The following is a 288,358-nucleotide window of genomic DNA, read 5'->3' on the forward strand; positions in this document are numbered from 1 at the left end:
GTCCCCAGCCTCACAGAAACTGAACCGCAGCCTCCCAGAAAAACCAGGAGCAAATAAATCTTCCTTTCTCTCAGTTATGTGGTCAGGCCTTTGGATGATGTCAGTGAGAATGCTGACTCAGATATTTGGTGAGACCCTGCCTCCAACTAAAACACAAAAGGGCAGAGGATGTGGCTGAGGGTAGAGAGCTTCCCTAGCACTCACAAGGCCTTGCATTCAATCCCCAGCACTTCACAGAAAAGTAAAGAACAGGGAAAAAATTCCTCCAAGAGACTGATCAGGAAATATATCTCCTGATCCCTTTTCCCTGTTTTTCCAATTCAACAAGGGATATTTCTACCATCTAATCACAGTTTAATAAAAGCCTATAAGAGGTATTTACCACTCAGCTACATTCTCTAAATAAACAGGCTCATTGAGGGTCACTGAGAATTCAGAGAATTCTGATCTGGTGATGGAAAGTAGACGAGACAATGAAGAACAACAGAGAGACCATTCACTGACTCAGTCATTCAGAACTGCCCAGGCCCTGAGCGAAGGCACAGAGCAATTGCTGCTAGACACCTGTTGTCTCTCTGACTCTAAATACCAAAAGGAAGAGCAGAAGGAAGGGAAGAAGAACTCATCCATGTTTTTGGAAATTAACAACAAAAAGTACTGTAATTTTTTTCTTTTTCTTTTTTTTTTGCAGTACTGGAGATGGAACCCAGGGACATTCTACCTTCGAGTTACACCACCAGCCCTATTTTTTATTCTTTATTTTGAAACCAGGTCTCACTGAGTTGCAAAGGGCCTCACTGAGTAGCTGAGGCTGTCCATGAGCCGAGATCTTCCTGTCTCAGCCTCCCAAATGCTGGGATTACAAACCTGCGCCACCATGCCTGGGGCCATGATTTTTTTTTTTTTTTGTCAAAAGTATTTCTAATTGTACTGCTTAGGTTGGAGGTAAATTAGCAAACCATCCTGATCCATTGGATAACTATGCCTCGGCCAGCTGTCTCAGAGATGCACAGCACTGATTGATTACAAGCGGGTCAGTATGCCCTGGCCTTCTAACCACGTGTGTGGCTCATACTATGATAACGTCCTCTCGGGGATGCAATGGCCAGGCTGCAAGGGCCACAGGCTCAAGCTCCTTCCTCATTAGTCCACATGACTTGTCCAGGTACCTATCTTCCCTCTTTCAAACTGAGTAGTGAGGAAGCTTGTTTTAAAGAGAAATGAAGGCTGGGCATAGTGGCACATGCTTGTAATCCCAGTACTTGGGAAGCTGGCACAGAAAAATCACAGGTTTGCAGCCAGCTTCAGCAATTTAGTGAGGACCTCTGCAACTTAGTGTTAATCAAACAAACAAAAGGACAAGGGGTAGAGCTCAGAGGTAAGAATGCCCCTGGGTTCCATCCCTATTACCACTGCCACCATAAGTCAATGAATAAATATATAAATGCATGCATGTAAAAAATAAAGACAATAATAAAGTGAAGGAGGCCAAAAGCAAGAGAAATGACCCAGTTAGGCCAAAGTTCTTCAGTAATTGCCTCACTGGATAAACACAGGGTACCATGAGCAGGGCCGGATGCCTTGGGGAATACAAAGGTGAGCAAGATGGAGTCTTCCTCCTCATAATCCCATAGTCTGAAACTCTCAGTAACATAAGAAAGCAAGGTCAACATCCATCAGCATCTCTCCAAAGCCTCTGGCAGGGCACAGTGGAGGTTCCAAGGAAGGAAAGGTTGTCACCCAGCTTGGCCAGGGAGAGTGGGGGACTTGGAGAAGCTCTAGAAAAAAAAAAAAAAAAAAAAAAAAAAAGACTGCTCTGGGATCGGTTCAGGTATAAGATGGAAAGAGAGAAATTCCAGGAAGATGTCGGTGACCAGATGTATGTTTCCTAAAGATCACAGTGGCAACAATGTGGAGAATAGGTTGTGGAATAGAGAAAGAATTAAGTTCATACCAACAATAGTAGAAGCTGATATAGCTAACCTCTATTAAGCACTTTTTATCCCTTATGGTAAGTCTTAGACCCATTTTATTTTATCTAATCCATTAAACAACCTGCGACTCAGGAATTATTCTTCTTCCTTTACAGAGGAAGGTAAGGTAGAGCCTGGACTCCTAAGTTTAATAAAATAATTTGCATCCTTGGTTATGAAAATCCAAGTAAGAAAACCGAAAGGGTGTGATCCAAATCAAAGACTCTGGGATGGAGAAGAGATGCGTTCTGGAGATCTGGGAGGAAGATAACCTTCGTTTCTAAGAGCCAAGAGGCATTTTAAGTGTTTGAGTCACAGAAAATTGAAAGCCACCTTTAAGATCCTATCTGTCAGAAGGGCTGTGACTCAGACTGAACCTGCCTTGTCATGAAAGCCTAGTTCCATGTGAGGGACTGTGCCCTGTGGCTTACTGCCACGCCGGGATTCTGGGATTGCGTCTGGCAAACTGAGCGGAAAAATTCTACGAGTGGAATCTTCACCTGCCCATTCACCAAGCTCTGGAAGCTGGGGCAAGGCATTGTTCCCCTCCCCCACTCGGACACTTCAGTTTCCCTATCTTTACGTTAGAGCAGGATGGACCTCATTAACTCATAATATGTTAAGTCGAATAAGCTGTTATTCCGAAAAACGAATTACCTAGGGCAAAAGTATAAACACTTTAGCGGGTCATGCGTGCGCGTAGAACAGAGTGGGGTGGCCACCCTTTTCGATACGCGTGGTCCTATAATTCTTGGTGATCTATGCAAAAAAGAGCAGACGATGGGTTTCCTGTTCCTTGAGGCAGGCTTCACGACCTAAAGGTACTGGAGTTCTTGGGATAGAGATGGAAAAGCGCCCGTAGGGACGTCCTCGTCCGGGACACCGCCCTTAAAATCAGACCAGGAAGACTCCTTTCTCCTTGAAGGCGCTAGGCAAGCCCTGCCCCCCAAGCGGGGTGGCGGAGGTGGAGAAAGAATACGTCCACACCTCGCACGTCTGCCCGAGGACCGATCGGCAAGTGAGACCGACGCGCAGACCTCGGTCATTTATTTATTTTTTCTTTCCACCGGGTGCGCTGTCCCTTTAAATGGGGACGCTGGCGCTGGCTCCGTAACACCGGGAGCCGGCAGCTTGTTGATTTCGGAGCTGGTGAATTTCACATTGTTTCCACTTCACTTTCCTCGCCCAGGGGGAGGCTCGGGCCGGCGCTCCGGCCTCGGTCGCCGCTGCCAGCGCGGGGGGGAGCGCAGGGCGCGCAGCCTCGGGGCGGCCCGGCCGGGGCCACACGCGCCCCCCGCAGCCGGCCGCGCCCCGCCGAGCCCCGCGGGCGCCGGAGCCGGGGGCGGGAGCCGCGGGGGTGGGCGCCGCCGCCGCGGAGCTGCTGCTCGGCGCGTTTTGCATGAAGATGGCGGCTCCCACCGCCAGCAAGGCAGCCTCCCTGGGCTGTAACAACAAGCCTGCGTTCCCGGAGCTGGATTTCAGATCCGGAGCTCGGATGGAGGAATTGAACAAACTCATCCAAGAATTTACCAAGCACGACCAGCGGGAATACGACGACCAGAGAGCGCTGGAGATCCACACTGCCAAGGATTTCATCTTTTCCATGCTGGGTAAGGAGGGAACAGGGGGAGGTGTGTGCGTGTGATGGGCAGCGGAGCGGAGGACCCGCTCCCCCTTCTCGAGCGCGTCCTCCTCCGGAGCCGGGCGCCCGGGGGTTACCCATCTGTTCCGCCTCTTCCCTTCCTTCTCTGCCGCAAGCCGAGCTGCCTGCCCTCCCCTCAGGGCCACTCTTTGCCGGGGTGTCCCTTTCCTCCCCCCTGGGCCGGCTCTTTTGTTAATTGCTCCGCCGCCGGGGCTCGCAGGCAGGTGAGGTGCTGGGGAGGCGCCGGCGGCCGCGCGTCCAGGTGGGACCCGGGGGCGCTGTGCAGCCCAGGGCTCCGGCTCCGCGAGGCGGGGACCTGGCCGCCCGGCGCGGGCTCGGGGTCCTCTCCCGAGCTCCCGGCTCCGGCTCCTCGCCCGAGCGACAAGTTGCTTCTCTCGCCGTGCGGCGCGGCGCTGTCATGCCGAGCCCCCGGTGGCCAAACTTGTTGGGTGTTCCTGAGTAACCCGCCCAAGTACTCTGGGCGCCTGGAGTTCCCGCAACTTTGATTTGCAAACCGACTTCCCTTTGAAGCGATGGGGAACATTTCCGGTGCTTCTCCAGGGTGGTTGCTGAGCTCGGAATCCCTAATTCTCTGGTCGAGAATGACCAGGCGCAGAGCCCCGACCGCAGGGGAGCGTTGGCCCCCTCCTGCTTGTGCATTGCTCTGGCGCTGACCAGGAGAGGTGCCCAGAGTTAGGGCCGGGAGACCCCGGGCTTAGAAAATGTACCGCACGCACCCACCTCCCCGCCCCTCACCTATGGGTCCTGGGAGATTATTGAAGGCTGGGTAAGGGAAAATCATTGATCCGGGCCTTGGGGACCAAACCCTTCTCCAAGCGTCCTGCCCTTGGCGTGATTGCTAATGAGTTGTAAAACGAGTGTCCGCCGCGGGGAGCCGTGGACGTCGCTTGCAGCTCCTCTAGGGGAACCGTGGCGGACATGCAGTGTGTGGCTCTACCGTTGACATTCCGCAGAACTGCTGCCCCAGTACAGCGCTGCTCTGAGGCAGCTCTGTGTGCGCTCTGCAAACATACCCTCCGCCAGTTGCCAGGGAGTGGAGAATGATTGCAAAGGTCTTTCGGCCACCGAGGAAGACCCGAGCTTTTTCCTTCCTCTTGAGATCTGCTTCAGCAGGTTGTCTTTTCGTGGTTTCATCCTGGGATACCTTGTGTGTGTGTGTGTGTGTGTGTGTGTGTGTGTGTGTGTGTGTGAGAGAGAGAGAGAGAGAGAGAGAGAGAGAGAGAGAGAGAGAGAGAGAGAGAGGAGTAATACACACTGAACGTGGTCTCCCAGTAGTGTTAAAGTTGGATGGAACATGGTAAAACTCGGGGCTAGCTTTTAACCTTTTTATTGCACCCCCCCCACCCCCCAAGATGTATTCAGGAGTGTGCGCCAGGCTTGAAAAGATCTTTAGTGAGACAGACTATGTAGTGAGACAGACTATTTAGATGAATTATCCTTGTTTATTTATTAAATCTATGACCGGTAAGAACAAGCTTTCAGAGGGAACTTGAAACACTTACAAAGCTTCCACAGCTGAAAAGCTACATAGTGATTGTGAGGAAGGTGGAGACACATGTGGAAAGCTCAGGGCAGTTATTTAAGTTGCTTAATCATGGCCTTCCTCTTTGGTATAAATAAGAGCTGCCACTGTGCCATTACAGCCCCCACATCAATTTTCCTGTCTCTTCCTCTAGGTCCTTAACTAGAAGAAGATAGTGGGCCACAGCCCTCCAGGTAGTCATGGATCAGACACTGGGAGATGATGTGCAGGGCTAAGTTTAAATGCCTGGCTCATTAGGAACTTCTCTGTTAGCCTTACATGAGATAAGCAAAGCCTTTATCCAGATATAAAGGTCGAATTATTCCAGGGTGCTTAATTTATGCGTGTGTTTAATGTCAGGGGTGGCCTTGTGTTGACAGGTGAATCAGATTTGCTTCCATTCCTTTTTCACTCTGTTGACCTTGCCAGAGAAGTCTTTCTTCCTCCTGGGAATTTGGTATTTCCACCTGCAGGAGAGAACATTCAGGAGAGTCATTCAAGCCCTTTGCCCCTCTGGACGCTAGAAGGCAGATGGTGAAATGAGCTGGCCTGTGTGTGGCATGGCATTCATTTCGGAGGCCCTTGCTTTCCTTTAATGAGGTGCTGGCTGCTCTAGACAAGTGAAGGTTTGGCGACAGCCAGTGTCCCCATGTGGATTTACTTTTTCTAAAGCAGATTTGTGCTTGGCTTAGGAAACAAAATCTCTTTTTGTACACTTTGTTTCACTTGCCACAGCCTTGGGTCTTTCATGAATATGAGAATGAGGTGTCTTAATGACCCCCAGCTTGTTAAGGTGTCACTTGGGTGGCTTCAGGCCCTGGGTTCTGGAAATTGGTGATGTTGGAAATGGGGGGGGGCGCGTAGTTTTCTTGGCTTTGTTCTGTCTCTGTCTGAACTGCACCTGAGAATTGTCAGCAGCCTAAAAACATTATACTCTCACACAGGATGAAATGGCCGAGGAATTAGGTACAAGCCTCTTTAATGGAGCAGTGGTTAATGCTGCCTCTGGTGTTAGGCAATTGGGAGGATGATGGCCAGGCAAGCCACTATCTGTATAGATTGTCAGCCTGGACTGACGCCCCTCTGGCTTCCCTGGCCCTTTTTCATTTTGTCTAGGTGGAAGAATTTTACAAAGAAGAGCAAAAGGGTGGGTGGTAGAGAGTTGTCATAAACAGTTATCTGTCAGTGTCAACACACAGTAATGTCCTGTCAAAGCAGGGCTCTGCACAGGCTCTGGGGCTGATCTGAGCCCACTGGTGGCCACTGTGGGCTCTGTGATCTGGCCTGATGTTGTCTTGTTTGGACAGAGATTCTGATGCCTTCGGAGGCAGGCAGGTGTTAGCTGAAATCATCCAGACTCGCCCCTTATTTCTTTACACCTTGGTCTTTTAGGAGAATGATTGCTGTTATTATCTAGTTAATGTTTGAGAGCCCAGATTGTGTGAGAGGCTGGCAGTGCATAATAAACACCATTTATCAAAATTCAGGGAAATTGCCAGAGTTCATTAATGTTTTAATAATATTTAGTATTTGCATAATGTCTCTACCGGCTCTTTTGTTATCTTCATTCCCTGGCAAGGTTGGATGGGGACTGGTTGTGTTTCCATTGAACATATGTAGAAGGGAGGGCACGCAGAAGCTGGAGATAGCAGTCACTTGTCTTACAAAGTGGTCAGTACCATGGCATGGTCCTTAGAGTAGCTGTTATTTGCTGATCATCTTGGGGCCAGGAACTTCACATAATCTTTTAAGTAGATATTGCTTTCCCATTACACAGATGAAAATATTGCAGCTTTGTGGGGTTAAGAAACAAGGTTTCCATTACTAATAAGTGGTGGTGATATTCTTAAAACTCGGGCCAGGCATGGTGATGCATGCTTGTAATCCCAGCATTTGGGAGGCTGAGATAGGAGGATGGTGGTTTGTAGACAGCCTCAGCTACTTAGTGAGGCCCCCTGCAACTCAGTGAGGTCCTGTCTCAAAATAAACAATAAAAAAATAGGGCCGGTGGTGTTGCTCAGAGGTAGAATGCTCCTGGGTTCCATCCCCAGTACAGCAAAAACAAAACAAAACAAAACAAAACAAAAAAAACCTTGGGTCAGCCTGACTATAAGTCCTGTTCCTCATCTACTTGAGAATAGATGCATGAAATCCAGACGCTGAGCTTTGTTTTAAATAAATTACTTCTTTCAGGATTTTCTTTCTGATTGCATCTAAAAGTATTAGCATAATATAAGCAGCATCTGAAGTAATTTCTGGAGCAGTCTGAGTTCAAGTACTTCATTCCATAATGAGATCACCTATTTGAATTTTTGATTGAGAAAATTATGATCATCATAACAAAATGTTAAAAATCTGTACTTCCAGTCCCAGTCTACCTCTTGCCGGTTGTATGGTCATAGTTTTTTTTTTTTTTTTTAATCTATTAAACTGGATACTAGTAATGCATCATTTTAGAATTATGTCTGAAAGTGAAATTAATTTGCTAACTGAAAAGGAATATATATATATATAACTTTGTTATTCAAGAAATGTACAGCCGGGTGTGGTGGTGCACGCTTGTAATCCCAGCATTCGGGAGGATGAGACTGGAGGATCGTGGTTCACAGACAGCCTCAGCTACTTAGTGAGGCCCTTTGCAACTCAGTGAGACCCAGTTTCAAAATAAAAGAATAAAAAATAGGGTAATGGGTATAGCTTGGAGGTCAAATGCCCCTGGGTTCCATCCCCAGGCCCACACACACACACACAAAATAAAAATAAAAATAAAATTAAAAAAAAAGCCACAGAGAATTATTCAAAAAATGTGCTTTATGAAAACTTCAGCTGGGATTATTTCTGCAGCTTGACACCAGAAAGAACTATGGAGTACAATTAGGGGCAGCCTAGGAGGATACTGGTTCTGGCTGCAGAGGGCATGATTAATTCCACTATACATTGTCATTTGTTAAGTTCACACTATGTGCTGACTGTGGTGCTAGATACTTTGCATAAATCCATTATTCTTCAGACAACTTTAAGAATAAGTGTCATCCACCTATTTTGAAGATGAAGTAGATTCCTCTTTAAAGATGAAACTCTGAGACTCAAAGAGGTCATGTATTTATACCAAGCATACAGAACTTGAATTTAGACCTAGGTATTTTTGACTCAAAAGCTCATGTTCCTTTCACAATAATAGCAATCAGTTCCTATCCCTCTTGGGTCAAACAAACCACAGGCCTCGCTTCCTGGGGAATACCCCACTCAGTGTCCTGCTTAGCTTGTAAGAGGGGGGATACTTTCTCTTTGACTGTCTCCGGCTGCACCTCTTTTTGCCCCTCATCCTTTTATGCACTCAACAAAATACTCAATATAATATTGTTTGCTAATATACAAGATTCTGAGGATAAAATAGTGAACCAAAACATTGAGAAATTCAAAAGGATCTTTGGAGACCCCTGCCCTGCTTCTTTTCACTTAACTTTGAGAGAATAGTTTGCTGGCTTTGTCTCCTCCCAGGCCAATAAATAAATACCACTAACTACTTAAAGATCCATATTTGGTAGAGTTTTTGGAGTGCTCCTGGACCTACTGTATTTTTAGGGATTTCTTTCAGTGTAGCTAAGCTCTGACTTTCTGGTGTTTGAATGCCATTTTTCTCTTAATGAATTCATCCGGCAATATTTATTGTGAATTGTTGCTTCATGGTCCTCCAACTACTTGGCAAGTTCCCTAGAGTTGTACTTTGTAATGCGCTCTAGCTGTATAAATCACAAGATAATTTCTAAAGTTTTTTCCTGTTCTGCAAACATCACATGTCCAGGGCAGGGGGTGGCCCTGTAAACATTTATTTCTGTGCTAATTTGAATTTGTCAGTTCCTCCTCCATAGTTCTGGACCTCCATCCTTGACAAGCACTGGAACTGTTCATAGTCCTGGGTCCTGGTGTGACTCCTTGTTGTGCCCCTTGTTGGGCGATGCTTAGTCATGATCATGTTGAGACCCTTGTGTGTTCACAGACTATTTGCTTATTTATTTTTTATTTTTTTGTGGTACTGGGGTTCCTGGAAGCCCTTCTACCTCTGGGCTACGCTCCCAGACCTATTTTATATTTTTGAAACAGGGTCTCTTACGCCAGTGTGGCTGGCATCGAACCAGCATGATCCTCCTGTCTCTGCCTCCCAAGTGCGGGGATTACAAGCGTGCGCCACCATGCCAACAGACTATTTATTTATTGTGGTACCGGGGATAGAATCCAGGGGCCTTCTACCTCCAGTTTACACCTCCAAACTTCTTTTATATTTTATTTGGAAACAGGGTTTCACTGAGCTGCTGAGAGCCTCACTAAGCTGCTGAGGCTGGCTTTGAACCTGCGTGATCCTTCTGTCTCAGCCTTCCAAGTACTGGGATTACAAGTGTGCGCCACCACACCCAGCTTTCACAGACACTTTAGATTCCCTCTAGTCAAACTGAGAAGTTGTCACTGAATGTTAGCCCTTTAGGTTCTCTCAGGGAGCTTTTTAACAATTCAGAATCTCTGATCCCATTTCAGATATATTGATTCAGAATCGCTAGAGATCCCCAACTGGCTGCTCAGCACTTGTTTGCGCTATTCTGTTTTAGGCCTGAGGCTGCACATTCTCTTGTCTGGTAGATCTGCTCCTAAGTGCAACGACCATGATCCTGGCTGACTTTTGAGCCCAGAACCAGGCTCCTGAGCCTCATGAGCTGATCTGTCTGCCAGCTCCTGGAAGGAAATAGTGGAGCCCCTATACCTGGAATCCAGCAGTGAGGCGTAGTGATTGCAATAAGAGTGTTCACGCCATCCAAGGCTATAATAGGATTTGACATCATTGTATCATTAGATCATCACTGTAACTCTTCAAAGTAAAGAACTATGAGGAACCCCAGGATGGGAAAAAACTGGGGAATTTGCCCAGGTTTACCAGAAGGTAGGTGGCATAAATGGAACCCGAGGTCATGACACAAAGCCCTTGCTTTCAACAAGGTTGATATTCTCCACTCAGGAGGGCCAGCCGGCCCATACACTAGCTCTGACTTCTCCAGTGACTTTGGGCAAGTCACTTAACAGACTTAGCTTCAGTTTTCTGAATATGTAAGAATATGTAGTATTCACACCTACTTCCTGTGTTTGGCTGCATCCAATTCTGATTTTAAATCTTTTGTGCACTACAAAAGAAGGACATTTCTGAGTTCTGGTACCAGCTCAGCTTTGTATTCTGTCGTATGTGTGTTGTCCTGAATAAGCCTCCTAAACTCTGTTGGGCTTTCTTTTGCTTACTTTCCAAGGGTGGGGGGGGGGAAGATGAAGGAAAAAGTAAAAGTGCTCCCATATTCTAATTACTATTAAGATTTTAATGTGCATATTTTCTAGACATGTATGTTTCTACACATGCATGCACCCACACATACTTGTTTGCACACAGTTACATAACAAGGATCATATGGGCTATGTGCTCTTTTTATAAATTTATCAATATGCTGTCACCTACCATACTTCGAAAGGGGAGCTATAATTGGAAATCTGTGGAATGATGTTCTCCTTTCTTCTTTTCTTTCTTTTCTTTTTTCACAGAGACGATACATTCTGGATTTTAGAGCACATTCTGTGATATAGTGATGGGGGTTGATGGACTGTCCCAGTGGTGACTTTGAGGGTTTTACCAGCCTTTCAATGCCACCTCTTATCTCTTTTTGCATATTCTACCTGGTCACATAACATACCCTGTATTTTTCATGTTTTTCCATTGCTTAGGCTATCTATTTATCAGAGTTTTCTAACATGGTCCATAGAAACAATTAACATGGTGTCTGTGAACTTGAATGGAAAACAAGGACATTTTTATTTTTATTAACCTCTTACCAAAGTAAAATATTTCTTTCCATTAAACATGTAGATAACAAACTGACATGGTCATGCATTACTGTAATTCCAATAGTTGGAAGGCTGAGACAACAGAATCATAAGTTCAAGACTTGAGCAACTTAACTGAGACTCTTTCCTGAAATAGAAGGGCTGGGGGATATAGCGTAGTGGTAGAGCATTCCTGAGCTCAGTCCTCAGTACCACAAAATAAATAAGTGAATGGACAAATACATATATAAATACATAATGAATAAATAAATAAATTAGAAATGTAGATAACAAACCATTGTAGTGTTAGTGATTCCCGTGTTTCTGTTGCGTCAGACACAAGAGATACTGTCATTTCACACTACATTTATTGCATTTATTTATTTATTTATTTATTTATTTATTTATTTGCAGTACTGGGGATGGAACCCAGGGGCAGTCTACCTCCAAACTACAACCCCAGCCCTATTTTTTATTCTTTATTTTTTTATTCTTTATTTTTTATTTTTTGAAACAGGGTCTCACTGAGCAGTGTAGTTGGGGCTGTCATCGAACTGTGATCCTCCTATCTCAGCCTTCCAAATCCTGAGATTACAAGCATGCGCCATCACACCTGGCTTCTTGTTGCAGATATTTAAAAAATCATTTATTGTTCCTTCAAATAGCAGCAATTAATGTATTAATCATCACATGATACCACAAATTTACTTTTTTTTTTTTTTTGGTGGTACTGGGGTTCCTGGAAGCCCTTCTACCTCCGGGCTACACTCCCAGACCCATTTTTACATTTTTATTTGGAAGCAGGGTCTCCTAAGCCAGCGCGCGCCGCTGGCTTCGAACCTGCGCGATCCTCCTGTCTCTGCCTCCCAAGCGCGGGGATTACAAGCGTGCGCCACCACGCCCGGCTCAACAAATTTACTTTTAAAACATTATATTTGAATACTGATTTTCTTTGAAATTTTATGTACTGTTACCACCTTCATTTAATATCCTTTACAGGAATCAGAGTTGACCTGCCTATCAAGAGGATCCATGTCACAGAAACAAGAGTCCCAGTTTCTGCACATGGCCCTAGGTGTCCTGTCCATATGTTGTCTTCCTTGTCTAGCTCAAAAGCCACTTGACTCTAAGCTTTCCTATCTCTCTCCAAGAAGGAAAATGTTTACCTTCTGCTGTGTTCTCCTAAGACCTTGTCCCTTTTATGGCCCTTAGTACGCCTTTCCTGTCTTTTATATTTGCAACACCCAGCAGGTTCATGTACACATTAGATACTAAGTGTGGGGTGACTTGAGTCATTCTTTACAACTCTACTTTGTGAAGTTCTTATTTTAGGCATTTTAAAAGAAATGAGTCCTCCCTGACATTGTCCTATCATTTTCCTCTCTGTTAAGCCATGCTTTATCGTCTTTTCTGGAGTCAAGAAAATGTTGATCTTATCTTCTTATGTGGCAGAGGAGTACAGGAGGATTCTCTTGACATGGGGCATATTTACACTCCTAAAGACTTACCATAGGTCAGTGTAAGAAATGTCCAAAGTTGATTGTTGGAGGTTATTCACCAAGAGCAGCAAATGGCAACTGGCAAAGTGTAGGAATGTTCCCTTTCTTGTGGACCTGGACTTTGCTCCTGTGGGTGTTTGAGGGTGGTCCTGGACCTCTGCCTGCTCTGCTCACTCTTGGGCTTTACACAGCAGAAACTCATTGTTTTTCCCAATTAAGGTGTAATAGGCTTATCAATCATCCTCTAAGTGATCAGATGCTTCTTCCCTGGAATCCCAGTCATAGCAATTCTTTATTATAAGCTATTCTTATTTGATATCCATAGGGATTTACCTTACCACAAAAAAATGTTCATATTCACTTCTAGTATAATATTCTTTGGAATAGGCCTTTGAGAAAGATCTTATTCTACTTGCAGATGGCATCCTGAGACTGGGAAGTGATGTAGCTTAGTTCAAGGTTCAGAGGATCTATCTAGTGTCCTCTGTTGCTGTACACTGCTTGCCAAGAGCTTACAGGGCTTTCCTACCGAGACCTTGCTCCTGGGTTGCTGGAAGAAATCCCTGATGATTCTGTATTCTCAGACAAGGCCAGGGTAGCAATTTCATTCACCTCTGGGCTTTCCTGCTCTCTTCCTGAGCTGAGCGTTTACAGTGGGTAGTACTGGCTGAGATTAAAGTGGGTAAGTACAAGCCCTGTAGACATGCATTCTCCGGGTCTGATTGTTAGGTCTTACCTAACTGGTTCTTAGGGTCTGTGACAGTATTCACAATGAGTCTGGGTAAGTACTTGCCAACTGAGTGATCTCTTTAAGGACAGTTCATAATTACGCCCTGCTGTGAGGTCTTGTCTCTAGGAAACAGCTATCTGTTTTTCATCCACTTAAGTGCCTTTTCATGAGTTCCCCCTGCACAAGATAAAAGAGATAACCAGGGACAGTGCTGCTCTGAATAAAGCGGGCACTGGGAACTGTAACTTCGTTTGTTTCTTTATTTTTTACATTTTTTTTTCTCAACGCAGGAAGACTTGATTACTACTTATGATTTGAGTCAAGTCAGTAGTGGGAGTTGGCATACATCTTGTTCAGGTCTTTGTTTCTTTCGGCTAGTATCCGAATGTCTAAAATGTGCATACAGTGGCGCTACGCTACGCACTCACTTATTAATTCACAAATTCATTTAGCATATGTTGGTGTGCTGGAGTAATTACTATGGTGCAATTACTATGTAAGTCACAGAGTGGTGAATAAGAGGAGCAAGATCATACCTCCATAGGCTTCTGTTCTCTGGAGGACTTAACAAGATTAAACATGCAAATAAACAGAATATGCGCTGGAAGAAAAACAAGAAGCACAGAATATTATGATGGGAGATAACTGGGTAGGATGAAGCAAAAAATGATAGAGAAGTATAAAGTCCCTGGAGGGGGGTAGACTTGAACAGCTTTCAAAGCTGTTTACATTATAGCAAGTCCTCCAGGCTTCTGCACAGAGGAGCGGGCTGTGCTCAGGTCAGGGCTGGCTGAGGACTGCAGGGAGCTTCTTGCAGGAGCTCTCCACCTGGGACTACACCTGGGCTGGGCTCTCCTCCCTGGCACTCAGGGCTGGGGTGTTGGTGACAGGAACAAAGGAAGGTTGGATTACAGGTGCTGAAAAGGTCCTTTGTAGCCTGTGAGTCTCTGATTTCACCTCTGATTGCCCTAGGCTAGAAATAGTAAGGTGTACATTTGATGATTTATGAGTCAAAAGGTGGCTTTCATGGGATGATAGTGAGATTTTGCTTTTAATCTAGTCTTCCAAAATTTATGAAATATATTCATTTGACTTATTTCTCTTAACAACCCTATGAAGTAGGCATTATTAGTGTTTTTTGTGGTATGAGAGATTGAACCCAGGGACATTCTACCTCTGACTTGTACACCCAGCTATCATGAACATTTTAACATACCATTTATACTTTTCTGAGTTCCCTTTTGCTTATTTGGCTTCTTTTCAGGGTTTGAAGACTGTCAGGGCTTCAGCGTGTGTATGTAGTTTACTGGGGGTTGAACCCAAAGACATTCTACCCCTGAACTATACTCCCAGCTCTTTTTATTTTGAAATAGAATCTCACTAAGTTGCTGAGGACCTCACAGGGCTAAGTTGTTGAGCCTGGCCTTGAACCTGTGATTCTCCTGTCTCAGTTTCCCCAGTACTGGGATTACAGGCGTGTATCACTGTATCCACTGTACCTGGTTTAGTGTCTTTTTTTAACATAGAAAAATGATCAAGTCTAGTAACTCACTTAAGGTCACTGAATGGTTGAGGTAGGATCCATCTCAAGTATTGAAGCTCACCCCAATTCTTTGTTATTACCAACTCTAAAAACCTTCTCTCTATCCCGTCCCATCCTTTCTTGGGAACAGAAGGAGGAGGATTTCTGGGCTAGAGAGAGTCACTGAACTCCAGGGCCGGAACCAAGCCAAGGGACTACAGGTCTCCACGTGCCCGAGCTGCGCCTGGATTGCTATTCAACTTGTAAGCACTTTTTTAGGCGGCTTCAAGATCACCATTTTAGCAGCTGCAGCTGTTCTTAATAGCAGCTGCTTGTGCGGATTGTGTTGTGATTAATATGAGAATCTCCACAGTTTGTTCTTTCAACTGTGCCCTTGGTGTGCACAGTCTGCTTTCACGCCGGCTGTGTTTCTGACTTGGAGCAGCACTATCCTCCTGGCACACGGTGCCGAGGGGCTCGTAACCCTGTTGTGAGAGGAGGTGTCTCATCTAGGTCGGAGCTGGTGTGCCAGAGGCTCTGGAGGAATGAATGGTAAGGGAAACCAGTGTGGTGAGTGGCTCCTAAATACCAGCTGGTCCTCAGGGTCAAGAAACCCAGGGTCTGGAGGGAGCATAAGTCCTGAAGGGAGATCACCTCTGGTCCTTTTGTCTAATGGGGGCCGCTGCGCCTCAGAACCTGTCAGTTGTTCTTCCACTGCAGTAGTTTTCCAATTTCAGTGTGTACTAGTCTCCTGCTTGTTAAACACAGGGTGCTGGGCTCCATTCCCAGAGTTGCTGATTCTATAGGTCTGGAATGGGGCCTGAAAATTTGTATTTTTCACACATTTTTCAGGTGAGGCGGCTGCTATTGGTTCAGGAACCACACTTTATGAACCACTGCTGAGGGGTCAGGTCTATTAGAATTTAGGATGTTTGGGGTTTTTATGAAAAATTCCTAGCTTTTTAAATACTAAGGATAAATAGCCCTGTGGCGCTGGGGTTTAGAACTGTGTGCCTGTCAGTTTGCTTGTCTCTGAGCTGAACACTTCAGGGAAACCCTTGTGCTGTCTGTTCTGGAAACAGATCTGCAGGCACAGTGATTCATCAAAGGACATTCAGTTAGTTTGGGGCAAAATTATGACCAGAACTTAGGTTCCTTCTGAACTTCCTGTGTTTGTGTGTGTGTGTGTGTGTGTGTGTGTGTGTGTGTGTGTCCGTGTCCCTGTCTGTCCAAGCATGCTGTCTTCCAAATAAATTTTCTTTTTGTATAGAAAAAATAGCAATGTAACATTAAAATGGATAACCACACTAAACTAATGCTGTTTTCCATGTTTCAGGCACACTTTTAAGTTTTTGATAATTTACACTTATTTATTTATTGTGCTGGGGATTGAACACAGGGTCTCATGCACTCCAGGCAAGTACTCTACCACTGAGCTACAATGCTGAGCTACAGCTTGAGCCCTTTTTACTTTGAGACATGGTTTTGCTAAGTGGACCAGGCTAGCCTCAAACTTGGGAACCTCCTGACTCAGCTTCCTGAGTAGCTGAGAGTATCAGTGTGTGCCACTGTGCCCAGCATCCTTTACCTTTATTAACTAAATCAATCCTAACAATAACACTGTGAAGAAGGTAATATTATCCTTACTTTACTGATAAGAAATTGAAGCACAGAGAAATAATTTTTCAAAACTCAGTTAGTTACTTATCAGTAGAGGGGATTTGAACCCAAGTAATCTAGCTTCAGGCAGGAAATAGCAAATAAATGTTTATTTTTAAACCTCATTTAGCTGGGCGTGGTGGCATGCACTTGTAATCCCAGTGCTTGGGAGGCTGAGACAGGAGTATTGCACAGGTTCGAAGCCAGCCTCAGCTACTGAGTGTGGCTCTCAGCAACTTAGTAAGACCCTGTTTCCAAATAAAGTATAAAATATGTCTGGGAGTATAGCCTGGGGGTAGAAAAGCCCCTAGTTTCCATCCCCAGTACCACACACACACACACACACACATACACACACACACAAATCTCATTTAAATAAAACAAAGTTAGCCAGGTGTGGTGGCACACACTTGTAATTCTTGCATTCGGGATGAGACAGGAGGATCAAGGTTCACGGACAGCCTCAGGAACTTAACAAGACCCTTTTAACTCAGGGAGACACTATTTCAGAAATGAAAACACTAAAATAGAGCTGGGGGCCGGGTGTGGTGGTGCACACTTGTAATCCCAGCATTCGGGAGGCCGAGACCAGAGGATCACGGTTCGTGGACAGCCTCAGCTACTTAGTGAGACCCTCTGCAACTCAGTGAGACCTGATTTCAAAATGAAGAATAAAAAGTAGGACAGGAGGTGTAGCTTGGAGGTCGAATGCCCCTGAGATCCATCCCCAGACCCGTAAAAAATAAATAGAGCTGGGGGTATAGTTCGAAGGTAGAATGCCCCTGGGTTCCATTCCCAGTACCTCAAAAAAAAAAAATTTAATCAAAACAAACTTGTCCTCTGCAACGTGGAAATCATTGGTGGAATCTTACCATTTTAATGCTCCTAAGAAACTTGCAATTTGGTGGCCTGACTTCTCCCTCCTGCATTTTACAGACTTGAAGACTGAGGGCCAGATAAGAGGGGAGTCTGTCATCTGAGGTCCAGATTCAACTTTTGGGCAGAGTAAAGGTTAAGTAAGTGTTGGGCAATAACTGCTCCTGAGAAAGGTGTTTGCACCTGAGTCTGCTGAGACCAGACACTTGCTCCCCAGGGAAGACTCGGGCTGGCTTTGAATTGGAACGGAAATCATTTTCAGAGGGCTGTGCTTCATGGTAGGGAACATTTTCCCTGCTACAAAGCCGCCTTGTAGTTTGAAGTTCTCTTAATTGCTGTTAAAGGAAGGATGCTAAAAAGATAACCTCATGGGCAGAGTGTATTTTTGGTCTGTCATGTTTGCTTTGGTCTTTTGATTGTTCCTTGTCTCTTCCTGTCTGGTTTCTTTTCTCTGAAGTATGTCCTTTTCTTGCACCTGTGCAGTTTTCAGTTTTGAGTACTGGGATGAATATTTTGATCTCCGAAAAGTCTGGAATAAGGAAGGCTGGCTGGCTCCACTGTGGTCGGAGGAGCTGGAGCTCTATGGGCTGATCCACTTCCTTGGGGTAGAAGGAGAGCCAGCCCTCTTCCCTCTCTGTTGCTGGTCTAAGAGCTTAGAGTGTTAGGAGGATTTAGAGTTGTGATAGGATTGAAGGAATTGTGATGGAGTTAAGCCAGGGGCGATCTTACTAAGATCAAGGCAGTCAGCACATCATTTTTACAGAGGGGGAATCTGTATGTATGTGCATGTGGTACTGGGGATTGAACCTAGGGTCATTCTACCTCTGAGCTACACCCCAGGCCTGACTTTATTTTTTATGTTGAAACAGGGTCTTGCTAAGTTGCTGATGGTGGTCTCGAGCCTCTGATCCTCCTGGCTCAGGCTCCCAAGTACTGGGATTGCATGTGTGCATCACTATGCTCAGCCCATAGGAGATATCTTAGCAATGGACAGTGACTTGCTGAAGGCCAGACAGCAGTGGTGGTGGTGGTAAGGATGAAATGGAGACTTCCCACTGTCGGCCAGGCACTGTTACAGGTGCTGTTTAGTCATTTACTGCTCCTGAGAATCCTGTTAAGTAGGAGGGCACCATTGCCAGCCCACTTCACAGATAAGGGAGCTGAAATCCTGCAGTCATTTGTTGGATCTGGTCTTAGAGGCTGGATTCAAACCTAGGTGGCCTGGCTCCCTCTTTCTTCTTGTACCTTTGCAGAACTGACTGTGCTGGGTTCTGCATGGTTGAGGGCATGCTACATGGGCAGTGCTGGACACCGAGGTGAGAACGCAAGTGGGTGGAGAAGAGACTGATTTTGCTGTCTTGGAAGCTGGTGGCAGTGGCTCTTGAGCCAGAGTCCCTTCTGTTACTTGGCCTTCCTTGGCCGCAGGACCCTCAGGATCCTCTTTTGATGGTTGTGGTTCTTGTTTATTGAATAGTCCTTTGTATGAAATTTCATCCCATATATAACCTTCCCATTTTTGAAAGTAAGAAGGTGTATCCTGGCTAGTTGATGATTTAAGCTATGCAAAAGTCAACTGGGACCTTGATCCTAGGTAAATTTGGGCAGTTTTATAAAGATGCAGGGTTTTTCCTCTTTCCTTTTTCCCAACCCAATGGTTTTCATTCCAGATTTAGAACATTTAATTAGGATGTAGTTAATGTAGTCTATTGTTGTGGAATAATAGGGAGCAGATTTTTTTGTTATTGTTTTCCAGTGAAAGGCAGATGTCAAATGTAGCATGGTGTGTGTGTGTATGTGTGTGTGTGTGTTTCTGGGGATTGAACTCAGGAGCATTCTACCTCTGAGCTATAACCCCAGCCCTTCTTATTTTTTGTTTGGAAACAAGGTCTTGCTAAGTTACTTCTGAGAACCTCACTAAATTGCTGAAGCTGAGATTATAGGTGTGCACCACCATGCCTGACTTGCCAAAAATGTTCTTAAGAAGTTAATACTTTAGCCATGCATGGTGGCACACACTTGTAATCCCAGCGCTTGGGAGACTGAGATAGGAGGATTGCGCAGGTTCGAAGCCAGCCTCAGCTACTTAGCGAGGCTCTCAGCAACTTAGTGAGACCCTGTTTCCAAATAAAATATAAAATAGGTCTGGGAGTGTAGCCCAGAGGTAGAAAGCCCCTGTAATTTATCCCCAGCACCACCACACACACACACACACACACACACACACACACACACACACAGTTAATACTTTGAGGCCAGCTGCAGTGACACACCTATAATCTCAGTACTTGAGAGACTGAGACAGGAGAATCACACATTTAAGGCCAGCCTCAGTAATTTACCAAGACCCCCTGTTTCAAAATAAAAACTAAAAAACGCTGATGTGGTGGCACAGGCTTGTAATGCCAGTATTGGCAGGCTGATACAGGAGGATCAAAGTTTTGCGGCTAGCTTCAGTTATTTAGTGAGGCCCTCTACAAGTTAGTGAGACCTTGCTTCAAAATAAAGAATAAAAAATAGATTGGGGGTATAGCTCAGATGTAGAATGTCCCTGGGTTCAAGCCCTAGTACTGCCAAAACAAAACAAAAGTAAAAAAGGCTGGGGATAGCTTGGAGGTAGAGTGCCCCTCTGGCTTCAATCCCCAGAATCCCCCCCCCCCCAACAAAAGTAGAATTTAATACTTTATAACTAAAACTTATAAATTGAATTTTGGGTTTTGTGTGAAGTAGGGGGATCTGATTCTAATGTGTTGTGATTCTTTTAGAAAAATGACTAATGACTTGAAATAACCCTGGCCAGTTTCTCTATGTTGTAAGGGTTAATGTTTGCATGCGGACTTGTCTTTTTTATTTATTATTATTGTTATTATTCTTTGTGGTACTGGGGGAGGAACCCAGGGGACTTTCTACTTCCAGGCTATATTTAGACCTACTTTTTATACTTTATTTGGAAACAGGGTCTCACTTAAGTTGCTGAGAGCCTCACTCAGTAGCTGAGGTTGGCTTCGAACCTGCGCGATCCTCCTGTCTCAGCCTCCCAAGCATGGGGATTACAAGTGTACGCCACCACGCTTGGCTGGACTTGTCTTAAAGCATTGAAACGTGTTGGGATTATGCTATGAAATTTATCCTTGGGATGAAACAGCTTCTTGAGATCCTGGTGCTTTTGATACAGAAGACTGGAATTGACATCTTCATAGATGCCTCATTCCAACCTTCTTACTCATCTCTCCCCAGCAATATGACTTGTAATGAGGATGGAAGTGTTGCCCAGTAGTGAACCCAGCTGGACGATGCAGAAACTCCTGGAGCCGATTTGTATGGTTTCCTATGTAACTGCTATAAGATGGGCACCCTTGAGGTACTGATGGTGCACTGTCTGGTCAGGTGAAAAACCCAAGAATTCTGGCCATGCCTAGAAAGCTTTATGCTCAGTTCCCGTGTTTCTCTGGCCTCCTGCTCAGCCACAGATGCCCTCGCTTTCTCACTTCAGCTGCTCTGGCCTCTCAGCTCTGGCAGATCATTCCCTTCTTGTTTTTTCTTTCTGTGATACTGGAGATTGAATCCAGGGTACTCTACCACTGAGCTACATTCCCAGCCCAACCTTTCTTCTTTCCGACCTTCCTTCCTTCCTTCCTTCCTTCCATACAAGGGGTGGAACCTAGGGGCATTCTACATCCGAGCTACACTCCCAGCCCTATTTTATATTTTTTATTTGGAAACAGGGTCTCACTGGGTTGCAAAGGGCCTCACTAAGCAGCTGAGGCTGTCCTTGAACCAGGATCTTCTTGTCTCAGCCTCCCAAATGTTGGGATTACAAGTGTGTGCCACCTTGCCTGTCGTTATTTTTAACTAATTAATTATTTATTATGGTACAAGGACTGAACCCTGGGTTATTCTACCTCCAAGCTATGCCCTCAGTTTCTTTTAAAAATTTTTTGTTTTGAAACTGAGTCTTACTAGGTTGCTGAGGCTGGCGTGGAACCTACGATCTTCTTGCCTCAGTACTGCCAAGTACTGGGATTATAAGTGTGTGCCATCATGTCTAGCTTACTTTTTATTTTTATTTTACTTTTTATTTATTTTTTGCGGGTCTGGGGATGGGACCCAGAGGCATTTGACCTCCAAGCTGCACCCCCTGTCCTATTTTTTATTCTTTATTTTGAAACAGGGTCTCACTGAGTTGCGGAGGGCCTCACTAAGCAGCTGAGGCTGTTCAGGAACCGCGATCCTCCAGTCTCAGCCTCCCGAATGCTGGGATTACAAGCATGCGCCACCACGCCCGGCTTACTTTTCATTTTTAAACAGGATCTCACTCAGTTGTACAGGCCTCCAGCTTGTGATCCTCCTGCTTCAACCTCCCAAGTTGCTGAGATTACAGATAGGCAACACTGTGCTCACCAGATCATCCTTGAGAAGGCCTGTCACTGGCCCCAAACAGGCCAGTTCTCCTCAAATAGCATCCCAGCTTCATAGGTTTCCTAGTTGTACTGGTCAGTTATGAATTGAAAATTACTGTAGTTACTCTCTGATGTTTCCTTCAGAAAACCTCAGTGATGGCCTTTCATGGATTGGCTTTAGTGTGTCTTTTTTTCTTGCCTGAAACATAATTCAGTAAGTATTTGAGAAAGAGTATTTGAGAAAGGGGGTTCAGTAAATATTATTGCTATCATTGGCCATTTTGCTTTTGTTCTTGAACCTGGACAGTTGGGTGGTCACCTTTCCCAATGAGGTGCTGGGATGGCTGTGTGCGTTTTGACTGCTAAGTGTAGTTCTTAGTGTGTTTGGGAAACTTCTCTTCCTTTCCTATTCTCCCACCTCTTTGAAGCACATACAATGGGTACTTTAGACATTATGTAGTTCAATACTTTCTAATCTTTTCTAAATACAAGGATCTTTTTTTCCTACCTAGTAAACAAATTGAGAGATCATGGGGGTGGAGACACATATCAGTGGTAGTGTTTGCCTAGCATGGACACGGTGTGATCCGTGGCACCATGTGCACACACGTGTGCACATATGCATATACATACATGTACACACTTACATACACCCACCAATTATGAGATCAAATGGTAATGGTTATATTCATGATATTAGTTCATTGGGAAATGATAAATGGGTGTAGAACACTATATAGAACTATTTTATTAATGCAGTTTAACATGTAAATTACTTTGAATTTTATCCTAATAGCATCTACATATATATGAAAATTAGTAGTATTTTCACATGAGAGAGAAAACTTGGTGGACATTGGATTTTTTTTGGTGTGTGTGTTGGGGGGGGGGGTACTGGGGATGGAACCCAAGGGCATTTTACCTCTGAGCTACATCCCCAGCCCTGTTTTTTATTCTTATTTCAAAATAAAGTCTCACTAAGTTGCAGAAGGCCTAACTAAGTAGCTGAGGCTGGCTGAATCTATGATCCGTCTGTCTCAGCCTCCCAAGTACTGAAATTACAAGCATGCGCCACCACATCTGGTGACACTTGGCTTTTTAGCATAACAGTGCCCTTTGTGGTCCCTAGGTCAGGAACTGGATAGTTATATTGATTGTTTTTAGTGCATTAGTTTTAGGACAGTCAAGCACAGACTCAGTTTCTGTTAGTTACATATGCGTTTTATTTTGACCGTCAAGGTGTTTTAAAAATTTAGAGCAAACATTTAGAAACTGAGAGGTTTTTCACAAAGCCAAGTTTCCTTGAAAAATGAGAATACCAAAGCCTTCTCTCTTGTGTGGCTAGTTAGTACTGAACAGGAGCTGCCTCCTTTGGGAGTGCCACCTTCCTTCGGTTTGGGCCAAGCCTCACTTACCAGCCTTATTGTACAGCAAGAAACCAGTAGAATGGGAACTTGAAACCTCCTGACCCAACCCCTAAGTTAGCGAGACCTCTGTGTCTGCAGAGGCTTCTGAGCAGATAGCCCTAAGCCAGGAGTCAGGAGACCTGGGTCCTGTGTCCCTGCAGTTACTAGCCTGGTTGGTGACCTTGAACGGATCATGCAGCCTCCTGGGCCTCAGCCTGATCATTGGTCACCACATTATATCAGTATTTTCTGGATCCCAGAGTTGTTTGGTCTGCCAAGGGAAAATATTTTGCTATAGTAGAATTGTTTGTTATTAATTTCCCATTTCCCCTTTACTTGTTTTTTCTCTCCTTCATGGAGGAATTTGCCAGTCATTGTCACACTCTGATGTTTCAATTTATTTATTTATTTATTCATTCATTTATTATTTATTTATTTATTTTTTATGGTACTGGGGATGGAACCCAGGGGTATTCTACCTCCGAGCTATACCTCCAGCCCTATTTTTTATTCTTTATTTTGAAACAGGGTCTCACTAAGTAGGTGAGACTGTCCATGAACTGCGATCCTCCTGTCTCAGCTTCCCGAATGCGTGCGCCACCAGGCCTGGCTTGATGTTTCAATTTAGACATACGATAAGTACTACTGGGTCTCCACTGGCTTTCTCCGCTACCATTTTTTTTTTACCCCAGTCTGTCTGAGGACACCTTCATTCCTTTCATTCCATGTTCTCTGCTCTTGCTAGGGGTCCACAGCTATGAGAAAGTTCCTGTGGTGACACCCAAGATATCTTATTGTTGGAACTTTCCCCAAATATCAAAGAATTACAGTAGTCTTATTGCCTGTTGAGATACTCAGTATCTAAGGAATTCTGTCACTAATATCCATGAGATGCTAATAGGATCCTGGGCTGTCTGGAGGATTTAGTTTCTAGCAGCAATGTTCTTATAGGCAAAATTTGTGATTGTGTGCTGTTTCATTGTTTGGGTGAACAATAACATTGTCAGGGTCCTTTAGGATCTGGAAAGGAGAGTCTGTATCCAAGAGAAGGAAATAAAAGCAGTCCTGTGGTGTTGTGGGAGGAGAGTCTGTGGACTTTGAGTCTACCTGATCTGAGTCTCTTCTGTGACCTTGGACAAATAATCCTTTCTGACAGATTCCTTGTCAATAAAACAGGGATAAAAAGAAAAAATTTTATAGCCTTTTTTTTTTTTTTGCGGGTTTTGGGACTGAACCCAGGGGCATTTTGACCTCCGAGCTACACCCCCTGCCCTATTTTTTATTCTTTTTATTTTGAAACCAGGTCTCACTGAGTTGCTGAGGGCCTCACTAAGTAGCTGAGGCTGTCTGAGAACCGCGATCCTCCAGGTCTCAGCCTCCTGAATGCTGGGATTACAAGTGTGCACCACCACGCCCGGCTAGCCTTTTTTTTTTTTTTTTTTTTTTTTTTTTTTTTTAAGCACTGGGGATTGAACCCAGGGGCATTGCACTTCCAAGACACACCCCCAGCCCTATTTTATTTTTATTTGGAAAACAGGATTTTGCTAGGTTGATGAGAGTCTTACTACTTGCTAAGACTCTCCTTGAACCTGTGATCCTCCTGTCTCAGCCTCCCAAGTACTGGATTTACAGGTGTGTGCCACCATGCCTGGCTTATAAAATTATTCAAAAGGAATTTCAGCTTCATAGATTTTGTGTGTGTGTGTGTGTGTGTGTGTGTGTGTGTGTGTGTGTGTTACTGGGAGTTAAACCCAGTGGGGTTCTACTACTGAGCTACTCCTCAGCCCTTTTTATCATTTATTTATGTATTTGTTTGTGGGTTTTTTTGTGGTACTGGGGTTGAATCCAGGGGCATTCTACCTCTGTACTATACCCCAATCCTACTTTATTTTTTATTTTGAAATAAGGTCTTGCTAAATTAAGGTGCACTGGTCTCAAACCTATGTACGATCCTCCTTTCTCAGTCTCCCAAGTACTGAGATTATGGGTGAGCACCGCTCTGCCCTGCTCTCACAGGGTTGTTATAAGGGTTAATGTATTTGTCTGTTAACTGAACAGCATACTATGTGAAACTGCCCTTCTTTTCCATGTTTGTGCTTATTTTTCTCTCTAAATAAGATTAGTATACCAGCGTGAGAACAAAAGAGTAGAATAAAGTTGTCTGAAATAGAACGGCTTATACAATTCTTTCTGCAAACATTTGGCTCCACATATTCTTAAGTACGTAGGATAGAGTGCCAAGTGATCTTTTTTTAAAGTCTTATAAATAAACAAAAGCTACATTTTCCAGAGAATTTAAAGAAATACTTTGTCTTTAATAGTTTCCTGGACATTTCTAAACTGTAGGACTGGCCAAGCAGGATGCTTTTTCTGGCTGCCACGTAGTAAGCCCAGCCCAAGGGCCTTCTGGAAGAGTTCCCCCACTTCACTGTGATTGCTGTGTGGGTTGAGCTAAAGAAATTGAATTCAAACTGACATTTTAAATCTGATGCTTGTAAAAGAAATTTTTACATAGGAAAGAAGAGAGGGAGAAAATTTAGGGGAGAGCTGTCGTGGAGATGGCTCAGGTAGTGTTTGGGTATGGGAGGCTGTCCTGCTTCTGCCCAGAAGTGTATCTATGTGTGAAGTTCAGGATTGTACTAATCCTCAGTAGGTGGTGCTGGAGGTCAGGCATCTGCTGGTAAAATGAAGAAGGCGGGCACTGGACCAGAAGTAAAATTATTAAAAGAAATCTCCTCCAGATCCCTTGAACTGAAGAGAAGTCGGCGCCATGCAGAGGTTCCCCAGCAAACCTCCACACACTGTGACTGTGTTTTCTGTTTCTGGAGGACTCAGGGACTGGCCGATGGGTAGAGAAGGTAGGTGAACAAGAAGTTGGTAAGTTGGATACCAAGGCAGTCTTCTGAGGGAGACTGAGCAGAGCTTGGGAATGTGCTCCAAGATGTCAAAGAGGATATTTCATATCGCTGTTTAACTTTCTTATCAGTCTTAACCTTTATGTGTGTGATTGGGTGAGAAAAACCTAAAGGAAGTTCCTTTAAGGAATAGCTGCCCTGAGAAATGGGTTTATCCCTACTTAGAATGCATTTTCCCTTCCTTTTGCTCAAGTGGGAGATGGAGGGATGGAGTGCCAGATGTCAAGGAGAAGAGGACTTATTTTTTTTTGCAGTACTAAGGAGGAACCCAGAGGCATTCTACCTCCGAGCTACACACCTAGCCCTATTTTTTATTCTTTATTTTGAAACAGGGTCTTACTGAGTTGCAAAGGGCCTCACTAAGTAACTGAAGCTGTCCACGAACCTAGATCCTCCTGTCTCAGCCTCATAAATGCTGGGATTACAAGCAAACACCACCATGCCTGGCTGTACAGAAGAAGACTTCTATATGGAGGATGGAGGAGGAGCCAGGTGTAGTGATGCAAGTTTATAATTCCAGTACTTGGGGTGCTGAGATAGGAGGATGGCAGTTTTGAGGCCATTGCTCAGTAACTTGGTGAGACCTTGTTTCAAAATAAAAAATAAAAAGAGCTGGGGGTATAGCTCAGATGAAGAAACCAGGGTTCAGTCCCCAGTAAAACACACACACACACCAAAGGAAAAAAAAAGAGGAGGGCAGGATGGGGATGGGGTGGATATTCAGCCTCAGTAATGGTAATAGCTGTTCTAATGGCCTTTGCAGAAAAAAGTTGACTATATATTGCGGGCCACAGGCAAAAAACTTATACATTCTGGAGGTTCTTAAATATTCCTGGGTTTGTAGTTCCCTTGCCTTCTTATTGTGATGAGAGGTAGAAATCTTCAAAGTGAAAGTAGTCAAACACTTGTCTGCAGGAGAAGCCAGGTGGAGGGCCGGGCAGAAAGCTAGGGAGCCTGTGCCTTATTCAGAAACCCCTTGGGAGAGAAGAGCCTGGATAGGAGTAGGCTGGGGAGAGGAGAGGAGACAAGCCCTGCGGTGGTGGGGTAGGTGGGGAAGGGAAAGTTGCCTGGGCTGGAGCCAGGAAGTGGCAGCGGAGCCCTCCTCAGCATGCTGGGAATCGCTAAGGATGTTTCCCAGCTGATGCAGGAAATGCAGTGTTTTCTCCAAGTCTTGGGGGAGGGGGCTGTGACATGCTTGAGTCATCTTCTATGTCATCTGCAGCAAGTCATTTCCCCTCTCCAGCCCTTACTTTCCCATCTATAAATGAGGAACCGGAACTTCCCTTTCCAGTCTTTGATTTCAGGACTCCTTAAATAGTTACCTGTCTCTTATGCATATAAAAATGTAGGCTAAATAGCCAAACCTTTGAAAGTCTGGACCTGATAGAAAGATGGGCGGCAGTGGTGGTTTGGAGACATTGATTTATTTTTCAAGGGAATTTCTAGAGAGCAGTTTTGGTTCTCGTTTAAGAAAGTCAGGATGTAGGGTCACATGTGACACATGGGGAAGCTGAAGTCCCCTCTGTGGTTCTCAGGAGGGTTGCTCAGCAAACTCTGCCCCCTGCTGCTGCTGCTGCAATGCCAGGCTGCAGCTCAGTGAGTGTAACTGCAGCATGGTGGCATCAGGAAGGCCCTGAGCAGTTTATACTGAAGGTGACAGCCAGATATTGTTGTGCAAATTAAGTAGGACACCAAATGGGAAATTCATCTTAATCTTCTTTAAATACTTACTGCTCATTTGCCAAGGTTCTAAGTAATGCAATTGCTAAGGTTCAGAGGTGTCTAATACAATTTCCCCCCTCTGTACATAATTCTATGCCCATTGTGTAACGCTATTAGAAACATTAGGGTAATTATACAGCTATGTTCTGCTTTGGATTGCTGTACTATTAGCCCCGAGTCGGCCTGGACTGGTCATATTAATAAGCAATGACTGAGAATTAAAAAGAATTTAGCAAATTCTGAATTAAGACACACACACACATCTCTCTTCCTAGCATTTGTGTGTAATACAGCAGAGAGGGTGTAATACGGGGTTGAGCTCTGGGTTCAGAAATCCAGTTTCTGAATCGTCATCTGTAAAATGGGGACAGACTTGTCTGGACTCAGGCACCGGTGGGCATGAGGACCAGGGAGCCTGTTGGGAGAGAGAGCACATTGGAGCTGGCGGTGGGCCATCAGATGTGAGTAGCAGAACAAGGAGCTGCTGCTACCCTGTGTCTTGGTCTTCACCGTGGGCATGTTTCCTGTACTAGAAGTTTGATACTGGATATTGGGGCTGATAATTGTTTTCTTGTTTGATGCTTAATAGTGTACAAATGCTTTTATCTCTGAATTCTATGAAATAAATGATTTTCTTATTCTACAAACCAGTTAAATATTAGGGGGCTAAATAAATATGCCTAAAATCCACTTAAACAGCTGGCTGTGGTGGGACATGCCTGGATTCATCCCAGCACTCTGGAGACTGAGGTACAGGAGAGATTTTTCAGAGTTGAGTCCAGTCTGGGAAACGGAGTGAGACTCTGACTCAAAGAAATAAAAGAGGTTGGGGATGTAGTTCAGAAGTAAAGTACTTCCCCGGCATGTGAAAGATCCTGAGTTCAATCCCCAGAAGTGCCAGGAAAAAACAAGCAAACGTCAAAGAAAAAACAAAAGATACAGGTACACACCTATAATCCTCATGTTTGGGAGCCTGAGACAAGAAGACTGTGGGGTTGAGGCCAGCTTTAGCAACTTAGCAAGGCCCTGTTTCAAAATAAAAAGGGCTGGAAGTATAGCTCAGAGGTAGTATACCCCTGGGTCCCATCACCAGTACCCAAAACAAAAAAAAAAACTTTCTTTTAAACTCTTTGCAATAAATTTGTTAAAACTTTTGTGTTCACAGAATTTGAAGTTTCTCTTTTCTCATATATCACATTTTACCTTGGGAAGTACTTTTCATCACCTCTATAGTAATAGCTGACTGTCTCCCTGTCTCCTTTTCTTCCCTTTTTTTTTTTCCCAGTACTGGGGATGAAACCCAGGAGCAGTCTACCTTCAACCTATACCCCCAGCACTAGTTTCTATTCTTTATTTTGAAACAGGGTCTCACTGAGTTGCAAAGGCCCTCATTAAAGTAGCTGAAGCTGTTGTCAAACCTTGATCATCCTGCGTCAGCCTCCCAAATCCTTAATAGCTGATATTTCTAATGCTTGGTCTAAGCCAGCACATTTTACAGATATGACAAGAGTTAGATGTTATATACTGTCATCCCTTGGTATCGTAGGGGGATTGGTTCCAGCACTTTTGAGGATACCCAAGTCTGCAGATGCTCAAGTTCCTTATATTAAATGGCCTAGTGTTCGCATGTAACGTAGTCACATCCTCCCAGTTACTTTAAGTCATCTGTAAGGTTACTTATAATATCTAATGCAACATAAACACGATGTAAATAGTTTTACTATATTGTTCAGGGAATAATGGCATGAAAAAAACATTCTGTGCATGTTAAGTACAGATGCAATTTTTCCCAAGCATTTCTGATTCATGGTTAGTTGAATCCATGTATGCAGACACCCAAAGATACGGAGGGCTGTGTATCATGGGCTGGCTGTCATTTGCTAAAGTTATACAACTAGTGTGGCACACCTATTCCAGCTTTTCCTGTCCTAATAATAATAATAATAATAATAATAATAATAATAATACCACCCTTCACCTCTCTGCCTTTCTTTTACCAGTTTGGAAGTAGCAGAAGTCTCTTAGGAGGTTTCTCTTGCTCTTCTATTACATGTGCTATTCTAATCCAGATGTTAATAAGTCATCTGTCTGCAGCCTGGGTTTGGCTCGCAACCCTATCTCATTTGCCCTTCATTATATTAAAAACAAGCACATGCCTCAATTAGATGGCAACATTAAAAATTTAGACAACCATATGAAAGTCTGGATTTATGATTCATCATGAAACATTATGGCAGTATGGGGCCCGCTTATGGAAGTCCCAGGAAACACTGCTTCCTTTAAACTTGCAGCAACCTTTATTTTTCTTTTTCCACCAAATTACCAGACTCAGTGAGGTCCCTTGGAGGGTTACTTGAGTACGATAGGAAACAATTCTTGGCACAGAGAAAAGATTCCGTAAATGAATGCTGAATTGACATTGGTATCTTAAAAAATAGGTTTAGTTTGGTAAGAGAATATCTACTATTTGAGAGGTGACTTGTTGTCCTAGTATTTTTGCACAGATGGACATATTAGGCTTAATCTGTTGTGCAGGGGAAGAAGGGTTTTGTCCCTTTAAGGCTTGAAGGTCTGTGACCCATCAGAAGTTAGAGGATGACATGCTTAAATGATCTCCTCCTCCTCCTCCTCCTCCTCCTCCACCCCTCCTCCTCCTCCTCCACCTCCTCCTCCTCCTCCAAGAATAGAATCCAGCCATGGTATAAAGGGTAGAGACCCAGTGCTGATGCTGGGCCTCTGATGGGAGAAGGTGGTGTGAGGGACATACATGTTTGTGTCCAAGACTAGGCTGCCTCTTTTGGACAATGAGCTGAAACTTTTTTATTTTTTGGTGGTACTAGGGAATGAGCCCAGGGCTATTCTACCTTTGAGCTATACCTCCTAGACCTTCCCCCTCCCTACTTTGACTTTTTTTTTTTTTTTGAAACAGGGTCTCACTAGGTTGTTGAGAATCTCACTAAGTTGCTGAGACTGGCCTCCAACCTGCGGTTCTCCTGTCTCAGCCTCCCGAGTACTGGGATTATAGGTGTGAGCTGAGATCTTGAGTTTGGGAATATCAAAGTAAGGCCATATCTATGTATTTGAAATTGAATGACTCACATCATTAATTTGAGCAGGAACCTTCTAGAAGAACTTTGTAACAAGTCAGAAGATGGCATGCATTTTGTTTTCAAAATCTTGGGTTCGCACTCCCTCTGGTTGTTTTTTCTGTGTGATAAGCCAGTTAAGAGGTGATGCAAATGGCCGCTGGCCACACAATGGCTTCAGACCTGGATTGACCATCATTTTTCCCCTCTAAAGACAGCCTTTCGGTTTGTCTTATTGATATTTGAAATGGTCATCTTTTCTCCCTTGCTCTATTGCTCTGCTTGGAACTAATATTTAGGGGTTACTGAGAAGCACACACACCTTATATCAGTAATCACCAGCCATGGGGGACATGAGGTGGTCATTATGACTTCATGCCGTTTTCTCATGGCACAAATGATTTTTGTTGAAGTGCACTTGTTTCAAAGGCTTTTTTTTTATATAAATAGGATAGTATAATTGATAAGCTTCATGGCTTTCAAAATTTATGAGGTAGTACCTGCCTGCTCATTTTGGTGGAGGCCAGGCATGCCAACTGGTAACTTTATTGGGTTGGCTATTTTTTTTTCTGTGATCATTGCTTATAGAACAAATTGCATGAGACTTTCCTCATTACCTAGAAAATTATCATGCAGGAAGCTTTTTACAATTTGCCATGATGTCTCACTAGGCATTAAAGGCTAAACTTGCCACTCTGTAAACCCAGGGTGTGTGTGTGTGTGTGTGTGTGTACTGGGGATCGAACTCAAGGGCATTCTACCTCTAATCTATAACCCCAGCCCTAGTTTTAAAAATTTTTTGAACCAGTGTCTCACTAAGTTCCTATGGCTGGCCTCAAATGTGCGATCTTCCTATCTCAGCCTCCTGAGTACTCAGTAATAGGTGTGTGCCACCAAGCCCTGCTACCAGGATTATTTATTTACTTACTTATTTAGTTGTGGTAGAAGATTGAACATCCAAATTACACCCTCAGTCCTATTTTATTTTTATTTTGAAAGAGGATCTTGCTAGGTTGATGAGTCTCACTACTTACTGAGGCTGTCCTTGGACCTCCTGTCTCAGTTTCCTGAGTGATGGGGTTGCAAGCATAGCCACCACACTAGGTCCCAGGATTCTTTAAAGGACAAGTATTAGCTCTTTCTTTATTGGTGCCTTGAATTTCTAAGATTTCCCTAAATCATGATTTCCCTAAGTACATAGGATTGAAAACGCCAGAATAATAAAAAAAAAAAAAAATCTTCTTAGCCCTTTTTATTTCTGTTGGGATTTCTTTTGGTGCCTGTGATCTGTGAAAATAGACCTTCGACAGACACAGGGACGGGAATGTCTGTTTCTCTGCGCATAACTTTACTGTTGACAAAGTACCTTCTCATACTGTTTGATCCTCCTACCTATCCTGCAAGGGAGGCAGGAACAGGCTTCAGTTACCTCTTCCAAGGTGGCGTTTTTCTAGAAAGAACAGAAGGATGGCAAGAAAAGGTTGCTCTTGGTTTTTGTTTCCGTGTAGTCTGGGAATAAATAAAAGTGAAAGGGATTGTTTTTCTGACTCACTAGAGTTCCAGGAATAGTGTTAGACATTTTTTATTTCATAAAATCTGTCTTTCACAGAGAATTACACCTTTTGATTTTCTTGGGGGTTTCTTACTTACTGAGCAATATTTTTATTACTTAACTTTGTTAAATTCAGTATTCATTTTCTGAATGTAGATATTCGGGGCCTTAATTCTTTTTTTCCCCCCCTCTTTTTGGTACTGGAGATTAAACCCAGGAACATTTTACCCCTAAGCTACAATCTACAACCTAGCCCTTTTATATCTTTTTATTTTGAAACAGGGTTTCTATAGATTGTGAGATTCTCACTACACTGCTGAGGCTGTCCTTGAACCTGGGATCCTCCAATCTTAGCCTTCCAGGCACTGGGATTAAAGCTGTGCACCACCCTGCTTGGCTTCCTAATTCTTTCTGTTAGAAGTCTGTGGACTAAGTTTAATCTTAGGAATTTTATTTCTAATTGTGGATGAAAACTTTTACCATAATATTTTACTGTTATGTTGCATAGTTTGCAAGTAATTTACAAAACACTTTCAAGTGTTTGCAATTTGATTGCCTTGTTGTCTGATTCTCTGTTACTTTTTTTAATTTATTTTTTTACGGTATTGGGAATGGAACCCAGGGTGCAGTCTACCTCCGAGCTATACCCCTAGCCCTATTTTTTATTCTTTATTTTGAAACAAGATCTCACTGAGTTGCAAAGGGCCTCACTATGTAGCTGAAGCTGTCTGCGAACCCAGATCCTCCTGTCTCAGCCTCCCAAACACTGGGATTATAAGCGTGCGCCACCACGCCTGGCTCCCCTGTTACCTATTTTGGGTGATGTTTTTTGGCTTGGGCTTGAACTACCCTGGTTCAAATATCATGGAAATTATATGCAGACATGTTTTTTTTATCCTCCTGTGATAAACTCCAGGGCCAAGTCAGATGTCTTGTAATTTACCTGAAGTCTACAGCCTCAAGAAAATGCTTTTTGGGCCAAATAGAATAGTTTTTTTTTTCTTTTAACAATTTTTTTTATTGAACATAAATAGTATACATTTAAACTATATTTGGTGCCCCCCCCCGCCCCCATTTTCCCTTCCGCCCTCCCACCAATGGTTGTCCAGGTTAACCATGTCATATTCATAATTTTATACATATTCAGATGTAGACCCTCATTAATCAAGATCAGCCTTCCTCCTCTCCTATCTTTCTATTCAAACTTTGCTGATATTTCCCCTCCCTTATCTGGAGTCCCACTGGTATCCTCTGTGTTTCCTAGTTTGGGCATATTAGAGGAAACATATGTACCTTCTTCTGTGCTTGGCTGATCTCACTTAACATAATGTTCTCCAGGGCTTTCCATCTTCTTGCAAATGATACAATTTTGTTCTTCTTTATGGCTGAATAGAAATCCATTGCGTGTATTTCCCAAAGTTTTGCTATCCATTTATCTGTTGATGGAGATCTGCGTTGGTTCCATATTTTGGCTATTACAAATTGTGCTGCTATGAACATAGGTATGCATATGTTGCTGTATTTCTCTGAATTCAACCCCTTTGGAAAGATACCCAGGAGTGGTAGAGCTGGATCATATGGTGGATCTATTCCCACCTTTCTTAGGAATCTCCACACAGATCTCCATAGTGGCTGAACTAGTTTGCATTCCCACCAACAGTGTAAAAGAGTTCCTCTTTCCCCACATCCTCGCCAGCATTTGTTGTTGTTTGATTTCTTTATGCTTGCCACTCTGGCTGGGGTTAGATGGAATCTCAGTGTAGTTTTGATTTGCATCTCCCTGATGGCCAGTGATGTAGAACATCTTTTCATGTATCTATTGGCCCTTTGTATCTCTTCTTTTGTGAAGTGTCTATTTAGTTCATTTGCCCATTTCTTGATTGGGTTGTTTGTTTTGCTAGTGTAGAGTCTTTTGAGCTCTTTGTATATTCTGGATATTAGCCCCCTATCAGAATGGTGGCTGGTAAAGATCTTTTCCCATTCTGTAGGCTTCCTCTTTAGGTTATTGATAGTTTCCTTTGATGAGAAGAAACTTTTTAGTTTGATGCTATCCCACTTGTTGATTCTTGCTTTAATTTCCTGAGCTTTGGAGGTTTTGTTGAGAAAGTTACTGCCTGTGCCAGTATGTTGTAGTGTTGAACCTATGGTCTCCTCTACTAACTGCACAGTCTCAGGTCTAATTTCTAAGTCTTTGATCCATCTTGAGTTGATTCCTGTGTTTGGTGAGATATAGGGGTTTAGATTCATCTTTTTACCAATGGTTAGCCAGTTCTCCCAGCACCACTTGTTGAAAAGGCTGTCTTTTCTCCAGCGTATGTGTTTGGCCCCTTTGTCAAAGATTAATTGACTAAAGATGTGTGGGTTTGTTTCTGTATCTTCTATTCTAATCCACTGGTCAATATATCTGTTATTGTGCCAGTACCATGCTGTTTTTACTACTATTGCTCTATAGTATAGTTTGAAGTCTGGGATTGTAATGCCTCCTGCATGTTTCTTTTTTTCTTTAGTTTTTTTTTTGTTTTTTGTTTTGGTGGTACTGGGGTTCCTGGAAGCCCTTCTACCTCCGGGCTACACTCCCAGACCTATTTTTTTTTATTTGGAAACAGGGTCTCTTAAGCCAGCGAGGCTGGCTCCGAACCAGCGTGATCCTCCTGTCTCAGCCTCCCAAGCACGGGGATTACAACGTGCACCACCACGCCCAGCTTGCATGTTTCTTATTGTTGAGAATTGCTTTGGCTATTCTGGGTCTTTTCTTTCTCCATATAAAGTTCATGATTGATTTTTCTAGGTCTCTGAAGAATGTTGCTGGTATTTTAATGGGAATTGCATTGAATCTATAGATCAGTTTTGGCAGAATGGCCATTTTGATGATATTTATTTTGCCTATCTATGAGCACGGGAGACCTTTCCATCTTCCAAGGTCTTTTTTTTTTTTTTTTTTTTTTTTAATAAGAGTAACATCTTAGTGGGGCATGGTGATGCATACCTATAATCTTAGTACTTGGGTGGCTGAGACAGGAGGATTGCAGTTTTGAGGAATTTAACAAGGCCCTCATCAACTTAGTGAGACCCTGTTTCAAAAAAAAAAAAAAAATAGGGCTGGGAGTGCAGCCCAGAGGTAGAATGCGTCTTGGTTCAATTCCTAGTAAGTAACGCGCGCGTGCACGCGCGCGCGCGCGCACACACACACACACACACGTAATACCTATAACTTGAAAGTTAATTGCAAAATTAGAGATTTAGAATCAACCAAGCTCCCAAAATAAGATCTCCACTGCATTCTTCTCTCCAGGGCCAGCAGTCCAAGTCTTGGCATTCCAGCCATTTTGCACTGCTGGCTGCTGCTGGTTCTCATACCTATCAGCGCATCTCTGCCTTAGTTCCTGTTTTCCCTCTTCTGGAGCTGTAAGTGTCTTTCAAGGCCAGTCCTCAGCCATCTTAATGGAGACCTCTTTAAGCCTTCAGACAGAGGGATTGTCTCTGCTCACACTGAGTGGTGTGTGTGTGTGTGTGTGTGTGTGTGTGTGTGTGTGTGTGTGTTAGAGAGATGGGGGGAGAGACTTTAGCAAATATTGGATGTATTTTAACTTTTCTGCATGCAACTTCTCCTGGACTGCATGCTTGGTGAAGGCAGGGACTCAGGGACGGGGGCAGGTTTCTTCCACAACCCTTGCGGTAGCAGGATGGCTCCCTGCCATCTTTGTGAAGGGTGACAGCCTGGCTTGAGCTGTCCCTCTAGGCTTTAAACAGCATGGGGCTGTAGTTCTCAGACAGAGAGGGCAGTTAATACCTTCTCCTTTATATCATTCTGTGCTAAAAGAAGCAAAAATTAACATTTTAGGAAAAGCCTTTGCAAATGGTGTGTGTATGTGTGTACAGGGAGTACTTATGAGAATAAGAAGTGAGGGGGAAAAAAAAGACTTTTTTGTAGTACTGGGAATTGAACCCAGGGGCATTCTACCTCCAAGCTATACCCCAGCCCTTTTTATTTACAAAACCTCACTAAGTTGCTGAGGGTCTTGCTAAGCTGATGAGGCTTACCTTGAATCTGTGATCCTCCTGTCTCAGCTTCCCAGGTACTGAGATTACAGGCATATGCCACCATACTTGGCAAGACAAAAGATTTTAAGTGACATAATTCATATATGCTTAGGGCTTGCCTCACACTTAGCAAGCTCACCAAATGGGAGCTAGTGCTCACCTGGAGAAGGCTTGGGAATCATCAGTCATGACCCCTGTCCTATGGGCACACCTTGTCAAACATAAATAAAGCAGTCTCTGAGTTCAGAGATTCATCATAGATCATCACTGTGTTTTGAGGACAAGACTTATTTTTGTGTGTGTGTGTGTGGTACTGGGAGTGGAACCCAGGGGCTTTTTTGTCTCTGGGCTACACTCCCAGCACTCCCAGACATATTTTTATGCTTTATTTGGAAACAGGGTCTCACTAAGTTGCTGAGAGCCTTACTAAGTAGCCGAGGCTGGTTTCGAACCTGTGTGATCCTCCTGTCTCAGCCTCCCAAGCGCTGGGATTACAAGTGTGTGCCTCCACGCCCTGCTGAGGACAGGACTTTTTACGGGTAGAAGTTTTCTTTTTATTTCTTCAAGAGATGTGATGGTTGTTTGGGAGTGTTCGTGCTTACATGAATTTTATTTCTTTATTGCATGGAATTTACTTGCTCTTTTAACCTTCTTAGAGTTTATTAATGATTTCCAAGCCTTGCCTGGTCCATTGAACTTTGACCTCTGAACATGTTTCTTTGGTTTAGTCACTACTGAACAGATTTAGAAGCGGAATCTGTCAGGGCAGTTATTTTTTATTGTAATTTAGTGAATTTAGATGTGCAAGGCCATCGAGATGGAACAGACCTCATTGCTAGGGTTCTTCTGTTTTGTATGCCTCTGTTTGGGAGGTTACCTGTAAGTGAATGGTGATACCTGATCCTGGGGTGTAAACGGATGGACAGAAGACTTTTCTTGAGGCAGAGCAGCACAGCTCTTGTCCTGCTAGCCTCCAGATGAACACTCTAAATAGAGCTGTGCTGGCTTCTCCACTGGAAAACCCTTGCTTCAGTCTTAGAATGCCCTTGCCTGGCTCCTGCGTGGCCACTGGACCAGCAGCTCCACCAATGCGGCATATTGAGCCGGGCGTGGTGGCGCATGCTTGTAATCCCAGCATTGGAACTGGAGGGTAAGGTTTGTGACTGGCCTCAGCTACTTAGTGAGGCCCATTGCAACTCAGTGGCACCTTGTTTCAAAATAAAGAATAAAAAATAGGGCAGGGGGTGTAGCTCAGAGGTCAAATGCCCCTGGGTTCCATCCCCAGACCTGCAAAAAATAAAATAAAATAAAGTAAAATAAAATAAAATGTGGCATATTCAAGCCCCACCCAAGTGCTGTGGAACAGCCTGTCAACAGGTTATCAGAGTGATTCCTGAGCAGGTTCAAGTTTAAGAAACACTGTCCAGTCTAGAACCGCAGAAGGTGAAGTAAGTTTCAGAAGTGCTCGCATCTAAAAAAAATGTGCTGCTTTTTATTTCTACTTAAAAGCCAAACAACTCATTAATAAAATGAGTTTTTTTTTTTTTGGCTGGGTAAACTAGTATTTAAAGCTTTTTATATGAAGAATTTCAACTATCTAAAAGTAGAGAAACTAGTAAATGAACTCTCATGTTCCTGTCATCTGGCTTCAGTCCATATCATTTCAGAGGTATTTTTTAAAATCTATAACTCCTATCCTATATTATAAAGCAAATCTAAGACTTATAATTTTTCCCCAAATCTTTTTTCTCTTTAAACTAACTGGTAGCCAGGCATGTTGGCACATGCTTGTAATCCTAGTACTTGGGAGGCTAAGACAGGAGGATCACACAGGTTCAAAGCCAGCCTCAGCTACTTAGGCTTATAGCAACTTAGTGAGACCCTGTATCCAAAAAAAATATAAAAAGGGTCTGGAATGTAGCCCAGAGATAGAAAGCCCCTGGGTTCCATCCTCAGTACCAAAAAAACCAAAACAAAACAAAACAAAACAAAAAACTAACTGATAAAATACACATAGCATTAAATGTTTCCTTGTAACCCCTTCTAAGCATACAGTTTAGTAGTGTTAAGTATATTCACAATTTTGTGCAATCAATATTAAGAACTTTTCATCTTGCATAATTAAACTATACAGATTAAGCAACATCATTAATTTTTACGTTTGTTTTTTCAGTCCTGAGGATCGAACCTTGGGACATTCTGTCATGAACTGCATCCCCAACCTTTTATATATTATATTTTAAATTTTGGGACAAGGTCTCACTGAGTTGCACAGGCTAGACTTGAACTTGCCATCTTCCTGCTTTAACCTCAAATAGCTGGGGTTATAGGCGTGCACCACTGACCAGGCCCTTTTTCCTTCTTTATTTAACCATAGACCCATTATCACACCTCAAACAAGTTAGTATCAATTTATTGATAATGAATGTCTGGTTGATGTTTACATTTCCCAGACTGGAATTTAGCTTAAAGAAACCAAGGCACTAGTCCAGCCTTTTCTGTGTGAGCTGGTGGCCCTGTGTGAACAGTGAAGAATCTAGAGACAGTGGCAGGGTGAGAGCTTTTATCTTTTCCCTAATCTGCAGCTGGACAGGATTGTGTATGAAGCCTCTGTAATTTCTAGTCTACTTCTAATGTCAGAAATCAGAGTTTTGAAGTAGCAGGGACTGTTGAATAAGAAAAAGTCCAACCAAGGTATTCATTGCTTTTTAGAATTAGGCTAGATATTTACTCCATCATTTCATGCTAAAGATACTAAAGAAGTTGAATTTAAATGGAGTGCTACACAACAATAGAATTATCTATAGTTACATTTCCCACATGTGTGAATATCAAAACCACAAAGTTTAGAAAAGCATGTTGTAGAATGATTTATACAACATGATACCATTTATATTAGCTAAACACTAATATAAATAGTATTTGTGAATACATAATGTAGTAGAAGAATGAAACTGAGAATTACACTTACCCAGTTCAGGATAGTAATCACCTCTCCAATAGCAGGAGAGAGAAATGGAATAAATGTATCTGTAGATCTTTATTATTCAGAAACTTGAAGGAAATATAAAGTGGTAAGTGTTAACCAAAGCTGGTTGATATGTAAATGGATACATATGGTATTATTTCTGTTATATATGTTTAGAAATACTACAGCAATGCTCACTGGTCATTTTTATGTATGTATGTATATATGTATGTATGTATGTACTTATGTATTCATGATGGGGATTGTACCAAGGGTCATGCTAAGCATACACTCTACCCTGAGCCACGCCTCCAACTGCTTGTTTTGTTGCTGTTTTTTAGTTTGTTTTGAAAAGCTGAGTGAAGGTCAATTTATGTAGAAATATTTGGTAAACTCAAGTCTTCAAAAATGTTAAGTGTGATTTATTTATGCCCTCATCTCACTGCTGGTATTTCAGACTGTACAAACATTATGAAAACGATTTAACTGGTAGGGTTCTTGGTGGGATTAAAGGCTTACACAAAGTAATTAATAGGAGCCATGCGTAAAGTGGGTGGGGTTGTCCAAACTGTGAGCTAGTCTTCTGTTAATCCTTGTGTGTCCTGTTCTTTTTATCACTGTAGACTCGGGCAAAGTTCCAGAGAGTCCTAATGGTGGGCCAGGGCCAGTTTTGTTTGCATTGGAATTTATAACTCTGTGGCTTCCAGGGAAGATTTGAAGTGGCAGCATCCCAGCGTGCTGTGGCCTTGTGCCCTTGAAAGCATCTTACACTCAGAGCCTCCACACCACTTTGTCATTTGTTCCTGTCCTAGCTCTAGACATCTCTACAGCTGCGCCATCCCCGGCTGCTGGTGGTGTTTGAAAGATCACTGAGCAGGAGATTCTTGGGGCTCCTTGGAGGATGGTTGGGTACTTAATTACCTTTGCCTTTAGGAAGGCCTTTCCACTCTACAGTCCTCCTGCTGTGCACACCAAGGGGACTGATCAGTGTTCTCATTATAATAATCCTTGCCTAGAGCATATGATAAAGGTCACAAATTTGATATTTATTCATGAGCATAGAACTAAAACCAATCACAGTAGAGATTCTTTCTGCCAATGGGGAAGATCTGGGCTTTTAAACCCAAGTGCTTTTGCTGGGAGTGAGGAGTAGAAATACTGCTAATTAAGCCACATTGACAAAAATGATCAAATGTGTCTTGCCAGTAGTGTAACTAATATGCTGTTTGTACACCATCAAGATCTTTTAGTTGTGGTTGTCCTCTAGTTAGTAGCGAAATGGAGCTTGCAATCGTAGTCACATCCAGAACCCGGAGACAGCCCCAAGGACTGGCTCTGGTCTAATCTAACCCTTGCCACTATGATTTTATTTCCCTCACAGAACAGATTTTTGTCCTTTTCATCATATTTATTGCTCTTATCTCAACCCACAAATATCTCTAATCTTCCAGAAACATATATAATTATCTTTTAAGGGTCTGAAGTGTGCCAGATGTAGCAGAAGAATTGCTTCCTGGCTCTTCCGTGACACTAAATCTTTTCCTATCGGGTTTTACTTCTTTGGAATAGGAATGATACTCTGTCCTTTCCATCTGTGAGTGATTTGTGGATTTGTCCTCTCATTCAGATGTCCATTAGATCCTTCCTGATCTCCTCATGTATGTAGGCTGCTATGGTGGACGCTGGAGGAAGGCAGAGTCAGGAGTGGGGGACAGTGTGTACACACAGTGCTGAGAGCAAGGGTCTCAGTGCAACCTCAGAATTATTGTTTGGCTTTCATCAGGATGGGACAACATACCCATGCACCTCTACTCATCACAATCCCCAACACTACTGTAGTTTGCTCTAACTCTAACAATTGCACATAGTTAAAAGGGAGTGAGGATTAGTACAAAATCGAAGAAAGGTTTACTGTCTTTGGTGTAGAAGTGCAGGAATGGTTGGTTTAGCATGGGAAAAGAGAAATTTCTACAAGAGGGTCCAGTTCGAAGAGTTCCTAGATGGGGAAACTCAACTCAAGACCAGCAGGATCCTTGACTTGTGACGAAAAGAATTTCAGAACTTCTTTCAGAATTTGTTTAGCAAAGCAAGGAATACACATTCAAGGGAGAATGCAGGCCATCTCAAGAGAGAGGCCTTAGCCAGGCATGGTGTTGCATGCTGATAAGCCTACTACTTTGGAGGCTGAGGCAGAAGGGTTGCAGATTCGATGCCAGCACTCAACCACTTAGCAAGACCCTGTTTCAAGATTTTAGAAAATTAAAAAGAAAGGGGTTAAGTGCATAGCTCAGAGGTAGGATACCTCTAGGTTCAATCCCTATCTCCAAAAGCAAAACAAAGCAAACAACAGAGAGAGCCAGATAGGCACAGGAATACACATTCAATAAAGGAAAATGTGGACCATCTTCAGAGTGAGACATGTGTTTTGGGGGTTCCTGGCTCCTCTTAAAGGAAACTTAGTGAAGGGTGGGTATGGGAAGGTATGTGATGACAACTTTTGTCTGATGATATAAGATGATTTATGGTGATCCACTTATCTTCTGGATCTTTGACATGATTCTTTATTCTCTGACAAATAGAAAATGCTGGAAAGTCCTTTAAATTATAGGTTTCTCAAGCTATCCTGCCTTTCTTGTGTAAGCTCCTTATTTGGTGGGTTAACTAAAAGTACACAAGATAATTATGGTGTTTGGTTAACTTTAAAATTTATGGATTTCCCAGGAAATTGGGAATGGTTAGTACTAAGAGAGAGCCTAGCCTTAGGGACTAGCAGGCAGAAAATATGCAGAAATTCTGAAGTAAAATTTTATTTCCTTCTCCTCCTTTTATGTCTCTTTCCTACATATTTCTTTTATATCTTCTACTTTAGATTTAGAACATTAATGACAGCAACAAAATGCAATTAAAATTAGTTTTCTGCTTTTGTTTTAATTTTGAGACAGGTTCTTGCTACAGTGTCCAGACTTGCCCCAAATCCCTGGACCTCAGCAATTCTCTTGCCTAGACTCCCAGGTACTTGGGACTGCAGGTATGTACCACCATACCTGCTTTTAGGAAATGCAGTTTTACCATCACTGCATAGACAGCACACTCTGATTCTGAAAGGCAAGGGGATATTTCATCTGATATATTCCAAGGTTTTCATGTGTGGATGTCTATCTTTCTGAATCTTAGTGGTTTTGACTCCCATCCAGCTCCTTTTCCACCATGTGAGTCTCACACATGAATTGACCATGTTAGAGAGGAGATGAAGCCTGAGAGGGTTGTGAGATTTAATCTAGATTTGATAGTGGTTTTCAGGCAGCAGCGCCACCATTAATAAAACTGATTCATCCCTCTGTTTTTAGCAAGTAAAAAACTCCCTATCTCCTGCAGTGAGATGCCTCTAAAGGGGAACAGAGGAAGCCAAGAGGGAGGTAAGCTTTCTCAAGTCAGGGAGCTTATAATGATCATATAACTGTGGAGCTGGAAGCTGTCTTTTAGAGAGGACTGCCTCTCCTGGTATTAGAAAGGCATCCCTGGGATTGGAAATTCCCCGTGTTGACTCCATTGATCTGCTGCAGAAATACAACTACACTCTAGTGTTTCTGAGTATCTTCCAGTGGACTTCTTCCTTTACTTTTCTTTAAGGAGTGGTCAAGGGTGTATATTATCCACAATGAATACCACACCTAACTATGAACTAAGCTGAAGGCCATTTTTTTTAGTCCCCTGCCTTTCAGCAGCTCTTTATATCTGCCCTCAACACTGCTTTTTCTAATCTAAAGTATACATGTTAACATACATGTCTTACTCTTATGCAAGACTACAAACTTGATTTTCTCTTTTTGTGTTTCTCTTACCAAAGAATATTGTTTTTAAAGTTACAAATGTGACTTTCATACAAATATATACTGAGCACATAGCAGAGATTTATTTATCTCATTAACGAGGAAACCAGTAGGAAGTAAAAGCTGATTCAAAGAGCAGTTAAGGAAATGTGTAGTTACAGAGACTGGAATAACGATTGCACGCCATATCAGAATAAGATTGCTAGGTTAGATACAGAACTGGTTAATGTCCTACAAGTGAAATAAAGCTAACATTTGGGGCTCTTATTTCTACCAGCCAGAGAAATCACATTTATCTATAATGGATATAGATCTCCAAGTTAACATAACTTTACAAAATCTGAACTCTAGTGAATGGCAAATAGCAAGTCACACAGGTGAATGGAAAACCCCTTGGGTATATCTCCTCCGTAATATACCAGTGTGGCACTGAAAGGAGGTTCTGCCTTCCTTTTGACTTATTTCCAAGTGCTGCATGTTTTCTGAGAGACTCCGTGTCCCTGTGCTCTTCCTGGGAGCACAGGCATTCATTCATATGCTCACTTTGTTTAATAGTGATCAAATAAGAGTTTTGTGCCATGCAGTATGGTGGGCACTAGGGATACACACAAATGTGGCAGAGGGTCCTTGTTCTTAGAGTTCAGAGGCTGCTGCTCCTTTAACACCCTTAAGAGGAGGCAGGTAAGCCAGGGCTCTCTTCAGGAGAAGCAGGGGAAATCATCCTTTTTGGTTTACGGTCTCTCTGTATACCAGGACTTCTAAGGCTAGGATAAAATGCAAACATCACACAGAATGATCACAAGAGCCCAGTTCTTTTGGGACAAAACCAGAGAAGCACCAATGCCACTTCTATGTGTTCTGGTGGCATCTGTAGTTCTTTGGTGATAAAATTTCACAGGACTGTTTGCTATCTGGCTTGGTGGGCTCCTACTGGCCAGTGCCAGGGCCTCCTGTTTGCCTTTTATGGGTCTTATTTCTGGTTTGATCAGAAACCAGATCAAACCAAATCAAACCCAATATTTTGCAGCTTTTACGACAAAAAAATGCTGGGGAGTCTGCTTTTTCCCAGAAAGGTTTTGGTAACTGGCAGAAAGCTAAACTTCATAGCTGTTGGTATTTTTTTTTATAGCAAATGTATATTTTTATTTAGGATATATTATGTACTTATTAGGTAAATTTAATTTCCCATTTCAAGCAGTAATGAGAGAGGTGGTAGCCAACAGCTGTCTGAGAACTATAAACATTAAGCTGGAAGGGATCTTAGAGATCTTCTAGGTCCTGCCATTTCCAGCTAACATGTGGGGAAGCTGAAGTGCGGGGGAACCAGTGATTAGTTTTTGTTTCCTTGGTAAGTCACCGGATCTAAGACCTTTGTCTACTTTTGGGTTATAGTCTCTACAATGGTTATTTTCACTTGGATCTATGACTAAGATACAAAAGTCCTCCAGAGAGAAGGAGAGGATGAAGGATGATTTTGGTTTGTTTATCTTCATATTTATCTGTTTACAAAGAGAGAGAGAGAGAGAGAGAGAGAGAGAGAGAGAGAGAGAGAGAGAGAGATTTTTTTTTTTGTAGTACCCAGGGCTTTCTACTTCCAGGCTACACTCCTAGACCTATTTTTCTATTTTATTTTGAAACAGGGTCTCACTAAGTTGCTGAGCGCCTCACTAAGTAGCTGAGGCTGGCTTCGAACCTGTGTGATCCTCCTGTTTCAGCCTCCCAAGTACTGGGATTACAAGTGTGAGCCACTATGTCTGGCTGAGAGAGAGATATTGATTGAACCCAGGGGCTTTTAACCACTAAGCTACATCTCCATCCCTTTTTATTTTAAGACAACCTGGCTACATTGCTCAGATTGGTCTCAAACTTGTGATCCTGAATAGCTGTAATCACAGGTGTGTGCCACCAGAGATAGATTCTTGCTACAAAATGCAAATTTATTTTTTTATTTTTTTATTTGCGGGTCTGGGGATGGAACCCAGGGGCATTTGACCTCTGAGCTACACTCCCTGCCCTATTTTTTTTTTTTTTTTGGTGGTACTGGGGTTCCTGGAAGCCCTTCTATCTCCGGGCTACACTCCCAGACCTATTTTTACATTTTTATTTGGAAACAGGGCCTCCTAAGCCAGCGCATGCGGCTAGCTTCGAACCTGCGCGATCCTCCTGTCTCTGCCTCCCAAGCGCGGGGATTACAAGCGTGCACCACCACGCCCGGCTTTTTTTTTTTTTTTTTTTTTTTTTGGTGGTACTGGGGTTCCTGGAAGCCCTTCTACCTCCGGGATACACTCCCACGGGCTACACTCCCAGACCTATTTTTTAACATTTTTTTTTAATGTGGAAACAGAGTCTCTTAAGCCAGTGAGGCTGGCTTCGAACCAGCGCGATCCTCCTGTCTCCGCCTCCCAAGCATGGGGATTACAAGCGTGCGCCACCACGCCCGGCCTATTTTTTATTCTTTATTTTGAAACTGGGTCTCACTGTGTTGCAGAGGGCCTCACTAAATAGCTAAGGCTGTCTGCGAACCACGATCCTCCAGGTCTCAGCCTCCTGAATGCTGGGATTACAAGCGTGCACCACCAAGCCTGGCTTCAAATGCAAATAATTTTAAAAGATATTTAGAATCAAAGTTATCTGTAATTATAGCACCTAGGGATAGTTACATTGAACGTTTTTAGGGAATTTTTTCAGACAATATCTTTTATGTAGATATAGATATATTCATCTGTATCTATATTTACACACACATCATATTTACCTTCATAATTTTCCATAAATGAGAACAGCTGGATTTTCTTGCAATTGACTTTTCTTTAATCTGCAAAATGATTGTTAAGTACAAATGGAAATTATTTTTTTGTGTGTGTTTTACTCATGTTAGAATATTCCTAGTAATATGGCTTAAACTTTTAATCGTTTCTAAGCTTAATCATACATATAAAGACAGGTTTTGGAACAGTTGGACAGGTAACTGCAGAGCTGTGCCACTGAGGTTCTTTTTGAGGGCAGCTTGCTGACAGTTGCAGGTCTCCTGCTGGCTGTCAGCTCCAGGAGGGCCTGCTGCAGAGAGCTGCTTGCCCTGGGCCATGCCCTTCCTGGGGTCCCCTCTCCAAAGACTCAGGTGTCAGGTAAGGTTGAGGGAGGAAACTCAGGCTAGCTGTATACCTCATCAGGCTTTGTTGGCCTCCTCTTTCTCCCCCTCCTCCTCCCCCTCCTCCTCCCCCTCCTCCTCCTCCTCTTCCCTTTACCTGGGTTGATCCCCTAAGAAAACATTTTAAAACCCAATTTTGCCTTGGACTCTGCTTCTGAGGAGACCAGCCGGCAGCAGTGCATTTTGTTGTTGTTTATGCAGTGACTCAGTAGCTATTTTGGGCAGGAATCCTTCCTGAAGTCCCTCTTGCTGCTGGCGTCCTCTTTGCCAGTGGAATCCTGGACGCTCAGGGTCCCTAATCTCTTGCTCTTCTCAGTGAGCTCATTCTCTAAGCCCTGTCAGAGGTTTGGCATTTGAAGAATTTGGCCTTGGGCCAGGTGCCAAAGCTGACTGCTTTGTGGTTTTAAGGGAAAGTTTAAAAGGCTTTTTTGCTATGGGGATATATATTGCAATGAAAACTCATTTTAATTGTTTATGACATTAATCAAAGATTTATTTGCTGCTTTGGGAGAAATTTCTCTGGAACATTGAAAACTCCTGCCTGAGAGTTAAGGAGAACCACCCCCTCTCCCGTTTTGTTTCCAACAGGTACTCCTGCCTTACTTCTCTCTTCCAACCTGTCATGTCATGAATGCGATCTTCTCTGAGCGCCTCCATTGGCACAGCCTTTCCATTCACTTTTTAATTTCCAGCAGAAATAAGTCTCACTAATGCGCTAGAAAGGGACATGAAGGTTGGAGGTTGGAGAGTAAAAGAAGCAGTCAAAGCTGGGCGTGGTGGTGCACGCTTGTAATCCCTGCATTTGGGAAGCTGAGACAGGAGGATCAAGGTTCGCGGCCAGCCTCAGCAACTTAGTGAGGCCCTTTGCAACTCTGTGAGACCGTTTCAAAATAAATAGGTCTGGGGGTGTAACTCGGACCTATTTTATATATATTAATCATACATATAAAGACAGGGTTTGGAACAGTTGGACAGGTAACTGCAGAGATGTGCCACTGAGGTTCTCTTTGAGGGCAGCTTGCTGACAGTTGCAGGTCTCCTGCTGGCTGTCAGCTCCAGGAGGGCCTGCTGCAGAGAGCTGCTTGCCCTGGGCCATGCCCTTCCTGGGGTCCCCTCTCCAAAGACTCAGGTGTCAGGTAAGGTTGAGGGAGGAGGTAGATGCCTGGGGTTCCAGAGAGTTACACACACACACACAGAGCAGTCACTTGTTTCAGAGGCCTCATAGGGGTTGCTGGGGTCTTAGCACTTGCTCAGTGCTGTGCCATCTTGGCGGGCATGGGAGGCCTCTGCTTCAAGGCTGTTGGTCGCCCAGTGTTGGTGGCATCTGGCATATAGAAAGCCACATATACTCTGTGTTCTCTCGGGACTTTCTCCCTGTTAGGTACCATGGGAGGCAGAGGGGGATTCTTTATCTTTTCCTCTTAGCCTCTAAGGCTGAGTTTACATTGGTGCATGTTTGACCTTCAGCCTTAACTAGCCACTACACTGTAGATTTTAGGGACAAACTACAGGCCTGCTTAAAGGCCTGACCATTGCTCCCTTACCATCTTTCTTTTTTAGGGGGTAAAGGCCAGGGGATTCTTTGTAATTGAGCTGACAGTGATCCTATTCCTCATTTCAAAGGCCAACCAAGCCGAGTCTGAAGAGTGGAGTTGGGATATTCACAGTAAGGTCTGCAAGGCAATCCCCAAGAATGCAGACATCCAAAAGCCTTGCTTGCTTAATGGATGTTTTCTGAAGCTTTTTCATGAAAGGCCAGACAATGCTGCTGAATTAGGCCTTATTCTATAGAAGGTAACAGACAAAGACTTGATACCAAAGAAATTGTGAAGGTTTTCATTTCTTGTTCAGCTTCCTCTGTAGGGGGAGAAAGGTCTATAAAGGCACTCATCTGTGTCCATTTTTTAAATGACAGTCCTGCCACTGAATTTGCCTGGGGGAAGAGGACTCATAATAGATAACACACTACAGAGTCAGAAAGCCTTTCAAAGTCACTTAATACACTCTCGTCATTTTGGGTGTCTGGAGGTGGGAAGACAAGGAGAAACTTTTTAGGGACATTGTGAGGAGCAATTCCCACCTTGCTCACGTCTCCCTCACTGCCAGGTTGTCTCTCAGAGCTGCTTCTGCTTTTGTTTTTGCTTTTCATTTTCATCAATAGGTTGGGATACAATGGAGGATGTTAGTCAGCTTTCTGTTATTGGGACAAAATTCCTGAAGATAATTGACATATAAGGAGGAAAAGGCTCACAGTTTCAGAGGTCAGTGCATAGACCCGTAGCTTCAATATGGGGGAAGTGGTCTGTTCTTTTCATGGCAGATGGAAAACAAAGACAGACAGGAAGGGTCAGGGTCTTGGTATCCCCTTCAAGGGCATGCCCCGCAGTGACCTAATTTCCTTCCACTGGGCCACACTTCCTCAGGGTTCTACAACCTCGCAATAGTGCCTTAGGCTGGTGAGCAGAACTTAGAAACATGGACTTTGGGGGACATTTCATGTTCACACTGTAGCAGGCAGTAATGATTTATTTGGGAACTCCAAATTCCCAACAACTTGTGTCTTTGGCTCTCTTAAGTTTGACAATGAAAATGCCTAACAGAATTTAGACATAGTGACTTCTGGAGAGAAGGATGTACACAGCAGGTATAACAGTCTGAAATACCTGCTTGTGAGTTCACCAGTGGTTGTGTCGGTCAGCTTGACTGATTGTCCTTAATGAAGACATGCCATAGGTATATGAGACAGATTTATTGAGTAATTACAAATAAATGTTATATGTTAGTATACATACATACACACACACACACACATACACACACACACACACAGCATGTAACTACAGCTACACAGAGTGTATTACAGCAAATACAGGCAAGCAGTGCAGGTGGGAGGGTGTCTGTATTAAGCCTGTGGAAGATAGTGGCATAGACACTATAGAGTCATGGCCCAGTGACCAAGGAAGCCTTCATGGATGGGCTGATTCTGAAATGGACCAAGCTTAAAGTAGAGATTTGGGAATGGTAGTTTCAGATGTTATGAAGGTGTATGAGTGGCCTGCATGGTGTAGGGGAACTAGTTTTATATAGGTCTAATCATCCAGAATGATTATCAGATTTCATTACCTTGAAAATTTTATTCATTATTTAAAACTTTTATGACCTAGGTAGCTATGTGTATTCTTTTAAAGATGAATTTAGAGTCTTCTGGAATGATTTCAGGGTAACTGAGTCGAATGCAGTTTAATAAGTATGATTATCTATGGGAATTCATTCCATCTTTTTTTTTTTTTTTGGTGGTACTGGGGATTGAACCCAGGGGCATTTTACCTCCTAGCGACATCCTCAGTCCTGTTTCTTATTCTTTGATTTGAAACAGGATTTTATTAAGTTGTGGAGGGCATAAGTAAGTAGCTGAGGCTGGCCGCGAACCCATGATCCTCCCAAGCACTGGAATTACAAGTGTGCACCACCATGCCTGGCTTCATTCCTGGCTTTGTTCTATCTTCTAAGTTAGAAAATGAAGAAAATATACATATCTAGCCATAGCCTTTGTGAAATCCTTGAGGTCCCCGCTAATACAAATCCTGCTGTTGTACAGGGTTCTGAGAGTGCTTAAAATCATGCTTTTCATCCTTTTCTTTACCTCTCCATCCTTTCTTTTTCATTCATCCATAAGCATGTATTAATCACTCAGTGAGGGCAGTTATTCTAAATCCTGGAAATAAAAGATAACCCTTAATTATTTTTTTGTTTGTGTTTTTACGGGTCTGGGGATGGAACCCAGGGGCATACGACCTCCGAGCTACACCCCCTGCCCTATTTTTTATTCTTTATTTTGAAACCGGGTCTCACTGAGTTGCAGAGGGCCTCACTAAGTAGCTGAGGCTGTCTGCGAACCGCGATTCTCTGGTCTCAGCCTCCCGAATGCTGGGATTACAAGCGTGCACCACCACGCCCAGCTCCCTTAAGTCTTCTTACTCAGTAAACAAGTTTAGAATTCTGAGTAATACATGTCAGGTGCTGGCTAGGTTGAGGTAGTGCTCACCTGTAATCCCAGTAGTTGGAAGATTGAAACAGGATGTTTGAGGCCAGTCTCAGCAACTTAAGATCGTCAGCAACTTAGAGAGACACAGTTTCAAAATAAAAAGTAAAATAGGGCTGGGGTATAGCTCACAGGTAGACTATTCCTGAATTTAATCCCTAGCACCAACTAAACAAACAAACAAACACATAAATATCAGATACTATAAGAGCATTTAGTAAGAGCATATAGCCCACGTTGGGATCCCTAAGGTGGGTTTTAGAGAAAGCTAGAGACTAAAGGACCGAGGTAGAAAGCATGCAGACCAAGAAAGGAAAGAGAAAGAAAGGGCATCCTGACTTCATGTTCCAAGGCCATCAGCCCTAGGAATGATGGCTCCTGGGGAGCCATGGGTTGCTTATTTGTATTAGGCAATGTAATGAATGGGAAAGTGGTTAAGACATGAGACAGAGAGGAAGCAGGGCTGGGTAATCAAGAGCCTTGTGCACTAACTTTGGGATATGGTGCATGATCCTGAGGGTTTGGGCTAAGGAGTGACATGCTCTTTAGGAAAACCTCTGTGGCTGTAGTGTTGAGAAATTGGAATATACTACACAAGGAAGACAGGAGCAAGTTACAGAAGTCTAGGAGAGAAACGATGGCGAGCCTGCACTGGAGTAAGAGCAGCAATTATGGAGAAGACTGAACAATCCAGGAGATAATTAGAAGACAGAATTGAGCAGAGCTGGTGTGGATAGTGAAAAGAGAGGCAGAAATCCAAGCTGATCACCAAGTTTCTGTCTTGAGCACTAGAAAGGATCCTGTTGAGTTTTAGTGCCCAGGCACCCAAGGAGTGATATTGACATTCTGTCTTTGTTATTGGAGATCCTCTCACTAGAGGCACTGAGCAAAGCACATCAGCACTTGTGCTCTGTTAAGGAACTTCTATTTTTACACAGGAGGAAAAGGAGTAGAGAGGTGTAACAACTTTCTTAGGGTCACACAGCTATTTATAGGTTGAGCTGGTACTGGTACCTAAGATACCAACATGTATCTAGGAGTGTTTTTGACTCCTATTGTTGGTCTAGTGGCCTCTGAGAAACATTTAGAAATAAATCTATATAGCCACATTGCCCTCTGATTGGGAAGAATTGCTGACAGTAAAAAATGCTGGCCATAAATCCACATGGGGACTGTGCCCCATTTGCGTCTCATTTAATTCCATCTGCCCTGTTCTAACATGATCATGGCAACTTTGTTAGGCAACTGGTTGCTTAACACAGTGGAAAGTCTTAATTACTCTTTAATAGCTATGTACAGAGGGAAAGTCAACTTTAATGTTTAATCATTTGGTTGTTTCTTGAAAAAGTGTGTTTTAGTATTCCATTTGTGTTTCCATAAAACATATAAATGCATATTTGTTACACTTTCATTTTCATTCCAGATTTCAGTGTCACAAAATATTTTCCTTTTAAGTATTATTGCTATGTAAACATAGCAAACTTAATGAAAAATTAAAATTTAAAAACCCACCCACAGTCTTTTCATAACAACAACAACAACAAAATCAAGCTTTATGTTTTTATAGTTTTCTTTCTCTACACATCCATATGGTAATCCTAATTTACATTTCCTTTTTTAGCTTTTTCCTTGCATCATATATTTTGCCATATTGTCCATCTGTCTGCCCATCCATCCATCCATCCAATCACCCATGAAATATCTGAGTATCTTCTAAATCCAGGTGCTCTGCAGGGTCCTAAGGTTTATAATAGTGCCACTCTTTCTGAAGTTGACCTTTGGAGAGCACAGGAATGGCTGCTTGGGTAACACATTAAGTAGGTAACAAGTCTAATAGTAAAAATAATATTGCCATGAAGCTAATAAACATGGCCCATCATGTTCTTCCATATTAGAAGAGAAACATGGCCACTTTCTTATTGTTAAACAGTATATCTGTCAGGGTCTTGGTTGGAAACAGGTGGTACACCCACTGAGGATAAAAGGAGGAGAATTTTTTTTACCAGGAAGGTTTACAGAGGTGTAGTCACAGTGCAAAAAAACACCAGCATGGTGTCTCCCCAGTGGTAGTGGCTGTCCAGCACCCCTCTGCCTCACAGATCCAGGGGTTTCTCAAGCTCTGAATGACATCATGTGGTAGAAATGGACACACTGAGAAGTTATTTGGGAAACCAGCTATGTCAAGAGACCTTGAAGAGGAGTTGGGAGAATAAATGTCCCAAACTTATGCTCTTCAATTCCTTTGGTTTTTCTCTGAGTCCTGCTAGGCTTCTTACTGGCTTGTCCCTACCAGAAGACAGTAACAAGGGAGTCTTGGGATTATGGTCCATAAAGGTGAGCTCTCTAGGGTCTGGTGTGGGGAAATAGATGCAGAGGGGTGAGCAGAGGCTGCCTAGCACAGACAGTACACATAAAGTTGTTTTAAGATTGTTTTGATAGCTTTTCCAAATGGAAAAAGCTGACTGACACAAAGCAAGTGGTAGGAAAAGAGATCTGGAGTTGGTAGCCTGGGATGGAGTGGGATCGTTGATTGGGTAAATTTTATGGTTTTAGGTTGCAGTTTGCTTATTTTTAAACACAAGGCAATGTGAAGTTGCATTAGTGCCTCAGACTATGCTTTATGGAAACAGTACTAGTGAGAGGACTTTGGGAGTAGACCTCAAGTCTTACTCTGCCTCTGACTCATTCATTTCTTCAGTCATTCAAACAACTTTTTTTTCTTTTTTTTTTTTTTGAGGTACAGCTGCTTTATAAGGGACAAATTTTTTTTGTGCAGCTCAGTAAGTTTTTATAGAGTATACATGTGTGTAATACCATCTAGATCTACATAGAGAAATTTTAGGTACTCTAGAAGGCTCCTTTGAGCTTCTTCCCATTCACTTCTTCCTGCAACTTAAGTGCTGTGGGGACTTTTATTGACATCAGTGCATTTAGTCTGTTCTAGATCTTCATATGAATTGAATTGTATTATAAATAGATGCATGTGTATATGCATAGGTGTGTGTGTGTGCGTGCTTCCCTTCATCATTATATCTGTGGAATTTCTTCATATTTACATATGGCAACAGATCACTATTTTTATTTGCTAGAATTTCCATAAGGGAATTCCTTTCTGAAATTTCTTGGTAAGTTTATTTTTAAGAATTTCAGGGTCTGTGAAGGCATAACATGTCCAGACATCATTAGTGAGAGGGCCCTGGGGTTAGGCCTTGAGTCTAGCTCTGGTTTTCATTTGTTCAGAGATTCTCACAACAGATATTCCTCCCCCCCCCCACACACACACTTCTTCCGGTGTGTCTGTCCTACTTCCTGAAAACCTCAATTTTAATCTTCTTCCATTCTGAAAGACCCCCTCTTGCTCTCCATCTGATGTTAATGGGTTCCTTCCAACCAATCATGTCTGTACATTGAGTGCCAAGTTTTAATCCTCACAAGAGAACACTTGGCCTACCCAACAGTAGACTTTGGCAGTAAAGTACACAGTAAACTACTGGTTGCTCAGCCTATGGTCTGTGGTTTGACTGGGAGGTGCTGTGTCCCACATGATACTCCTGAGAGTATCATCTGTATTTTGCCGGCCTGGAGAAGGACCAGAATTCAAAACTCAAAGTATTGCTGCTACCGAATATGTAATGCTTTCACATTCATGGTAAAGTTGAAAAACTGTTAAGATGAACCATGGTAAATCAGGGACCATTTGTATTTGCCTTAAGATACAGATCTTTATAAATAATTACACTCCATAATTTAAAAATGTACTCAATAGTTTTTTAGATATTATAATAATGAGTAGATTATAAAGACTTACTTTTCCGTTTTCTCAATTCTTGATTCCAAAGATCAATATTTCTCAGGAATTTGGAAACACTATTGCTATGTAGTATTTTAAATAAAGATATGCATTTTTCCTTCATTCTGTTTTTTGGGGGGATGTGCCAAGTGCATGTTTTACCACTGGGAGGTACTCCTAGCCCTCAATTCTACTGTTGCTGGACCATTCAGGGCTTTCATATTGGGGCTATTATGAATAATGCTTTTGGGGACATTGTTGTAACGGTCTTTTGGTGGACACAACTATTCACTTCTATTGGGAATCATTCAATTTTTGAATCGCCCTCAGTGTGTTAGGCAGGCAGAGTCCTGAGTGCTGCATAGGGGAAGTACTTACTAAGGGAGGCTAATGCCTCTGGGGAGGATACCCAGAGACTGGGCCAGCAGGTCTCAGGCAGTGCAGGAAGGGCCACAGGAAGGGTGCAGAGGAGGCCCCTGGCTTCTCCAGATGTGAAATGGGCTGAGTGGTAGCAATGGGAAGGTAGGGAAGTGTGAGGGGGAGCATCTCAGTTGAACTCAATTCCTCTGTTCAAGCTTTAGGGTTTGGGGACTGGATATGTTGACGGGGGTGGGGGGCAGGGGCATGGTGGCCTCCTGAGACTGAGAACCCTCTTCCCCACAATCATAAATTCTGCCAGTCTCTCTTGCGTGCCATCACATAACATTGGGAAGCTCCCAGGGACTCTGCCAGCCACTCAGTCCTCTCATTCTAGCAGTTGCAGCATCTGAAGCCCCACACTTGAGTATTAACCATTACTCACGTCTAATGGAATCACACCAGGAAAACTGGCATGCAGCGACCTTTCTGCTATAGTCATTGGCAGATGGGCTGGCGTGAGGATTTTTATGTCGGGGAGTGGGAGGGACTCACAAGCACTCCCCATGCTGAGTGGTGTACAGGACAAGGGTGTATGAGGTGCAGCTTCCTGGGTTGCTTGCCTGGGGCGTGCCTTCTAAATTTGTAGGTTTCACTTGTGGTGCTTTGCTGAGCGTTGTCAAATTAGGATCTTTTGGGCTTATGCTGCTGAAGAGCTAATGAGTCCCTTAAGCCGAGCCTCACAAGGAAAGCAGGAATGGAGGTTGTAATCTAATGGCACATTACTGGATGTGAGTTTGAGGGTGTGGGTGTCTTTATGTCTTTGAATGAATGAAACCTTGGCTGTAGTCTGTATTTTTTAAAGACACAGGGCAAGGTGTTTACTGCTATCAGGTTATCTATTTTGTTCTCCCAGTAGGAGGGAAGGGCTTAGACAGAGATAAGCCCAGAGAGAACCAGGTAGCATTCAGCTCCTTGATTTTACCTGTCCCCTCTGGAGGTACTGCCCTTCTGATTCTTTCTCTAGGTGTTGGAATGTCCAACCATAAGGTCAGAGCCAGGCAGCCTTTGATCCCTATACCACCTGGGGGAAATGGCAGGAAGGGCAAAGGGCAAGCTCCCTTGAGCTTATGATACACTGTGGCTTGTTTGTCTTAACATTTTATTTTATTTTATCTATTCTATTCTATTTTAAAATGTCCTTAAGTCACCGGGCATGGTGGCGCATGCTTGTAATCCCCGCACTTAGGAGGTGGAGACAGGAGGATTGTGCTGGTTCTGAGCCAGCCTCGCTGGCTTAAGAGACCCTGTTTCCAAATAAAAAAAATATAAAATAGGTCTGGGAGTGTAGCCCGGAGGTAGAAGGGCTTCGAGGAACCCCAGTACCACACACAAAAAGAAAAAATGTCCTTAAGTCACTTTTAGAAGTAGGTAGGGATTTTACCTAACAAACGAATACATTTTTCCTTTGTTCAACTTCAAACATCCAGCAAGCCAGGCAAGGATTATTTCCACTCCTCAGTTTTATGACAGATAAGCTGAGATCATAATTGTTAAAAAGAGTGAGCTAGCCGGGTGTGGTGGCGCACGCTTGTAATCCCCGTGCTTGGGAGGCTGAGACAGGATGATCGCACAGGTTCGAAGCCAGCCTCAGCTACTTAGTGAGGCTCTCAGCAACTTAGTGAGACCCTGTTTCCAAATAAAATATAAAATAGGTTTGGGAGTATAGCCTGGAGGTAGAAAGCCTCTGGGTTCCACCCCCAGTACCACCAAAAAAAAAAAAAAAAAAAAGAGTGAACTAAATGTTTGGGATATGTCACAAGGTTAGGCTAGCTCTGGCTTAGTCTATCACACCAATTAAATTTGTTGTATGTCAATACCATTTAACATCATTATTTAGTACTCAAGGGAATTTCTAGTTCATAAAGTACCTTTTGAAGTATCCCTGAAGGTCTAAACAGTTGCTCTTCCTACAAATAGTTTTGTCCCCACCATGTCCTTCCTCTGCTGCCATGACTCTCCCCATCATTAACTAACAATCATCAATCTTAGCGAGTCTCAAAGGACCACCTGGCCCCTGCCCTTCTGACCTACCTGTGCCTCCACCCTCATTCTCCAGCCTGGGTCGTCTTCGGCCTTTCACCTGATTTGCCTTCAGACCTTGGAGCGTCCTCCTCCTGTCCTCTCCCAATCCTTATTCTTTAAGTCTTCTTACTGTCCTCATGGATGAGGCGGGCTTTTCTCTTCTACTCCCCTGTCTGCACCCTGGTATCCATTTGTTATTATTCATCATAGAAGGTAATCCCAGAGAGGACGTGCTTTGTGTTGCTAATTATGTCCCTGGCTTCCTGCTACATGCTTGGTAAACAGCATGTGCTCAGGAGACCTGCTGAAAAACCGAAAGATGTATTTTATTATTTATTTTATTATTTATTTATTTATTTATTTTTGCAGTAGTGGGGATGGAACCCAGGGGCATTCTACCTCCAAGCTATACCCCCAGCCTTATTTTTTATTCTTTATTTTGAAACAGGTCTCACTGGGTTGCAAAGGGCCTCACTATGTAGCTGAGGCTGAGAACCGCAATCCTTCCATCTCAGCTTCCCAAATGCTGGAATTACAAGAGTGTGCCACCATACCTGGCTGAAAGATGTATTTTATAGGACTCAAATTTTTTGACAGGAATCCTTATATAGTGGGTCCCATCAACTGCTTAGATAACCGTCATTTCTGACAAGTCTGTATCCTTCCTTTTCTAATAAGCCTGGGTACATTTAACTGGGAAGTATTTCTAACTTTTTATGCTAGGTGACTGTCAGCATGGATGGGGTGGGTGGAAAGTGTGTGTGTGCGTGTGTGTGTGTGTGTGTGTGTGTGTGTGTGTGTGTGTGTAGAAATGATAGACTCAGCCCCTGCCTTCAAAACCGTGTGCACCTTTCGTGTGATTGTGAGGGTTTCAGATCACTGTGTGTCTGAGCAACCCTGGGCTGAGAGCACCAGTATATTTGGTTGTGTAATTAGTTATATAATTTATTTCATAATGATGATGATTATGATCCTTCTAAGCTAGCCTTTCTGTTAAATCTTGGGACCTTTGCTCCATTCTTAAGCATCATCCATTCAGGTATTATGGATATACAATTTATTTTCCTCTGGGAATTGCTCTGCGTAACTGCAGTATAGTGTGAAGGCTGCAGGTGCCCTATTTCCTGCTGTTTGAGTTCCTTTCCTGGCTCAGTTCAGTAGGTCGTAGACAGTGTTCAAAGTGGTGTTTTTTATTCCTAGTACCGTCAGCAGCCCGTGTGTTGCTTTGGCCTGTGCAGGCTGGCACGGGCTCCTGGATGGCATCCGGTGCAAACATGGACCTTTCTGTGGACCTGGCTTAGCCTTGAGTATAAGGTGGGGCCAGTGACTGGAGTGTGTGTGGAGCAGAAGAGGGTTGCAGAGCAGAGGCTGATAAGAGCACGGGGGAACTGGCAACCTTCACTACGTGTAATGTATGTATGTATGTGTGCATGCATTCATGCGTGTATTTCAGTGCTGGGGATCTGAACTACAGACCAGGGCTTTGTGCATGCTCTGCATGCAGTCTATCACTGAGCCAATTATTCAACCAAATACCAATGATTCTCTCAGCCCAGGCCTGCTAAGACACACACTGATCTCAAGCCCCCACACATATAAAAGGTTTTGTCACAGCCAGGAAACCCAATTGTGATTAGACCCTGGGGAGGGTCAGCACACACTACGACTAGGTGACTCTGAGGGAGACTGGATGAGTGTCAGACCTCTGCTGGAGCCAAATTTAGGTTCTGGACTGCTTAATCCCTGTGTTCATCTCCACCACTCAGTCCTACCACATTATTCCTTCTTCTCTTATTTCATTACTAAATACAGCATGTTTATTTTAACAACCAGTATGTTGCCTACTTCATCACTTGGTGTTTGATTTCGTGGACATAGATTCAATTAGCAGCATAGTCCCCTAATATTTCATTGTCTACATCATTTCACACTGTGCCTTGAATAGTAGTTTGCTTAACTAGCCACTAATGCCAATCTGCTGGGTTACCTCTAATTTTCCATGATTATATGTAGCAGTGAACGGCATGGACAGGTACACTGATGTAATCCTAGGGGTGTCAGAATCCTTCCTTCTCTGTGCATAGCACAGACTAGCCTTTTTTCATTTTATAAACCAAAAAATGGTGCTCTGATGAGTTTAAAAATTTCATCTGTATGTCCTTACAATGCAAGATGATTTTTTTTTTTTTTTTTTTGCTTTGGCTGACTGTTTAGGAATTAAAAACAATTAAGGAATAGTGATACTTCTTTTCCATTAACTGGTAGGGGTTTCACCAGCAGCAAAATTCCAGGAAATCCAATATAAACTTGCTTGAGCAAAACAATTTGTTGACTCATGTCACTGAAAATTCAGAGGTAGAGCTGCTTAACCAAAGGAATCAAATGATGCCATTAGTCCTCCTTTTCTTCCTTTCCTGGCTCTCTCTCTCATTGTACTAAACTATATTTTTAGAGAGGTTCTCTCCTCCTGCTGTAATTGCCTGTTCTCTGTTTTAAGTCCAAAGGGAAGGTGGATTCTAAAGAGTTGGACAGTGAGGGTCCAACATAAGCATGCACTTAGCCCTTCTAAATTTTAACTTTTGAATTTGGTTGCCATGGTGAGGAGGATCTAGGATGGGGTAGAGGACCACAGGGATGCATGAAGATCACAGAAACAGAGTTGGTAGGACTAGATTGGTGTGCTAGTTGTCTTCCTGTCATTATGACTAAATTCCTTAGAGAAACAAAGGAGAAAATATTATTTTGGCTTACACTTGCAGAGGGTTTTAGTTCATGGTCACTTGGCCCCATCACTTTGGAATTGTGGTGAGAGAAACCATCATGACAGAGGAAAGCTGCTCCGATCATGGTGTCAGAGAAGGGAAGAGAGGGAGAGGCAGGGGGCGGGGGGAGAGAAAAGCCAGTATCCCCATATCGCCTTTAAGAGCACGCTGCCTATGAACTAACTCCCCTTACTGTGTCCCACCTTCTAAAGTTTCTACCATCTCCCAGTAGCACCACAGGCTAAAGACCAATTTTTCAACACATGGGACTTTGGGCGACACTTAAGATTCAAATCATAACAACTGGCTTCTACGGGTTCCTTTTTGTTTGTGTGTGCGGTACTAAGGATTGAACCCAGGAGCATTCTACATTGGAAATACATCCTCAGCCCTGCTTGCTTTATTTATTTATTTATTTATTTATTTATTTATATCTTGAAACAGAGACTCACCAAGTTGCTGAGAACCTTGCTAAGTTACTGAGGCCTCCAATCTGTGATCCTCCTATCTCAGCCTCTATTGAGGTTCCAGGTGTGCACCACTGCGCCTGGCTTATAGGTCCTATTTAGGCGCCAATTGCTGCATAAAAACCAGCTCAAAACTTGGTGGCTTAAAATATTATAGCTGATGATTCTGTGAGTCAGGAATTCAGACAGGGCACAGAAGGGATGTTCTGTAATTGTTCTGTGATTTCTGTACCTCGGCGGGGAGTTGTGTAGCCATTTCTCTCCTTTCTCGTTCCAGCCACCCTCCTTTCCCACACACAGGAATGAGAGTTTTTTATTTCGTTGTTATTGTTTTGTTTAGTAACTTGCTTGGACTTAGCCTCAGTATGTCAGAGGCCTTTCACAGATGATCAGGGTTCCCAGAGAGAATATTCTAAGAAATGAGCAGAAGCTGCCAGTTTCTCATGGCCTGATCCTGTGAACCAGCAGAGCCTCACTTCCATGTTTTTCTGCTGGTCAGGCACTTGAAGCCAAACAGACTCAAAAGCACAGGCTTTCCCTCTAGATGGGAGAGTGTCACAGAATCTGCAGCTATCTCTCATCTGCCACAGTCACCTGGTCATCTAGTCTACTGTTTACCAATGAAAAACCGAAGGTCCTTGGCTACAGCAGTTATTGGTCCAGTTTTTTATTTTTTATGCCTTCTTTTCGGAAATAAAATGAAATCAAATAACAACCTGGATAAAACTCCATACCTTGGTAGCTGGAATACCTGCACTCTCCAGCCTGTGGTGCCTTCTCCCTTGGCTCTTTATCACTGCATCATGGGGGCTCATAGCAGATGAACAAGGGTATATTTTTTTTCTCTTTGCAAATAAGCTGCTGACAGGATGCTGCTTGTCAGTTTTGAGGGAGCCACTTTGCTTCTGCCTCCAGCTACTTGGCTCCAAAGGGACTGCTTCCTCACCAACAGCAGAGAGGCAGCGCCTGCTCTGATTGTCTGCTGCAGTGTGCCTTTGCTTGTTGGGTTTGTACTCAATGGGAGGGACTCGGGGTCTGCCGCATGATGTCCAAGCTGCCTCTTTTTCCTATTACCCAGCTTTCCTCCTGTTAATTAGTGGGCCGCTGACACATTTCCGTGTGAAAGTCAGTCATTTCATAACCTAATATTGCAATATTTTCTGGGTTTATTATCTCTTCCAACCTGCGGCTTTGCACCATCTGGTGTGCATGCACGAACGAATGATAGAGATGAGAGGAAAGGGAAACGGCTTTTTCTCCATTCTCTTTCCCTTCTGGGAGAAAGGCAAATTTGCCATCTTCTTCCTGCAGGACGTGGTGTCTATTTCTGAGTATGTGAAGCAGGAGGAGAGAGGTAGTTACAGAACATGGGAGTTCAGAAAGCCAGTGAACTCCTGCTAACTCCAGCTCCTCTCTCCCGAATTATCGAATACCTGGTGTGAGACAGATTGTTTTTATATCCTTATGTTTCATGTGATCATTCCTCAAAAACATGTACTGTCTTCATGGGCAGGCCAGTTAATTTAGAATTCATTTATGACTTACCACACCTGGGAGAGAATAAATTACGATCCAGAATGAAATGTATGTGCACGCACGCGTGTGTGAGTGTGTGTGTGTGTGTGTGTGTGTGTGTGTGTGTGTGTGTGTTGTGTGCGTGTACTCCTGCATGCTAAGTGCCCTGTGCCTCTAACATTAGAGATTGGACTAAAGGAAATCTCTAAAACGCACGCAGTGGCTGAGTAGCAGTCGAGGTGAGGGATTAACATTCTCTTACTTCTTTGCATCAATCTGCTTAATCAGAGAGAGATGCTCTAACCAGACATTACTGTCTAACTGATACTTTTTTTGCTTTTCAATCCTAGCAAATTGAGGAAATTGCCAATGGGAGGGACTCAGGGTCTGCCGCATGTTTTCATTTCTTTTTTTTTTCAGGAAGAATTTGATTTTTGCTTCCACTCATGCATTGTAGTTTTAATATGTTTTTTTTTTTTTTTCAGTACTGGGGATGGAACCCAGGGGCATTCTATCTCTGAGCTGTACCCTCAGTCCTATTTTTTAGTCTTTTTTAATTTTTTATTATTTTATTTTATTTTTATTTATTTTTATGTTTTTGGTGGTACTGGGGGTGGAACCCAGAGGCTTTCTACCTCCGGGCTATACTCCCAGACCTATTTTATATTTTATTTGGAAACAGAGTTTCATTAAGTTGCTGAGAGCCTCACTAGTAGCTGAGGCTGGCTTCGAACCTGTGCGATCCTCCTGTCTCAGACTCCCAAGCGCAGGGATTACAAGCGTGCACCACCACACCCGGCTAGTCTTTTACTTTTTTGAAAACAGGGTCTCACTGAGTTGTAAAGGGCCTCACTAAGTAGCTGAAGTTGTCTGCAAACCATGATCCTCCTGTCTCAGCCTCCCAAATGCTGGGATTACAAGTGTGTATCACCATGCCCGACTTTTAGTATGTATTTAAGTTTGCAGTGTGTATGTGTGTGTCCATATGTGGTTCTGGGGATTGAACTCAGGGGCTCTCTGCCACTGAACTACATCCCCAACTCTATATTTTTTTTATTTTGAGAGTCTCACTAAGTTGCCCAGGCTGGCCTCAAACCTGTGATCCACCTGCCTCAGCCTCCTGAGTAATTGGGATTGCAGGTCTGCACCATTGTGTCCATCTGAAATTGCATTTAATTAATTAATTAATTTATTTATTTATTTATGTTCTGGCGACGGAACCCAAGGGCATTTGACTTCCAAGTTACACCCCCTGCCCTATTTTTTATTCTTTATTTTTGAAGCAGGGTATCACTAAGTTGCATAGGGCCTCACTAAGTGGCTGAGGCTGTCCACGGACCACGATCTTCCTGCCTCAGCCTCCTGAATGCTGGGATTACAAGCATGTACCACTACGCCTGGCTGCAATTGCTTTTTAAATTTTTTTTGCAGGTATGGTGATGGAACCCAGGGGCATTCGACCTCCGAGTTACACCCCCTGCCCTATTTTTTATTCTTTATTTTTGAAACAGGGTCTCGCCAAGTTGCAGAGGGCCTCACTAAATAGTTGAGGCTGGCTGTGAATCTTGATACTCCTGTCTTAGCCTCCCAAATGCTGGGATTGTAAACATGCATCACCACGCCCAGCTTGCAATTGCTTTTTTTAAAATTTTTAAAATTTTTGGTGGTACTGGGGTTCCTGGAAACCCTTCTACCTCTGGGCTAAACTTCCAGACCTATTTTATACTTTCTTTTTATTTGGAAATAGGGTCTCTTAAGCCAGCGTGGCTGGGTTCGAACCTGCACGATCCCTCTGTCTCTACCTCCCAAGCGCGGGGATTACAAGAGTGTACCACCATGCCCGGCAGCAATTGCTTTTTTAACCTGAGCATTTGGGAGAAATCCTGAGCCTTAGAGATGAACTATTAGCTAATATTATAATGTTACTTAAGAAAAAGGCCATTGGTTCCTAAGGGCCAATGGCTATTCTCAGCTTCTAATGACTTGATTTCATCATTATCCTTGGCATCAGCAACTTCTTAACAGCAGTAGGTATAGGCAATCATATTGAACACAGAAGACTGGCAGGTGTGGGAGGCTCAGGGAGGAGTCGGAGAGAGCCTGGTTGACCGGTTCGGCTCTCTGAGCGCTATCACAGCCACCCACACGCACCCTCCTTTCCTATTTTATCTTCACCTCTTTCCTGAAGATTCCCAAATTCAGAACACAGAGGCATTGGGATTTTGGCCATGTACATGAAGTCTTTCTTACTTCAAGATGCAGGAACAATGCAGGACTTCCTCTTTGTGTTCTTCTCGTACAATCTTTAACCATGTAACCCGAATGAGTTTTATTTACTTCTGCTGAATCATCTTCCCAGTATACAATCTTAGAAGCCCTTTAAAATGTTTTGAAAGAAAATCAAGCAGAACTCTGAAGGGTGACAGCATCCTGAGTTCCGGAGACTGAGTGTAATTTGGGTCATCCTCTGTCTCGCTACTCATCTAACCCCTGGGCCTCCTTCTAGCCCCACTGATGCTGCTCAGCTCCCTTGGTTGCTGTGGGAATAAAACCCAGTGACACGTGAGAGTGCCCGGGAAGGGTGGAAGGCACCGCACACAAGAGGTTACATAATTATGTTCTAAGAATGCGCACAGCTGTCAAGTGCGACACTGACATCCTCATGCCCCTCCACTTTTGGGAAGCAGCTGTTAGTTTGGTTTCTGCCTCTCCCTTCTCCATATGCCAGAGTAGGGAGAAATGAATGGATTGGAAATCTGGTGGGGGTGTGTAAAGCCATCTGAGGTGTCTTCTTCTAGTTTTTCATCAGAGAGTATTTTAAGGGTTGCTGTTCCCGTTGAAACTGCCAGGTGGGCACATAACCAGTGTAGGAGGAGGAATAGGGGGACCCTGTCACTCAGAAATAAAACAGTGGTGGAAATAGCAGTGCTCTATGTGTGAATGTGACTGAATACTACTCTGGAAAATAGGACTTAGGGTTTTCTAAGCATTTGTGGGGTTGCCTAGGGTACTTCGTGAAGCTCCTGACTTCTATTTCTTGTCCCTCCTTCCTTCTATCCTATAGCTACCTGTATCTGGAGAAGGTAGGCCAAGGCCCTGAATATGATTGGATATACATAGAAGAGACTTCTCTCCCTCATTTATTTGGAGATCTTTCCTGTTCAGTGATCTAGCATAGGTACAACCTTTGCACACCATTTCCCTGACACCCAGGGCCACAGATGGTATATCTGTCTTTTTGCCCTATTCCTGGGTTTATAAATGCCTTTCTTATAGTATCTACATTGATTTACAGAAATCAAGATTTTTTAAAAAATATTTTTGGTGAGCCGGGCGTGGTGGCACACGCTTGTAATCCCCGCGCTTGGGAGGCAGAGACAGGAGGATCGCGCAGGTTCGTAGCCAGCCGCGCTGGCTTAAGAGACCCCGTTTCAAAATTATAAAGTAGGTCTGGGAGTGTAGCCTGGAGGTAGAAGGGCTTCCAGGAACCCCAGTACCACCAAAAAAAAAAAAAAAAAAAAAAAAAAAAATATATATATATATATATATATATATATATATATATATATATATATTTAGGTGGATGCTATGTTTGTCCCTCTGGGCTGCTATTATAAAATACATACAGTGTAGCTTATAAACAAGAGATTTATTTCTCATATTTCTGAAGATTGGGAAGTCCAAGATGAAGTCACCAGTAGATTTGGCATCTGTTGGGGATGCATTTTTGTGTTCATACCTGGACTTCTTTTTCCTGTGTCCTCACACTGCAGAAGGGGTAGGGGAGCTTGCTGGGGTCTCCTTTGTAGGGCCACAAATCCACTCTCAAGATGTAGCAACCTTACCACGACTCTTTCTAATGCCATCTTCTTTAGAGTTAGGATTTCACTACATGAACATTTTGGAGGGACTCAAATATTGAATCATAGCAGACAGAACAATAATCACATCTTCTTCATGGAGATATCTGCTCAGATCTTAGAAGAAATTTTGGAGACATATTTAGGACTCAGTAAGTGTTTAGTAAGTGTGTGAGTTAAATAAAAAGAAAAAAAAATACTAAACCATTCCCTAAAATTCTGATTCAAAATTCTCACTTGGAAGACATTTGTCAGCTTGTAGATGTAGAATATTATCAAGTTCAGACATTAGCATACACAGTTGTTTCCTGGGGATTCTGTAACAAATGTCCAATAGTTGGGTGGCTTAGAGGCAAATTCCAATAATTAGGCAGAAATTTGGGGAATATTTGTTTTTTAAATTGATCCCGAATCGGAGCCAGGATGTAGCTCAGTGGCAAAGGGCCTGCTTTGCAGGTGTGGCGCTCTGGGTTCGATCGTTAGTTCCAAAAAAGACAAAAAAAAAAAAAAAAAAAAAAAAGAACCCCTTCAAATTGATCCCGAATCTATCTCTTCGTTCCCTACATCTTTCTACAATTAGGATAAATATAGAATAACAATCTTACTCATTTTGGGGAGGAGAAGGGAGCATTAAGGTTTGGACACGATGCTTCTGTCCTCCTGTGCCTGTTTCTTGATCCTTCAAATCTTCATCCAGCTTTTGGTTTCCTTACCACACTTCCTTCATGCTGATGGAACTTCCTGTCTATCAAAGTGTAATGAACTTAAAATGAGAATTTTCTGGGTTTGGGTAAGCAGCATAGATCAAAGCTGGCACATCTCCCTCCAGGGACTTGTTTCTGTTCATGTAGCTTCAGTCATGCTCTCTTGGCCGTCAAAGCACAGCCCTGAAACATCTGGACCTGGTTTCATGTGATATTGCTAAATCCTATTCCTCTAGTTTAGTATTTTGAAAGCAAGATCAGGACCTGCCTTTGTGTGAATATCTTTTACTCTGTTGTACTTGATCTATTTTTTTGAAGACTGGGCATTGAACGTAGAGGTACTTTAGCCCTGAGCTACCCTCCAACCCTTTTTATTTATTTTTTTATTTATTTGGAGACAGGATCTTGCTAAGTTGCTCAGGCTGACCTTAAATCTGCAATCCTCCTGCCTCGGCCTCCCAAGTACTGGGATAATAGGTGTACACCACAAAGCCGGACTTTGTTGAAATATCTTTATCACAGTGTTGTCAATCTGTGGATAACTGTGGAAAAGGCTTTAGGATTTTCTGTCACCCTAAACTACTGAGGTGGTCGCTGCTCATGCCATTTAATGAGATGCCCTTGGACACCTGGGTACAGGTTAGATGCATGTAGGCTCTGGTGGGCTAGGCTTTTGTATTTTAATGAATGCGCTATATGACCAGAGCCAAAGGGGATTTGGAGATAACAGGTGAAGGAGATAGAGCTTGGGCCTCAGAAGTCAGGCACTCCTGACTACCTCTTATGACTTCCAAAAACCTACTTTGCAAAATTAGGTTAATAAATTATATCAACACAGAGGGTTATTGCAGTTGAAACAATATCTATTTAATTGTAGCTAAGATGCATTTTGGGAAGGAAAGCTAAGGCTCAAAGGACTCAAATGATTTGCCCTAGGTCATTTGCATTTCTACCCCAAACAGAAATGATATTCAACCTTTTGGTTTCTAGTTTAATGCTTTTTTCTTTAAACCACTTTACAAATCATTAGCTTATGTTATTTACGTACCAATCTGCTTTTGTTAACAGAATAAAGGGGGTGGGGAGAAGGCTGAATTGGTATTTAAACTCTTTCTCACCAGAATAGAATATTGGCTGATTTCCTCTATAGTCTATGCATTTGTTTCAGATGAGCTTGGATTGCCCAGGAGACTCAGTTGCCTTCTTGCGACAGGGATGTAAGTGCAGAAGTTGCCCCGGACCTTGCTTTGTCCTAAAACATGGGACCATCTAGCAGAGCTGGCTCCCAGGATGGGCTAGCACCATACAAAAGCTGTCTGAGCACCATCAGCAACTGCCTGTGTCTGGAGGCCATGTTATCGCCATTTAATATGCAATGTGGACTCTATTTTCCCCCAATTTCTGTGAATTGGAGAGGTAAATTGTGCTAGCTTTTCTAAATTGCCACAATCAATATTCTAGTGCCTTTATTTTTTATGCATGCTAATGACTTTTCTCCTTCTGAAATGTATTTGTTTTCCAAATCAGCCTTTGCAACATAAAAACAAAAGACAGTAAGTTGTTTTTTTTTTTTTTTTTAAAGAGCCCTTCATTTTAGGGTGAATTTCTGCCCAGAATTTTATAGTATGACCTTGAACTAGAAGTGGAAAATATGGCTCTGCCACACGGAGGGACCTGTGGCCTTTCTGGGTCGGCCAATCCAGCGCCAAGTCAAGAGTGAGGAGGGAGGTGGGGTTTTGGCTCAGGGAGCCTCTTGGCTGTGTGAGGAACAGCTTGAAGGCCTCTGCTACATTTGATGGCTTCCAGGAATCACCAGCCCCTTCTGCCTCCAGCTGAACTGCTTTCAATAGGGCATGTGTGAGATTCAGAGACACCAAGGTGTTCTGAGATTCAGTGGTGGCCCTCTACTTGGGTTTATTCAATATTGTGTTTGTATACTTTACCAGACATTTTGGGCTCTGTTTTACATTCTCTAGTTTCATTTCAAGATCTTTTATTTCAGACAAAAGAGCCTCTCCCTAGTATTTTTCTGGCCCCTCAATACTTTTACCCGTTGTTCCCTCCACCTTCCATGTCTAACTCCTAATTTTATTTATATATATATAATGTCGGATGGTGGAGTAGGGATGAGGTTATAATTTTAAACAAGATGGTCCAGAGGAAGGCTATCTAATGGTTTGTCTTGTAGTACTTAATAAATAATTTGGGAGTGAATATTGCTGCCCAGGCTCTTTTTACTTCTCTCCCCAGTGGGGTGATACAAGATTTATTCTGGATTGTGCAGTAATGCTCAAGGATAGATCAGAAATCCCTTTGGGTGGTGATGGCATTCTGGACCTTAAAATAAGGGGGCTGAATAACTAACTCCTAAGGGCTCTCTGAGCTGCAGTTTCTCCCTTTTGTAGCATGATATCCTCATACACACAGACATTCTTTGCTGATGATTCCAGCTCACAGATTGTTCTGTTGTTGGTGCTCCTGGTCTATACCTTGTAAATAGCACCCATTGATGTATCGTCTTCCACACTCTATGACTTGGGAGATTTTCTCCAGCTAGTGTGTGACCAGTGACAAGACAGACCTAGGAACATACCTCCTCCCCTGGATAACCTGCAGTGGAAGATGCTATACATGGCTAGTTGGTCCATAGCTCCAGTCTTCCTCTGTCCTTTGCTTATCAAATGCCTGGAAAGTCTGATAGGATGTATGTTAAGTATTAGAAATACAGGTGGTGGGGGAGCAAGTCACATCTATCAGCAGGATACTGTTATTATTATTATTATTATTATTATTATTAATTTATTTTTTTTGGTGGTACTGGGAGTGGAACCCAGGGGCTTTTCTACCTCTGGGCTATACTCCCAGACCTATTTTATACTTTATTTGGAAACAGGGTCTCACTAAGTTGCTGAGAGCCTCACTAAGTAGCTGAGGCTAGCTTCGAACCTGCGCGATTCTCCTGTCTCAGCCTCCTAAGTGCTAGGATTACAAGTGTGCGCCACCATAGCTGGCAGAATAATGCTATTTGTAAAATCCTTTATTGGTTGCACAGTGCTTTCATGTGTGTTTTGATGTGTTGATCTTCAGACATCCCTAGGATTGGGATAGGATTTATAAATTTACATTTTGTGTCCTTTAAATTATAGGATTGTACTTTAGAAGAAATTGTGACTTAAAATAATTTAAACGGTGCTGGTGTCCTATAGTCTGGAACTCTACCATGCAGTCCTAAGAGAGGAGATGGCTGGTGGGAGACATGTCTGTTTTCTCCTTTGGCCTTAGGTCCCTTTGCAGCTCTTGTAACATATTCATTGAGACATGTTGACCCAACTTTTGGAGTGATTTTATGGGTTTCCAGGGCCATTTTCACCTTACGTGATTTTGCTGGATCCATTGAAGAAATGAATTCCCACTTTTTCTTCACATCATAGATGAGCAGATGGTCCCATAGGAAGACATTTGTCTCTCCTTTCTAAACGAAATGTAGTCAGCATTGAGCACATGCCTTCCTAAGTTGCAACAAGGGCTTTTTTTCTCTCTCTTTGGTGTCATTTCTCTAATTCCAAAGGAGTTACATACATGTGAACTGGTAATGCCTATGAGAGAAACCGAGGCCAGGAGCTGGGTAGCCTGTGCATGCTGGAAAGGGTTTGAATATACTGTTTTTCCTTTTAGTCTCCAGCTGGGCAGCCTTGGGCTCCTTCCGGCCTGGGTTGGAGACGCCTGTTTGGAAATCTGTAGCTGCTTCTCTCCTCTGGTGTCTAAAGAATTTTGACAGACTTTGAAAGTCCTCCAGCTTGACTGCAGTTCATGTAAGCCCATCTTTCACATAGGATTGGCAGGTTCATTTAATTGTTTGGGAGCCAGATAAAAATGCTTTGTTCTTTGTTCTTATATTATGCCATTCCAAAACATCTCTTTTACAAACTGCTGAGACTGTTCAGTTAGAGCTTTCAATTGCTTCTTTTTGAGTAGATCTGTCAATTTGTATTGCAAAGGCCTTTTTTTTTTTTTTATTAGACATTTAGGGTATCAGTTACGTTTCTTAATCTATGCATTCATATCCCATTTTGCCATTCTCTTTTCTCTCTTTAAGCCTCTGCCATGTGAAAAGCAGGCAGTTGCAGCAGCTGTAATGGAACACAAGTACTTCTTTTTCTTGTTTGCTTACAGTAGTGTGTGATTTATTATTATTGCTATTATTATTATTGGCTTATGTTTTAGGATGATAACAATAATAGTATCATCATCCTTATTATTATTTTTCTTTTTAAATCAGTTCCTACACTTAGATCTCAAACAGACAGAAGATTTTTATTAGAGAAGAGAAATGTGAGGAAATGGACCCGGCTCCAGAAGGAGAGCCAAGTGCTTTGGGTAGAGCTGTGATGAAGACAGTGGTCCTTGCCCTGCAAAGGGCTTACGGTTCAGTTCCCCTCCGTTTCCTCATATCTCCTCATCACACCCTGGTGAAATGGGCATCATGATTCTCATTTAATGCACGTTGACAAGAGCTGCTCAAAGGCACAGGTTTAAAAGAACTAGAGCTGGATCTTCAACCCAAGTGTCGAGACTGTGGGCCTCATGTTAGTCTATGTGCAAAGAGGTCTCCCACCTCAGGCTGCAGAAATGCGTGCCCCTGCTCTGAGTACAGCCAGCGGCTCCTCCCCGCTGACTTTATTCTGAGCATCAGGAACAGTACGACACATCGATCTCTGGTTCTGCCCTTGTCTTACTTCACAAATTCTCCAAAGCTTCATTTCCTATCTTTTTCATGGAGAGGGTAGAGAAGGAGGGAGAAAGAGGGGAGAGGAGGTTAACATTGGAGAGACTGTGTCTGGAGTCCACAGATGTAGGATGGATTCATTTCTGGTGCTGCTGTGTTTTCATTTTGTGATCTTAGAAACTCTGACCTCAGTTTTTTTATTTGGAAAATGGAGATGATAGTATAAAGGCCATTTGAGGATTGAAAAAAAAAACTCGAAATGTACGTGAAGCATTTAGCATGAAAATAAGTATTTTCCTATATATTCAATATATCCCTATATATTCAATATACATTTCTCGAGGGACACTCTGTAGATCTATTGGATTTATTGACGATGCAGGGTGGAACTCCATCACTATTATTGTAATTCCTGTTTTGGCCCATCCATTCTAGGTACTCAATATGGCATTGTAGATAAGCCAGGGCTGAGTCTACTGTGAACTTCTTGGGTGTCAAATGATAAAAGTCACATTGTAGTAAATGCTACCTAAGTGTGAAAAACTGCTTGTCACAGGGTGCCTTGTAAAGAAAATAGTGCTGAATTCTGACAGGATCATCCTGAAACAAAATAGAATGACTGCTGAAAGGTGTAGGACGTGGAATGAGGTGCCTGACAGGGAGGAGAGCGGGGAGGGTGTTGTGGCTGGCGGGTGTGGCTGGTCCTAGAAGCCAGGCTCGGGAGGCTAGGCTTGATTCACTCACGTGTCTTTATTTTAACATTGGGGCTGGGCTGGGAGAGAGATCGAGAGTCTGTATACTAGAGACTTCCGGGAAGATGGCGACAGAGAGAAGCAACGTTTACGAGTCCCGCTAACAATCGATCTCTGTTACCACAAAATCAGCACCTTTCATAGCCAGAAAACATCATCGGCAGAGAAATAAAAACTGTAAATACAAGGGACAGAGAAAAAGAGGGCTGGAAGAACAACCAGACACCAGAAAAGAAACCAGCCTGCAGTGCTGCGGCTGGAGCCGCGGTGCGGAGCCGTGGTGGCGCTATCTTCCCTTGCAGCACCAGGTTCCAGAGAGGAGGGGGACTCAGAACTGAGCTCAAAACTAGAGAGGAGATACGCTGGCCACATGGCCGAGGACGAAGCAGCAGCGCCATACTGCTGGCGGCAGTGGCGAGATCACCGGACGACTCCAGACCAGTGCATTCAGCAAGTCACCAGGTTCCTAAGAGGAGGGGTGGACAGTGAGCTGAGGTGAGTGGGTACAAAACAGCCTGGGGGAATTCAGCAGTTTTTTCAGCGCAAGGAGCGTCTAAAGCTCCCAGGGGCCGGGCTCAGCGTACCCTGCAGAGAATCAGAGCAGAGCTCAAAACCACAGAAGAAATACGCCAGCCTCACAGCTGAAGGCATGACAGCAACAGTATATTGCCAGCCGCAGCAGCAGCGAGTTCACCGAGTCCCCTACAGCTCCATCAGTGCACACAAGAACCATAAGTCAAATTGCGGCCCCTAGAGGAGAAATCCCAGTACTACACTCCCAGGGACTTGCACAGATAGTCTCCCTGGGTAGGAGATTTTTGCAGTCCAACCCAGTGGGGGAGTGGCGGCGGCAGAGATATCACACCATAGTTGCAGCTCCCCATGGGAGAAAGCCCAGCCTGGCACCCCCATGCTCTAAAGCAGCCTCAATTGACTCCCTGGGTCTGAGACTTTGCGATACAACCCAGTAAAGGAGTAGTGGTGACTGAGATACCATAGACTCCAGATCCAGAGCACCTTAAGTGAAGTCGTAGTGACGCAGGGAAGAACCCAGAAAAGTCACAAACTTCCGAAATCATGGGAAAGAGAAATAACAATGGCGCAATGAATGCCCACAACCCCACAACATCGGAACCTGATAACACAGAAATTCAGAGATCTCTAGAAGAACAAATCAGGAAAATAACTCTAGAAATAATAGAGGACTTTCGAAAAGAATTAAGAGTCAAAAGGAGATAAAGGATGCAATCATTGAAGTAAAGGCCTCAATTCAAAGTATAAACAACAGATTAGACTACATGGAGAATAGAATCTCGCTCCTACAAGATGATCACTCCAAAAATGAATGCATAGTCTCTAATTTAGAAAAAAAAATCCGGCAGCAGAAATTTGACATTAAAGAAATATGTGCCCATTTTAAGAGAGCTAACCTAAGAATAATTGGAATAGAGGAGGGAAAAGAAGGTGAAACCAAAGGGATCAATAATCTCTTTAAGGAAGTGATAGCAGAAAATTTTCCAAACATAGAGCAAGAGGTCGATACACAGGTCCAGGAAACTTATAGAACTCCCTTCAGACAGGATCAGAGAAGAGGATCCCCATGCCACATAATTGTCAAAATGACTAATGTGGAAGCCAAGGAGAGAATCTTGAAGGCAACAAAAACAAAAGGCCACATGACATTCAGAGGCAAACCAATTAGAATCACTCCAGACTTCCAAAACTAAGTCATGAAAGCCAGAAGGGCATGGAGTAACATATTCCAAACTCTGAAAGAAAACAACTTCCAGCCAAAAATTTCCTACCCAGCAAAACTATCCATCAAATTAGATGGGGAAATAAGAAGTTTCCATGACAAATAGAAACTGAAGGAATTTATGTCTTCAAAACCAGTGCTAGAAAAAATACTCAAGGAGATTAACTGCAAAGAAGAAATAGGTAATACACACCAGAACCAAAGAAACAAGATTTTACCTCCAGCAGACAACTAAGCAAAGAAGAATAAATAGTATCTCAAACAGAAATAAAATCTTAACATGTTAGGAATTAAAAAATATCTCTCAATAATCACACTGAGTGTAAATGGCCTCAACTCCCCAATAAAAAAGACATAAAGTGGCAAAATGGATTAAAAACCAGAATCCATCTATCTGCTGCTTAAGAGAAACACACCTTACAAGTAAAGATAGGAACAAACTCAAGGTAAAGGGCTGGAGCAAGGTAATCCATGCCAATGGAACTCGAAGACAAGTAGGAATAGCAACTATGATATCAGACAAGTTAGCCTTCAAAATGAAACTTATTAGAAGAGACAAGGTCACATTTTACTGGTAAAAGGAATAATCCAGCAAGAGGAAATAACAATAATCAACATCTATGCCCCAAACATAGGTGCAGCTGCTTTCATAAATCAAACTCTTTGTGACATAAAGTCACACATAAATCCCAATACAATAATATTGGGCCACTTCAACACACCTCTCACAACACTAGACCAATCTTCCAGACAAAGGGTCAGTAAACATGCCTCAGAACTAAAGAACACCATTAACCAAATGGACCTGTTGGACACATATAGAATATTTCACCCAAATACAGTGGAGTTTACATTTTTCTCATCTGCTCATGGAACCTTCTCCAAAATAGATCACATCCTGGGACACAAAATGAGCACTAGCAAATTTAAAAAATGTTACATACTTCCCTGTGTCATTTTAGACCATAATGGAATGAAACTAGAAATCAACTATAAGACGACCCAGAGAAACAACATAAACATGTGGAGACTGAACGCCACACTTCTGAATGAAGAATGGGTAATAGAAGATGTAAGAGGTGAAATCAAGAAATTTCTACAAACAAATGAAAATAAAGATACTACATATCAAAACCTCTGGGACACTTTGAAGGCAGTATTAAGAGGAAATTTTATAGCACTGAGTGCTCACATAAGAAAAACAGAAAATCTTCAAATAAATAACCTAATGACAGACCTCAAAGCCCTTGAAAAGCAGGAAAAATTGAACCCCAAAGCCAGTAGAAGACAGGAAATTGTTAAAATTAGAGCAGAAATTAATGAAATAGAGAATAAAAGAAAAACAGTACAGAAAATCAACAAAGCCAAAAGCTGGTTTCTTGAAAAAATTAACAAGATAGATAAACCACTAGCCAACCTAACTTAAAAAAAAGAGAGAATCAACCCAAATTATGAAGATAAGGGATGAAAAAGGAGAAATTACTAGTGACAGTGTAGAAATCCAGAGGATTATCAGAAACTACTTTGAAAAACTATACTCCAGCCGGGCGTGGTGGCGCACGCTTGTAATCCCCGTGCTTGGGAGGCGGAGACAGGAGGATCGCGCAGGTTCGAAGCCAGGTTCTTACGCTGGCGTAAGAGACCCTGTTTCAAAAATATAAAATAGGTCTGGGAGTGTAGCCCAGAGGTAGAAGGGCTTCCAGGAACCCCAGTACCACAAAAACAAAAAACAAAACAAAAAAAAAAACAAAACTATATTCCAACAAAATGGAAAATCTGGAGGAAATTGGCAACTACTTAGATAAATACAACCTTCCTAAACTGAGTCAAGAAGATATAGAACACTTAAACCAACCAATAACAATCAAAGAGATTGAAACAGCAATAAAGAGCTTACCATCAAAGAAAAGCCCAGGATCAGATGGTTTCCCAAGTGAATTCTATAAAACCTTTATAGAAGAGCTAACGCCAATACTCATCAAACTATTTCGCGAAATAGAAAAAACCAGGACTCTCCCAAATACATTCTATGAAGCCAACATCACACTAATAACCAAACTGAATAAAGACACTTCAAGGAAGGAAAACTGCAGGCCTATATCTCTGATGAACTTGGATGCAAAACTATTAAACAAAATACTAGCAACACACATTCAAAACCACATCAAGAAAATCATACACCATGACCAGGTAGGGTTCATCCCAGGGATGCAAGGCTGGTTCAACACAGAAAATCAATCCATGTAATTCGCCATATAAACAGAACCAAGGACAAAAATCACATGATCATTTCAATAGACGCTGAAAATGCATTTGATAAAATCCAACATCCATTTATAATAAAAACTGCAGAGAATTGGAATAGAAGGAACAGATCTCAACATCATAAAGGCAATCTACAATAAGCCCACTGCCAACATCATATTAAATGGGGAAAAACTTCAAGAATTCCCCCTAAAAACAAAAACGAGGCAAGGATGTCCATTATCACCACTTCTCTTCAATATAGTACTAGAGACTCTAGCCAGAGCAATAAGGCAAGAAAAGGAAATCAGAGGAGTACATATAGGAAGAGAAGAACTAAAACTTTCACTATTTGCAGATGATATGATACTATATTTAGAAAACCCAACAAACTCAACCAAAAGGCTTATAGAACTGATCAACAAATTCAGCAAAGTATCTGGATACAAAATCAATCTTAAAACATCAGAAGCTTTCCTGTATACCAACCATAAATCCACTGAAAAATAAATTCAGAAAACAGTTCCACTCAGGATCTCCCACCAAAAAATAAAATACTTAGGAATAAACTTGACCAAGAAGGTAAAAGATCTCTACAAAGAAAATTATAAAATGCTGAAAAAAGAAATCTAAGAAGATCTTAGAAGATGGAAGGATCTTACATGTTCATGGATTGGCAGAATAAATATCATTAAAATGGCCATCCTTCCAAAAGTGATCTACAGATTTAACGCAATGCCCATTAAACTACCAAGATCATTCCTCACAGACATAGAAAAATCAGTCCTTAAATTTATCTGGAATAACAAAAAGCCCAGAATAGCCAAGGTAGTTCTCAGCAACAAAAAACATGCAGGAGGAATAAAAATACCTGACTTTAAACTATAGTACAAAGCCATTGTAATATAAACAGCATGGTACTGGCAAAAAAACAGATACATAGACCAATGGAGCAGAACAGAAGACCCAGAAATAAGTTCACACACTTTTAGCCAATTGATTTTTGACAAAGGGGCAAAAAACATACACTGGAGAAAAGATAGCCTGCTCAAGAAATGGTGTTGGCAAAACTGGTTAACCATATGCAGAAAATTGGAAATTAATCCCACTTTTTCACCCTGTACAAAAGTCAACTCACGATGGATCAAAGACTTGGAAATCAAACCAGAGACGTTGAAGCTCCTTGAAGAGGGCATAAGTCCAACACTGCAACACATAAACACTTTCTCAACAAGACCCCAAAGGCACAACAAATTAAAAGGCAAATCAATATGTGGGATTACATGAAACTGAAGAGCTTTTGTTCAGCAAAGGAAACAGTCAAGAACCTCAATCGAGAGCCAACAGAATGGGAGAAGATTTTTGCCACCTACAACTGTGATAGAGGACTAATATCTAGAATATATAGAAAACTCAAGAAACTCAACACTAAGAAAACAAAGCATCCAATAACAAAATGTGCAAACGAACTAAATAGACACTTCACAAAAGAAGAAATTCAAATGACCAATAAATGCATGAAAAAATGTTCAACATCACTGGCAATCAGATGCAAATCAAAACTACCCTGAGATTTCACCTAACTCCAACTAGAATGGCAATCATTCAAAGCACAAACAACAACATATGCTGGCAAGGATGCAGAGATGTGGGTACTCTAAGACATTGTTGGTGGGATTCCAAATTAGTGCAACCACTTTGGAAAACAGTATGGAGAATCCTCAGAAGAATGGGAACAAATCTACCATTTGATCCAGCAATACCACTCCTGGGTATCTATCCAAAAGATAGGAAACCAAACTACCAAACTAATGCTTCTGTATCTATGTTCATAGCTGCCCAATTCACTATAGCTAAACTATGGAACCAGCCAAGATGTCCATCAACAGATGAATGGATTACAAAACTGTGGGATATGTACACAATGGTATTTATTCAGCCATTTAAAAAAACCTCAATTACACCATTTTCAGGGAAATGGATGGAACTGGAGGACATTATGCTAAGTGAGATTAGTCAGTCACAAAAAATAAGAAATCAGATGCTTTCCATGATATGTGAGAGTTAAGGAGTAAAGGGTCAGAGGAGGAACTCTAGAAGAAAAAGGAAATCCTATAGAGGAGCAAACAATGCAACCTGAAGGAGGAGAAAGGGGGGGGAAGAGGAAAATCTCTAAAACACACAATGTATTTAAACATATCAAAGTTAATCACTAAGCCAAGCAAGGGAAGGATGGACGGGGAGGGAATTGGGTGGGAATCAGGTAGGGGTTAAATCAGTGATGTGTACATGTATGTACACACAAATTCTTTTACCCCAATATGATGTATGAATATAATACACCAATAAAAATTAAAAAAAAAGAGAGAGTCTGTATACTAGAGGTAACCAGGTCAAAGGCGATTTCAGTGGTCTCGGAGGACGAGAGATGATGAAGATTGGATTCAAGGCAATGATAATGGGAAAGAAAAGTAGCTGAAAGAAATCAAAGGTGATGAGGTGTTTTAAAAGCACTTTTAAGAATCTGAATTTCTGAGCGGTCTTGAAATTAGAACAGGCAAACCGGGAGTGATTTGGAAGTGCAAGGAAAATGCTGTGGGCAGAGGATAATGAGCACTGTGATTGAAGTGACTGAAAGGCTGTAAAGCAGGGCCGTGGCCGGGAGCTCATTCTGACAGTTCTCAGGCATTGTATGGAGTGCGCTCTGGGTTTCACCTGCTTCCAGCACTCATCCATCTCCCAGTTACATCGCTGGTACTGACAAATACCAGACGTTATGAATGTTGGGTTTTATTTTCTTCCCATTGTTTTAAGTTTTCTGTATTTATAGTTTTTGGTTCCTGGAAAATGCAAGAAGGAAAATATAACCTTTCCTCTCTACCATCAAAGAAGAGACTATTTTTTCTTTTTCTTTTTGGTAGCACTGGACATTGAACCCAGGGGCCAGTGGTGCTCTACCACTGAACCACATTTTCAACCATTATTATTATTATTTATTTTATTTTTCACACAGGACCTTGTTGAGTTGCAAAGGCTGGCCTTGAACTTGGAATTTTCCTGCTTTAGCCTCTCATGTCACTGGGATTATAGGTGTGTGCCACCATACCCAGCTTATTTTCCTTTTTTTGTTTGTGAACTATATCTCTTTTCTCTCTCTTTGGTTTTTCTCTCCTTTACAATTTTCTGTTAAGAAAATGACCTCTAGAACATGTATATGGGACAGGTTTCCGTGATAGTCCAACTGAGTGCTGGACCGTATCTAAGAATTCTTTATTGCCTGCCAATTCAAGCAAAGAAGCTCTTGCCCTGGAATAAGAGCCTGTTTGTTTCCCGTGACACTCTCTCTCCCTACATCCCTCCTTTCCACACCATTCGCTTTGGAGCTATCACATCAATTGACGAGAGGCTGCAGAAATCAGTCTGCATGTTGGAAATTGACGCCGTGCATGCCAATTACCCTGATTATGAACACGAGTGGAAGGATGAACTGGGTTTCTCCTTCACCCAGTTTTCTCTCTGGGAACCGGTTTGTTCATGTTCTGCTTTGGTCATTTCCCCTGTTGGCAGGACCTGCCTTTGACCCTAGCCACAGTGAATCAGTGTCTGCTGGCACTGCTCCCAAAGCCTGGGGGATAAAACTTTGCCCAAGTTGGCCAGTCATTCCTCGAAGCTGTTCAGTTGTTCAAGTCTTTGTTGGTATTTCCTAGAAAATTTTGGCTTCGCATTTGTCTTTGGCTACATAGTTTATTTAACATTTAGCTTGTCTTGCTTTGTCCTGGGCTCCAGCAAAGGCTGTGATAAGACCCAAGCATTTTCCTGAATGTAGTTCCTGGGAGAGGAATAAAAATCTCTTTTACTTCTTTAAATTTAAGGGTTTTGGTATATTCACAACATTGTGCATCTACATGCTAACTTCAGAATATTTTCATTCCCTCCCCAGAAAAACCCCATACCTATTAGTAATTGGTATGTATTTCTGCCCATTCCTTAATAACCCCTGGCAATGACCCTAGGCCATTACAAATCTACTTTCAGAATCTATGGGTTTGCCTCTTCAGGACACCCCATAAACAGAATCAGATAACATATAGCCCTGAGTCTGTCTTCTTTCTCTCAGCCCAAGGTTTTCAAGGTTCATCCAGGTAATAGCCCTTCATTTCATGGTGCAGCTGTACCACATTTTGTTCATAGGAGTAATAGCTTGAGTATTTTCCATGTTCATTCTTCCATAAGTTTTACCTAAAATTCACTTGTTTTGACAATTACCCTGCTTTGGAAGTAGAGTCCTCATTGCCATTTTGAGGTAAGGGAGAAGGTTACATAGCTGATAAGTGGCAGAGTAAGCTTGATTTAGTCTCAGAGACGCTGCTCTTAGCCACTGCAGTATATATCCCACAAGTCCAAGGACACAAGACCTATTTTAGAATGATGCATGGGAGAAAGTTGCAAAGTTCTTAAATAAAGTCCTGTAGGGCTCAGGACTCAGTGTAGGATTCAGGGTACTCTGCTGTACCCTTTGTGTAGTTCTGTGTTTGACTCTGAGTCATTCTCCCTTCCCTTCCATCTCCGTGTGTGGGAGGTGCTCCAGACCCAGGGAGAAGGGTGGAGCTCCTACTCACTGCCATGTTTGTTTTGGGCTGACTCAGCACTGGGCAGGGCTGAGCCCAAGGACACAATAGTCCAGACATTTTGTGACCTGGGTGGGGCCCAGGCAGGCTCTAACTTGATAGCAAGCTGTTCTTTTGTCTGGAATGTAGAAGAGCCTTCATTCTAAGCAGGGTACCTAGCTCTTCACACACATCACGCAGGATGGAATATCAGAGAGATACAGTGGGTGGAAAGAAAAAGAAAGAAGGAAGGAAACAGAGCAGGGTAAAAGGGGATGTAAGGTGCCTGAAATTTCAGGTAGAGTAAGAAGGGAACATTTAAACTTGCATTGAAGGTGCAAGTTCATCTTGCATCTTGGCACCTAGCTAAGACAACATAGGTCTGGAAGAGTCGTCCAGGGTGAAGGTGTTGAAGGAGTAGCAAGGAGGCCAGAGGAGGCATAGTGAGCACAGAAGACGTTACTGCAAGGCACGCCTGTCCCTCACTGATGGGATGACTCTGGCTTTTCCTTTGAGGGGAACTGAAGCCTTCAGGATTGAGCAGCAGAGTGATGACGGTATATGCATGCTCCGCAGTGGGTCTCTCTGGTTTATCATGCTACTGAAGTGGTTAGGGTTAGTGTGTTTCTTAGAGTGCACAGATTAACTCATCAAAAAACAGAAACGTTCCTGAGGTATGTCCAGAAGATAGAGAGTTCCAGAGCCGCTTTATCAGGCTCCCAGGAATTCTGGTCAATGCATTTTCTTTCTTCACCTTGGGCAGTCAGAAAGAACCTCCAGAGGAAGTTAACACATTCTGTGGTGGAATCTTGTCCCTGTCATCGCCGAATTGGATGGGCGTCTTGCTGCCAGCTGCCTCTGACCAGGCCTTGAATCTTGCTTGTTCTAGCAAGGATTAGAAGTAAATATTTGCCTGCGTGGTGCCACATGCTTGTAATCCCAGCATTCGGGAGGCTGAGACAGGAGGATTGTGGTTTGAGACAGAAGGATTATGGTTTGCAGACAGCATCAGCTACTTAGTGAGTCCCTTTGCAAGTCAGTAAGACCCTGTTTCAAAATATAGAATAAAAAATAGGGCTAGTGGTGTGGCTCGGAGGTACCACCAAAGAAAGAAAGAAAGAGGGAAAGAAAGAAAGGAAGAAAGAAAGATCAGAATTTGGTCATTTTCATAGCTTGTGTATATACTTTGAAAAGTAGAGGAATAGGAATATAACATATTGTTCCTAGACGCCAATGTATGAAATGATTACTTGTTGGCTTATTTCACTCCAGAGTGCTTTCCTTGGGTTAGAAATAGGGCCTCAAGGCCAGATGGGGTGATGCACACCTGTAATCTCAGTACTTGGAGAGGCTGAGACAGGAGGAACACACACACATACACACACACACACACACACACACACACACACACACACCAAAATAGCCAGGCGTTGTGGTGTACGCTTGTAATCCCAGCATTTATGAGGCTGAGACAGGAAGATTGTGGTTTGCAGACAGCCTCAGATACTTAGGGAGGCCCTTTGCAAATCAGTGAGATCCTGTTTCAAAATAAAGAATAAAAAAAAAAAAAATGGGCTTGGATTGTAGCTCAGAGGTAGAATGCCCCTGGGTTCCATCCCCAGTACCCAAACAAAACAAAACCTCAGAAGAACTCTAAAACTAACTCTCTCATTTTCTCTTTCTCTCTCTTTCTTTCTCTCTCTCATATATTGTGGTACTAGAGACAGAACATTCTGACATTCTGCCTCCATGCTATATATACCCCAGCCTTTTTTATTTTTTGTTGTTGAAACAGAGTCTCACTTCGTTGTTGAGAGTCCCACTAAGTTGCTGAGGCTGGTCTCAGATCTGCAGTCCTCCTCCTATCTTGGCCTCCCAAGTACTGGGGCAGGTGTACACCACCACATCCAACTAGAAGCACACTCTTAATCCACACTAGCTGTTATACAATCTGACCTTGGTTCAGTGAGAGTAGGAAAAGCATCATGCATTTGTCATATTGTCTTGTTGTAAGGTGACCCACAGAGACGCCATTTATTTGGGGAATATCAGTTTCAACAGCTTTTCACCTCCCTAGTTAATTGGGGTATGACAGGTAAGGGTTCTGTAAAACAAACCAGGTGTCACTCTAGAACAAAGAAACAGGTAATCCTGGTATTGTCTTTGGTGAATTAACCTTCTCATACATTTGATTCTTTCACCACCACCTGATTAGAAACAAACATTAGGCCGGGCGTGGTGGCACAAGCTTGTAATCCCCGCGCTTGGTAGGTGGAGACAGGAGGATTGGGCTGGTTTGAAGCCAGCCTTACTGGCTTAAGAGACCCTGTTTCCAAATAAAATGTAAAAAAAAAAAAAAATAGGTCTGGGAGTGCAGGTCTTCCTGGAGGTAGAAGGGCTTCCAGGAACCCCAGTACCACAAAAAAGAAAAAGAAAGAAAGAAAGAAAGAAAGAAAGAAAGAAAGAAAGAAAGAAAGAAAGAAAGAAAGAAAAGAAGCATTAGTTCACCTTTAACTAAAAGGGAGCTGGGAGGCTATAAACCAGAAAACTATTGAAAAACTAAGCATGCCTAAAGCTCACGTAGCCTTTAGTTGACTTTTAACTAAAGGGGCTTGTTACGGTTTGAGATAATATGGTTTTGGGGAAACTGTCCCCGAGGACCCCTGTTAGGGTTCCAGACATAATTTCCCTCAAAAACCCCTAAAACAGAAAAACTGTAGGTTCTTGTCCTGAGCTAAGGGTAAATACACATTAGCCTGTACTCTTGCTGAAGATTTAAAGAAGTTTATTAAAAGAAAGAAATACAGAAGACAGTTAAAGCCCCATGCCATTCAGAAATGGCACAGGGTTGGGGGGGGTGATTCGGATAAATTCACCAAAGATACAACATGTAGACCCAGCTTTTTTATACATATGATCTCCATCTTGTTCACATAATTCTGATGTAGTAAAAACCCTGTAAGGTTTCTCCCCTTATTTCCCTGCCAAGGTGGAGCCCAGGTGTCCTTTCGCCTAGGTCTCTTTTCAAGAAGGTCATGATCAAAGGTCATGTCGAGCCCCACCTCCCATCCTAGCTAGATTATCTAATTATTATGTAGATCTGTCTTTAGACAGAGAAAGTCCTAGTTCCCCTCTCCTATCGACTTGCTAATTACTTTTAGCTAAGTCAATCTAAGTTTCAATAGTTGTTTGCTTCCTGATCGAAATCAAGTCTTTCTCTCTCCAGGTCTGCCATTTTGACACAATTATTTTTGAAATATATCTATTAATAATAAGAGCGTTCTCAAATCTTCCTAAGTCATTCCCAATACTGGTACAGGGCTGGGGGTCATAAGCATGCCTAAAGATCATATTACTTCTGTCTATCATATGAATGGACAGCCTCTTGAGGCTGAAGATTTAAAGAAGTTTATTAAAAGAAAGAAATACAGAAGACAGTTAAAGCCCCATACCATTCAGAAATGGCACGGGAGTGGAGGGGGGGGGAGTGATTCGGATAAATTCACCAAAGATACAACATGTAGACCCAGCTTTTTTATACATATGATCTCCATCTTGTTCACATAATTCTGATGTAGTAAAAACCCTGTAATATAAAAATGTGGACACCATTTATTTTGTTTTGTTTTGCCATACTGGGAATGAAACCCAGGGCATCCTACCTCCAAGCTACACCTCCAGCCCTGTTTTTTATTCCTTATTTGGAAATGGGGTCTCACTGAATTGCGAGGGGCTTCACTAAATAATGGGGGCTGCTGCAAACTGCAATCCACCTGTCTCAGCCTCCCAAATGCTGACATTACAAGAGTGCACCACCACACCCAGCTTAGCGATACCATTTGTTTAATCTGGCTTGATCTGAGGCTTTCTCCATGCCAGAAATTTTTAAAGATGCCCCCCCCCAAAAAAACTCCAGAGTTTGAAACTCATATTACAGTTATTACATTATTGAACTCCCTTTTCCCCTCCCCATTAGAGATTCCTGGGATAGCTTTCTGGCAGAATGTCAGTGCAAACATTTGTAGAAGTGGGTGAATGAATTAAAAAGCAGAGTAGGCATTTAACTGGCAGGCTGAAAGAAAAATGTCAGTTTCCGTGGGTTAAGCAAGAGCTCTGTAGCACATTTAGCACTTGACTTCTTCCAGATTTGCCTACACGAAATAACCTCTCTGTTTTCACACATGAAATATTTGAATAACTTCAAAATATGTGTGTAATGCTGGGTATGTGACCAGATGGAAGAGTACTTCTTGGCCAATAAATGTAAACAAGTTGCCATTGATGTTAATGTTAGAGCCGCAGACAAATGCATTTTGGTTGGTGTTTTTGCTTTTGAAAGTGTACAGTATTTCAAAGTTAAGCTCCAATCAAGCCTCTGTTTGGATTTTCCTATGTGTATTAATTTTACTTGCCCCTGTTGGCTAGAATATTTTAACCCTGTGCATGATGGACGCAACTGTTTATATTTTTCTTAGAGTGTCCAAACAATCATTTTCATCTCTCATCCCCCAGGGAAAAATGCTGAGCAAACAGCTTTAGGATGTTGTGGCCAGTTTAAAGTAAATTATCAGCCAGGTCCAGGGGTTACTGACTTTGTAACAGCTGATTCTGCTGTGTTGAGTTGGGAATTTATCCTGCAAGAACTTTGACTTTTAGGTGATATGGTAAATGGTGTTCCCATTTTTATAACCCAGAAATGAAGGGAGATACAGCCTCTACCATGCATTAGGATGCATATTCTCACATGCCACCTCATTTGATCCTTACTTTTCATATTAGTTATTCCTATTTTACATTCATATTCTCTCTCTCTCTCTCTCTCTCTCTCTCTCTCTCTCTCTCTCTCTCCCCTCTCTTTCTTCTCTCTCTTTCTCTCTCTCTCTCTCTCTCTCTCTCTCTGTGTGTGTGTGTGTGTGTGTGTGTGTGTGTGTGTGTGTGTTTTACTGGGAATTGAACCCCAGGGGCACTCTACCTTTGAGCTACATCCCAGCCCTTTTTATTTTGAAACAGGATCTCACTAAGTTGAAGAGGGCCTTACTAAGCTGCTGAGGCTGGCTTCGAACTTGTGATCCTCCTGTCTCAGCATCTCATGGACTGGGATTGCAAGCATGCACCACCACACCTGGCTCGATACTACTTTATATTGAGGAGAATTCATGTTTGTGAGACTCCATTTCTAAGGTCCCTAACTGCTAGTTAGGGGCAGAGCCACAACAGTAACTCAGGCCCAGCTTCATCAAGCCCATACCTCTTTCACTATCTCTGGATGACATTAGGGAGGAAATGAGATGATATTTGTCTAGCATGTCCCAAATGATTGAGTATGACACATTTCTTAATCTATAGATAGTTAATTGAAGAACCCATGTCTTTACCTATTTATGAATTTATCTTCAACATTTAATCAGCAAAGTCATGTTGGTCTCTGAGTTCCAGTCATCTGGATCTTATTTTGATAAATCATTATGTGATTATCTTGGGGACTAATGAAGGCGTAGGTCCTTTTCAGCTCCCTTGCTCCTGAGACCATTAAGATGCAGAATGACTCTTCCAGGGTATTTCTAAATTCTCTGCTTCCATGTGGTAGAACGTCTTCCCCACCTGGGCTCTAATAGCTATCTCCAAATAAAGAGGTCCCGGGACTACTCAAATAAGATCATTTGGGAGATCTTGAATTCGTTGGTATTCACCCAGAATGTGTGCAGGAATTAAGGTGCCCCCAAGCACCATTGCTGGCATCTGTGCCCTTGTATCTTGAAACAGGCAGAAGAGGAAAGTGAAGTTCCTGAAACCTTGAAGCCTCAGGTTTCTGATGTGAGGAATGGTGAGAGGTGGTCCTCGGCTTTGCTTTGTTGTTCTTTGTGGCAGTGCTTGTTCTGCATGCAACTTGGTCAAAGGAGAGCTGTTTCATTTAGAATGAATGAAATTGCATGGCTTTCTTTTTCAGCGTATTTTGTGTATATTCCCAGTAAGGGGTGGGGAGCCTGAGATTCCAAATCTTCCACTTCTATAAAGAAGTGCTTCTGTGAATGGGAACTGGAGTTGGAACCAGGTGGCAGTGATCCTGTGGTGAGGATTTCTGTGTACATCTGAGTGTGTTGAATCAGCAGTAGTTTATGGCATGAAGGGAGGACATGTAATCAGACCTCAATAAATCCTGTTCTCTTTGTTATTACTATTGTTTTACTACTATTAAAGTGTAAATCAGATGTGCAAGGAGAAAGGCTGATATGAATTAACTGTGTCAGTTTTATAACATAGATAACTGATAGAATTAGATGATGACTATGGCCAGAAGGTAAACAGATGGGTTAAAAGACTGGGCATCTAATCAAAATTTTACCCTGATTTGGTTTACAGCATCAGCTTAGAGAGTAAAATGAATACGAACACTCGTGTACTATTCTTTCTAAGCCTTCAGTGGAAGTGTAAGGAAGAAGGAACAGATTAAAAATTAGCATTTCAGCCGGGCATGGTGGTGCACCCGGCTCTCAGAAACTTAGTGAGACCCTGTTTCAAAATAAAATATAAAATAGGTTGGGGTGTACCCCGGAGGTAGAGGCCTCTGGGTTCCATCCCAAGGACGAAACACACACACACACACACACACACACACACACACACACACACACACACAAATTGGCATTTCCTTCTCTGCGCCTTCCTTCCTTGAAAGCCCTCTGGAGTGCTCTGTGGGGGAAGGCAGAGGTTATCAACCTTGTAGGGTGGAGCTGCATGGACTCTGGGCTCAGGAACAGAGGTCAAGGATTTCCTCACCTCTGTGACCCTTCTGTCTGATGATGGGCATTTATAATGGAGCATCGGAAGGGGATGCTCACCAGGTCAGGCGATTGAGAGGAGCCCTTCTCTAAATGGCAACTGATCCATAGCCACAAGATGATCTCCACCACAAAGCTCACATTGACTCTTCCGTAAAAGGAGAGCCTTTGTGGAATCCAGGGCAGCTGCCTGAGTTAGGGATGGTACATTGTTCTTCCTGTGACTTGTAAATGATGAAAGTGGTTGGAGTTAGTCTTTCCCTGGCTCTTAATTACACAGGGAGGGGGGACCCTTACTCAGTAAATTATGTCATTTGAAGAATACAAGCTGGTCACCCTATAATCCTTCTTTTACTATTCATTAGGTTTCTCAGTCACTTAGTTTGTAACTTCCGAGTTTCCCAAGGAAATGGGACAATGAATTGATGTTTCTTTTAAATTCGAATCAAATTTACTTAGCAGCCAAATCTTTAGTGAGTGGAGGATCACTCTTGTTTAAGAGGCTGTTAATCACCAGTTGTAAAAGTTCCAAGTGGCAACTAAAGGGACAGAGCTTTAATCTTGTTGGCCTTCCTTTGGAGGAAAGAAGGGAGAGAGGCTGCCAACTGCATAGCTGAGAGATGGGAGGCTTGGAAGTGGGCTTTCTTCTGCACATCAAAGGAGGACTCTTTGCTTATTTGGGTTTCTCTTTTTCAGGCAAAACATGGATGGGTGTGAATGGTGTCCTTGTGAAGGAGCAGGTTAGAATCAGGCCCTAGGTTAGTGTGGGAAGGGGGAGGGTGTTGAAGCATCTTCTCCAGCCCATTGGGATTTGGGAACTCTTACAGAGTGGTCCTAGGTCCTCACCTTCCTTCTCTCTAAATCAATCTCTCCCTGCGCGCTCGCGCTCGCTCTCTCGTCTGTTGGGACGAGCTGCTTGTCTGGTGGTGGCAGGTAGAGAAAGAAGTACAGGCACTAATGCTGAGCTCCTGGACCTTTCCCTCCAGGAGCGCTGATCGGCATCCTGCTAGGACATGTCAGAGATGGAGGCACTTCCTTTTACCTACTGTCCACAGGACTCAGTGACTGTGGTTCCTATAGCAAAGGGGCCAGTGTGGGTGATTGAGTTTCTCCTGGGCTGAGGCTGAATTGTGTTGTTCTCTCAGTAAACCTGGGCTAACTTTCTTTGCCTCAATTTTCCTCACTGTAAAAGTGTAGGCTAAATGACCTCCTCTGCATGTTATACTGGACGGATACTCACTGACCTTCCATATTGAGGAAGGAAAGGCCACAGCGCTCTTTCTACCCAGGGGCATGTAGCTTCTTTCCTCCAGTCCCTTAGTTTTTCTGTTGGTCGAGGACAGCGTGCCAAAGGCCAGGACGCTCGTTCCAGTTTTCCTGCTGAGGTTTTACTAGAATGATCCTAATTGCACTTAACATGAGCAGCAGATTCAGCAGACTCTGAGCAACTGGACAGTGTCTACCTCCCAAAGAACCCCAAGGGTCCTAGGATGTAAATGTTGTTGACTCTCTGCTGGCATTTCAGCGGGCTTTCTCCTGTTACATTGGGTGATTTGATGAGATTGACATTACTCATACCATTCCCCAGCGCTTTCTTCCTGAGACCTGTCACTACTGTAAAGGATTGCTTTTTGAATTCTTTCTGTATTACTTCCATTGTGTGTCCTCCTCTATTACTGCCATCTGACTTTGTTTTATTAAAGATAACAGGGTAATTTGGAGTCAGTTCTTGTGGTTGTGGTGATTTAAGAAGAAATGACACTTACACATTTACTATAATTTTGCATCTATAACATCCACAATATTTATGGCATTAATTTTGTTGGGTAGTGTGTTGTACACTAGAGCAGCATGTTGTACGCATGAATGGTGGGGCTTTAACTGGGAAATGTGTCTCATGGTAGCTTTCTCTGGCATTATCTAAATATACATGTGGATTAAATGACCAAGTGAGTGTTCAGAAACCCCAGGATGCCGTGGAAGGCCGGCATCCAGCATGGTAGGCAGGTTCACATCATACTTATCACTCATTTCTTCTCGTCATTCCTACTTTAGCTTTGCTCTGGTTTAGCTCGACTGTGCTGGGTCCTTACAGAAGGCTGCCATTGACTTTGCTTCTGGTTTTACACAGCCTTCCTATCATTTTTGTCCCCCATCTGTGGGGAATCTAAATTCTGGTCACCACCCAATCATCCCCTTGCTCAAAGACCCTTACACATGTTCCGTTGTTTGAATCAGGGCAGACAGTCTATTGGGAATCCATGGCCCACCAAGTTTTCTTTATACTTTTCTGCCTTTTCACTTGGTTCACTCTGTGTGTGTGTGTGTGTGTGTGTGTGTGTGTGTGTGTGTGTGTGTGTGTTACTAGAGATTTAGAGATTGAACTCAGGGGCATCCTTCCTCCAGGCTACACGTCCAGAATTTTCTTTTTGAAAGAGTCTTGCTAAGTTGTTGAGGCTGTCCTTGAATCTGTGATCTTTCTGTCTCAGTCTTCCAAGTACGTACCACCATGCTTGGCATACTTGGTTAACTCTTGATCATGTTTGTGGCAAGTTACCTCTCTACCACCTCCAGGGAACTCACCCTCCTTCAATGACTGTCAATTTCTTTGATAGAGAAGCCCAGCTTTCGGGGATTTCTGCTTCTAACCCTTGCAGCTCCCCAAGTAGCCTAATGCATTAGTTATCTATTGCTGTGTAACAGATTACTTAGTGACACTGAAACAACACAAATATATCATCTTCCAGAGTTTCAGAGGATCAGGAATCTGAGAGTGACTGAGCTGCTCTTATTCCTCGTGAAGTTGCAGGCACCTAACACTTACATGCTTGGCCTTCATCCATTCAGCAGTTTACCTATCCAAAGCCTCTGATTGATTCCACTGAATTCAAACTGTTCAACTGAACAAGGGAACTTCAGAGGCCCATATAAATGTCATTAGGCTTTTTCTTATTTTGTCAGCTAGGAAGACTCAACTTGTCTCCAACAGCAAGAAATGTCCTATCACAGAACCTTGTTCATCTGTCTCACACAGGTTAGGCACTGGTGAGCAAGCTTGGTGGGTTTGTAGTGTAATCTAAATTGAAATGTTTTCCAATAAACTCGTTTAGATACTGTGAATTAGCTTCAAAGAGAAGCTCTGGGAAAAATGGAAAGAAAAAAAGAAAAGAAAAGTCCTTGCTGTACCTCCAAGCTCAAAGTTATACTGGTTCAAGTCAGAAAAAGAGCTTTGATTTTCTTTTTTCATTTGGAACAAATTCTGACCCCTTTATTTGACTTTGAAAATGTAGACTGCGTGTTTCTAATTTCCGTCATTCTCTCTTTCTACTCTGTACAAAGGGGAACGCTGCAGGTGGCTTTCTAAAACTTGAACACCCTGAGTTTTTGTGTTCTCTCTCATGATCATCTTTTATGTCTGCAGGGGACTTGTAGACCTATTCTTGTAATGCTTCTTGGGCATTTTACTTATTGGCTAAAGTTACCTTTTTTGTTCAAGCATGTCCCTCCCCAACCAGGTTGGAGGATTGTAGAGTATTGTCTCTCAAGTTCTCTCCGCTTCCATATGCTTTTTACTTGTTATTTTTTGCCTGCAATGACCATGGGGTGGCTCAATGTTATATGTAGCACCACCATGAATTTTCTCAAAACTGTGGATTTTCTTGGGTCCCTTTAAAGAGCCTAAACATGCTATGGAGAAGATGGGAAAGGGATTTGAAAATGAGTTTTGTGGCTGGGAACAGTGGTACACACCTGTAGTCTGTAATCCCAGTACATGGGCAGCAGGGACAAAATCCAGAACCTCACCCAGACTCCTGAAATGGAATATCCTAAGATGGGATTTTGGAATTTATATAATTTAAAATAAACTTTAGAGATGATTCAGATGTAGACGGTGTAAACTTACTCAGGGAATGTTGTTTGAGTGCAAATGGGAACCGTCTCCCTTTTCTAATAATCAAGTTTTGCTGTGGAGGGCAAATGCACTTTAGTTCTTCTGCAGGGGCCCATCTTAATGCCTTTTTGGTTGGGGGCATGCTTTGGAATAACCAGGTATTGATAAGTCCTGATCTTCTGTTCAAGCCCCATCATGTGCATGGCACTGAGTGTGACCACAAGCCAGGACTGGAGATGGGACACAGTGCCACTTCTGAATTTAATTTCGGGTGTTACTGTCCCCCCCCCCCAGTTTGAGATTGAATCCAGGAGCACTCTACTACTGAGCTGTACAGCCCAGCCCCTCTTTATTTTATTTTGGGATAGAATCTTACTGAGTTTACCAGGTTGGTCTTGATCTTGCAATCCTTCTATCTCAACCTCCCCAGTAGCTGGGATTACAGGCGGGTGCCACTGTGCCTGGCTAATGTCTGGTATTATTTATAAAAACAGGCATATTTATGTGTTTATCTCTGCATGTATAAGGTCCTCTGAAGGCCCTTGGGAAGGAAAAGAACCCAGAGGAGAGTGAGTAGCTATGGAGAATGCTCTAAGAGGGAACTCTTAGCCGTCTAGAGGATCAAAGAGTGCTTTCTCTTCTGGGTAACAGATCCAGACAGAGTACAAACAGGGCATATTCTAAATGTGCTGTTAGTTCTTCAATGAAATGCCATGATTGTAATTTAAAACGGACTCTTCAAGCGTCCATGACTATGCTGGGTGTGATCTCTGATGAGTACTGTTAGGATCTCTGTGCCTGTTAAGGTTCCCATGTTTTATTGTATGATGATCTGCTTTTTTGGTTGTAAAGGAAATGTCCAGGTGGCCAAGGGAACTTATTTCCCCTATGAGCTCTGTGCTAAGTTACTGTCACCTTGGAGAAGTTACATTCCAGTTTGAGAATAAATGTCTATTTATGAGAAAAAGTAGGTAAATCTGTTCAGTATTATATTAATTTGCTCAGACTACCATCATGAAATATGGCTGAGAAGGCAGTTTAAATGACAGGAATTTATTTTCTCATAGTTTCTAAGGCCAGTAATCTTAAATCTAGGTGTTGGCAGGGCTGGTTTCCCCTGAGGCCTCTCCTTGGCTTATCTTCACATGGTCCTTCCTCTGTGCACACACCCCTGGTGTCTCTGTGTGTACATGTTTCCTCTTATAGGACCCCAGTTAGGCTGGATTCAGGCCCATCCCAACAGCCTCACTTTAACTATCTACATTTTTTAAAGGCCTTTTCTTCAAATACAGTCACATTTTGAGGTCCTGATGGTGAGAGCTTCAACATGTGAATTTTAGGGAGCGCAGCACCAGCTTGGAGTGGGTACCCAGCACACTGTCTGTTTATACCACTGGTGAATTAGAGTGAACCCTTAAGGACACTGGGTCCTTCCCTTGCTATTCTGGATCTAAGTGTTGAGATGATCTCTCTGTGTTATGTGGAGTCAAAGTTAGAGTAACAGAATAGTACTAACAATGAAGGAGACTTGGAGTATTAGAGGAAGCTGAGATCCAGAGAGGGATTGAGTTATGCTTATCATTAGGTCTGTGGATTTATAGCCCAATTCCACCTACTCTAAGACAGAGCAAGAAAGCAGACTCACTGACCTCACCACTGCCTCTCTAACAAATTGCAGATGCCCCAACCTAAGTGGTGTGACCATTTTTTTATTCAAGCTTAGAGGAGGGGAGTCTGTGATGGATATTTTATTGAGAATGTGCTAAGAACATCCTAAAAATAGTGACAGACTGTAATCAAAAGCTTTTTGTCTGAAGGAGGGCTTTTTCAAGGCATTCTTCTTGATCTTCCAAAGGAGGTCGGGTTTCTCACCACGACTTGTAGGATCAAAGCTAGGAGATCTGTAAGTTGGCCGGGTTTATTATTTAAATAGATGGGGTATGAAACAGACAATAGTAGAAATGATCCATTTATTTCTTTTAGTTTAATTTCTCAATCAGGACTGGAAATGATTCCTAATCTCTGATTAGTTTTAGATGTAACGGACTGTTGAGATATTTTAAGATATTCTGTCAAATGGTCACCATTTCTCTCTGAAATCCACTAGTGACTTGGAAACCAGAGATGTGACCTCGCCTGGTGAGATAAAACTTGCAGATGCTGTTGTGTGCTTTTAGAAAACCTTTTGAAGACCTGTGGGAAAATCAAATATTATCTTCTCCAATATCTGTATCTATGGTAGAAAGCCATCGTCTACATAGTCTAATGAACATTTTAGTTTGTCCTGGGAAAGAAGTTCAGTAGCATCACATTGTGTTCCCACTTGTCTCACTCTCAAATAGTTGGCATTCCTCCTTGAGAAACCACTAAAAGAGAAAGGATGCCCAGACTTCTCCCAGCATCTGGAGCTTAGACATCTGAGTCTCTACATCATCTGTGTTGTTTATAAATTATCTAATTGCAAAAATAGAGATGTCATTTAATATACAAAATGATTTGTGCTTTTTATTGTATCTGCACTATTCATGAGATAGATTATTTTTGCCACAGACCTACTCCCTATTTCTTGAACAATTTATTCATTCAACAAAAATTGAAGAGGCTTCCTGTGCCAAGTAATAGGAATATAGTACTGAACAATGATAACAAAGATAATGGTCCCTACTCTCAGGGAGTTTATATTTTAGTGAAAAAAAATAAGGCTTTGATAAAATCATGCAAATTGAGATAAATTCACCAAAGAAAGGATTCTAGGAGATTAAAAAAAGGATAACGAAGTTAGGTTGCCCTAGGCTGGAAGGCTTTCCTGAGATGTGTATCTTGGCTGAGAAATGAAGGATGAAGGAGAGGTCTAGAAAGCTGGGAAGGTTGGAGAGGTGGTGCCAGGGGACAGTGGCTCAAAGATGGGGAATAATGGAAAAGCAGTGGATTGAGGATGAGAGAATTTGATTATTTATGTGTCCTCTCTCTCTCTTTCTCTCTCTCTCTCTTCCTCTCTCTCTCTCTCTCTCTCTCTCTCTCTCTCTCTCTCTCCCTCCTCTGACTTTAGTATACCTGCATGGAGGGGGTGTGGGGGGGAGGGAAGCATTTATTTCCCTAGGCCTTGTGTCCTTATTTGCAAAACCACTGAATTTAAATCAGAAAATCTGAGGGACCTCAGAGTCACTAAACTAGATTTACGCACTCATACAAGTTGAGCTCTTAAACCATGAACCAGGCAATGTGTTGGGTCCCACAATGCAAAGATGAATGAACAGGGGTGCGTGACCTCCAGCAGCGGTGTCCAGTTGGAGAGCAAAACATATGAGATGACCAATCGTGGCACCATCTTTGAAGTGTCATGAGAACACACAGGAGGATGGAATTGGCCTTCATGGGAGGAGGGGAGAGGTTTGGAGGGTCTCTTGAAGGAAGAGATCTTCCACCAGGAGGTCAAATTAGCCCGGGCTGCTATGAAAAAATGGGTAGAGATGGAAATATATAGTGGGAAAGCAGTGAGTAATGCTGCTTCACACTCCAAAGCACTGACAACTTAGTCCTGTCTTTTCTTTTTAATGCAAGAGATCAAACCCAGGACCTTGTGTGTAATAGGCAAGTGCTTTACCACTGAGCTGCACTCCCAGCCCTGATCATGACCTTTTGAGACTTCAAGTGCACCCAAACTTGTGGGATATATAGAAATTCAAGTCAAGGTTGACTTTCTATTACAAAACTAAAGGCCCAAAGCTGGGCGTGGTGCCCACACTTGTAATCCCAGTACTTGGGAAGCTGAGATAGGAGGCTCATAGGTTCATGGTCAGCCTCTGCTACATGGTGAGGCCCTCTGCTACGAGGTGAGACCCTTTTTCAAGATAAAGAATAAAAAAATTGGCTGAGGGCATAGCTCAGAGGTAGAATGCTTCTGAATTCAGTCCTCAGTACTGTCAAACAAACAAACAAACAAACAAACAAGCAAGCAAAAACTGAAGGCCCAAAGTAAGATGCTTAAAAATGAAAGGAAAATTGCTTTGTTTTGTTTTTCTTTTTTTCTTTTTTCAGAGGAAAATATTAGTGGCCTGAATGTGCTTCCTAGTTGGGTCAGATCCTCAGAAAATGATGTTTTTCTTTCTTTTTTCTTTTCTTGATGGTACTAGGGATTGAACCTCCATCCCTTTATTTATTTTTATTTATTTTTGTTTTGAAACAAAATTCTCTCTAAGTTTCTGAGAGTTGAGAGTCTCATATTTCAAAGCTGGCCTCAAACCTGTTTTCCTCCTGTCTCAGCCTCCTAAGCACTGGGTCTACAAGCATGCACCACCCATCTTTCACCTATTGGCCAAAGGGCTGACATGAATGGAGACAACCCAAGCAGCCTGAGGGGGAGTTACTAGAAATTAGGCTATGGCCTTTTAGTCTAAAGGTGCTTAGAAACAAACAAAAACATCGAACTAACATTATTGATTTTAAAATTTGTTCCCTGCTTACTTCTGAAAGTCAAAACTTGAAAAACTGTGGCCATTAATAAATGCAGGGCAAAGACAATGCCTTCCCAAGAAGGTTTGTGCAGCAACAAATAGATTTTATTGGGCTTAGGTAGGTAGCTCTCTAATGTTGCTATAGTTTGGGGACATGAATTTTAGATGGAAGGTTCCTGCCAGTCTAAGCAAAAAACGAAAACTATGGTTGCCAACAACTTTTATTGACTGACAAGGGGAAACAGATCAGCTGGTTGGGAGATATATTCTTCAGTGTACTTATCATGTAGAGATTTATACTCTGAGTGTAATTTGTTGTTACTTCAGTACATTTTCCAGCCAAGGATACTCTCCTTGGCAAGATAAGCTTTATGCATTGACCTGCAGTAAAACCTTATTTAGTTGAATTTGTATATGGGCACATAGCTAAGGCAATCCAGGTGTGTAGGTTTCTATGATGATTTGATGTAAGGAAAAAATATCAGTAAGTAGGTAGATATTACATTGCTTAGATCTGTGTCTTAAAACTTGTATGTTAATAAGAACTCTATGAGGCACTTAGTGAATCAGTCTCCAGGTAGGAGTCTGACTGTACTACATTTAACAGTTGCGTCAAGTGATTTCTTATGCTCAAAGTAGTTTAGGGACCACTAGTATAGATGGCTTTCTGTGACTGTTTTTCCCTTAGCTGGGCTTTGTAGCAGCCATTTTGAAGTACATTGTGATAGGAGCCTGAGGCAATAGCATTAAAAAGCAAGATGATGAAGCTCGGCAGTGCCAATTTAATTAGCTGGCCTGGACAGCCAGAATGCCATTTCCCTTTCTCAAGCTGTGGTCCTGCAGGGTGCTGCCCATCGGTTCTTTCCAAGTGCCTTCTCCTCTGTGATTTCATTGATCCTTGCACTGCTCAGTATAACGGGCAGAGCAAGTATAAGAACAATTTTAAGGTGTACATTTTTCCACAATTCTACATCTCTAACATTAATCCGCATCTTAGAGTTGATGATGTCTGAGTTTAAATTTTTTTTTGTTTTAGGTATAAAATAATGATGTACCTTATGTTCAGCAATTGTCAGAGATTTGATAAACCATAGTTGCTCCTTTTGTAGATGAGTCATTGGAGATCCTAAGAAGATGATGTAACCTTGGGAAATCACTGTGAGCTGAAGGAACCCAGTTTCAGATTTGACTCTCTGACTTTTTATTGCTGAGAAACCAAATGCCCCAAAACATAGCAGATTAAAACAAGGTTAGGCATGTCTTATCTCACCTCGTCTCAAGGGGCAGGCATTGAGGAGTGGCTTAGCTGGGTAGTCCTGGTTTAGAGTCTCATGGGTTGCAGATAAGCTGCTGGTGGTAGTTGCTGTCACCTGAAAGCTTGACTCATGCTGGAAAGTCCACTCACAGGAGGCCTCGATTCCTCCCCATAGGAACCTCTCCAAAAGATGCCTTCAGAGTACCACAGCACAGTGACAGGCTTCCCCCGCAAGTGATCCAAGGGACCAAGGCAAGAGAAAAGATGAAATGCCGCTCAGGATCTCTCTCCATCCTATCACTTCTACATTCTGTATACTTCTCCTCCTTTATCCAACAGAAAGACAAATGTTTTGGAAGGAACTAAGTAAACAGAGCAGCCTCCTTTGTGAAGTCGGTTAACAGAAAGGGGGGTATGAAGCAGACAAGAGTCCAGGCATTATTAGGTAGGCAGCTGTGAGCTTCAGGGGGAGGTTAGACTTCAGACAGCAACAGCTGGATGCTCAGAATGGCCAGGTGATCCCCCAGGGGGCCCCAGACAGTGCTGAGAGTGAAGCACAGCAGTGCATTACTCAGAGCTCAGGTGTCCATCAGTGGACTGCCACCCCATTCTCACCTGTCTCCTCTCTTCCTTTTACACACACATGTACACACACACACACACACACACACACACACACACACACTGTTGCAGCATTAGCACTCAGGAAGTCTTTAGACTTCTAAAATATAAATATTTCTCTGAATAAAATAAAAATTCTATCTGAAACAGTCCTATAAATGTGACCACATTTTATTTTAGGCTGCTTAGCTATGAGCTAGGAGGCTGGCCCTGGCACTCTGTCGTTCTTCTTGCCCCTGGCAAAACATGTCCTGTGTGTTCCTAAACATCAGTTAAAAGGAACATATTAGACCCTGAGCTCCACAGGAAAGGATTGATGTCTGCTCGCTCTTTCCTCTCCTCCTGCTCCTCCTCCTCCTTTTCCTCCCCTCCTTCTCCTCTTCCTCTCTCCTCTCCGTCCTCCTCCTTTCCACCCTCTCTTCCATCCTCTCTCCCCTTCTTCCTTCTTCCTCTCCCTCTTTCCCTCTTCGGACACACATGCATTACAAATAAGTAGAAAAACAAGCCAACAGGACCTGTGATGAGAGGAGCCCTTGAACCTTGTGACTCACGAGACCCTGATGAGGGATCTCCGCTTTCACACTCTGGTGTTTCGGGTGGATCGCTCACAGCTGGAAAGGCTCTCAATATTGAGTTCATGCATTTACTTTTTAGCTGCCTTCTGGGGAGGGGTGATACTGAGCTGCATCTCACAGGGCTGCTGCTCCAGAGGATTCCACTGAGGGGACATTGATTTGTCAAAGAAAGAACTGTCATTATCTGAGGCTGTCTATTGAACATTACCCAGTCTATACCTCGCTGGTGGGAATGTAAAAATGGTACAACCTCTGTGGGAAATAATGGTAAAACCTCTATCATAAAAGCTAAACATACACCATACATTTAAATAACACAGCTATGGAACTCCTAGATATGTACCTGTGAGAGATGGAATTTATATTGCACAAAGGCTACATACAGAGATGTTTACAACACTATATCAGCAAAAAAAACTAGAAATTGGTGAATGGATAAATTGTGTTACATACATACAATGGGACGCTCTTTAGCAATATGAAGAAACAAGGTATAGTTGAATCAACAAAATGGGTGAGTCTCTTTTTCTTGGGGGGGGGGTAGTAGGGATTGAATTCGGGGATGTCCTACCACTGAGCTACATCCCTACCCTTTTTTGTTTTTTATTTTGAAACAGTGTCTTGCTAAGTTACAGTGCTGGCCTCAAACCTGTGATCCTCCTGTTTCAGCCTTCCCAGGTACTAGGATTACAAGTGTGCATTACCACAGCTGGCACAGTGGGTCAGCCTTAAAAGCATCATGCTAAGGGAAAAAAATCAGCTGTAAAAGGTCACATACTCTTCCGTATGTGTGTTACTCAGGAAATAAAACCTTAGGAACAAATCAGATCTGAGATTTCCTGGGCCCGGGAAGGGGATTGACTGCAAAGGGGTATGAGAAAGTTTTTTGGGGGGTAGCATTTGGGAGTACTGGAAACCTCTGTCTCCATTGTAGTGGTCATCAAAGATCATTTTTTAAAAGGGGGTGAATTTTATTGTATATCAGTTGTACCTCAATAAACATGACTTTAAAAATCACATCAAAGCCACCATTTTCCAGATGAGGAGACAGGTCCTACATGAGGAGACAGGTCCTACATGAGGAAGCGACTCGCCCCAGCAGTTGTGAGGCAGGAATCAGATGCCTGGGCCTGTCCTGGGCCCCAAGGTGTCGGTGAGCCTGAGCCTTGGCCTCCTGTCTTGGCCGCCTGACGTTCCAGGTGGGACTCCTCTCTCTCACTTTTCAGTGCAGCACTGTGTGTTGGTTGTCTAAAACCCACACTCCACTATGCAGCCCTTCAGGCTGTGGACTTGAGGTTTGGCGGGAGAGTGGCTGGGTGTGGTGACACATGCTTGTAATCCCAGCACTTAGACCAGAGGATTGGGGACAGCCTCAGGTACTTAGGGAGGCCCTTCACAACTCACTGGGTGTGGTGGCACAGGCTTGTAATCCCAGCATTTGGGAGGCTGAGACAGGAGGATCACAGGTTTGCCGCCAGCCTCAGCTATTTAGTGACTTTGCAACTCAGTGAGACCCTGTCTCCAAATAAAGAATAAAAAATAGAACTGGAGGTGTAGCTTGGAGGTAGAATGCCCCTGGGTTATGTCCCCAGAACTAAAAAAAAAAAAAAAAAAAAAAAAAAAAAGAAAGAAAGCAAATCTGGAGGAGCCCTGTCAGGGCCCTGAAGGTTAGTCTAGAAAGAAAGCCCCTGGGTTCTGCCCCAGTACCACCAAAAAAAAAAAAAAAAAAAAGAAAGAACACAGCGACCTCAAGATCACACCAGCCTCTCAGGGCAGAGAGCAGAGAGGCTTAGAGCCCCACTGGTTGAAGTCGCGAGCATTTCCTCACTGGTGATCTTGGGTAGCCACTTAACTTCTGTCTGCAAAGTAGTGACCATGATTCTTACCTCCTACAGTTTCTGTGAGGTTCAAATAAGAGATTAGAAAACTTCAGATCGACTGCTCTGTGCATCAGCACTGGGCTCTGTGCTTCATACCCCTTATTATCTTCCACCTTAACAGTCCTTCTCCCACTGTGGAGCTGATGGGGCTCAGGGTTATCATTTATCAGCAGTCACACCACCGCACAACCACTGTGCAAGGTGGGTACTTTGGTAAAAGATCTTGGCTCTGAATTCAGCCCTGTTTATAAAATAATTGGTTGATGATTAGGAAGGAATTAAAACTTATTTTTTTTCTTTATGAGGAATCCTCTTTTTTTTTTTTTTACGTTGTTTTCACATTTTAATAACGAAAGGGAAGACAATTTAGATTGGGCTCCCCCAACTCCCAGTCAGGAGGAAGCTGCCCACTCCAGTCTCATCTTCTCTCAACCTATATTTTTTCTGAAAGAATACTCCAACAGCTAAGAGACCAGGTTCCAGTCCAAACCAGAGAGGCAGGAGACTGTTCCCCGGCCCCCAGCACGGTGGCTCTCTGAGGTTATTTTCTGTAGTTGCAAACTTTGCCTTCTAAGATTTAGAGAGTGTTTTAATGCTAACTGAAATAGGGTCAGCTAGGGTTGACGTTTATTGAACTTATTTATTTTTCCTCTCTCACAATTGCAATAATATACCAGGTTACATTTTCCATCTCGACTTGGAAATATTTGTTATTCTGTCACACAGTGTGAGCCTAGATTTACAAAACATGAGTTAAAAGCTCAGGACAACTGGCAGAACATTAACTGGCAAACATACCAAGGACCAGAGCTCCTTTCTATACGACCTGTGATTAAATCCCTCTGTTAATGCGCTTCATGAGCATTGACTCGGTTTTCCATTCCTAATCTCTGCCACCCAGGAGTAAGTGGTCAGTTAGACTTACCGATTGTGATCCTCTTAAGCACTGTGTGCCATCTTGTGTCATTGAGGTCGCTCTCAAAGGGTATAATTTGGTCTGAAAGTAAGCAAGCTAGATTCCAATACCTAGAGGATACGACACATGGTAAAGTTCTCTCTGGGGGAGAAATGCCCCCCCTCTCACAATGTTTAAGGTGCTAAGAAATTTTTACACTGCCCAGGGCAGAGTTATCACCATCGTGCATAGTTTAGGATCCCGAGGACCAGCGTGGCGGTAGAAGTGGGAGGATAAAGACAGTCTCCCAGCACCAGCCCAGAGCCATTTCCGCTAGCCCACACCACACTCCCTTTGTGTAAGTTATTTAATAAATTCATTTCACAACCCATGGAGCACAGTAGGAAACAATGCAATTACTGAACCATAGGAACACAGCTGCCAACATCTTGTTGATTCAGAATTGTCCAAACACTTCCACGTGGGGGCGGGACTGATACAATTTGCTGGTTCAACAGTTGACATTGATAAATTGGAGTTTCATTTCCTCTGCCTTCTGTTGGAGGTGCTAATGAGCACTGAAAGGCCAGAGAAACACAGAAGGGAGACCATGCCTGATTTACATACTAAGTAATTGAGCCCAGAAAATGGAGACTTGCCGCCCTAGGTAATAGGTGGATGTGGCAGCAGTGATAAAGGCCAAATAAAATTAGCACTGTGAAAATTTTAATTATTTAAGTTCCACTTGCAGATTGTGTGGGCTGGAATCTGCATTTATGAGAGGAGAGTGTTTGCTTTTCCTAATATTCTTTTATATGTTTCCTGAAATGTTCTTTTCTATTTAATGGGGCGCGGTGCCAAGATTCCTCGGCGTCTGGAAAAGGAAGGGGTTGGGCCACCTGATCTCTGAGGCCTCTTTCACATTCTTACTTTTAACTTCCTTTGGTATGAGAATTTGACTCCAATGAACTGCATTTCTCTCCACACATGTTTATCTAGGCCTCTGTTGTCTAAATCATCCATTTCCTCATTCATTAAAGGAGCGTGCTATGTGCAGTCACCCTGTTAGGAACCAGAATAAAGGAGGCAGTGGGCCCGAACGTCGCCAGACTCCTTTTCTCAAGGGGTGACATTCTAACCGGGTGGGAGGTACGTGGGATGCATCAGGACCTGCTTGGGGTGTACAGGGCAGAAGGAAAGCGTGCAGAGATCCCACAGTGGGAGATAAACAAGGACTGCGACTTGAAGCCTCTTATGTTTGAGGTAGGGCCGTAAAATAGAAGGGGGTGACTGCGAGGAAGAAGTATTTGCAGTGGCTTCCTTCTGTGTGTCTCCCAGGACTTCCTGAGAACCTTTTCTGTCTGCTGCATAGAAGAGATTTATGAGGACATCTTGAAGCACAGGATTTGCCTGGTGTGAGGAGAGAAAGTGGAGAGAAAAAGGAGTAACTTATGGTGGATGGATGCAGAGGCTTGGCACTCAAAGAGCTGACATGGTGAAAGGTTAAATTTTTTAAATGAATGAAAATCTCAGAAGTATATTTTGTATTGCTTTCCTTAAAGAGAGGCTGTGGGCCACCATTGAACTCAAGGACCTCTTTATGAAACCAGCTATTTTAATCAAATCATTAGAGTTGGAAATACTTTTAAACTTGTCTCTACTCATTATATGACATAAGAGACAAGTGATACTCAGAGAAGCTAATTTTTCTTTTTTTCTTTTTTTTTTAGTAGAAATCAGACAGTTTGAGCTGAGTTGTAGGTAGAACTCCTTGCATAAGGGCCTGGGTTTTATTCTCAGCAAAGCAATAAATTAAATAAATAAATATAACTTAATAGCTTACTCTAAAATGCTCTGCTTCCCCCAAAGAACCCTTTCCTTCAAATAACAATTCAAAATATTACCTCTTTTAGGAAGTTGTCTTCCATAGTTCACTCTTTTCCCTTATTTTCTACCAATCACTAAGTTTGAACTTTCCCTCATTAAAAACAGAATGAACAAATTTGAATTTTTGCCATATAATTAAAATTCTCATTACATCTCCCAATACATGGCAATAATTTGCTTTTTCTTCTTTCATCCAACAAATTGAATGTTTACAAAGGAGTCCTTGGCTTTTTTGGTATAAGTGGAAAGATGGTTCATTGAGTTTTAAGGGTTTGAATATTAAATTCTCTGTCTGGAATTTAAGTCCCTTAGTGATTTGACTTTCTTCTTGTCATCCAGAATTCTCTTGGTAAACCTGGCTATATCACCAACACAGGAGATTTCTACTTTTATTCATTGAGTCCTCACAAGAGCAAATCTCTACTTAACACAGGCCAACACAGAGAAGAGCTGCAGTGATTTTTGCTTTTATCCAAATGATGATTAGGCTGTCTATAGGAACCAATTCTTATTTCCGTAATTTTTAAATTTTCTCATTTTTTTATCTGTCAATTTTATTCAAAATCGGATATCATTTTGGTTCGAATAAGAGAAATGAGAACTGGACTTTTAAAATTAACCATTTACATGCATGAATGTAAGTCTCAGTTTTCAAGCTAGCCACTAGTATTCATTTTTTCCTCATCTATTAAGCTTTCAGCCCGAAGAGTAGACTTGGAGAAATACATTTTGTCAAGTTGTGGGTAGATGGAATTAGGAATTCTCCAGTAGCAAGTTATTTTAAAGGTTATCAGATATTTATTTACTCAATGGTTTTATTATTTTATTTTTGAGATTGATTCTTGCTGTTTTGCTGAGTCTGGCCTTGAACTCCTGGGCTCAAATGATACTCCTGCCTCAGTCTCCCAAGTAGCTAGGATACAAGTGTGCACCACTGTGCCCAATTTACTCAGTGACCCTAAAACAAATCAGATGCATTTTTATATGGCATTAGTTAAAATTAAATCTATTCTAAATAAGATGTCTTTGCAAGCAATTTATTTATTTATATGTTTATTGATTGATTGATTGATTGATTGAAGATTAAACCCAGGGTTATTCTACCTCTGAACTGCACTCCCAGCCCTTTTTTGTTTCTATTTTGAAACGGTGTTGCTGAGACTCTTGCTAAGTTGCTGAGGTTGTCCTTGAACCTGAGATTCTCAGATTCATCACCCTGAAGTCCCACCATGGTACATCACTCAACTCTGAAGCCAAACCCCTGCTACAAGGCCAGTGCTGTCTGCTACTGTAGGAATGCTGCCCCCCGGGCCGAACACATCCATACTAGGAGTAAATGATAGTGAGCATTTTGACTTCCAAGAGGCAACTTCCGTTTTCTTTTTAATTGTGCAAGAGGACATCACAGGTAGGATTTCAGGCCAGACAGATGGACAAATGTTCAGGAAAATTCAGATTTGGAAATCCCTCTCTTGACTTTATTCTCCTTGCTGCTGCTAGTTTTCCCAGTGATTTCCATTTTCTGACTCCTTGGTCTTCGAAAGCTTCCCTGACGTTGCTAGGCCCTGAAACGATTGTGGAGTTGTGGGGCTGGGGTGAGTGGTGGTGGGGCCAGATGTGGACATTCAGCCCCTCTTACCTCTGAGAGATGTTTGCAAGACAGCTCTCTTGGAATCAGATGCTTAGGTTCAAATATCAGATCCACTGACTTGGTTAGTTTGGGCAATTAGCCTCAGCGTCTCCATTCCTTTATACTTCCAGGGTTATCATAAAGATTGACAATAAAATGCTTAATAATGAGTAATGTTAGTAAGAGTTCGAGGGTGGCAGGATATTGACATTAGCAACATTTGGAAGGCAGCAGCATTTTTCAGATAGGTGTGTGTACATTGCTATTTGAGTGGTGCATAATATAAGAAACTATTCTGTTTGTTTGTTTGTTTGTTTTTGGTGGTACTAGGGTTCCTGGAAACCCTTCTACCTCTGGGCTACACTCTCAGACCTATTTTTATACTTTTTTAAAATTTGGAAACAGGGTCTCTTAAGCCAGCCCTTGTGGCTGGCTTCGAACCTGCAGGATCCTCCTGTCTCCGCCTCCCAAGCGCGGGGATTACAAGCGTGCATTGTGGGGATGGGAGGTGAGTGGTGGATCTTCCAGATGCAGACATCCAGTTGTTTGCAGATGAGGCCAGCAGAGACTCTGCAGAAGGGGCTTGGGGCAGGATGCTGGAGGAATGGCTCAAGCCAGTCTTGAGCACTCACTGAGGCACGCATGCGTTCATCAGCAGTCGCTTGGTGTCTGTTGGAGGCGAGAATCAATACCAGGTGAGGAATCCTGTGTTGCCTGCAGACTGGCTGTAAATCCAGTGCCTGTTGTTTTCTTTCTAACTGCTTTAAAGAAACTTCCACACAAGTCCTATCCCTGCAACACGGGGCCTCATCCCTGGACTTTGAAAGCGCTTTGCAAAGTTCTGAAATAATCTGTTGTATTGTCTGGAGTTGTTATACCAGGGAAATAAACGGCCTGTTTTGTTCAGTTCTGCTTAAGTTATATCAACATTTATAATGTCTTTGTCTTCTTTCTTGCAGTCTGTTTCTTGGTACTTATGAGTTGTAGAGGCATCACGTGTCCAGAGAGTCTGCCTGAGCATCTGTGTGTGTCTGTGGGGCAATGGCTTTTATACCCAGAACCTCTGACTTTCTGAGAAATTGCCCTTAACATAGCATCTCCCTCTCCTTTCTCTCCATACAGAAACACAAACACACTTGTATGTGCTACTAATGAAAGTCAGAACATTAAATATTATGTAGTCCAACCAGCTCTTTCTGTAGCCAAGGAAGCAGAGATCTGCAGGAGGCAATGTAGACTCCCAGGGCAGGCCCAGGCCCCTCAGCATCCTGAATCAGGTTTAGGGCTCCCTAGGGGTCCCAGGCTTGTCCCCAGAGCCCCAGTCACAGGGCAAAGGGTCTGCTCTGCACAGGTGCACGAGAGGTGCCTGCTAAGTTCTCGTTCTAAAATTGTAGAAGTCGTCGAGTCAAGTCAGTAAAGTTGGCAAAAAGTTAAGTCTTTTTAGACAGCTTTGGAATGATTAGAGCAGGGAATTGGGGATCCCCCCTACCAACAGTGTTCTGCATAGAGCAGATCTTTTGTAAGCACTGATTTATTTTTGTGCTGAAGGCCAGCCTCAGGCAGAATTGGGAAATAGGCAGCTTGATACGATGCAGTGATTTTCAAACCCTTTTCTCTGCTTTTAAAACTGCAGGACTCTTACTTCAAATAAGAGCACGAGAGGAAGCCCAATATGTAAAACAGATGAAAGTGGTTGGATTGGAGGTGGGGGCCCTGATTCTGCTCGGTTGGCTCTCAGATTTTTCCTTCCCCTTCATCTTCCGCATCCACTGACCATTCATGTCAGGGCTCCCTGGGGGAGGAGTCCAGCCCTTGGTGTTCAGTTTGGAAGCCACTCTTACAGCGAAGACCCAGTGTTCAGTGATCTAGACAACCCTGTGCCAGTTGCCTTAGGCAAATCCCTTAATCACTGAGCTTGACTTTCTCTTGTAAATTGAGGCTAAAGTGCCAAACAGAAAAATTCTGCTTGTAAATTTTCAGCGAGCTTATATATAGTACACCTGGGCAGTGGTGGATGCTGTGTACATGCTGGTTCCCATTCCCACTTCTCTTTTTAATCCCCCACCCCCAACCCAACTCTCTCCTCCTCTCTTCAGGAGCCCAGGCAACTCTGGCACTAGGGCTCTTCAAACACAAATTTCCAGCTCTCCAGGAAAACTCGGAGTCACTTATGTGCAGTGTCAGCTCAGGTCAGTTCCTCGTCCCCACGAGCATTCCCGTGGCGTTCCTAGATTCTAAGCAGGAGCTCAAACCCTGCCCCGCGCTGGCCCAAACCATTGGTATTCAAGGGAGCTGTGTCAAGGGGCCTTGCAGTTGTTCATTTCGAAACAGCAGTCTGCCTCCTGTCCCTGCACACTGAGCACTAGTCTGGGTATTTATGTGACAATACAGTATACATTAAAAAACCCTCACATTCTGCAAACTTGCATTCCCAAAACAGCATGACTTGTGGGGAAAATAGGGTCACGAGGAGGTCACCCCAAACCCCCTTGACTTTAGAACCAGAACACTAACAAACAATTAGCAATACTAAGTAAATTTTTTTTTTTTTTTTGGTGGTACTGGGGTTCCTGGAAGCCCTTCTACCTCCGGGCTACACTCCCGGACCTATTTTTACATTTTTTAAAATTTGGAAACAGGGTCTCCTAAGCCAGCGCGCGGCTGGCTTCGAACCTGCGCGATCCTCCTGTCTCCGCCTCCCAAGCGCGGGGATTACAAGCGTGCGCCACCACGCCCGGCTCACTTTAACCTTTTTTAAAAGTCCTATGTTAGAGTGACTTTTAAAATTACTTTGTATTGCCGGGCGTGGTGGCGCACGCTTGTAATCCCCGCACGCCGGCTCACTTTAACCTTTTTTAAAAGTCCTATGTTAGAGTGACTTTTAAAATTACTTTGTATTGCCGGGCGTGGTGGCGCACGCTTGTAATCCCTGCGCTTGGGAGGCGGAGACAGGAGGATCGCGCAGGTTCGAAGCCAGCCGCGCGCGCTGGCTTAGGAGACCCTGTTTCCAAATTTTAAAAAATGTAAAAATAGGTCCGGGAGTGTAGCCCGGAGGTAGAAGGGCTTCCAGGAACCCCAGTACCACCAAAAAAAAAAAAAAAAAAAAATGGTAGAGGAAAGGATCCACTTGTTAAAGTTTGATGACAAGAGTAGAATGCACTAAAATCATAGAAAACAATTTTACAAAAAGATAAGCATTTTTACGGTAGACCACATACCAGTCGGAGCCAAGAAGAACATAGACATAATTTTCTCTGTGGGTTGCTGCATGCTGCTGTGTGTGAGTAAGTTTTGTTTATTCCTTGGTTGTACAAAATATTAAAATTCTGGGGAAAATTGCGCATGAAGCCAATGCTACTTTAATTGTGCTGACATAATCCCCTTATTTCCCAGTCTCAGTTCATATTTTAGTGACACCTTCTGTAACAGGACCGGCTGGTTCTCTCGCTCAGTGTCCTAACATCCAAAGGACACTGGGGAGACAGTCCTTGTGGACTGTCTATCCCTGTCCCCCCAAAACTCCTGGTCTCGTGTGAGATAAGAGAATGAGTTCGGACAGCTGGAATACTAGTCACTCTGACTTCATAAAACATCAGGTTCATCAAAATGTTGTGCAAAGAGGGAAGTGACATGCGTGATGGTGGAATCTTAGGAGACAGGAATTTTTACAGGAGTCAGGTTGGCAGGATTTATACAGGCAAAAGGAAGAGAGTGAGAAAGGCTTAGGAGCTGGAGAGCCCAGGCTGATTCGGGGACTAGCTCACGGGCTCTGCTTTGGGACAGGAACCATGAGGAACACAGGGGCCAGTTCAGACAAGGACTGAAGTGGAGGCTGGCCTCACAGTGTGGGGGCCTTGACTCAAAGGATGGGCACCATCAGGACTTTTGGTAGGCAACTGATCCGGCTGGAGCCCAACCTTGAAAAACTCCTATGGCAGCTGCTGCTGGGTGATTGACGGAAGCACAGTCCAATTAGGAGGGGTCACCATTGTCCCTGGAGGGTGTGAGGCCCTAGCTGGACAGTGACAGGAACAACACAGCGGCTGCGGGATGTGCAGGGCAGAGCCTACAACAGATATTCTAGGCAGAATATCAGGCATTATCATCCGAATGGATGGTTTAGGTCTCTGGTGGCACCTTCTAATGGTGACAGGCTCACTGTTCTCTGCAACAGTAGTTGATATGATGCTTGTTTTTTTGAGAAGCTCACCTAAGGGATCGCAGGACTATGGTTCACCTGGTTTCTGTGGTTGGTCTGTACTGATGTGCGGGCAAAGTTGGCACTGGTTACTGTGGGGCAGAATGAAGGATCTCGGTCCTCAGGCCGGAATGAGGACCTGGAGCCCCTGTCCCAGCTCTTGCACTAACCAAAGGAAGGACCCTGGTGTGGTGTAGCTATGTATGAAGGCTAAGCCTTTTCCCTTTTTGATAGAATGCAATGGCCCAGAAAGGTTCAGTGTTGTGTCTAAGGTGAGTCAGTTTGCAGAAGACAGACAAAAAGCTGGTCCCTCACCAGTCTTTAGGCAATCTGTAAGAAGTAGCTGTTTGTGTTTACAAGGCATTTGATAAATTTTGCAAAGTCTTCATCTGTTGTCTTCATTTACCCTCATTTGACTACACCATAATTAGGAATTGGTCCTTTTAAATTTTTATTTATTTATTTGGTGGCACTGGGAATAGAACCCTTCTACCTCCAGGCTACACTCCCAGACCTATTTTATATTTTATTTGGAAACAGGGTCTCTTAAGTCAGCGAGGCTGGCTTCGAACCTTCGCCATCCTCCTGTCTCCGCCTCCCAAGCGTGGGGATTACAAGCATGCGCCATCACGCCCGGCAGGAATTGTTCCTTTTTTTTTTACACACACACACACAAAAGCATATGGAGATGTGGGCCCTTCCATCACAGAGGTGAATTGGTGCAGGTCAGGAGTTCAGCCCCTGTTTCTTACTCTGGTTCAATTTCTGTTCTACAGCTGGATGGTAAATTTTGCAGGCATGTTAAACCCATCTTTCTTCAAGTGCAGTCCTGGACCAGCACCTCTGCATAGGAGCTTGTTAGAAATGCAAATTCTCCGTCTCTCCCAGACCCGCTGAGTCAGAGCAAGCAGTGTTTTAAGAACCCCTGTGGCAATAAAGTGGAATCCATGCAGCATCCTGGATTCCACTACACTTTCCACATACATCAAATTCATCAGATAGTAGAAGAGATGATACCAAGCCAAAACTAGTAAAAAAAATCAATACATCTGAATCCTTCCCTTTCTCCCTTCCAGGTGCCTTGTGTAACTTTTCACTTAAAGTCCATGTAGAGCTGTCCTGAGGTTCTATCTGTCCAACCTGCATTACTTGACACTGGGAAAGCACTGCAGTGGACTCTGGTGGGTCATTTAGACACTGGTCCCCCCTCCGAAGTCACATCCACTCTGTAGAATGTTAAACCATGTGTCTTTATTACTTATTAACAACTAAAAGTCAAACAGAAAGGAAGAAGGGCAACAGTTGGTTGAATAGGTAGAAAAATATTAAAATATGCCTTTTTATTTTTATTTATTTATTTATTTATTTATTTATTTATTTTATTTTATTTTTGAGGGTCTGGGGATGGAACCCAGAGGCATTTGACCTTCGAGCTATACCTCCTGCCCTATTTTTTATTCTTTATTTTGAAACAGTGTCTCACTAAGTTGCAGAGGGCCTCACTAAGTAGCTGAGGCTGTCTGCAAACCATGATCCTCCGGTCTCAGCCTCCCAAATGCTGGGATTGCAAGCAATATATGCCTCTTTAAAAAATTACATGTTCACTCAGTACTTGGGAGGCAGAGACAGGAGGTTTGCAGGGTCATGGTCAAACTCAGTAACTTAGCGAGACCCTGTGAGTGTAGCTCAGAGGTAGAATGCCCATGGGTTCAACTCTCAGTTTCACCAAAACAAAGCATGTCTAATAAGATAAAAAAAAAAAAAACTATTATTGTCTCAAAGAAATATTAACAGAATTCTACTTTAAAAATGAAATTACATTTTTTTTAGAAATTTTTAAAGTTCCAGAAACTGTACTGGGAGCTTTATGTAACCGTTTCAATCAAGTCCCTTAAAAGCCATGTGAAAGAGGTGGTATTATTCTCATATTTTTGAAAATGAGGAATTAAAATGTGAAAGTCCAGGAACTTACCCATAGGTCACACGGCTAGAAAATCTTGAAGCTAAGGTGCACATTCAGACTCATCTGTATCCTAAATTCGGAACTTTTCCATCCTGTCATCTCCATTATTTCTTAGGATATCTCTTGGTTTGTGTTTTTTTTTTATCCCAGTACTATGGAATTTTATCAATTGCTGTGACATTTCACCATTATAAGTAGATTTGCTGTTAGGTAAGCACCATGAGGGCCTTTGAGATTCACAAGCAAGAATTATTATATGTTTAATCATTTTGAAATAATATCAGTAAAAACAGGTATGAATTTTAAAAAATGTTCAACCTTCAGTCCTTTTCCCTCTGCTTCTTGGTGTGAACCAGTACAACTGTAAAGAAAAATTAGGAAGGCTCGCCCTCTAGTGGAAAGACTGAGAACTTCATAGGGCTCCCCCATTCCCAAATCCCATGGAGGGTTTCTTCCTAAACCATGCTTCTCCCCTCCTCTTCAGACTGGAACTAAGGGAATTTTCATCTGAAAGTTACTCTCCTAAAAAGACTTGAATCTGTACATAACGTCATTTTTTGTTACTCTCTTAAGACTTGGATTTCTGTATCTCACAATCATACTACACCTGGGTTTGTGTCCTTTTGTGACCTTTCGTAGGCAGGCACCATATTTTAAAAGAAAGCTTATCCTTCTGCCTTTCCCCCACTTAACTACAAAATCTAATCTCCCTGAGTTTTTGGAAGGGACACAATATGAACATGGATGTCTGTATTTAGTTCATTGTCTCTAAATTCAGTTCTGGGACAACTGATAGCTTTGGAAATTGTACACCTGTATTCAGACCATTCCAGCTGTGTGGTCTTTGGTTTCAAGGCCTGAGCTGTACTGGTGCCCATCGCCCCAGGTTCGCTGCACGACTGCCAGCCCACACCTGATACTTATTGACCCACATTCCTGCTCCCAAGGAAGGGGCAGGTGCTCTCCAGGTGTCCTTAAGGACTATTGGCTGGTGACACTTTTGCTTTGTCTGTGCTTGAGATTGAACAGAGGAGGAAAAGTACCCCTCTCTGATAGATGAAGAGAGGTAAGATGTGTAACAAAATAACCAGCAAAATCTAGCAGAAACGTGTCCTTTTTTTCACCCCTCGCCCCAAAGCAAAACAAGCACCTGGGAATTTAGAGATGGGAGTGTGTCCCCACTTGTGAGGAGTGAGAGGCGCCATATCTTTTCTGAATCTCAATTATCGTCATGCTTCCAAAAGTTCCACCAAAGTTGTCTTTCCTGATTTGAAGAATAGCCACTCTCAGCTCAAAATTTTAGAATTTCTGACGCAGAAATCCCCGGGGCCTCATCAGCCTGATCTGTATCAGGGCCTTTGGAGCAATAGCCCTCAAAGTCAACTCTGGCTCTAATACCCTGATTCTTTCTTTCATCCTTCATGTGAGGGATATACGTGTGGCTTAAACTTCATTCCCTCCAGTCCAAGAGGCACAGAATTTGCCTCTGATCCAAACAACACCCTTCTACCTTATCAAGAACAAGCAACACACTTCTCAAGGAGGATCCACCATTTTGGTTGTTGATTTCTGGCTAGAAGACTGAATGCCACATTCCATGCCCTGAGTGTCGCTCCACTGTGAGATGGTGGAAGGGAAAGTAGGAGGAAGCCGCCACCTCAGAGCATAACTCCCACTTCAGACTGGCCAGACTTTGTCGTGACTTCCCCTTCTTTATTGAGCAGGCGTGCCCTTAGAGCCCGCAGCACTGTGCCCTGTTTAGAATGTCCCTCCTGTGCTTTTAAGCTGCACTGTGGTCCTCACAGAAGGCTTTGCCTGGTGTTTTTTTTTTTTTCCCTCTTAAGTCTAACTTCCTTTGATGTGAACATTTTCAAGCTAAAACAATGAAGTCTGTTTTTATCCACATACTGAAAGTAATTATCAGGTAGATGACAGTGTCTCAAAGAAAACCCTGCTCTTCATTTGTCTGGCAGGCTGTTGCCACTTTCCCCGCAGGACTGTTTTCCTTGAAAAACTCATTAGATCCTTCATTTTTCCTTACATTAGAGGTAGGGTATTGTACTGATCTGAACTTTTGTTTGGAACATTCCAGCTTTATACAATAAAAAATCTTGTCAGACATTGAGTCACTGTTGTTTTTAAATGGCAGGTTTTTAGGATGTTACTGCTTTGTTAATTGGAAACAAGGTTGAGGATATATAAGTATTTGAAATAACATTTTTTTTTTTTTTGGTACTGGAGATTGATCCCAGGAGTATTCTACCTTCAGGCTCTACCCCCAGCCCTATTTTATTTATTTTGAAACAGGGTTTTGCTAGGTTGACGTGAGTCTCACTACTTGCTGAGGCTGTCCTTAAACCTGTGATCCTCCTGTCTGAACCTTCCAATTATCGGGATTATAGGTGCATGCCACCATGCCTGGCTCAAAAATAATGTTATTTAAATAAAGGTAAAGACAGCATTGGAAAAGGTCATGGTTATTAATTAATTATATAAAATTGCTTGTTGAACATTAAGCATTTGATTATTGACAAGTTTTTTTCTAGGAATGGTGCGTGTTTATTTTGCTGGTTAGATGGCACATTAATAATAACCTAGTCAAGTCAATCAGGCATAACTGTGATCCCTGGGCTTACCAACCACAGATGCCCCTGGCAGAGCCCTTTCTTTCCCTTTTGTCTCACCAACCATATAGCAAACAAGTTGACAGCTTGGTCAAACAAACAAACAAACAAACAAACAAACAAGAAACCCCTAATGATACATCCTTCTTTCCTTCAAAATAATTGTGTATGATCAGATGAGTTTGGGATCTAGTTGAGGCCAAAGATCCAGGTGAATATTTTGTGCACTTATCTTGGCTAGTTGCCAAGAGCATCAGCATCCACACTTGTATAATGGGTCTGTAATTCTTTTCACAAAACTATTGTAGGAACAAACAAGAAAAGACTGGGGCCATTTGCTGGGAACTGCAAACCATCATATAATATATATGTTTGTTTTATGTATTATTTATTATGTATTATGTATTACGTAATATATATGTTTGTTTTATGTATTGATTAAAGCAAGATTTAGAGATTCTTTCCTTTTTATTAGTCACATGGACTCCTCAAATCTTTTAATGTGTTTATTTATTTTTAGGGAGAATGAAAGAGTATTAAAGAATAAAGGCTTCACCTTATAACAGTAAGGACTGTCTCTTCTCTTCAGTTTTCTCAGAACCTCTTTTACTATGGCACCTAAACCTCTACTTTTTTTTTTTTTTTTTTTTTTTTTTTGTCTTTTTGGACTGGGGATCGAACCCAGGGCAGTGCACTAGCCAGGCAAGCGCTTTGCCACTGAGCTACATCCCAGCCCTACTTTTCTTTTCTTTTCTTTTTTTTTTTTTTTTAATCTCACTTACAGCAAATGCAAGCTGAAACTCTGTGCCCTGAACCAGGTGCACAATTTGTACTGAAAATTAGCCATCTACCATGTTGCCTGCCTGATGCATCTTTCAGCACTGGCCCAATCTAGATGGAGCCCTGTGGCTTCTGAGCTTTCAGGATTTTCTCTTAAGAACTGAAGGACAAAGTTACAGTCATGTTATGGTTTGGACTGTGTGGAGGTGGGGCTTTTGGGAAGTGAATTAATCTTAGACACTAGCTCATCAAAACAGATTAATCCAATGGTGGGCTCAGATCTGTTGAGAGGTGGTGGAAACCTAGAAAGTGGGGTCTGCTTTGGGGAAGGAGGTTCCTGGGGGCATGCCTTCGAAGAAGGGTCTGTTTGAACTGGGATTTCTCCCCTTCTCTCCCCTTCTCTGTTTCCTGGTATCAGGAGGTGAGCTCCTTCACTCCAGCACCCAGTCCCCATGATGCTCAGCCTCCCCACAAGCCCACAAACAACAGACTCCATGGGCTGAAGCCTTTGAAACCCTGGGCCAAAATAAAATCTGTCTTTTTAAGTTGTTAATCCTCAGGTATTTTGTCACAAGATAGAAAGCTACTACAAACCATTAGGTGGTACCTAGAGGCAGATAGGCCCAGGGTGATGATCTTAGTGATTTTAATACATATCATCAGGCCTCAGCCTCTTATTGAACTTCTCAAGAGCCTTTATTCTCGGGTTTTGTGCATCAGAGCCCAGCTAGAAACTCAGTAAGCCAGTGGAGTGTCGGCGCCATCTCCTGGCAGTTTTTGGGAATTGCTTAGTCAGGAGGAATCCATATTTATAGGTCACAGACTTGTGAATCCAAGTAAAAATGCATATGTATAATCTTAGAAGATGTAGGTTTCGATTTAGATCACATTGTAATTATATGTTAACTTTCTCCTTTACTCCCTTGGTGAAGTTGTTGTCTGAAAATTGTTGCTTTGAAGAATATTGAGCTAAATTTTTCTCAGGAGCAAGAGAAGGTGCCTCTTTATAGTGGTAGAGCCACTTGATAGGCTCCTAGCTTCTCCCTTCATCTCTTCAGCATGTGCAGCATGGTTACTCTGCTTGCAGAGATAGAGGCTCTGGATGTCCTTTCATGCCTTGAAACGACAGGATCAGATTGACATGGTCAATCCAAGTATATGACCTGAGAATTTCATCCCCTATAAAGATCAGCTTATTTCCTGGCCATGCCCTATATTGATTATCCAACTTACTTCTGTTGAACTTCTCTTTTGTTAGGATAGGGGATATGCAATTCATCAGGTAGAGGAGTACCAACAAGCAAACAAGCAACACCCAACATACAAATGATCATTGGCAGAAGTCCTATACTAAAGAAAATACAAGCCAGGCATGGTGACACACACCTGTGATCCCAGCACTTGGGAGGCTGAGAAAGGAGGATGACAGGTTCAAAGACAGACTCAGCAATCTAGCAAGACCCTATTTCAAAACAAAAAATAAATAGGCTGTCTTAGAGGTAGAATGCCCCTGGGTTCAGTATCCAGTACCACAATAGAAAATAAGTGGGCTAAAAGTTATGGAATAGGGACATGAAATATGATATTTGGACTTCTTTCTCTACATTTTAGAGGACCAGAGACAGACTAATCCCAAACAGAGGCTGAAAGAGAAATGTTCTGGTTTTCAAATTTAGCTTGAGACTTTGATATATGAACAAGGCAGGTCTGTTTGAATGGAGCTCTACTCTGATGGGTGGTTCCAGAAGGAAGCATTTACCCTTCAACCCATGCTCCCATTGTCCACCTGGTAATTTAAGGAAGAGAGGCCCATCTCCGAGGAATGGGAGAATGTGCACCTCTCAGTTCTCCAGGACCTGAGAGGTATGTAAGTGTTCTTCAGGTAGTAAGGAGAGGTGGGATATTAACAAAGCCATAAATAACTGTAAATGTTCTGGGAAACAAGCTGGCTGGCTCCGGCGCTGAGGTTGGGGAATTGTTCTCAGATCTAGTTAATAAGACATATAAGGGCTCCATAACTTACTGTGGGAAAGAACAAGAAACTCGTTACCATTGCCCTCTGCTTCTGTTCTCGTGGCCAATTGTACACTTGAGAGGTTGTAATTTGATCAAGAATCATTAGCAGTAATGAGTCTGTTTATCCCCATTGAACACACACGATACACAGATGTGTGCATGCGTGTGCGCGCGTGCCCCCCCCCCCAATTTAGAAACGGGAACTTCCTTGCTGTGTTAGTTCCAAAGCAGGAGTGAGGGGGTGGGCAATTAAGACAGAGAAGGGAGAAGAGCCGTGAAGGTTCTCCCTGTGAGTTGGCCAGCAGGAGAATTCGTCTTGTGGGGCCTCCAGGAAGCTGTGTGGAACCCATTGAATTGCCCAGACACTGGAGCAGCTGGGGCATTTGTCCAGAGATCCTGCTTCCTGTCCTCTTGGCTGTGGCTTGCCCCTGGGGTGCACCATTGTCATGACTTCACATATATTAGGAAAAGGTAAAATCAAGTGAAACCTGAAATAACCTGAAATAATAAAAAAGTATTAATTTTGTTTAGATATGAGGATAGTGATTTCCACGTTTAAAGGGTCTTTTTCAGGCAAATATCTGGAAATCTTTTATAGGGAAATTTTATGGTTTCTGAGATATGCTTTAAAATATTATAGCAGAAAAATGGGGTAAATGATACTAGAATGGCAAATATAATTATGGAAGCTAAGTAATAGATGTTATTTATTCCACTGTTCTCTCTACTGTTGTTTGAAAATTTCCCAAGTAAAGTAAATTTAAGAGAAGGTCTCTGACTAGACAATGGTAGCCTTAAGTGTGGGTGCGTGTATATGTGTGTGTGTGTGTGTGTGTGTGTGTGTGTGTGTGTGTGTGAGAGAGAGAGAGAGAGAGAGAGAGAGAGAAACAGAGACAGAGAGATACACACAACAGACACACGTGCACACACACACACACACGCACACACACACGCCCCACAGAGAAAGAGGATTGAACCCAGGGGCATTCTATCTCTGAGCTATACTCCCAGCCCTTTTTTATTTTTCATTTTGAAACAGTTTCACTAAATTGCTGAGGGTCTCACTAAGTTGCTGAGGCTGGCCTTGAACCTGTGAACCTCCTGTCTCAACCTCACAAGTACTGGAATTACAGGTATGTGCCACCACTCCCAGCTTTTAAGCTTCTTCAGAGGAGCTTGCTTTACATAAACTTGGATTGGTTTTGAGCTAGTATGACAAATCTGAGTGTGTTGCATGGACCACAGTGATCATTCATTGACCAAATAAATGAACTTGTTTAGGCTGCTGGGTCACAAGAAGCATAGGCTCTCTTCTTCCAGCCTCTGAGATACCAGTAGTTTCTTGGTTTGTTTCTTTCCAGAGGAGGAACAGCTTTTTTTTATGCCTCTTTTTCCAGGTTCAGTGTGCCTTAGTTTGGTACAGAGAAGAAGTGTGCTGACTCTGAGCAGGTACTGTTGTGTCCACGTGAGCTCAGTCAGAGCTCTGACTTCATGGGTAGGTGGCATTGCCTTTGGTAATCACGTTCCTGGCCATCCTCCACCTGTCTCTCAGCCCAGTAGCAGAAATCTGGAGGATATAAGGTTTTGCTGTAGGGCCAAAATAAGCAAATTAGACTGTGTATCTGAGTATGTGGGAACATTTTCAGAGTTTGTTTTTGGGTCCTGAAAAAATCCCAAGGGTGCTTTATGACTGAAACACTTGTAGAGTATTCCTTGAGAATTGCCCAGGAGCTACGTATGTAACATGCATGTGTACAGACATACAGCCCTGTGTCATAGTACCAGACACTTTTTAAAATTTTGTAATCATGCTTTTCTAATGATTTGTTATTCATTTTTCTTATATACTCTATTCCCCACAGATGGCCTAAGCTATTCGCTTTAAAAATAATTTTACTCCAAAATAAGATTTGTTTCATTTTTGGGTGGAGAAATAAGCTTGTACTTCCTGTTCCTCAAATCGTTTTATGTTGCAGTTTTTTTTTTTTAAAGACCTAAAGATATTCAAGATACTAAGTGGCTCATTCTCCCAGAAGACTCTATGCTGGAAAGCATCATGGCATAGAGCGCAGAACATGAGATCACGTTCTGGATGAACCTAGATCCCACACCAGCTATTATGTCCTGGAACAATTTGCTGGGCTGTTTTTTTATTTTGATTGTCTCGTCTATAAAATGGGGACAGCCCTGCCTACTTGGAGCGGATTGAATGAGACAATGCAGGTAAAGCACTCAGCCTATACCTTAGTGCACATTAGCACCAATAAATGCGTGTGCCCTTCTCAGAGAGCCCTTGACAAGACAGGGACGTACTTCAAGAGCATACTCTACATTCAACCCAGCTTTTGCTCTTATCTGTAACATTGCTAGCCTTATGCTGTCTCTTTAACATTGGCAGAGTTGGAGGGTATGACAGCAGCTGGGCCGCAAATTATAAATGACACCACATAGACCAAAGAGAGGGAAGAGCAGCCCGCAGCATCTGAGCATAGCACTCCCCTGGTGTCCCTGCCACAGTTACAGGGGCCCACACTAGGTGGGCATAGGTGGCTTCTGGACTCAACAGGATAATTATCTGTCTTCAGTAGTGGGCTCTTATGACAGGCAGCCAGCCCCCTGAGAATCATCTACACTCAGACTTCATCACATGTCTGCATTTTGAGCTTTTGTGCGTGCTGAATACTATGATTGATCATCTCCTGAGACAAGAAATGCACTGCTTCAGCAGGCAGCGGAAAATTGCACCGGATGGACACATCGTCTGCTTGTAACACTGGACTGGATTTTTATCTCTATACCTTCTACATATTGAAATCCTATTGGTTAAGTTCTCTCTTCTTTATGAGAACAACCCTTTTTTCATATGCGTGAAGGAATCCCATGGCCTTCTTGATCTTTTTTTCTCTGGGCTAGACAGTTTTCACTTCTCTTCCTCTTGTGTTTGGGCTAGGACCTTTATTCATTTCCTCCAGTGTTTTATTATCTCAGCTAGTAATTATATGTTCATTAGCATGTGATTATTTGATTATTATGGGAGCTGTTCATGCTGCTTATCAACTATTTCTGGCTCTCCACCTTCTCAGCGTGTGGTAATGTTGCACTTTCTTCCCTGTGGTTGGGTGGGACTATGTTCCAGTTTGGACCATTGGTTTGGGAATGAAAATAACATATGCTATTTCCAGCCAGGGCTTGCTTTTGCTTGCCTTGTTCTTTTCTTTCTTTCCCTTTTTTTCTTTCTTTCTTTCTTTCTTTCTTTCTTTCTTTCTTTCTTTCTTTCTCTCTCTCTCTCTCTCTCTCTTTCTTTCTTTCTTTCTTTCTTTCTTTCTTTCTTTCTTTCTTTCTTTCTTTCTTTCTTTCTTTCTTCTTTCTCTTTTTTCCTACTGGGAATTGAGCCCAGTAGGCAAGCACTCTACCATTAAGCTTGACCCCCAGCCCTTTTTATGTTATTTTGAGAAAAGGTCTCAATAAATCCCTTGGGATGGCCTTGAACTTGTGATCCTCCTGCCTGAGTCTTCCAAATAGCTGGGGTTACAGGTGTGCACCACCATGCCCAGCATAGCCAGAACACTGCTGAAAGCTTGGTCCTCCAGAGCTTTCTTCTTCTCCAGCAGAGTGGCTCTGAAGGTCTAGATAGGGACCACAGGGCTGCTTCATCTACCTGGGTCCTGGGTGAAAGAAAGAAGAGCCCCTGGTTTACTCTCGATGATCCTGTAGTGTGAGTGAAAAGTCAAACTGTGACTCTGAGTCACTGAGGTATTGTGTTTGTTACTCAGCACAGCTTTCTCTGTCTGACTGAACAATTAACATCTGGCTTTCTCATTAATGATAAGCATTATACCATGGGGCTGTGTGTGTTTCTCCTCTTGCTTGTGTTTTGGTATCTAGGATAGTACTGGCTTGTAGGAGACACCGATGCTTATGTGTTCTCATGAATAAAACCTGAGGTTTGAGCCCTGTCTTCTCCAGCTTGTTACATTTTTTGGACTTGGCTTACTTCTTATTCTGAAATGTTATCCTTTTCTTCCTCAGTAAACCTAGATTTCTAGTTTTCAGAGTAATTATGTTATTTACATATGAAACTTCAAATAAGGAAGGGATGGAAAGCAGACTGGACCGGGTCACATGCAAAGGTGAAGGCACCATTGACTTAATTCCGAATATCTGCATCACAGTTCACAGTTCTGTAGATCAGGAGAAAGTTAACGCAGTCATCACTGATACATCTTATTGTCCCTATGTAGCCATTTGACACCATATGGGCATTGCTGTTGCTTTTTTACTTGCTATGTTTTTGTCTTTTAAGAATGAGCCTTCTAAGGTGAGTACTCTTCTGGTAAATTGTCCCCCTATAGCTTTCATCTGGGTTGTTGCTGTTTGAAGATTCTAGGTGAGGCTGATGAGACTCTTTTTTTAGTCCTACCACTGAGCCATGTTTTTAAACAATCCTAAGAACTGAGAAGAAAGGGTAGGACTTATTAGATGGGGAAATTCATTAAGAACAAGCAGCCTGTGCCCAGAACCCTTCACTTTTTGACTGCCAACTACATACCAGGACACACATTAAGAGACTTAGTGTGCATTTTCCCATGACTGCCCATTAAATCTCTAGTTATTCCTGCCAACTCCATTTAAATAAACTGAGGCCTAGAATGGTTAATTATGTTGATCATGGATGAGGTGGACTTGAAATCAGGTCTAACTCATTCATGTTCATTCTGTTTAAAATTGTTCAGTAGGCCAGGTGTGGTGGTGCACACCTGCACTCCCAGTACTTGGGAAGCTAAGACAGGGGATCACAGGTTTGAGGACAGCCTTGGCAATGTAATGAGATAGATGCTAAGTAACCTAGTGAAATCGTGTTAATAAATAAATAAATAAATAAGGATGAGAATATAGCTAGAAGGTAGAATGTCCCCGAGTTTAACCCGCAATACCAAAAATGAAGAAAAGAAAAAAGAAAAAAAACTTAGTAGACCTTTAACAAAGCCCAGCAATTTTTGAGGTGGAAAATAACAAAAATTTAGAGAGGCTTTTTTCCTACCCGACATTTTGGCCACTAGTAAGCAATTTCACACACATTTGCCGACAGTGTTTCATATTCTGTATCAAATTCCGTGCTCTCTGGGTGTAGTTAAGAAGATGTTCATCTTGATTGAAACAAATGGCACATTCAACAAACGGTTGCCTTCTAACCCCAAAGCCAATTCTAGCCTTACAGTAATAAACCTTGACCACAAGGAGTTTACAGGCCATTACCTATGATAGCATCTTTCATCTGCTGAGCCTCGTTGCCAGTTAATGCTCCAAATACTTTCTATTATTATCTGAGTTAGAGGGGGGAATATACCTTGAACCCTGCCAGCTATTTCCGTAAGTGTCGAAAATGCTAACGTGAAAGTTCAGGCCAAGGCCCTCTGAGGATGCATCCAAGCTGTGTGTGCCACAGAGCATCTGAGGAAGGTAAAGGATCAGGGAAAGGGCTGGGATCCAGCCTGCCTCTACCCGAGCCCTGTGCCAAACCACGGCACCCACCGAGAGGACATGTCCCCGCACCAGCAGTCACTGTACAGGCTGTGGAGAGATCCTTTCATCCAACAGGTTGTATATGCCCTGCATGTGATAGAGGTTTTTTTTGTTGTTGTTGTTGTTGTTTTAAGTTTTTAATTTATTTTTAGCTGGCATGTAAGAACCTAAATATTGTACATATTTATGGGGTATTGGGATGCTTCCATACATGCAAGCATTGCATAATGTTTAAAGCAGGTTAAACATATTTCTTCCAACATTTATCATTTCTTGATGGCAAAAAAAACCCCTTTTTTGTTGCAATGTACAGCACATTATTGCTGTCTGTACTCTGGTGTGCAATAGCAGACCGGAACTTCTTACTCCTATACAACTGCACCGTTGCTTACTCTCACTCACCTTCTCCACCCCTTCCCTCCCAGCTCCTGCTTTCTCAGCTTCCAATAGCCATGAGGTCAGCCTTTTCATGTACCACATGTGAGTGAGATCACAGGACGTTTTCCTTTATGTGCCTTTTTTTTTCTTTCACTTGATCTCCATTTCTTTCTATTTGGTTGCAAATATCAGTATTTGTGAAAGAGGTTTTAACTAGGTTGTCTTGTTTTGTTAACTCTTCAAAACAACTCTTTGAAATAAGTATAGCTTGTTATTCTGAGCTCATGGGTGTGTGTTGGGGGGAGAAAATACGGGGGGGAAAGTGAACTAAATACCTATTATTTGCTTAGATACTTCATACCAACCCTATAAGGATGGTTGGATGCATTTCAGTAAGGAACTAGAAGCTGAGGGAGGATATATAACTTGTCCCCCTCATTTAAATAGTGGTAGACGCAGAGCCCAAAGCCACACCCCTTACTTCACTCCAGTGCTTCTGCGTACATACCAATTTCGAGGAGCCATCTTTTGTTTTTAAATATTTTTATTGATGAATTCTAATTATGCACAATAGCCTTCATTATGATGAATTTGTATTCCACTGTAACTCCCCTTTCTCTCTTTTTCCCCTCCCCCTAGTTTCTATCCATCTATTTCCCATCACCTCTTTTTCTGAGAGACACGACCCCTAATTTTACTGAGTCTGACTTCTCTCTCGTAGCATGACATCCTCTAATTCCATCTATTTTCCTGCTGTGACATAATTTCATTCTTCTTCATGGCTGCGGTGGGGGGGGGAGTTCCTTTGTGTGTAATTTACCACATCTTCTCCATCCATTCATCTGTTGTTGATGGAGAGCTAGGCTGGCTCCATAACTTGGCTATCATGAACTGTAGTGCTAGTAACATGGATATGCATGCATCACTGTAGTATGCTGACTTTGATTCTTTTAAATAAATACTGAGGAGTGTTATAGCTGGGCCATATGGTGGTTTCATTCCTACTCTTTTGAGGAACCTCCATACTGATTTTTATAGTGGTTATACTAATTTACATTCCCAGCAGTGGTGTATAAGTGTTCCTTTCCCCCCACATCCTTGCCAGCATTTATTGTGTTTATGTATGTTCTTAATGACTGTCATTCTAACTAGAGTGAAGTGGAATCTCAGTGTAGTTTGATTTGCATTTCCCTGATTGCTGAAGATGTTAAACATTTCATTAGCCATTTGTATTTCTTCTTTTGAGAAATGCCTGTTTAGTGTATTTGCCTATTGATTAATTGAGTTATTTGGGTTTTTAGAATCAAGTTTTTTTAGTTCTTTATGTATTCTGGATATTAATCCTCTGTCAAACAAGTAGCTGGCAAAGATTTTTCTCCCATTCTGTAGGCTCTTTCTTTATGCTTTTCCCCCCTTTATTTTGTAGAAGCTTTTTAATTTGTTGCTTGTTTAATTTATTGTTTAATAATTAATACCATATATTCTTAGTTTTATTCCCTGAGCATTTGGAGTCCTATTAAGGAAGTTATTACCTGCACCTGACCTGTATTTGGAGTGTTGACCCTAGGGTTTTTTTTTTTTTTATCAGTTGCAAAGATTCTGGCCTAATTTCTAGATCTTTGATCCACTTTGAGTTGCAGGGTGAGAGGTAGGGATCTAATTTTATTCTTCTGCATGTGGATATCCAGTTTCCCCTGCGTCAGTTGTTAAGAAGGCTACCTTTTCTCCAGTGTCTGTTTTTGGCACCTTACTCAAAGATCACATGATCATATCTGTGTGAGTTTATCTTTGTATCTTCTATTCCATTGGTTTCCATCTCTGTTTTTATGCCAGTACCATGCTGTTTTATTATTATAGCTCTATAATATAATTTAAAGTTGGGGATTATAAAAGGGGCATCTTTTGGATCAGTCCTATTCTTGAGTATATTCTGCTCAATGTGGAACTACTGTTACCATGTATTAATTCATTGGTTTCTCTTTCTCTTTCTCTCTTTTTCTCTTTTTCTCTCTTTCTCTCTCCCTTCCTCCCCCCTCAGGGGTATTTATCTCCAGGCTATATCTTGCTTTATTGTTGACCTCAAATTTGTGATCCTCCTGTCTAAACCTCCCAAGTACTGGGATTACAGGAATATATCCCATGCCCAACAATTAATTGGTTTCTTTTCCTTTTTTTTTTTTTTTTCAGTACTAGGGATTGAATCCAGGGGCATTCTACCTTTAAGATACACCCCTAGCCCTATTTTTTATTTTTTATTTTTAAATAGGATATCACTCGCCAGGTGTGGTGACGCATGTTTGTAATCCCCGCGCTTGGGAGGCGGAGACAGGAGGATCGCACAGGTTCGAAGCCAGCCGCGCACGCTGGCTTAGGAGACCCTGTTTCTAAATTTAAAAAATATAAAAATAGGTCTGGGAGTGTAGCCCGGAGGTAGAAGGGCTTCCAGGAACCCCAGTACCACCCAAAATAAATAAATAAACAAATAAATAAATAAATAGGATATCAGTTGCCTCACTAAGTAGCTGAGGCTGGCCAAGAACCTGTGATCCTCCTGTCTCAGCCTCCCAAGTACTGGGATTACAAGCATTGTGCCACCATACCCAGCTAATTAATTGGTTTTCTAAAGAGTTAAATAAAATTATATACAGTTGTCTTAGAAATTATGCAAAATAAAACTTATGGTTATAAAACATATTATTATATTGTGAATGTTAATGATTTCTTGGGAGATTAGCGAAAGGCTGGGAAGTTCCCTTGGTATTCTCTGTTTTCAGTGTCTTCCAGTTTATCGGGAAATAGTAATGGCATTTTCCAAGGCAGATCAGATCTATTCTTCCTGGTGATAAATGTGGGTGATCAGACAGGACTTGCTGCTTGTCAGAGATTACCCTTAAACTCTGACCAGTCAAACCCTGAGACCTCTGTGACTTTGCTTCCAAGCCATTCTGCATTCATTCAAGTCTGGTCACTGTCACAGGGAGAGCAGAATGTGCACCCTGCTGGCTTTGCAGCAAATCTGGGACAAGGCGGTGCTGCTCATCTACCACTAAGGTTGTGTGACCTTGGTGAGTCATTGCTCCTCTCTGAACCTTGGGCTTCTCACTTATTAATCAGTTTGGTGCTTTCTGGGCATGGATGAGAAAAATGCTAAAATCTTCCCCAAATGGAGGTCATAGATGAGTGACTTTCTTAGAAAAAGGTGGCCATGCCTATATCGTAAGATGCTTCTCAGAATGTCAAGTAGTTTGACAAAAGTATTTCATCTGTGGAAAATACATCATAATATTTTATAGGAAGGTTTTATATGATTTCATGTAGTCACCAAGAACACGCTTGACCTTAGGGGGGATACACAGAGATTGCTGTCAATACCGGCCCACCCGGTATCCTTTCTGTCCTTAAGAATCACTGCTGTAATAAGGCACCATTGTTACTGGTGTTGGCCACATAGTCTGAGACCAAGAAGATAACACTTTACATGAAACAATGAGTATTATTGGGATATACATTCATAAGTTTTTCTATACATAGTCAAAGATACATATGAAGTAGTTTATCTAGTTTTATAATTATAATTACAAAAATGTGAAAGTTTTATCTCATTTATAGTTCTTTTTCCCTTCAACATAAGTGTTTGTGAGTATATGTCGTTGTTGTTTTAGGGAACCTATACAAGTATACTAATTTCACTTATCTACATACTGTTTTTTAATGGGCAGAGAAGATGGGAGAAGACAAACGAGGCTTAGGTCTTGGGTTCTGATGTTAACAATCTGGAATTGCGTGCTTGAGTGACGGATATTAGTAATTTGAATTCAGTGGAATGTAATGAAATTTTATTTACTAGGACATAAGGAAGTCAGGGACAGAGTTCTATTTTTTACTTGATGTTCTAAAGATAATCAGCAGAGAATTAAGAGAATGACATGAGCTCATTCCTTAACCTTGAGGCTCTAGTATCTGTATGAAAGAGTCGTATAAAGGTCTTGTTAAGTGGAAACCATGAAATAAATTGAAACCAAGAAGTGAAGAATAGTAGAGAGGCGTTTTTATGGAGAGCTTTAAGAGAGACCATATGCTAGTGCTCCCAGAAGAGAGGTGCCCTGGGGAGCGAGCTATTTTTCCATTCCTTGTTCCTTGCTGCTCACAGGTTTGGGGTGTGTGTGTGTGTGTGTGTGTGTGTGTGTGTGTGTGTGTGTGTGTGTGTTACTCTGGTTTCCTCTCCTGTCTTTAGATTATGTAATTTATGGCTAAATGTCCAGGGTCACTTGATCTTACCCTCCCATAAATACCCAGGAAACCCTAAATCAGCTCAGATACCACACTTGTTAGAGCTGATCCCTATGGCCAAAGTGTACAGTTGAAATTTCCTCCGTTGTACTTTTCTCTCCCAGCCCTTGGCTGGGTTAGTTGTACGACGACCCATCTGCCATGATAGCTCATGTTAGCTCATTTTTACTTAAACTTGGTCCAGGGAAGTTTTCAAGGAAGACATTTAGGCTTGTGCAGCTTGTGTTTTCCAATCCTGTGTAAACTGCAGGGTGGGCTCCAGAGGCTGATGGAAATGTGGATGGCACAGAGGTTAGCTTCTGGAATCATGTGACCCTAGGAACTTTGTTTCTAACTTTCACAGGCTTAGTAAATAAGCCTCTTGTTTATTCTCTCTGCTCTTAAAATTCTTTCTGAATTTTAAAGGGAGTAAGAAGTATCCTAAATTATCCTGACTCTTGAATATTTAAATTTAGCCAAATGATTTATATTGGTTTTTTGGAAAGAAGGGTTAACACTAGAACCCCGGTGCATAAGCTGCAATTTGAGGAAGGAATTATTTATCATTAGCAGGAATGTTCTAGTGCATATAACAAGGGAAAATAAGCTAAAACTTCTTATATCCAGTAGAGGGCAGAAGGGAGTTTTAGCTATTTCTTAACTGAGATTACCCAAACAAAATTTTGAAAATGCAAGGCAAGATTCAGTGACACTTTTGTAGACAATTTGCCACCAGATGGCTGATGTACAGGTCACTGTGATTGTATAGACAGGTCCTTGCTGATACACTTAAGGCCAGTTTGTTCCTGTCTGTGATAAAAGGATGCAAACAATATTGAATCAGTAATAGCTAAGAAGAGACGACAATGTGCTGCCAAAACTACAACATTTTAATTACTACAGATCATATTTATTAGCCACAGCTCAGCATCTCACGGTTTTTATATATACTTATGCCATTCAAAATGGTAGAAATAAAGAATATTTGAAATAATGAAATACAAATTATTTCCGTGTGAAAAACATTTATTTGAAAGGCACTGTACCTATTTGTGAATCCACAAAATAGTGAAAATGATTTTTATATGCTACTCTGGAATCTGAGAAATTAATCTTATTCTTTTATAGCTATAGTTAAAACTTGGGGCAGTAGTATTTCCTACATTACAAAAATGTGATTAAGATTAAAATACAGTGAGAATTGAGAAATGAATCTGCATCTTGATTTTTGTGATAACTTTGAATCCTGGTTGCTGAGTTAGGTTTTTAAAAGAAAAAGCAATTGTCCATGCTTCATTTGTAGTGAAGTATTTGCTTGGATAGTGTGTGTTGTCTTAGATTGGGTTCCTCAGGAAGCTACCACTGAAATGGAGTTAGGCTATTTAGTAAGGAACATCCTTATTATCCATACCTGTCGAAAGGAAGGAAGGAAGCCAGATCAAGCAGAAGGAGAATCAATTTGCCTGCAGACCCAGCATCAGCCTTTGCTGACCCTGCCAGTAGCTCTGGGCTTGAGTGGTTCTTCACAGTTTCCTGAGCTGAGACACTCCCATGGTGATCAGTAAGTGGATACATACCCCGACCCTAACCAGAGACACAGGGAATGGCTGTGGTTAAGGCAGCTTTTTGCAGCTGAAACATTACTAAGGGATTCCACTCCCAGCAGTTGGGACAGATCTTTTCTTCACAGCACTGGTAGTATGAAAAACAGCCCAAACACTTAGGTACACTGGATTCTCTTCCCAATGAATTGTTGACACCATAATGTTGAGTAATTTATTGATAGCTTTAAAAAGAAAGTGATAACTTTCTAAATTCCTGTCTGCATGGAAGGAAATGGTACGAAATAAAATGCTTTTCCATGATTAATGTGGTTTGTAAAGTAGACTTCTACAGAAAAAAAGAGCACATTTTTGTAAATGAGTTTTAAAACTTGAAATGTAATTGTCCTAGTCTGTTCAGGCTGTCATAACACAGAACCATAACTGAGTGGCTTATGAACAATAGGAACTTATTTCCCACAGTTTTAGAAGCTGGAAGCCCAGGATCAAGACACCAACACACGGGGTTTGTGGTGCAGGGCTGTCTTCTCACTGTGTCCTTGTGTGCAAGAAGGGGTAAGGAAGCTCCCTGGTGTCTCTTTATAAGGTCACTAAGCTCACGTGTATAATAAGGGCTTGACCCTCACAACTCGTGCCCTACTAAAGGCCTGGGGTCCTCACACTGGAAGTTTTCAACATATAAACTTGGATGACACAAATCCAATCTGTAGGAATAATTCTAGCAAAGCACATGTATGTGGTTATCTTCTAACACAACACCACAGACTACATTATAAAGAAAAGATGTTTGTTCAGGTTCCCAGTTCTGGAAGCCCAAGTGAGGGCTGCGTCTGGTGATGGCTTGCTGGCAGGGTGCTGAGGTGGTACAGGCATCAAATAATGGCATAAAGGGATCACGGTTGTCTTGTCTCCTTGATGGATTCCTCCTCATAAAGCTACTAGTATCCAGTCATGAGGCTCCACCCTGAAGGCGCTATTTAATCCTAATCACCTCCCAAAGCCCCACCACTAAACACCAAAGTCAGATTAAATTTCTACTCTTTTTATACCTCACAGTGGAGCTTAAACTCCAACACGAGTTCTGAAGCAACAAACCATATTCAAACCACAGCAATTGTTTATTTGCTTTGAGACTTGTCCTATAAACAGTACACTATGTGGATTCAAAGTAATTGCAATGAATAACGGGAAATTCATTTGTGGTAATTCTTAGATCTTCAGGGGAAAGCTATTATGTAAGTCACATAGAATGATGATGCTATTTTGTTAGGCAATGAAGCGCAAGTAGGTACATAGGAGAAAAGGAGGCAGGGCTGGGTGTGGTGGCACACGCTTGTAATCTCAGCATTTGGGAGGCTGAGACAGGAGGATTGCAGTTTGAGGACAGCCTCAGCTATTTAGGCCCTCTGTGACTCAGTGAGACCCTGTCTCAAAATATAGATTAAAAATAGAGCTGAGGGTGGAGCTCGGAGATAGAATGCCTCTGGGTTCCATCCCCAGCACAGAAAAAAAAAGGGGGGGGGTAAGTTTGTATGATTCTCTGTAATAGTCATTTAAGTCTAGCCTTTACTTAAGTATATATGTGAATTCTATCTATTAATTCCGTCCATTTATTCCATTATCAGTCAGAGCTTGAATTGTACATCTATCACATACAGACCCTTTACCTACTCAATACAGGTTTCAGATAGGATTTTCACCCTCAGAGGACTCAAAAATCTCATCAAACACATTTATTAATATACCTCCAATTTCATCATATATATTATGTGTATGTGTGTACATATATATATATATATATATATATATGTCTCTTTCTCTCTATATATATATTTAAAGAAGTCAGACTCATGGTATACAATAAGAGTTTTCTAAAATTGAGTTTTCTCCTGAAAGCTTCAGTTTTATCATCGGCAATAAATACTGTTAGTTGTCTTATTGAAGCCAGACTCAGTTTGTTCATTTTTAGAGAAAACAGATGCCAAATCTCCAGTTCTGAACAGCCATCGTATCAGTCATTTTGTACAGTAACAGTGGGTTTCCATGAAAAAAGCAGCTGCGTTATCTCACAGCTCAGTTTCATAAGTGCTTTCTGGAAGGCAGCTGAGCTTCCATATTCTAGTATGAAGCAGAGAAGCTTTATGGATACTTCCCATGATGTCCCTAGACTATCAAAAAGCTAGTTTTTTCTTATGGTTCAAAGACTGAGACTTAATACAGTGAGTCATATTTCTTCTCCATCAAGGATTTTCTTAAGTGAAGTTGTATTTTTTCTCATATTCTCTTAGGTTGCTAAGGCATGTCAGAAATTAAGAACCCACTGCTTGTCAGTACAGGTTGGTACCACTGAATTGACTAGTGCAGAGGCACCAGCAGGACCCTCTTTTGCTTCTGTACCTTCAGTACAATTGTCTCCACAGCCAAAAGGTCACATGATGTGTTAGTATTATTACGAAAAGTTAGGACCTCATTTTCCATTGAAAGTTTCTGCTGCCCAAACATGAATTTCTAGAAGAAAGGTTTAAGTGGGGGGACTCTTGAGGGAGCAAGAATTGCTTTGGCTAAAGACAAAAATAGTCTGACATCATCTGATAGAGCAGAGATGGAGAACAGGGAAGGAAGTGAGAAACGCAGTAGAGGCGTCTGGAACGGATCTGACAGGAGAAGGGCCAGGGCAGGTTGAAACTCATTGAGGTTTTCAGCCTGGGTGACCGAGTAGATGGCAGCACTAGTGATTGAGAGCGATGAGTACGAGAAGAGCGAGGAGTCCTTCTTGATGATTGCAAATATTGCTTTTAACTCTCAAAAGAAAAAATTGTCCTAATTCTCTCACTTGGAAAAAGGTAGAGTCTAACACTGGTGAGAAAAAATAAAGTATTATAGGCTGTGTCTGTTCAGCAGCCTGAGATCTGGTAATGAACTTTGTTTCTGGGAAGGTTAAACCATTCTTTGTTAATCCGGCTGCTGCATCTGGGCTTTTCATAAATGTGCTGTTTCTTCTTGGTTTCTAGGAATGGTGCAAAAGCTGGACCAAAAGCTTCCAGTGGCTAATGAGTACCTGCTGCTCTCTGGAGGAGTTCGGGAAGGCGTGGTGGATCTGGACCTAGATGAGCTGAACGTCTATGCCCGGGGCACTGACTATGATATGGACTTCACCCTTCTGGTGCCGGCCCTCAAGCTGCATGACCGTAACCAACCTGTGACACTTGACATGCGCCACTCAGCCTTGTGTCATTCCTGGCTGAGCCTTCGGCTCTTCGATGAAGGGACAATCAGTAAGTGGAAAGACTGCTGCACCATCGTGGATCACATCAACGGTGCCACCAACTACTTCTTCTCCCCTACCAAAGTGGCCGACTGGTTCTATGACTCCATCAGCATCGTCCTGTCCGAGATTCAGAAGAAACCCCAGCGGGGGATGCCCAAGGTGGAAAAGGTAGAAAAAAATGGGACTATCATCTCCATCATCCTGGGCGTGGGCAGCAGTCGCATGCTTTATGATATCGTCCCCGTGGTATCTTTCAAAGGTTGGCCGGCGGTGGCCCAGAGCTGGCTCATGGAGAACCACTTCTGGGACGGGAAGATTACTGAGGAGGAGGTCATCAGTGGGTTCTACTTGGTGCCCGCTTGCTCCTACAAGGGGAAGAAGGACAATGAGTGGCGGCTGTCCTTTGCCAGGAGCGAGGTGCAGCTGAAGAAGTGTATCTCTAGCAGTCTCATGCAAGCCTACCAGGCCTGCAAAGCCATCATCATTAAACTGCTGTCCCGGCCCAAGGCCATCAGCCCCTATCACCTGCGGAGCATGATGCTCTGGGCCTGCGACAGACTTCCGGCCAACTATTTGGCTCAAGAAGACTATGCAGCCCACTTCTTGCTGGGCCTCATTGATGACCTGCAGCACTGTCTAGTCAACAAGATGTGCCCCAATTACTTCATCCCTCAGTGCAACATGCTAGAGCACCTGTCGGAGGAGACGGTGGTGCTCCACGCCCGGAAGCTGTCATCCGTCCGCTCGGATCCGGCAGAGCACTTGCGCACAGCCATCGAGCACGTCAAGGCAGCCAACCGACTGACGCTGGAGCTCCAGCGGCGGGGCAGCACCACCAGCATCCCCTCCCCGCAGTCAGACGGGGGGGACCCCAACCAGCCCGATGACCGCCTGGCCAAAAAACTGCAGCAGCTCGTGACTGAGAATCCGGGGAAGTCCATCTCGGTCTTTATTAACCCAGATGATGTCACGAGGCCCCATTTCAGAATTGATGATAAATTTTTCTGAGCGTTTGCTTCACTGACTCCTTTTTTCACTGGTTCTAAAACTCTCATAGCGTGTAGCGTGGTGTGTGACTCTGTCTTTCCGTTTTTTACATATCCAGCTTAGATTGGATTTGTTAAGAACAAATTTTTAAGTTTCCTGGTTCTGCAGGATGGTGCAGGCTCTGAAACAGTATATTACTATTTCATATTCTGCCTCTGATTTCGTTGTTTACGTTTTCTTGTTAGTGTCACGTAGTTTTGTTTGTTGGGTTTTCATTGTTGTCCTTGTTTGTATTTTTTTTTTTTTTAAGGAGAACTTGAGCCATAGAAGAAAATGCCCATGAATCCTCTTGCTTTTTCTGTCTCCTGCTTTGTGCGAATTTGCTAATGGGTCTTGGGAAACAGATCTTTTCTGACACTTAGGAATTCTGTTATATTTTACCATTGTTTTTATAATGAATTTTCAGCACTGTGGATATTTGAGAATCATAAGAACTTGGTGACTGCCTGGCATGTTGAATGGATTTCTTTCTTTTGACCAGCGGCCAGAGTAGCATCCTCCTTTTCCACTGAACAGTGTAAACTTTGGAAGTAACAATGCTACAAATTGTGTTTTGGAGCAACTTCATTGAATGTAATTGTCCTCAGATTGGCGAACATTGGATGGGCTGGAGGGTGTGTTTGATAACTTTCCAAACATAATTATGGTTTCCAAATGTTAGTTTTAACGTGTTCTAATTATTTGAAGCTTTATTTAAATCATGTTAAAGAACATACTATTATGATTGTTATTTGCACTAATGAAATCTTTGCCATCGTCAGAGTTATGATGTGAGTTTCAGCATAAACTAACATCCACTCTTGAAAATGCTCCTCTTTTTCTTTCACTTAGCCCGTTTCTCTCAGTCAGTAGAAAGCTGCTTTCTATTTGTTTCACCCTCCTCTAACTGTAGGGTCTTGTTCTGTCCCCTTTGATATTTCTGGTTCCTGTCTTACCAAGAGACGTTTTTAAAGCTTTATACCTGATCAATGACTCTATTTAAAGCTGGGGAAGATATATACTTGATAAATTAGGTGTCTTTGTATTTATTTCTTTGGGGAGTCTAGATTCTAGAGGTAAGTTTTTTTTTTTTTTAAACAAAGTCTCTTTGTTTCTCCTGAGCTTTTGAGGAAAACTGGCAGGAAGAATTTATTTCCCCCAAATAGAAGATACTATGTCTGTTCAAAAGCAGGTTTCTCTGCAGAGCAGGAACCAGGAAGTATCTGCAAATGGCAGCATTGGAATAGAGGTGTCCTGTCTGGAAATTACCTGCCAAGTTTAGGTGCTGCAGTGCATTGGCTCCCTGTTACGGACTCGTGGCAAACTTCTGTTTGAGGGCCAGGGAGCCTGCTGACCTCCCAAAGGACACCCATGATGTCTACTAATGGAAAAATCAAGCAACATCTTGATTTGGCCTTGAATGTCTAGACTCCTACGTTGGATTTTTCACCATTTGGAATCAGGCATATCTGGTCTTGGGTTTTTGCATGGGAATTAATGTAATGCTTATAAATGGAAATGAAATCATTCAACAATCTTAAGTTAAACACAAAAATAATAATAATAATAATAATAAAACATACTGGCCTTGGAAATTTGTTGTTCTTGTTATTACTTTGCAGTCTCAAAATTGTTTTCTTATTAATAAGACTAACAGTAATTTTCAATAAAACAGCAAAAGCCATGGTCTTTCAGACTAGAAGTCCATGTAGTTAACATCCAGTATTCATACTTCTCTTTCTTCCAGTTTCCCTGTTAGTTTCTACTTATTCTTCACATAATATATGGCCTTTTCAGTAACTGACTTGATCCATACTCCAGACATGCCTTCTAATTGGAAGAGCCAGTTGACATGAACCATCGTTTCTCTGGCCACAAACAGTAATGAAGGACACGTGTTCTAAGCTGTTCCAGTCAGGGGCATGCACAGCACTCTGGGTGGGAATGCTAGGATGGAAGCATAAACTCTCCCTGGACATGGAAGAGAAAGCGTTTGACTTGAGTTGCTATGGCAACTATCACACAGTCATGACTAGAGCCAGTCTTTGGATGTAGCTGACATTTGATGGCACTGGGGAGAGACAGGAAACAAAACCATGAGCTCTAGACTTCTTAAGGCAGAGGCCTCCTCTTCCCCGGGACTTTCTAGTCAGTTATTTCAGCCAATTTGAATTGGGTTCCATTCATCAAAGTATTTAAATTACTATGCCAAGTTTGAAACCAGTTGTGTGTCGTTTTCTTTCTGAGGATACCTATCAATACTCATGTATTTTATCTAAGAGCCCGTATATGCTGTCTGATGCAGCTAATTCCAAAGAATATTGTAGCTTCTTTAACTAAGAACTATACACCTTCTAGAGACTGTTAAAATTTACTCTACCTTGACAATTATGTTATTAATTTTGTAGATTAAAACAAATTGTTATACGCCGGTGAAGTAGCAAGCAAGTTCTAATAGCTGTTTTTCTAACGTCACATATAAACTGCTATGACTTGCTCTGAATTGGTGCTTTCCATACAATTTCTAGTGTTTGCCATATTTTAAGTACTGTGTTTTCAGATAAATTTCATCCTCTGGATATATGTTTTTTTTCCCCCTTTTCCACCTCTAGTTATAGTTGAGAACCCAAACTTTTGATTTGATTCACAAGAAAGGTCCAGAGGCTCCTGGGCTTCAGTAATTTTAAAACTGACCTCCAGGGCTGGGCATGGTGGTGCACGTTTGTAATCCCAGCATTTGGGAGGCTGAGACAGGAGGATCTTGGTTCACAGACAGCCTCAGCTACTTAGGCCCTCTGCAACTCAGTGAGACCTTGTTTCAAAATAAAGAATAAAAAATACCGCTGCGTGTGAGGCTCAGAGGTAGAATGCCTCTGGGTTCCATCCCCAGTACTGCAAGAAATAAAAAAAATTAAAACCTCTTCCCACCCTCAGAATTTGCTCTCAGTAAACCTAGGACACTATTAGGTCAAACATCCCATGAAGATTACTCATAGAAATGGGATTATTATGATACTTTTGTCTAAAACTTAAAATCATTGAATTACTTAACCAGTCTGAAACCCAGAAGATTGGTTTCAGTCCTTTGTGTCTCAAATACAAGTACAATATAAAAAGCCTTAAGGCTGAAGTCATAACTTGAACATAATACATGGCTGGTTCTTGGATGGAGGCCTTATGAGTTATTACTCAAAAGGCTTTCAGTTCTCTGATAAACTCTGGGATCCCCTATTTTGAGAATAGGTTATTCTCTGCTTCTGTCTTCTGTTTTTGAAATGGAAGAGCCAAAGCTGCAAATAAAGGTTGGTGTCAGGGCGAATGAAGCTAGCCAGGACTACATATTTAAAAAAAAAAAAAAAAAGAATATCCCGGAAATGACTGTGCATAATTAAGAGAAAATGAGAGGGGCATTATATGGCTAATTTTACTTTTGAGTGTAAATGTAAGGAAATGAGGAGGAGGCTTTGGGGGTTAGTTTAAGAGCCCCCAGTCACCATCGCCCACACATACATCCACACCTGTGCATGTTTTCCTGCCACCGATTGGAGGTTTCTTTAGAGTGACTTTTGAAATACTTCCTGGAAGAAGTAAGTCCTCTAATCATAACTAGGTATTGGTTATCTGGGATCAGGTTATTATCTTGCAGAGGGAAATGTCCTGACTTGGAGTTCATCCTGATGGGATTGCTGGAAAGGAAAGGAAGCATCTGCTGGACTCCTTGGGTCACATGGCTTCCTGCAGCTCCAAAGCTCTGCTAAAGCTCATTTTCATGGTCCTCAGTGATGGGGCTGAGAGATGGTGTACCCTCTAAGAGGAGGGGCTTCAGGGGAAGTAACTAGGCCACTGGGGGTTTCCTGGTCCATGACTTTCTGTGTCACCATGTGATTCTCTCTCGCATATTTCCAGCTATGCTGCCATTTGCCTAGTTGTGATGCAGCCAAGGGCCCCTCAAGGCCGAACAGATAAGACTGCTGGATGCTGGACTTCTCAGCTTTCAAATCTTGTAGCTAAATAAATCTCCTTTCGAGCCGGGATTGGTGGCACATGCTTGTAATCCCAGTGCTTGGGAGACTGAGGCAGGAGGATTGCACAGGTTCAAAGCCAGCCTCAGCTACTTATGCTCTCAGCAACTTAGTAAGACTCTGTTTCTAATAAAATATAAAAATAGGTCTGGGAGTGTAGCCCATAGGTAGCCCCTAGATTCCATCCCCAGTATCACAAAATAAAATAAATCTCCTTTCTTTATAAATCACTTATTCTTGAATGTTTTGTTTTAGCTACAGAAAACAGATTAATACAGTACCTGAGCTTCTATCCTGATGAGCTTTATCTAAAATCTGTTCCTTTGAGTCACCCAAAAGATTGCTTGATGGTCTGTTTCACTTCCCATCTGATCATTGTTAGGGGGTTGGAAAGACTTATTTCCCACTCCCTGTCATCTGACCTGGACACTAGCCTCCTATCCTTTTTTTTCATTAAATGAAACACTAACTACTACATACACTGATGGGAGGATAGGCACCATGCCTTCTTTATTAATACCAGGCAAATACAAATGCATTTTTAAATGATTGAATCAATATAGTCAGTGCTCCTCTCTGAATAAAACAACTTTAATATATATATATATATATATATATATATATATATATATATATATATATATATATATGTCAGGCGTGATAGCGCACGCTTGTAATCCCAGCTTTCAGGAGGTTGAGCCCAGAGGATTGCGATTTGTGGACAGCTTCAGCTACTAGTGAGGCCCTCTGCAACTCAGTGAGACCCTGTTTCCAAATAAAGAATAAAAAATAGGGCAGGGGTTGTAGCTCAGAGGTCAAACGCCCCTGGGTTTCATCCCCAGACCCCCCACCCCCCAACACACACACATTGGAGATTGAACTCAGAGGCATTCTACCTCTGACCTATATCCCACAGCTCTATTTAAAAATTTTTTCTTGAAACAGGGTTACACTAAGTTGCCAAGGGCCTAAGTTGTTGAGGGTGGGCTCGGACTTGTGATCATCCTGTCTCAGTTTCCCAAGTACTGAGATAACGGGTATGTGCCACTGCACCCAGCTTTAAATAGTGATTGTTAAAATATACCACTTATGCTATTGGTTTCTTCAAAGGTAAACAAAGAATTCATAATGAAAACACTTCAAATATCAGTGGGTAATTATTTACATTTCTAAAATTCTACCTCTAAGCCGGCGTGGTAGCGTATGGTTGTAATCCCAGCATTTGGGAGGCTGAGACAGGAGGATCGCACAGGTTCGAAGCCAGCCTCAGCTACTTAGTGAGACCCTGTTTCCAAATAAAGTATAAAATAAGTCTGGAAGTATAGCCCGGAGGTAGAAAAGCCCCTGGGTTCCACCCCTAATACCACCAAAAATAAATAAATAAATAAATAAATCATAAATAAATAAAATTCTACCTCTATTAAGTAGCTAGAAAATATATTTTTAAGAAAACATTATACATGGTAGGACTCAAGCTGTAAAAATTTAACATCAATAATTCTTTCTTTTTTGTAGTATTGAGGATTGAACCCAGAGGCATTCCACCTTTGAACTATAATGCCAGTTCCGCTGGTTTAAAATTTTTTTTTGTTTTGTTTTGATACAGTCTTACTACATTGCTGAGAGGCTTACTAAGTTGCTAAGTCTGGTCTTGAAACTGCAATTCTCCTGTCTTAGCTTCCCAAGTATACTGGGATTACAGGTGTGAGCCACGAGGCCCAGCTATAATTGTGTTTTTTATGCTCGCTTTTAGTAACAACATATTTACAACAAACTCAAGAATAACGTGTTATGCCGGGCGTGGTGGCGCACGCTTGTAATACCCGCACTTGGGAGGCGGAGATAGGAGGATCCCGCAAGTTCGAAGCCAGCCACGCCGGCTCAAGAGACCCTATTTCCAAATTTTAAAAAAGTATAAAAATAGGTCTGGGCGTGTAGCCCAGAGGTAGAAGGGTTTCCAGGAACCCCAGTGCCACACACACAAAAAAAAAAAAGGAAAAAGAAAAAAAAAGAGTAACGTGTTTTATAAACTACACCAATTCTTGTATGCACAGAACTTTTATATGGATTTAGTATGATCCTGGTTTTCTAAATTTGACTTGACAGTTTTCATCCACAGTTTGGTCTCAAAATTTAGAGAACAGAGAGACCATATGACTTGAGTCTGTGAGGTTAAAAATTAGGAAGATATCTTTAGCTTTAATTTGGTATGGTAGCTCAGATGAAAATGTTTGTACTCTGGGCCATTTCCCCCTCTCTTTAGGAAGAATTGGTTCTTAATATGATCTCACTAATGGTACATTGATATATTTTCCATTTGCCATCTTGTGCTCCATGAGGTAATCACAGATGCTAAAGGGGGCTAAATGTAATTAGAGAAAAAATGGCTTCTTTGATTTTATGTCCTCATCTATAAAAGGAAGAATTGGAATAGCTGTTTTCTTCCTCTCTGGCTTTTACTATCTAGAGATTGCCTCAGTCTCCAAACCATTTTAGATCTATAAGTACGTCTATTTACGTACCTGGAGTAGTCATTTTAGGAGAGCATTATTTTTCAAAATCTTACTAAATTGCACCAACATGGACAATGGGCCCCACCAGTATTTATTTGGTACCTGTTGGTACAGATCTTGTATGATTCTTTATACTAACGAGCCTAGTTAAGCAGCACAACAACTAAGTCCAATAAGCTTCAAGTCCCAGAAATCAGGTAACTTGTTCACAATTACATGGATAATTAAGTGGCAGGGCAGAGCCAGGCTTTGAACTAATTTGTCTGTTCTCAGAATTATAAACTTTCTACTGTGTCACCCTGCCCCTGGTATTGGAATCTGTTGTTACTCTTTTGGATAAGTTCTGTTAGGTGCATTCATAGGGGGCCTGCATCCCAGGAATAGATCAACCTTGATCTTATTTAGACAGCAGAACCTCAAGCAAACTTTTTTCAGAGCTTTTTCGTCAGCAGAATAGATACATTTTTAGAGAAAGTTAATTTATCACTGACAGATCCTCTTAGAACAGAAATGACTACCAATGGGAATGTTTTTGGTTGGGGAAGAGAAATGGTCCAAATGACTCTATTGTCATCTAATTCCTAAGTTCAGAGGAGGGCGAGTAGAAGACATATTAGTATTGAGAAAACATGACTCTCCATATGTTAGGAGAGAGATATTGTCTTCAAAAAGGAAAAAAAGATGTGTAGTTGGGGATTACTTATATTTAAGAATTAGCTACAAAGAAAAGGTAACCAGAAACTTTAATGAGTCTTTTAGATATTTAAAAAAATGTGTATTTGTAATATAGGGTTTTAAAAAAATATGATGGTATTTTTAAAATTCTGAGCATTTGTTAAAAACTTGTTACCCCTTATGTTTAAATCTATACATTTGCCCTTGTTACATTTATAAATCTCCTTATAGAAATCAGAATCTCAAACCAGATATCATGGACTGTCGCCAGACTAAAGGCTGAGTTACAGTTATGATGATGACCTTGGTGACTGACCCAAAGAGCAAGATGACATTTTTTGATGACGATCATTGACGTTACCTTGAAATAAACAGAACTTCCTTTTGACCCTGTGCCTTCCAGCTTTGGCACAGCCATGTTTGAAGGACAGAAGCAAATGTCTGTTATCATGAGCCAAACTTCTTTGTTTATGGAAATAAATAAATGCATAGAAGCTTCCTGCTTCATAAGACAAATGAGAATAACAACAGATCAATGAGAAAAATTAAATCGAACACATTGGCTCTTTTGTGGTCATAAGCAGGCACTTCTATAATGTTTCATGAAATTCACCAAATGGCTGAGCCACTAAAGTAAAATCTGGTGAAGGAAGAACTTTGTTTTGAGGGTGGGAAGAGCAGACTGAGCCAACCTGTGCACTAGAGCAGGGGCCTACGTGCTGGACCACCTGGATCCTGTAGGTTGGGCCATCAGTGAGGTGACTGGGCAAATCCTTCCCCTTCTTTGGCTCTTATTTTCTCTCATCATTTGTAAATTGAGGGGTGATATTTGAGTTCTCTAAAGACCCTCCATGAACTGGAGGGTCTACAGCTGTTGGCTGTAGAAGGAAAATAAGGTGGACAGAAGGGAAGATAAACAGTAAAACCTATGACTGGTCAATGGGATCTGCAGACTCAGCAGGGACTCGAGATGAATGGAGGTGGATAGAAATGGCAGGAAGTCCTTAGAGAGGCTAGGCTGGAGAGACAGCATCGGGTCCGCTGGCCCCACTCTTTCCTCCAGCGTGGCAGTGTTCTGAGAGCTCCCAGGGCCAACTCCTCGTCGCAGGTACAGATCTCTGTGCCCTCTGCACAGCTGCGTTTGTGACATTTGATAAAGCTATTGCTTACAAAAGGATCTTACTGGAAAATTTAAACCTTTTCCACTCTGAGGTCATTAAATATAGCTTCAGCCTTGACCTTGGCTAACCCTGCAGTTTTGTGGAGCTGTTTTATATGGGAATTCTGAAAGAGAGAAAGCCATTTGGCGGGGTCATGTGATAAGAAGATACAACTGGATTGCGTATATAATCTGCTTAAATTTGATCTCTACCTACTGTGTGTTCACCTTGTGGTGGACACCTTTGGGGACACTGTCTCCCGTCATAATCCTGTGACTCCGACAAGATCACGGTGTGACTCAGGCCAGCAGACTCTTTCCTTGCTGTCATATTGACCTTCCGGTCCCCTGTGTGTCTCTATGCTAATGTGAGGAGAAGAACCTAGCAAAGTATAAAGGCATAAATAAGATGTAATAGATAGTCTAGGAATGGCCTCCTCATCTTTACAAGGAGGGTCCTAGCCTAGAAAGCCTCTGGGCTTTGACACTAGCTGCAGGTTTATTTTACATATGCTCTAGCCCAGACTCAATCTCTTTAAGTTCAGCTATGTAGGACATTGAATGAGTGGAGAGACCCCATTCAAGTTCCTTACATTAAATTCTCTGTTTTTTACTTCTCCCTTTGAAAACTTGCAATTTTTTATCCAGGCATAATGGTACATGCCTGTAATCTCAATACTTAGGAGGCTGAAAAAGGATTACAAGGTTGAGGCCAGCCTGGGCAACTTAGTGAGAACCTGTCTCAAAAATAAAAAGGACTAGGGATATAGCCCAGTGATAGGATTCAATCTTCAGCATCAAACACACACACACACACACACACACACACACACACACACACACACACAAAACAAAAAAATCCAGACATGGTGGTACATGCCTGTAATCCCAGTACTTGAGAGGCTGAGACAGAAGGATCATAGGCTCTAGGCCAGCCTCAGTAAACGTAGTGAGACCCTCAACTTAGCAAGGCCTTCAGCAACTTAGTGAGACCCTGCTTCAAACAAAAAATAAAATAGGAGGGGGGTAGTGAAAAGGTAGAATGCCCCTGGATTTAATCCCCTGTACCACCAAAAAAGAACCCAGAAACCAGAATAAAACACAAAAATCCCAAACCCTGCAATCTTTTAATAAATATAGAACCTTCATGTCTCTGCCTCTTCTTGATTCTTTTAGACATTCCTTTTTCACTTTGCTGTTACTTTTTGAAGAGACACTATCTCCTAAATATTTCCACTCACCAACCAAAGATATTTCGACAGACTCTCTGAGGTTTGTATTATAAAAATTACAGATATTACAGGGTTCAAAAAATAAAATTTCACACTGCTTTTCAAAACTGCATATGCTCCGAACTTCATAATACTATTATGATACAGCCCTCATCTGATTCATCTTTTGCCAACATAAAAGGGTAAGTGTATGCTGAAGGGGTTTCTAAATTTTTTTTCTGCTTAAATGGATCTCATAGTGGAGAAAAAATTACTTATCAAGAAATATCTCTAAGCCCAGTGTGGTGGCGCATGCTTATAATTCCAGTACTTGAGAGGTTGAGACAGGAGGATCACAGGTTTGCAGCCAGCCTCAGTTATTTAGTGAGGCCCTCTGCAACTTAGTGAGAACCTGTTTCAAAATAAAGAATTAAAAATAGGGCTGGGGGGGTCACTTGGAGGTAGAATGCCTCTGGGTTCCATCCCCAGCACCACACAAAAAAAGATTTCTATAGCTGCTTGAGGCACTGAACTTATTCTTCTTGAATTTCAAATAAAATTGGACAAGGATTGAGGTCTTATGGAGTTTTTATTCTAGTGAAAATTGGTTAATGTTAGGGAAATGATCAATCCTAGAAAATAGGGATTCATCTCTTCTCTCTCTCCTTCTCTTTACACATATATACATAAAAGCCTAGTGTGATACTAGTTTAGTTCAACAAAATGAGAGCCTTAGTCCCACACTTCTCTTTCGGGTACTTAAAGAATGAAAGTGGCCTTAGCTAATACTCACCTACTCCTGTCTGGCCCTGTGACTTTATTCTGGCCCATTTTTTTCTCTACTTCAATTTCCCAGCTGCTGTTTTAGTGTCCGTTTTCCAGTGCTCACTGCTGTGGTCACACTGTGTGTGGGGACACATGTCCTAGCTTTTATTCAACAGAGTAGCTCTGTGTTTATCTGCATGATATTAGAATTTCCCATAGGATTTTATCTGAAGAAAAAACATGTCACTCTAACAAATCCTAAAAAGCATGTGATTAGATTATCCCTCAAAGTACTTCTGAGTTTCTAAAGAACTAGTAGTCCTAGAAAGCAAATGTCAAACCAATGTATTGGAGAGTGGAGAAAGGATGTACAATACCTCAGTCCTTAATTATTCATTCAACAAATATTTGTTGAGTACTTAGGCTCAGCAAGGCTCTACTGGGCATCTCAAAGAAGAACACTAGTTTCCAGCCTCTTAGAAAATTTCATCCAGTGAAACAGGGGACAGTTTGGGGGAGACATCAGTCCTAAATGTTCAGATATGAAAAATAGCCATGGAAATTTTATAATTTGAAAGATGAAAGCAAATACTGAGAATTATTTGTATGTATATCAGCCCACATCAGCACAGTAGCTTCTGGTATTTCAAACTAGCTTCTGTTAATATTTTGGGCCAAATAATTCTTTGCAGTGAAAGGCTGCCCTGGATATTGTAGTATCTTTTTAGAAGCATCTCTTGCCTCATTCACTCTATGCCACCAATATTCTACACTTCCACATTCTAACAACAAAAATATGTCCAGACTCTGCCAACTGTCCCCTAGGGAATAAGATTACATTTAGTTGAGAATCGCTGTAGAATGTTATTTTTACCTTATCTGTTGTTCCCTGGGATAGGGACAATTTCAAGTTCATTTCTATGACTAGCTAAAAGTAAACAAATGCCAAGCAAATGTTGATTAAATTACATTTGTGAGACCAGGTGTGGTGGCACATGTTTGTGATCCCAGTACTTGGGAGGTTGAGATAGGAGGATTACAGGTTCAAGGACAGCCTCAGCAACATAACAAGACCCTCAGCAACCTAGTGAGACCCTGTTTCCACACAATAAATAAAAAGGCCTGGGGATGTAGCTGGGATGTACTGGGTTCAATCCCCAGTAATAACGACAACAAAAACAATTACATTTGTAAGAGACGAAATGTCAATGACTTTTTCTATAGTTCTTAATCAGTTTGTTTGGAAATATCAAAATGCTTGCTCAGCTGGCTAGTCATCCACATTTTCTAATGATTCAGTTATGGACAACAGAGGCTGAAGATTACACTCAAGATGCAGCTTTATCCTCAAGGAACTTAGTGTTAAGGGAAGATATTTGAGTTAGTGGAAGCATAGTAAGTAGCATAGGAATATAGAGAAAAAGTCAATGAAAAACCAGTAATAGTTGTCATGGGAGCCGTACTTAGCAAGAAAAATCAGGCTGGGATGTTTAGTAAAGACTTTAAAGGATAATAGGATAAACTATGGAAATGATTGGACAAGTATTGGAGAATGAAGGAGATGCATAGAGAAAGAGGTATGGAGGGGCCATATATGGGAATGAAAGATTAGAAATAGAGGCGGTCCCATTTTTTCTTACGTTGAAGTCAGAAAAATGCTGGTGCAGCAGCAGTTTGAACTTGGATACTGTGGCTACAGCAAATTTGTATGGAAATAGAATCTCACTTCTTGTTTTAACTTTTGACAGCACGGGAAATATATAAAACAGCTTGACAGTATTTGAGATTCAAATGTAAGTTGTCATTGAAATGACTTTACTGCTGAATAAGTTTCACATATGAGCACAATTTTACTTTGTTATTTTTGGTTGAATTCATTAAGAAACATTATCAAGTCTGTAGCAGAAGCTAATCTCCAAAGCTGTTCAAGGTCTAATAATAGTGATTGAGGGCAGTTCTCATTCAGAAAATTTCAGTTTCATCCCTATCCTGAAACATGTCACAAAAAAAGTGTTTACTATCGCCTATGTTATTGACCTTCTGTATGTTTGGGAAAATAAGAATATTCAAGTTGCATTTCTCAAAAAAAAATACTCAAAAGTTCCAATAGTTGCATCCTCAGAACATTTCAAATTCACTGTTGTCACTAGTTCAAAACACATGATTGATACAATTATAATCCTGAAGTATCTGTTAATGAGTAGTATGGTGACTGCTAATTAAAGATTGTAGTTTTTCATTTTTTGTAAACTTATCCAGCTACTAATTTTATTCCACAAGTATTTCTTCACCATTATCTGTTGTACACATCTTAACATATTCTACTTAATATTGAAAAGAATTTTTAATTATTTTTGTTTGTTTGCAACTTTTAAAAAAATATTCTTACCTGTGGGAAGTTATGCCCGATCTTAGCAAATCAAAACAACCCTGAGATTTCACCTGACTCCAACTAGAATGGCCATCATTCAAAACACAAACAACAAATGCTGGTGAGGATGTGGAAAAGTGGGAACTCTAAAACACTGTTAGTGCAACCACTTTGGAAACAGTATCGAGGATCCTCAGAAGAATGGGAATAAAACTTACCATCTGATCCAGCAACAGCACTTCTGGGTATCTACCCAAAAGAAAGGAAACCAAACTACCAAACTAATGCATGTGTATCTATGTTCGTAGCTGCACAATTCACCATAGCCAAACTATGGAACCAGCCAAGATGTCCATCAACAGATGAATGGATTACAAAACTCTGGAATAGATACACAATGGAATTTTACTCAGTCATGAAGAAAAACACAATTATACACTTTACAGGGAAATGGATGGAACTGGAGGACATTATGCTAAATGAAATTAATCAGCCTCCCTCCCGAATGCTGGGATTACAAGCGTGTGCCACCATGCCTGGCTTGAATTTGTTTTCATTTTCTCGGCTTTTGGGGTCTTATTGAGGAATTCTCTATCAGAGCATATATGTTGGAGAATTGGTTCTATGCCGTCTTCTTGTAGTTGCAAACTCTCTAGTCCAATGTCTAAATATTATATCCATCTAGAAGTTGACTACTGTACAGGGTGAGAGTTTGGGGTTTAGTTCCATTTTTCTACATATGGTTAACCGTTGTTTTTTTTTTTTTTCAGCATCATTTGTTTAGAAGGTTATCTTTTATCCAGCACCTGTTTTGGGTTCCTTTATCAAAGATCAAATTGCTATTGCATGAGGATTTATTTCTATATCTTCTATTCTAATCTACTGATTTATGTGTCTGTTTTTGTGCCAATACCATGCTGTTTTTATTACTATAGCTTTATAGTACAGTTTGAAGTCATGTATTGTGATGCCTACAGTGTGGCTTTTATTGCTAAGATTGTTTTGGCTATTCTGGGTCTTTTTTATAGAAATTTTAGGAATGATTTTTATATTTTTAGGAAGAATGATGTTGGTATTTTAAAAAGGATTGCATTGAATCTGTATAATTACTTTGAGCACTATGGCCATTTTGATGATGTTTATTCTTACCTATCCAGGAACATGGGAGATCTTTTCATCATCTTGGGTTTTTTTAATTTCTGTTAACAAACTGTTGTTTGTTGTTGGTTTTTAGTGTTTTTATAAACACAAATCAACATTTTATATATTTTGATTGGTACATTGCAGAAACTAATATTTTTAACCAAATTATGTTATATGTATATACAAATGAATCTCACTGTCAGGTATAGTTAAATGCATCAATAATTGTGTGTGTGTGTGTGTGTGTGTGTGTGTGTGTGTGTGTGTGTGTAGTATTGGAGATGGAGTCCAGAGGCATTCTACCTCTGAGCTATATTCCCAGCCCTATTTTTTTTATCATTTTATTTAGAAACAGGGTCATATTAAGTTGCTAAGAGCCTCACTAAGTAGCTGAGGCTGGCTGCACACTTGTGATCCTCCTGTCTTAATTTCCCAAATACTGAGATTATAGGAATACATCACCACACCTGGCTACAAGTAAAAATTTTTAGAAAAAAATGTTTTTTTTACCTAAAACCAACCTACTAATATTTTTGTTAATGATTACTGGTTTTATAATTTAACTACAAAGGACTTTAAGATAAGTTTGGCCTTGTAGAATGAATCAGAAAGATGTCTATTAACATTTTATTTAAAGCTGGGTATGGTGGTACATGCTTGTAATTCCAGTATTTGGGAGGCTAAGATGATAGGAGGATTCCAAGTTTGATGATAACCTTAGCAAGTAGTAAGACTCTCATCAATCTAGCAAGACCATGTTTTAAAATAAAAAAGTAAAACAGGGCTTGGGGTGTAGCTCAGAGGTAGAATGCCTCTGAATTAAATCCCCAGTTTAACACACACACACACACACACACACACACACACACACACACACCATTTAAAGGCCTTAACTATTGAGAATTATCTGTTCCTTGAATACTTAAATTTCTATTAAAATAAAAAGGATTGATGCCATGTTGTGGGAGGGCTATATTTGCATTTTAAAAATGTTTTTAATAGAAATTCTTAGGGCATAAGAGACAAAATGATCCACTTAATTCAATCATTTAACAAGTATCATAAGCCAGCACTACACGGTGTTAGTAACATTCAGATAAGCCACGTTACTTGCTTCCTGCCTTCTTAGGAATTTATTTTAACTGATTAAACTAGAAAATATCTGATATTAAGTACTTATTAAACTGAAAAAAGTAGTTGGAGTTCAAATTCTTTCGACAAACCCTTCATTTGATAATACTTTAATTCTGGCAGGTCCAGTGTTATAATCTTCAAAGGAGTCATCTGGTCATTGATTAACTTTCTATCTGAATCTCCCCCATGACACTCAGAGAAGTGTGTTGTTTTTTTTTCCAATCTTATCTCTGCCTCCACCAGGATGTTATGCATTACTGTGAATGCCCCTGACTCACTGGCTCGCGTTTGTGTCCCGTGAGTTTCATCATGTTGATTCCCGCCACTCCTCCCACACGTGGGAAATCACCTTTCTAGAGCTTATCAAGCTCACACGCATCCCATACATCTGTCTGCCCTTTGATTACGTATAAGTTGAATTCACTGTTACTTTTGCATTTTCTTTGCATAATATCTAATGCCAGAGTTAGGGCCAGGATTATTTCCTCCCTTTATGACTGACAGAAGTAAAGCCTAAAGGGAACAGCAGGGACTCCAGCCTCCTCAATCCCAATGTCACGTTCTTTCCACTGGACTAAACTAAGGGCAATGTCACCTTGAATTTCTTAGGAGCTGTGAAAAATAGTAGTTTTTAATTGACATAGCTGCTACTATAGGGAGTGCTGATCTATCTTGCTTACCTTGCTAATCTTTCAGCCTTGCCTAATTTTATCCCAATTAGTTACTAAGAATCACATCGCATTTTTATGCTGAGGAAGAGAGAGAAAATGTAGTCTGTATAATGAGAGTAGTGGGAAGAAATTACTCAAATGTAATTTTCTACTCTATTTTGTGTTTTATAGTGAAAGGAGAGCTATAAAATTATTTCATACCTTTGGGATTATAGTCTTTGAGTGTGATAACAGTACATATGTATTATGCGAAGATTAATGAAAATATAGTTTCTACAGGGTATTTTCGCACTATCTTCATTGTACAACATGCTACTCAGAAAAAAGCATAACCTACAGGTTAACACATTTGTATAAAAATGAATACTCATTTAACCACCACCCAAGCCCGGGAGCAGAACATTCCCAGCACTCGCAAGGCCTATCTGTACTTGTTCTCAATTATAATCTTTTTTCCCCTAACAAATGTAACTATAATAAACCTTATGATACTATATCCTTCACTCTTTATAGATTTTCCATACACTTCTGCATATTTAGATGTCATAGGTTAGTTTGGCAGTGTTTTTGAATTTTTATGTAAATGGAGTTATTCTTTTGTTCCCAGTTTCTTCTACTTGACTTTATGTTTGAGGTTTATCCATATTGTTTCAGGAAGCTGTAGTTTGCTAATTTCTAGTGCTGTGTGATATTCTATGTTGTGGACATACCACTATTCAATTAACTACTTACTGTTTGGTTTTTATAAATAGTATTTCTGTGAATATTCTCATCTGCTGTAACTTGGATGCAATATATCTCACAGAGCTCCATGTGTTGGAGGCTTGGTCCCAGTGTCTCAGTATTGAGGGGGTGAAGACTTTAAAAGGTGGGGCTAGCCAGGCATGGTGGAGCAAGCTTGTAACCCCAGTACTTGGGAGGCTGAAATAGGAGGATCGCAAGTTGGCAAACGAGGCTTCAGCTACTTAGTGAGGCCCTCCACAACTTAGTGAGACCCTGTTTAAAAATAAAGAATAAGGTAAGGCTGGGGGCTGTAGCTCAGATGTAGGATGCCTCTGGGTTCGATCCCCAGTATTGCAAATAATAATAATAATAATTAAAAATAATAATAATTTTTTAAAAAGGTAGATAATCATTGAGGTGTGTCCTCAGAAGATATTAAAGTAGCTGTAATGGGACCCTGATTAACTCATAAGATTAAGTCATAAAAGAGCAATTTTATTTTCTGAATCTCTATGCCCCCTCCTCCTCTTCCTCTTCTCCTCTTCTTCCTCCTCCTTCTCTTCCTTCTTCTTTCTCCCCCTCCTCCCTCCTCCTCCTCCTCCTCCTCCTCCTCCTCCTCCTCCTCCTCCTCCTTCTTCTTCTTCTTCTTCTTCTTCTTCTTCTTCCTTTTGTACAGGTGATTGAACTCAGGGGCATTCTGAGAGTTATGCCCCAACCCTATTTTATTATTACTTAAAAATTTAAATGAAGTCTCACTAAGTTTAGTGAGGGTCCTGCTAAGTTCTGACATTGTCCTTGGACCTGCAATCCTCCCAAGTACTGGGATTATAGGAGTATGCCACACTGCCCTGCTGGCTTCCTGTCTTGCCATGTGATTTCTTCCTCTTGCTCCCATCATTGTGATGCTATTTGCCATGAACCTTCACCAGAGCTGAGCCAGTGCTGTGACATGCCCTTGAGCCTATAGAATGGTAAGGTAAATAAATGTCTGTTATTTATGCATTACCCAGCCACAGGCATAACAACAGAAAGGTGACTAACATACCATGTCTCCTGGCATTCATGCACACACACTTCTTTTGGCCATAAATCCAGAAGAACATTTTAGTTGTAATGTTTCAAATATCTTCCCCCATTCTGTGACTTGTCTTTTTGCTATTTTATGGGCATGTTTTTACTAAGCAGTGGTTTTTAATTTTATTTTAAACTAAAATACATTAATCTTTTCATTCTGTTTAGATTTTTTTTTTCTAATTTGATGGTCAAAGCCATCCTTCTACCCATAATATCTTTTTTTTTTCTTTATGGTACTAGGGATTGAACCCAGGAGCATTTTACCTTTGAGCTACGCCCCCAGCCCTATTTTTTATTCTTTATCTTATTTATTTATTTATTGGTGGTACTGGGGTTCCTGGAAGCCCTTCTACCTCCAGGATACACTCCCAAACCTATTTTTACATTTTTTTAAAAAAAATTTGGAAACAGGGTCTCCTAAGCCAGCGCAGCTGGCTTCGAACCTGCGCGACCCTCCTGTCTCTGCCTCCCAAGCGCGGGGCTTACAAGCGTGCGCCACCACGCCCGGATAATCTTTATTTTTGAAACGAATCTCACTAAGTTGCAGAGAGCATCACTAAGTAGCCGAGGCTGGCCACCAACCTGCGATCCTCCTGTCTCAATCTCCCAAGTACTGGAATTACAAATGTGTGCTACCATGTCAGGTATACATATAATACCTTCTAAAATTTCTATAATATTCGCCAAGTTTCTGTCTATGATTCACTTGGAAACATTAGGATTGTTTTCAGCTCTTGCCTATGTTTTATGGTCAGGAATAAAGCTGCTAAATACATTTTGTACATGTCTTTTCATTAGGCATCTGTACTCATTCCTCTTGGGTGTGTATCTAGAAATAGGATGTCTGAGTCAGAAGACAATGGATCACTGCAAACATTTCCCCCAAATGCTATGCCAGTTTACACTTTCACCAGCAACATGAGATTTCCAATTGTCCCACATGCTTACCAACATATGATATTGCCAGCCCCATTTATTTTAAATTATTTTCATTATATACCAGGATCTCCTTGCAGTTTTAATTTAGATTTTATATAACTAATTATTTTGCTTAATTATTCTTATGATTATTTAATATTTGTATATATTCTTTGTTAAATTGTATATTCAAGTTATAGTCCACTTATGAAACATGATTCTTTGTTTTTGTTTATTTAGATGTAGGTAGGGCTTATCTTCATATTTCAGAAGCAAGTCGCCCAGCTACAAAAGCATTATAAACATCTTTCTCAGTCTATATTTGGTCTCACTTTTTTTAACAATCTCTTTGATGAACAGAAACTCTTAATTATGACAAAGTTTAGTTTTTCAAGTTCTTTTCTGTTACAGTCGTTGTTTTCTGTTAAAATAGAATTTTCCCCAAAAGTCATAAATATATTCTTCTTTTCTTCTAAAATAAAGGATTAGGCTTATTTATCTTTTTCTATTTAGATTTATAATCTATTTTAAATTAGATTTTGGTTTTGGTGTGAGGTAGAAGATTAAGGTCTTCCTCACCACGTGGCGAGCATGCATGCACCTCTCTCTCTCTCTCTCTCTCTCTCTCTCTCTCTCTCTCTCTCTCTCTCTCTCACACACACACACACACACACACACATTTATGGACACTTTATTCTGTTGTATGCTTGATTTCTCTCTCCATATGTCAGTGCCGTGCTATCTTAAATACTGTGAATTTAAAGTAACTTTTTTTTTTTTTTTGCTGTACTGGGGCTGGAACCCAGGAGCATTCTACCTTTAAGCAACACTCTAAACCCTACTTTTTATTTCTTCTTCTTCTTCTTCTTCTTCTTCTTCTTCTTCTTCTTCTTCTTCTTCTTCTTCTTCTTCTTCTTCTTCTTCTTCTTCTTTCCTTCTTTCCTTCCTTCCTCTTTCTTTCTTTCTTTCTTTCTTTCTTTCTTTCTTTCTTTCTTTCTTTCTTTCTTTCTTTCTTTCTTTCTTTCTTCAGGTCTGGGGATGAAACCCAGGGGAATTCGACCTCTGAGCTACACCTCCTGCCCTATTTTTTATTCTTTATTTTGAAACCAGGTCTCACTAAGTTGCAAAGGGCCTCTCACTAAGTAGCTGAGGCTGTTCGTGAACCACGATCCTCTGGTCTCAGCCTCCCGAAGGCTGGGATTACAAGTGTGCGCCACCATGCCTGTTTTATTCTTTATTTTGAAACAGGATCTTGCTGAGTTGCAAAGGGCCTCATTAAGTAGCTGAGGCTGTCCATGAACCACAATCTTCTGGTCTCAGCCTCCAAAATGCTGAGATTACAAGTGTGTCCCACCACGCCCAGCTCTTAAAGTAACTCTTGATCTCTGGAGTTTTAAGTTCTTGTTTAAGATAGTCTTGTATATTGTAGGTTTTCCTGCAGTTCAGTAGAAGATTTAGAATCAATTATAAATTATCAAAGCTTAATTGAACTGATTAGGATGGCATAGAACATATAGATTCATTTGGAGGTGAATATTTAGTAAGTAGTCAAAAAATAAAACATATTGTATCTTCCAATCTATAAAGAGAATATGCTTCTTCATTTATAAGACTTATTTATTTATTTATTTTTTATAAGTGGAACATATTGACAGTGGTGTACATTTAGGTTGTGCTTCATGCCCTTCCCCCTTCATTTCCCTTCCCCCCTCCCAATAGAGAGTGTCCAGGTTAACCATGTTATATTTATATTATTACACATATTCATATGTAGCTCCTCCATTGAACAACCTCAGCTTTCTTCCTCTCCTATCCTTCCATTCAAGCTTTGTTGAGATTTCCCCTCCATCATCTGGAGTCCCTCTGGTATTACCACTACTCCCTAGCTTGGACATATTAGAGAAAACATATGTCCCTTCTCTTTCTGTGCTTGACTAATCTCACTTAACATAATGTTCTCTAGTTCCTTCCATCTTCTTTCAAATGTTATTATTTTATTCTTTTTTATAGCTGAATAGAATTCCATTGTGTGTATTTCCCACAATTTTGCAATCCATTCATCTGTTGATGGAGATCTAGGTTGGTTCCATATTTTGGCTATTACAAACTGTGCGGCTATGAACATGGGTATGCATATATTAATATAGTTCTCTCATTTCAAGCCCTTTGGAAAGATACCCAGGAGTGGTATAGCCGGATCAATCAATTTCTCTAAGCTATACTTTGCAATTTTATATTAGAGCTGTTCCACAAATTTTATTAGGTTTATTCCTAGTTATTAGACTTACTATGCTGCTGCAAATGGTATTTTTAAACAAATATAATTTTCCAGTTGTGATTTTCTTATTATATTTTCAGCTAAACCTACTCCTTTGAACAGCTTCTAATATGATATTTGCTTTGAGGTAATTCTGTCTTTTCCAGTCTTTTTTATTTTCTATCTACTTTTGTTTCACACTTTTCCTATTTATTTATTTACTTTTATTATGGATTTAAAAATTTCTGGTTTGAAATATTTTTCACATTTGGAAACTCTTACTCAATTATCTTAAATTCACACTGGAGTATTTTGTTAGTTTCCTCTTCTTTGTGATTATCATTTTGGCAGGTATTTTTCATTAGCTAAATATTTTGATTCTTACCTTCTGTTTTATTCTTAAAATAGAATTATGTTAATGTGTCCTGCCAAACCCTGTTCATCATTTAATGTTTTAGATTTTTCTTTTCTTTTTTCTTTTGGTGGTACTGGGGTTCCTGGAAGCCCTTCTACCTCCGGGCTACACTTCCAGACCTATTTTTACATTTTCATTTGGAAACAGGGTCTCCTAAGCCAGCACACGCAGCTGACTTCGAACCTGCGCGATCCTCCTGTCTCTGCCTCCCAAGCGCGGGATCACAAGCGTGCACCACCACGCCCGGCATGTTTTAGATTTTTCTAAAGACATGACCAGTGTTTTTGTGAAGGAGCTGCATGAGGTATTTAGGGGCAAACTATGTTTTATTTCAAGGTGCCCCCTTTTGTCAGTTTAGTGAAATATAGTATTATAAATACATGATAGCCTTTGGACAAGAGTTGGATTTTTTTGACTTTTGATTTTTTGGTATTCTTATTTTAATAAAATATTCATGGATTTCACCTACTATTTAAGAATATGTTCTATCTCTATATACAGTTTCTTCATGACTATCACCTACAATAATTCAAAATTTAGGTAACAACAAATTTAGGAGTAAATATTTTTCTCAGTTTGGGAAAATTAATAGTACAAAAACATATACAACATGTTTTTCTAGGGATGCTTTATACATTTTTGATGATATATTAATGTCCTCACTCTATTTTCTATCTGTAGTAGTTATTGGACAATATTTACTTAAAGTTTCTAGTACCCATGATATTAATATGAAAAATCTTTTACATAGTACATTAGCTCCTTTCAACAGAGATTTGTAGACCACTAACTAGGAAAAGTCTGGTGGATAATATTATTATAAAGGGCCTACAAGTAACAGTAAGATTCTTCTATATAAGCCAGGCATGGTGGTATGCCTGTAATTCTAGTACTTAAGTACCTGAGACAGAAGGATCTGAGGTTTAGGATCAACCTCAGTAATTTAGTAAGACCCTCAGCAACTTAGTGAAGCTCTATTTCCAAATAAAAAATAAAATAGGGATGTGGTTATAGCTCAGAGTTGGATTCAATCCCAAGTACTACACACACACACACACACACACACACACACACACACACACACGTGTGCGTGCACGTGTGCACGATTCTTCTATATAACTTCATTGGGTAAATGAAAAAGATAAAGTGTTAGAAAGACTGAAAACCGAATGTAGTGTTTGCTTACTTATATGCCTTTTGGACTCCAGTATTTAGAAAAGTTGTTTGAAAATGTTGAAGACTGATTAAAAGGGAAATATCCAGAGATTGAGAAAGCCCCATTGACACAAACTTATTGTGATACATGGTACAGAGTCTGAGATGCTTAGAAATTATCTCCATGTGCAGGGAACTTTTCAACCTGAGAATTAAACTACTACTACTATTATTTTTTGTGTGTGTGTGGTACTGGAGGTGGAACCCAGGGGCATTCTACCTCCGAGTTATACCCCCAGTCCTATTTTTTTTATTCTTTATTTTGAAACAGGGTCTCACTGAATTGCAAAGAGCCTCACTAAGTAGTAGCTGAGGCTGTCCTCGAACCGCAATCCTCCCATCTCAGCCTCTCAAATTGCTGGGATTACAAGTATGCGCCACCATGCCTGGCTTTTAAACTACTATTATATCTACTGCTTACAACTGTTCTCAGAGGCATGAACATTGTTTACCTGCTTCCCCTGGATTGCCAATAGCACATAATCTGTCAGTATTGGCCAGCATCCTATAGGGGGAAGCAGAGTAGCAGTTGCCATCTACTTGGTTGTCACTGGAGGAGCCTGAAAGTAGTGATGAGGTTGTGAGAAGCGCCAGCAATAGGGGGAAATCTGAGGACCAGAGTAGAAAAGCACGAAGAGAAAGAACATTAAAAAGTAAACAGGTATATTTTGTGTGTGTGGTACGGGGGATGGAACCCAGGGGCATTTGACCTCCGAGCTACACCCCCTGCCTTATTTTTATTTTTTATTTTGAAACAGGGTCTCACTAAGTTGCAGAGAGCCTCACTAAGTAGCTGAGGCTGTCCGTGAACCGCAATCCTCCAGTCTCAGCTTCCTGAATGCTGGAATTACAAGTGTGCGTCACCACGTCTGGCTCAACAGGTATGTTTTGAGGGCAGAAGGATTTGGAAGTGAAAGCTAGGTTTGTGCCAGTTAAATACATAGAGGAAAGGTTATTTACTTTTTTTTATCAAATGTTTCATAAATACCTGACCTGGGACAGACCTTTGAGGGGTGTTAAGAAGAGATTAATCTGCTTAATATGACATTAAGACATAGAAACAAGGGTCTTAAAGTGACTTGTTGAAATGCATAAAGTGTTGTGAGGATCCAAGGGTGGTGACTTCCAGGAAGGGAGGTGGCAGGAGTGGTCTTTGGAGAGAGGGCGTCATATTGGAGTGACATTGGTCCCAGTTTGGAGAATGAGTTGTCAGAGAAATAATGGAGAGAGTGTGATGTATACACTGTGCTTCCGGGCAGTGGTGAGCTGTTCAGTGGAGCTGCACAGTGATGCCCATGTGAGCAGTCTCTGTTAGTGTATTCTAAGGATACGTCTAAGACTTCCCTAGGCCAATATCCTTGGCCATGATCCTTATTTTAGTAAATAAGTAAATGGCTTTGGGGGGTGGGTTCTCCGTGAAGAGAAAAGTGGGAGATTTTATTGTAAGTTGCAGCCAGAATATTCTAAAGTATATAAACAATGCCAACCCTCACTCTGTTATAGTGTTGCAAGCCAAGGACAAGGGGTGAAGGAGAGGGACTTTACAAGGGAAAATAAAATGTCAACTCTTGGTACAACCTTTGCTCACTGTTCCCCTCTCTGTGTGCTGTAGGCATCTCCAGATTGTCTTGTTTTAACTACTAAGAGATCCAGGATTTGTAGGCCTTTTGACACCTGAGTCCTTACCTCTTGCTCAGCATCAATAAACCTAACCAGCATCCAGAAGCACATAGATCTTGCAAGTCAACTAGGGGAGGGTACAATTCACCTTGTGAAATGTGAGCACAGATGACCGCCGACTGACTTGGTTAGTGGTAGAGATTACGGATCAGATTATCACTGTTTAGCTGGATGTGGCGGAGAATAGGGATAGCAACATTATTCTACTGTTAAGACTCGACGCCCAGTGCCTAAGTAAGGGACCCCCAGAATCTCTACCACTTCCATTAGCCCAGGACTAATGCCTAGCATAGAATAGGCACCAGGCCAAGAGCTGTCAAATAAATGGATGCATAATCCATCCACCAATTATTTGGACTACATGAAACCAAAGACATTTATGAAGGTTCTTAGCTCTGTATTTGCTGCCCTTTGGCCCTTGCCTAGAACAAATTTGAGACCACTGATATTTGTGAAAGAAAAGTCAAGGAGACAGGCTGACTGACGAGTTACTCTGTTCTCTAAAGCAAGACTTTGCCACCAGTGTATCAAGGAAAGCAATGCCTGTGTTATTATAAGCTGATCAACTCATTTTGAAATAGAAAGTAAATTCACCACAGTCACAATTAAGACTCCCAAGCCAGTTACCTCCGGTCATAGAAAGTCCCATCTGAGAGGCTTTAAGAAGTAGCATAATGGGAGAAGAACCTGACAGTATGCTCCATGATCCTCACATAGTCAGGAATGAAAGCTGGCTTTCTCTGTTTTGACAAAGAATGCTGGGAGACCAAGGAGGTTCTCCTACATCTGGAATCCTACCTCGGCTATCAGTTGTTCAGCGTGCTTACCCATTTTGGGAAAGAGGCATACAATGGTGAAGGAAGGAATTTATGTTCTAGTTGATTAAAAAGCCTGGAAGGTTATGGTCCAAGGTGGAACCAGTTAAAGGTTTTGGAAAACTGACTGTCATCACTAATATCTGATATTATTGTTGATTTGTCAATGCTCATAAGTCTTTACTAGAGTCTGAGTTAACTCTAGTGTGGCTGCTCCAAATCAAATACCATTTGCAAGTCAGAGCACTGTCAACTATTTTAAATATTTGACATGTTTCTTTTTGTATTAAAACCTCATTGAAAAGTAGCAAGAAAATTCACTATTAACTTTGTTAATGGAAATTAGACATAAATTATTAGCTTCCTAATTGTAATTTCAACTTTTTTTTTATTCTTTATTTTGAAACCGGGTCTCACTGAGTTGCAGAGGGCCTCACTTAGTAGCTGAAGGTGTCCGCAAACCGCGATCCTCCTGTCTCAGCCTCCTGAATGCTGGGATTATAAGCGTGTGCCACCACTCCCGGTGTGCTAAAAGAATATTTTCAAAGTTCTTATCCAAAGAAATGGTAAATAATTGAGGTGACAGGTATGCTAATTAGCCCAATTTAGTTATTCCACAATCTAACCATGTATCAAAACATCACATTAGCCGGGTGTGGTGGCGCATGCTTGTAATCCCTGCGCTTGGGAGGCGGGCACAGGAGGATCGCGCAGGTTCGAAGCCAGTCTTGCTGGCTTAAGAGACTCTGTTTCCAAATAAAAATACAAAAAATAGGTGTCTGGGAGTGTAGTCCAGATATAGAAGGGTTTCCAGGAACCCCAGTACCACCAAAAACAAAACCAAACAAAAACAAAAACAAACAAAAAACCCACATCACATTATACCCCATAAATATTATTTGTTAATTAAAATTATTTTTAATTAAAAATAAAATAAAACTTGTAAAAATATATTTGAAGAGCTTACCAGAAGAGGAGAGGAGAGAAAAAAGGAGGTTTGAAAAAGGAAACAGTTCATACATGTTAATCTATGAAAGTTATCACTACCACTCTCACTAGCCTGTATGCAGAGGGAAGACAGAGGAAGCAGGGTAGGATGCGGAGGGAAACACATTAAGAGATGTGTTTACATAGATAAATGTATTACTTTGAATGTCACGACATTGCACCAATACAATAAAAAATGTTTTGAAAAAGATATTATTCTCATTGACAAAACTTCAACTTTCTTTACATTTTAAAAAATTTTATTTAGACACTTCATAATATTTAATCTTTTCCAATAAAACAATATATTACTTTCTTGTTCTTATAATTATTAAAAAGAAAGTCTAAGCCAGGCATGGTAATGCATGCCTGTAATCCAGTACTTGAGACACTGAGACAGGAGGATTGCAGGTTTAAGGCCAGCTTCAGCAACAGCAACTTAGTCCTTGTCTCAAAATAAAAATTAAAAAGGGCTAGGAGTGTCGCTCAGAGGTAGAATGCCCTTGGGTTTGATTTCTAATATAGTAAATAAATACAAACAACTAACATTGTTTTTCACTGAACTATTTCTAGAAACTTGAAAATAACTTCCGATTTTCTATAGTGTGACACAGAAATATTTTCACTGTATGTGTGGGAGGGTACTGGGGATTGAACCCAGGGACATTCTATCTCTGAGCTACACCTTGAGCCTTTTTATTTTCATTTTGAAACAATCTTGCTAACTTGCTGAAGGTTTCACTAAGTTGTTGAGGCTGGTCTTGAACCTACAATCCTCTGGTCTCAGCCTCTCAGTACTGGGAAGGCATATGCCACTACACCTGGATTGAATATTATAACTTATTAGTAGTACCAAGATATATACATTCTCCCCTCTACCCCAGATCATAGAAAAACATTTTGTTTCCAAGTTCAGTTAGGATGCTTGTCTTCATGCTTTGTTTTGTTTTGTTTTGTTTTGCCTCCAATGGAATTGTTTTTAGGTCTTATAATTTAGTTCTTTACACTTGGGTTGCATGAAAGATGAAAAATTTTCTGTGTTTCAGCGTTATAGATATTATTGGCTTATTAAATTCCCCAAAATGCATACGCTAAAACCTTTTTATTTTTTGCAGAACTGGAGATTGAACCTAAATGTGCTCAGCCACTGAGCCACATTCCTAGAACTTTTTACATTTTTCAAATTTTGAGCCAGGTGTACTTTGGAGGCTGTGATAGGAGGATTTCAGGTTCAAAGACAGCCTCAGCAATTCAGCAAGACTCTTAGCAACCTCTAGTGGGACTGTTTCAAAAAAGAAAAAAATAAAATAAAATAGGGTTAGGGGTGTAGCTCGGAGGTAGATTGCCCCTAGGTCAAATTCTCAGTATCAAAATAATAATAATAATAATAATAATAATAATAATAATAATAAATATTTTTTAAATTTTGCAACCAGGTATCAATGAGTTGCCCAAACTGTCCTTGAACTTGCATTCCTCCTGCCTCAGCCTCCTAGTTGTTGGGATCATAGGTGTGTACCACCACACTTGGCTAATTAAAACCATTTTCATGTCTTATTCTCCTAATAGACTGATATGATCTGATATAAATGTGTTTTACCATCCAGTGAGGAATAAGAACTTTATTAGATTTCCTTTCTGCTGTGATTTTCAGGACAGTAATTTAACTTTCAGCTAGGTTAACAATTATTGCTAAGACACATTAGAAATACTGAATTCTGATATGACAGCAAAATAAATGAAGCATACTAACAGGTAAGAGCTATCATCTTCCATTCATTGCAAAGAACTTGATGTTACAGAACATTTTAATTTATTCATTCAATCATTTATTTTATTTTATTTTATTTTTGCAGTGTTGTGGACCAAACCCAGGGCCTTCTGTATGTCTAGCATACAGAATACAAGCATACCACCACCAAACTACAACTCCTTGCCCTTGTCTGAAGATAAATGGCTTTTTCACCAGATTAAGCTACACATATATTTTCCTTTTTCTTTTTTTTTTTTCAGTACTGGAGATTGAACCCAGGGGCATTTTACCTCCAAGATACACCCCAGTCCTATTATTTTTTTATTCTTTTATTTTGAAACAAGGTCTCATTGAGTTGCAAAGGTCTCATAAGTAGCTGAGGCTGTCCGCGAACCTAGATCCTCCTGTCTTAGCCTCCCCAATGCTGGGATTAGAAGAATGCACCACCAAACCTAGCTCCTTTTTCTATATTATTTTTCTAATTGTTTACTGATGTCTTTGCTGATTTTCCACACATAATTTTTTATCTTTTGTTTGTTATTTATTTGTGGTGCTGGGGATTCAAATGAGCGTCTGGAGCCTGCTACATAAATACTCTACCACTGAGCTCCACCCCTCGTCCCCTCCACTATTCTTGCTTGTCCCCTCTGTGAATAAATCGGGCAGCACAGGATCTCTACAAACCGAGCTTCTAGTTGTCACCCACAGAGGCCAAAGTAGTCTGAAATATTGGAGGCTGAAAGCATTGTTACTTACCATGGAATAAATTAAGACCTACCCTGAAAGTAAGGACATTGAAAGTCTTTATCCATATTTTATGTAACACAAACTATCTATTTTGGTCCCTTTCTTACTGATGGACTTCTTTGAGAATTATTGTATTCCAAGTCTTTAGCTCTCAGGTTACTAAGATAAATATATGTATACACAACCTTTAAAAAAAGAGGAAAGTCTTTATCATGCTACACTTGGAAAACAGTATGTTCAAATGACGTTTATAAATGTAGGCCAAACTGCATGTCAGAGAATTGTTAATGGTGTCACAGAATCTCATTGTTTCTTCCACAGCATCCTTCAGCAAAAAGCCTTAACAGTATTTCCCAAATACTGCTGTCTTGTCTAGCTGGTCCTGAGAGCCCCTGGTCCCTCCTGTCTGCCTTTGCCACACTGCATAGGACATACCTGTCTTCTTCTCTGGTGCTTATTATAATGGTTCTCATTTTAAGGAGGGGAAGAAATTGGTGGTGATGCTTGCATAAATATATTTCTTAGGATTATACTTACTTTAGATAAGTACATCACTGTTTCCTTCTGTTACTCTAATCCAAAATAAACTCCATTTCTATTTGATCTTTCCTATGTGTCTCCCCTAGGCTACCTTCTTAAAGTGTATTCACTTTGTGGGCGATGCCTATTTATATGTCTTTTAAAATGGAGCATCCAATAAATTTCTTTTATTCTGATAAAAATGATAGGTACTTATTCCACTAAGTGCCATTTTGACTAATCAAATCTGACTTTAAAAGAAGTTTAGAACTGGGCATAGTAGTGCATGCCTATAATTCTAGTATTTGGGAAGCTGAGATAGGAAGATAGCAGGTTTACAGCCAGCCTCAGCAACTTGGAACCTCTGCAACTTAATGAAACCCTATTTCAAAATAAAATAAAATAAAATAAAATAAAATAAAATAAAATAAAATAAAATAAAATAAAATAAAATAGAGCTAGGGGTATAGCTCAGAGGTAGAGTGCCTGAGTTCAATCCCAAGTACCCCCCTCCCCAAACACACACACACACACACACACACACACACGCACACATAAAAGAAGTATAGGCAGATCAGTAGTCACAGGTCTGGGAACCAGGAAAGCCCTAGATTCCCACTTCTAACTTCTGTGCTAGTTTGCTCTAAGAGTTTTGGCAGATTATTTTTCAGTATCATTTTCCTTATTTATAAAATTAAGTGATTGGACTAGATGTTCTCTAAAGTTTCTGTCATTTCATAATTCTAATGAAATTGCATAGTTCTGCAGAAACAAATGATTACAAACCTTAAAATATCTTTGGTTTAGCCCTTAGTAAAATGAAATTTAAAGCTGAAGCTACAAGTTTTTTTTTTTTGGGGGGGGGAGTAGCAAAAGACTTAGAAGCCAGATAAGTTGTTGAAACAAGAACTTTTAAGAAGGAAAAATAGTCATTGCTAATTGTAGTGTGTGTGTGTGTGTGTGTGTGTGTGTGTGTGTGTGTGTGTATTTCCTGGGGATTGAACCCAAGGGCAATATACCTCTGAGCTACACCCCTAGTCCTATTTTATTTTGAAATAAGATTGCTCTAAGTTACTAAGGGCCTCGCTAAATTATGGAGGGTGGCTTGCAACCTCTGATTCTCCTATTTCAGCCTCCCCAAGTACTGGGATCACAGGACTGTGCCACTACACTCAGCTGCTAATTTTGTTTAAATAGACAAAGTTTAGTTTTAAATGTTTGCATATCATCATTTACTACAATATTTAAATAAATCTCAAACTATCCACTTGTATCCCAATTATTTTACTAAAAGGGAAAGAGGAACTTTCCTATAATATTAAAATTTTATTTATTTATTTTTTGGTACTAGGTATTGAACCCAAAGTCATTCTACCTCTGAGATAGACCCCTAATCCTATCTATATCTATCTATCTATCATCTATTTTTTATTTTTATTAATTAATTTTTTTTTGCAGTACTGGGGATGAAATCCAGGGACATTATACCACCAAGCTACAACCCCAGCCTTATTTTTTATTCTTTATTTTGACACAGGGTCTCACTAAGTTGCAGAGGAGCTTATGAGTTTGCTGAGACTGATTGTAAACCTGCAATCCTTCTGTCTCAGCCTCTCAGGTACTGGGATTACATCATGCCTGGCTTAAAATTTTTATTTTAATAGTTCCAAGAAGGGTTGACAAATACCCTGAGGTTATATTTATTATAATCAAATGCATTATGGTTGCATATTACTTTAGGGGTGAATAAAATTAAGATAAATTTTATTTAATTTATTTAAAATTAAATAATTAATTTATTTAATTTTATTTAATTTATTTAAAATTAAGATAAATTTTATTATTGACATAATTCATTATTCTTTTTTTCAGATGGATAAACTGAGGTAAAAATGAGAAAAATGACTGAGAGACAGAAAAAAAAGCCAGTCCAGAAGGACAAAAAACCCAGAAGTGACACGTTAAAACTGAGATGTGATTGATATATTTGTTACAAGGTAAATCATACTAGTCCTTCTAGTAGTTGCCTTTCCATTTATATCTGGATTACAAACAGATTTTGCTGTTTACTTTTTTTGCAATTAGTCTAAGTATAATGTTTTCCAATGAAAAATGCATTCAGAGCTCGGTGTGGTGGCGAACGCTTGTAATCTCCAAGCTTGGGAGGCATAGACAGGAGGATTGCGCAGGTTCGAAGCCAACAGCGCTGGCTTAAGAGACCCTATTTCCAAATAAAAAAATAAAATAAAATAGGTCTGGGAGTGTAGCTCAGAAAAGGGTTTCCAGGAACCCCAGTACCACCAAAAAAAAAAAAAAATGCATTCAGAATCAGATTCAGGAAATAATTCAATACAGAATACTAACAGCTTCAGTTTTGAGGGTAGAATATATTTTGTTTTTTAAGGGATTAGCTAAAATGATATTATAGAATTAGTCATATAGTAACTTATAGAGAGACCATCAACCATATTACATTTGGGTAATGTAGATATTTCCATGTCATTTTCAAAAGGACAAATTCAAACACACTTGTTTTGTTTAGAGATTTTAGTTTGAATCTAGATATTTTTTGTCTGAATATCCTTGAGTATCTTACCTAACATTTGCAATCTTTGACTTCTTTTTCTAAAAATGGAGGTACTGTTTATATCTAATTTAAAGATTATTGTGCATATTAAATGAAATGATGTGTATAAAGAACTTATCATGGTGTTTTGCATGCAGAAAGTGTTTAATGGCTGCCCTTACTGAAATATACTTTTTAAAATTTTTATTGGTACATTGTAGTCATACATCTTAATGGGATACAAAATGGTGGAGACATAAATGCACACGTCACCTAGTTAGTCCTTTCCCAATTCCTGCTGCATTCCTTCACCCTCCTTCGCTCTCCTGCTTGGCTTAGTGATTGATTTTGATATGTTTGTTAAAGTACATCATGTGCATTAGAGGATTTCCCTCTCCCCCTCTCCCATCCCCTCAGGTTGCCTTATTTGTTCATCTATAGAATCTTCTTCTTCATCTAGAGTTCCTCCTATGACCAATTTCTCCCTAGCTTTGTGTGTGTGTGTGTGTGACTGACTAATCTCACTTAGCATAATGTCCTTGAGTTCCATCCATTTCCCTGTAGATGATGTAATTGTGTTTTCTTTATGGCTGAGTAAAATTCCATTGTGTATATATTCCACAGTTTTGTAATCCATTCATCTGTTGATGAACATCTTGGCTGGTTCCATAGTCTGGCAACAGTGAATTGTGCACCTATGAACATAGATAGGCATACATTAGTCTGATAGTTTGGTTTCCTTTCTTTTGGGTAGGTACCCAAAAGTGGTATTGCTGGATCATATGGTAAGCTCATTCCCCTTCTTCTGAGTACTTTGTTTTCCAAAGTGATTGCACTAATTTGCAATCCCACCGACAATGTTTTAGAGTTCCCACTTTTCCACATCCTTGCCAGCATTGGTTGTTGTTCATGTTTTGAATGATTGCCATTTTAGTTGGAGTTAGGTGAAATCTCAGGGTAGTTTTGATTTGCGATTTGCATCTCTCTGATTCCTAATGATGCAAGAAAAATGCATTTTTCTTGCATTTGTTGGCCATTTTAATTTCTTCCTTTGTGAAGTGTCTATTTAATTCACTTGCCCATTTATTGATTGGGTTATTTGTTTCCTTAGCTGAGTTTCTTGAGTTCTCTGTAGTGTATATTCTAGATATTAGTCCTCTATCGAAGAAGTAGGTGGCAAAAATCTTCTCCCATTCTGTTGGCTCTTGGTTGTGGTTCTTGACATTTTTCTTTGTTGTACAGAAGATCTTAAGTTTCATGCAATCCTACATATTGATTCACCTTTTAATTTCTTGTGTCTTTGGGGTCTTGTTGAGAATGATTTTACCTGTGCCTATGTGTTGCAGTGTTGGACTATGCCCTCTTCAAGGAGCCTTAAGGTCTCTGTTCTAATTTTCAAGTCTTTGATCCATCTCGAACTGACTCTTGTGCAGGGTGAGAAAGTGGGATTTATTTCCATTTTTCTGCATCTGGTTAACCAGTTTTGCCAACACATTTGTTGAACAAGTTATCCTTTTCCAGTGTATGTTTTTGGCTCCTTTGTCAAAAATCAATTGGCTCTAAGTGTGTGGATTTGTTTCTGATTCTTCTATTCTGCTCCTTTGGTCTACATATCTGTTTTTGTGCCAGTACCATGCTGTTTTTATTATTATGGCTTTGTAGTATAGTTTAAAGTCAGATATTATGATTCTTCTTATATGGTTTTCGTTGCTGAGAACTACTTCAGCTATTCTGAGTTTTTTGTTGTTCCAAATGAATTTAAGGACTGACTTTTTCTGCGTCTCTGAGGAAAAAATCTCAGTAATTTAATGGGTATTGCATTGAATCTGTAGATCACTTTTGGAAGTATGGCAATTTTGATGATATTTATTCTGCCAATCCATGAACATGGAAGATCTATCTTCTAAGGTCTTATTCAATTTCTTGTTTTAATGTTTTATAATTTTCTTTGTAGAGATCTTTTACCTACTTGGTTAAGTTTATTTCTAAGTATCTTGTTTTTTTGTGGGAAATTCTGAGTGGAAGTGTTTTCTAGATTTTGTTTTCAGTAGATTTATGGTTGGTGCACAGAAAAGCTTTGGATTTTTAAGATTGATTTTGTATCCAGACTCTTTACTGAATTTGTTGATCAGTTCTATAAGACTTTTGGTTGAGTTTGTTGGGTTTTCTAAGTATACTATCATGTCATCTGTCAATAGTGAAAGTCTGAGTTCTTCTTTTCCTATTTGTATTCCTTTTTTTTCATTTTTTTTGTCTTCTTGCTCTGGCTAGAGTTTCAAGTACTATATTGAAGAGAAGTGGTGATAATGGACATTCTTGTCTTGTTCCTAATTTTAGGGGGAATTCTTGAAGTTGTTCCTCATTTAATATAATGTTGGCTGTAGGCCTATTGTAGATTCCCTTTATGATGTTGAGGTATGTTCCTTCTATTCTGATTCTCTGCAGTGCTTTTATCATAAATGGATGTTGGATTTTTATCAAATGCTTTTTCAGCATCTATTGAAATGATTATGTAATTTTTGTCTTTGGTTCTGTTTATGTGATGAATTACATGGATTAATGTTCATATGTTGAACCAGCCTTGCATCCCTGGAATAAACCCAACTTGGTCATGGTGTATGGTTTTCTTGATGTGATTTTGAATGCATGCTGCTAGTATTTTGTTTAGCAGTTTTGCATCCAAGTTCATCAAAGATATAGGCCTGTAGTTTTTCTTCATTAAGCTGTCTTTATTTGGTTTTGGTATAAATGTGATGTTGGATTCTAGAATGTATTTGGAAGAGTCCCTTTTTATTTCATGAAATAGATTGAGGAGTATCAGTATTAGCTCTTCTATAAAGGTTTTATAAAATTAACTTGGGAAACCATCTGGTGCTTAGCTTTTATTTGATGGTAAGCTCTTTATTGCTGTTTCAATCTCTTTGATTGCTATTGGCTGGTTTAAATTTTCTATACCTTCTTGACTCAGGTTAGTCAGGCTGTATTTATCTAGAAAGTTGTCAATTTCTTCATTTTTCCATTTTTTGGAGTATAGTTTTTTCAAAGTAATTTCTGATAATCCTGTGGATATCTACACTATCAGTAGTAATATCTCCTTTTTAATCTCTTATCTTCATAATTTGGGTTGATTCTTTTTTGTTTAGGTTGGCTAATGGTTTATCTATTTTATTTTTTTTAGAAACCAGCTTCTGGTTTTGTTGATTTTCTGTATTGTTGTTTTCTTTATTATCTACTCATTTTTTTTGTTTTGGTGGCACTGGGGTTCCTGGAAGCCCTTCTACCTCTGGGCTACACTCCCAGATTTATTTTTACATTTTTATTTGGAAACAGGGTCTCCTAAACCAGTGCGCATGGCTGGCTTCCAACCTGCGCGATCCTCCTGTCTCTGCCTCCCAAGCACGGGGATTACAAGCGTGCGTCACCACACCTGGCTATCTACTCATTGTTTTATGCTCTAATTTTAATAATTTCCTGTCTTCTACTGGCTTTAGGGTTAGATTTTTCCTGTTTTTCAAGGGCTTTGAATTGTGTCATTAGGTCATTTATTTGATGTTTTTCTGTTTTACTTATGTAAGCACTCAGTGCTATAAATTTTCCTCTTAATACTGGCTTCAAAGTGTCCCCGAGGGTTTGATATGTTTTATCTCCATTTTTGTTTCTAGAAATTTCTTGATTTTACCCCTTACTTCTTCTGTGAACCATTCTTCATTCAGCAGTGTGGTGCTCAGTCTTCACATATTTATGTGTTTTTTTCTGGGTCTTCTTATAGTTGATTTCTAGTTGTATTCCATTATGATCTGAAATGACATAAAGTATTTTACATTTTTTAAATTTGCTAGTGGCCCAGGATGTGATCTATTTTGGAGAAGTTTCTGTGAGCAGCTGAGATTAATGTGAACTCTGCTGTAGTTGGGTGGAATATTCTATATGTGTCCAACAGGTCCATTTGATTAATAGTGTTTTTTAGGTCTAAGACATCTTTACTGACCATTTGTCTAGAAGATTGGTCTAATGGTATGAGAGGGTGTTGGAGTCTCCCAGTATTATTGTATTGGGATTCATGTATGACTTAATGTCACATAAAGGTTTTTTTTTTTCCCCGCGGGTTTAGGGATGGAACCCAGCAGCATTTGACCTCTAAACTACATCCCCTGCCCTATTTTTTATTCCTTATTTTTTAATTTTTTAAATTTTATTTATTTATTTATGTTTTTGTTATTATTATTATTAATTATTATTATTGTTGTTGTTATTGTTATTATTATTTTTGGTGGTACTGGGCTTCCTGGAAGCCCTTCTACCTCCGGGCCACACTCCCAGACCTATTCTATATTTTTTTGAAACAGGGTCTCTTAAACCAGCAAACCAGTGCGGCTGGCTATGAACCTGCATGATCCTCCTGTCTCCGCCTCCCAAGCGCAAGGATTACAAGCATGTACAACCACGCCCGGCTTTATTCTTTATTTTAAAACAGGATATCACTAAGTGGCAGAGGGCCTCACTAAGTATCTGAGGCTGTCCGCAAACCATGATCCTCCAGTCTCGGCCTCCCGAATGCTGGGATTACAAGCATGTACCACCATGCCCGGCTAAAGAGTTTGTTTTATGAAAGTCGCTGCACCTATGTTTGGGGCATAAGTGTTGACTATCATTTTTTCCTCTTGCTGGATTGTTCCTTTTACCAGTAAATAATGACCAGCTTTGTCTCTTCTAATAAGCTTAGGCTTGAAGTCTAGCTTGTCTAATATCACAGTTGCTACTCCTGCTTGTCTTTGAGTGCCATTGGCATGGATTACCTTGCTCCAGACTTTTACCTAAAGTTTGATACTATCTTTACTTGTAAGGTGTGTTTCTTGCAGGCAGCAGATAGATGGATTCTGTTTTTTAATTCATTTTGCCACTTTATGTCTTTTTTGGGGGGAGTTCTGAGGCCATTTATGTTCAGTGTGATTATTGAGAAATGATTTTTAATTCCTAATATATTGATTTTAATTTCTGTTTGAAATAGTGTTTGTTGTTCTTTGCTTAGATGTTTGCTGGATGGAAATTCTTGTTTCTCTGGTTCTGGTATGTGTTACTTATTTCTTCTTTGCAGTTAATCTCTTTAAGTATTTTCTCTAGTGCTGGTTTGGAAGACATAAATTCCTTCCGTTTCTGTTTGTCGTAGAAGATTTTTTATTTCCCCATCTAATTTGAGTGATAGTTTTGCTCAGTAGGAAATTTTTGGCTGCAAGTTGTTTTCTTTCAGAGTTTGGAATATACTACTCCAGACCCTTCTGGCTTTCATGACTTGGTTTGGGAAGTCTGGGGTGATTCTAATTGGTTTGCCTCTGAATGTCACTTGGTCTTCTGTTTTTTTTGTTGCCTTTAAGATTCTCTCCTTGGCTTCTACATTGGTCATTTTGACTATTATGTGGCTCGGGGAACCTTTTCTCTGATCTTGTCAAAAGGGAGTTCTATAAGTGTTCTGTACTTGTGTATTAACATTTTGCTCTATGTTTGGAATATTTTCTGTTATTACTTCTTTGAAAAGACTGTTGATCCTTTTGGTTTCACCTTCTTTTCCATCCTGTATTCCAGTTATTCTTAGGTTAGCTCTTTTAAAATAGGCTCATATTTCTTCAATGTCCAATTCATGCTGTCTAATTGTTTTTTTCTAAGTTATATACCTATGTGTTTGATTTTGGAGTGATCATCATCTTCTAGAATAGAATCTCGCTTTTGGATTGAGATTTTATTTTCCATGTGGTCTAAAAGATTGTTTGTAGTTTAAATTAATGCCTTCACTTCAGTTATTACATCTTTATTTTGTCCAGATTCTCTCTAAATTTTTTTGGAAGTCCTGTATTATTACTACAGTTACATTCCTGATTTGACTTTCTGGAGATCTCTGCAATTCTGTGTTGTCAGGTTCCATTATGGTGGTGTTATGGGAGCTCCTTGTTTCCTTGTTATTTCCCCTTCTCATGATTGCAGAAGTTTGTGTCTGTTGCTTTTGATAGGTTTCTCTCAGTCTCTAGGTGTCAGCTAGTATATCCAAGGGCAAGTTGTATTGTATTCAACAATGAAGGTTGAGTGAGGGGGGAAGTATAGTTGTAGATAGAAGAATAGGGTAAAGTCTCAGATAGGATTGAATAGAAAGAGAGTATGAGTTTGGTAAGGTAGTATATACTAGAGATTAGAGATGGTGAAAATGTAGTAACCAATGGAGAGTTTCTTATATAGCGATATTAAGTGGATTTAAAACAAGACAAGAAGAGAGAAGAAGAGAGAAAAAAGGTAGAAAAGGGATAGAGAGAGAAGAGAGTAAGTACGTACAAGGAAAGAAGCTTGGGAGAGGATTTGGGAAGAGGGTTAAAAAAACAGGCATATGTGAGTATTCACATACAAAAAAAAGAACAAAAAACCAAAACAACCCCAACAATAAATTAATGCAACTCTACAAATAAATGACTATTCAACAACAGGGCCTCTGCAGTGTCTCTCTGTGCTGATACTGAGTGCCACCGGCACCTTTCCTGCTGTAAGCCTGAGTCTTACTTAGTCTATGCAAATGGTTGGTATCAATGGGACTGGGTCTAGTGTTAAGCAGTCACTCTTCACGCTTTTCACAGATTTGGAGTCTTGGTCTCTCTTTGCCTCCAGAGGTTGCATATGCCTCTGAGTCTAAACTCAATGATGAGTCTCTGTTCTCCACAGCTAGGGCTGGGCTGGTCTGACTTCTTCCTGTTCACCATGATTGGGTTGCAACGGACCAGCTCAGTCGGATGCCAAAACTGCTGGGATTAAGTTCTCAGAAGGTGGGCAAAAAGATTCGGCTGTGTTCTGCAGAGGCTATTTTCTGCAGCGATTCCTCTCCCTTATCAAATTAAACTTCTTCAAGTCCCCGTTCACAATGCTAAACGTGGGGATTCGTCCCTGGGGGCTTGGGAGAGAGAAATCTGAAAAATGACTGACACGGACCACTGCCTCTTGTGCAATTGACACTTTATTTTCCAAAACCAAGATTATTTATATTTTTCCCCAGTGAAGTTAATAGTAGAAGAGTGTAAACACCAAAGGACAATAGTGAAGGACATGCAAACAAGGTAAAAGGACACTGGTCCGGCATTCAAGATTAGCCCCGTATCCCCCTGGCCTTGCAGATGGGCGCTTCAGAGGGCAAATTCCACACCCAAAATCTTTTGAGGAATTTAGTTCTTAGAGTCCTCTTTAACCCTTTCAGAACCTTCTGTTCCTAGGGCTTAGTCCAATGTCCTCCTCTGTCTAGTAAGCTGGCCGAGGACAAAATCAGGGGCCCTGGCTTTAGGGTACAGGCATGCAGGTGGATGGTGAGGGAGTCAGATGAGAGAGTATGTCTCTATGGCTGTCCAAAGGGCAGCAGTAGGTGTCTTTCAGGTTCTGTCTGCAACATTATTTGAAGTTTGAAAGCTTAAACAATGCTCACAACACAGTTTATCAGATAAACACCAAAAAGTAACATGAAGTTTTTAGATTTAATTGTCAGATGTACTCCTTTAACTGCTGAGCACGTTTCCTCAAGCGGAAGGCTTATTAGAAACCTATTCCTCTTTTAATAATCCATTTTCATACCACAATCCTTCTGCAACTTCCTTTTAATCTTTCTGATTATTATCCTGATCTTTTCTTTCCCATTTGGGACAATCTTAGGATAAACTTTTCTTCACACAAAATGTTTTCTTATTCTAACAAGATTTCCTTTCAAAATTTCCACCAAAACTTCATACCTGCACATTTATTATTATGACATACCCATTTCTTAGCCAGGTGGCGCCACCCTGTCTCCGAGCAGTGCACATACTGTGTGCAAAGGTCAAGAATCTTCCTAGCCTTCAGCTCTTATTGTATTGGGCAGTATTAGTTGCTCATCAACTAGGGTGCTTAAAAGCCACACACAAAGTTTACCTTTTTTATGCCCAAGCCGGATTCCAGAGGAGAGGGGGTAAACAGAGGCACCAGTTGTCTCCCTTGCAGTTTTTAGGGCTAATGGCTTCAGTTGACTCTTAAGGCTTTCACTATAGGTTAATGATTAGAATGAAGGTCAAAGACAGGGAGGAACTCTGCATTTGTAAATGCTGCAGCTGAAGGCTTTCACAGCACTCAAACTTTAACTAGATTTTATTAGAGCTTGGAGCAAGGCAAAGGGGCATTTGAAGGCCCAGACATATTACTAGAAAATCTATCTTCCACAGACTCAGTTTCTCCCACAGTCCTAATCTTGGGACCCCGTTTTAGATCACAGGAGCCATTAGTATAGAATCATTACCAAAAGAATAATAGCTTATAAAAGAATATCTAAGAGCAAGGAGTACTCTGGCCAGGGACAATGCCCCCTCGGGGCTGCTTTCGTTAAGCGTTTCCGTATCATGCGTGCAGTGCGACGTGCGCAGATGCCGAGGAAGACGAGGCAGTGGCATTGGGTAGTCTGCTGTGATCCTAGAGATCCTACTAGTTGAGTCTAGTGTTAAGCATAGGTTCCCCCCCCCAACACTTTCCACTGATTAGAGCTTGAGTCTATCTGAGCCTATGCTCTGTCCAACAGCAGACTCTAACCCCACCTTCTCTGGGTTCAACCACAAAGTCTCAAACCCAGGGAGTTTATTGCAGCTGTGCAAGTCCCTGGAGACACTGTACTCTCCTGCGGGGACAGTGGCTTCACTTATGGTTTTGGTGCATGCAGGTCTGGATCTCTGGAGGGTGTGGTGGGCTCCACTACCACTGCTGCAAGTTGTAGCAGGTGCTTGGACAGGAGAAACTGATGACTTACAATTCCAGTTATCTGCAGCTGCTTACTTCAGGTCCTTGGATGTTTTCCTGATTGTCCTTTGAGTCAGGTGCAGTGTGGCAAGATGGCACTGCCACAGCACCCTTGGCCAGAAGGCTTTTCTGGTGTTGAGCTCTGCTCTGGATCACTAGAGGGCATGGTGAGCTTGTCAGCCACTGCTAGAAGTCATAGCCAGTGTTTGTGCAGGAAGAACTGATGGATTACAACCCCGATGGTCTGCAGCTGTTCACCTCAGGTCCCTGGTTGTTTTTCTTTTCATCTCTAGAGTTTGGTGCTTTGAGGCAAGATGGTGCTACTGTGGCACCCACCACGGCAAGGCAGGCGGTTTATTTTCTGCTCTCTGATTGGACTTCTAATCTTCATTTTCCCTGTCCCTTGTATCTATCACTTTTATTCCTCTACTGATAGTATTTTCTGTCTGTTTAGAATGCTGCTTTTGAGGTAATAGAGATCAGGTGTTAGCAGGACTGGTATGTGCTGCTTTCCTTGGTCGCCATCTTCCTCGAAGTCCCTTGAACTATATTAAACTTATTAATAACTTTGATAAAAGGAAACATCTTAGAGAAAACATATGTCCCTTCTCTTTCTATACCTGGCTGATCTCACTTAACATAATGTTCTGCAGGTCTTTCCATCTTCTTGCAAATGACATGATTTTTCTTCTTCTTTATACCTGAGTAGAATTCCATTGTGTGTATTTCCCATAATTTTGCGATACATTTATCTGTTGATGGAGACCTAGGTTGGTTCCATATTTTGGCTATTTACGAACTGTGCTGCTATGAACATGGGTATGCATATGTTACTGTAGTTTTCTGATTTCAACCCCTTTGGAAAGATACCCAGGAGTGGTATAGCCAGATCATATGTTGGATTCATTCCCAGTTTTCTAAGGAATCTCCACACTGATCTCCATAAAGAGAAGAGACATATGTTTTCTCTAACATGCCCAAACTAGGGACTATTAGGAATACCAGTGGGACTCCAGATAATGGAGGGAAGCCTCAGCAAAGCTGAAATGGAAGGGTAGGAGACAAAGAAGGCTGGGGTTGATTAATGGAGGAGCTACATTTAAATATGTGTAAGAGTATGAATGTAGCATGGTCAACCTGGACACTCATTGTGGGGAGGGGGGAAGGGGAAGTGGGAGGGGAGAGAGCACTAAGCACAGTCTGAATGTGTGCCATTTTCAATATGATCCACATAAAAATAAAGAAGGAAACGTATTATATCTATTGGCCATTTGTATCTCATCTTTTTGAAGTGTCTATTCAATTCAGTTGCCCATTTCTTAATTGGGTTGTTTTGCTAGTGTAGAGTCTTTTGAGCTCTTTGTATATTCTAGATATTAGCTGTCTATTGGAGTGGTAGCTGGTAAAGATCTCCCATTCTGTAGGCTTTCTCTTTAGATTCTTGATGGTTTCCTTTGATTAGCAGAAACTTTTTAGTTTGAGGCCATCCCACTTGTTAATTCTTGTTTTAATTTTTTGCACTTTGGAGGTCTTGTTGAGGAAGTTACTACCTGTGTTTATATGTTGGAATGTTGAGCCTATGCTCTCCTCTAATAGCTTCACAGTCTCTAGTCTTATTTCCAGGTTTTTGATCCATCTTGAGTTGATTCCTGTGAATGGTGAGAGGTAAGGATTTATTTCCATCTTTATACAAACAGATACATGAAAAATGTTCAACATCATTAGCCATCAGGGAGATGCAAATCAAAACTATCCTGGGATTCCATCTAACCCCAGAGTGGCAAGCATAAAGAAATCAAATAACAGCAAATGCTGGCGAGGATGTGGGGAAATAGGAACACTTTTATACTGTTGGTGGAAGTGCAAACTAGTTCAGCCACTATGGAGATCAGTGTGGAGATTTCTTAGAAAAACTGAGAATGCATCCAACATATGATCCGGCTATACCACTCCTGGGTATTTTTCCAAAGGAGTTGAAATCAGAGAATTACCATAGTATATGCATACCCATGCTCATAGCAGCACAATTCGCAATAGCCAAAATATGGAACCAACTTAGGTTTCCATCAACAGATGGACAGACTGAAAAGTTATGGGAAATACACACAATGGAATTCTACTCAGCAATAAAGAAGAACAAAATCATGTCATTCACAAGAAGATGGAAAGACCTGGAGAACATTATGTTAAGTGAGATCAGCCAAACTCAGAAAGAGAAGGGACATGTGTTTTCTCTAATATGACCAAGCTAGGGAGTATTAGGGATACCAGATGAACTCCAGATAATGGAGGGGAAACCTCAGAAAAGCCCAGAAAGGAAGGGGAGCGGAGGAAGAAGGCTGAGGTTAATTAATGGAAAAGCTACATTTGTATATGTGTATACATGTAAATATAACATTGTTAATCTGGTCACTCAGTATTGGGAGGGAGGGAAAAGGGGCAGTGGGAGTGGCACCAAGTACTGTGTGAATATAAGCCATCGTTAACACGATTCACATTATGATGTGAGACTATAGTGCATCAATTCAAAAAAGAAAACATCTTCAAGCCAGATGTACTTCAGATTTTTATTGGCACTCCCATATATCAGTAATTGCTTAAAGTCAAGCATGTGACTCTTAAAAAGTGAATGGGAAGGTTTTTTAGAAAATAAAAACACATATTTTAGATTATTGAACACAATAGTCAATATTTATAAAGTTGTTTGTGGTTTATAGCACTTTCATATGCGAATAAAAGTATGTGTACATGTGTGTATGTATATAATTTTGAATTTTTCTATCTACCAAATAGCCATGCTAATATATTTCCACTCTTTAGGTAAAGAAACTAGTTTATGAATTGATACTTATACAGTTATTCATTGTTGAAAATGTCACTTGAATAAGGTCTTCCAACCACTTCTGGCCCGTGATTTATTTAGTGAATATTAATTATTAGGAATTTATTAGGAACAAAACCCCATAATGGGCACTAAGAGAGAGACATTTCAATGTGTGCCTCTTTGCTTGCTCGGCCAGCACTTTTCCCCCTCCTGCCCTGTGTAGGAGCTTCCACACCAACCAAGCACTATGTACTGGGTGAAAGAGCATTACATGGATCTTGCCCCAGTCAGAGTAACTAGGCCAGGAACTCCCTGATAAAAAGGATTGAGAAAAGCTTTAGTAGATTCTGTATCCTAGTCCATGGAGAATGTCTATCTCTGTTTACTTTAGGAAAAGTGGACACCTGGCTAGCCAATTTTAATCTTTCCCTAAGACTTCATATTCATAGAAGAGAAAGCAACATGGGTATATGGACATGTGTACATCTAGCATTTGGAAAGCAAGGGCAGTTTCCTTCTGCGACTGAGATGAGGAGGAAGCCTCTCGGTGAGACGGTAATGCCAGGTAGATATTCAGAAGCCAGACAAAATAGAAAAGAGGAAACAAAAGAGACTTTAGATAATTGAAGACAGTGACCAGTAGAATAGTGGAAGGGCATGGGCGAGGGGAGAGAAGTAGGGAGGGGAAAAGGAAGAACTGATGAAAGAAACAGTTCAAATTACGTGATGCCCACACGTGAAGTATCACTACCAATCTCACCATTATATACAGGGAGGGGTGGACATTGGGGCTTGAAGGGAAACACAAGACCCATGTATGTTTGTATGACTTTGAACCTCATTATGATGCATGCTTACAATGAACCAATAAAAATATATAAAAGGAAGATATGAAAAGCAAGAGTCTAGAAGACAACTTTCTAGTTTGTTTTGAGCCCACCTGAATTCTTTATTGGTGTTTTACAATACATTCCAGTGTTCTTACAGTAAATTTCCCTTTTTGGTTAATGTAGCTAGAATTAACTAGGAAAGGCAAGACAGAACAAAACTCTTTTGGTGGAAGAAGCCATTTTCATGTCTTCATGTCCCCTTGCTTGGCCTGCCTCTGCTGTGAAGGTAGTTCATAGATGTAGAGCATGATATTTTCCTCACCTTTGACTTCTGATCTCATGGGACATTGCCCACATGGGGATTTGGAGAAGAATTACTTCCTACCCCCAAATTGACCTTGCTGTAATTTACATTTACCTTGGCATTATTCAGAAGTACAGACCATCAGCAGAGCACAGAGCTATTCTGACTGCAATTAGGCTCAAAGACACTCATGAGAAGCTTTTCCATCTTACAAACAAACAGCTCCATCGATCTTGCTAACACCCTAGAGGTAAGTGTGAGAGCAGTTGTCTTGGGTTAGGGCGAGAAAAAGGGGTGGCATTCTTGAGTTATTTCCTAGCCTTGCCAAAAAGCATTACTGGGAAATGGAAGCTGGGTGTGATTAAATGCTCAGTACCTTAGAATATCATGCAGGAAGGAAACTTAGAGATGATTCAGCCCATAATGCTATTTTTACCATTGAAAGACAACCCCAGAGAAAGGAGATGGTATGTCCAGGTTTACACATCAAATTGATGGCAGAACCAGTCTAGAATTGACATCTCCCAATACCAAGCTTAGTGTTCAATACATTGTCTCTAACTAGCAAAGCATAGGTACTGTGTACCCTAAACAGAATTACCACAAGTAATTTTGGAACTGTGTATAAAACATCAGAAAACAGCTAGTCTAAGAGAAAACATTGTAACAATGATAGCATTAGTCGCTTTCAGTTGCTATAACAAAATATCACAGTTTGGGTTACTTAAATAGCAGAAATTTATTTCTCACAGTTCTGGAGACTGGGGAGTCCAAAATCAAGGTGCTAAGTGATTGGTTCCTGGTTCTCTTGATGATCTATAGACAGCCAACTTCTTGCTGTGTCTTTATGTGCTGGTGATGGTATGCATGGGGAAAAATATGCTGTAGTGTCTCTTCTTATGAAGATTATTACTTTTTTTGGATCAGTTAACCTAAATTACTTCCTTGTAGGCCCTGAGTCCATGTAATGATTACATTGGGGGTTAGATTTCAGCATATAACTTTGGGAAGGACTCAGCTCAGCCCACAGAATCAACTATGTTCAGATTAGTCTGTAGCTTTCAGTCTTTGGTCATACTAGTGATTTAGAAAGAGGCAGAAACTTGCTTTTACTGCCAACAATAAATACACTGCTTTTGAAAGGAATGGGAAAGCAAAAGTTAAAACAACATCATATGTCTATTTTCTTTTTTGTGGTGCTTTCTTGTGAAAATAGAAAAAGTCCGTGGAAAAATAAACTCAGTACAAGTCAACTAACCTTAATGACTATCTTGGAATGAGAAATAAAGTCCTTAAAGTTAGTTGAGTGAACCAAGTAGTTGTACAAACTTAGTAGTTGTACAATCCTTTATTTGCAATTCCCAAACCAAAAAGGCTCTAAACTCTGATATTCTGTAAATGTGTAGGAAACTTACTTGATGGCAAAACTCAGCCTGATGTGGGGCTGTTTACAGCCTTTACTTATTTTGCTTATTGAGAACATTTATATATTTTGCCGAAGAAAGACTAAATCATTTGATAATAGGCTCCCACCCTAGATCCTGCAGTGCCTACTAAGAAAGGCACTGAATTATCTTTCTAAAATCCAGGTAGGTATGGACTCCTTGAAATACACATGCCTCCCTCCCAAGGTTTTAGGCAAGAAAAGCTGAGCCTGTACCAAAGTGAATATTCTGTTCCAAGGACTGAGATTACATGTGATATGGAGGTGGTGGTTGTGGGGAAGGGAGCCAAGCAGAAGCTGGGTTTGCTCAGATTTCCTTGGAAATGAACTGATGCTGAGGCCAGCAGAATGAGGTGGGTGCGGAGGTGACTGATTTGTCCAGGATTGCCACCCTTATTTCTGCCCAGCTCCAATCACTGCAAATAATTTGGTGGAATTTTTCAAATAAAATTTTTGGGTCAAAATATACAGATCCATAGTGTAAAGGATTCTGAGGAGGAGAGGCATGATGATTTGAATCAGCAATGGAGTGAAGTCAGTTCCAGAACTTGGCGATGCTATCTCAGCTAGCAGGTTGACCTCCCGAGAAAGCTGACTTTCTGCTATTTCTTTCTTATTCCTCTCCAGTGATGTTATACCTCTGAGCTATACCCCTAGCCCTTTTAAATTTTTTAAAATTTAGTTCTCACTAAATTGCTAAGGCTGGCCTCTAATCTGCAATCCTCCTGTCTCATCACACCTGGGATTACAGGTGTGCCACCATGCCTGTCCAGAAGGTCTCATGTTGGTGCAGTCTTTGGTTCTTGTGGAGTGACTTCTGGGCTGGGAGTCATGAGTCATGGCTTTCGATTCAACCTTGATATTAATTTCCAATGTGACCTTGCACATGTAGCTTTCCATTTCTAGACCCATTTCTTTATTTAGAAAATAAGAACCTTTGAACTGTTAATCTCTGAGCCCCCCTTTATGGTTAACCCTAACCCTACAGTTAATAAGATGAAGCCAGATCCAGTGGTGCATACCTGTAATCTCAGTACTTGGGAGGTTGAGAAAAGAGGATTGTATGTTCACAGCTAACCTCAAGCCTAACAACTTAGTGAGGACATCTACAACTTAGTGAGAGCTGTTAAAAAATAAAAATAAAAGAGCTGGGCATGGTGGCACATGTTTGTAATACTAGCGCTTGAGAGACTGAGACAGGAGGATCACACAGGTTCAAAGTCAGCTTCAGCTACTTAGTGAGGCTCTCAGCAACTTAGTGAGACCCTGTTTCCAAATAAAGTATAAAATAGATCTGGGAGTATAGCCTGGAGGTAGAAAGCCCCTGTGTTCCACCCCCAGTACCACAAAAAATATATAAAAAATAAAAATAAAAGCCAGGTGTGGTGGGGCACACTTGTAATCCTTGAGCTTGGGAGGCTGAGGCAGGAGGATTGCACAGGTTTGAAACCAGCCTCAGCCACCTAGTGAGGCTCTCAGCAACTCAGTGAGACCCTGTTTCCAAATAAAATACAAAAGAGGTCTGGGAGTATAGTCCAGAGGTAGATCCAGAGGTATAAAGCCTCTAGGTTCCACCCCCAGTACCACACAAAAAAATAAAAATAAAAATAGGGCTTGGGATGTAGCTCAGAGGTAGAATGTCCCTGACTTCAATCTCCAGTACTACAAAACAAACAAACAAATAAACAAACAAAAACAAGATGATAATGATAATTATACTAGGACTCCCAGTCTGTTTAGCAATTTATGGTTTTTAGAAAATTTTATTTGTTGATGAAGTCACGGAATCATTACAGCAAGCTTACTAGTATATTACAGGCAAAGAAGTATTACTCATTTCTAAAAATGTTTGGAGAGAAGTCACCAAGATCCTTTGACCAGGATCACCAGGCAAACTAGTGTGTAATAAAGAAATGCAAAACCCAGGTTCTCTATCTCCCTAACTCCTATGCTGGCCCTTTTCCACTCATCTCAGAGACTCCTTGCTTGACAGTATTCCCAGAGAAAGCACACTTTAGATCTGTTTCATGTCCAAAAAGTGTGAAAGCTTACTGTGGGCCTCGGTTGCATGACATTTTCTACATATTATATTTGGGGAGAAATAACCAAATAATGTTTTAACTTTTATTAGCCAACACATTGGTTTTCCTTATTAGCAAAAAAAAGATATTGGCAGATGCAATTTAAGAAACTGATGAGAGAAGGACAGAGAGAGTCATCAGCCTTTCTGGGCCTCAGCTCCTTCACCTGTAAATGATCCTGGCGTTCAAGGCCCTCTGCCATCTGACTCTGACCTTCTGGAGCAGTGCTCCTTTCTGTATTTTACTCCAAAACCCAGCTTCTCTCTCTTGCCCACAGGGCATCCTGTCTCTATTGTTGTTTTTATAATTTCTCCTTCCTAGATGTTTTCTCTCTACTATTCCAGCCCCCCCCCCATTTTAGGGTCAACACAATGCCATGAGGCCTTCCTCAAACTCTCCAAATGGAGGCCAGCATTCCTTCCTAACCAACCCTTTACTTGGCTGAGCTGTGGATGATACTGAACAGTTTCTACCCGGCATTTTAGTTGGTTGTGACATATCCTGACTGACAGCCTTGATGACAGACACGCCTGTCCCCTCCCCAGGGCTGGGCACCTTGTGAAGTAAGAACTTCATAGCTATCTGAACACAAAAAGGATTAATGAGACTTAAAGTCCCTCCCAATACCAGCTCAGCAGTTTTTAGAGTAACATAATACTGTCTTAAGCTAGTTTAACAATCACCCACTTGGAATATGCTTTTTTCAAAGTTATAATCGAGACTTGTCTAATCACACGCATGCACACTCATGTGGCGCTGAGGATTGAACCCATGGAGTTCTACCTCTGAGCTACACCACCAGCTTTATTTTATTTTATTTTATTTATTTTTTATTTTATTTTATTTTATTTTAAACAACCTGACTCTAAATTGCTGAGGGCCTTGCTAAATTGCCGAGGCTGGCTGCAAACCCGTGGTCCTCCTATCTAAGCCTCCCAAATACTGGGATTAGAGGTGTGCAATACCATGCCTGTCCAAAATTCTTGTTCCTTTAAAGGAAATTTATTCAAAGGTAGGTACCCTGTTGTAGGAAAAATACTGCCTGGCGATTTGTCCCTGGGAGAGTTAGTTTGGAGATCCTGTTCTCTTCTTACTGGTTGTGTAGCTTTCGGCAAGTCATGGTACTTTTCTGAGCTCAGTTTTTTTCCGCCAGAAGTTAATGGTATCTGTTTCAGGGGTTGTTGGGAGGAGCTAAAGTGATAATGGACTTGAAAGTGTTTTGCAGACTGAAAAGAATGCTATCCATAATAGAAGTTATTGTTATCATCACAATTATTATTATTATTTTAGAAGTCGTTTCCATGGGATGTAAATGCAGTCTCTGCAGCTCCTTTGGGCCTCTAAGTGTACAGACTGTCTTTACACGTTTCTATCGTACCCAATATGAGGTTGAATAACAGCCAATCAGTGCTAATAGCCCTGCGTCCTTATTCGCAGAGTGCCTTTCTTTTGAGAACAAGAGCTGTTAAAAGTCAGATGTATCCTTCTTCAATTCCCATTCAGTCATTCACTCAACAAACATTTACTGCATGCCTACTATGTGTCTGGCAGCATTACATAAGTGGTGGTGAAATTAATAAAAAAGAAGGGCAAAAGAAGGAGAGTCACCTGCCCACCTGGGCCTCAGTTTCCCCATCTGACATCCAAGTCTCCTGATATCTGACTCTGACATTGTGGAACAGTGCTCCTTTCTACACCCCACTCCAAAAACCCAGCTTGTTTGTTTTGTCCAGGAGACATTTGTCTCTATTGTTTTCATGATTCTCCTTCTTAGGTTTCTATTTTTTTTAACCTCTTGACAGGTGGATGGGTTACTAATATTGTTAATGTCCTGTTTACATTAAGGGGGATGAAGAACTCATCAAAGTCACATGCACACATAGGTTGGGGGCAGGGGTGCAGTTCAGCGCTCAAGTTGGGTAGTGGCCTACACTGTGCTAAGAATGACTGTTTCAGGAGCTGAAGCCAGGCACGGGTGGTCAGAGTCACAGATCTTCTCCCATAGCCAACTGGGCCTTTGCTTCTAAGTGCCCCTAATGAGACATGATGTCAGTGGCTGAAAGGCACCTTGTGTGGCCCGAGTTGCAGAGGTTGGGTTTCTAAGCTGCTCTGTTCTGCTTAGTTTTAGACACTTTGGAAAGTTTAAATGTAGCTATTGATTGAGGAGATGTGAGTCTGCCAGGTGCTGACACCCGCCTGGCCCTGCAGGGGGTACAGACACGGTCACAGTGCTTCAGTTTCACTTTAATCTTCCAGAGATGACCGGCAGACTCCGGAGTGGAGGATTTTTAAGATGCTGGGATAAAAGCTCCCTTTTCATATGTGGGTAAGTCAGAGCAGGGATTCAGCGGGGATGTGTTGGAGAGCACAGTGTGCTGCAAGCAGCTTTGGCATGTTTGCCACTGTCTGACTTGTAGCCTCAGTTACCTTTCCTCAGAGGGCCCTGTGTGGGCTTCCACGGCTTTGGGGTATCTCGAGCAGGGTCAGCTGGGACAGGAAAACAGCACAGATATTATGTGTGGCTTTCAACATATCTTTCAACAACAGGACTGCTAACGGTCAGTTTGCCACATTTACTGAGGGATTTTATTTTATTTTATTTTTTAAATTTATTTTTATTGGTGCATTGTAGTCATACATCACATTGGAATATAAGACTTGAGAGGATATACAAGCACACATCATCCAATTAGCCCTCATCCAGCCCCCATCCCATTCCCTCCCCCTCCCTCGATCCCATGCTTGTTTGGTGATTAACTTTGATGCATATGTTTATGTACCTCCTGCTTTTTAAAGAGGCTCCATCCTCCCCTATTCCATACCCTCTGATTGGTCACCTTAATTGCTTCACTATAGGGCCCTTTCTATAGTTCGACAATCTCCTGTTGCCCCTTTCCTCTTAGTTATTGCTGATTAGGGGAAGCATCTGGTTTTAATTTTCTGCAATATTTCTCTGTGCATGCCGCGTTGCAAATACTGATCCCACTCTTGATGGCCCCAGTTGTGGCCTGGCTACCCGGTGGACTGATCAGACCTCGCTGGCTCAAGCAGCAGCCTTGCCTCATGGGAGGCCCCGGTTCTGGTCCCGCTGGCCCCGACACTGGCCTAACCCCTTACTGAGGGATTTTAGACCTTAAGAAAGGCACATTGATGACGGGCCATCTCCTTTCCAAAGTTCACGAAAGGGGGATGAATAGCATTCAGAAATAATCAACAGGGACAACTCGTCCAACAGATGGTTCATGGCAGAATTTGTTTACCCATACCATGCTTTTCAAAAAGTAAAAAGTGTTTGGAACCAGGAATTATTTTTTGTTTTCTATATGTTATTGGGATAGTTTTATAGCTAAGAAGATTTGGGCGGGGCAGGGGGAAGAGGGCCCAGGGAGGGGTGTGCTGCAGAGGTGAGCAATGTCCTAGAAGCAGGGAAATGAAACTTTCCCTTGAATGGTCTCATGAGGCCAGGCAGGCCTGTGCTTCGTGAAGAAGTTCCTGCAGGTCACCTCCACAGCCAGCTCAACTTCTGGGTAATTGGATAGCAATCGGGGATGACTTTGAAAGTGCTATTTAGAGACCTTTAATGATTGCTGTGTTCAAACTAAATAGTAGGTCTAGAGTTACTATTTCACACTTTACTCATTCTCTTGTATGTGACACCTTTCTTGAATAATTGGAAATTCAGCCTTTCATCAAATAATAAATGACATTATAATTCCTAATGGATTAAGGCTCAGAAAGGCCCACCACAATGACTTTTTCCTAGAACTTGAGATTTGATGTAAATATATCACGAATATATATTTTTTTGCTTTGGGTAAAATGACCATAGAAATTTAGTATTTCTGGTCATTAGTTTTATTTTGATAAATGGCATCTTAGCTTCGATGAGGAAAAAAGGAAAATGTAGTCACTTGTTTTCCTTTTGATTATAATCCTTTGCATACAGCATCACTTCTCGATTAAATATAGATAGCCATCCTAGGAACAGTCCTCTTGTTCTTTGTTTGCTTGATGGATACATTATTCTCTGTGATTTAGGAATTAGTCTGTTTACCTACTTACCAAGTTTTCATCGAAATAGTGTTCTGATTTTAAGTGTTTCTGTTTTAAAACTTTAAGGAAATTCATCAAATATATAATATATGTATAAATATAAATTTATTATTTCAAATATACCCAGAGATCCAAATTAGTGTCAAAATGGTATAAAATAGGGGGCAGGGGGCAGGGGGCAGGGCCTAATCCTAGAATGCAGGAGGAGTAGGTTCTACAGGGAATCCTGCCACTTATCAGCATTGTGATATTGGACAAGTCACATACCTGTTCAGGACCTTGATTTTCCTTTAAGGAAAATTCCCACTTTCTCCTGCTTAAGCCAATATTTATTGACTACTAGATGTGGTGTGCTGTGCTAGATACTGTGCAGACAAATGCAGTTCCTTTGCTGGGGATGCAGTTCAGTAGTGGAGTGCTTTTGCCTAGCATGTGGATGTCTCAAGTTTAATCCCTGGGATAATGAAACAAACAAAAATGCAGTCGCTTTCCATCACAAAGCTTACATACAAAAGAAGGGGCCAAAGATTTCTCAGCAGTGTAAGTCAGTGAAAGGAAAGTTCAGGGGGAGAGCTCCGGGGGAGGAAGCATCACGGCCCATTAAAAAAAAGTGTTTGGTGGAACCAAGAAGCAGGAGGAGTTGACACTTCTGCTGGATTTTGCGTAAATTGGGAAGAGAAGGGACACATCATTAACACCAGCAGGGAGAGTCGCATGGATGAACCCAGAGGGAGGACACAGCGTGCTGTACCTTGGGAAACAAAGTAAGAGAGAGTAGGGGAAAATCATAAGCCTAGGGAGAGGCATCACACGGGGCTTTCAATGTAGTAGCAATGCAAAGGTCCTTTTAACCCAAACTGGAAGGACCCCGTGCTAATAATAACTACCTTTTGTTGACCGAATTGAAAATACAAGATAAGCACATTTTTAGATTTTAAAGATGGGCAAAATTAGCATTGCAGAGTGAGTGCATAGCTTTTTACCAGATAGCATGGCCAGCTCTCCAAGGCAAAGGACTGCTAACCAGAACTAATGACTGAACTGAAACCAATTAGAAATGCCAAGAGTTAAAGGATTATAGAAGCTGGGCATGGTAGTATATGCTTGTAATCCCAGTATTTGGGAGGCTGAGACAGGAGGATTGCAGATTCACAGCCAGCAGCAGTTTCTTAATGAGGCCCTCTGCAACTTAGTGAGACCCTGTTTCAAAATAAAGAATAAAATAGGGCTGGAGGTGTAGTTTGGAGGTCGAATGCCCCTGGGTTCAATCCCCAGTGCCAAAAAAAGAAAAGAATTATGGAAACAGAACACAATGATGGTTTTCCATGGTGTAAAATTTTACCATTGTTCATTTATCCATTCACTGCCATGTTTGATGCACTAATCAAAATCTTAACACACTTTTTAGTATGTAAGTTTCCTCAGTAGTATTTGTCCTATTTTAGTTCTCGCAAGTATAGATATTCAAGATGCTCTTTACTTCTTGGCACAATATTATGAACATTCAAATTAAAACTATTTATCATCTTTATTGTGGTAGCATCATATTAAAAACCAGAAAAAGAAAAAGTTTGAGTTCGAAATTGTAGTAGGAGAGAAGTATTCAAATTCAGTCCAGTAATGATTACTTAACCCCGCCACATGTTCTATTTAGCATCTTTTGTTAGTTCCATTTACTTGGTTTATTTAACCTTATGAATCATAGAAATATTAATTCACAAACTTGGAGATAATATACACAAAGTGAATAGTATCTCGAGGAAGTGGTTTATAAGTTGTGCATATGATGTATCAGGCTCTGTTGTTGGCTTTCTTTTGACCTCTCTTCCAGGACAGGGTCGATGGAAAAGGTGCCAATGGGACTTCTGTGGACAGGTAGGTGGGGCTACTGTTCTGAAGGTTGTTCAAGAGCTCAAGGAATTAAGGAAGAGAGATAAAGTCACAGCTGGAAGGAAGGTGAGGTTAGAATTTGGACTCAGTGTTATTATTGAGCAACCACCAGAGAAGACCACTCAGACTTAGTTTTAGCTGAATAGAAAGTTTTTATTAGCTGGCTAGTGACTACACTGCAGGGTATTTGGTCCTGAGTGCAGCCCCAAGCCATTTCTCAGGGCTCCTTTAATATGTCAAAATCACAAGCTCAGGAAAAAAGATGTGGAAAATCCCAAACATTTTCAGTTGGTATACTAGTCAGGCAGATAGTACAGAAGCCAGGAACAGCATTGTGCAGGACCTCCACAGCCCATGTTGGTCCCTTCTATTGTCCACCTTTTGATTGTTTTAAGGATAAAAAGTTCCTAACGGCCTTTGTATCTCTGCAGGTGCAAGCTAAGCAGGAGTTACAGAAGCCAAACAGACAGTTATGTGTAAGGAGCAAGGTACCTGGTAACCCTTTTCTCAGGCTGACAAACATTAGTGCCTTGGTTTCACCTAGGGTAACATCATGGCGATCCCGAGGCTAATGTCTAGGCTTATTTTATTACATGTCCTCCTGATTAGAAGGTAGAAAGAAAGACTCCAGAATGGAATTGCTGAGTGGACGGGGTCAAAGGATGGGGATCTAAATACACACCTGGTCCAGAATTCAGCTTTTGCAGTCTCAGCTGGAGTGTCAATGTTGGATCCTCAGAGGAGCTGCACTGGGAAAAGCAGGTCGGAAAGAGGAGGACATATGCTCAAGATTCAGTCTTTATAGATAAAGAGCTAAATCTGAGACAATGAGTAAACATGAAAGTAGTCCACTTGAGTGGCGAAATCTTTAAGAGATAAGGCTGGTGGAAAAAAATCAGGTGGCTGGGGTGTTCCCTGAATCCCAGCTCCTCTGTCTTTCTTTGCCTCTTGGCCACCGTGAGCAAAGTAGTCCTGCTTCACCACGTGCTCCCTGCCGGGAAGTGCTGTTTTACCAAAGTCCCAGGAGTAGCAGTGTCCAGTGACCTTGAACTGAGCCTCTGAAACATAAACCAAAATGAACCTTTCCTCCTTGAAGTTTATTTTCTCACGTATTTTGTCAAAGGGATGGAAAGCTAACATAAGACTCATGCTAAGTCTACAGGAAAACCAGTCAAGGGCTTTAACAAAGGATCAAGAAGGATCCAGAAACATCTCTGCTTCAATATTGTTAAAAACTACCCACAAGTATCAAGGCTATTGGGGCAGAAATTAAAACTGGACTTTGAGAGTTCATAAGTTCCAAGCTCAACTGAAATATTAGGATATGAAGGCTTCATCCTCAGTCTACATTCAATTCCCCTTTTCTCTTCACTTCCCTTGACTCCAGGAGCACCTGATTATTTACCTCTCTTCCAGTTACCCTTCAGTCTTCCTACGGAACCTCTAGTCATGAACCCCCTGCCAACAATGACTTTATCATCTTTGATAGATTTTAGTCATCCTGAATTCAATGTTCCATGCTCCTTTTCTAACTGGGAAAGTAATGTGTTCTCTATCTCTTGCTCACTCTTGCTCTTGTGGCACAAGGTTATCCAAACACTAGTGTTAAAAGATGTCTCACCTCCCAAGTATATTTCTTTGCATCAGGCATAAAGCTGGGGCATTTAAATCCTATGATTGGTATATTTCTGACTCTGTAACTCACTTGCTCAATATTTTGGAATATATATATATATATATATATATATATATATATATTCTTGGATCTCTAGTTCCTTATCAGTGTTGTTATAGGGCAGTAGTGAGATGGTGGTTTTAAAACAACATGTTAGACAAAAATTAATTAACATAATGTTAGAAAAAATAGGATATTTTGTTTGTTAAATTTACTATGTAAAAAATTTCACATAAATGAATAGAAATTTAAGCTAGTCTTGTACCTTAATCTGGATGTAAGGGGATAATTAAGTTTAGGAAATAAATTTGATTTCTTAAATTATCATGTTGCCCCTTTGATAAATTCTTTAATGCCATACAAGAAAAAATTATTTTCCTGACAATTTTACAGTTTTATTACCACTATAATGATGCAATGCTATCTTATTTCATAAATCATTTTTGAGGAAAGTTGTTCAAGTTAATTTCATAAAATGGTTTAATTTTCTGAGTGTTGAGTTCTGTTTTGAATTCTGATTTTTAGTTTACCATTGAGATGAATGAACTGTTCCATTTCTTTCTCCCCCCCCCACTCCCATCTCCTTTCATCTTGACTGCATTGAGGGTGATCATCTTCCTTTAAAATAAATTTTTTTGTGGTACTGAGGATGGAACCCTTCTACCTCCGGGCTACACTTCCAGACCTATTTTATATTTTATTTGGAAACAGGGTCTCTTAAACCAGCGAGGCCGGCTGTGAACCTGCGCGATCCTCCTGTATCTTTCTCCCAAGCGCGGGAATTACAAGCATGCACCACCATGCCCAGCCTTTCTTTAAAATAATTTTAAACACACACACACACACAAACACACACACACACACACACACACACACACACACACACACACACACCCCCCAAGTGTAGAGAAGGCATCATTTCTGTTGGTAATTCTCCTGTTTCCATCTGTGCTGCCCAAAGTGTCTGCTTTTGTACTTACAGGACATTAGTCTTTTGGCTCTATTATCCAGAGCAAATAATGCTGAAAGTAATAATAGCAAATGATTTGGCATGTGCATCAATGTGGAGATAGGGTTTACAAATGCACAGTAATGCATCTTGTAAGAATACATCATCTTTTTAAATGTGTTTCTTGAACATACTGATGTTCACTTGAGAAAACACCACATGCATTATTAGAAAGTAGAGTATATCTTCACATTCTGGGAGGATACTTGAAGGATGATTGCTATATTTAGCCATGGAAGCTAACATCTCACTTAAGGGAGGAACCCTCTGTTCCTGGAGAAAACCAAGAAGTGAGGTATTTTAATTTCCCTGATTAAAAGGAGAAATCATAATTAGAACAAAACCAAAGAAATTGGTTAACAGGAGCATTCAGCTATATTCAGAGCTCAAAACTATAAAATTACAATCATGTGAGAATACCAATGTCAATCTCAATACACTGTATGGGGAAGGAGCCCACCAAGTTCTGTGTGCATGTACATCGCTATCTCTATGAATGGCAGCATGATGTGAGACTATCGTGCACCAATAAAACAGATTAAAAATAATCTAAAGAGTCTTTATCATGCATGCATTTCTTTGTCTAAACTATTCCTTTTCTCTTGATGGAGTTAGCATAATGGTTCAGCTCATGGATGGCCATGGAGTCACAGGGAGATCGTTAATGTGCTCTGGCTGCATTTGCTGTATTGGTGATGGCATAGAAGATAGGCATTTCAGGAGGTTGGAAACCCAAGACCAGAGGCAAAGGGAAGCAAAGAGTGAAAGAGCTCAAGTTCAGGAAGCCAAAGGTGAAGACCTTGGTTTCACTGTCCTGGAAATACAGGCAGAGAAGAGCAAAAAGAACTCAGGTGGGCAAACCCCAGGGTCCTGGTAGGAGACTCAGCATAGAACAGGTACTGGTATTGAAGACTCATTATTTGCTTCTAGGGTGTATTAAGTGAATGAATCAGCTGATTTTGAAGGTCCAGGAACAGTCTATTTTTTTTTAACAGTACTGGGTATGAAACCCAGGGAAATTCTATCTCTGAGCTACACTCTCAGTCCTATTTTTTAGTCTTTTTTTATTTTTTGAAACAGGGTATCATTGAGTTGAGAACGGCCTCACTAATAGCTGAGGCTGTACACGAACCCTGATCCTCCAGTCTCTGCCTCCCAAGTGCTGGGATTACAAGCTTGCACCACCACACCTGACCTTTCTAGGAACAGTCTAAATCTTTACTCGCTTAGTTTCTCACTGATTGATTCATTCATGAATTCAGACTGTAAGTAAGTACTCCATGCCTACTGTGTGCTGCACACTGTGCCGTGTGAAGGTGCTACCCATCTGTCTTGGTGCATTCAAACTGCTATAACATAATGTCATAGACTGGGTGCTTACAAACAGCAGAGATCACTTTTTTTTTGTAGTACTAGGGATGAAACCCAGAAAATTCTACCTCTGAACTACATCCCCAGCCCCTATTTTTTTATCTTTATTTTGAAACAGGGTCTCACTGAGTTGCAAAGGGCCTTACTAAGTATAGCTGAGGTTGTCTGTGAACTGCGATCCTCCCGTCTCAGCCTCCCAAATGTTGGAGTTACAAGTGTGTGCCACCAGGCCCGGCTCAAACAGTAGATATTTCTACCTCACATTTCTAGAGGCTAGGAAGTCCAAGATCAAGGTGTTGGCAGATGTGGTATCTGGCAAGGGTTTACTTCTGGGTTTATAGATAGCTGTCTTACCACTGTAACTTCATGTAAAGGAAGAGGCAAGTGTGTTCTTTGAGATTACTTTTTTTTTCTGATACTGAGAATTGAACCCAAAGGCATTCTACATCTGAGCTACACCCTCAGACTGATTTTATATCTTATTTGGAAACAAGGTCTTGCTAGTTTGATGAGAGTCCCACTACTTGTGGTTGTCCTCAAACCTGTGCTCCTCCTGCCTCAGATTCCCAAGTACTAGGGTTACAAGTATGCGCCAACATGCCCATTTTGGGATTCCTTTTTTAATGTCACTAATCCCATTCATGAGAGCTTTGCCCTTATGACGTAATCATTGCTGAAAGCCCTTATATCCAAGTATAATTTCATTGGGAATTAGATTTTAACATAAATTCTGGGGGAACACAAGTATTCAACTGATAGAGTTCTCTCTAGAAAGAGACAGATATATACATGACAGACATGAATGAAATACTGATGACAACACAAAGATTAAGAGAAGATGACTCAGGAAATGCTTTAACTGGGTTTTGAAAGATAAGAGTTTCCCAGGTTGAGAAATAGAATGAGGTTCTATCTGATCCTATAGTTTTATGAGACTGCTTAACTTACCTTCTTCATTCCATCCTTAAATTATCTACCATCTTGGGTGTTGGCATGATGTAAGAAGCAAAGAAAAAGGAACAGGGAAAAAGGCATATGGGAGCAAGCAAGACAGGTGAGGCGGAAGGAATGAGAACATTTTAATGGGTTTGTATGTCTTTGTTCAGAGGTTAAATGGCTTTGGTGGGGCCTGATAGACTAATGTTTTTTCATCTATTTTCTATTTGGCACTCAAGTACTTTGTATTTCATCAACATATAGCATTATAGCACCAGGTAGCAAATGACAGTGTAAGATGATGATTATAAACAATGATTTTGGAATTAAGGCGATCCTAAATTCAGATACAAAGTCTTCATCTTTTAGCCTCTTCCAGTGTCTCCTATATAAACTGAAGCCACTGGGCTTGAGGAACCCAACAGTCCCTTTGGGCTTTGGTTTATGCTAAAAGAGTGCGACACTCCTGTGTGGTAACCAAGGAGTGATGCTGTGGTCCAATAGAGAGCCTTCCAGTGTGAGAGCTAGAAGAAACCTTTAAAGACTGAATTTTCTAAGTCACTTTTAGAGAAAGAAACTGGAGTTATGTCTCACTCAATCCTTCCCAATATATTTTTTATATCAGCTGTTAATTATCAATGGCTTGCAATTCTTCTGAGAGCAGGAAAAATGTTTATTGCGTGAATTTGGGAGGGATCAGTTAGGCTGAAAAAGAGTCTTGCCAATCATAATGTGTAAGCATACACTTATGATATCAGATGAAAATGCTTTTTATTTGCTATTTATTTATTTGTTTATTTGTTTATTTATTTCACTGTGGATGGAACCAGGGGCATTCTATCTCCCAGCTGGGAAGCATGAGCATTATAGTCTTATGACCCAGAGCCTGGAGAGCAGTGTGCACGAGAAACAGTATTGATTCCACCTCTAACCACAACACTGTTTTTGCTTTCTTAAAAATTGGTCCAGTGGACTCATATTACTGGGGCAAATGATCAAACAGAAAAAGAAGACAATGTAGAAAAATTCTAAAATTCTTTTTTTAAAGAATAGCCAGTATAAAATCCATTTGTATTTTATATATTTATAAATCACAGTCACAGAGTATCAGTATTATCAGCAACTGGTCCTCAACTTTCAAGCCCCTGCATTAATACACCTGTGAGATCCATTATGCTATTGTATTCTTCTGCTGTTATTTAATTTCACTTGGCTGAAATTACTCATTAATCTTTTCCTCCGTTTTTAATAGCAGTGTTTTTGGCACCCATAACATAGCTAATTGCTTCATCTCTGCATTTCACTTTGGCTGGGGAGCCACAGCCGCTATGTGAATTGGGATTTGAGTATGAACATAAACCAGAAAGATATTCACCAAGTAAGAGCACTGGTAATGAAAGGAAGCTTTGTTATTATTCATCACACAAATGATACGCTGGTGCCATATCAATCAGGCAGCGTGTAGACCACATTGTGGAGGGTGTTTATTGTTGGTAAAACATTGAGTATCCTTATTTTCTAGCCCTTGGACAAAAATTTTTGGTTGTATTTGTTAAGTGGTATGAACAGAGTTCCAAAACAACAGTTTGTAGTACAGTATAAATAGGACAGTTCCTCGGCAAAGGGTATTTACAAAATGCCCATCATTTTGCAGAGGGCTACCATGAGAAGGGGCATTAGCAGATTTAACTTCTAGTTTTGTTCGTAACTTGTCACTCAACTTGGGAAAAGTTAGTTTTTTTCCCTCATTTCTTGGCCCCTTTTCTCACTTTTGTCTAGTAACTGTTTGGACTACAAAATTCATGAAGTTTCTTTCCAGCTTTGAAAGTATACTATAAACATCATGAATCAATGCCCCATTAGTAGACAAGTGCCCCAGACAGTAGGTTCTCAGTACATATTTATTCATCGAATGAATCATAGACTTTGGTTATATTTGTTAAATTTTTTGGACTGGATATTCATTATATGTTATTACCCAAATTATTAAACTTTCTTGTATTTGGATTTGCGTGTTTTTGTGGGAGGTGGAATATAGAATAAGAAAATGACTTTATTCAAATATCCCTAATGCCCATGAGGTACATTTACAAACATATCAAAGTCAATTACTAAGCCTACCATGAGAAGGAGGGAAGTAGAGGGAGTGGAAGAGGGCATTGGGGAAGAGCTAAATGATTGATGTGTGCATCTATGCCTCTACCATCTTATACTCCATTAAGATGTATGACGACGATGCATCAATTTAAAAAGTCTACATTCTGTCGGGCGTGGTGGCGCACACTTGTAATCCCCGCTCTTGGGAAGCGGGGACAGGAGGATCCCACAGGTTCGAAGCCAGCCACGCTGACTTAAGAGACCCTGTTTCCAAATAAAAAGTAATAAATAGGCCTGGGGGTGTAGCCCAGAGGTAGAAGGGTTTCCAGGAACCCCAGTACCCCCCCGCAAACAAATCTACATTCTTCAGAAGCAGTATTTATCGCATGGCTCTTTCAACTAAAATCTGATGTGCAATTGGTGTGTTAGCACCAGAACTCAAAGGTGAATGGTCTTCATAATGATTTCAGGTAGATTCATAGAGTTACTTTTGGATATTGTTTTGTGAGGTTATTTTTCTGTTCCCAGAGTAAAAAGGGACAATCAGCTAAAAAAAACATTATTTCCTAGTTTTAGATTTGGACCAACTATTTCAACCTGTGTCAACTTGAGATCTAAACACTAATGAGATTGGCATACCCCATTTTAAATGGGCATTATGCCAGTATCACAGATGGCCCTGAAATTGTCAGTTGATAGCTTGTGTATAAATCTCTAATATTGTCAAGTGGACACAGTCCTTAACAAGAAATGTCAAAAATGTTTGTCAGTTGGTTCCAGATGCCTTCCCCATGCATCATTTCTCTCCTGCACTCTAAAGAGACTCTTAATAGTCCTCAGAGAAATCACTGTTAATCATGTGGACAGGTAACTGCATGACAAAATACACCCACATGACCTGCACCTGCTCTTGCCGTTCTCATCTTTCATAGACTTCCTTACCTTGATTCCTTACCTGAACACTGAACCATTTATGCGGAAACTATCACTTGCCATTTTCATCTTAGGAGGAGTTTTCTTTACTCTCACTGAAGGAAGAGAATGAAAGCCTAGAGCACAGGCTACTTACTGTGTATACAAAATGTATTTTCTCTCTGAGAGATGCTGTCTATTCTCTACACCATTGCCATTTTCAGATGACTTTGTCACATTGACCCAGCGTCATCTTGTTCTTTCAAACTTTTGTGATCTACTTCATTCGTCCTGTTCCTGGGACTGATTTCTTCCAGCCGTTTAGGCTTTTTTGATGGGATGGCTGCCCAGGAGGACAGCTAAACTCAAGTTCAGAGATGCATGAACCGAGGTATAATGATCTGTATTCTGTGCCCTGAAGTAAACACGGGGCACATTAGTTAACTGACTTCCTGTCTTATGATGATCTTGCAGGTCACTTATAACCTAGCTTGTAAGATTGATGGTTGATGCCTCTCAGTTGCCATGTGAACTGGCTTCATTGCTATGAAAAAAAAACATCATCTCATTAAACTCATTTATATAGTCGTCATGTCAGAAAGACTTTCTAAGTACCACCAATCACTCTACAGCCTGGAGATATGATAGTGAACAAAAGGTACATGCTTCTTGTCCCTGGGTAGCTAACATTTTTGGTGACAATTTGGAGCTGACACCTTGGTAGAGACTGTGAGCTGACCACCTCTCCAATCTTAAAGTGAGCACTCATTTACAGAGGTGACTGGCCCTCCCTCAGTGTCATCAGCAAGAAGGGTTATAAGTGGCCAAGTGTTATTTTTTATGATACATCATCCAGCAATGAAGGAAATAAAATAAATTAATAAAGTAAGAAAATAATTGAGCACAAAGTAAAGGTTATAAATTCCTTTCAATTCATATTCCTTTCCAGAAGGATAGGATGAATATATGGGGGAAATAGTGTGTGGGCTTAAAATTCATTCAACATTAGCAATGCCCTTTAAATTGTTAATTATAATTTAATGCGTTGCTTATAATTAACTCCAATCATGTATATTGTTTCTGTACATTCCAGTAGAAGAATCTGAATATTCATACAGAGCCCAATTACATGGGTTAATTAGAAATAGGCTAGACTCTCAGTATTGAAGGTATTACTCTCATTCAACTATAGAGCATGGATAATATGACCATGTAACTTATTGTACAAACCAGGACTGTTTTGGTGGTAAAAAAAAAGTTACTTTAAAAATTGTTCTGTGAAAATGGGTATAAAAAGGGAACATTTTAGATAAACCAGAATGATGTCAAGCTACCTTAAATACAAGGGACCTAGTACCACCTATTTTTTTGGCAGTTTGAAATAGCAAATTGCCAAGCTTTAATTGCCAAAATTTATTTCTAAATTTTGGGTTTATCATCAAGCAAATACATCATAATAGGTCAAATTGTTTTCTGTTAACACATTCATGAAAGAATTCTTCTTCCTTTAAATCATCTCCCACTTTGGTCTGGGGGAGTAGACCTTTTGCTTGTTATAAAAGGTGGGGAAACTTAAAGACATCAAACCTCTAATGTTTAGTACAATTGGATCCAAGACCCCAGTAGTGAGTCCAATTCGTTGAATGACTCATATTTCAGGCACTTTTGTTTGTGTCATGGTTACTCCTTGCAGAAGCTCTTCCTCGCAGGGGATAATTTGCTGGGCCCATAGAGATGAACCGCTTTGTCCATGCAGTGAGTGAGGGTAGACTAGCTGTACCGCAGCTCATGCCTGCCTGGTTCCAGCATCTATTTTCTTTTCCTTAGGACCTACAGCCTCCTACTCAGAGTTATGGCAGAAAGCTCTGGTGAGATAAAGAAGGCTGGTCTCCTCAATAGGGTTGAAGCTCTGGCCCCAAACCAATACTGAGCATTCCTCTGCCTCTGTCCATTTTTTTTCTCTTCCACCCTGATGGAGAAACCTGGACTATGAGAATGCCCTCTTATATTCAAAAGCACTTTTGTTGTCTTAGGCGTTCCCCACCTCCTATCTAATCCCAAGTCTGTGAAGCTCACACTTCAACAGGTAGCTTGGCCTGTCTCCTTCAAGAAACTTCCATCCATTCATACTAATAAATTTATATATATGTATATAAATATATAGATTACTGGAGGCTGAACCTAGGGGCATTCTATCTCTGAACTACATGCCATCATATTTTATTTTTTATTTTGAGACAAGGTCTCTTTATATTGTGGAGGATCTTACTAAGTTTCTTAGGCTAGTCTTGGACCAGCGATCCTCGATCCTCCTGCCCTAGCCCCCCACTCACTGGGACTGCAGGTATCTGCCACCTCGCCCAGACAGGAATCCCTGTAACACTCGCAAGCTGGCTAACTGCTGCCTCTTTGGTGCACCTGCTCCACCTGCAGCAGCCTGTCATATATTTTACCATAGTTTTTAAAATCATTTGTTTCTGTCATCTTTAATAAGCTGTATGCTTCTGTAGTTAATGTATGAATAAAACCATACATTAAGTTCTCTGTGCCTCTTCAAGATACAGATAATAACGGTACTAATTTTAGAAAGTTTTGGGAAGATAAATTAATTGAAATATTTGAAGATCTTATCATGGTGACTGGCACATAGCAGGCTCTTAGTAGTAGGAACACAGATTGTTATTATTGTTACTTTTTATCACAGTGCCTGTAGTCAGTGTCATATAATTAAGCACAAAACATGTATAAAACTAAATAGTATTAATTAAAATTAAATGGTATTAATGTAGCCAATGTGTGTTAGTGTTTCCTATGTTCAAGGCATTCTACAGACTGTGAAGATGATTCAGAGCCTCCCCTTTTTTCTTTTTAGTAAGAATGAGGAACAGAGATAAGATTTGTATATAAATAATTATTATACAAAATACAAAGTAGTAAGTGATATAGGAATACAAAAGATATACAATCAACAATGTTCTTAATAAAGAATATATTCACATTGAGAAAATCAAGGAGGGCCATAGGGATGAGAAAGGGATTTTAATTTGATCTTGAGGAAAATAAAAAATTTGGATATCTAAACATTTTTGGTATTAGTTTAATGAAGATATTTCAGCAATAATACTAAAAGTAAAAGAAAAGGAAAATCTGGAAGTGTGCTTGGGATAAATGCAACTACCATCTAGGAATTAAGCTTGAAGAAGAATGGAAAGGTCTAAAATGTCAGACCATAGATTTTGCATTAAATGTTATTTGTTTTCTACTTAATAAGGCATCTTGGTTTTTAAGCTGTTAGTAAAAGGAATGACAATTCACAAAGTCAGGGCCTCTTCTTGTTCTCAAGTACATGAGCATGGGGAGGGAATTATATAAAAGATCATCCTGCAGAAGATGATAGCCTCTGCCTTCAAGGCAAATCCCTCAGGTTCTGAACCACTGTGGGACTCTTACCAAATCAAGTAGGCCTCCTCCTCTTAGCTTCTTCATCTGCAAGATAGTAAATATTAAGAGTATGCATGGGGGGTATGGTAGCATAGGCTTGCAATCTCAGTGCTTGGGAGGCTGAGAAAGGAGGATTACAGGTTGGAGGCCAGTCTCAGCAATTTAGCAATACCCTGAGCAAGTTAGCATGACCCTGTTCCAAAATTTAAAAAAAAAAATAGAGCTGGGGTGTAGGTTGGAGTTAGAATACCCCAGGTTCTACCTCCAGGACACACACACACACACACACACACACACACACACACACACAATAAACAAACAAATAAATAAATGTATGGATAAATTTACTCTAAAGTTAGCTCCTCTAAACATTTTGAGAGATAATAAACATGTCATGAGGCACAGTAGTAAGGCCAGAAATGACTTCTCTCTGTAAAACAGGCCATTAATCTCAAGGAACAGCTCTACTCCTATACTTAGCCTACTTCTTATATGCATTAAACACTTAACAGACATCCTAAATTTTGTTATTTTTTTTCCAAATACTTACCTGGGGTGTATTCTGGAAGCCTAAAGATTAGTAGTCCTGGGGTTTTGGTCTCTGCAACTCCATACTAGAGAGTTTTAATTTCCCAATGCTGAATGAATGCAGGCTTTGCTAAGCCACAGGCGCTCACTGATGAGAGCCCTCCACTGATAATGTCCACGTCTGGTTCCACCTTTATGATTAGTATTTGTAATCATGGCCCTAAGGCACTGGGAAATCCCAGAATACCTTCTGAATCACCAGAAGAAGATTAAACTATAGTCAGCCTTAGGTTTCTTGTTGGGAGTATATCTTATTGTATTTCAGTATTTGGAAAACTGTGGAAGGATCTTTGTGTAACCTGGAGTGGTTAATCTGCACGTCTCTTTCCTTAGCCATTCCAGATAACTAAGTTTTTCTAGATTTGCTTTTATTCTTAAGAATAATATTATTATTCTCAAGAAGCAAATAGTTTCTTACGGGACTTTAGACGATTGGAAAAAATAAAAAAGTAAACAGACCATATTTTTATCAAACATTTGTTTATAAACTAAATATAGTGGAGCCTTTAAAATATTATAATATAAAAGTAGGACTTCGAGGGATTTTTAGCTTTGTATCCTCTAGAGCCTTAAACAAGAAAAATATTTCTCCTGCCACTTGATAAAAAATGATACATATTCCATTTGAAAGTAGTTGTTGTCAGTAAGGTGACCCCCCACATTTGGAAACTTTGCTTCTTTAGTTGATTTTGGAAAGAAGCTAAATGGAGCATCTCAAAATGTCCTCAGTGGCTTTACTTGGGGAACTTTTGAAGCCTTGGAGGAGTATCTTCAGGGAAGGGTTTCGAGGTGGAAGGCCAAGGGATTTCAGACAGGCAGGGAGACCAGAGTCTGAGTAGCAAAGAAAAGGGAGGCTAACCTTTGACAGCCCAGAGCTACCGCCACTCCAGCCCCAGGAAAACAAAACCAGTGCGGAATGGAGGGAGAAGTAGGAAGTCGGCGGGAGAAGGGGAAGCAGACACCTGGAAAGTTACTGCAGCCAGTAGGAAGAGAAATCCCAATTGTGATCACTAAAGAGGATCCGTAAATTCCTCCTCCTCGCTCCCCTGCTCCCCTCGGCCTTTAGGGGGGAACCCTACCCAGCTCAGAGACCCTAGCCTCCTCTAAGGCTTCGGCAATCTATCCTGAAAATCGTACGGGACCGTTGTGCGGTCCCAGTCCAATCCATTTTTTCAATTTGCAGAGGAAAATCCGGTCCGGCGTTTATTTTTAGCAGCGTTTCGCTGTGACCGAATGCTACAGCTCTTCAGCTGGGATAACTGAGGACCGTATTGGGGAGCTGAGGGAAGGGGGCGGGGGAGCGGGAGGCGGCGAAAAGGGGAGGGGGGAAGGCCCTGCGCATGCGTGCCGGCGCCCATGCAAATCTTCTGTACATCCAGCGAGCAAAGTGGGATGATCTGTCACTACACCTGCAGCACCACGCTCGGAGGACAGCTCCTGCTTACTGCTTCCGGACTCAGGTAAAAAAGAAAAGAAAAGAAAAAAAAAAATTCTGAGCGGGCACGGTGCATGCATTACAGTATCAGATGCGCGTCGCAGCCTATCCCCCGTAGAGGCAATCTGCCGCTGCTGTTAAGTGTCCTTTGGTGGCTGATTGCAGCTTCAAGGTTTAAGAAATTCCATCTTTCAGGAAGCCTGAAGGGAAGGAAGGAAGTACAGGCGAAATCATCAGATTGGCTTCCCAGCTTTGGAAATCTGAAGCGGGCCCACATCTTCCGGCCAACTTCCATTGAACTTCCCAGCACGCGAAAGGGACTGAAATGGAGAGCAAAGGTATGTGGCTGTCCCCATCGGGGGACTCCCGCGGCATGTGCGTGTGTCGGGGCAGTCCTCAGCCAGGGGACTGCAGTGCTGGGGAGCCAGCATCGTACTAGGTCGGTAGGAGGAGGAGATGCTATGTCCGTTGCAGTACCGGGAAGTGTGGCAGGAAGGCCACTTCTTTAAACTCTCACAGCTTGGAAGACAGTGTTTAATACTCCATCAGTTGCGTAGTGAAGTGTAATGAGTCCCCCCCCACCCCCCCGTGGGGGGAGGTGATGGTGGAGGGGCAGAGTCCCTCCCAAAATGGAGGGGGAGGAGAGATGTGTTGGTACAGCAATTTCTTTTCTGTATAATGGACGGGCTCAAATAGATATATTTCATTTGCTATAGGATTGCTGACAGGTACGTTTGTATCTGATATCCAATAATGCATCGCTAAAAAGAATGTTTGGATTTCTCCACCCCCACCCCACGAACATGTTATTTCTGGGTGTGTATGACCACATCCTACTGCATTTTGAATATATATCAGCAGATAAATTGGGTCTGTTCGAAAGAGCGTGCGTTAGAACTGACCTCTAAGAAGAACAGTGTATCGGAGTACTGCTTGGCTCCCAAGTGTGATGCGTTTACTAGTTCTGGACATGTATATTAATATTCTCCTCATAAGCAAACCTGCATAATGTACTTATACCAAATGGCAAAGGAGCTGTAATAATCAACTTCTGGGTGGTATATTTACTGCACATAAACAAAACGACCGTTAAAATTGTAAGATTGACTATCCTTTGTACTTAACCCCATCTCTGCAGATCTCTTCCTCTTTTTTCTTCTTAAAATGCCCACCAGATTTTTAGAGCCTTGAGTGATGTGGTCAGATATCCAGTAGAATATTGGATGTATTTAATTCTGGCGAAATCAGAAGAAATGATGTCAACTTTTATGAAACTATATTCATTACCCAGAACCGAAGAGGCTATATTTGAAACAAGGTTTTATTTTTAACCAGGAATGTCAGTCACTGTGGCAATGTACTTAGGATCAGGGAGTGGTGGTGAGTTACCTATTTCTGGGATGATTAATAAAAAACTGGAGTGTTGAATAATATCAGCTATATGTTCAATAAGGTGTTTTGAGTATTTAACTAGTAGACTTAAAGTATTTGAACCTAGGCAAGCATTTATAGTATGAAAAATAATAGAACTGATATGGATTAAACTAGCTGGCAATCTTTAGACAGATTATTCTTATGATACATCCATGGGTATTTCCATGTCAGACAATGATGTCAAAATATGAGAAGATCATGTGCATACATGTACATGAGGTTATAAACTTTAATACAGAATTCATCTTAAATGAAAAATCTAGTCTCTCCTAATGAATAAAGGTTTGTAACGTTCTAGTTTATTAAACATTTCTAGAACAAAGGTTAATAACAAACAGTATCATTTTACTGTAAACATTTTTTGTGCTTAGGTGATAGCTGGCATTTTGTCATTCAATTTGATTATTTGGCAAGGACTCTTGGTAATATTTTTTCCTACAGTTTATACTAATTCCTGGTCCATTATAAAAAAAGGGATATATCCCTAAACAATAATTTTAAAACTTCATATTTTTTTCCATCATTGCCTAAATATATGCTGCCGGCCACTCAGAGTTCAAGTGATTGTATCTCAGATTGGACACAGTAAAGTTACAGCTATTCCCCAAGTCCTGGGATTTCAGAATAAAGAGGGAATATCAGAAATAGATCTGAGAAGAATCAGGCCAGACATTCTAAAATCAATCCAGACAGCAGTGATAAGTGAATCACAGCTCTGAACCAAAGGCAGATGAGGACTTTTGCCACAGCCAGGAATGGTCATTTTGCTGAGGGCTCATACTCATAATTTCCTAGGACAAAAGATAGGACGGAAGTTTTTGTGCATCTTAGTTCCTGGATTTCCTTCATCAATCTGAGTTAGCCAATTAGTAATCACATTAAGGATGGCTAATTACTTATATGCTGTCTTCACTTTCCAAGTTGATGCAAATGACATAGCTAAAAATTGTAGCTAACTTAAGGGCTGGAGATGGAGCTTAGTGGTACATTGCTTGCCTAGCTTATGCAAGGCCCTGGGTTCAGTCCCTAGCACTGCTAAACGACAATAACAAGGAAAAAGAAAACCATAAAATTTTAGCTAACTTGAAATTTTTATTCTCGAGGGAAAAAAGCATATTAAGAGATGTCTGTAGCTGGGCATGGTGGTCCACACCTCTAACCCAGTACTTGGGAGGCTGAGACATGAGAATCGCAGGTTCAAGACCAGCTTCAGAAAGTTAGTGAGATACTCAACAACTTAATGAGAACCTGTTCTAAAATAAGGGCTGAGGTTATATCTCAGAGATAGAACACCCCTGAGTTCAACCTCCAATATATATATAAAAGAAGTTTGCATCTGTATTTTAATTCTAATTTTTGCATCTTTCATGCTTTATGATGCTATGTACAAACTTTCTCCTCCAGCAGATTCAAACATGGTTTTAGGAAAATACTCTCAGATTCAATATATGTAATATTTTTATATTGGAAACATTTTTAGATAGAGCCAAAATAATAATTGCATGATTCAGTGGAGGGTTCAAGAGTCCTCCTTCCCAGAAATAGCCCATTTAATTGCGAATCTTGTCACCAGCATTTGACAACCTTCACACTATCTCTAGCATTTGGAAGCCTTTCTTAGAGCACTTGTTCAGAGCATCGAGCTGCCTTACTTTCAGTTATTTACAAATGAGATGAATTATTTTTGCTTTTTATTTCATATTATGTTACATCACTTCCTGTAATCCAGGTTAAAGAAGAAAACAGATCAATTCATGATCCATTTCATTGATCTTTATGCACCATAGTAATTAATATTGTTTCAAATATTTGGGTTGTGTACAGTCTGAGCAGCTTTAACGGAATTTGTGTCTTGCCAGTCTCAAGTACTGGAGGTTCTTAAATAACTTGAAGTATTTAGTATTTAGACCACTAGTTCACAAACTTTGCTGAACATTAAAATTATCTGGCATGCTTTTTAAACATCACACTGTGGGGTCAGGTAATATGCCATACCAATTAAATTAGTGTTGGAGTAGAGGGAAAACATAGATATTTTAAAAATGTGCTCAGGTATAACAAATTTCAGAACTACTCTTTTTAGACTCCCGGTAAGCAAAACGTGGTTAGCAGATTAGATGTTTTTGAACTGCAGGATTTTGACCTTTAGGTCTATTGAATAAGAATCCAATTTAAAAAACAACAAAATTCTTATGTAGTTTGTATGCACATTAAAGTTTGAGAAACACTGATTTAGAGTGAGAACATAGGCCCTGTTTACATGTCTCTCTCCTTCTTTATTTCCTGCCAGTATCAGATATTTCTTTGTTTAGTTAGGTTCTCAACCTCACTTTGGTATATTACCTATAGAAACACCTGTAGAGCTTTTCCAATGTAAAGATGCTTAGGTCACACCCCTCAAGATTCTGGATTAATTGATTTTGGGGTAGGTCCTGTGCATAATAATTTTAGTTTTATTCCTCCTCCTCCTCCTCCTCCTCCTCCTCCTCCTCTTCCTCCTCCTCCACCTCCTCTTCCTCCTCCTCCTTCTTCTCCTCACTTTCTGGTTCTTGCATTTGAACCCAAGGCCTTGCACATGCTAGGCAAGTACTCATCCACTGAGCCACATTCTCAGTCCTTGGCATAGGTATTTTAGAATAGTTTCCCCTCTATGTGATACTAGTGGATAGCTCTAGTTTTCACTGATCTTGGCCTTTGCTACCAGTGGTCCACAGGCCAGGAGCATTAGCCTCATCTGGGGACTTGCTACAAATGCAGAATCTCAGGCTCTACCCTCAAATACTAACTAAAACCCAGATTTCATCAAGATCTGATGGGCACTGAAGCTTGAGGAACATGAGTCTGAATTTTAGAGAACTGAAAATGGCACTACTTCTGGCACCTTAGTAGAGAACCTGTGACGTCACCTGACTGACATCGAGGCTGTGACTGTATGACCATCGTCCAGGTATTCTGGTTGCTTTGGGAAAGAATGGAAAATAAAAGAATAAATTCCCTTCCTCATGAATGGATCAGAAAACAGACTCATTTTAGAGATCTCCTTGGTTCTTTCTCTAGCCATTTACTTTCAGCCCCCAATTATCTTTAAACATTTATTCTCTAAGTTACTCTTGAGATCCTGAAAATACCTGGCTGTTAGCCCATGGTAATGTGAGGATACCAGACTACTTATGTCAAGATGCATCTTGATGGAGTGGATATAGCTTCTATTGTCCTATGTCTCTGTTCAACTCTTAAGATTCCTTTCACAATTACCTTGGTCCATGGTATCTTCCCCAACCTCCACCACATCAAATTAATATTGTATTGGGATATTTTATATAACTTAAGTACTTATTTGTCCTGCTTTTCTTATAACTAGCATTGCCACTTTGGGGTTCTTTATTTAAAAAAAGATTATTGAGCACCTGCCATGTGCCCAATTTGTTTAGTTTCAAAAATGTAGAAGAAAACTAGGATGTAACCCTCATGTTAAAGACCTTGTCCTGTGATCTCTACAAATAAACCTTTTTGTGAGTATAATTGAACTTCTAACATTTCTGCAGCTACCTCAGTGTCTACTTCAGGTGGACCACTTTATTTATTTATTGATTGATTGATTGATTGATTGATTGCAGTAATGGGGATGGAACCCAGTGGTATTCTACCTCCAAGCTACACCCCCAGCCTGATTTTTTATTCTTTATTTTAAAACAGGGTCTCACTGAGTTGCAAGGGCCTCACTAAGTAGCTGAGGCTGTCCTCAAACCATAATTCTCCTGTCTCTGCCTTCCAAATGCTGGGATTACAAGTGTGGGCCACCACACCCAGCTTCAGGTGGACAATTTTAGTTGACATACTATGGAGTCAGATTTTCTATGTTGAATCAAATAGCGTTAGCTTTTCATACCGTGTTCACGTATCTGGGTGAGTGCAAATTGGGCAAGATGAAAGAGCCTTGACTAATGGAGGGCTCCCAGCAGCATCAGTTTGCTTGCAGAACATAAAAGGCAGTGACCTAGCCCACTGTTTCAATAGAGACCCGCACATGTCTTCTCAATGACAATTAGTTCCTTGTTCTGCGTTTCTGAGTCATCAGAGTCCAGCCAATAGTATGAGCAACATATTTAAGACACAGAAAAGTCACTTCTCTGAGGCTAGTGTGGTTCATCCTGCAGGAGAGAAAGGAAAAGTCTATACAGTTATTACTTTAGCAGATCTGGAAAGTAATTTTAAGAAAAGTTATTTGTGGTTAAACAATCACAGCAAAATGCTGAGGCCATTGTGTTGGGATTAGGAAAATATGATACTATAAAATCACAATATAACAGATTAGGCATTGGGTGTAGGAAATCCAGATTCTTACCCCAGCTCTAATTGTGTAACTGGACAAATCAGTTTCTCTCTCTGAGACTCAAGCTCTTAAGTATTAAAGGGAATTCAGTTAATTTAATTAAAAATGCTTGCTTAGTTGCCACATTTTTCAGGCACATCGCTAAATTTAGGGGCAGAGGTATAAACATGCATGGGCCTGCCTTTGGGGAGCTTGCAGTCTAGGGATGCAGGAACAGACTCGGGTGCTCTCCTTTTCTGACATTCTGTTTGTTTCCTCCATTTATTCTTACCACTCTTACAGGTTACTCAGGAGGCTAGAATATAAAATATTACCTGACTAATGACCTCAGGAGAGGCACTTAATGTTCTACAGAAATAATGCTTTTCTTTCCTTCCCCTTTGGTTTCCTTAAACAAAATACTTGTGTGGGAGAACATTTGAGCTCAAACTATGGATCTACGCTAATAGCTGTTCCAATTGATTGGTGACCTAGTAGTAAGCTATTGTCTGACTTGGGGAGTTATTATGAGGCTTGTTGGCTTCAGCAGTGAGTCCAGGGGTGGCCAGCAAGTTACTTACCATTCCTTTATCGATATATTTTTAGTCCTTTACTCCTGTTGGATACTGGCCCTATTGGATAGGTATTTGGTGACTACTAAGTGAAAACAATGCTTCATTGTACTGGTTAATGTTGGGTTTCCTGATTTGCAACATATTAACACTATGTATAATTTTATGAGTATTTTGAACTTTAAAAAGAACTTTACATATGTATTATCTCCCTTAAAACACGTTGATACCTGTTTCAACTTCACATTATAGACAATAAGACAGGGGATCAGAAAGATTAAGTGATGCAGGCAACTCTTTATCTTCAGTTTTCCTGCAAAGTATCTATTGTACCATCCAAATCCTCATACCATATCATAATCATGAAATAAAACTCATGTCAGTAAAGCACTGAGTTCTTTAAAATCAGCCCGTCTTTCTGTCTTTCAGTCTTATCAGTCCTGTTTATATTTCACTAGACTTGATCTTGGTCCTTTGCCCTGTGGGTAGTTTTAGCAGCAAGTGTATTGCACAGACACACAACGAATCATCTCCACTGACTTCCACAGAGGCTGTAATTTACCTAAAGAAATTTCTTTTGTGCTTATTGTACTTTTTTGAATGGAGAGTGCTAGGGATTGAACCCAAGGCCTCATTTATGCTTAGAATGTGTTCTATCACTGAGCCACCCCCCCTTACTCTACACATTTAGTTTTAACTTCTGTAATATCTAAATTTGTCTTTTTTGGTTGCAAAGGCTTTATTCTGAGGTAGTTATGTAAAATTTTGTGGGTTGGCGATGAAGATACATTGGGTCAGGCATTATACCTTGGATGCGTTTGAACTACAGTCTGTGAGCCGGGCGCGGTGGCGCACGCTTGTGATCCCAGCATTTGGGAGGCTGAAACCAGAGGATCGCAGTTTGTGGACAGCCTCAGCTACTTAGTGGGGCCCTCTGCAACTTCGTGAGACCAGGTTTCAAAATAAAGAATAAAAAACAGGGCATGGGGTAGCTCAGAGGCCAAATGCTCCTAGAGTATATCCCCAGACCTGCAAAAAATAAATAAATAAATAAATAAATAAATAAATAAATAAATATAAATAAATAAAGTACAGTCTGTGTAAATTCTGGCTATCAACAGTGGTTCTTAGGAGTGCACATCAGAACCACTTGGCACCCCTCAGTACATCATACTCAGCTATTTAAGAAGCATTTGGCAAAAGAATGTACACCCCTAGTTATTAATCAATAGTTAAGCTGCAGGGCAGTAACTATAAAACTGCAAGTGTACCTGTGTCCATCAGGAATACTATAAGCTTCTGCTTGGGCCTTGTTTATTCTTATCACTGTGTTTGGTGTGAAAGAGTGTCTGCGTAGAAGAGACACTTAATTATTGTACTACAGGCTTGGGATAGAAAAAAAAATATATACGAAAAATAGATGGCAGGAGCCTGAGGCTAAGATGACATGCCATTTCCCTAACCTCTTTGTCCTCATTTTCTTATTAGCATCCTTGCATGTAGACTATGAGAGGATTCGCCCCCCCCACACACAAGGATCTATGTCTCTAATTCTAATTATAGTTTTCTCATCTCTCCAGTTACTTTGTTGAAATAGTCTCTGTCTCCTTGTCTTTGGGAATGTGGAACTCCTACCATGAAAAGCTATGATATTTGCTGCTGTAACCCAACCGACAGTACCTTGCCAAAAGTCCCAAAGGACACCTGTTGTCCTTAACAGATCTTTTCCTTCTTTTTTGTTTTAAGCGCATACTCTGCCTGGAATGTTACCTGAAACAAACCCCATAACCAGGGATTCTGAGAACAAAGATTTTTTGAAAGGGGCTTTAAATTACATCAAAGAAGTAAAGGGAAGAAACCACTATTCTGTGGTTATATTTTTGTTTCTCTCCTATTTGTGGACTGGTCATTAGCCTAAAAAGCATCTCAAAGGGAGAGACTGCAGAAAAAAAAAATCCAGAAGCTTTCAGAGGCCATTCAAAAGATAGTTAAATACATCCAAGGGTTCCTTAGTTAGCAGGAAAGAGGTAACTGCAAGGTCAACCTCTCCTTACTCGTCCACTCCTACAATCATAACCTGTGAAAAACAGTCAGGCTTTTCTCAGGTCCTCTAATATGGATAACATTCAAACAGGTGGAACAAACCTGAATACAAGAAAAAACAGGAAATTTCATTTTCAACTATGTGGAGGGTGAAAAATCTAGATATGTTTATGTCTTTCAAACCTACTGAGATACTTTCCCCCCCTTAGTCTCACTCATATACTAAATTGGGTTTAGATGCTCTGCAAATAAGACAATTATAAAAATCCATTATGTGCTCACTCTAATTGTTAAATCTGGGAAGTTTAAAATTAGACAGTTTTCCCTAACGGCTCTCCTTTCATTTCATAATATTTTCCACACTTCCAGCCCCATTTAAAGTTGAGTTTGGTTTAGATCTTTCTTTCATCTGAAATTTAAAGAATAAATATTTGCTGTATGTCAAAATGAAGACTGTGATGTAAATTATACTCAATTTGCAAGCCTACAAATAATTCAAACTGAGATGACATGGGTACTTTCTCCAATGGACTGTGCATCTGCCGCATCACAAAAAGCAAAGTAGTCATGTAAATAGAGCAAAACCATCAATAATACGAAGGGAGGAAAGACCTCCGAAACAGTGGCACAGACTGACCAGTGTCCGTCTTTCTAAATAAGATGAATGGTTGATTGATTTAGTGAGTAGTATTTCTTGATGTCTACTACTTGTTAGATATTTTAAGACTGAACTGGAGTGTGTATGCTGGTGGTATTATTCAAGCATTGATACACTGAGGCCTGGAATAAACATGGTGCATGTCCTGATGAAGTAAAATTAAGAGTGAATTAGATCTCAAAAAATCAGAATGCAGTCTTTTTTTTTTTTTTTTTTTTGGTGGTACTGGGGTTCCTGGAAACCCTTCTACCTCCGGGCTACACTCCCAGACCTACTATAAATCTCTCTCTCTCTCTCTCTCTCTCTCTCTCTCTCTCTCTCTCTCTCTCTCTCTCTTGCAGGTCTGGGGGTGGAACTCAGGGGCATTCAACCTCCAGGCTACACCCCCTGCCCTATTTTTTATTTTTTATTTTGAAACAGGGTCTCACTGAGTTGCAGAGAGCCTCACTAAGTAGTTGAGGCTGTCCACAAACCGCAATCCTCTGGTCTCGGCCTCCCAAATGCTGGGATTACAAGTGTGCACCACCATGCCCAGCTATTTTATATTTTTATTTGGAAATAGGGTCTTTTAAGCCAGCGAGGCTGGCTTCAAACCTGCGTGATCCTCCTGTCTCCACCTCCCAAGTGCTGGGATTATAAGCGTGCATCACCACGGCTGGCTGTTTTTAAATTTTTTCCCACTGTGTGGAGAAACCCTGGAAAGAATATTTTCCTTCTCTCTGAAGGTCAGTATCCTGAATCTACTCTCTGTCTGCTTAATTTTACTTTTTTATTATAAAGATGCTGCTTTCCCAGTTTATTTGTATTCTTTTTTTCCCTTAGGCCTGAGATTCCATAAGAAGTAAAATAATTACCACATAATTACCACATAAAAATTTAAGGAACCAGAGTGGAATTGAGCCAACTCTGTGTGTGTGTGTGTGTGTGTGTGTGTGCGCGCGCGCGTGCACACACACACACACACTGGGAATTAAACCCAGGGATCTTGAGCATGTTAGGCAAGTGCTCTACCCCTGAGCTATATACTCCCAGCTATTGTTTTATCTTTAAATTTTATTTTGAGACAAGACTTCCCTAAGTTGCCTAAGCTGGCCTCATACTTGTGATGTCACTGCCTCTGAGGCTGTTTTTTAATGTTGTGAATTGTGTGCCTGAAGCTGTTGGTTGTATACCTAGGTCAGGCAATTAATTTTGTCTTAAGTGGGAAATCACTAAGGCAGGGGAAAATTGCTTTTAGCTAAAATTTATACATGGCAGGATTGGGACCATACATATGTGACAGGTGTATGTCTGAATTGATGGAGAGCTGTAGTGGCCTTGTAGAGAAGACTCTAATGTGGAAATATGGAAATATGGAGACCCAGATTTGAATTCTGATTCCTGCCACATTCAACTCATGTGAGTCCAAGTTGGCCATTTTCTTCCTCTGGCATTGTTCTTTATCTGTAATACAAAGATGGATTAAAGGCATAATGCCTTTCATTTCTGAGATTATGAGAAACAACATTTGTGGAGTGTTTAATTTCTTTCTTTCTTTTTTTTTTTTTTTTTGGTACTGAGGTGGAACCCAGGGCATTCTACCTTTCAGCTACACCGCCAGCTCTATTTTATTTTTTACTTTGAAGTAGGATCTCACTAAGTTGCTGATGGCTTCACTAAATTGTTGAGGTTGGCCTCAACAATCCTACAATCCTCCTGATTCAGCCTCCCACATATCGGGACTACAGGTGTGTGCCATTGCACTGGGCTGTGTGGAATCTTAGGTAGGAATACAGTGGAGATGTACTGTTTGGTGGCCTAGGTTTGGTTATTCCTTCCTTCCTCTCTCTTTGGCTAACTTGGTGGCATTTTTGCTCAGCAGATTGTACATTCTTTTTTCATAATATATTTTTTCACCCTCATATGTGTCCTCTTTACAATTAAGATTAGTTTATTTATACATCAGTCATATGTGAAGTTGATTTAGTTGGTAGGGTACTTTCTCTTCTCCAGACCTAACCAATACCTCCCTGCTCAAAAAAGGAATGAGGAAGAGAAGAATGCCAAGCAGTCGAAGCTTTCATTGACATTATAGAAAGAGATCTTATTTTAGTTTTAAATCATTAGTAATGTATTATTAAAAACTGAATACACTTAGCTCTTTTTGTATTCAAGCAATTTAAAAACCGATAACTATCTCCTCGAATGCTTGTCTACTGGTTGTTTGAAACAGAAGAGCATTTTTTGCTTCCAGATGAAAGGTATCCAAAGCCTAAGAGTTTCATGGTTAAAACTGAATTTCTTGATCATGCAAAGAATAAAGGATAGTGAAATATTTAAGAGCCCTTAGCATGTCTATGAACAAGAGTTAAAATTAGAAGTACTTGTGATATAATAGTAATTATAAAAATAAATGTAGATATGTACACTGATTATAATAATATAAAATGAATATGTCTATGGACAAATATGTCATAATATCAAAAGTGATAATATTTAGTGATGATTATGATTATTTATTTTTCAAATATTTTACTAACAATTTTGTGCAGTTTTTCTCAATAAAGCATAAGTACACTAGGTACTGGGCCTAGTTATAAAACGTTAGACAGAATCATATTGTGTGTGTGTGTGTGTGTGTGTGTGTGTGTGTGTGTGTGTCTATGTGTGTGTGTATGTGTTTTACTGGGTATTTAACACAGGGGCTTTCTGCCTCTGAGTTACACTTCCAGCCATATTTTATTGTTTATTTTAAAACAGGGTCTCAATAAGTCACTGAGGCCTCTCACTAAGTTGTTGAGGCTGGCCACGAACCTGCAATCCTCCTGTCTCAGACTCCCAAGCACTGGGATTATAGGTATGCGCCATGAGGCCTGGCTCAGAACCCCTTTAATTTTGTTATACATGTCTTCATGCTTCCTGGTTTCATCCTTTATTCATGTCAGACATTGGGAGGATGCTCAGGAAGATAACTGAGCCTTTTAAAATAAAGGTGCTGTAGCTTTTACTACACACTAAGCATTGTACTTTTATACATCGACTCATTTATTCCTCATAACAACTCAGTGAGGCAGGCACTGTCTGTCATCTCTAGTTCAAATTGGCAAACCCAGGCACAGTGATGTTAGGTAACTTGGCCAGGTCACACAGCTAGAAAGAGGTGAACTGATTTCAGAGTTGTGAGTTTAACCCCTGGTGAACCTCTCAGACATAAATTACTCTAGTTTGGTATGACAACCAATTTTCCTTTGTTACTGAAAAATCAGCCCAGTTGTGTACACACACACACACACACACACACACACACACACACACACACTGGGGATCAAACTCAGGGGCATTCTACCTCTAAGATACACCTTCAGCCCTTTTTATTTTATTTTATTTTATTTTGGTTTTTAAACAGGGTCTAACTAGGTTGTTGAGAGTCTCCGTAAATTGTTGAGGCTGTCCTTGAACCTGTGATTCTCCTATCTCAAAATCCCAAGTACTAGGATTACAAGTGTGCACCACCTGTGCCTGACTTCATATAGATAACCTTTAGGACATCTAGCCTCTGGAGTTGAGTGCTCTGAATGAATGAGAATCAGACTTGGACAGTCATTGGGAGCTCCTGCCTGCTGTCAGGTGGGTTCAAGAAAGAAGTCAGTGCTGGTCCATGTCTAAAGTTGGCTTCCAGCCCTGCGGGTTTCATTAGCATCCATGTTCAGCCTCCTTTTCTAATTCTCACTTTGAATAACTGTTCTGCTTATCTGGGAAACTCTATGGTGTGGTAGACGGATCACAAGACTGGGAATCAGACTCACCACCAGCAACTTTTAATCTTTGTCACTTGGAAAAGATATATTTCCATGTCATTGCTTCCTAATTTGTACAATGGCTCTCTATCAAAATTAATGGGACAGATAAGGAAAATCTATATAAAGAACCCAGCACAAAGTCAGTACTCAATAACAACATGTGTTGTTGTTTTATCATTCTACCCTTAGCCCTGCTACCTTCTTGGTTTCTGTTTGAGGTTGAATGTTTGCCATAAACTCCCCCATCATGTTCGCTGCTCAGCATAGAATTAGATGCCTACAGAATTATGTCATTTGAAGGAAAATGAATGGAACTAGAGAATGAAGGAAAATGAATGGAACTAGAGAATGAAGGAAAATGAATGGAACTATGCTAAGTAAGATCATCTAGTCTCAGAAATAGAAAACGTGTACGTTTCCTCTTTTATATGGGAGCTAGAGAGGAAATAGGAAGCAAAAGAGACATCAGTTAAATGAGGAGAGAGACCAGAGTAACAGTGGAAGGGAACTGGGAGAGGAAGGAGGGGAGGGAAGAAATGGAGGCTTGAGGAAGGAAACAGTTCAAATAATGTTATTTATGTCCATATATGAAGGTATCACTATAAACCTCACCAACGCATATGGGGAAGGGCATAGGGGAGTGGGTTGGGGACATGGAGGGAAACACCCCCGGTGCTGTGTGCAGTATGATTGTATCACTTTGAATCTCACTATGATGTATACTTATGATGTATCAATAAAAGTATAAAATAATTCAATGAAAATAAAATAAATTTACAAAGTTACCTCACTGAGGACATGCATTCAACACATGAGATTTTTTGGTGGGGGAGGGCAGCAAACCCAAACCCTAACATAAATTATGGAAGCTAGTTACAGATTATGTAATACAGGTGATGATTTCATTTTCTTTCCAAAAAATTAATTCATGGAGCCATTTTTGAAAAATCAGATTCCCAGGGCTTTTAGAATACATTTCTACTTCCAGAGCTTCAGTTATTCACTGGCTCTTCAAGAGCACACGAGCACATGCACTGTGCCAAGTAAAGCCCACTCTGACCACATTGCTGTGGGCAGAGGAAATGCTAGTGACCCAGCGCGCATCTCTCTGGCTTTGGCCAGCCTTTGCTGCTGACACACTTGCCTCACTTAATGGACCACTCTTTCGTTCCCTTTTGGCTCTTGGCTCCCTGATAGTCCAGCACTAAACTTCCAGACTGGTATTTTAAGGGAAAAGCTCAGAGAATCTTTCAAAATATACCAGGCTTAAAAAAAAACACTCCCCAAACACCTATAAATTATTATCAAGCCTCAGAACTATAATGAAAACTCTACAAGTACCAGTGCTCATATATTTGTAGCTTTGTTATATGAAGTTCTCCTATTCTTAAATATATGACGACTGATCTGATAAATATGTTTGCTACCCACCTTAGCCACAGCCTTGCGATGGAACATTTTAATATTTGATGACTTTTCTTTAGAGAAGATAGGCTAAAAGAGCAATTTCTTTTTTTTATTTTTTAATTTTTTTAATTTATTTTTTAATTTATTTATTTTTTATTGGTGCACTGTATTCATACGTCATAGTGGGATACAAACTTTTGTAGACATACATGCACACATTGCCCAGTCAGCCCCCACCCGATCCCCACCCCATTCTCTCCCCATCCCTCCTTCCCATGCTTAGTTTAGTGGTTGACATCTAGTATTATAGCAATTTATCCAACATTAAAAATGATAATTTCACATAACAGTTTCATTTGTCTGATACCAAGCTTTTGATGACTTAAAGATAACATTTCAATATTTCTTTTTGCTTTCTTTCTTACCAGAGAATATTTTTTTCTATTTTTTAGGTGAAACTATCATATATTTATATATTTATTTTTCAGAAAAAACTCTATCCTGATATGGAATATGGACTCTAGATATCCAAAACACTCTTGAAAAAGAACAAAGCTAGAAGATATATATTTTCTGATTTCAAACCATATAAAGCTACAATAATTGAAACAGTGTAGTACTGTTCTAAAGGCAGATATATAAACCATTGGAGTTAAATAAAAGCCTAGAGCTAAATTCTTCCCTATATTGTCAAGTTATTTTTGACAAGGTTTCCACGAACATTTGGTGGTGGAAATAATAATCTTTTAACTAAATATTGTTGAAAAATAATAATTACATGGAAAAGAATAAAATTGGACCCTTACCTAATCCCATATACAAATATTAACTCAAAATAGATAAAAAACCTAAATATAAACCTTAAGACTATAAACTTTTAGAAGAAAATCTGGGTCATAAAACCTCACAACATTGAAATTGGCAGTGATTTCTTGGATATGATTTCAATGGCACAGGGAACAGAAGAGTATACAAACTCCCTAAAAAATAAAAAAAAATATTGTATATCCAAAGACAATGTAAACAGAGTTAAAAGTTACTAATAAAATGGGATAAAATATTTCCAAATGCTATATCTGAAGGTATATTAATATTCCAACTAGAAATCCTAAAAATTAACAACAATAAAGGCAAACAATACAATTTAGAGATAGGTAAAAGACTAACATAAATAATGAATCTCCACAGATAACCAATCTTAGTTGTTTGTTGGATGGAAAATCTTGTTTCTCTGGTTCTGGTGTGTGTTACCTATTTCTTCTTTGTAGTTAATCTCTTTGAGTATTTTCTCTAGCGCTGGTTTTGAAGACATAAATTCCTTCAGTTTCTGTTTGTCATGGAAGCTTCTTATTTCTCCATCTAATTTGATAGAAAGTTTTGCTGGGTAGGAAATTTTTGGCTGGAAATTGTTTTCTTTCAGAGTTTGGAATATGTTACTCCAAGCCCTTCTGGCTCTCATGACTTGGTTTGGGAAGTCTGGAGTGATTCTAATTGGTTTGCCTCTGAATGTCACTTGGTCCTTTGTTTTTGTTACCTTTAAGATTCTCTGCTTGGCTTCCACATTGGTCATTTTGACAATTATGTGGTGTGGGGATCCTCTTCTCCGATCCTGTCTAAAGGGAGTTCTATAAGTTTCCTGGACCTGTGTATCAACCTCTTGCTCTATGTTTGGAAAATTTTCTGCTATGACTTCCTTGAAGAGATTGTTGATCCCTTTGGTTTCACTTTCTTCTCCCTCCTCTATTCCAATTATTCTTAGGTTAGCTCTCTTAAAATGGACCCATATTTTTTCAATGTCAGATTCCTGCTGTCGATATTTTTTTCTAGATTAGAAACTATGCATTCATTTTTGGAATGATCATCTTCTAAGAGTGAGATTCTGTTCTTCATGTGGTCTAATCGGTTGTTCATGCTTTGAATTGAGGACTTTACTACATTAATTGCATCCTTTATCTCTTTTTGGCTCTCTCTCTGAATTCTTTTCGAAGCACCTCTATTATTTCTACAGTTGTTTTCCTGATTTGATCTTCTAGAAATCTCTGATTTTCTGTTTTATCGGGTTCTGATGTTGTGGGGTTGTGGTCATTCATTGCTTCAGTGTTATTCCTCTTTCCCATGATTTAGGAAGTTTGTGCCTTCTCTGGGTTCTTCCCTTGGGTCACTATGACTTCGCTTAAGGTGTTCTGGATCTCGAGTCAGTAGTATCTCAGACCCCACTACTCCTTTACTGGGTTGTATCACAGAGTCTCTGACCCAGGGAGTCGATAGAGGCTGTTTTAGACTATGGGGGGTGCCAGGTTGCACATTCTCCTATGGTGTGATATCTGTGCCACCACCACTCCCCCACTGGGTCAAGTCCCAGGGAGTACAGTACTGGGATTTCTCCTCTGTGGCCCGCAATTTGACTCACTGTTCTTGAGTACGCAGATGTAGCTGTACTGGACTCGTTGAATCCACTGCTTGCTGCTGCCGCCGGTGGCAATATGGCGCCGCTGCCACGCCCTTGGCCGTGAGGCTGGTTGTGAGGCTGGCCGTGAGGCTGGCATATTTTTTCTTCTCTGGTTTTGAGTTCCACTCTGAGTCCCTGCAGCGTGTGCTGAGCTCAGCCACTGGGAGCTTTAGATGCTCCCTGCGCCGAAAGATCCCGCCTGGCTGTTCCACAACGGCTCACCTCGGCTTGCTGTAGCTGTCTGGTGAACTCACCACTGCCGCCAGCAGTATTGCGCTGCTGCCGCGTCCTCGGGCATGAGGCCAGTGTATCTCCTCTGTGGCTCTGAGCTCTGTTCTCAGTCCGCTTTCTCTCTGGAGCCTGGTGATTTTTTTGTTTCTCTGGTGATTGTGTTTTCTGGCTATGAAAGGCACTGATTTTGTGGTAATGGAGATTGGTTGTTAGCGGGGCTCTTAAGCCCCGCTTTTCTCGGTCGCCATCTTCCCAGAAGTCTAAAAGAGCAATTTCTGAACCTAGTTCTAGTCACAATTTTTGCCAGACCATTTCTTAGTTAAAAGATATTGGACAAGGTTCCTAATTGCCCCAACCCTGAATTTTCTTTTCTATATAATGGAGATCATAGTAGTACTAATTCATAGGGTTGTTTTCAGGATTAAATGAGATAGTATGTGAAAGTGCTTACCACATGACCTGACATATATTAAGCATTCAATAAAGCATAGCTATTACTGTTTTAAGAACTGTATCTCAAAACTGCCTCATTATAACCTCTGTTTCAAAGTCAGAGCCATGGGCTTTTGCTGAGTCGGATGAATTCAGGTTTGCTTAATTGTTTAATTGACACCTCCAACTTACTTGTAACTCAGCCTAGAGCTGTACATACAGCAAATATATGACTTTTGGATCAGTCTTTAAGCAGTTCCAGGAATACACATCCTGCCAAACTGGATATCTATAATAAAGGTTGAAATCTAGAACAACACCTTGTGCAGAGGTCTCAGCCAGGCTGGTGAAAGATTTTCGAATGGGATTTTGCAAATGAAGGTCAGCAGATGATTTCCATCTCATGACCATAGCAGTGGTTGGACAGACGGCAAGGACAGCCTTATCTGAGCCACCGCTTTGATCTTGTTTCACCCTGATTCATGGTTTAGTAAAGATGGGAGGGTGTTGGGGACACACTGAAGCCTCCTGGGACACTTGTTCCTTTAGAAATATTTTCCAGCAAGAGTGGCATAAAAACATTCCCTAATGCATAAAATTTGAGGTGATTTCTTTTTTTCCTTTTCTCCTTTATACCTGCGATTTTTCTTTGTTTTTGGTCACAGTTTTAAAAGGTACATCATCAAAGACTGTATTTCCTTGTCCCTTCTCCCATTCTTTTTTCTTACAGAGATAATCACTTACAATGCTGCTATTCTATTTAGCCCCATAAATAATTTTTACTCCTCCTCCTCCTACATCCCCAGCACTTTTTTTTTTTTTTGAAATAGAGTCTCACTATGTTGCTGAGGGTCTTGTTAAGTTGCTGAGGCTGGCCTGGAAATTGCACACCCCCCCCCTTGTTTCAATCTTCCAAGTACGGGGATGACAGGCCTGTGCCAAGTCACCCAGCTTAACATCCTCAGTTTCTCAGCTCCGTTTCCGCATGTTCTACCAGGGAACCAGTGTTTCCAGCTCAGTCCTGTATTCATGTCCTCACTACACCATGTTTGCTTTCTAGGCTGCTGTCTTTCCAGGGTACATATGTTGGTATTTTGGTTGGATCAGCATTTGCTAATTAGTATTATCTTGATTATGTAAATAAGCACTCTTCACAACTAAGACAGGTTGAAGTATGATCGTTCTTTTATTTCTGCCTTAACGTTTTATTTTTCTGGCCAATACTTGTCTTGTTTTCTGTTTATTTGGCTTTTGCCATACTTTTTGTAGTGTAGTTTCCTATCAGTTGTCAAGTCTCATCTCCAGACCTTCAAGGCAGATACCCTGTGAGGTCATCTTATGAAGTCAGGTCTCTTAGAACCTTCTGACTGTGTGAGCCCTTTTCCTTCTGACCCTGTGCCTTGGTTTGATCCTGCGACCTCCCTTATTACCCCCCTGGGGAATCTCTGTAAGTCTCTGCTCGAATCTTGTTTTCCTGTATTACTGCATTATTCTATTTTAGATCTCTCTCTTACTTTGGTGGAATACATTCTTCAGTAGTCAAGTTTTCTGGGCTTTCACATATCTGGAAATATCTTCATCTTTCCTCATGTTTGAATAATAATTTGGCTAGGTGTAGAATTCTGGGTTTAAAATAATTTTCCTTCAGAATTTCTATGGCACCATTACAGTGTCTTCTTTTTCCTAGTTTTGTTATTCTGGTCTGATATTATTCTGATTGTTTATTTTTAATACATGCCCAATTTTTCACTGATAATTTGTAGCATCAGTTCTTTTTTCCTAAAGTTCTCAAAATTTATGACTAACCTGCTGTGGTATTGTCTTCAGTGATTACCCTGGGCCTTCACTCTGGAAAGTCATGTTTTTTTAATTTTAGATTTTTTCCCTTTAATTACTTAATTTCCAGAACACTGAATTATTTTCTTGACTATTTTCTATTTTTATTTTTGTTTTGTATTGTTCCAGATTTCTGAGAATACTTTTTATTTATGCATATACTGAATTTGTCTTCCTTCCTTCCTTCCTTCCCTCCCTCTCTCCTTCCATGGGGGATTGACCAGGGGGAATACCAACCGGTACTATTTTATTTATATTTTGAATCAGGGCCTTTCTAATTTACTGAGGGTCTTGCTAATTTGCTAAGGCTGGCCTTGATTCTGCAATCCTCTGATCTCAGCCTCCCAAGTACTGGAATTATAGACATGAGCCATCACACCTAATTTATTTTCTATATTTTTATCATTTCTCTCTTTTCTAGATGATAGCCTCATATTTATCTTTTAAATTTCTGTTAGGTTTTGTCTTTAATTTCTGATGTCAGAGTTTTAGCTTCCAAGGAGTCACATTTGTTGGCTTTCTTTGATTGTTTGATTTTTGTTTTATGCTCTCTTATTTCACTAAATCTTATACTCCTTTGTGCATACATACCTCTTCTTCATGCATTCATCAGTCAGTGGACGCTCAGGTTGTTTTTGTGTCTTGGCCATTGTGAACAGTGCCACAGTGATCATGAAATGCAGGCATCTCTTTGACACACTGATTTCCTTTGGGTATGTACTCAGTTGTGGGAGGAATGGATCATATGATAGTTCTACTTTTTTTTTTTTTTTTTTTTTTGCGGGTCTGGGGATGGAACCCAGGGGCATTCGACCTCTGAGCTACACCCACTGCCCTATTTTTGTATTCTTTATTTTGAAACTGGGTCTCATTGAGTTGCAGAGGTAAGTAGCTGAGGCTGTCCGTGAACCGATCCTAAGGTCTCAGCCTCCTGAATGCTGGGATTACAAGCGTGAGCCACCATGCCTGGCAGTTCTACTTATTTTTTTAATTTGAAGACTTCAATGATTTTCCATAATAGCTGCACTAATTTATATTTCCCTCAACAGTGTAAAGATTTCTTTTATTCACATATTTCCCAGCATTTGTTATTGTTAGCTTTTCTGATGACAGCCAATCTTACTGTGGTGAGATGGCAGCATCTACTGGATACTTATCCTGAGTCATGCATATTTCTAAGCATTCTCAAAACATGATAGTGAATGAGAGACACTTCCTGACCTCATGAACTTTCCACACAAGCATAGAAGACATATACCAGTGCCCAAGGTGCAATATGGTAAATGTCTTTGTGTGGATGTTAATAAGTGCTAGATGCTCCAGGGGGCGGGAGTGATTAAGCCTGCCTTGAAAATTCATGATTGGAAATGTCTCATTTCTCACTATTCAAGCAATAATTTCCCAGAAAATTTCTCTTGCCAATTGTAATTGGCAAAGTTAGTAACTTCTCAGCACTGTAAAAAGAGTCTTTATGGCTAGAGAGATTTCAAAAGTGAATTTTAGCTTCCTCATTTTACCTGGAAAATGACTGAAACTCAGGTTTCTCCACGCCCATATGAATAATCTTTCCACTAAATATTATTGAGCTGCTACTCTAAAGCCAGGTTATCTGATAATATGATTAATTTTTTAAATCAGTGGCTCTGAGACTCAGAGATGTGGAAGTTCCCATTTTAAACACCTCTGAAATTTTCTTTAAAAAATATCAGTTTAGCTGGGCGTGGTGGCACAGGCCTGGAATCTCAGTACTTGGGAGACTGAGACAAGAGGATCACAGGTTTGTGGCAGCCTCAGCAACATAGTGAGCTGTTGAACAACTCCGTGAGACACTGTTTCAAAATAAAATAGGACTTGGGGTGTAGCTCAGAGGTTAAATGCCCCTCGGCTCAATCCTTAGTACCCCCCTAATCCAAAACAAAATGAAATAAAACAAAAAGCAATTATTTAAATGAAGGAGCTGTGCCTGGGACATAGATAGAGGCTGCCAACCTTTTCCATGTAAGGCCATAAAGAGAGAACGGCTTGGGATTCTCATTGCTCCTTTTGAAGGAGCAAGTTCACAGTTGTTAAGTTGGAAGAACAGGGTTCATTCGTTTGTACAGGTTACTATTGATTGAATTTATACTCATCCAGAAAATTCAGGGAGCAGTTTACCAAAACAAAGCTTTGATGTGCCATTTTGCAGTATATTTTAGAGCCGTTTTTATGTTTACATTGTCTTGAAAGCACACAACAGATGTATAAACATAGAATCGGAGCGTTTTGGAGAGGCGGAGAATTCTGTCTTCAGTGAACACTTTAGCATGTAATGTATTCTGTTAAATTTATGGTTTCATGACTTAACAATTAGCAAATGCTCTATTATGGGGAAGCTAAGAACTATAAAGAATATATTATTCAATTGTCAGTTATTTATCAGCAATATAATTTTAGCAGTAATGCAATTTTCATTAAAAGCAAAGCAAAACAACTGGAAAGAGCTGATCTCTTCCCAAAGTATATTAACTTTTTTGTTGTTGTTTGTTTTACTGGGTTTCCTGGAAGCCCTTCTACCTTCGGGCTACACTCCCAGACCTATTTTATATTTTTTTATTTGGAAACAGACTTTCTTAAGCCAGCACAGCTGACTTTGAACCTGCGTGATCCTCCTTTCTCTGCCTCCCAAGTGTCAGGATTACAAGCGTGCGCCACCACACCCGGCATATATTAACTTTTTATAGCGACAAATACTTAGATTTTAATGGTCTCAGAAAAGTTTTTCTTAGTCCTCTTCTGCTGGGAACTCTTTCCACATGTGGCTTTTGAACTTTTTCTATAGTGTTGATTTATTTCTACACTGTGTTATAGACCCTTGAGTCAAAGTCTTCCCTCCCTTCCTCTCTCCCTTCTTCTTTCCCTCTCTCTTTTTCTTCCTCTTTATCTCTATCTCTCTTATACTGGGGATTGAACCCAGGGGTATTCTATGTCTGAGCTATACCCCTAGCTCTGGCCTCCAACCTTCAATCCTCCTGTCTCAGCTTCCATAGTACTGGAATTATACGTCTGTACCACCATGCCCATAGTTTTTTCTTGGTTGTGAGCTTCATGAAGGCTAGAACTATGACATTATTGTTAATGTTGTTGTTGTTATTGTTGTTATTATCATTATTATTATTATACTAGGGCATTCTACTACTGAGCTATACCTTCATCCATTTATTTATTTATTTATTTATTTATTTATTTATTTATTTATTTATTGGTTCTGGGGTTCCTGGAAACCCTTCTACCTCTGGGCTACACTCCCAGACATATTTTTATATTTTTTTATTTGGAAACAGGGTCTCTTAAGCCAGTGAGGCTGACTTCAAACCTGGACCATCCTCCTGTCTCCACCTCCCAAGCGCGGGTATTACAAGCGTGCACCACCATGCCCGGAAGTATTTTTTATTTTTGAAACAGAATCTCACTAAGTTGTGGAGGACCTCACTAAGTTGCTGAGGCTGACTACCAGTCCTGTGATCCCCCTGTCTCAGCCTCCCAAAGAGTAAGATTATAAGCATGTGCCACTGTAAGACCCCCGCCAAGGGGAGACCCTCAATCAGCCTCGGGATAAGCGATGACAGCAAGAACACACGAGAAACTTTATTCTCCTTGATGCAAAAGCAAAAGGTAAAAAAGTTTATTAAGGAGCCAGTGCACTGGGGCCGACTCATATAGGAGTTCAGCCCCGAGCCACTGAAACTGAGGGTATTTATAGGGAAAAGACCATTAGTTAGGGGGTTTGGGGCTAAATTGCATGCGTTTACAGAAAATTACAGAATCATTTGAAAAGTACATTCTGTAGTCAAGTGTTAGATAAAATACCAGATGCAGTCAGTAAGCTCCCGGGTCAAGGCGCTCTGGCCCAGACAGTATAGATAAGATGAGGTGGGCTTATCGCATATCTTACATTCCTAAGCTGTAAGCTGAAGTAAAATATACTTTTTCTTTTTAACTATTAGCTAGCTGCTAGGGGCTTATGATTTTTCTTCTAAATGGAGCCTTTCATTCCCCACTCCTTTTAGGAAATAGTTCTAATCATAGAACTAAGTCTCTGAGTCTACATATTTAAGGACTTCGGGTTTAACTCTTTGGTACTGCTGATGTAGCATTAAAACCTGAACAGTATTAACTCGTTCCTTAACAAAGGAAATTAATCTATTTATTATACAAGGTTCTATGGTAAGCAAAAGCAGTAATAACAAAAGTGGCCCCATAAAAGCAGATACTAATGCAATCATCCAAGGAGACCTTATTGAACTATCCTTTAAATCATCCTTTTTGCAGGTCTCGTTCCCACTATTTATCTTCTAGCCGCTTTTTAAACCTTGCCATAGATTTCTGAAATACCCCAGAATGGTTAGCATAAAAACAGCATTTCTCCTAGTAGGAGAAGGTGTAGATAAGCAGTCATTGTTGCCATCACAGGACTTTCTAATGAGGTGCTGCTTCAATGAGTTGGTAAGATGTCGTTTAAGTTCCATTCCTTTGGTTTGTGCTTCTCGCACGGGGGGGAGGGGGGGGAGTGCTTTCAGAGTTCAATCCCATTAATAGTTCTGTCTATGGTTCAAATGTCCTCGTTATCTGCTCCAGTTATTGCTTGACTCGAGAGCGGTGAATTCAGTGGCGTTTTCTTTTATCTTCACTGCAGCCAGGGTGCTACTTAGACCAGGTCACCTGGCTGTGCAACAGGGGTGTTGGGTTGATCTGCTTCACACCAGGTAGTGGGTTTGCTCTTTGACCGTTTGGAGAACCTGTAAGGACCTAGGCACAAGGCTGGCATTTCTCAGTCAGACTCTGTATCTTAAGGGTTTAAACAATATGCTGTAACATCACCGATCTAAGTTTTACAGTAGCCTGTATCCCAAAGAGTTAGTTTTCTAGATGCTTACATTTTAATCAGAACTGGCTAGAATAGCAATGTTTTGAACAACCGTGAATAATATAACCTGATCACTGAGTTTCTTTACTCATGAGGCTGTTTTTCTTGGTTATTCACTTCATATTAGGGTTAGAGGCAAATCAGCAGGATCAGACCAGCTAGCATATAAATCTAGGCTAAATTATCTTATAAGCTTAAGATATCATAAATTTCTTTGGCCTCGGAGTGTTGTCAACCTCAGATACAAAATAAGTCTCTACTGAATAAAACTCTAGGAGAGACAGAGCGAGCAGAGAACTAAGCACGGTATCTAAAGAAATTCAATATTTTGCCTGTCACCTCAAGAGTTACCCAGACTTCCTCCAGCTGGTCAGAGGGCTGATCAGAGGGGCCTTGCCGAGCCTTGGGCATCCTTAGTTTTCAGCCTTTGAGCACAGCCGATCTAATTTCCCTTCAGAAGTGAGGACAACATGTTTTTTCCCCCAGGTGCCAACAGACTCTTTGGCCAGTCTTTGACATGACACCCAGGCACCTTTGCCATGCTGGCAGGTATAAGGCCTTTAGCTCCTTCCCTCTCTGTATAAGAAGCCTTTGGTATCTCTGAGGGGGCAAAGACTTATTACCCAATGCAGGGCTGTTAAATGAGCTTGTCTCTGTGTCTGCATCTGTCCATTCTGATGCTTAACTTTGTTTACCCTATTTCTGTTGTTGAGACACTCCAAAGGTCAAACTTAAAAGCTGATTAATGGGAGCCTTCATCCCAGAGACACAGTAGGATATGCATCTCATTTTTGTTAGATCAAACATAATAGCCAAATTTTAAATTTATACTGGCCTCACTCTAGTAGTTCATTGACCTAATTTTATATTGGGCTACATTGGTAACTATAAGTCTATGTGAGCTAACAGTATTGATAAAAATCAGATAGCTCTATCTTTTAAATGACAACATTAACAATGAAAATAAATATGTTACTATCAATAATAAAACACTTACCTAATCAGGATAAACAGATTTTTAACCCAGGTCTTAAGGCTAAATCTCTGAATCAAAAGACAAAATCTTATTGGTTAGTTCACATACAAATATAAAATTTACATATCTTTAACCTTTAACTTTTGATTTCTGAAAATTTTTTAGCACATTTAGATAACTCTAGATATAGAATGACATTATGATTTAAATATCTATTACCAGAAAGACAATATGATGGTAGTTGTCTCAGCCTGAAGAAAACAAAGTATGTTAATCTTTCAGTAACGACCTTAAACCTTTAACAATTTAAGCCACATGAACCAAGGTATCTTTTTTTTTTTTTAATTTTATTTTATTGGTGCACTGTATTCATACATCATAGTGGGATACAAACTTTTGTAGACATACATGCACACATCACCCAGTCAGCCCCCACCTGATCCCCACCCCATTCTCTCCCCATCCCTCCTTCCCATGCTTGGCTTAGTGGTTGACATCTAGTATTATAGCAATTTATCCAAAATTAAAAATGATAATCTCACATAACAGTTTCATTTGTCTGATACCAAGCGTTTGATGATTTAAAGATAGCATTTCAATATTTCTTTTTGCTTACTTTCTTACTAGAGCATATTTTTTTCTGTTTTTTTATGTGAAACTATCACATATTTATATATTTATTTTTCAGAAAAAAATCTATCCTAATATGGAATATGAATTCTAGATACCCAAAACGATCTTGAAAAAGAACAAAGCTAGCAGATATATATTTTCTGATTTCAAACCATATAAAGCTACAATAATTGAAACAGTGTAGTACTGTTCTAAAGGCAGATATATAGACCATTGGAGTTAAATACAAGCCTAGAGCTAAATTCTTCCCTATATTATCAAGTTATTTTTGACAAGGTTTCCACGAACATTTGGTGGTGGAAATAATAATCTTTTAACTAAATATTGTTGAAAAATAATAATTACATGGAAAAGAATAAAATTGGACCTTTACCTAATCCCATATACAAGTATTAACTCAAAATAGATAAAAGACCTAAATATAAATCTTAAGACTATAAACTTTTAGGAGAAAATCTGGGTCATAAAACCTCACAACATTGAAATTGGCAGTGATTTCTTGGATATGATTTCAATGGCACAGGCAACAGAAGAATATACAAACTCCCTAAAAAATAAAAGAAAATATTGTATATCCAAAGACAATGTAAACAGAGTTAAAAGTTACTAATAGAATTGGATAAAATATTTCCAAATGCTATATCTGAAGGTATATTAATATTCCAACTAGAAATCCTAAAAATTAACAACAATAAAGGCAAACAATACAACTTAGAGATAGGTAAAAGACTAACATAAATAATGAATCTCCACAGATAACCAATCTTAGTTGTCTGTTGGATGGAAACTCTTGTTTCTCTGGTTCTGGTGAGTGTTACCTATTTCTTCTTTGTAGTTAATCTCTTTGAGTATTTTCTCTAGTGCTGGTTTTGAAGACATAAATTCCTTCAGTTTCTGTTTGTCATGGAAGCTTCTTATTTCTCCATCTAATTTGATAGAAAGTTTTGCTGGATAGGAAATTTTTGGCTGGAAGTTGTTTTCTTTCAGAGTTTGGAATATGTTACTCCAAGCCCTTCTGGCTCTTATGACTTGGTTTGGGAAGTCTGGAGTGATTCTAATTGGTTTGCCTCTGAATGTCAGTTGGCCCTTTGTTTTTGTTGCCTTTAAGATTCTCTGCTTGGCTTCTACATTGGTCATTTTGACAATTATATGGCGTGGGGATCCTCTTCTCCGATCCTGTCTAAAGGGAGTTCTATAAGTTTCCTGGATCTGTGTATCAACCTCTTGCTCTATATTTGGAAAATTTTCTGCTATTACTTCCTTGAAGAGATTGTTGATCCCTTTGGTATCACTTTCTTTTCCCTCCTCTATTCCAATTATTCTTAGGTTAGCTCTCTTAAGATGGGCCCATATTTCTTCAATGTCAGATTCCTGCTGTTGGATATTTTTTTCTAGATTAGAAACTATGCATTCATTTTTGGATTGCTCATCTTCTAAGAGCGAGATTCTGTTCCCCATGTGGTCTAATCGGTTGTTTGTGCTTTGAATTGAGGCCTTTACTTCATTAATTGCATCCTTTATCTCTTTTTGGCTCTCTCTGAGTTCTTTTCGAAGCACCTCTATTATTTCTACAGTTATTTTCCTGATTTGATCTTCTAGAAATCTCTGATTTTCTGTTTTATCAGGTTCTGATGTTGTGGGGTTGTGCACATTCATTACTCCAGTGTTATTCCTCTTTCCCATGATTTCGGAGGTTTGTGCCTTCTCTGGGTTCTTCCCTTGGGTCACTATGGCTTCACTTAAGGTGCTCTGGATCTCGAGTCTGTATTATCTCAGACCCCACTACTCCTTTACTGGGTTGTATCACAGAGTCTCCGACCCAGGGAGTCGATAGAGGCTGCTTTAAACTATGGGGGGTGCCAGGTTGCACGTTCTCCTATGGTGTGATATCTCTGCCACCACCACTCCCTCACTGGGTCAAGTTTCAGGAGGCCCAATACTGCGATTTCTCCTCTGTGGCCCGGAATTTGACTCACTGTTCTTGAGTACGCAGATGTAGCTGTACTGGACTCGGTGAATTCACTGCTGCTGCCGCCGCCAGTGGCAATATGGCGCCTCTGCCACGCCCTCGGCCATGAGGCTGGCGTATTTTTTCTTCTCTGGTTTTGATTTCCACTCTGAATCCCTGCAGCGTGTGCTGAGCTCAGCCACTGGGAGCTTTAAATGCTGTCTGCGCCGAAAGATCCCGCCTGGCTGTTCGGCAGCGGCTCACCTGGCTTGCTGTAGCCGTCCGTTGAGTTCGCCGCTGCCGCCGGCAGTATGGCGCTGCTGCCGCGTCCTCGGGCGCATGTGTCTCCTCTGTGGCCCTGAGCTCTGTTCTCAGTCCGCTTTCTCTCTGGAGCCTGGTGGTTTTTTTTGTTTTTCTGGTGATGGTGCTTTCTGGCTATGAAAGGCGCTCTTTTTGTGGTAATGGAGATTGGTTGTTAGCGGGACTCTTAAGCCCCGCTTTTCTCGGTCGCCATCTTCCCAGAAGTCTCCTCCCAAGGTATCTTTTTATTATTGTTTGATTTATTCATTTAGCAAACATTTAACAAAGTTTTTCTTTAAGAACAAAAAGCTGCTGGGGATTGAGTCAGTAGCAAGAATAAGCCTTCATATGCAGGCCAGACAAAAAATCTTTTTCTTTGTCTCTGAGCCATCAGGTAGAGTTATAATTAACATTGACCTTGGTTAGCCAAAGCTAACCCTCAATTTAGTTAACACCAAGTGTTAAAACACAAATACCTGTATTTAGAAAAATTATTATATAAATTATTATAAAAAGCAAGTTATATTAATCCAATATTAATTATCAATTATACAAAGTAATTTTAATTCAAAGCCTTTATACCTTGTAGGACTATATATCTCTGTATTTTGAAATTTTTATAAACAATTTTTAGCAGACAGGTAAAAAATGGCCCAAAACTTTTTAAGGACACATGTGGACAGTACATGCTCCAAATTCCAAAGTGGGCATGTACCCTGTGTTATTTGTATTGGTATCCACAACACCTAGGCTCTGATTATATTTTCAATACTGCCACATTAATACATTTGATGCCTCTTTCCAATACTGGTACATGTTCCTCTCTGTTTAGTAACTTCCTGACACCCGTCAGGACAAAGGTAAACACAGAAAATACATTTTGATGTTTATAATTGTTGCTAACAATCATGAGCCCAATTTTTATTAATTTTTTCTTATTTTTACCACATACCTGTACCCCTTAGCAAAGGAATAAGGACGCTGACTCAGTCATAAACTGCTTCGAGCTGAACAGGGACGAAGTTGGGGGCCCGGCTTTAGGGTACAGGCATGCAGGTGGGTGGTGAGGGAGTCAGATGGGTGAGTATGTCTCTATGGCAGTCCAAAGGGCTTTGATAGATGTCTGTCAGGTTCTGTCTGTAACACCATCTGATGCAGGAGATAACACTCACAAAATAGTTAGCAGACAGGGCCACAAAGCAACATGACAAGGAAAGAAAAGCAAATTGATTTCCATAACTGCTCTCTGATAAATAATTTTGAAGCCAGTTTTAAAGAATTATCTCTCCCCAATGTTCTCTTTGGGAATATACAAGTGGTAGGCTTATTACAAACCTACTTTTTTTTTAATAATCTATTTTTATCACATATGCAAATATATTACAAACATTGTTTTGCAACTTATTACACACCTTTTGTAACGTGCTTTAACCTTTTTGTTTTATCCTGTTTTTTTCCCATTTGGGAAAATCTTGGGATAAAACTTACAACCAAACAAATTTCATCCATGCTTTATATTTTGCTTTAACCCTCTAATCTTTTATCTGGTCCTTTGTTTCCCTTAGGGACAACCTTAGGACCTTATAATATGCTTTCTTAGTTTTACAAAACCTTCTTTCTCTGTATTTACCAACATATAAAGAAATATATCCATAGACTTTCTACGTTTATTCTTTTGTTGTTATCTATCAACAAACCCAAAAAGGAGCATACCATTTAATGTTGTTCACATACCAGCAATCAAAAAACCATTTAAAAGACTTAAGTGTTATTTTAAACCTCATGAAGTTAAGAGCATCTTAAAGCATTGCCTTTAGCATTTTTTAACTCAATTGAACTATAGATTACATGGAAAATTAAGACATTAGATAAATATCAATAGCACCTTAAAACCTTAATTTTGCAAAAGGAGCAATATTAAAAACACTGTATATTTTATTTGAGCACACACCTTAAAAACTGTTGTAAATTACCACAGAAATTCACGACATAATAAAAAACATCCCTAGTGTTTTAAAACATTGATTTTTTTTAAAGAAAATGATTTTATTTAATCACCTCTCACAGGAGTTTAATTGGACAAATTTTTTGAAGTAACCATTTTAGCTAAGACTAATTGAGATAAAAATATCTTTGAGTAATAACTTTAGTGCAACCAGCAAAAGAAAAAAAAATTTGTTATCAGAGGAGCTGAATTTTCTGGTGTGGCTAAGAACGTAGAAAGGAAGGTTATTTTAAACATTTCTGCAGGCTGAATAAACAGATGGCTCAGGGATGGCCTGGAAAGACTCCCCACCCTGGCTAAGCTTTTGGTCCTTGGGCTGGGAAAGAAGGACACTGCCTCCGATCTGGCCTCCGAGATTTCACTGTGTGATCGCCTAAGGCTCTTTTAACTCAGGTGGTGGTAATTGGGAGGACTCACTGGGAACATAGGTTTGAGGACCCCGATTCCCTCTGGAACTGGGGGCACTCAGCCATTTAATGGTTCCCTTTTGCACTGTGAGCCAGGCCTCAGAGGGCCTTTATGGCCTCCTGGTTGAGAGCATTTCCTCCAGAGTTGTGCTTGCTTTTTCACCTTAAATAGACTTGAGCCTAGGCTTTTACGAGCAGCCAGAATCCTTAAGTAGCTTTTGTTCATCTATCTTTCCCTTTTTAAGTTTTTGTCAGACCAAATTGGCACCTGAAGTATTAGTCTGTCTGAGGATGGCCTTCCCCTCTACTGGGGTAAAGAATTAACTAATGATGTCAGCATCTATTCTTTTGAGGTGGTGTTATAGCCTTATATTTAATCCTTATGAAAGAACTGCATGTGAACTTTTCTCTCCAGGCTTGCAGGCAAAACCAATTGGAAACTAATCTGGCAGCACTAAGACCCTGAGGATCCCAGGCTGCTGAAGCTGCACCTGGAATGCCTGACTTTATCATGGCTAGGCTCAAGAACTTTTGCATTTTGCAAGTTTTTTTTTTTTTTTTTCTAGCAAGGAGCTGGGGTCTACGAGTGGCACTGCCTGTCTCCCCTATAGGAATATTCCGTTTATCATCCAATTCCCCATTTGTGGAGGCCACAAAATATTCATTTCCCAGTGCTCTAGCCTCTTTATATATCCTCTCCCTTTCTATAGAAGTTAGTTTGTTCAAGAAGTAATCTAACATCTCTCTAAGTAAGATCATACAACGAACTGAGTAACTTGAATGCCTTGATGTAATGGTCAGGGTCAGTAGTATAACTTCCCAAGTTCTTTTTAATTTCTTTTAATTCTATTAGCGAGAAAGGCTGATGGACTCACTTTGACCCGTTCTTCCCCCCTTTTTCGTTGGACGAGTGAGGAGTGGGATGCTGACAACTTCTCTCTGGGGCTGGAAGAAATCTTCCAGCGGCCGCCCCCAGGGCAGTTTGCTCAGACTCCCTCCAGCTCACTGTCCAAGGTTTGATTAAAAGGCAAATTAAACACACAAAATAAATGCACAGTACTAAAAAATCTTTTTCTATGCAATCTAATGCAGAACAGAGGCTGGAAGCTTTCTCCGACCCACATCATCATTTCTTTTTTCTTCAACAGCATATTATAACCACCATACAACTAATAACAAACATCATATTCTATTACCATGGGGTAACTATTTCAACACTATCACTTTAAGCAAAACATTATAAGCACCATAGAAGACAAAACAGTATCATACAACTTTTACCATACCAAAAAACATGCCATTTTAAACAGAACACAGAACATCATATTTACCTTTCCCCAAGGACAGCCGGGGTTCCTTGCCTCATTGCCAAAATTAAACACAAAAAAGAGAAAACAAACCAAACAAATCCGCACACACACCAACTTTTTAACATTAAGGCTTTGTAATCTACTAAATTAAAGCTGTTTATACAACAGATATTTAACAAACTATTAATTATTCTTATTAATAATATTATTACTAGGCTGAAAAGAATTATTTACAACCCAGCTGGTACACACATTTTAATAAAAATACCCACAATGGCCATAACAGTCAAGATTAAACACACAAAAATATCACTTAAACAAACCAGACAAAGAGACACAATTGGCCCTTAACCAAACTCAGAATAAAGCCTCACCTCTTACCAAAAAACTCCCGAAACCAGTCAAAGAAACATAATTAGCACACAAAATGGAGCCCCTCCTCTCTCCGAGAGACTCCTAAGACCAGACACAATTGACCACCTCTGGCAAGTGGCCCTTCCAAACCCTAGACGGCACCCAGATGGCTGAGAGTGGGACTCTAACCCACCATCCTCAGACCCAGATGGGACATTTCCGAGCGTCCTCGGAGGTCCCCAGACTTCCTGGGACGTCTCCCAGGGTGGCAGTCGGTTATCATGGATACGTCTGTTGTAACCCTCCTTGTGTGTGGGACCCGAACCCACGATTGATCGAACAAGGAGTTCTGTGCCAGCGGGCACCACTGGCACAGACGACTGCAAATACCAGAAATACCAGAAGGCAGCTGCTCACCACTATACCAGAAACCAAACCAAAAATTACAGAAATTAACACAGCCGGCAACAGGAGACGTACAAGACAAACAGAGACAGAAAGGTAAAAGTTTTACCTCCAAGGGGTGTCTCGTGGAACTTGGGTGGTCACGCTTTCCCGGCCAATGCACCAAATGTAAGACCCCCGCCGAGGGGAGACCCTCAATCAGCCTCGGGATAAGCGACGACAGCAAGAACACACGAGAAACTTTATTCTCCTTGATGCAAAAGCAAAAGGTAAAAAAGTTTATTAAGGAGCCAGTGCACTGGGGCTGACTCGTATAGGAGTCCGGCCCCGAGCCACTGAAACTGAGGGTATTTATAGGGAAAAGACCATTAGTTAGGGGGTTTTGGGCTAAATTGCATGCGTTTACAGAAAATTACAGAATCATTTGAAAAGTACATTCTGTAGTCAAGTGTTAGATAAAATACCAGGTGTAGTCAGTAAGCTCCCGGGTCAAGGCGCTCTGGCCCAGACAGTATAGACAAGATGGGGTGGGCTTATCGCATATCTTACATTCCTAAGCTGTAAGCTGAAGTAAAATATACTTTTTCTTTTTAACTATTAGCTGGCTGTTTTAACTATTAGCTAGCTGCTAGGGGCTTATTATTTTTCTTCTAAATGGAGCCTTTCACCACCATACCTGGCTTTTGTCTTTATTCTTGAAATCTTAGTGACTTGGCACATACTAAAGTACACAATAGAAAGTTAGTTGAGTGAAGACTTTGATATATTTATTTGGTTTTCATCATACTTTCATCATTTTCTGGGCACAGAGTAGTTAGAGACTTGGGACCAATGAATGCTCAACACACATGCCTCAGCTTCATTTTTTTCTCTTTCAAACATCACTCACCTCACACTCACACTCTAGTCTCATCTCTAAATCTCTAAATAATAGATCCCATTCACTACCATTTGACTTCCTGTTGTGCGTAAATGCTCATTCCCTGGAAAATTCCAGTAAGCATAAAAATGGTCTCCCCCACCCTCTTAGAAGAAATTTCTCTGCTGATTTTAAAATTAGAAATAGAACTATTTCACCAGGTGTGATGCCACATGCTTGTAATCCCAGCATTTGGGAGACTGAGACAGGAGGATCACGGTTCTCCGCTAGCCTCAGCTACTTAGTGAGACCCTTTGCAACTCAGTGAGAAACCCTGTTTCAAAATAAAGAATGAAAAGCCGGGCGTGGTGGTGCACGCTTGTAATCCCTGCGCTTGAGAGGCAGAGACAGGAGGATCGCGCTGGTTCGAAGCCAGCCTTGCTGGCTTAAGAGACCCTGTTTACAAATAAAAAAAATATAAAATAGGTCCGGGAGTGTAGCCTGGAGGTAGAAGGCCTTCCAGGAACCCCAGTACCACCAAAACCCAAAAAACAACAATAAAAAATAAAGTATAAAATAATAGGGCTGGAGGTGTAGCTCGGAGGTAGAATGAATGTCCCTGGGTTTCATTCCCAGTACCGCAAAGAGAGAGAGAGAGAGAGAGAGAGAGAGAGAGAGAGAGAGAGAGAGAAACACTACCTTTTCTCTGTTGTCCTCAACCTATGTCATGGAGAAGGCCTCAGCATTTTATTATTCTCTGTGCATCTTCTCCCTCTTCGTCCTGGTTTTCCTCCCTCCTGTCTGAGCCTGGATATGCTGAACACCTCCCTACATCCTAAGTGTGGCCTGTCTTTAATTACCTCCTGAAAATTACTGGGTCCAGGGCACAGATTGTCCTTCTTTGGACCTTTTGAGAGTGCCAAAGAAGAGATTTCTGGTACCAGTTCAAGATTTGGGGGACATTTATGGTGACTCTGCTATTATGACCTCTGTTCTTTAAAATAGTTTGGTATTTCCATTTCATGAGTAGGGGGAGAGGGGTATCTGTTTTCTCAATTCAAAAGTGAGAGTTGAAAGAAATGGGTAAGGGCTGGGCATGGAGGTGCACACTTGTAATCCCGGTACATGGAAGGTTGAGACAAGAGAAGATCGCAAAGAATGGGGTGGGAATAGGGTAAGGACTAATTGGGTGATATGTGCATGTATGTCTCCACCATCTTGTACCCCATTCAGATGTATGACTACAATGCACCAATAAAAAATTTTTAAAAAAAGGATTGTAGGTTCAATGCCATCCTCAGCAATGTAGGGAGGCTCTCAGAATCCTAATGAGATTCTGTTTCCAAATAAAGAAATAAAATGTGGCTAGAAGCATAGCTTGGGGGTAGAATGTCAAAGAGAGGGAGAGAAAGAGAGGGAGAGAGGGAGAGAGGGAGAGAGGGAGAGAGGGAGAGAGGGGGGGAGAGAGAGAGAGAGAGCATTTTGCTGGGCATTCTTGTTTGTCCTGCCTCCCTTTTCAGCAACTCATCTATTACTTTTTTATGAGCTATCCATCTGGTTAGTGTTCAGGTTCTTTTATAATCAGCCTCTATATTAATAAACTCCTCACAAACTTTCTGGGGAAGTCCCTTTGGAATCTTGGTTTAATGTAATGCAAATAAGAATCAAGTGGAATAATTCTTTCATTTTATTTTCTTGGGAACAACCACTGATATAGGTTTATGTGCAGAGAACTAGGTTTATAGTAAGAAAATCTGAGTTCAGGTTTAACTCTGAAAACTGGATATGCTGCTTTTTCTTTCTAGGCCTTAGCTTCTTGTAAATGGAGGTGTATGCCCCAGCTCAGGGGTTTTGAGAAGGATTCCAGGAAGGAGCATATATGAAAAGTGCTTTGTAGACGATATAGTACTATACGAAAGCAAGTTGTTACTAATAGAGGGCTGACCGTTCCCATTTGTTTCTGCTTGGTCAGTTCTGATGAACAAATTGGAGAGGACAGGGAGGAAGGAAATGGCACCAGGCTGGGAGTCGGGTGATCTGGAGTCCATTCTGCTGCTGCTCAGCACTCAGCCCTGACCTCTTATGACCTTGGCAGAGTCCCTTTACCTCACCTGCTTCTGATGTGTCACTGGTGATATAAGTTGCACTACAGAAAAGGTGATCCACATTCTTGTTTCCTGTTTTAAAAAGTCTATGGTTTTTTTTAAATTATTGAAATAAGGAGTAAAATGACTTTAAGAGCATTTCTAAATTTAGATTATTAAATCAGAAGTTCTACCCATTTGGGCCCCAATAGTATACTTTGAATATATCATTTTAAAGAAAATGTCAAGGCTTAATCTTTCAAGTACTTAAAAGGAATCAATAATCTCTATCAACCAATTTTTTTATTGTATCTGGGAGGGAGAAATGTGTACATTTAAAAAGAGACTAAGTATTAACAAATATAATACTGTATGAAAAATCAATTTATCAATTGTCTACAACACTTAAATTATATTTTATTGTGATATAGTCTCTAGTTACTTGAAAATTGTTTATTTTCTTTCATTCAGTAATAACAATAAACATTTATTAAGACCTTAGCACAAGGCTAAGTGCTGTAGTTGTACAAGAAAGATAATTTTTATTGAAGGGACTGTTGATCTAGTATAGAAAACAGCATATGATAATATTAAATAAAGAAGGTAAAACAAAGTTCCAAGATTGTAAAATAGGGAGAGATTAGTTTTGCTGAGAAGGAGGAAACATGAACATGTGCTATCTGTAAAGTGCTTTGTAGATTATGTTTTTCCATATAGTGTCTTGTTTAAGTATTATACAGACTTTGATAGGCATAAAGCAAAACACCATATTTTTAAATCAAGTTGAAATCTCTTAAAAAACTGAAGTTTGACAATATAGAGGTAAGACTTTTTTTTAATGAAGGAAGTTGCTATAGTCAATGCTTTCAAATTCCTGAAGGTTTTGCCTGAAGTGATTTTCACTATTTTAATATTTTAGGTATTAATAAAATTATACTTGCCATTTCCTTTTTAAATGAGAAAGCTATAGGACAGGTGTAGTGGAATGTGCCTATAATCCTAATATTTGGGAGACTGAGACAAGAGGACTGCAGGATCAAGACCAAACTCAGCAACTTATCAGGACCCTCAGGAACTTAATGAGACCCTGTTTCAAAATAGAAAATAAAATGGGCTAGGGCATAGCTTGGAAGTAGAATTCCCTTGATTTCAATACCCAGTACCCCCCTCCCCCCAAAAAAAAAGGAAGAAAGAAAGAAAGAAGAAAAAAAGAAAGAAAGAAAGAAAGAAAGAAAGAAAGAAAGAAAGAAAGAAAGGAGAAAAGAGAAGGCTAGAATCTTCCTTATGTAATAAAGCAGGCATATTTTCAAGGTGAATTTATCTAATACATTGATTTGTGATCACAAAGCTGGAGAAACTTTAGTTCATTTAGATAACTTTAACATTCTTCAAAATAGACAAGATATGAAAATAACCTAAGTATTTAATAACAGATAAATAGATATGGAAAGTATACAATATTAGTATTCCACTGTATATATTTAAGCATTAAAAAAGAAGATCCTGCCATTTTTCATGATCTGGATGAAACTAGAGAACATTAAGCTATGTGAGGTAATCCGGGCACATAAAGACATGTACTACGTGCTCCCTCATATGAAGAAATATTGTGTGTGTGTGGTACTGGGGATGGAACCCAGGGGCATTCTACCTCTGAGCTACACCCCCAGCCCTATATTTTATTCTTTATTTTGAAACAGGGTCTAATTGAGTTATAAAGGGCCTCACTAATTAGTGAGGCTGGCCATGAATCGCGATCCTCCTGTCTCAGCCTCCCAAATGGTGGAATTACAAGCGTGCGCCACCATGCATGGCTCTCATATGTAGAATCTTAAAAAAGAAAAAAAATACTTAGAAACAGAGTAAGTAGAAGGGTGGTTATCAGATTATCAGAGGCCAGGCCCAGTGATAGGGAGGAAATGGTCAAAAGGTAAAATGTTGTGGTTATATGTGATGAATAGTTCTAAAGATTGATCTTACCACATAATATTGTATTGTCCACTGGAACTTTGCTAAGAGCAGAGTTTTTGTTCTCTTACTTAAAAATATAACTATATTAACATATATATATCAAAACATCAGGTTGTATGCCTTAAACATGTACAATAAAAATTAACGAACTTTACAGTTAATAAATATGATGTGCCCTTTAAAAAAGATACTTTCACAAAGGAAGTGTCTTGCTAAAGTGCAAAGTCAGGACTGTAATTTGGTCTCCTGGACCAGTTTTCTTGTCAGCAGAGCCAGAGTAAAGATTGGTGCAAGCAGATCCTCATTTGATATGGAGATGAGTAAAACTGAGCTGGCTTTGTTTTGCTGTTAGCATAGTATTTTTCCATGAAAGCCTTCTAAAATACTTAATGCTGTGGCTGAAGCTACTACTACTATAAATATTAAGGTTTCAAGGGTATAACTCTTGTGGCCTCAAATGCTTTTAATAGTATATATATAATCAAATATGTTGAAGGACTTCCACTCCTAAAACCAGATGTGGTAGTGAAAAGTTGTTGCTTCATTTTGCCTTATTTTCAGTGATAAATTTTTAAAAATGAAATGTAGTTTTTATTATGATGCTGAGGGACTCTATTTGGGTTTGTTTTATTGCCAAATAAAATTCTAATTTTATTCTAGCTAAGCACATTAACTACAGTGAATCTTAAATGTTAATAACTTTGGTTATAATTTAATTTTATTTTAAAAGTATATTTTTGGGGGTTCACAAACATATTCTTTAATTATATTCTATAATATCTGTATATTTTTAAAGCATCATGTCCAGTTTGGGATTCTGAAGTTTAGAAAAACCTAGTAAAATACAGATTTTACATCTGAAATGAGCAGTTTAATCACAGGTTAGAGAATTTAAGTCTCTTAACCTGAAAAAGAGAGGGCTCACGAAATGTACTAATTACCACCGTTGGGCTGAAGTGGTTTTATGAGGAGCGCTATAGTATTTTCTTCCACTTAAAAAGAAGAGATTTGGTCTTACCTGCCATTAGTTACAGAAGGAGCATAGCAGGGATTCAGCCAGGGGGACTGCAGTTCCCATTCGTAAAAAAAAAAAATCTCTTATGACAAAAACTGATGATCTTTAAGTTGTTTTTTAAGTTGTCTTTTCTTGTGTCTGAATAAAATAATCTCTTAAGTTATCTTTTGGATCTGTGGTTACCTTTGGGGAAGAGATATTCAAATGTATTCATTTTGCAATGAAAGTGATTTGAGCATGATTAAGTCACTGACTCAAAGGATGTAGGAACTGTCTTGCTGAAGCCCCATTCTACAGATAAGAGGCTGAAAATTGGAAGAGTTCCAGAGAGAAAACTTTCCCCAAGGCCCTACATCAAGCCTGCCATCAGGGCTTTGGTATCCCTCTGCTCACACATGCAATAGATTTGTTTGGCCTTGACACAACACTGGGTTGGAAGGTCAAGCTCAGGACACTTTCAGAACCCTCTTTCTCTTTCTGAGTACTGTAGGTGATGTTCTGTCAGATCTGTGACTTTGCAGGTTTGGCTAAGGAAATAGATTTGTTGATTGGAAGTGTTTTGCAGTTTGGAATTGTGGGATTTTTGTAATGTGTCCTATATCATTGTACTTTTCTCTCATGAGCTAGAAATAAATGTGTAGGAATGGGGATATTGCACACATTATGATTGAATGGTTATTACTCCAAATTTTTTTTTTACATTTAACTGTAGTGTTAGGGTCCCAGGAGTATAGCTTTCTGAGATTCATGATTACCACTGATTCATTCCTTTGCTGTGATGTTCTGTGTGTAGGAAAGAGAAGGGTGGATAGGTCCAAACAGATTTCCTGGTTGTGGGGAACACCGAAGTAAGACAAAATGATAGAGCTGCAAATGGCATGAATGTTGTTTTCTCAGCCTCTCATCTGACAGATATGAACACTGAAGCTAGGCATGGTTGGTTTTTGGTAGCAGATGAGGATTAAAGACCAAATATGAAAATGGAAAAATGGAAAGTTACAGAAATGTCATCGGAATTCATCAGGAAATATCAATGGTAGTTTTTTTTTTTTTTAGAGACTAAGACAGAGTTATATATTTATTTTTAGACAGGATGAAGGAGAGCATCTTTCTTAGGACACATGATTCTCTTTGTAGCATTAACATAAAAGAATGTTTCTAAAAGGGACAAAGGGACTAGTCTTTATGAAGGAAGAGAGAACAATGTGATGACCAGTTTGAAGGCCGAGGAGCTGTTGACAATTCAGGCATCCTCTCATGGTTACCCTTTGAAAATTGGGAATGATCTTCTTATGAGAGAAGATGAAAATAACAGTAAGATCTCTGTCACTATTTGATCATCTTTGGCAAGTGTCTAACCCTTTCAAATCTCCAGAGAACCAAAGGTAAATTTTAGAGCAGATAGAAAATGTTAAAACTCACTGCTTTTGCTTAATATAAGAATTTGGATTAATATTTAACTTTTCAGTAATTTTACTTCTTTTTTGTTGATGGTAAGTAAGCTCTATTGGAATCTCAATCTGTTTAGTCCCTTTATAGCTTTTTTATGCTGGTAGGATAGTGTCAGACATGTAGTTAAATACTTGGTAATTATTTTTGTTATTGTTATATAGAAAAGCAATGCTTTTTTTAGTATTACTTAATGTTGGTATTTGGAAGGGACTTAGAATGAGGCATAACTTCTACATTTTGCAGTATAGGAGGCTAGGAAATAATCCTATGTAAGTTTATCACTTACATAGCTACAAATTGCGAACAGACTTGGACATAACCAGGTTTCTTTATCTCAGTGCAGAACACTAAATTTCTGAGTAAAGGATTTTGTTAGTTACTGAGACACAGATTTATCATGAGCAACCACAGTACCTCAGATTTAATACTTGAGTGAATCTATTGTTAATTAGTTAGTTAATAAATTAGAAGTTTTTTTTTAGTCATTCACCAGTATTTCTTGAGACCTGTTGGGTATTAAGCACTGATCTTAATAAAGCAGTGAGCAAAACCAACAGAATTTATCTTATGCAGTAGGAGGAGACTATCAAATAAACAAAAACATTTTGTCACACATTCAAGGTACCATAAAAATGATCAAGAAAAGAGGAGTAGAGGATTCTAGGGGACAGTGGGGGCGTTCATTTGGAATTTTAATTATGTGGATCACAGTATACCTCTCTGAAGAGGTGACATTGTGACAAGGACTAATTAAGTAAATGAGCAAGCAATGGCATGTCTGAAGGACAGCAGTTCAGTTCGAGAACAGCAAATACAAATACTAAGGTGGGAGCGTACCTGGCGTATTTGCTGATCATCAAAGAGGTTGGTTAATTTGGGGAAGATGAGTGTTAGAGATGAGGTTTGGGGAGGCCATGGTACATCTCCATCCTCATGTCCCATTTCTCCTGCCTATTTGCTTCCATCATAGCCAAATCCTGGGTGTGTAAGAGGACATCCCTGGGACTAGTCAGTGTACCCTCCCTCTAATGTAAGGTGTTTCCTACTATCACCAGCTTCTTCTGCAACCATTAGTGGAGTCCTCTGCTAGGTTTAAATGATGAAAACCTCTGGAATTTTGAACTGCAGCTGGAATTGACCTTTTGTGTATCCTTGGATACCAGAAATTGGGGCAATGCCAATAATGTTCCCTTAAAAAGTGGGCCTATCTCTACAGATCCGGCGCTAGCCTCGGATTACTAGTGGGAGAGACATGCAAATGAGTTTGTGAGAAGTGAACATTTCTCTACCCAATTCCCATAAGCAACATGAGTCTGAAGGATACTTCTGAGTGTTGTAGATCCAGACTGAGCTGTGTGTTTTTCCACAAGGTTATATGGAGCCCCCTCAGGAACATTTGGGGATTCGTTGCATTGCTAAATCACTGCTTTAGCCTGCTGTCTTCTGGAATAAAAGAATCCTATTGCTTCTGTCAGTAGGGAAAGACAGGTCTTGGGATAGAAACTAACTGCATAGAGAACTGAGAGATTAGAGAAAAGGGAGAAGACCTTAAAAACAGGTTAGAAAGGGATTGTACTGGAGAATGAAGCAGATCAAATTATGCCATGTAGGAATAGGTAATAACAAATTCCACTATTGTGTGTAATTATAATGCACCAATACAAAAAAATTCAAAGAGGTTTAGATATTCAGAGTGTGAGGGTGCAAGCCATACTAGGAAATATTGTGGTAAAGAGAAACCATCTGTTTTTATTATTGCTGATTGTAACACTTTCCCTAATGTATGACAGCTGATAAGGCATTTCACTATCTCTTACTTCATCCAGTTTCCCCTTTAATCCTATATGGCCTTGCTACACAAAATGATACAAACCATCTGCCTCATCCAGAGGCTTCATAGAAATACCCCACATGGGCTAGGCATGGTGGCACACACTTGTAATCCCAGCATTGAGGAGGCTGAGACAGGAGGATCATGGTTCGTGGACAGCCTCAGCTACTCAGTGAGGCCCTTTGCAACTCAGCGAGCCCCTGTTTCAAAATAAAGAATAAAAAAAGTAGGATTGGGGGTATAGTTCAGAGGTAGAATGCCCCAGGGTTCCATCCCCAGTACAGCAAAGAAGGAAGAGGAGAAGGAGGAGGAGGAGGAGAAGGAGGAGGAGGAGGAGGAGGAGGAGGAGGAGGAGGAGGAGGAGGAGGAGGAGAAGGAGAAGGAGAAGGAGAAGGAGAAGGAGAAGGAGAAGGAGAAGGAGAAGGAGAAGGAGAAGGAGAAGGAGAAGGAGAAGGAGGAGAAGGAGAAGGAGAAGGAGAAGGAGAAGGAGAAGGAAGATATGCTCACACAGGCCTCCTGAGCTGGAGTTCCTAGTTCCTGAGACTCCTTATCCCTTAATGTTTGAGCAGCATTGCTGTAGGTCCTGCAGGACAATCATCTCTGGTTACAGTACGGCAATGAGGGATCAGCCAGTTGGGTGACTGAGCTGAGGTCACCTTCTCAGTACTCAGTAGTGCAGTGGAACCTTTAGCCCACTCTATGGCTTTATGGCTCCTGGTCCAGCAGCCTTGTGACAGCAGTCACTGCCCACGCTGCTACTCCTTCATGGCACACCAGTGATAAAATTTAAAAACAAAACCCTATTGCAACCTAGACTCTTACCTTTTTTTCTGTTCCAGCTGCCCTGGGCTCTTGCTGCACCTGCCTGCTGGTACTAGTGATGCTGCCTCCTGGTACTAGTGATGCAAAACCCCTAAAAAACTCTGCAGTATTGTCCATGTAGAGCCCTAAGGAGTGAATCTGATAAGAAATTCTGGCATTAGTCACTTACTCTGGGCTTCTCCATAGAAACTTTCTGACTTCACCGAAGAGGGAAGGGGTACAAAAACAGAAGAAGGCAACTGAGGCAATGCAGCTGGGATACTTTAGCAGTACAAATGGTTTTTTCCACTCTTGCTTAGTCTTATAGAAGGACAGATGCTCTCCAGCTTAATATCCCAGAAAAACACGTGCAGAGAGATTCACAGCCAGCCTTTCACTGTGGCTTACTGCAGTCATGGAAATATTAGCATCCTCATTTCAGAATGTCAAACTCGATGTCATTGAAATGACCTCAAGAAGGTGAGTGCCTTGTCCTTGCTGGCTAATTGACTCAACAGGTGGGCAAAACTGAGCCTACCCGGTAAACTGAACTTCCTCAGAAATCAGAAATCAGGTTTTGGTTGAGAGAAAATTCTGACAGAATTTTAAAAATGTAATGCAGTTCCTAAAGTATAATTGTTGAAGTAATTAAAGCACACTAATCTCAAGTTGAATCTTCTGATTTTATTAGTTGTTTATTCAGTGAGAAATGATGCGATCATTTTCTGGGAACCTACTATGTGCATAAAAGTTATAGCAGTGGGTATTAGGAAGGGTTAGTATGAATTAGGCCCTCTCTAAGAGTCTGTTTAATAGAAAGCCTGTGTGTGTCTAAGAAAAAAATATAATAGGAGAGAAATGGACACTCCTCAATGGGACATTCTTTCCTAGCCTCCTGCCCTTAAGAACAAAGGCTCAGAGCCAGCCATGGTGGAGCACACTTGTAATCCCAGCGCTTGGGAGGCGGAGACAGGAGGATTGCGCTGGTTCGAAGACAGCTGCGCTGGCTTAAGAGACCCTGTTTCTCAAAATAAAGTATAAAATAGGTCTGGGAGTGTAGCCCAGAGGCAGAAGGGCTTCCAGGAACCCCAGTACCACCACCAAAAAAAAAAAAAAAGAAAGAATAAAGGCTCAGCATAGGAGGTGACATCCGATTTCTTTCTGGACAAAAGTAGGCTTTGCAGAGGTCACAGATGAAAGAAAGCTATGGGAGAGGAGGGGTAATGTAAGACGTGTGATGGAAATGCTAGGTTTGTAATTGGAGCAGCAAATAAACAATGCATTCATTATGGCCTGTATCATTATGACCTACCAACTGAGAGAAATCTACCTTTATGGTTTCCCTTTTATTGTATATATTTAAGGTATATAATGACATTTTGATAAATGTATACTTATTAAAAATGATAGCTACAGCCAAGCCGACTAACATATCTGTTGTTTCACATAATGACCTTTTGTTTGTGTTCATAAGAACATTTAAAGTCTACTCTCAGCCAGTTCCCAGCATACAATACACATATCACTAACCATAGCCCTCATGCTGTGCCGCAGCTCTCTCGACTTATCCATCCTACATGAAGCTTTTCATCCTTTGACCCTATGTCTCCGTTGTCCCCTCTTCTGCCCCGTACCTCTGGAAATCACCATTCAACTCTTTGCTTCTGCCTATTTGACTTTTTGTAACATAAGTGAGACCATGCAGTATTTTTTAATTTATTTTTTATTTCTGTGGCTCGGTTATTTTTCTTAGTGTGCTCCTCCTTTCATCCATGTTGTTGCAAGTGGCAACAAATATCACAAGTATTTTAAGACTCAGTCATATTTAATTTCTTTATTCATTCATCTGTTGATGGACACTTAGGCTGCTTTCACCTCTTGGCTGTTGTGAAAAATGCTGTGACAGCCAGGGGAGAGCAGGTGTCTTGATAAAGCGCTGGCTTCATTTACTTTGGTACATACTCAGAAGAGTGTTTCTTGGATCACATGGTAGTTCTATTTTTAAAAAATGTTGAAGAAACTCCATTCTGTTTATCAAAATGTTTGTACCAATTTACACTCACACTAACAATGTACAAAGAATCCTTTTTTTCTTTACCCTTGGTAATATTTGTTATCTTTTGTCTTCTTGAGAGTAGCTATCCTAGCACAAGGTTTGATATCTCATTGTATTTTCAGTTTGCATTTAAATTTTTCTGATGATAAATAATGTTGAGTAACTTTTCATATTTCCATTGTCCACTTTTATGTCTTCTTTGGAAAAATGTCTATTTAGGTCCCTTGCCTATTTTAAATCAAGTTATTTAAATTTTGCTAATGAGATGAGTGGGTTCTTTATATATTTGAACATATGAATTCTTTATGCCCCTATGTATTCTTCTAGGAGTTGTAAGGTTTCAGGCTTTATACTTAGTTCTTCATTCCATTTTGAGAAGATTATTCTGTATGGTATAAGACAAGGGTTCAGTCTCAGTCTTTTAGTGTAGATATCCAGTTTCCTTACCACCATTCACTGAAGAGACTGTTCTTTTCCTATTGTATCTTCTTGTTGCCTTTGTTAAAACTTCATGACCTGGGTTGATTTCTGAGCTCTCAATTCTATTCCTTTGATCTGAGTGTCTGTCTTTATGCTAATACCATACATTTTATTATTATAGCTGTTATATATTTTTGAAATCAGTTCATGTGATTTTATGGCTCATATATCCTTGGTTAAAGGCATTTCTAAATATTTTGTTTTTTGATACTGTTATAAGTAGGCTCATTTTCTTGATTTCTTTTTATAAAAAGGTGATTATTAGCATAAGGAAATGCAACTTACATTTGTATTTTGGTTCTGTGTCCTTCAACTTTACTGAATTAATTAATTAGGTATAATGGTTTTGTTATGGAGTCTTTATGGTTTTCTACATATAGGTTTAAGTCATCTGTATATAGGGTTAGTTAAACTTCTTTCTTTCTAATTTGAATGCCTTTTATATCTTTTTTCTGGTCATTTGCTCTTTCTAGTACTTCCAATATGATATTGAAAAGAAATGGTGAGAGTAGACATCCTAGAAAAAGGTTTTATTCTCCTCCCATTTATTATAATGTTAGCTGTAGGATTTTACAAAGGGTCTATATTATATTAGGAACATTTCCTTCTATAATTTTACTTTTTATCATTTCCTTTTTAAAATAAATTTTTATTGGTGCATTGTAGTCATACATCTCAATGGGATAAAAAACTTGTGGAGATATGCATGCACACATCACCCAGTCAGCCCCTACCCAATCTCTAACCCCTTCCCTCCCCCTCCCTCCTACCCACGCTTGGCTTCCTGATTGACTTTGATATGTTTAAGCACATCATGTGATTTAAAGAGTTCCCTCATCCTCCTTCTTATCCCCTCAGATATGTCACCTTCATTGCTCCTCTCTAGGGTGCCTTATTTATCTAGAGTTCCTCCTGTTACCCATTTCTCCTTAATATTTTGCACATTAAGAAAAGCATCTGATTTCTTATTTTTTGTGACATTTCACTGTAAATGCCATAATTTTGTTCTCCCTTATATCTGGGCAAGATTCCATTGTGTACATATCCCATAGTTTTGAAATCCACTCATTCATTGAAGGCATCTTGGCTGGTTTCACAGTTTAGCAATGATGAACTGTGCAGCTACGAACATGGTTGTGCATGCATTAGTTTGGTATTTTGGTTTTCATTATTTTTGGTAGATACCCAGAGGTGGTATTGCTGGATCATATGGTAAGTTCCTTTTCCTTCTTCTGAGGATCTTTTATACTGTTCTCCAAAGTGGTTGCACCAACTTGCAATACCACCAACAATGTATTAGAGCTTCTTTTTTTTTTTTTTTTTTTTTTTTGGTGGTACTGGGGTTCCTGGAAGCCCGTCTATCTCCGGATTACACTCCCAGACCTATTTTATTTTTGGAAACAGGGTCTCCTAAGCCAGCACGGCTGGCTTTGAACCTGCGCGATCCTCCTGTCTCTGCCTCCCAAGCGCGGGGATTACAAGCATGCGCCACCACGCCCGGCCCGTATTAGAGCTTCTATTTCTCCACACTTATTCCCACTTACTGAAAACCTGAAAGCCAGAAGGCGAGTAACATTGACAGGATGATCCACTCACAACCAATTTTTTTTTAAATAGAGGTCACTTGGATCTGGAAATCTGCTGAGAGATGAGGTGAGGCACCGGCAGTTTCTATTACTATGGTCACACTGTTGAAACCCGCTGGCCCTTTGCTGTGAAGCAGGCCCCAGTTCCAGGCCTGCCATGCAACAGGCTCCGGGCCTGGCCTTGCTGGCTCCAGACCCGTATCATTTACTTTTTATACATTTTGTTTTAATCATGAGAGGATGTTGAGCCTTGTCAAATACTTTTGCTGGATGTATTAAGATAATCATGTGGTTTTTATATCTTATTTTGTTAATGTGATATATCATACTGCTTGATTTGCTTATATAGCTTAGCCATGCTATATAATATTTTTGATGTGTTATTGATTTTGGTTTGCTAGTATTTTATTGAGGAATTTTATATTTACATTTATCATAGATATTGATTTGTAGTTTTCTTTATTGTGATGTCTTTCACTGACTTTATTATCAGAGTAATTCTGGTCTCATAAAATGAATTTGAAAGTATTTCTCCTACTTCTATTTTTATAACTTTGGAATAGGTTAAGAAGCATTGGCAATAATTCTTTAAAATGTCTGGTAGAATTTAGTCATGAACTCATCTGGTCTTGGGCTTTTCTTTATTGGGAACTATTTAATTACTGTTTCAATCTTTTTGTTATTTTGTCTTTTCAGGCTTTCTATCTTTTCTTGATTCAGTCTTGGCAGGTTGAGTATTTTTAGCAATTTAAACATTTCTTTTAAGTTCTTTAATTTGTTGGCACATAACTGTGTATGTGTCCCTTAGAATACTTTTTATTTCTGAGTCATCTGTTGTAATGTTTTTCATTTTAGTTTTGATTCTATTATTTGTGCCTTCTTTATTTCTCAGTCAAGCTAAGGTTTTGTCAATTTTTATTCTTATATTTTAAATAAACCCTTAATTTTTATTTGTCTCTAGTTTTTACATTTTTATTTGACTTTATTTCTGCTAAGTTTTTTGTTACTTTCTACTTTTTGCTAACTTTGGGTTAAAGTTCTTTCTAATTCCTTGGGTTATAGCATATTTCCCTTTTGATTTATTATTTGGTTTATTGTTTATTCAAAGGCATTAGCTTTATTTGGCACATGCTTGTGAATTTTCTAGTTTTTCTCCTATTTCTAATTTCTTATTTATTTATTTATTTATTTATTTATTTATTTATTTATTTTTGGTGGTACTGGGGATGGGACCCTTTTACCTCCGGGCTACACTTCCAGATCTATTTTATATGTATTTTTGTTTGGAAACAGGGTCTCTGCTGGCTTCGAACCTGTGCTATCCTCCTGTCTCTGCCTCCCAAGAGCGGGGATTACAAGCGTGCGCCACCACGCCCAGCTAATTTCTTGTTTTATATCATGTGGTTGTTAAATATACTTGAAAAGGTTTCAATTTTTTAAAATTGTTTAAACTCGTTTTGTGAACTAACATATGATCTGTGCTGGAGAATATTTTATGTGTACTTGAGAAGAATGTGTATTATGCCAGTGATGGATGGAACGTTTTGTAAATGTTAGTTCCATTTGGACTAAAATGCAGTTCAAGTCCAATTAAAAAAATAATTAACTAATTGCTTACTTAATTTATTTTTGTACTGGAAACTGAACCCAGTTCTACCACCAAGCTACATCCCCAGACCTATATTTTGTACTTATCTTGAAACAGGGTCTCACTAAGTTGTGGAGAGCCTCACTGAGTAGCTGAGGCTGGCCTTGAATCTGCAATCCTTCTGTCTCAGCTTCCCAAAACTGGGGTTACAAGGATGTGCCGTCACCTCTGGCCCAATGTTTTCATATTAAATTTTTTTGTCTAGATAATTAATCCGTTGTTGAAAGTGCGGTATTAACATCTCCTTTTTTTATTGTATTGCTGTTTCTCCCTTAAGATTGCCTTATATTTGCTTTATATATTTACGTGTTTTTATGTTGGGTGCACATACATTCACAATTTTTATATTACCTTCTCAGCTTCTTGATGAATTGACACTTCATCATTAGAGAATGACTTCTTTGTCTTTTGTGGCAGTTTTTGAATTAAAGTTTATTTTATCTGTTATAAGTGTAGCAACCTCTGCTCCTTGGGTTTCCTTTGCATAAAATACTTTTTTTTGCCGGGCGTGGTGGTGCACACTTGTAATCCCCGCGCTTGGGAGGCTGAGACAGGAGGATCGCACAGGTTCGAAGCCAGCCTCAGGTGCTGAGTGAGGCTCTCAGCAACTTAGTGAGACCCTGTTTCAAAATAAAACATAAAATAGGTCTGGGAGTATAGCATAGAGGTAGAAAGCCTCTGGATTCTACCCCCAGTATCACACACACAAAAAAAATACCCAACCCTTTTTCTATCCCTTTACATTCACTCACTCTGTGTGTGTTCTTAAAGGTAAATTGAGTCTTAGAGGTGGCATATATCTGAGCTTCATGTTTTAAAGTCTATTTATCCACTCTATGTCTTTTTTTTTTTGTGATACTGGGGTTCCTGGATGCCCTTCTACCTCCGGGCTACACTCCCAGACCTATTTTTACATTTTTATTTGGAAACAGGGTCTCCTAAGCCAGAGCGGGCGGCTGGCTTCGAACCTGCGCGATCCTCCTGTCTCTGCCTCCCAAGCGCGGGGATTACAAGCATGCGCCATGTCTCTTTTTTAAATTGTTTGATACTGAGTATTGAACCAAGCACTTATGTCTCTTTTTTAAATTGTTTGATACTGAGTATTGAACCAAGGGACATGCTACCTCTGAGATATACCTCTAGCCCTACTTTTTATTTTTATTTTGAAACACAATCTCACTAGGGTGATGAGAGTCTCACTACTTGTTGAGGCTGTCCTTGAACCTGTGCTCCTCCTGTCTCAGCCTCTCAAGTACTGGGATTACAAGTGTGAGCCATTACACCCAGTTTACTCTATATCTCTTTATCAACAAATTTAATCTGCTTATATTACAGTAATGATTGATAAACAAGGGTTTACTATTGATAATTTGGTCATGATTTTCTGTCTGTTTTCTAGATCTTTAGTCCATGCTTACTATTTCTTCCATGCTTACTATTTTTTTGTGGTAATTTTTTATAATGATAAATTTTATTCCTTTCTCATTACACTTTGTGTATCTACCATAAGTTTTTGCTCTGTAGTTGCTATAAAGTTCATGTAAAACATCTTAGAGTTATTCCAATAAATTTAAACTGATAACAACTTAACTTTGATTCCATGCAAAGGTCTACAGTTTACCCTATCTTTTCTGCCATGTATTTTATGTTTTTGAATATTATAATTTATGTCTTTTAATATTTTATATCCATTAACAAATTGATAAAATTTTAGATATTCTTTCCAGCCTTTATAATAGATTCTTAAATGATTTATACACCACTAATTCTAAAGTACTCTTATTTTAACTATATATTTACCTTTTCTAAGCCAGGTGTGGTGAAGCATACCTGTAATCCTAGTATTTGGGAGGCTGAGATAGGAGAATTGCAGGTTCAAAGCCACCATCAGCAACTTAGGGAAATCCTGTTTCAAAATAAAAAGGGCTGGAGTATAACTCAGAGGTAGAATGCCTTTGGGTTCAATTCCAAGTACCACAAACATGCATACACACACACACACACACACACACACACACACACACACACACTTATATAAATATATTTATATATGAAATTATTTACCTCTTTTAGTAGCTTTCTACTTTCATATGTTTTCATGTTAGTAGTCATTTGCTTCCTCATGAAGAATTCTCCTTATCGTTTCTTATAATGTGGGTCTAGTGATGATTAATTATTTCTGCTTTTCTTTGTGATCCTCTGAATTTTTCTCATATTTCTGTTTTGCTAGGAAAAGTGTTTTTAGTTGGCAGCTTTTCTTTAGGCACTTTGAATATATCATCCCACCCTCTCCTGTCCTGCAAAGTTTCTGCTGAGAAATCTGCTTAAGGCAGATTTGGGTTCTTGTGCATGTGATATGCTTCCTTTCTCTTGCTGTTTTCAAAGTCTCCTGACTTTTATTTCTGACAGTTTAGTTATAATGTATCTTGATGAACAGTTCTTTTAGTTCAAGTTTCTTGGATTCCTTTGAGCTTCATTTACCTACGTTTTTGTATCTTTCCCCAGGTTTAGGAAGTTTTCAACTATTGTTTCTTTAAATAAACTTTCTCTTATTCTTTCTCTTTTTTGTTCAGATATTCTCACTATGCAATGATTAGTTTTCTTGATTATATTTTATAGACTTATAGGCTTTTTTTTAGTCATCTTAATTCTTTTTTTCTTGCTTGGTCTATTCTTCTGTTGAAGATCTCTATTGCATTTTACTCTTTAGTTTCCATATTCTTGTATTCAAATAGCTTCTGCTTTCCTTACTGAAAAAAAAAAAAAATCCTGAGTCAAGGAAATACCGTAAGTGACCTACTTAAAATAGCAAAGGAAAAGAAAAATTGTAAGTTAATAGTTTAATAAATAGCCCACCACATTCAAAGTACCTGGGGCATGAGGTGGGTATAGTTAGAATGGTGGGTGCCCAGACTGTGTGCCTTGTTGAGCTATAGAAGGAAGAGTGACGGGGGCACCTTCGACTGAGTTAGGGACTCTCCTGACTTAAGATCATGAAAGCTCACAATCGGACTTGAGTCCCAGTTCTGACTTGCCTCTCTTTGTACCTATATTCTCTTATTTCATCCTCAGAGTAGGAGTGGGTGCTCCCTTCACTTTAAGCTTGCCAACTTTTGCCTGGATCCTGTCACTTCCAGTCTTTTGCATACTTACTCCTGAGACTCTGGGATTTTTATCCTTTCTCTCTCTCTACTGACTGCTCAGTTTAATAACATGCCCCAGTCTATCTCTTCATAGCCACAAAAATCAGTACATGAAAATTCCTTCTCTTTACTTCCATCCTCATCTGTCTCCTTCCTTAACTTCTTAATTTTTCACAAAATCCCTAATTGTGCCAATTGACTTTTGTCATCAGAGCCGAGCAGTACCTGAGAAACAGCCTATGCGGCTCCAGTCTTGTAGACAGAAGGACTTTGCCGGTCATGGTATGTTCTCATTGAGAAGCATACTGCGTGCCTTTCTAAGTCTCAAGTTCTTAATTTCTCAAGTGATATCAGAAGACTATCTTGACGTTCAGGTAAATTTGATCACAGTCATTGTATATAATAGATAGTAAAGGAATCGATATAATAACAATTCTTCTTCAAGCATATTGCACCCTTGGCCTGAAAACCTACTCTTTCCTATCATTCCTCCAGTTTTCCTGGCAAATTCCTGTAGCAACAGAAATACTGTCACCTCATTCCTTTCCTTTCCCTCTGGTAGTGTGTGCTCCCACTACTGTTTCACAGTACTTGATAGTTGTTTCAGATTTGTTTCTTTTTCTGCCTCCCTCTCAGAATCACTGTAGGAGCTCCTGGCAGATAGGAACCCTGATGCAAATCTAATATTCTCATGCCCTTATTTGAGGACCTGATATGTTGTGAATATTCAAATGCTTATTAAATTTAATTTTATTTCCCAGACATTTTAAATAGTGTTTGCTATGTAACAAACACTATGAAAATATTAATTTATTAATTACTATTAAAACACTGTGAGGTAGCTACTATTATGTTCACTCTACATGGGGGAAACTAAAGCTTGGGGAGATTACCTTGTCCAAGCCTGCAGAGCAAGCAAATAGGAAAGCTAAGCTTTAAATCCAGCTGGTACTTCTCATCTATGTTTAGGTATAATACTATCTGCCCTGGGTGAAATGATATGCCTTAACTGTTTGGAAGGATTGTAATCAAGACTAGGATAGATATAAGTGAGGCTTGTTAACTACAAAATATTGAATGAATTAGGGGGGTGAGTTTTTGATTTGTGCTAAAAGTGTTATACAAATATATGTCCTGACAATTACAAACGTGAGAGTATTATAAGAATAATATTATAGAAATGTGAAGATAATCACCAAAAAGACTTTTTTTTTTTACCATTTTTAAATTACTGAGAAGAAGCCGGATGTGGTGACGCACGCTTATAATCCCAGTACTTGGGAGGCTGACACAGGAAGATCACAGGTTCGAAGCCAGTGTCAGTAGCTTAGTGAGGCTCTCAGCAACTTAGTAAGACCCTGTTTCCAAATGAAAATATAAAAATAGGTCTGGAGGTATAGCACTGAGGTAGAAGGCCTCTGGGTTGCTTTCCAAGTACCACAAAAAATAAATTACTGAGAAGAGACAATATTGTTCTTTTTTCTGTTCCATCAAAGGAAAGTAAAAAAAAATTAAAAATTAAAAAAGGAAATAGATTAGCATATGTCTCTTCTGGAGCGTGGTCTCATGGACATTTTTCTGCAAGGATCAACTTAACTTGTGAGCAGCTGTTTAGAGCAGATGAACTTCCTAAAATGGCCTTGGAGAGAAGAAAAAAAAAAAAGCCAATGGGCAGCTGCTTGACCTTTTTCCAAAGGGGGAAAAAAAAAGAACCCTGATCAGTTGGTCTTGATTGGCATGTTCAGAGCTGAACAGCTTTTGATCAGTTTCTATAACAAATCACTCTTGATGATTATGCCGTGCTTACTAACACTATGCCACAGCTCTTCTGGAGGGTCTGATGTGTGCTTGCATTTTGGCTCCACCAACAGCCAGCGCGGCGCCAGTGTTTCTTAGTGTGTCTACAGATCAGCGGTGTCAGAACTACCTAGAGGCACGCGGGTTTGTGAGACCAAACTTGCTGGACCTAATGAGTCACAGTCTGTTGGAAAAAAATCTCAGAAGATGCATTGGGAGCAAGCATCCCCAAAATGACCCTCAGGAGCAGTAGGATTAATTACTCTGGAAGCAGTACAGTGGTCTTTTCCAGTCATAGAGGAGGAGGTGACTGTAGAACTTAATTTGACATCTCCCCAGAAAATTTCAGAATTTGTTTCTGCTCATTGTGATCAATTAATGATTATAATTGTACACGACTTGACGGTTGAGTTTGCATTAGAACAAAAAGATATTAAGACCTTTTTGCAGTTGTTGTTCAGTTTACATCAGTGATTTTAATTCAGTTCCTTGCACCTTTAGAAAGGTAAAAAAGAGGAGTGAAATTTCTGGGTGACCAATATTTGGATTGCTTGACAATGATAAAAATAGGCCACGGAGAGTAGTGGTTAGAGGTGATATATTAGGCAGAGCTACAGTCAACACCTGAATAGTGGCAGCTGCCCCCCAGAAATGTTTTTTCAAACTTTCAAACAGCTGCTTAATATAGCAAGGAAGCATTTATTTATGACGCCCTGTTAAGAGGTGCTGGTGCAGATGAGTGTGTCCCCTTTGACATCTTGGAACAGTTTTCCTGTCATTCATTACACCAGCATAACCATGACTTGAAAATGCTGTCAGTAACTAATCTCTTATAATCACACAGCACCCATGCTGCTGCCAAAGCACAAAGACAATAAGCCAGAGAGCACTTGTAGAGGGTATTTGGAGTCCATTTATTTTTCTACAACAATGTATCTAAATTGTCACTATTGTCCAATAAGTATATTTCCACAGTACCACAAGTCAAATAACACGAATCACTCATGCCACAGGAGAGTTGGGGAAGACAGCCCCTAATAAGACTCTACACACCTCAGATGCCAGCTGAAAGGTTTTTTGGAGGCGTCCCTTCACTTCTAACCAACTGACTAAAAAGTCAGAGGGGGATTTCTCATGACCCTTTTAGGTGAGATAATTTAGTAGAGGAACTCACAGAATTTAGGAAAGTACTAAACTTACAGTTATAGTTCTATTATGAAGGATAAAATTCAGGACCAGGCAATGAAGAGTCACATACAGTAAGAGAAGTGGGAGGGTCTTGAAGATGGAGCTTCTGAGTCCTCTTTCCATGCATTCAGCCCATGTCACCAACTTGGCACATCAGTATGTTCCCCAATCAGAGGTCCAGTATTTTTATTGGGATTTTGTTCACTAGATCATTGGCCACATGCATGAAGCCAATATCCCCTCCCCTCCTAACTAGTGGCCCAAAGCCTCAGCCCTTTGATCTCATGGTTGATCTTTCTGGTATACCTAGCCCCATATGGAGTCATGTCCTTAGTTTAAACTCAGGAGTGACTCAATCATAAATAACAGATATTTTTTAGTATTTGAGGAATTCCAAGGATTTAGAACCTCCCACCCCAGAACCCAGGACAAAGACCAGAGAAGTTCTTTATTATATAACATCTAATTTCTAGAAAGTTATGTTTCAGATTAAATGTCTTAGCTATTAGAAACACATACAATGATAGAAAGGAAATAGATCATAGAAATAATTTAGTCCAAACTTCTCAAGTACCTGAGATCTGGAGATGAAGGGAGTCCCCATGTCAGAAACCAGTAAACAGTGGGGGAGACACAGGAATCAGTCTCAGGTCAGGTTTCCCAAAGATCTGGGACTGGGATGAGAAGAAAAAAAACATGTCTTACAAGATCTGCATATTCATGTGGGAAACAAGGTAGATTGGAGGAAACATACATGAATGTGTGTGCATGTGCACAAGTGTGTGTGTGTGTGTGTGTGTGTGTGTGTGTGTGTTAAAGATTTTGTAGTAGGAATGTTGGGCATATACTAAAATTTGTTTGTACCAGGGTTGCCATATGGCAAATGAACGGCTCTTTAGACCACTGCTAGGAAAACAACTGAAACAGAAAACTTGGTATGCAGGTCACCATTTCTCCAGGCCTAAGGAAACCTTGTGATAAAAGAGAAATTAAGAGCCTGGGATCTGACTCTGTTCTGACTCTCAGACAATGTCCTCATGAAAAAATGATGGAAAAACAATTTCACCTCTCATCGACTTTACGTCTCCATTTACATAGAAAGGTAGAGGAGAATAACAGCATTATAATTTGGTGCAATGAAATTGCTAGAAAACATTGTGTATGTGTGTGTGTGTGTGTGTGTGTGTGTGTGTGTGTGTGTGTGCATATGAGAAAGAGACACACACAAATGAAAAAAATGCAATGAAAACATTATATGTTGGCCTTGGGCATCCCCCTTTTCTCCTCTTCTAGGTTTAGGGGTTGGCTGATGAGACCGTTTTTATGATCCTAACCAGCTTTTATAGTGACTATCTAGAAACCAGTAAACAGTGGGGGAGACACAGGAATCAGTCTCAGGTCAGGTTTCCCAAAGATCTGGGACATTCTATGGACATTATTCTCCATATTCATATCTTCAAGACAAGAATAGAGATAGTTGATTGAAATAAAGGAATGGTTTAGGTAATATTTGGAAAAAGAAATTTTCAAAAAGATGACTTCTAGCTAGCCAACGTTCTTCCCCCTTCGTGCACTTTCTTTGTTGATTTCTAAATCTTTCTGGTCAAAGAAAAGCTTTTTAAAGGAAGTGTCCCCTGCTGTTTGGTCTTGTCATTTTTAGAGAAGGGAGAAGGGAAGATAAGACCTCTATCTTGCCCACTTCTCTTGAAGATATCATCTACTCTGTGCCTTCAGCTGCTGTCTAGATTCCTGTGACTGTTTGTGATTCCAGCCCAGGACTTTCTTGAGTGTCAGACCTAACACACCTCAAACTATAGACTCATGTCGAGCCCTTTGTCATCTCCCATCATTCCCGTTTCCTCGACCTGTGAAACATCGCCACAGAGCACATGGCGCTTATGACAGACAGTCACCTGTAAGACACGACCTTTCCCACCTGGTCTGACTCCCTGCTACCCTTGTAGCATTTCTAGTCTAGATTTCTGTGACCGTGTAGTTCTTCTCTGGTCTGACTCCCTGCTACCCTTGTAGCATTTCTAGTCTAGATTTCTGTGACCGTGTAGTTCTTCTCTCCACCTTAAAGCACAGCCGTCTCTTCCCTTGCCTTCTGCCCTGGAGGCCTAGCCAACCTCCTTCTTCCGACCTTGCCCCTCCTCTCTCTGTCATTTATCATAAGTCGCAAATATACTCCGTGTTATATTGAGCCAGGTGGCTTGCAGTCAGGAACAGTATTGAATGAATAAAGTGTTTACAAGGGCATTCTTCAGCCGATTACATTATTGAACAACAAGACAACTTGAGCACTGGTTCAGCTGAGCCCAGCACCAGGTCCTTATTACAAATGTCTTTGCATCAATAAGTTATTTAGCCTAATTTAGAGAAGACTCCAAATATTTCCACTCTGTGGTTTGGGCAGCTCATGAGCTGGTCCTTAAAGGTAAAGACTCTTTTATTTATTATTATGGGTCTATCTACCTGGCAGATAGTTGGTGCTTAAGGTTTTATGGACTGAAATGTGAAAACGCACTCCCTTATGCACTAAAGCTAGAAAGACCCACGGAGAAAATCTAATAGAAGCCATTTGTTTATAAATGTAGACACTGTGGTTAAAGAGAGGAAGCAAAGTCACATTGTGAAGCAGAGCTCCTCTGGCCTGGCTGTTGGGATGCCTCTCATGTCCCCTCCTGGGTTCCTGCTGTGCAACCCCTGGTCTTACCTTCTCTGTTGCTGAGAGTTTTCTTCTGTCTGCACCTCACTTCACAGTCCGACCTCTGTGGCTTTCATCACTGAATGACCTGAACAACCCCACCTCCCAACCAAAAACCAAAGGCCACCACACCCTCTTTTCCTGCCTGAGACCATTGGGTGGACAGCTGCTCCACCTCTTTTAGCCTGGGCTTTGGGCATCATACTTGGTCCCTAGGGCCTGGTCTTCTGTTTCCTTCTGCAGCAGTTATCTTGTTTATTCATGTACTTAGCTGTAGGATGATTCTTTCAGTCCCAAAGTCTGAGGTACTGTCTTGGGAGTGGTGCTGGAAAGATTCAGGGAGTCCTTAATAGCCTCAGGTGCAATTAAGAGTATTGAATTAAAATAAAGGGTGGTGCAAGAGAGCCCAGTGGGGCATGCAATAATATTTTTTTTATGAAAAGAGGGTAGAAAGTCAATAAGTTTGGGAATCTAGAATTAGAGTCAAATTATTTGTTCAAAATAAGGTTCAGAGCGGTAAATCTTACTCCCTAATTTTGCTAAGGGTCCAACAAAATCCCCGCTTGTCTCTGCTATATCTGCTTCTGCCTTTTAAAAACTGCTTTCTTAGCATTGCAGAAATGAGACAAGCTATTTTTTCTAGTGAAGAGGAAAAAACACATCAGTATAGAGATCCTTTGCCAACATGAGAGCTAGAGAAAACGTTTGTTTTTGTTATTTTCATCTTTTCTAATGTTATGTTTTACTAGCTTGCATACACCTGGTAGCAAAGAGGGTGGGAGAGAGAATATCATGTACCTCCATCTCAGGCAGAATTACCCTCTTCTGCCCTGTGCTCTGAAATGTCACTGCTCAGACTCCAGAGCCTGCAGCCCTGGAGTTCTGTTCAGCTGCCCCTGTGATATCGGACAGTTGTCTGGAGGAGAAGCCACAGAAAGCAGCCACAATAATTTAGAAGCTTTAAAACAATAGGATGCTTGGCCTTTGGTTGTGATCTCTGTGTGGTTGTGGTGGTATCTGCCGGTATCTAACTCCTTTTATGATCTAAAGATGGAGCTGAACTGCTTATCTTTTGGGCCAAGTCCAATTTTTCTACTTATTCCGTTCTGTTACAATCTCACATCCCAGCCTCCCCCATCTGCTCCTATTACCATAGAAGTTGGACTTTCCATGTCTCTCTTTTTCTTACTTTTTCCCTGCATTTCTTTCTTGAAGTACTGACTGGTCTCTAAAAGCTGAGATCTAAACTGATGGTTCTCAAAAGAGTGATACTAAAACTTTATCACTAGCTTCACCAGGGAACTTGATAAGAATGAAAAGTCTCCGATTCTACCCCACCATCAGAAAATCTGGAATGGGCCTAGTAAGGTGTGACTTAGCAAGCTCTCCAGGGGGCTCTGAAATGGATTCAAGTTTGAAATCCGCCTCTCTAGGGGAAAATCCAAGTCCTCCTCATTTGCCAGTGGGCACCATCAGAGATCCCATTTAGTGTGGGACCTTATGTAAAAGTGTACCTGGGCTACACTTTTATCACATGCACCTTATATAAAGCGCACTTATGTAAAATGCACCTGGGCTGGCTCTTGGGAAGACTCTGCATTCTCATACGAGGGCACAGACCCTGTTTTCATTTAGTCTATAGAGGTTTATGGGGAAAAAACTTACTTGATACAAAGGACTATGATGAACTTCAGGGAAATTTCAGAAATGAACCGACAATGACTTTTTGGATCTATATAAACCATGGGGAAAGGAGAGAGATTTATGGGACACAGACAGCTACAAAGCAGAGAGTGTCAAGTGATATGAAGACCTGAGAAAGTCAAGTGGAGGGGGAGAGAATTTCATGATTAGGGCCTGGGGACACAAGTGAGCTGGAGTCATTCAACAACAATCATCAAATGCAGGCGACAAGAATGTGAAGCTGAGGTAGGAGTAGTGTCTGCCTTAAAAAGTTCACAGTGAGGGCAGAGCGATGGATAATTATGGCTGCCAGTGAGGAAAGCAGGTGAGGGTATGTTCAAAAGCCTCAGCTTGAGACCAGCTTGGCTTCACATTCTGACCTGCCATTTACTAGCTATGTGGATTTGAATAACTCACTCCATTATTCTACCCGTGCCTCAGTGTCCTCATCTGTAGAATGGGAATGTGAAGAGTATACCACTCACAAGACTTTCATACAGATTAGCAAGTAATGAAAAAAAAAAACAACACTGGGGACAGTGAGCTTGGCATATAGTGAGAGCTCATGCTAAATAGGTGTTATTAGTTATTTAGTAGTGTTATAGCAACTTGTACATTGGAAAGTTAGAAGTGGGTGCTATGTTGTATAACTTCTTTTCTGATATTTTCTGATGATAGAGGAGCTTCAGAAAACATTTAGACAGCAAACCCAGTAGGGCTCGGTAGAATTACTTTGTTTGGGTCAGGAATATAGTGCCAAGACTTAAATGTGGAAATGACCCCAGTGTTTCCTCGTTTGGTGAATGCGTTTGCGTTCAGCCTGTTCCAAGTCAGGCTCGCGCTGCCTAGTTCTTGACTCCTGGACAAGTGGACATTTAGAGCTCAACCTCTGTGCAAGGTGACAACACCCTGAAAACTGTCTTTTGCATCATCCACAGGCCTCTGGGTGGGGCATCTTGCATCAAAAAACATAATGAATGAGGGCAGGTTTTATTCATTGATACCAAAACATTCTTCATACACATGGATCAAATAGCATTTAATTTTTTTCTTATTTTAGAGTTACTTAATCCTTGGACTCATTTGTATCTTCTTATTAGAAGAAAAAAATAATATATTGAGGTAGATAGTAGAGTGATAGAAAATATTATGTATAGGGGAACTATCTGAAATACAGTTCAAAAAGTTGTGTGTATGTATAAAATGCCCCAGGCTGGCACTGTGAGAGCATCATAATATGTCCTGGAATCTGCCCGATACAGCCTCTAAAGTTTTTCTCTGGCCTGACCATCTGCAGAGCTGAGACCTGGAATAGAGAGAAGCAGTAACATCATCACAACCAATAAAAGAACAGACTTGAGAGTGATGCCTTTTGTACCTCTAATTTGCAATATGACTCAGACACAGATGTGGAGGCCTCTTTTCATGTTTGTCAAGAAGGCTTTGTGTTGTTCTCTTAGATCGCCTTAACCCTAGTCTTCTAGGATACTGTTCATCATTCTCCAACATTCTCTTATCCTGTTCAGGAAGTCTTATGTTGGTTAATATTCTGGTACTCACCCTTTAGCATGTAGTGCTGGGAGCTAAGCCGGGGATTGCCCCGATAGACAATGTCAGGCACTCATCATGGTGGAAAAGGAGGAATTGGTTTGTGCTTTTACTCCAACTGACCTTACTTCCACATGTTCCCTTTGAATGAGCCTGACCATCTGAGTTGGAGTTTAGGACCCCCCACCCCACCCTTGCCCACTGAAGTTTTGACACTGATGGATCTCACTAAGTCTTCACAAACAGTGCAAATCCTCTGCCTCACTGTACAAACCTATCTTGTATCATTGATGTGCTAAGCCCAAGTGCTTTGGGAAGCACATATAGAGAAGGCGGAGTGGGGGATGGAGTACAGATTGTGTGATCCCTAAGTTGCTTTTGTTGAGGAGTTCTGATTCTCAATCTGGTTTTTAATGTTTTCTAAATTTAAATTACTTCGACATTATTTTTTAAGTATTATGAGCCTGCTATCTGTGGCCTTGGACAAGGTCAAGATATCTCTAATTATCAGATTTATCATCTATAAAGCCCCCACAAAACCTCTACTCTTTCCCCTTCTTAGGATGTGAAATGGATCAGGCAAACTGGTGGGTAATGGGCGAAGGACTTTATGAATAGTGAGACCATGTATCTCTGATAATTCTTGTTGTCTTGAGGTGATAATAGCACCCTCTTGTAGTCTCAAAAATGTCTGAGTTTATGTAATAAATTCTATGATAGTTTTATAAAATAGTAAGATTAGAATTATTACTTTAATCATTCATGTCTAAGTAGATGGTATTTAATTTTGGTTTCTTACATTTAAGAAACCAAATTTAATTTTGCTTAAAAATTAATTTTTTCCTTTGCTCACTTTGCAGGATGGAATATGAGACAGACACCTCATATACCTTAATATGAGCTTTATATCTCTGCCTATTTAAGTAATTGGAGGCCCAGCCACAGTGGGACTAACCCAGGACTGGCCTGTGCTGGGGCTTCATGCAGTTGCCTGACTTGATCCAGCCACCTTCTCTGTTCCCAGGTTTCTACAGTTCTCCCTTTTCTGCTCTGAAAGACAAGGACTCAGCCCTTTACATTTTGAGGACAAAACCACTGATCACATTGGTGGACAGATGGTGATAAAAATAATAAAAACATGGGGAGGCTGCAAGGCTTAAGAAAGGATACAGCGTTCTTCGGAAGGCCTTGGTGTATACTTCTCTATATCCTTGCTGTGACAGTAACTGAAAATCCCAATGGTCTCTGTCTTCTGCATTTGGCTGAGGCTGAGACATACTACCATTCTTTCCTTACTTAGACTTCATTTTCTCCTTTGGGAAAAAGCATGTCTTCATTAAAGTCTTGTCCTTCAACTAAGGCCAAATAATAGGTTACATCCTTTCTTTCAATGATCAGTTTGCATCTTTGAGAATTTCCAGGCTGGGCAATATTTATTTGGTAGGGGCTTTTCTTTGTCTAACTGCATGCTTTTTAATTACTGTTATTAAAATTTTTATCAGTGAAAAGCAACTTACAGATCACAGAATCTTAGTCCCTCTATCCCCATTGTAAAATGGAAGAAAATGGGTGCTTAGAGATTAGTAATTGTTTTTTAATTACAGAGTATGGGCCTCTTGCCAGATCTCTAGGATCAAGATTTCTTCCTAACATACTATTCATAGTCATTCGTTTAATATTTTTATACGATGTATTGGATATAAAATAGGTGTTTAATAGTGAATAATGAAATTTCAGATGAATTACATAAGTTTTGTGTATCATAAGAGCTAAAACTCTGGGTGGCCTACCTCTTGCTTCTGTGGATTACAGTGGCCATACTTTGGCATCAGCTCTTTTAACATTCATGGTGCTTCGATTAGTTACAAAGCAATTGACCCAAGTCTGTGACATGAGATCATTTGTCATTAGCATAATAACTATCACATAAATTATTCTAGGAATCAAATGTAATAGGGCTTGAAAAATCCTGAGCATGAATGTGAATCCTTTAGGCTGCAAAGCTGGCTGTGCAAAGGAATTGCTTAGTGAGAGATCACAGTCATAAAACAGTATTGGCATTCCAATGAACTGGAGTCAAGGGCTCTAGATGTAGTTTTCATGAATGTAGATGGCCTATTCTAACACATATCTTATATGTTTCAGTGCATTCATATTATTTACATTTTTCTCACTAACACCACAGACCTCCTTGTGGTTGTCTCTCTTTCGGGGCTCCTCGAGGCAACCTGCTCATGCTCAAGAGGCCGAGGGAGGCAGGAAGATTACCTGGATTTACTCATTTCATGGACAAAACTGCCCTTCTTATCTTCAACTTTCTATCAAGTCCTGTTTCCAGCACTATCTGTTCCCAGCAAGAGCCTTCAACTGGAAATGACTGCTCTGTCTTCTAACCACCATAGCTGTACTCTCTCATGTGTCTTACATTGCTTTTGCATTGTGATCTTATCAATGTCTTATTTTTCTCTCTCAGTATACCTTGCGCTGAATCTGGCACATCTTAGGAGCTCATGTGATGTGCAAAGAACTGAGCTGAGCAGGAGAGAGAAGCTGAGGGCACTCAATGGATCAAGGCCAATATTTTGCTCCAAGTAGATTCTTCCATGTCTTTTTTAATTGCCAAGGGTTCCAAGACTTTCTGCATATTTTCATTGGCTAGTTGGCAACAGAGAAGGTCAGCTACTAAAAGAGATATTATGTAATTTAAAACAAATTGGTTAATAAAGGGGACAATAAGAAGCCCACAGTATTTATTCCCTAGCCCTTTCTCTCCTCAAAGGAACTTGTTTGTGTTGTCACTTCAACAGTCTGGTAAATAACTGAGCCTTCTCAATGATCTTCCCTCTTGTGCCTGCAGTAGCAAAAATGTGATGATTAGTCATGGGTGAAAGCTGAATGTATCCTTCCAGGCTGCTCGACAATATGTATGAGGTAAATAGGGATGAGTACAAGGGTATCGACTTAGAGTGACAATTTTATTATGTCTTCCTTCACTTGGAATTTTCAGGTTTGCGCCTACAAATTTTTTTTTAAAAAAAGAATATTCTGACCTGTATTTATTTATTTATTTATTTTGGTTGGAGAAATATTGGAGAAATATATTGTTATTATGTTTATAAAAATCCAGAATTGCCCTCAAAGCATTTGGTCTTGGAGGCCCAAGTTGGAGTGGTTGCCTCTCTTTATCATACTCTTCCTGATTCTTCTTTCAGCTGTGGGGTTCTATGGAACCCAGGAAACCTCCACACAATTTCTCATCATTATTATATTCCTTCCATTGATTATAGGAGATTATTTAGATTGGAAATCAATAGAGTAAGATTCTAGCTCTGGCTTGGCCATTAACTTGCTATAATATTGAGCAAGCCAATTTTTCTTCTTGGGTCTCAGTCTCTTCATTGGTGAAATAAAGGAATTTGCCTGAGCTGCTTGCTCTGATGACCTAAAGGACTGATAGTTATATTTTAGCTGTATTTAGTGTATAATGAAAAGCTATTTATTTCTTTTAAAATTAACATTGAGTGATTTTAGCAGTGAGCATGCGCTTGATTAGTGTCAGATTTCTTCAATGATTTGGGAATTTCTTTGTGTGTGTTTTGTTGTTGTTGGTATATTGGCATATATTGCTGACTGCTTCCACTTCTCGATAGACTTCAGCTTCCCATCTAACTGCAAGAGTATCGCGATGTTTGCAGGGCCATCGCTGGTCATCATTATGTGTAATTTTTTGTAGAAAATATGTCAAGTATCAGGAGAGTATCTCATGTTCCCTTTACATTGAAAGCAATAGCGGAAGCCCCAGACTGGCTCAAAGCTGGAAAGCAATGAAGGGTATTTCCACCTACATGTCTAGCACTTATTGGATTCACTATTTTACTGTTTATTTTATTTTTATACTTTTATTGGTGCATTGCAATTGTACTTCATAGTCACATTCAAAGTGATACAAATGTAGAAAACACACAACTAGGTGTATTTCTTTCCTACCCCCACTTCTTCCTTCTTCCTGCTTTCCTGTACGTGTTAGTGAGATTGATAAAAAAAAAACTTCATGTATGGACATAACTTTTTAATTTTTTTGTTACTGGGGATGGAACCCAAGGGCATTCTTCCTCCAAGCCACACCCTCAGCCCTATGTAATTTTTATTTAGAAACAGGGTCTCACTAGGTTGATGAGAGTCTCACTACTTGCAGAGACTGTCCTTGAACCTTGATCCTCCTGTGTCCGAATCCCAAGTATTGGGATTACAAGTCTGCACCACCAGCCCACCTGACCCAACTTCATTTGAACTTCACTTCCGCAAGCCTTGTTTTACCTTGACTTCTCTCTGTCCCCCAATCCTCTCCCACTATTTTATTAGTTTCTCGTCTCATTTGACTAGAGTCCCTTTTGTTTTCAATTTTTATTCTAGCTTCTGCATAAGAGAAAATAACATATGACCCTTGACTTTCTGAGACTGGATAATCACAGCATAATCTTTAGTTCAATCATTTTCCTGGTCTTGATTGTTAGGGCACTGATGATAGACTATAACTAGTTCATAGAACTTCTATTGAAAGCCTCACTAACACTTTTTAAATAGTTGATTTCTTCCAGATGTGGTGGTGCATGGCTATAATCCGAGAACTTGAGAGGTTGAAACAGGAGGACCAAAGTTTCAAAGCCAGCCTCAGCAGCTTAGTGAGACTATGTCTCCAAATAAAAAAGTGAATAGGTGTGTAGCTTGGATTCAATCTCTAGCACCATAAAAATTGATTTCTTTGAAACCTGTTTTCCTAGTACAGAAGAAATGGTAAATGGAATATAATCTCAAAGTAGTATCTAACACTTCACGTGATTTCCTGACTTCACATTTATCTCATGCAATACATCTACTCTGCTACTAGAAAGATACTTTTCTACAGTATGAAAATAATTACTTCACTCTCTTTAATTCTTACTGTCTTTTTGGAATCTCTGTAAGATCTTTTAAGTTCCTTTACTTGACATATTAAATCATTCATAATCTGGTCTTTGCATTCCTCACCAGCCCCTTTTTTCCATTTCCTCCTTTTATTTGTTCAAAATCTATTCTCACATTGATGATATTCCAATTTTTGCATTGGGACAGAGGTGAAAACTGAGGAATGAGATAGACCTAGGTTACGCCCAGTCTGAGATACACATCCGTAATCCACCTGAGCCAAATGACATGAACCTGACATTGCTCAGCTCAGAGTGCCCTCCCATTCATCCATCCTGCCTCCATCTGGAAAACACCTCACCTTCAGAGCTCAGTCTCCATCCGGTATGAAGCCATTCCTTGAATGTCAAGGAAAATCAAACTGTAGTATCCTTTGGGCTCCCACTCCACTTTGCATTTACCTACATACTTGCACAAATGGTGCTTCTTTTTTTTTTTTTTTTGGTGGTTCTGGGAGTGGAACCCAGAGGTTTTCTACCTCTGGGCTATACTCCCAGACCTATTTTATATTTTATTTGGAAACAAGGTCTCACTAAGTTACTGAAAACCTCACTAAGTAGCTGAGGCTGGCTTCAAACCTGTGTGATCCTCCTGTCTCAGCCTCCCAAGTGCAGGGAACAAATGGTGTTTTAATTATTCTCACTGGTGAATGAGGATGAAGACCCTATTAGAATACGGGAGTGTCAAGACACATCTATTCAGAGTGCTTTAATAGTTTGTGAGTCAATGTACTTCACAACCATCAAGCCTTTACTCAGGAATCCACATCCATCTATTATGCTTATATTATTTTTAGAAAGGTTGATATGACTGTGGATATAGCCCAATTAACACATAAATACCATATCATGATCTTTTGTTATATATCACTCATACTATTTATATCATCATTATCATCACTAAGATATTGTTATTTAAAAATTGTTGATATTTTATTCATTTTAAAACTTTTTGGTCTCAGGAGGCCTATAGTTCAAAATTACTAAAAAAATTAAATGAGTTTTTGCTTATGTGTGTTATGTCTATTAATATTACTTTAACAGAAAATAAAAAATAAATTTAAAAATAGTTACTGGGGGCACCAAGAGCATGTGCATGTATGCCATTGTCAACATTATTTATATTATGATGTGAAACTATAATGCACCAATAAAAGCACACAAAAAACTAAAAAGAAGTCACTAAAATTTCTTAATAGGTATCAAAATAAATGATTACTTGCTAATATCAACAAAATGTTTTCACTTAAATAAAACTTTTTCCATATCAAAATATTAGGGCAAAGAGAAACATTGTTTGGCATTTTTACAAATATCTTTGAATGTCTGGCTTACTAGAAAATCCCTGGATTCTCATATTGGCTTCTGCATTCAATCTGGGACAGATATTATTTTGGTCAAAGTATATTAAGAAATCCAGCTCCACACAGATATAAAATTGGAAAATGGAGGAGTATTTTAATAGTCCTTTCAAATAATTATGTATATTCTTTATTAACACCATGTCAAACTCAATACATGATGGCTCTTGAATGGTGGAATGATACATAGTTGGTGTGTGCTCAAAATGTAGTTGATGAATGAATGATATTCTGGAACTTTGGGGATCTACCATATGATTCCCATGTTTTTCTTACACCTGCATACACTAGTTTTAGGTAAGTATGTATTATGATATTTTATCTATCTACTGATTCATTGATCTACATGTGTCCTATCTATGCTATTATTGTCTCCTTTTACTTATCTGCCATGGCAGTGTCAATCATGTAGTTTGTATACTCTACATATTTACCATTTGGTTGACTATCAGGAAAAGTTACAGCATCAGTAAGGTTGAAGAAACTGACTGTGGAGTATGCTACAGATCTTTAACTCTTCAACCACCAGGACGTTTGCACTGAGCATCCACCATAGGCCAGCCTCTTTCTCTTTCTTAGTTTTCCCAGGTATAAATGAGGGCGTTGACTTGTAGATCTCCAAGACGGCTTTGAGCTTTAATAGTTTATCTTCTTGCTCATAATTATAAACATGTTCACATCCTCTGTTTTATCAAAAATGAGTGAGTCCCATGTGTCATAATGGCACTAGTTGTAATTTATTTTGGACTGTTATAAGAGGATCCATGACACTTGTATTTATGTTTCAACTTACATCTGGAGCAAAGACATGTCTAAGTGCTGGGAAGAAACTTTGTAAACCCTTCTTGAAATGTTCTTACTACAGATGAGCACCCACCCATATTTCTAGTGACTTGAAAGTGATAACGACAATGATCAAGTCTTTGGTGCTTCGTAGGAGAGTTAGAAGAGTGAAAATGAACTCTTAAATTAAACAAAGCTGAATAAAACAGAGTAAAAGCAGATATAAAACACATAAATATAAGACCTTGAATGGATAATAGAACAGAAAAGTATTTAGTGATGTGGAGGTATAGTTCAATGGTACAGAATATGTCTGATTTTTATCCCCAGCAACACACACACACACATTTAAAATGACAAAATATTTGTCCTTTTTTGATAAACTGTGGTCTCGATTTTGTTGAGTTTTAAAGATTAATATACCAGAAGTCTCACTGAACTCCAGGTGGAATTTCTGGACAATTCCTTTTGCTTCTTTGTGATTTTCTGAATTTTAGTGTTTTCATACTGCATAGGCATTAGTTCGTTGTCCAAAAATTAATCATTGCCAAAAATTTAGAAAGGATACATTATTTAAATTTGTACTGGATTGTTTATTTTTTGCAGAAGAAATAACTAAGTTGTCAAACTATGTGGGCCTGGGTTTTGGTGATTAAAATTTTTTTGCATAAATTAAGGAAATGATGATTGTAGTAGTTTTAATGCTCTGATCTAAGGCTTTAATACCACCTTGTGGGGAATAGTTTTAACATCTTGGCATTTCTGTGGCATTTTTATTTGAGGGTCTGATATTAGGAATTGAACCCAGGAGCATTCTCCCAGTGAGCTACACTTCCAGCCCCTTTTATATTTTAATTTGAAATGGAAATCTCACTAGGTTGCTGAAAGTCTCACTAAATTGTTTAGGTTGATCTTGAACCTGCGATACTCCTGTCTCACTCAGTCTTCCAAATACTGAGAGTATAAGTGTGTGCCACCACACCCAGATTTTTGTGGCTCTTTTGAAACAAAAGAAATGCTCTGACAGTGTTACTTGGTTGCAATCTTTGTCTAATCCATACAATGTTGAATTTAGTGGATTATAAAATCTCCATTTTATCATGAAGATGTCTTTTTATATCTCATACTGGATTTATTTGGTTAGCACAAAAGGAAATGTTATGTTACAATAAGGAGGACATTGCATTCACTTCAAAATTCCAGTGATATTTTCTCTTCCAATGTATCTTGAGAAAGTGGGGCACTGTTATTTTTCTCATCCATGGATCCAGAATCTGCTTCATCACTCACTAGTGGTAGAAATCAGAGTAGCTCCTGTGACTATTCAGACCCTCCAAGGCCACCTATCTAACATGGTGTTATAATCACCTGCCAGTCCATCTGGTAAGATTATAGAATACACAAGACCATGCTAGGTTAATTGCAAAGCCCAGAACAATGATGTAATCGCCAACAGTGTCAGATCTGTGCGTGAGAGAGAGAGAGAGAGAGAGAGAGAGAGAGAGAGAGAGAGAGAGAGAGAGAGAAGTGAAACAAGCTGGAAAAAATTTTTCTTTAACATTTCTTTTGCCAAAAATGTATATTGATTGCAGCTGGAAGGAAACCATCTGAGAGGCATCTGAGAGGGAAAGGAATGTTGAATAGGAGTCAGAGTCTGTTAATATTAGACAGCTTTCTTTATGCTTAATGATAATAATAAGTTAGTGCCTAAAAGGCTTCTCTGACATGGCAGCCCACTAAATCAGGAATGCTATAAATTGCTCCAAGACTCTCAGAAAGGGGCAGGTGGGACTGGGTCAGAGTTTGGCTGAGGCTACTCATCTGCATCAGGCTTTATAAGCTTCAAAGGAGGCGGGTTTTGTGACATGTTAAAGACCACAGAACACGTCACCCAAAGCCTCAGACCTCATTTGTTGAGGCCCTACTATGTGCTACAGTCTATAATAGGTGTTTTGGCAAAAGTATTAATTTGACCTTCAGAACAAGTCTATGCCATGAACACTGCGGTTCTGCCAATACCTTGAGGAAAACAGATGACTCAAATTGCGGCACTCCTGAAGTTATGGTCAGGTGTTCTAATTCTACATCTAGTAATCTTAGCCTTCCTCAGAGCCCTGCTGTTTCAAACTGTGTTGGCAACGTCACATTTACAGAGTATTTGCGGCAGAATTACCTTGCTTGGCTGCTACTTTCTCCATGACCACCCTTTCCAAGACATGCTTGCAGTAGCTTCTGCCTGAGCTCTGGGGCATGCCTGAGGAGCACGTGGCAGGAAACTTTCACCAGTTACCCCAAGCTCTGGAAGAGAAGAGAGTTGCATCTAAAGTTCTTAGTTGGAAGAAGAATCCAGAGGAGAGTTCAGGTTTCTTCAGCACCAGATCGCTTGTGGATCTTTGGAGGTGAAAAGCACTAAACAGGTACATGACTAACACATGTGTTGACATCATTATTAAATCAAAAGCTATGCTTCTGACTTATTTATTCAGGTGACAAATCAAACTCTGACTATAAGATGGGATAAGGGAAAACAATGGTAGAAAAAGACTAACTGTGAAAGTTTGATCTTAATCTGTAATGTAATGATACTTAGGGACAAAAGAGAAGAAACTTTTATGATATAATTAGTTGTAGAATTTCCAGCTTTAGGCCTTTATCTGTAAAAAAATGGGAACAGTGTTTTGGGTACCTTTAAGAGTCTGAGTACAACAGGTGCTCCTCATTGTGGAGGGCCCAGGTCGTGCTACACCGGGGAAGTGAGTGCCTAGAGAAAGTCAGCCTGCCTCAGAAAATAAACACGCTGGAGACTCTCTCCTACTTAGGGAGCTTCCCAGTAAGTCCTAAGTACGTAATTTTATAGAGTTAGTTCACGAGATGGCTAATGTTATTGAAGTTGTCAGAGGTTATTAATTTGGATTTTGCAATGATTTAACTTTATGCAAATGATTTAAAAATGAACATGAATGGCAGAAATAAGCATGTGAGGGAGAATGCTTAGCTTGTACAGACAAACCTGCCTCAAGAAAAAGATGTCACCTCTGGAGGATGATGCAGCATGTCTTTTGAGGTATCTTATTAAAATTTAGAAGTGGTTCTTTTTTATTTATTTATTTTGGGTACTACGGATTGAACTTGGAGTGGTGTTGGGTGGATGGGAAATTCTTCTTCTGAGTTACAGCCCCAGCCTTTTTTATTTTGAAACAGGGTCTTGTTAAGTTGCTAAGGGTCTCATTACGATCTTCCTGTTCTCGGCCTCCCAAGTTCTGGAATTACAAGCATATGGCACTCAGCCTCCCTTAGTTGTGATTTGTTTTTGAGGTCTGTTGCTGCCACTCCAGGGATGGCGACCTTGAGGCTATCTTCTCTCATCTTTCCTTTCCTTTCCTTCCACTTTTCCACCTGGTGTACCCTGGTAATTAAAGACTAGGAGCCGGGCGTGGTGGCGCACGCTTGTATCCCAGCATTTGGGAGGCTGAGACCTGAGGATCGCGGTTCGCGGACAGCCTCAGATACTTAGTGAGGCCCTTTGCCACTCAGTGAGACCCTGTTTCAAAACAAAAGAATAAAAAATAGGGCAGGGGGTGTAGCTCGGAGGTCAAATGCCCCTGGGTTCCATCCCCAAACCCGCAAAAAAAAAAAAAAAAAAAAAAAAGGCTAGGAATAAAAGTTCCTGGTCAAACTGAATCAGATACTGTAGAAGATCAGTAGAAAGGATTTTTTTTTTTTCATTAGGAAGAGGAATATGCTGGGTTAAGAGAACGTTTTAAAGCAGCATTTTTATGGCAAGCTTGAGGTACTTGCCCCTAATTAGGCATCTCATAAATGGTAAAGCCATAATTTAAACTGATTCTGACTTGAATGCAGAGAACCCAAGAAGTTACTAGTCTGGTTATTATTGGTTTTGAATAGTAGAAGGTTGAACCTTAAACTTTCAGTCATTTTACTTAGGTGATTAGATTTCACCTCAAACAAGGTAAGAGATTCTGGTTTGTCTTCAGCTCAGAAAAAAAGTTATATTCTTTATTGGATTGTTACTGCTGTTCTAATAGTTAAGATTTGTTCTTTAAGGATGGAAATTATTTCAAGTTAAAGCTACAGCCTTTGCTGATTTTATGACCTCTTTCACCCCTTTTGATCTTCCTTGATTTGAGAATTTATCATTTATATCAGTGATATAAGATTTTATAATGTGATTTTGTTCTTTTGGCTACCAATGTGGAATGAATTTGGCCACTGACACCATGCTGTTCTCAGCTGGGCCCTTTGATAATTTCAGAGCACTTTTCTGTAGATGATCTTTATTATCTTGTACTCATTCCTTACTGTAAGTCCACTATTAGGCGCATTTCTTTGAGATCACAGATGTTCCCAAATTATTATTTTTCTTTGTTCATGATAAATTTTCTTTTAAAAAAAAGCAAGAATTATGGTCTGTACTTTCAGATAAAACTTCCCTAATTCCAGTTTTATAGCTCAGGTTGCGTGTGTGTGTGTGTGTGTGTGTGTGTGTGTGTGTGTGTGTCCCCTCTGATGACTTCTCCCTATACATGGTTTCTTATACTTAAAATTTTTTTTCTCAAGCTAGACTTCTGTTTTTCCTTATTCTCCAGTAGGTTCTGTGTGAGTGTAACAGTTGGACAAAGCTCTACACTTATGTTTAGAAGATTAGTTACTGTAATTCTGCCTAAATAAAAAAAGTATTTTCTGCTACCAATGTCTGTCTCCTGGGCTGTGAGAAAGACAATGTTCTTCCTTTTTATAGGAAATAGTTTTTTTTATTTTTTGGGGGTACTGGAGATTGAACCATTCTTATTCTAAGTTACACCTCTAGCCCTATATTTTTTTCTTTATTTTAAAAACAGGGTCTCAAGTTGCAGAGCACCTCACTAAGTAGCTGAGCTGGCTGCAAACCTGTGCTCTTCCTGTCTCAGCCTCCTGAGTACTGGGAGATTACAAGTATGCACCACCATGCTAAGCTTTAGTTCTTATTTTTCCAGAGTTTACAGCAGCCAGCACTAACTTATCTTCTTTAGCATCCACCACTGAGCTTGGTCCTCTAACTTGGCATTTTCTCCCCGTCGGAATTGCAGTCTTCATGTTTTCATATAAGGGGTACCCACTAATGTTGCTTTGGGGAAGAAGCAAATGTCAGGGGAAAGGGAAATCATCTTGTATAGCTCAGTAAACCATGTCTTGCACATGCATGGGGAAGTGGATGCCAGGTTTCTGATCTCTAAGATGGAGTTATATAGTGGGGGTCACTGATGGCTTGTCCTGTGATTTTAGCCCTGTGTACATGTATGCTGAACAGCTGGGGGTGGGTATAGGCTCATCCCATATTGATGAGTGTTGCTTCCTTTCAGGTGCTGAAAATTATTGCTTAAAATATTAGTTTCTCTTGATTCTAGAATGTCGGATACTATTTTGGGGTTTTGTGTATTCAAACAAGACAGGGAGAGAAAAAATAAAGTAACATAAAATGTGTCAATACATCATTTTTAGGATACTACATTAATATCACCGTGAAATTCAGTATCTATAATTTCTTGGAGTTCTTGCAGAAAAGAAGATGCCCATTTTTTAGCTCAGGTTTTCTTATCAGTGGAAACTTAGCATCAACAGCTGAATCCAAGCATCTCACACTTTCAAGCCTGATGTGTCCCACCCTGTGTCCATTTAAAGCATATGAAGAAGGAGCTCAGCATCCCAGCTAGGCCAATTCATCTCTGAAAGGCAGGGACCACATAAGACTTGCCTTTGCATCATAAGGACTTTGCAAAGGGCCTGGCATTTGCGATGTTCAAATGTACCAAATTATTATTTCTGCCAAGCAAGAGCAAAGGCCTATGATGACTTCAAGGGAGAACTTAGTCACCTTCTCTCTTACTGTATCTTCAGCCCCTAATTGGATAACTATTTTTATAGGTAACCAATGAGGTTTTTTTTTTTTAAATCTTAACTGCAGGGGTACTTTCATACTAAATTTTCCACTGCAGAAATATTTTCTTTGAAAAGATAAGTTACATAAAGCAATGATTTGAAGGAAAAGCAGAGGTTTTTATTTTTTTAAATCTCTTCTCAAGCTGACCTTTTATTTTTTTCAAACAGGCCAGGTACCCTGCTTTCCAGGTGAGAGGTAAGGCACCCTAAATTTTCATTTATTAGTCACCATGCTGCAAACTCGACTTTATTCTGCTCTCCATGATGATCTTCACGCAAAGGCAGCAGTTTGCTCAGCTTCACAAAGTCATGCAGAATGTAGTAAAACTGCTGGTAGCAGCATTTAGGTACCCAAGGGAGCATTCTTGCAAACTAGCAGCTGATCTTGGTTGGGAGAGGCAAACAGGGAGCCGCCGAAGCAATGCAGTACTCTGACAAGCCAAGTTCTGAGACTTGACCACTGGCAATTCAATATCAGCTTTCAGCTGGCCACAGCATGGGCCCAATTCACCACCTATTTTATTTACATAAAGTGATATACAAAATATACTTAAGTATGATAATTTTTAAAAACAATGCACTGAATATTAAGCAGATTCGGCATGGTTTTTCTTTCATATGCAAGAACCCCAGATACATCCCATTGTATTTTGTCCTAACACAACCTCACTGCATCGTTGTGAGTGCACGATTTCGCATCTGCAATTTGCAAAGTGCTGATAAGAGTCCTTTCCAGTCTCCAAAGTAGCGATGATAGAAGGCAAAGGAACACAAAACCGTCTCCTGGGCCTCATTGGAGAAATATAATTTCCCCCAAAGTAGAAAAGGCCTTTGCAACTTCATATTATCTTACCATATTTATGACTTTTGAGGTTTTTATTAGTATTTTGAATATTTTGCAGTTTAAAACTGGGGAGCCCTGTGTTTAAAAACTAAAAGTGTTGTTTGGATATGTCTAGGAAATGTGATTCTCTTGATAAATCAGGGTTTAAGTGTCAACAGACATACATGGCTTGGTGGAAGTAAATACATCTCATTATAATACAGACAAATGTAGGATTTTCTAAATTATTATAATTATAATGTCCTTCATTGTAATCCTTTATGAGTCTGAAGATGCTAGATCCAAAAAACTCATCTAGATAGAAATCATGTGTAAACCAGGGAATAAAGCCAAGAGCAATTTGAAACAAAGGAAACCAATATTCTGAAGCTTATACATTTTCAGCTTCTCTTTCCCACCTTCTCCCACCTTCCCAAGCCCACCTATGGGAGATTCTTTCAGGATCTTATTTTAGGTATAATTCTAATGGTCATAATAATCTCTCTCTCTCTCTCTCTCTCTCTCTCTCTCTCCTCTCTCTCTCTCTCTCTCTCTCTCTCTCTCTCTCTCTCTCTCTCGTGTGTGTGTGTGTGTGTGTGTGTGTGTGTGTGTTACTGAAGATTAAACCCTGGGCATTCTACCTGTGAGCTATATCCTCAGCACTATTTTATTTTTTATTTTGAAATAGGGGTTCAGTAAGTTGTGGAGGCCTGCAATCCTTCTGTCTCACCCTCCTGAGTACTGGGATTACAAGTGTGTCCCACCACACCTGCCTATGGTGATCTCTTTGTAAATTACACAGAAGACTGGCTACATCTAAAATTAGGCACAGTGATTGTAATTAAAAGAGACAGTTTCAAATCTACCAGAAAAGGTGGAGAAACAAAAATGATAAACACCATACAGAAAAACTCCAAGGATTGTGGGCATCTCATTAAAACCCAGGAATCCCTGCCTATTGCTTTAGATCTAGAAGCTGTTACTATAGAGGACAATGTGGATACTCATTATACTCACCTTGATATGTTGAGAAAATATTAAATTACATTCCATATGTTGTATGAACGCACAGAAATATATAGTATATGTCGAGAAGCATTCTGTGCAAGAAAGTTGTTTTTCTAAAGTTAGGATAAAATCCCAACCCAACTCATTAGAGAACACAGATACTCAGAATTGCAGTGGTTTCATGATTATCATTCAGCTTCCTGTGATTGGTATGCCCTGGGGTCCTCTGTGACCTTGAACATGAAACTTTGTCTCTCTCACCCTTTTGGTTCTCTTCCATAAACGGATTATAGTAACACCTCCCCCATCAGCAGTGTCTTGTAAGTTCACTGATATTATCATCTTCTTAAGTTTTTTTTACATTGTGCCTGCCAAAGAGTGTGAATTTAATAACTATGGCTATTATTCATCCCAAGCATTCTGTGAACAAGCAAATACATTAGAAGCTGACTTGTGCCAAAAACTACACACCACACATCATATTTTTATGATCTTTTACTCTTAGGCGAAGAAAATTCTTTTTGGATAATCTGAAAGATATTACATAAACTAAAAAACCATTAGCACTGGGGAGATTTTGCCATAGCCGTGAAGTAGCTGACACTGTTACTGGATTTTTTAGGGGATGGTTCTTTGTTTTGAAGGTGAGTGTCTGTCCTGTGTTTTGTAGCGTGATTTGCTTAACAACATCCCTGGACTCTATCCACTAGGTGCCAAGCAGCACCTCCCAAAACTCCAGTGTAAAAATTGGAAATGACTTTAGACACTGCCAAATGTCCCTTGAGGGCAAAATCACTCCCATGGAAAAGCATTATATTAGAGCAACCGATGTGTAGAGCTTTAAACCGTAGTCACAAGTTAATGCTGAGGGTTTTGAAACTCTTGTTCCCTTGTGCTCCCAGGCTTTCATTACATGGATCCACTTTTTGGCAATTATCTCTGTGTGTACGTCTTTCCCCCTTATAATTTAGATGTTCTTTAATGAAAGAGAATAAGAACGGATTGTAATGAACTTTGTGTCTCGTGCAGTCTTTGGAGAATATGGCTTTCTACCTGAGTCTCAGTTGCTTGTTTTATGGATGGCTTTAAATTAGCCAGGTGTAGTGGATTATGCCTACGAGCAACCCCAGGACTTGGGAAGCAGAGACAGGACGATTGCAGGATACAGGCCAGCCTCAGCAGCTCACAACTTAGCGAGATCCCTCAACTACTTAGTGAGACCCTGTTTAAAATATTTCAAAATAGCTGGGAGGATTTTTCTTTTGTGGGGGGTGCTTCGGGCTTCCCCTTCCCCTAGACATGGTCTCAGGTTTCCAGACTGGAAAAGAGGATTTTTGAATGTTCTTAACCACAAAGAAATAGACATTAAAATGGTTGATATGCCAGTTGTCCTGATTTGATCATTGCCCAGTGTATGTATGTATCAAAATATCACATTGTACCCTATAAGTATGTAGACTTATTATTGGTCATTCTAAAAATAGAAAAAAGCCTTAGAACATTTAATTAAGAGCTTCAATATACCTTCTTTTCCATTTTTGGTTGAAATATAACCTCAAGACTTCAAAGATATATACTCTACATAGTTATTTGCTGGAATATTACTATGTCAGATTATTCTCACTCTGTTTGGTACATTGTTTAAAAATACCAAGTATCTCCTTAGAAAATAAATAAATGTTTTTAAAGGGCTGGGGGTATAGTTCAGAAGTAGAATGCTACTGGGTTCAATCTCTAGTACCAAATTAAAAAATAATCAATTTTTATTTGTTTATTTATTAAATTGAATATGTACCCTTTAAAAATGTCCCATACCAGATACTGCAAACAGAAAACTTTTTTTTCCCCTGAACCATCTGGATAAGGGAGTTTCTTTTCTTATGTGCGGCATTTCTTTTCTAGTCCCATCCCCTTGGGGGGCTATTTACACTGCCCTCTGTTTTTCCAAACAACTTGTCATTCCTTCTAGCTCATTGATCTTTTGCTCCCAAATCCTGGTGCCTTGATTCACCTCTCCACCCCCATCTCTCTTGCATCATCATGCAGAGTTCTAAACACTATCATCTTCTCTCTGGCATGACTCAGACTCCTGATAAAGTTCCATTTCTGGTTGCCTCATTTGGGGAAAAAATCATCTTCCTCTTTTATCCCATATTAACATAGAGTGTTGGACCATATATTACTCAGCTGATCTTTCATTTAAAATTTTATTTATAATAAAAATTTTCTGCCTCTATATTCTGCCCATATCTGGGGAGGAGTCATCAGTTATGATTAAATTGGTCCACTAATAAATGAAGTCTGAATAACAGTGACAACTAAATAGAATTAATTTTGCCCTTAATATAGAAGTGAAGAGATAGGTATGATGGGGTCCTGAATTCATTCATCAGTTTCTCAGTTTCCCTTGCTCCTTCTGCTCTCTTCCTCCTACTGCGTATTGTCCATCTTCAAGGTCATTTTCTGGTCAAAGATGTCTGCCCTCTATTGCATCTCCAACCATTACATGAGCTTTAGGCAGAGGGAGGTAACAAAAGGGCAAAAGGAGAGCTTGTCAATGGAATTTTTTCTCTTTCTACAAAGGCCCACTTAAAGTTGTTTTGTTTAAATTTCAGCACCCACTTATAGGGGTGGCTGGAGTATGTATGCTGACAACAATACAGACATTAATAAGGAAGAAGTGAGGGTAAATCTTGGCCACATAGCAGACCTTTCTGCACACAGAGGGTTCTGAGGAATAGTCATGTTGTTGATGTTACATATACCATACATGAAACAGGACTTCAGTGTGATACTTCCTATTCTGTATAGCAAATACAGCATCCATATATGCAAGTATTACTACTCATCTCACTAACACGTAAGGGGAGCAGGGGGGTAGGGTGGGATCCATAGAGAAACACAACCAAGTGCTGTGTGTATATATTTTTATATCGCTTTAAACCTTACTATGATGTACAATTATAATACAACAATAAAAGAATTTTTAAAAATTCTTATTACATTTTTATTTGTGGTACTGGGGATTGAACCCATGGGAATTCTACCTTTGAGCTACACCCCAGCCCTTTTTTATTTTTAATTTTTCTTTTTTTTGTGTGTGTGGTACTGGGGATGAAACCCAAAAGCATTGTACCTCCAAGCTACACCCCAATCCTGTTTATTATTATTATTATATATATTTTTTTGAATCAGGTTCTCACTGAGTTGCAAAGGACCTCCCTAAGAAGCTGAGGCTCTCCATGAACTGCAATCCTCTGGTCTCAGCCTCCCCGGTGCTAGGATTACAAGCTTGTGCCTCCACACCTGCCTTATTTTAATTTTTCAAACAGCATCTTGCTAAGTTGCTGAAGGTCTCACTGAGTTACTCTGCCTGGCCTTAAACCTGAGCTCTTCCTGTCTCAGTTTCCCAAGTACTGGGATTAAAGTCTTCTATACAGCCACACTTAGAATTATTACTCTTAACATTTGTTTCTTGTGTGTTAAGTACACAGTTGGAAAGATTCTTTATCATTGCCTCGGAGAATGAGGTGGAAAACTATAATAAAACTGGAAAGTGAAATGTGGTCAATCGATCTAGTTAATTATATTTTCTCCATTGGTCGATATAAAATGGCTGGTTAGTTGTGGGTTTCTGTACATAGCTGGCACTTACCAGGGGAGCACTGTCAGGACACCTTTCTTGTGTATGTATAAAAATCATGAACAGTTTTGACATGCCAGGGAAATATTGGCATTGTAGGGCTATGAAACTGTGAGACGGTTTGGTGTGAACTTGTCCTAGAAGCCTCTCCACTTCTCCACCCTGCCCATTTCCTGGCTCTGTCATAAAATAATCCCATCAAAAACAAATGTAAATTCAAAATGCTATTGTGTTGTCGGAATTGCTTTTATTCATTTAGATAAAGTTCAGATTTTCACCGTTCTTGGCAACATATAAACCTTTTTACCTAAGAATCTTTTTTTGTTGATTTCAACTTTATTTATTTATTTATTTATTATTTTTATTGGTGCATTGTAGTCATACATCTTGCTGGGGTACAAGATGATAGAGGCATTCATGAACACATCACTCATCTAGCCCTTTCTCATTTCCCACCCTAATCGCTCCCCTCTTCTTTCTTCTCAGGTTTGGCTTAGTGATTGACTTTGATATGTTTGTGAAGGTGCCTCATGTACATTATAGAATTTCCCTCAAAAATCTTAATAGCAATCACTTACCTGGAAAAGAATTCCTCTTTGCTATATGATTTTCAATTGTGTATTACCTTCTAATGTGAATGAGGGAGGGACCTACGGTTTACACCTGGTCCTCTGACTTGCCTTGAAAATGTCCCAAAACACTATGTTCCTTCGTGTTCACTTCGAAGAATAAAATTCACGAGTAACATACCTTGCTCTTTATGTCTGTACAGTGGCAAAAATCCTGAGCTTTTTCTCATGTTCTTATGAAAGATGAGGTGTTTGTACAAAGCCTAGGGAGCACAATCACTTTAAAAAGTCCAAAAGGAGGAACATTTAATGAAAGGAAAGAGTTTTATTTATTTATTTTGGTTTAATGAAAATTTGATCCATTGTCTTTTTCTTAATTAGAAATGATTTGCATCAAATTTTCTTACAGGGCATAAAGGAACTAATTAGAATATTTTTAATAATACAGATCTGGATTGTGTTCCCAGAAGGCCATCGAACTCTGTAAGAGAGAAATAATTCTTCAGCCTGTGTTGTCTAAGAGATGATCATATCTGGTTGAGGGGAAGTGGTGATATATGAGCTTGGCTTTGACTAATTTCAGTAAGCAGAGAAAGTGAATCTAGGTGAGCATTCCAGAAAGATAATGTTTCAGTTAGCATTCTCATTGTGTAGCTCAATAAGCCCGACCACTACACAATTTAGAGGAAGAATTATTTGCTCAGAGCTCCAGTCCATGTCAGGACAGGTCTGTGGAACCTCAGGGCATAGTGACTGGAAGCTGAGAGAGGAAGGGAATGAGGGCTCTGCTCTCACTCACATCATGGAGGCCTGAAGGGAGCAAGTAGTGAGATTCAAGGACACAGCACAGTCCCTGAGGCTACACCCCCAGGGACCCACTTTCTCCAGCCACCTAGGAAGAAGGGTTGCTTTCAGTAAATCCATTATTATAGATTCATCTCTTGACAAGATTATAACCTTCAAGACTTAATCAACTTTGGAGATTAATACATGAGTTCTTCAGGGAATATCCTATATCTAATCATAACATATATCACTAGGGTAGAGAAGAGGGAAACTAATAGGTATGACTGGGGAAAAGCAAGATGATTTCTTAAGCATTTCATTCATAAGAATAGACTGAACTCCCTGAGCAAAAAGAGGTGTGATTTACTAGCCATCATCACAGCTAGCCTCATCACAGTGATGACAGCCAGAGCTGGGAGACTATTTATCAGACTGAATTGCAACCAGTTCTAAGATAGCCCAAAAGATTGCAGAGAAATGGTGTGCCTGCCCTCTCTTCTGTACCTGTCATACTTAAATGTGACATGGGTGTTTCATAAAGAGCATTTCACAATTTCTGTCTGTGAGCCATTTGAAATCTGATCCTGTACAATGGCTATGGTAAGGCTTCTGTCAGAAAAGAAACTTCATCCAGGAAGAAAAGGGCCATACTTGGCATCTATGCAGATCAACAACAAAAGGTAAAATCTCCCTTTTGGTAGTCTTGAGAAGTGGTGACTCTGCACCTCAGCATAAGTTTCTAGTTTGTTCCTAAATATTTTACTTCATCTTTGACAACAAGCCAAATATTTGTCAACAGTTCCTACATATATCATTTCATCTTTATCAATAGGCTAACCTCTACTCCTCTACAGCGCTCTCCCATCTAAAACATGAGTCGGCCTGCAGACTTTAGGAGTGGGTTGGATAATTTGGGATTAGAATTAATCGACTTTTATTATAAGGCAGAAGTCCAAATTGGAAGAAGTATCACTATCTGGATGATTTACTATTGATTTATTCATGCATATAAATGACAGGTAAATATTGTCTGCATTCATGGCATACAACATAATTTTTTGAAGTAGGTATACAATGTAATGGCAAAATTAAGCTAATTAGCATATGTAGCACCTCACATACTTATCATGTAGATGCTGGCCAAAGAAGAGGACTTTAAGTTGGCAGTCCTCATACTTGCATGGATATCACAATCACCTGTAGAATTAGTTAATTTACAGATGCTGGGTCCTACCTCTCAATTTTTTGATTTGGTAAGTTTGTGACCAGAGCCTAAGGATTTGTACTTCTCCTAAGTCACAGATGTTGCCAGTGCTATTGGTATATGGACTACACTTTGAGAAGCATTTCTAAGGACAGTCTGAGCCAGAACCAAGTACCTATCCATCTTGCTTGGAGAATGCAAGCAGAGGGAGGATGTGCTTTGCAACCTCAGGGACAGTCAGGCTGTCTCTGAACATAGATGATACGAAATCTTCATCGTGCCATGCTGACTACAGAACCCTCTTCGTAGGTGAAACTTGGCACACTCTCCATCTGAGCTGTTGGTCATGTTGTTCTCTACACATTGGCATGAGTCCACTCCCTGAGTCCACCTGTTGAAATATTTGTCACTCTTCAGGCTCCATCTTAATGCCAGTGGCTTACTCTCTTAAGCACTTGCTCAAACAGTGAGCTCCCACAGCTCCTTGCTTATTACCTCTAAGTCACAATTAGTTTTATTAATTCCAATCTATCCTGAAAGTATAGAGCCAGAGGTTCAGGAGGACAGGGATTGGGTGTGACTTGGTATCTCTTGGCATCTACTAGCCCAGAAAATAATTGTGGAATAAATTAATATTTCAGCCTCTTCTTTTCTCAATTAGCAGCATCCTTGCCAAGAATTATATGGATAGAGGGAGGCACTGTATTGATAGAGAATAAAACTGAATTGAAACATAGACAATTGAATCTAAGTGTCGTATTGATTAAGTTGCCTGATCTCACGCAGGACATGAATCCTTTTTGCCTGTTCTCTGTCTAATTCAAAAAATCTTACTTTTCAGAGCTGTCTTAAGGATTAAATAAGATACTGTGTTTCAGTGCTTTGACAAACTGTAAATACTATTTAAGTGTAAATAGATTAGTTGCTTAATTACATTGTTTTCAACAGATTTTGTGCAATAAGTGTTGCAAAAATCAATGTTTTGTTTTTCAACATAAATATGTTTTTAATAAGAAAAGGTTTTGCTTTTTTTGGTCTTCAAATTTGAGGGAAGAGAATGCGAGCAGCATCCCAAGAAATAGTCCTATTATATTCCAACCATTGCTAATTATCATTCAACCCCTCCCACGATTGTCTATAACTTGAAAGCATCCCTAGACTGATAGGGTGTGACAGCAGCAAGACCTCTGGCCACAGGATCTAAGCCTTCATCGTACAGAAGAGAAACTGCAGCTCAGAGAGATATGCCTGCTCAGGTTCATGCAGCTGCTTTATGCCAAATTCATGTCCCCACTCGGAGTCTGAGAAGCTCAGTGCTCTGTTTTCTTTCAGTCCTGGGACTGAGATTGCTAGTAGCTCATGAACCCCAGTCATTTGGATGCTTGATGTGTTGTGGGATTTTTTTCTAAATTTACTTTTTCAGCTTCCTAGTAGATGTCTGTGTCTCCGGACATAAAGGACAGAGATGTACAGATTTATTTGATAATTCTAGTTTTTAGTGTTTAGGTTAATATCTTCCTAGTAGCTTGAGACATTAGGGACAAACATAAGTTTAATTTATTTATCGTTTAGGATTTTTGTGTGTGGTACTGAGGGTGGAACCCAGGGGCTTTCTACCTCCGGGCTATACCCCCAGACCTATTTTATTCTTTATTTGAAAACATGGTCTCACTAAGTTGCTGAGAGCCTCATTAAGTAGCTGAGGCTGGCTTTGAACCTGTGTGATCCTCCTGTCTCAGCCTCCCAAGAGCTGGGATTACAAGCATGCGCCACCATGCCTATTACTCGCTTTATTTCTGTGTTATTCACATTTCCTAAATGAAAACATCAGGATACATGGTCTCATAATAGAATGGAACACTTAGCTGGGTGTGGCAGTGCACGCTTGTATTCCCCGCATTTGGGAGGCGGAGACAGGAGGATCGCGCTGGTTCGAAGCCAGCCTTGCTGGCTTAAGAGACCCTGTTTCCAAATAAAAATATAAAATAGGTCTGGGAGTGTAGCCCAGAGGTAGAAGGGTTTCCAGGAACCCCATTACCACCAAAAAAAAAAACAAACAGAACACTTAAGTCTCAATAATCCTACAGGATATATATCAGTATACCACATATTTTGTTTTAGATTATTAAAATTATTAGTTCTGAAATATAATGTTTCATTGTTTAGGTCATTAATATTTTTGCTTCATTCAAAAACTATGAAACAATTTTTTATGTGCCAGGAACTGTGCCCATCACTAATGATATAAAATGAAAGAGTATTCAGGTCTGGTTTGGGGAAAAATCAAAAGACTGATAAAAGTAACATACATCAAAACAAATTGTGATTGGAATATGATAGATTCAACAGTGAGGTAAATAATAGGTGTAGGGCTGGCACACCGCGAGGGGCGGAGTGGGTAGTTGTTTGGGTGGCTCAGGGAAGCTTATACAGATGGGAACTGTCTTTCACAATGAGTAGGAGTTCATCAAAAGAGGGAACTAGGAGGAAGGGTGGCAGTTCCAGTAGCGGAAATGGCAGGTGCAGGAGCGTGGACATAGAAAACAGTGAAGCTTATTCAAGTGGATATAAGCCAGCTGATCTCTCTGGAATGCAGAATCTGTGTAGGTTGGTGGTAGGAACTAAGGATGAGAATAGAGATAAGGAGAAGTTTCTAGAAGGCCTCATTAGGGCTATTACAGTATTTGAGGCTTATGGACAGAAAGGAATTTTGAGAATATGTATCTTTGGAAACATGAAATGATCAGACTTGTCCTTACAGAGATATTTTGCTGTCTCTGTGTCTGTCCTTCCTCCATGACTCTCTGTTTCCTCTTCTTTGTAGACTATAATAAATATCATTTCTTACAAAGGGATGAAAAAGAGGGAACAAGTTTGCATGTTGTCAGTTTATCAAAGAAAATACATTTATTTCAAAATCAACTCCCCCCACCAAAAAAAAAACTGCTAGTAAGCAAAGTAACAGTAGTAGACCACACCACAGCTTAATTCTTAAGCTGCATTTTAAAAAAGACTTGTATGGAAAAAATTCATAAGTGAAAACATTGAGATTTCAGTATAATTTTAATAACACAAACCTCAGGATATTTATTACCACCTAAACTTATAATAAAGAGAAAGCTAAATTGTCAAGGTTATTTATGAGTTAAGAATTAAAGGTGCTATTAATTAAGCAGAACTCTTGCTGCTTACTGAGAAGTTAATCAATAATGGGCTCTGTGTGCTGTGGGAGGCCTTCCCTCCCCGCACATGCAGATGTGACCATCAGAGTCACCCGTTCACTACAGTTGCTTATGATTATAGGGAACTGTGGTTTGCGTTTGGGGCTCAATCCTCTGCTGATGGACAAGGGATATCCCGGAGCACTTGATGGGTCATGGAAACGAATTTTCCACTGTCTGAGACACTATCAGTTAAATCAGGTGAGGCCACTAATAGGCATATTGATCTGAAAGTGGAGACAACAGTGCTTGGATAGGGTGACTCAAAAGTGTTCAGCCTCACCATGCGGGTTGTGTTGATTTTTAACCAGATGCTCCCTTTCTTTAACCAGTGATTCCCCTTTCTCCATGCTCAACATTTCTTCTCTCCCCTCCAAGACAATAATGACTTGAAGTGTTTCTGAGAGAGAGAGTTTATTGACGTAGATGAAAATTCCAGTTTGGAGATTAATCAACCCCATGTTTGACGAAATTGCTAACTGCCTTCTGGCCCCACATTGTAATTTAGTTCATATTTGGTTGTTACTCAACTGAAAGCCTTATCACAACTATAAATGATTATCTTTACTGAAAATGTTTCTTCCTACTAGTTTTCTCTCTGTTACTCCCTGCTGATGTCATTTTCCCTTCTTGATATTTTTTCCAAGGTTTGGCATGTAAGGCAGAATCATGAATACAATGATCAGTATAAAAGCAATTTAGGAGGTGTTTATCTATTGAAGAGGGAAAAACAAGAAAAGCTGACAATGTAAAGGGTTTCATTTTTTAAAAGTTCTAAATAACTTCTCCCCTTTAAGAACATGGATAGTTGAAACTTGTTCATGGAGTTGAGGAGACACTCATCTCATATATATGGGTGTCCTAGCATCTGCTTTTCTTGTAAAATGAGTTAAAATCGATGACAAAAATCAACAAAACTCAAAAGAGAATCAATTTTTTTCAGGAGTGCATTATTTTTTAGGCCTTTAGTATTTGTATGATGGACCATTTTTATAGGCCATTACTTGCTGTCTATCTCAAATTTGTGTATTTTTATTCTGTGAAAATGAAATTAGTATTGGTAACAGCACTGTGTCCCATCAGAAATGCCCTGGACCTGATAGATTTGAGTTGTTACTAAACTGGATATCATACTTACTAGAAGGGTGAGTCTGCACAAAGTAGCCTTACCCTGCTAAGCCTCATTTTGCTCCTCTATTAAATGGGGTTATCTTTCTGAAGTGCTCATTTTAAAGAGAAGATGTAAGGGTCAAATTTGTTCTTTGAGACTTATGAAATATCAAACTGATTTTATTCATAAATATTATTGATATATTTTTGCAGCTCCTCTACTTAGTTTGCTTATTCATTCATATATTTGCATCTTATTTTCTGAGGAATTGGCTAATTAGATGTAATCTCCATCATATATTCATGTGTACATATCTGTATTTACCTATTTTATCTAAACATTTATAATAAAAGTGTACAGCCTTGTAATTCATCATAAACTATCAAGAGAAAATTAAAAAATTGATGTGTACATTCAGGGATAGTGGCACATGCCTGTAATCCCAGTACTTGGAAGTCTGAGACAGGAGGACCAAAGATTTGAGGACAGCTTCAGCAAGTAGTTAGACTGTCATCAACCTAGTGAGACCTTGTTTCAAAATAAAAAAAAAAAAATAGGGCTGGGGGTTTAGCTTGAAGGTAGAACACTCCTGGGTTCAATCCCCAGTACCCCCCAAATTATATGTACTTATTTCTATATACTTCCTGAATATTTGCCATTGTGAAGATTCAATATTTTGATAAGTCACTAGGCTTCATAAATTAGATACATATTAAAAGTTTAAATCTTATCCTGGCTGTTTTCAAAATATTGGATGAATTTCAATCCCTTTCCATTTTTCTACTAGGTTAGGGCTGGAAGGATACAGTGGGTGCAAACACATTGTTTTTTGCTTCAGTGAAATGTGTCATGTGGGTTGTAGAATCCAAAGCCTTATTCAAGCCCAGATGTATTATAGCTCTGTCTCGTCTCTGATCAATCAGTCTTACCATTCAGCATGAAGGATGAAACTACCTGATAGAACCTTTTCAAAGTAAAAGTAATAGTGTTTTATAAGTCACATGGATTCTGTCATATTTACGTATTTCTGTGATGAATTACAGAATGAGTTTTCAATACCTTCATAGGTTAAAAAATGAATCATTATGGAACTGAACTTCCAAAGTCATTATGGGATGAAGATATAATTCCTTCAGCCCCAGTTCAACAAAGATGATAGCAGCTTTAAAAAATTAATACAGGTAGAATCCGTATAAGCAAGCTATCACTATCTATGTTTGTGTGTTATCTATTGAGACTAGTAGCATGCAAGGAGGTCCTACAACACCAAAAAGATATGTTTATTATCATATAATTGATCTACATAAATTTGCAATTCAGTGGCTTTTATTATATTCATAGGGTTTGGCGTCCATTGCCATTATCAAATTTCCAAGCATTTTCAGTACTGCAAAAGAAAGCCTTGCATCTATTAAGCAGTAATGCCTCATTCTCCCTTTGCCCCAGCCCCTAAGTCCTTAATCTATTCTATGTCAAAGGATTCGCCTGTTTTGAAATTTTCCTGTTAATGGAGCCACACAATATGTGTCTTTTAAAATCAGATTTCTCTCACTGACAGTGTTTTGAAGGCTCATCTATTTTGTATTAGCAGTATTTCCTGCCCTTTTACATTTTGAATGATATCCCATTGTATAGATATATCATTTGAATGTCCATTCTATGAGATCCTTAGCCTCATCAATTTTCCTCATGGGTCCCTCCTCATCCAACTTTCCAAAAGACAGTACAGATGGAGATTAGCTATGAGTAGTGGCCCTTACTACTGGATTTATATTAATTGAGGAAGGGTCTCACACATAGAGACCATACCATATGGAAAATGAATAAAATCTAGATTACTTTTGTGTCATTTTCTCTCCTGCTCCCCCTTTTAAATGTTGATCCTTATAGTCCATACTCTCATGATGGATTGCTTGCTAGGCATTGTGTCTCAAGCCAGAGAGTATCCCTGGATGAACAACTTGGCTTGAGCTTACCTGTTCTTATCTCTCACCCTGGGATCATGCTTTATGTTTGAAACACACAGACCTTTTCTCAGGATCTTGAACACTAACTCCCTCTATCCCCAGGGTCTTCATATGTACAGATTCCACTTGAAGTGTTCTTCACTTAGCTAACCCTTTATCAGGCTTTAAATCTCATTTTAAAAGCTCCATATCTCAGAGGGGCCCTGGCCCACCCCTACCCCCAATTCAGTTTAGAATATATGCCTCTGTTACTTTTTAAAAAAATACCATTTCATGTTTTTCCTCTCTGGCACTTAATGTAATTTGTAATTGTGTGTTCCTTTGTATGTTCTAAAACATAATCTCACTAGTATGTTGGCTCCAAGAGGCCTTAAAAAAAACTCTGTTTAGTTACTGCCATATCCCCAGCATCTAAAACCATTTCTGACACACAATAAGCATTTAATAAATATTTGTTGAACAAGCAATTGGCTTTAATTACCACCTGTGCTCAGATCACTGCCTACCTGGCATCTCTCTCCTGGGCCTAGCTGAGCTCTGTTCTGCTGTGGGCTGCTGTCTTGACAGCTCTATCTGAGTGTTCTGCAAATAACACTAAAGTCAGCAGTTCTAAAGCTGGGCTCATTATCTTTCCTTTCTAAGTCTGCTTTTAACAGCCCTGTTTAATGGCATCAAACCCTTATTTTCTAAGCCAGAAACCTGAGCATCACCTTAAATTCTTTCCTTTCTTTGGCCTAATAGATAGAATTGATCATAAGGTACAGTTGATTCTGTGTCCTTAACATTTCTCCAGTACATTTGTATTTCCATTACCTCTATCTTAGTTCAAGTACTTGTGGTCCTCTCTGCTGCTGTGATATCTTCCTAACTCATCTCTCTCTCTTTGGTTGTATTTAGTCGTACCACACACTGGTCTTCTAATGTTGATCATGTCTCCTTTGCTTCAAAGCCTTCAGAAATTGTTCATTCCTTACCAGTGAGCTTCTAACTCCATTGCGTGGCCTGCAAACCCCAGCTACATCTGCAGCTTCAGCAGGAACCATGCCCTCCCTTACTCTAATTATATCAGACAGCGCTTAGTCCTCCAAATATGCTATTAAATGTGTGCTTTTCCCCGAAGTTTCCCTCTATCCCAAAAGCCCCCTTTTCTTGTTTGTTTAAAAAAAACATAGTTATTTTCTAATATTCTGCCCAAATGCCACATCTTCCTCCAAGATGGTTTATTGCCCTAAGAGGAGTTAGGGTTCCTCCTGCTCTGCTCAGTAACAACTACACTTACCTGGGTAACAACTTGCACCATTGCACCATTGATTTAATCATGTAGCTTCCTGTTGCTAGAAATGAGCCTTACTAGGCAAAGACTCTTTCTCTGAGGACCTCAAACTATGACAGCCATGAGCATCAATCCCAAACCCTACTTGCAGTCCTGGAGCTTAGACGAGCTATTAAATATTTTAACTGAGCTGTGTGTAAAGCTCCTGCTACACTGCCTAATGTTCATTCAGCATTTAATTGAAGGTAATTATTAGCCATATCATTTTTAATAGTGATAGAAGTTAATGAAGTATCCTAGGCATAGATAGCAACTGACATTTGGTAACCACATTTGATAAATCAATGATTAAACAAAAGTTTCTGTTAAGTTAAAATGAAGCAACAATAATGTAAAATATGAATAAACATAAAGTTAGGAGCTGGCTCTTAAAGACAGGTGTACTAGTTGGGGATGTAGCTCAATGACAGAATGCTTGCTTAGCAGGTGCAAGGCCCTGGGTTCAGTCCTTAGTACAACAAAAACAAACAAACAACAGAAAAGACAGGTGCACAAATACAAGACTCCATGAAGTGTGCCCAAAGTTATTTAATTATGTTATAGCTTCTTCTAAAAATGTATGTTTATGCCGGACGTGGTGGCTTATGCTTGTAATCCCTGCGCTTGGGAGGCATAGACAGGAGGATTGTGCAGGTTCGAAGCCAGCCTCACTGACTTAGAGACCCTGTTTCCAAATAAAAATATAAAAAATAGGTGTTTGGGAGTGTAGCCCGGAGGTAGAAGGGTTTCTAGGAACCCCAGTACCACAAAAAAAAATTCTTAAAAATGTATGTTTATAATATTAATATGAGCTAAGTACTCAAGCATATATTTGTAGTTTGACAATGCATATCATTTCGAACTAAAAATAATTGTTAGAGGAAACAATAGGATAGAATAGGTAACATATTGCTATAA

At 40.4% G+C, this 288,358-nt stretch overlaps 1 protein-coding gene across 1 annotated transcript; it reads left to right on the forward strand.

Annotated features, from left to right (window-relative positions):
* Positions 1 to 3,372: 3,372 nt before the first annotated feature.
* Positions 3,373 to 131,489, forward strand: MB21D2 (Mab-21 domain containing 2; the record flags this gene model as incomplete). The annotated part of the gene is made up of 2 exons (XM_080696230.1): positions 3,373 to 3,583; positions 130,225 to 131,489. 2 exons carry the CDS (start codon positions 3,373 to 3,375, stop codon positions 131,487 to 131,489), a joined length of 1,476 nt encoding a protein of 491 aa, XP_080552356.1.
* Positions 131,490 to 288,358: the final 156,869 nt, after the last annotated feature.

The sequence above is a fragment of the Muscardinus avellanarius genome (genome assembly GCF_963383645.1).
Source record: "Muscardinus avellanarius genome assembly, chromosome: 5".
In the NCBI taxonomy this organism is placed as follows: Eukaryota; Metazoa; Chordata; class Mammalia; order Rodentia; family Gliridae; genus Muscardinus; species Muscardinus avellanarius.